Source organism: Haemorhous mexicanus, chromosome 1, assembly GCF_027477595.1.
Source record: "Haemorhous mexicanus isolate bHaeMex1 chromosome 1, bHaeMex1.pri, whole genome shotgun sequence".
Classification (NCBI taxonomy): domain Eukaryota; kingdom Metazoa; phylum Chordata; class Aves; order Passeriformes; family Fringillidae; genus Haemorhous; species Haemorhous mexicanus.
The window spans coordinates 14,880,522-15,125,294 of NC_082341.1; the positions used below are offsets into that span (position 1 = coordinate 14,880,522).

At 40.4% G+C, this 244,773-nt stretch overlaps 1 protein-coding gene and 2 long non-coding RNA genes across 10 annotated transcripts; 1 reads left to right on the forward strand and 2 right to left on the reverse strand.

Moving 5' to 3' along the window:
• Positions 1–27,758: 27,758 nt before the first annotated feature.
• On the reverse strand, positions 27,759–147,911 carry ZEB1 (zinc finger E-box binding homeobox 1). 4 transcript variants are annotated; one of them, XM_059840582.1, is made up of 9 exons: positions 147,799–147,911; positions 51,772–51,972; positions 46,598–46,660; positions 44,817–44,978; positions 41,754–41,956; positions 36,579–36,684; positions 33,959–35,769; positions 32,349–32,529; positions 27,759–30,297 (listed from the first exon to the last, which is right to left on the reverse strand). In XM_059840582.1, the coding sequence occupies exons 1-9, from the start codon at positions 147,854–147,856 to the stop codon at positions 29,696–29,698; spliced, it is 3,387 nt and encodes a 1,128-aa protein (XP_059696565.1). In that variant the 5' UTR covers positions 147,857–147,911; the 3' UTR covers positions 27,759–29,695. The 4 variants fall into 4 exon arrangements, with proteins under 4 accessions (XP_059696565.1, XP_059696590.1, XP_059696574.1 ...); XM_059840607.1 differs by lacking the exon at positions 147,799–147,911 and adding an exon at positions 146,916–147,037; XM_059840591.1 differs by lacking the exon at positions 147,799–147,911 and adding an exon at positions 145,931–146,156.
• Positions 146,820–148,776, forward strand: LOC132324474 (uncharacterized). Of its 4 annotated transcripts, none has more exons than XR_009485637.1 (3): positions 146,820–146,911; positions 147,989–148,075; positions 148,471–148,776. It is a non-coding gene; the product is annotated as an uncharacterized LOC132324474 (long non-coding RNA). The 4 variants fall into 4 exon arrangements; XR_009485638.1 differs by lacking the exon at positions 146,820–146,911 and adding an exon at positions 147,115–147,373; XR_009485635.1 differs by lacking the exon at positions 146,820–146,911 and adding an exon at positions 147,468–147,624.
• Positions 148,777–213,452: 64,676 nt separating this feature from the next.
• Positions 213,453–240,305, reverse strand: LOC132324486 (uncharacterized). 2 transcript variants are annotated; one of them, XR_009485654.1, is made up of 3 exons: positions 240,149–240,304; positions 216,378–220,483; positions 213,453–215,753 (listed from the first exon to the last, which is right to left on the reverse strand). It is a non-coding gene; the product is annotated as an uncharacterized LOC132324486 (long non-coding RNA). The 2 variants fall into 2 exon arrangements; XR_009485652.1 differs by having other exon boundaries at positions 213,453–220,483; positions 240,149–240,305.
• Positions 240,306–244,773: the final 4,468 nt, after the last annotated feature.

The following is a 244,773-nucleotide window of genomic DNA, read 5'->3' on the forward strand; positions in this document are numbered from 1 at the left end:
AGAGATGAATCAATGGGTGTATTTTATGAAACATTAATGACTGCTTTTGTAGATGTAAATTTGGGGGTATGTGCCTGCATCTCTCTGTGCTGTCCTGCAGCTGCAGCTTAAGCTCTTTTGCTGTTAGTGAAGATCATAATCCAGCAGTGCAGTTTTGCTGGAGGAGCTTTACATCATCTTGTAATGTAAACAATATTGTAAGAGAGCCCGACAGCCCCACAGGATTTTCATTGAGCTATGATTGATGTGGAAAAGGATGGAGCTGCAGTGATTCTGCATCAGTCACAGCTCTTGCCTGGCTCTAAAACTGACCCTGTTAGCACAGTCTGACTTGGATCATTTGTCTCAGAAGTACCAAGGGATTTTAAAACAGCTGTGGATTCAACCATTTCAAATGGGAACATATTTTTGGTTTGTGGTAAGAACAACATAAACCGTATGTGTTTCAGAACTCGGGCCTCAGCATTCCTGGCTTGTTTTGTCAGCGCGTCTTTGCTCTCCTCGGCAGCATTCACACGTACAGGTCCATGGAGGCTTTTTTTTGTTTGGTTTTGTTTTTCCACTTCAAGCCTTCCTCCCTTCTTTTTTCCTTCAAATCTCAAAGAAAGACAGACAGAAAGAAAATGCAACACCTTTGCTTTTTGGGGCTAGGCAAGGTTTAAGCTGAGGCAACACTTAAGCAAAGGGACCATTTATTTTTCAGGCTTTGATATATCCCTCATCTGATGTAGGTTTATGTTTTCTCCTAAATTATGTAGAATGTGCAAGCACCCAGTGGTAAAAGCAAATACCAGACACCATGGCAGAGCCCTGAGCAGTGTCTGCCCTGTCTCTGTGTCCAGATGGGTAACCTATTTCAGTCACGCAAATTATTCTGCTTTCTACTCCTCAGCCCTTTATATCACTCCTCCCCCTCTCCTTCAGCAGGTTCCTTCCCCACTGACATCTGTTCTCAGGAATGATGAACTGAACTTTGGAGCAATTACCACAGTTTGTATTTTCCAAACCAGCTTGCAGCATGTGTATTAAAAACACCAGCATTAAAAGTCAACAGGGTGTAAAAGGTAACAGAGTCTCCCACCTCAAAGCTAATGATGTTTTGCCATGTGAACAAGAGCTGTGTATCCTAATTTGCAGGCTCCTTTCTCATTTGTACAATTTTGAGCGGTTGTTTAATGAAGCCCGTCTGGTTCCCATGATGGGAAATTATATTATCACAATGCTCATGTTAAAGGCCTTATATTTCACCCCAAGCACCTGTGGCTGCACAGCAAGGAAGAAAGCTCTAATGTGCCAACTTGGATTCAGATTTTGAAGCAGGGAAAGGCTGATTTAGGAAATGCTCCTCTGCCTTCTTTGCGGCCAAGCACGGCAGGGGCTGGGGAGCTAGTGGGCTGTTGGGGTGCCTGCAGTCCAAGGCAGCTCTGTGCTGCAGCCAGCAGCTGGGGATTAATATCACAGGGAGAGTAAGAGCTGAGTTATTTCCGCAATCCGTTCACATAATGGATGTGAATGTCAAGATGTCGCCATCTGAAGTATGAGCACCTTGGAACAAAACAAAAAATTACTGGCAGTGTCAGCTTTCAGGAATGCTTTTCAGAGGTGGTGGAAAGCTGCACACACAGCACCGACTTTCTTCAGCATCTTCCTTTCTGAAAAAAGGGTGACCTCAGGCCCTCTCCTCTTCCCCCACAGGCAGCCATGCACAGGTCTCTTATAAACTAAACCCTATGCACTCTTACTACCATGTGAGCAGCTATTTGGCAGGCAGTTTCTCCAGCAGGCACCCTGCTCCGAGTGGATTTGTGGCTCCAGTGTGTGTTCAGACTCTGCCAAAGGGCTATGAACAGACCTGAACATCTACAAATCCTTCCTGAGGTTTTATTCCCCACTTAGCTGCAGACTGCCCGGAGCTCGTGTCAAACATGTGACGTGGGCTGATTTGGCAGTGTCCCATGCACAGACACACCCTGAATCTGTAGCTCCAGGACCAAAGCAAAGCTGGAGCAAGGTTCACTGCTAACCAGGAGATGGCTGTAATCAGACTGGTACTGAATGGAAGCACTCTATGATCAGGAGCTTCCTGGCTGGAAGTTTAAGTAATGTCCACATTGTCACCATCAGTGCAGTTGATCAGAATAACCTACTCTGTGAGCTCTGATTATACTGGAGAGCCAACTACTTTGCAAATGTTAAAATTCTTCTTTCTTGATCTGGGAGCACAGGCAGGGGAACCTGCACTGATACACCTTGGCCTTGGGTGCTCAGCAAGCCTCTGCCCCCAGAGCTCTAATACTGCTATATGACATTAGTAGGAAATTTTGCCTTGCATGTCCCACAGAAAAATGCTACTGACTTTGCTGTGGGTCAGCCTGTGGGACAGTTGTTCTGGATTGCAAGGCAGGATGTATTCTATTACCATCTGTATGGCAGTTGTCTAGGTGTTAAGTGGGCAATTTCCCCTTATCTCTCTCCCTGAGAGATCACAATCACTCCTCCCTCAGCAGGGGGCATCCCGTGATAAGAGGCTATTGAATGTCACTGCATGGCTGATAAGAACTGTAACATCCCATTGTGAGATGCTCTGCCCAGAGGGAGGAGCCGAGCATTGCTATCCAGATATAATCAGGAGATTCTGACACACCAGCACAGCTTCTCCACTGGATTCACCAGAGGAACAGTAGCTGCTTCTACTTCCACGGATCTGCGGAGGAAGAATCACCCTTTTTCTACAGGACCCCCTGCTCCAACAGAACCACACCTGACACCTCAGGAGGACTGCAGCCACTTTTCCAATTGGACTGCTGCCAGCACCCTGACCAACAGGGTGTCAGGTTGAGTTCTGACTCTGTCATTTTAGTGTACTGCATTGTTTTTTATTTTATCATTTTATGTTTTTTGCCCCCTTCCCTATTAAAGAACTGTTATTTCCTGCTCCCGTATTTTTTTGTTGCCTGAGAGCCCCTTAATTTAAAATTCATAGCAATTTGGAGGGGTGGGGAGGGTTTGCATTCTCCATTTCAGGGGAAGCTCCTGCCTTCTTTAGCAGGCACCTGTCTTATCCAAACCAAGACAACAGTGCTCCTTCCCACTTGTAAGAATCCTGGCCCAGGCCCTGTTCTCCAGGGCCATGGAGAACAGAGAGGGAGTTTCTACACGAGCTCCTCTATTTGGTGCCTGTGCTGAACAGTTACTGATGTCTTAGAAATAAAATGCCTGTTGTATCAAAAGAGATGTGAAAATAATTTTTTTTCTCAAATAGACACTGCTGCCCAAAAATTCTCCCCAAAAATTGTCAGTAGGGAAACATGAAAGCTGGGGTATCACTCCTTCACTATCTCAAGTCAGCTGCAAGGAGATAACTGGTATTGAAAATATTGGATGCAAAATCGGTATGTGATAATTGGATCCATCCCTGTCCATGGTCCGTCAGGATCCTTCAAGGGCTGAACAGTATTTCCCATCTCCCACCCCATGTCACCAACTTTCCCATCATGTAAAGAAGTTTCATTTCCAGGAGAACAGAAGTGCCCTGGCATTCAGACCTGGCTGCCTGATTTGAATTTAGATTATTTCATCAAGGTAATAACAAGATCTGGGATCAAAATCTGCTGGAATAATTTAGAAAGCCATGTGAGGTCACTGTTGCTTCTTACAAATAGAGCTTAGACATAATTTACCTGGCAGTAACTTGACCTGGAAGAGAGAGGTTTATCTTCTTGGCATACTGAGTCTGAGTAGCTCGACAATCTCTACATAAATTTGAGATCTTTCATTCTCCAGCTGGTTGTTATTACTTATAATCTCTTAATGCAAAAAGTATTCCTTCCAGGGGCCCCTTTCTTTGCCTTTCTTACCTTTGCTTTTTTTTTTAAAAAAAGATATATTGCATGTTAGTTTGCCTTAGGATCTCAGGCCCATGTCCTTGCAATCCTAATTTGGTCACTACACCTAAAACCTTTGTTATGTTTTATGTTTTAGGTGCCTCTTCACTTCAAAATGTTTCACTCTCTTATACAATTTTCAGGAAAGATTGATTAAGAGACCTGTATTGAAAACTTTTCATTGTGGACACACCCTATAGCTTTACTTAGAATCCCTTTTGTGAGGAGATTACAAGCAGAACAGCAGAATTGCAGGATTACAGCAGAAGTGGGGAAAAATTGTTGCAGAGATTCCTGAGAGAAGCCTGGTCCTGACCTGTCTTAGGGTAGTTATGGTGCCCTTCTTACACATCACACTCCACTCCTCTTCAGGTGTTTGAGACTGGCAATGGGTTCCTGTCTCCCCTCTCTGGGCCCTTCTCCATGTCTTGGGAAACACTCCCTGTCTCTTGTCCCTTCCTTGGTGGCAGCAGGGACTAAGCAGCTCTTCCTCACTGCCTCAGCTGCCTGTCTGATGTCTGCAGTGCTGCCACTTCTCCCTCACCTACTGCTGACACATCGGGGGATTTCTGCTGCCCTTCAAACCTCTCTGGCTGCTGGAGCATGAAGCACCTCCTCAGCATTTCCATGTTCTAAGAAAGGGTGGTTTCACTTCCTTTTGGGGTTTTTGACTTTTCTTAACTTCAGGAGGGCAGCCCACTGTGGGTTCTACTTGCTGCTCCCTTAACCAGAAATACCCAGTGCAAAAGAGCTGCCTCGTCCTCATGACCAAACACCTTGGGGAGCCCTGTGCCACTTCCACATTGTACAGGGAAGGAGGGAGAGACAAGATCAGCTGGCAGTGAGTTGTGCCTCAGGTGTCTGCCCCGGGCTGGCAAGACTCACTGTGAGCTGACTTCTGCGTCCTGTCCTGCCACCGATGGTCCCACGAGCATGTGATGGCTGTCCTGGCTGTGCACCAGAGCTTCCCTCTGGGAATCCTGGAGGCATGGCCCATGGCTAGGGCATGTGCAGGGTGAGTCCCAAAGGACTGGGATGCTGGGAAGCCTGGTGGGGTCAGCCTGCCCTGGTGCTGTGTAACCCCAGCCTGAGAACTGGAAGGCAGCAGGTCCCTGGTGTCCGGCCTCAGCTTCACTGTCCGAGTAGAGTCAGTGCCCTGACATGTCTGGCACCAGCCCTGGGCTTAGAGCATGCTGACCAAAATGCAGCCACCCTAGAAGGAAAGAAGCAAGAAATGGTGCTGCAGAACATATTTGCATCAGTAAAATGTACTGAAACACAAACATCCATTTTGATATGTTCATTATAGTTTTTGCCTGTGCCTCTGCTGTTTCTGACAACAATATTTTCTCTTTTCTTCTACGATTACCTGGACCCCAATCAATGCCAGTACCCTTCCCATTATCACTGAACCTCATTTTAGCCATGTGATGAACAACAGCAGCCTCGGAGATGCCAGTTTGAACATGACTAAACCCTCACCCACACTTTCAAACTGGGACAGCTGAGAAAGAGCTTTTATATAAGATGATGCAGAGCATTACAGCCATCCCCATCAGGTGTTGGCTTTTTTTTTTTTTTCCTGTTTCTTCATCTTTGCCCCAAGATGTTGCAGTTTTAGCTTGTATTTGCTTTTTTTCCAGCTCATGACTCCACGTGTGACTGGAAGGCAGAGCTGGAGCAGGCTGTGCTGATGTCTGTAACATTAGTGCGGGGCTGTCAGGGAGCAGACGGCATGTGACCGGGACAGGCTAAACTGGGACACGGGACTCAGATACCGCCTTCCCTATTTCTGGCTCTGCCTCCGGGCCCTGGTTCTGCCACTCCCTCTCTTGGAAGCGGCGGTGCAGGGCCAGCAGAGCGGCCGGGGCCAGCAGCCAGGTCCCCGGGCTGCACAGCAGAAGCAGGTCCGTGAGGAAGAGCATCGGCCATGAAAGAGGAACCAGCGAGGGGACGGGGCTGGAAGCACTCCAGGGAACCCAGTCCCACTGCAGAAGCTGAGGCATTTCCTGTTTCTCCAGCAAAAAGAAACGCTTAGCCCTGCGCGAAGGAGCTGCTCTGTCCCCTCTGGCTCCCCAGCCATCGCTTTTGGTTTGCTGCGAGTTTCTCAGCAGCTCTCCCCACAGCCTGCCACCCCCAGCTCTTCCTCCCTCCGCTCAGTCAGGTGACTGTGATGGATGGAAGGTGGAGGGACACTCCGGGGGAATTTATCCAGCCACCTTCGAACTGTGCAGAAGTGTACAACTTCAGCCAAGTCTTAATCTGTCCCTGAAAGCTGCAGGTTATTTTTTTATTGGAAAAGAGATTTAACTGAAAATTCAGGACTATGTCTCCTGTTGGGTTTTTTTCCTATGATGAGTTAAAACATGTTACACGGGATTTTACTTTTAAATTATGGGGCAGTTGTCACACAAAAGGGGCACAATTTAATTTTCCTAAGAGCTGCCTATAGACATCTGAGAGCAGTGCTCTTCCTACACAGCCTGCCAGAGGCCTGAGTCTAAAATGCATAAGTTTTCAAGAGGTAGAAAGCAGAAATGAAACTTGCTCACCAATCCTCACTGCACAAACTGCTAACAAAAAAGGTTGTTCTATACAAAACACGTATTTAGGTGTCATCTGCCATTTCAAATATTACCAAAACACCCATTTAAGGCTATTCTGGTATTGCAGCTATTATGGCTGATGACAAAAAGGGGTGGAATAAAAGCCACTCTCCTTTGGTGTTCAGTAAGTGGCTCAAGAAGAAGCAGGTACTGCTCTGTGCCTGCAGGTAACTTGTAAAAGCTTTAATAGCAGAACAAAGAGTGAGAGCCGGTGGCACAATGCTGGCTGCAGGCAGCCTTTTCCTGCCCAGCCAGTGAACACATTAGTACAGGCAGAACATCAGGGCACAACATCTGCCTGGATTTCACACCTCCTTCAGCCCAAACTTTCAGCCTAAAGCTCTTGATCAAAGGCCTCCCCAGCCTTGTCCCTCTTCCTAGTCCCTCTCCCTGCTGGCCTCCTGGCACCAGCCTGGTTCCTTTTTTTTACCAGTTTTCCTTCATGGTCTGTATATTCTTTTCTATGCCCTACAAATCTCTCTTGCTGTCTGTGACCTACCACAGAGCAAGAGGTGTCTTTCCCACAGTCTCTCCCCTTTTCCTCATCTTCTACCCAAATTTTTGTGCCCCCACGGAAATGGCACTTTCTGCATCTGAGCTGCTTCCCCCCTGCCCATTAACTCTGCCCAGCTCCTGCTGGGTCTTCCATCTTGTGTCTCCTGATGACCTCCCACAACTGAGTACAGTTCCACCACAGCCTCCCTGTATTTGCATCTGCTTCAGAGAAACCTGCTGCCTGAAGCAGCATTACACTCAAGAGGACCCAAAGCAAAATAGAGATTTGGATATTGCTCCTCTATGAGCAGATGGAAAGAAGCTGCTTAGCCTGACCTGTGAAGAACCCCTCCATTGCCCTCCCCATGGACAATTGCCCTAGCAGAAAAGGCTTTCCCTCCTGAGAGCCTCTCTCCCCCTCTCTCCAGCTGTGCTCTTTGCCTCTGGCTTCTCATATTCCTCACCAGCCACCAACCATCCCTTTCCCCCAACATCCTCCATGGGCTGTGTGGGGTTTGGCAGTGGCAGCATCACCTGCAGTGTCACCTCTTGGTGATGCTGTGCTCTGACTGTCCACTGCACCTGCCCAGCATCACCCCATACCTGACACACACACACACTGAATCCTGCTGTTGCTCTTTGACTCAGACCCCACACCCACTAAGGTGGCAGGATACTGTCAAGAAACAAGGGAAAGGAGCTTATCCTCGATCCCTGCCTGTTCTTCCTCGCGCCAGGTTTTCTTTTCCTTTCCCCACACTGTCCCTCACTCCATCACACATTTTGTGTGTTAACATGCCCTGATCTGATTTTTCAATTCACCCTGAGAGGCAGTAGTTCATCTCTCTTCTTGGTCCTAACTGGTTTTATTTTTCAGGAATTTTTGTCACCTTTTTAGAAACCTTTCCTGCTCCCTCCAGCTCGGGCTTTTCTGTCTGCCTGTGAACCTGCCACTCAAAAGACTCCTCCCATTTCCCCCCTCCCTCTTGCATCTTATGCTCAAAGGCATATTAGATTAGAAGAATTGGAGAAGCTTGTGACTTTTAAGTTCCAACAATGCTCTGGTCTTGGCAGATTTCAGTGATGTTGTCACAGATGAATCTATTGCCTGGGAAACTGGAGCACCCCACCTGCGTCCTGCCCTGCCCTGCCCTCAGCAGTGACACACACTTGGACTCGGCTGCCTTTGATGTAATCATTCTTCCAATATGTCTCTCTGGGCTTATTATTTATCCTATGTAGCATTCCCTCTTACCTTTATATTTCTGACACTGACCACATCTCTCCTACCATGCTATCCCCCTTACCCCCACATTAGCAGATCATTTCAATTCATTTCTTAGCAAAAATTATGTGTCTTCATAAGTTTCTATTATAGTGCTTCTCTCTCCAGTCAAAAAAACAGAGGTGACATGAAATTGAATAACTTTTTGTGTTTTCCTCTGCGTATTTGTAATCTCATCTGGAAGAGCACTTAAAAAATGTTGCAGAGGATCTTGTTATGACTAATACAATTCTGTCATGCAATTAGCACCAGACTTATTTAATAATCTAGTCTTCAGAGAAAAATTGCCATATCAATAACATTTATCAACCTTCCATAACACAAACCACCAAGGTATCAATCCATCTTTTCCCTCCAGTCACTTGATACTACATAACCTCCATTAAATACAGAACACCTGCTTATGTGAGCCCTTTTCTTCTTCAGAAATAATGGTTTGCCACACCATTCATGAACAACAACCCAGCCCAGGGGCTCTTCCCTAGCAACATTTGGTGTTCAACATTTCAGAGGAATGTCTAAACTTCGCTTACATGAAATAAGGTAATTTTTTTCCCTGCCTCTACCCAACAAGGAGGTTATGTACTTAGGGAGAAAGCTTGCCTGGTGTAGTGTTACAGTCCCTGGCATAAATACAGGTACAAATCTCACTGTTACCAGTACAAGGACTTCATGTTTTTGGTTTGACTGTTGCAAAAAGCCACCAAAGCCTAATCTAAGTTGAAAGCTTTCCCTTGACCCTGCAGTTTTTAGTGCTGTCTTTCATCTCACTACTTTTGCCTGCCTAGGGTGGGCTGGGGGTGAGCTGGGTGCGCTCAGCCGTGCCTGCAGCTCAGAGAAACCATTTCTAATTCATCCTTAGCAGTGTGGTGTGAGCAGCCAGCTGAACTTGTATCAGGAATCAAAGCAGTTCTGTATGCCATGACTCTGGAGGAGAAACACATGCTGTAGCAAGTACAGGGTCTAAAATAATAGACACTGGGGGGAAATAAAAAGCATGTCAGAGGGTGGATTGTTAAGCCCTCACAGTCAAATCCTGAGAGGTCCTTAGCCCTTGCAAGCAACTCCTGTTGGCTTCAAGAGGACTCCAGGTGCCCATCTCCCTTCAGGATCTGTACACAGGGCTTTTACTTAATGAAAAGGTCTTCACTGACTGGTAGGAGAGTGAAAGGGTTTTGAGCGGAATAAAACATTTTTCCTGGATTTGTGGAGCAGGTAGCACAGACTGGGGGTCATAACAGCAGTCCCTGTTCCCTTAGAAAAGGGGGACACAACTCCTGGTTCTGGGAATGTAGTTCTGCTTCTCAACTTGCTGCAGTGAAACAGTGTGTAAAATGGGGAACAAAAAGAGCTGCTGTCAGGGGGGCTGGTAGGTAGCAGCTGCCTGTGTGGCTCTCTGGAGAGAGGAAAATCTCTTAATTCTGATGGCTCTGAGCTCCTGACTCTTCAACAGACTGCATATTGTAAACCCCAAAACTTGGATTGAAACAAAAGACACTCCCTTGTTTCCATGTGGTGTGGAGGGGGTCCCATATGATTCTTTCCAGGGAGGCAAAGTGATTGCTAATAAAACAGTATTTCATTGCTCATGCATCCCACAAAGGGCAAGTATTATTATTATTATCATTATTATTACCATTATTATTATTAGACATTGAACAGAAGTGCTGTTAACTCAAAGTGTTATTTTCAATAGTTCTAACTCTGTCTGCAGGACACCTGCTCTCCATGGTCATTTCGAGACAGCTCCTGCTCTGTTGTTATTGGCTCCATACCAAGAGCCAGCAAAGCAAAAAATTTTTCACTTAAGCCCAAACTTACTGTTCTCCTGTCAGCTTCCCCATAATGTATTACTTCAGCATGTCCTTTGACCTACTGCATTTCTTTATAGAGAAATATAATTAATTTTGAGACACAGCTTAGCTCTGGGGTTCAAAACAGTTTCACATGTTTACTCAAAACATTAATTTTTCCCTTCTTTTTTAATTTTCAGGCAGAAAAGGTTATGAGAGTTAAACAAATCACTGCTCCTTCCAAGAGCTCCAAACGCCATCATGGCTGGAAGAAGCTGGTGGAGGGAGGGGGATGGAAGAGACAGAGAGGGGAGTTTCTCAGCCAGAACCCAGGAGCCAGGGTTATTTCCTGGGAGCTCAGGTACAGGAAGGAATGAGAGACACCTCTGCTGCACAAATAACCAGTAGTGTATGTGAGGGTGGATCTCTCCAGATCACTCTGAGCTTTGAGGGCAGATTTGTTGACATGCTGAAGCTGCTGCTGCCCACAGCTACATCATCACCTGCTCCTCCCCGGCAGGCTCCCCCGTGAAGACAGCTCAGCCTATCCAGCAACATGTCCCAGGGATCCAGGCAGAGACCAGCACCTTTTTCTCACAGAAACCAGGACACAGATGGGCTGTTAAAGTGACCTGCCATCTTCCTTATTCATACATTCCTTCATGAGGATTTGTCGTATGAATGATGATAAATCTTGTCACCGGTGGAAGGTCTTACTTTTCATACCAATAGCACCTGCTTCATTTGTGGATTGTTGTCCAAAGACTGAGATGATTCTAGAAGCCATGAAGGACCCAGTTAAGCCTCTTTTCTCATCTTTTCTTTCTGCAGCAGAATTGCTTACCTTGTGGAACACATTCACAGTCCATCTGAGAGCAGGTGCTGCAAATCCAACATGTGAGTGCTGTTAATCCCACAGGAATTATTTTAGGAAATGGAGGGGGAAGGGAAGTTGCATACAGGTATAGGAATTAACAAAAAATCTTTGTAAAAATTTAGCGCATTTCTGAGGCACCCAGAGCCACCCAGCACCATAAGTAATCAGTAACTGGAAAGAAATCTATTTAGTGATATTGAGAGATGCACTTGGCATTATATGTTTAAAGGCATGTGAGGTTTTTAGTCCATACACTTTCAACAGTAGTCCCATATCTGATGCTCCACAGAAAGCCTTGATAACCTTTTGCAAGTCCAGTCAGCACCTTTGAAATCACCGTTGCTGCAGTAATAGCTCTGAAGATCTGTGCCGGCTCTTACCTCACTGGAAGAGTGTTACAGTGTTACCACCTATTTTGTAACACTCAGGTTCTTTGAACTAACAGCACTCCCTGGGCTTACAGCACCTGACACGTCTGGTGCCAAGCTTCTTTGCTTCTTTGTTACTGCTTTTCCGAAGCAAAGTCTCCTATAACTTAATTTTTTTTTTTTTTTTTTTTTTTTTTTTTTTTGCTTTCAATAGAAAAGAAAACCAAAAATCCTAGTTCCATAATAAATTCAATGTCTAACTTTGCAGGAATGTTACACAAATAGCCCTGCTGGGATTGGAGGAATAACCTTTTGCTGGATACTTGTGTTTGTATGTCGTCTTGGTTTAATTAATTTTCCTCAATGAAAATGAAAACACACTTCCTGAAAACATACTTGCATGAAAGCTAGTGGGAAAAAGTCTAGATTTAATATCAAGAAAGATGTAAAACTAGTTGGAAAATGGACTGTATGCTGTTTGGGTTGTTTTTTTGGTTTTTTTTTAAAGTCAATATTTCATTGTCATATTGGGAGGATTAAATAACGTTCAAACAAGGTTTGTCACAAATCTGGCACAGACTAGGCAAAGGCAGTGGTCCAAAGCTATTATGAAAGCCATAGCTGGCATTTAACATCATGCATCACCCATGAAAACAAGAAACCTCACAGCACACTCTGATCTAATGATGATACATTTGACAGCTGAATGCCAGAAAGTTCTTTGCTGTTGCTTAATGCATGATGGAGTATCCAAATGGCAGAGTGACCCCTGCCCAGGCCTGGCCTGGGGGGCTCAGCCTTGAGGCTGTGGGGTGAACCAGCCTGTGCTCACCTGGCAGTGCAAGATCTGCTAAGCTGTGTGAGACTGCACACCAGGCCAAACTTACCCTTTGTTGTTTTGAGCATTTGGGGCACAATGAGACGTGAACTGCTCAGCACTGGGTGCTCCTACAGATCCCACTGTGCCTTGGCAGTGTTCTCCCCTCCCACACTGCCCCAGCAGCCTGGATGGAAAACCTAGCACAGAACTGAGCTGCCAGGCCACATCACAGCCAGTCCTTGCAGGGGCAGAGTAAAAGCAGTTCTACAGTACTGGTTGTAGCCAGGGACAGGGAAGCTACTCACAATGCAGTGAACAATCTCTAGATTTTTAATCTAAATATCCATATCATTATGACATCTAATAAAGAAGGGAAACCAATAGTAATTTATCTGAAGTGTTAAAACCTTTTGAGTAAACTAATTCTCCAGCCTGTCAAGCATAAGTCCGTGTAGCCAAGATTCACTACTCTTTTGGTACCCAAACTAAGATAAATGATCATCTTGTCCACAAGTCATCTTATACCATTTCCCACAGGAAGACAAGGTTTGAGTCCAAATTGATTCTGAAAACCCCTGAGGTATGGTCAGAAATCAAATAGATGTCAGTAAAAAACACTTAAGAGGGAAATGTCGAATGCAAAAGCTACCAACAAACAAGCCCAACCTGCAGCTGCATGAAGAGTGGCCTGACAGGCAGTGCAGACTGCAGAAAAGGACCCACAGTTTTCAGAGATCCAGCAGCTGTTTGAATGTTTGGTGTTGTCTGCCCACTACAAAAGAGAAGGCAAGTGCCATCCTGGGACATACACACCTGTGAGTGTGTTTCATGTAAAACATAGAAGAAATTATTGTGCTCTAATTGGCACCCGTGCATTCTCTATGTGGTTTTGTGTCCAGTTCACAGCATCATGTGTTAAGGAAAAGGGATGGTCAAGGCCCAAAGACTCTCATATGAAAGCCCAAAAGTTTAGACGATGCAATCCAAGACAAAAGGCTGATGAATTGGGCATTTTCTATGTGGAAATGGAAAGATGAGGAAAACTTAAAACTTAGCTGTCTAGCAGAAACCCGACCTCTTTCTACCCATTATTAACTGGTGAGGTGAAATGTGATGTCTTCCACCCTCTGCTTTTGTTTGGTAAGGTTTGGTACAGCAGGACTGGGCAAATTTAGACCATTTGTCAGAGCATTTACAGACATTTTATCTGCCTGAGCCAGAGCCTTCTCACATCAAAGTCCTGCAAGGCTCCCCTCAGGATCCAGTTATTTGGGCAGCATTCATCACAACCAACTCCTTTTGAACATACCCAGTTGTCTGGGATATTGCATGATTTAGCCCTGAAGTGCTGCAATGAAGCTGAGAAGAGCTCTGGGACGCTATGGTTCTTGGTCACAGCATCAGTGTCAGGAGTGACTGCTGGCCCTTGGAGACACAGCCTGGACACACAGTGTTGGAGGCATTTCCAACATGGGCATCTTCAGTGTGCACCTGCCAGGGCTGCCAGGTATGACACAGGACCTACAGAAAACCTACATCTTCCTGGACAAGCAGCTGGACCCAGGTAGCACTTCCTAGGGGGAAATGGCCAAAAGCCTGTGACCAAGCACCTGAGCTGTGCTTGCTGTGAAGCAGAGGAAGAAGAATTGGAGCAGTGGAGTGTTCATTAAAGCACATATAACAGGGGCACCCAGTGCATGGATACAGAATTACATCATGCTGCAGTGACAGTGCTGGGCAGGGTCTGGGGTTTCTGTCTGTCCTACAACAGAGACTCCCAGACTGAAGCCTGGAGCATCCACAAGCCCACCTTGTTGATGGACCAAGAACAAGGTAGTGCCCAGTAGGGCTGGCAGCAGGCCACACAAAAGAAGGCCAAGGAAGGCAGAAGAACAAGGGGAATGGCTGGGATGGGGGCTAATTCCCTGCATGTCACTGCAGCCACTTGTCCCTGCAGGCACTGCCCCCGTCCCCTGCTGGAGCTGTCATCACCAAACCCACAGCTCACCCAGGGTGTGGAGCTGGCACGGACCCCATCGACCCCAGATCCTGTTTCTGGGCTGCACTGACCAAGAGGGCAATCATGCACACTTCCTTCCACATTTATGCAAAAAGCATCCACCCCACACGTATTTCCACTCTATTTGAGGCCTTGTGAAATCTTGGCAGAAGTGGATGGATTTTGCCCAGAATACACAATTTAGTGCTAATTATCTCTTCCTGCTGGGCTTTAGAGCACAGAGCTTTCAGTTCAAGAACAACAGCTACAAGAGCTAATGGATTGCTCTGTTACCAGGAAGCAAACCCTTTGCAGAGCGTGGAGGATGCTGCCCTGCTACAGGTCCTGGGGAAACTCTGCAACAATAGGAGGATGGAATTCATTAATTCTTCAGGGAAGGAGAGCATATCACCAGCATCGTAATTGCCTTCCGCTGGTACTGCTGGGGAGAACATCCCAACACAAACGAGCATCTCACCCCTCCCAAGGCATAGCAAATTATGTTGTAAATGTAGAAAAAGAAAATTCCCCTTGTTGGGTCACTGAGAAGCTGCAGAAGAGAAAAGGATGAACTGTGGCTGTGATTCATTCCCTTCCAGGTCACATACAGTGGAAGTCCATGTTTTCTGTGAGTGAGTGTACAGGATATGGATTAAATTGTTGCTTTCCAAACCCCCCTTCCCACGTGCACTTACCTCACATCTAGAATGGCCTGTGGGCCTCTCTGTTTGGGCTCCACTGACAAACCTCCACTGACAAATACTCCCTGAGACAAGGAAGAGACTTGCTCCACTCTGCTGGCAATTAAGCTGCAGGTAATGAATTAACAGCATATAGGAGTCACACTGGGAGCCAATAATAATTAAATTCCCCTGCACTGGCAGTTAACTACCCAGAGTAACCATCCCAGAGCTGCTCACCACACAGCTGATTTTGGAGCTTTACAGACCTACATATGGTGATCATTTTGGTGATTCCAATGCTGACATGTAGCCTGAAGGAGAGTCCAAATTACCTCCTAGCACAGTGAGCATTTTGGCTGGTGGTGACCACGTCTTAGCTTTTCTTTCAAATGCAGTCTTTTGGTGTGGCTACTCACCTTCTCAAATATCCTTACAAGTGTAAGAAAAAAACCCCTGAAATATAGAGCAGATGCTTCAGTACCTTGGACTAGATCCATTATTGACACAGGACCAACATTACACCCTTCTCAAAGACACTTTCTCACTTGCTCGTATGGCGCACAGATGTAGGCTGCTGGCAGTGATCTCTAAAGCAATGTGGGCAACTTCCAGATTTTCAGGTACCCTTTGTGTCCATTTCTTGTGCAAGATTCTGGACAGTTTATTCTCATTTGGGTCTTTGTAGTTATAAGGCTAAAATATCTTTATTGTTGTATTTTTGCTTCCTCTTGGAAACAGAGTGAGGGAAACACTGCTTTGATGAATGAAACAACACCCAGCACTGAAGGTGAGGAGTGGTGGCATTGCCACAGGTCACCAAGATAATCCTGTGACCTGCCTGCCCAACACACAGAGGTTTTACTGGCAGCTCTTCCAGAGAGCATGCTACTACGAGTGGGAAAGGTTTTCACAGCTTGGAATCATGATTACCACCACCAAAAATTAAAAGGCTGTGAGGCTAAAAGGAGTAAGAATAATTCTTCCTGAATGAGCTGAGGAAACAGCCACACCAAGCCTGACAGCTATTTGCTGGGACAGTTGTAAGCATCCTCCATCATGTCCAGACAGAGTTCCCTGTCTCAAGAACAAGTTGTCCAGCACTAGTTCACTGGGAAACACCAGGGAAAAAAAAAAAAAGCTAAACACCAAATTCATTCCAAGGAAGATTTTCTTCCTTGAAATGAAGATAAATAATTCTGCTGCTTTATGACTGGTGGTTTTACTGTGAGGTATTGCACAACAGGATTAAACAATGTTCAAGTATGACTGCATCCACTTGTATCTGGCTGTAATGTTTTCCTTAGCTCATTGTGTCTCAGACAAGGTCGGTTATGAAGAACAAAAGCCTTTTAGGTCTGCAGATTACATGCACATGAACCCTTCTCACCTGTGGTAACAAGCATGTGGAATACATATTGAACTCATTCCTCATGGTGTTTTGTCTCATAACATTTGGAATTCAAGTAAGCTTTGTAAATACTGAGTTAATTGCATTAATAAACACAAAGCAAAAGGCAGAAAATACCCTTCCTATCCTGCATGTGGACAGCCTCAGTTTCCAGCATGAGCTGGAGGATGACCATGGGCAGGGACCACGGGGTTAATCAGAGCAGCTGGACACCCTGTCCACCAGGCCCCAGGAGCCCCAGCCTGGGCTGCAGATGCCCCTGTCTCCCATCTCTCTGCCTGGTTGGCCTGCCCCTATTTTTAGCAGGGTTTGCCATGCTCCTTTTCTGTCCAGGTGGTCTCTGCCTTAGTACCATCCCAAGAGAAAGGAGAGATTTGACCTTAACAAACCTGCTACCTGCCTAATCCAGTGGAAAAAAGAACCATGTCAACCCTACCTCTGAAAGAAAAGCATTATTTGCCTCTTCTCACACAATACACATAATAATGAGAGTGTTCCACCAACACTTTCATTACCCATCTTCTCACAGGACAAGATGCTTATCCTCTCTCCCGTACTTTTTTCTTTAAAACCAGACAAATAAAAAACAGTTGACAAACTGTTGACGAACAGTTAACTTGTTGACAAGGTAACAAATCTAAGATGCAAGTCTCCACACAAAATATAGAACTTTTGCAAAAAATGGTAAGCAGCTTGAAGCAGACCTTACTGGGGCAGAGTCAAGCAGGGCTGTCAGACTTTAAACACCAAGCAGGCCCAGAGATGTCCTTCTTCCTTCTTTTGTGCAGTGTCTTCAAGCCCAAAGCCCTGGGGGGGCTACAGCCATGGGAGAGCCACATGACACAGGTAGGATTTAATGTGTTGCAGCAAATGTGTAGGAAAGCCATGGTCTGTCTTCCCTTCTGGTGAGGCTTGGGATCAGAGCAGTAAGTACAGGACAGCCCCCATTGCATGGGGCATCTGGAACTGAGCACCAGGCAACCTCCATGTCACAGGCAACATTCCAGCCCCATCCACAGGGCAGCAGCTTTGCTCTCCTAGAGCCCCCACGCTTCACCAGCTGAGCATTCCTGAAATTAGATCCCCCAGCATGCCTGTGAATAATGACTTAGAGTTACCTTTCCCCTAAAGATAGAAAAACCAGACCAAAGACAAAGATTTTTTTTCCTGCTGTAAAAATGGTCCAATTGTTTCCATCCTGAATGTGATGTTTGTGATCCGGGACTTTTGCCGTCCACCTCATGTGCTCCTGCACAGGGGAAAAAGCAGGCACCTGGCTGGTTCCCTTGGCAGCTCTGCCTGTTGGCTATGACAGAAAGGGACCAAAACCCACTCAGATGCCCACAAAAATTGTTGATTTTTGTTTAGTAGGGCAGCACACTGCTCACCCAGTGGGAGGGGAAACAAGGTTGGTCTTCGGGTATTTTTTGGAAGTTTTGCTGACCATCTGCTGGTAGCTATAAAAAAACTTTTGTGGGGTCACATCTGAAAACACTGCAGAGCCATACTTTTAGCTGGAAAGATTTCATATGAAGACTGGATGCAAATCAGCAAGGCAATGGACATGGATGCATTTCTTTTTTGCTGTCACAGCTGATGGAAACATCCAGTCTATGCTGGATGTTTGCTGACATGATGCAGACAGCAGAAGCCAGGTCTAATGAGATGCCTCAACCCCTCCAGCAGGCACCCAGAGGTCCTTGCGCCCAGGTGATCAGGGCCACCTCAGTGCCAGTGGGTCACCACATCCTTCCTGCCCAGGTGAGGGACATCTTGTTTTAGAGAGATCCCAAAACCTCCTAATGATCCTGATCTGCAGGCCTGAGGTCATCTCAGTGTATTCTTCCAAAGCTTGGGTGGAAGAGGCACCTCACCTGCTCCTTGTGCAGCAGTGAGAGCGCTCAGCAAGGATGTGGTGAGTGGCTGGTGCTTCTCATCTCCTACACCACCATGGTGCCACCATGGACTGGTCCTTGGGACACAGCAACAGCACAGGGGCATCTCCTCTGCCAAGGGGCTGCTCTTCCCACAGGATCAGAGACAGGCTCCCTCTGCTGCCTATGCTTGTTTGTACCACTCGTGCCCTCTCTCCACCTTCTCCTTTTTCACAGGTCCTGTTGGGTTCCTTCTCACGTGAATAATTTAACTTTTTGCACATGGGCAGGAGAGGGGCTTGAAGGAGTGCAGTGAACCCTGTCCAGCTGTCCAGCACAGATTCTCAGGGAGAAATTCATGTTTTGGAGCATGCATGGACAGAAGGACCTGAGTGCATCCCTGAGCCAAGGCAATGCCAGGCACCGAATTTTCCTTTTGCACTCTGTAGCTTCCCAACAGAGATGCCTGGACTTTATTCCAGGGTCAGGCCCTCAAGTCTTTTCTTGTGTCTAGCTTCCAGTCCCAGTGTGATGACATCCTGCTGCCAGGGCCTCATTTATAAGCAAGGGAAAATCCAACCCACTCAGATTTTGAATTTGCTAAATGACAAATGGAGCTAATTGTGCCCTCTGCTCTTGTAGCAGTCTGAAAGCAAAAAAGAGGGGTTGACACAATAGGGCAAAGGACATTTTCTAGCTCTGACAATAACTCAGCAGCCCACTTTTGCATTTGCTGAGACATGGTGCCAGCAGCCCACTCTTACTGGGCTCCTACTCACCTTTGTAATTGACTTCAGTTTTTGGCCTTCAGTCCAGTCTTCAGCAGCATTGTTCTTGGCTTCACTCTTCACTCTTACCTATCAGAGCATACAGAAACCCTGTGATGAATAAAGCAAACCCAGAAATGTAGAATACCGGTAATCCAGGGACTACTTTGTAGTTTGTGCAAAAGCAGCAGCAAGCAAAGCACAGACATAGCAGTGGGAGAGTGGGGAAGAATTATTTTAAGTCAAACAGCACAGGAAGAGGTTCTTAGCTCAAAACAAAAACGACGTGCTTGCATCACAAAATAAATTAAGTTTTTAGCAGTAGTTGGAAGTCACACATACAGGGAACAAAGGAGTTCATTTACATGACACTGCTTGCTTACATTTCAGAGTAACCAATGTCAGTGCAGGACTAGCAGCAGAGCAAACCCAGTAGTCTGGGTTTAACTATGAGCTGTTACTGCTGCTGACTACAATGAGAGGACCTCTCCTAAATTGTATCTCAACACTGATACTGGGATATGTGTCTTGGACTAATAAACTGAACAGGTCGTTTCTTTTTGGAAAACCAGCTTTAAGTTAAAGTGAAGAACATTTCAGAACAGGCTCAGTGCCTGCTTTGCACCAGTCTAAAAGGAGAAAACCCACCCCCCAACATTCCTTTCTCTTGCTTTGGTGTTACTTGGGGAACTGATTCAGCTGAAAAATAATCCAGGAAAAATGGCTGGTTACTTGTCAACTTGTTAAGGATCAGTCCTGATGGGGCTGTACTGGGAAAGGGCAGAGGATGAGAGGGTGCTGGATTCTCCCTTCCAGCAGCAGCAGCAGCAGCAGCAGCAGCAGCAGCAGCAGCAGCAGCAACATTTACTAATACTGACTGCATTGGTTGCTGAATTGCAGACTTGAAATTTGGAAATTCTGTTCTCAGGAGGTTTAAACATCTGCTTCTGGCATTCCCAGAAGTGCACCAGCATCAGCATGCTGATTAATCCATTAGAGCTCACAGACCACCTCTTCCTTCACCTGTATTGCTTGGGGAGAATGGCAAGAAAGGCTTAAACCACCTAAAACCTTTGGATGGAACTGCACACCGGTGTGGGAGTAACAAGATAATTCATGATTATGTCCACGTTACAGCACTCATGAAGGACATATGAAACTTGCTCACACATTTTCCATTGAAACAAGGAGGTTTCAAGGCAGCATACTCCATTCTGGCCCTCCTGGAAGAGAAAGACTCCATTGTTGGGTTAGTTCCACTTTGCATGACAGAATCCTGTATTTGTTTGGCTGGACAATGAGCAAACAAACATGATTCTTAGCCTGTGATGGAGATGAAGGTATCAATCCTGTTGGCAGTGTCCCATATGGATAATGGCCAGACATTGTAGTTAGCACCATAATTCAAGTCTCCTGTTTGAAGGCAGTGCAATAGTAAATCACTAATTAGACATTCATACTTGCACTTTTGTGTTTCTTTCTTTTATCTTTTGTCCTTTCAAATAACAGCATAAACAAGAGGGTGACTGAATGAATGAAACTCACTCTCACCTTTCCTATCTCTCTTGGCTGGACAAGCAGTGGCACATGCTGGGTGAAGATCATAACTGCACTGTAAGGGATGCAGTAATAGCTGCCTTTGCCTAGCAAGGACATTTGTTTGGTCCTCTGCCCTAGGAAGCCAAGTTTCAGAAGTCACGCAAAGATTTCACATCTTTGACACATCACCTTCCCTGCCAAAATTGGCCAGGCATAATCATCAGGTCAAAATGTAAGATGGGAGAAGGGGACAAGCAGCACAAGCTCACAAATACCACTGCTTAGGAGATCAAGGCCAAAAACCATGGTAGGTGGTTACAAGATATTTATAGCAAGGGTATTCAAGGGAATTTAAAGCAAGGGTATTTCACAAGGTTATTTAATTAATTTCTGCCTTTTTTTTTTTTTTTTGGCTGAGAAATATACAATTATCCTAAATTTAGAGCACCTCAGAGATTATACAGCAGCATTCTTCCACTCCTTGTCACAGCTGGTCATTCAGCAGAGCATCTCCATGAGCTGCATGACACTGATGGTAGCATGCACCTTTTGGGGGAGCAAAGACTGCTTTCCACAAGGAGAATTGCATGTCAACATGCACTCAGAAAACTCCACGTCAGGAAACAATGTGTCTACAAATCTGAGCGGAAAGATGGGCAAAATGCATTTCAGAAGCTACAGGAGAGAGCTCAGGTAGTGGATTACAGGAAAGGCTAATTTGTGAAATACAAGGGTATTAAGCATGAGACATCCCAGAGGAATTTGAAATTTGTGCTTAGAAGGAAGTCTATGATTAGACCATGGTGCAATGGTCTGTTTGAGGCAGATCTACTGCAACAATGAAGTCAGGCTGCCTCCTGTTCTAGTGTTTTCAAGTGCTGGCTCTTCCAGCAGAGTCACTGGAACACGGCCACAGCATGAGAACCATATTTACCCACAGCAGCAACAAGGGATGCACCATTGTTGGGTGCATTTTGTCTGTGGGGCAAAGCTGACAGAACTGGGTAGCAGAGGAGCAGAAGATGGAATTGAACAGCAATTTTGAAATACAGTTTAAAAAACAAGGAACACAAACGGTCTTTGACCCATGGATGGTTCTTGTGACAAAATACGTGCATCATTTTTTACATCAAATTTTCCAGCTCTTTTCAATTAGTTTTTTATGCAGTGAGCTGAACAGATTCAGATTTCAGTGAATTAAATGTATTTCCACTATCAGAGAGTCAGCAATGCAGTAATGTAAATGGTGAAGCAAACTAGACTAAATAAGAAGCTGCAGTAAAGTAGAAATTAAGTTTCTCCTTAATGCTGAAAAATCAGAACAATTTAGTAGCAAGAGTGAAAAAGCAGATACGACAATGGTTTTACTGACCTAAGTAATCATGAGATGAGCAATTTCTGTAAAGAAGGATGGAACAATCTGTATTTTTAAACATACATGCAATTTGCTGCACTGAGGTGTTTTTTCCTCTCCACTCCTCTCCCCTGAGGATTGCAGGCAGAGCCTCTTCTGGGGAACCAAAACACATGTCCCTATCAGGTGATCTTCACCAAAACCTACAAGGAACAAGATGATGTATTGGGCCAGCAGGAGCTATAAAGAATCAGCAAAACTTTAATTCTTACCCCTCTGTAAGAGCCACTGGCAGAACCTGAGCTCCTTCCAGACTGACAGATCCTCACCACTTCATGTACAGCACCAATCAGCCTGTGCAGGGAGCAACAAGGCCCAAACACCACTGGTTTCTGGGAACATTTCTGGAAGCAAATTGCTGGTGGCAACCAAACACCTAGCCTGAAGTCCCACCAGCCCTTTTTTTTTATGGCATCTGCTGACCCCACATATGACACTTTAATTGTGTACAAAGTCTGAGATGGTTGGCCTCTGACCACAGAGTAAGAGGATAAGTTTTTCAAGTGGTGTAGCTGCTAATGGCTGAGCTCCCCTGGGCTGCTGAAAATCACAGAAACAATCTATTGGCACTGTCCTTCAGAACAAACTGCATGCCAAAGTAAGACAGAAGGCTTTCCCATGTTAGAGTCCTCAGTTCTGTTCCCAACTTTGTCTGAATAACCCTGTTCAAGTTACGTTACCATTCATCAATTATTTCATATAATATGGTTTTTATTTCTCCTAAGACAGGAAAACTCACCTCATAATCACAGTTGGAAAAGATACAGAAATGGTGATAACACTCATCATAAATGTAAATGGTAGAATTGCTTGTTTCTTGGTTTATAGAGTGCCTCTCCCTAAGCTTCAGGACACAACAGATTGTCTGGGAAACTAGAATGTCAATAAGAAGCCAGATTAAAAAGATAAAAGGAAGATTTTAAAGACAATACCATGTTTTGGGGAACACGAGTCATTGCTCTCAAGAATTTGTAATTTACAGGCTGAGGGGCAGCTTTCCTCTGGGCTTGAGCAATGTAAGCCAGCAGCTCCTCCAAAGCATGGCTGCTGGCTGGTGCCTGAGGCATTCCTTGGAGCTGTCTAAACTGGGGAAGAAAAGCTGACTTGAGGTCAGCTTAGCCAGCTTGCCTTGATGGAAGAAGCCCCTCTTATCTCTGCAACCAGAGCTGAGATCATTTGCCCTGGTCACCCTTTAACTGTGGCCACTGCAAACACTGCCTGGACAGCAGGGCAGCAGCTCACAAAGAAGTGCTGCTGGCAGGACAACCCACTCCAACTCCCAGAAGGGTCAAACCTTCCTCCCCCTCACTCCAACAGAGGAGTTGTGCCTTTTCAGATCACAAGGACTCAGAGTCTGTACAAGTCTCAGCTCAGCTCCTGGCTTGGAGAGGACCAGTGAGAGCATTATGCTCAGCCAGGGCAAAAGAAGTTGAGAACTACTGTCCACAGAAATGTTGTCCCATCATTGGATTCATTTGGTTTGAGAAGGGAGTAGGATTCCAAGTACCCTTTTTGAGTACAGGAACTTGCAAACCTGTTGGGAGCTCTTGTTTTGTTTCAGGATTTCACATGATTTTCCAATTAACTTATTTCTTAAACAATTTGGTTGAGCAGACTTTATTTTTGCACACTGAAAGAGCAAAATGCTCTCTCTCTATCTTTGCAATAGCTTACCTACCATTAAAAATGTAGAAAGTTTCCCAGAATTCAAGAGATCTGATTATATTCATGCAGGATTTGGCTAAAGAGAGAGCTGTTGAAGGGTAAGAGATGGGAATAGGACCCAGTCATCTTACGTGCTGTAAGGCTGGTCTTTCTTTGGGCCCAAAGCCACAAGTGAGCAGGATTTCCAAGGAGAAGAACAGCTCAGCAGGAGCAACACAAAGGTAGTGTAGGCATATTTCAGTGTTTCAGGCTTATTTTTTTGGTTTTTTTTTTTTTTTTTGCATTTAATAATTTATCCCCTTCATTCCTGAATTAACACAGAATGTAAATCTTGCAATACAGAAATGTCAAAATCTAAAGGCAGAATCAGAGGACATGAGGCTCACTAGATAACAAAAGGAAAGACCACAATGGCATTCTCAAATATGTATTCTAAAGATTACTTGGAACCATTCTCATAATTTTAAAAGATCTTCTGGGGGATCTGCCAGTGTAGAGGTAAGGCCTTAGAGAACTTTACCTAATTGTAGGTTAATACTACAAGACTTTCACATTTGGCAAGCCACCAGGACAAACTCCGCCTCAAAAGTGCTCCTTTCATCAGCACATTTCATGTTTAGTCCAAACTATTGGTTTATTTTTTAATTATTTTTTTTAAAGCAGATTACTTTTTGTGAAGCAGTGAATATATGACAATATATTGATCCCCCTAGAGACAACATATATACAATGTGTATGATAGGCATGATATACACAAATAAGAGGAATGTGTGACAGATTAGTAACCAGAGGCCATGAAAGAGCAGAGGGATAAAACAAAAGTAGTAAATTTTTGGTCACTTTTGAGACTTAATTTGGTCATCATATTCTTTTGTGTTTTCTTTTTTTTCTTTCTTTTTTTTTTTTTTTTTTTGGTGATAATCAGATTGTGCAAATATCAGTATAACAACTGTGCAAGAAAAATATGAACAATAAAGACAAAGCACAGACTTGAAAGATACTCTAATATTGAATTTCCCAGATGAAATCTAGATTATTGTAGTAACAATTAAACAAGCTATTCTGCCAAGGAAAGATTTTAAAAGTACCTTTTTAAGCACCAGACTGTGAACTGCAAAACACACATCAAAACCTCTATCCAAGCAGAGAATTTTGTGCAGACTCACACCTTGGCAGTAAATAAATTAGAAAGAGCCCACTTTGAAGAAGTGCTCAGCACAGTGCAGATTAAGCTCTTTTCTCTCTCCTCCTCCACCACCTATCTTCACTATAGCCTCCAGGACCAAAATGGACTTTTCTCATCCTCACACCATTACCTTCACCTCTAATGGTCTTCTGCACTCTAAGATGCATTTTCATTTCTCTGTTACAGACTTCTATGTTGGTTTGGAATGTCACATCCTGATCTTTCATTGCTTTAATGATAAAAGCCCCAGTGTAGCATTTTAATGTGGCAAAAACTGAGCTTTTAGTAATGTCATATTTTCCATCTTGGAAATAGCTTTGCTTTCAAATTGTCACTCAGTCTGGTGGCCACCACCATCTCAGGTACACTCTGCCAGCACAAACATGAGTAAAGTGCTGCTTGTATAGACTTTGGGTTTACCAGCAATAATTGCATTAGAATAATTTCACTCAAGAGCGTGAGTACAACACTTGTTGGCAGTTGAAGCAATTTTTACTAAGTCTGAACAACAGTGCCTTTTAGGGTAAATATGTTATGTTCTGGGTTGATCTGCCATAGTGCATTATTCCACTTAACACTTAAGGTATATACTGAAACACACTGCAACTCCGAGATTAGCCAAAGTAACAAAACTTTTTAATTTCTTTTTCTAGCATCCATTAATCTATTTGGAATTCAACACAATATGTTAAAAAAACTTTCAAGCTCATCATACAGCATTGCTGAATATTGCTGTGCTATTGATTACACCCATGGATAGGCTGCTCCAGAAAAACAGCAACTAGACAGCAATGTGGCTATGGAGAATTTGGGAATGCCACCAAAATCACTACTGGGATGCCATGTGAGTATTACTGAAAGAGAAGGAACAGTTTCTCTTCCTCAATGTATCTTCAATGTATTCTCTGCTTTCTCTCCTTGAAGTTTTCTCTGTAGCCTTAAGTCCCTCTTTCTTTTCCTATTAGCTCAGGACCTCCTAAGGGTATTTCCCGTTCCAGGGCCAAAACTTAGAATTTACTTCTGCAACAATGTTCCCATAGCTATTCTGTAACATTTTCCCTTTGCTCATATTATTTGATAAAAGAGGACATACAACTGTCACAATTTTGCAACTACAACTGATTTTGAGGTGGTGGTTCATTACATTCTGGAGACAGGTCAGTAGCAGAAACAAAACCAGTGTCCCAGGCAGAAAAGGGCTGTGCCATGCTGAATTCCAAGGACACTTTTCTTTCTGCCAGCCTGCTCCCTGAGTGCTGAGCCAAGATAAGGGATGCATGGTGAGCCTGAGGAAGAAGCAGGCACAGACTTCAGCTTGGGCACACAGGGCAGCTGATGGACTTTTCGTCTTGTGACTGAAGACCAGGTCATAGCACAGTGGAGTTTCATTAAAACTACACATCTCATGTTCACTGCTTTCCCCAACTTTCATTTATCTCTAAAGACAGAACCAAAGGCTTTATGCTTTTGCTTTCCCCACCCCCCCTTTTTTTTTTTTTTTTCATGTGGGAAACTTACTGTCCTTGAAACTGCTTTGCCATTACTTTAGGGAGAGGTCACAAAATCACAAAACCCACATGGCCGCAGCTGGGCTGCTGCTGCTCCCCTGGGGCTTGGACTTGATCACAGCTGCCCCAGCAACTCCACATACACAGAGCTTCCTCACTGCTGGAATCTCACTGCTGGGGCTGGGAATAGCTTCTGCATCCTCTAAGCACCTCTGGCTTCCACATGACTTTGCTCAACTAAATGAAGACACACCACAGTTTCTGTGTTTTTCAAACAGATAACAGATGATATTACAAAGTCACAAACACCAAAGACATTGCTGAGCTTAACAGATAAAAATTCAATGCACCAATCCATTTTGAAGATAAAAATGTTAATAACATAGTGTGAGTAATGAATATAAATTTTCTTCCCCAAAACAATGACATTTCCTGAGTAAAAGTTGCTTGGACTTTACTTTCTATCCAAATTATTGACCTTCTACATTCAGCTGTCACTTACATGAGAAACTTGAGGTTTACCAAAATTCTCTGTTCTGCTACTTAAGACAACAAAATTTTCCCATTTCAACAAATGTCTCACTGGGTTTATTACCACAAACAACTTGGAATATGAAAAACATGAAAATCTTAAAATAGTTTCAAGAAAGTGTGTTTCATTACCTAAAAGACAGCAGACACAGTTCTACATGGGAGAAATTCTGAACCATCTGATTAATTTTGTTATGATAATGATTACAAGAAAATATTATTAATGGAACATAAATGGTTGTTTTTTCAAAACAACTTTCACATATTTAGCTCAATGATACTATGAAGGTAGAAGTTTACTTAAAAGTGCAGTATTCATATACTGTCCAGCAAGATGCACAGGAAGTTAAATGATTACTATATGGCAGAAATCCTCTGTATGTATTAATGTTGAGATAATAAGATTGAGAAATACCCAAAACTTAGGTATGTGAATATAAAGTAACTTAAATGATGTTCATGAACCTCCTGCCCCCCCAGATTAACAACTGAAATTCCATTTTAGGGATCATTAAAGAACAGAAGTTTGCTTAAAGAACAGTCTCTAAACTTCGCTTAAACAGCAAAAGACTGTAACCATGCATATATATTAAGATTTTCAAGCCTTTATACTTACTTTGCTGAAATTATGTATCTGCAATGTTGGCATTGTATCTTTGTGAAGTTCAACAGCAATAGATACATCAGCCTTTCCATAGACAACCAACTTATTGCTAAGTCAAGGAAACAGTTGTAGACTTATTTCATTTGAAAGCAGTCTTATTGAAAAATAGCATTGAACAGTATATTAGATAGGTACAGCAAAATAAAATGACCCAAAAGAACAACCCACGTGGTTAATTTTGAAAACTCAGTTGTTCTCCTGACACTGGAAAATCAATGAACTAATGTAGCAATCCCTGTGCCTGCACACAGTTCAAACCCTTCTTTCACTTCCATGCTCCTTAGGCACCCCTGAAACCCAGGACTGTCACTGAAGCAGGGGCTGTGTCTCAGTAACTTCTCATGGAAATAATTTAAATGCACTTCCTCCATCACCAGAATAATGACACTAAGTCAGACTTGTTGACGCATTTTATTGTGAGATGGGGAGTCTGGTAAAAAACTAGAAAATGACCATGATGTAACAAGGAACTTAAAAATGAAGTTTCAGATTTGTAACATACATACATGAATACAGGAACAAATTGGCACAAAAATGTTAAACATTGTTCCCAACACTGTTTTATAAGATTATTCTAATTTGGCTTACTAAGGAAATGAGAGTTTTATGGTTAGACTAATCTCTTAATAAAACTGCAGAGCATCATGCTATTAGTCACACAGTGAATTTCAAAATTTAAGAGCTTTATATTAAAAACTGGGTAAAGGTAAAATGAATTGATTGCAATTGTAAAATTAATACATTCCCATTTTAATTCTTCTGTTCTACAGTCCAAGGCAAGTATAAATGTTAACATAACACTGTTAAATCAAATCTCAATGCAAGAGAACCGATTGCATCTCTACTTTAAATCTTATCAACTTTCCAAATTTTCATACTAAAATATATTATTGTATTAATACAAACTACAGTATTATACACTACACTGTGTAATAAATAAAGAAATATAAAAATAAGACACATAAATATAAAAGTTTTCTAAAACTAAAAAGGTACATATGTCAGTAAGAAGGGTATTAATACTGCCAGGTTTGAAGACATACAGTACAAAATGTTGCACAGATCTATAAACTAAAAGAAATAAAATAATACTGATAGGTAAAAATCAGCTAACATTGTTAATAAATGGGGTCCATAATAACTAACATTTGAAAATACTTATGAGCCAGATAACATGTCATGTATGTGTCTGAAATTAAAGTAAACCAATAAAGCAATAAAGCAGATTAGAAAATTTCCCTTGTAATTATTGTAGAGAAATTCTGCAAGTCAGGTATTAACCCAAAATACCACCAAATAATTAAATAATGAAATATACCAGTGTTCTTACTTCTCTGATGGCTGAGTGTTTTTTCCCCATGAATAGTTTAGAAGTTTGATACAAATCAACAAATGCTAGTTATTGTAGGCCACACATTGGATAAAGGCTGCTTAGAGCCTTCGTAATACTGATAAATGGCACTTACAGCACATAGGTCTTGCATAAGGCCAAAGGAGATACAAAGCTTCATATCATATCCTTCATATTGTTACTACATACTCAAAACACAATTACAAACACTGTTTTTGACAACTTTCCTGTCCTTACCAGTATTAACACTGTTAGTCCCTGCAATCAGAACTCAACGACAATCTTCTCAACTACATTTTTAACCACATGAGTAAGAAACTTCAGTTCTTCTATCATCTTCTTCCTTAAGGCTAACAATACACTTTAAATTATAATATGCTCTACTACAACATCTAATGTCATAAACTGCTACCTTCTAGGTTGAATTTACAAAGGTAGCCAAGCACTGTTTGCAACTGCATTACACGTCTCTGCAAAAGGGAATTTTGTAGTGCAGAAGTTCTCACATTGTAAAACATAAGAAAATACTGAAGCGGATTTAGGAAATGTTTTACCATAAAAAAAAAAAATTCATATAAATCTCTCCCAATTGTACAGTTTAAAAATTAATCAACTTAAGAATGAAAATTAATACTGATAAAACAAACAATGCCAGATGCTTGTCTAATAAGCAGGTTTCCTACAACCTGTTAAATCTTTGCTTCCAGAGTCACTGTATTTTTCTAATCTGCTTCATGTTATAAACTTGTTCCTAACTTTGAAAACTGTGTGAAAAATTACTAAGTTTGAGGTTCAGGCACACCTGGATTTCTTTTTTTTTTTTCCTTTTCATTTTTTTTTATATATATATTTTTTTACACAGTAGTGAACAGAAATCACAGTATGCAGGCTACTGCGTTTCCATGAAAAGCATGTATAATATAGAAGGAACTTCATTACCAATTTTTTTCCTTATAGAAAAAACCTAGCACGTAAGCTTTATTCGTTATTTTCTTCTGACACCTGCCCATTATTTTGTATAACTTCTGGTTCTGCATTGCTTGCTTGATTTATAGCTTCATCGTTCTTGTCACCTTCAGTTTTCCCTTCTTCCTCTTCTACTGCTGCTACTTCTTCTGCATCCCCTACTGCATCCGCTACTGCATCCCCTACTGCATCCCCTACTGCATCCCCTACTTCTTGTAGTTCCCTACATTCTTTTTCTTCCTGAAGTCCCTCTATGTCTTTTTCTTCCTCCTCCTCTTCCTCTTTTTCACTGTATTCCTCCTCTTCCCTGGTTAGGCTCTCCCTCTCATCCGAGTCGATCTGCGAGGGGGACGCCCTGACCACCACGTGCTCGCTGCTCAGCGCCTCGGGGCCCAGCTCCTCGGGCTCGGCGCTGTCGCGCTCCTCCGGCTCCCTTTTGCAGTAGGAGTAGCGATGGTTCATGTGCTGAGAGTAAGAGCCCGAGTGTGAAAACCTCTTTCCACACTTGTCACATTGGTAGGGCTTTTCCCCCGAATGCAGTCGCATGTGTTCGATCAAATGGTGTTTGTGTTTAAATGCTTTCGTACAGATTCCACACTCGTGAGGTCTTTTACCTGTAAAATAAAGCACAGACAATTGGGCATCTTGTAGCTGAAGTTTTAAAAGTGTACACTGCTGTTTTCATTGTAAAATGCTGTTGGTGAACAAATTAGCATTGATTAAATTTTATATAACAAGATGTTCTACTCCATGCATTATCAGCCTCAGTTTCTCTCCTGAGCCCAAAGGACAAAGGTGCAAGGGTACATTGTCACAACCATTACAGTAATTTCTAAGTTTTTTAGGAAAACTCATCATCTCATAAAGAGATTCTCATATATAACTTTTAGCACAAAAAAGGGCAAATATAAATTAGAAAATGAGACATTTTTCTTGCATAAATTATTTTCAATTGAAACCATTTTATCTTTTCTGTATTGATGGCAATTTAAAATTAGCTAAGCTTTTAAGTTGGTCCTTCCATGATACAGGTAAAAGGAAAATCATTCTAAAATCTAGGCTGAATGCTTTATGTACAAAACTTGCTGACTACGCATGCATTGACATGAAAAATATCTGTTTCACTCAGTGTGTTTCTGCTGTTTTCCAGCTACTGTCTTGTTTTTAGAGTTTCTTATAAATGTATCAGGAGCCTAGCAGAGTTATTTTGATTTTAACATTTAAAGTTGTTACACAAAATGACTTTACAGTCTTAGCTCAAACATAAAAGACAAAGACAATAAGACATCAGGTTTCTGATCACACTACATCCAGATTACCAGCACATCCATGTCATCTCGTGCCAAAGCAACAAAGCAGATGTTGGTCTCTCTTCCCAAGAAACAAGTGATAGGAAAAGAGGAAATGGCCTTAAGTTGTGCCAGGGGAGGTTTAGATTGGAAATTAGGAAAAGTTTCTTCACCAAAAGGGTTGTGAAGCACTGGCTGCCCAGGGAAGTGGTTGAGTCACCATCCCTGGAGGTATTTAAGAGACAAGCAGATGTGGCACATCTGGGACAGACCAGTGGACTTGGCAGTGCTGGGTTAATGGCTGGAGTCAATGATTTTAAAGGTCTTTTCCAACCTAAATGATTCTATGATTTTGAATGCTACATTGAAGTTAAAACTGGTAAGGGAAGAACATTTCTGCTAGGAAAAGGAGGAGTTAAAAGAGCCTCAGGACAGGATAGGTATGAAATAAGATACCCTTAATGAATACAATTTGAGAAAATTGATCAAGACAAAAAAGAATTTGTTATGCTTTTAATTTTATATGTGAGATAACACTAAAATGTTAATATGCAGAAATATAATTAATATAATAATTAAGCTACTCTGTGAACCAAGAAAGTAGAGCAGCATGAAGGGAGAAGCCAGAAGTTCTAAAGAGTTTATTTTATGGATGTGGGGAAAGAGAAGATAACAGAGCCAGCAAGAAAGGAATCTATAATACAAAACCCAATATATATTTGGCACCTAATCAATAAAAAAAAAGAATTCTTACTTTAAGACATCACAGGAGAAAAAAGAGAGCAAGAGGTATTAAAAAAATCCTAAAGATACCAGAACTGGAGCCAAAAGGAACAACAATGAGAAATTAAAAATAAAAATCAAAGCCAAAAGGGCGTTCATTAGCAGTTAGATTCTATGTCTAATGAATAGCTGAAGCTGTTAACTTCAGGGCATTATAAATGTGGCTCAATTGGAAAATCCTTCATGCCAGACAGGCATGCTGCTTTTCATGCACAGTATCAAATACAAACACAATCCTTTTTTTTCCCCCAGCTTTTATTTTTAATTTTTTCAAAATTTATAACCAGGCAAGGTAAATTAGAAGTAATATATCCTCATTTACAGGCTGCAGCTCACAGATGATTATGCACAAGCCAGATGCTAAAACTCCCCTTTTTCTATGTAGGGTTTAGGTCTAACAAATTTAAACAAAGACAGAATTGCTGTTCTGTCAAACAAACATACAGAACCAGGGGTTTCTAAAGAAAGCTTAGTACAGGCAGTAAGGACTGCTACACTTCCCTACATTGCCTGAGAACTGGGTTCCAGTTGAGATTATCAGTTACACGTTACTAAAGAAATAACAATCAGAAAAGTCTTTTCCTAGTACATACCTGTGTGTTCATACTTATGTCTCAATAACGAGCTGCTCTTCTGGAATATTTTGTCACATAAATCACATGCATACATCCCATTTTCTGTCTTTCTCATTTTTTTCTTTGGGGGTGTTGAATCAGAATCGTTTTGATCTTCTAAATTGGATATTCCTTCTGAGCTAGTGTCTTGCCTTTCATCCTTCAGAAAAATTACAAAAATAAGTTAACTCCAATAAAAGAAGTCACCCACACAAACTGAAGCTGCTATTCCCATTCAATTCCATAAATAGCCAAACAAAATTGTTTAGACTTCTACAGTCAAAAAAATCCTTTACTGCATTGTTCTGCTTTGCAGTCCCTGCCACTATCCAGATGCAGATTTCCTCACTGGGACTGGTTTTAATCACATCCAAATATGACTGTTGGCCAGGTCTAAGGTATGCTGGCACTCCATATTTTAGGGCCCATAAAATAAAAGCAATATGTCAGACCTGTAAAGCACTTCAGTAAGTGGGAAGAGCCACCTAACTGCATTTTTCAGCTAATGCTGGTCACCTACCTTTTTCTGCCTCACAGATTTTATGAAGTTAAAAGACTGTTTTTGCTGAAGTTTTCACAAAAAAGCTATTTAAATTACCATTCAAATTTGCATATTTGACTACCCTCTTCCTCATGAAACTACCACAAATACTATTTAACCCAAAATTTAGGGGACTTCAAGTACTGTCATTAGTAAATATTTTCAAAAATATAACTGTTGTGCTTTTCTATGCATTTTAAGTGCTACAGCTTCCCTGTAAAAGCACAGTATTTTCTACTGACATCAGCAGCATGTACATGTTACCCTCAAACTTTTAACTTTTTAAGCAGCCTTGTAACTCTTCAAGGCTCCTCAGTCTCTGGCAATACAGAAGCCTGAATAAAATGCTAGACCACCAATTTCTAAGTAGAAACACTTTAAGTAGAAACATTCAGCCATTTTCCTGTTCTGCCCTGTCCCTACCGTAATGTTCACAGGTGATTCCCAGGAGGATTGACACCAATTAGATCCCATCTGGATGTATCCAGGGAGGAACAAGCCGGGATACAGGAATGGCAGATGAAGATAAATATCTCCCTGACTTTCAATTGAGAATATATCTGCATTTTGTTTAAAGTGACATTACGGTGTAGGATGAATACAGCTACTCTGCAAACCAAGGAAGCAGAGCAGCACGAAAGGAGTAACCAGAAGTTCCAAAGAGCTTATTTTCTGATTATGGGGAAAGAGGAGATGCAGAGCCAGCAAAAGACAAAAGCCATGTTTTTATTTTGCTTTTTGATCAGGAGCATTAGATAGTCTTTAAAATAGTGAGCACTAATGCCCTGGAAGATTAAATACGGTGAATAACTGAGTTGTCCACGCACAACAGTTTCCATTGGTCTGGACTCAAGCTGCCTGAGCTAACTAGCTTTGCAGAGGGCACAACAGTAATATCTATTACCTATTTACAATCAAGTCAAATAAGCCTGATAGCTTGTATTTATATTTTTATTTAGTTCACCTTGATAGCTTTCTGTTAGTTCAGCAGAGATACAGATGGAATACATCATACGTACATCATGTAGGAATATGGGGACCGAAGTACCTGATTTCCATTGGCTTGGGTCTGTTTTGGTGGTGTCTCATGAACTGCAGGACTAACTGTAGTAGAGTATGTATAAGCCACCTGTGGAATCAAAATGGTTTGCTTATTGGCAGCGAGAGCTCTCAAGCAGGGAACACTGTTCTGGTCAGCAATGGCAACAATTGTAGGTAACTGGGCAGTGACTGTAGGTATAGCAATATTTATGGGATTGGCACTTGGTGGGATTACATTTACAATAGGATCAGAGTCTGTAACACTGTTGTCCTTTTGTGGTTCTTTTTTTGCACAAGTTAAGTTCAAAGGTTCTTCTTGGACAGAATAAACACTGTTCTGGTAAACACTAGTTATGGTAGATCTTTCCAACAGTTCTCCATGTTGCTTTGGTAGCGAAAGGTCAAGAGGTTCTATTTGCGGCTCTTCCTGTACACCCTCTGCCGTGTACGTGTAACCCTGTGAATTTCTTGATGAAGAAAGGTTTAGTGGTGATGCAGATGGCGTGCTACTGTGTGAACCATTCAGAGCTGAAGCCCCTGGTAAAGTCTGAGATTTCGTTGTACTGACAGGATTTTGTGAGTTATTTGTGCTGTTCTGGGGTTCGCTCACATTTGAAGTTGCTGCTTGATCATCGTTGTCTGCAGGGCTGCTTAATTTAACTTGTTCAGGAGAAGATGGTCCAGAAGACTGCACAGAAATCTGTCCAGCTTGCATTTTTTCAAACCACTTTTTTACCACATCCAGTGGTAGGTTTACAGAATCTGCTATTTTTGAAAGCTCTTCTGCACTTGGTTGTGCATTTAATGCATAATACGCTTTTAGGAGCGACAGAAGGTTCTTTAAAGGTGGCTGACCAGGAGACAAGTTGTTCTCCCCGGTTTCTGATGGGACAGGGGACTCGGGTTTCTCAGCTTCTGCTCCACTGGACTGGGGAAGCTGAGGAGGGCTTTTTGTTTCATAGTGCTTTAATTCTTGAAGTGCATTAAGATCTCCTGGACAGTCATCACAAAGAAGACAAGTGCTATCGTTGGTCTCTCCTTCAAAGTTCTTATCTTTCTCAGACTTCACTGTGAGATCTTGTGGTAATTTCTCATTTTTGCAACTATTTGCAGGAACAGAGTTTTCTTTTTTTAGATTTTGTGGAACAACCTGAAGTTGACTTGGCTGCTCCAAGCTGTAGTTGATGATAATTTTGGTTGTCCCATCTTGGTCAACCAAAGGAAGACTGATAGCTGAAATGAGGGAATGGCCAGCTTGTTGTATAGATGCATTGTTGATTGTTTCTTGTTCTTTGGATGCAAGATTAGCATGATTGTTTTCCAGTACTTGCCTTATTACGTTACCATCCACTGCCACTTTTAGTACATTTTGAATGTCACTTAAATTGATGCTTATGGGAGACACCAGACCTACTGTTGGTAGAACAACAGCTTGCACCACACCCTGAGGAGAACTGGTTGCCTGCAACGGGCTACCACCACTAAAAACCCCATTTTGCAAAGGGGTTGAACAATTAATTCCTGAAGCAACCACTATGGGCTTGAATTCATAATCCACAGGTTCAGTTTTAATTTGGTTAAGAGGAAGCTGCTCTTGCAAGGGTTTATTTTCTATCTTTTGTCGTATCTGTGGTCTTGCTGGGCTACCTGGTGATGCAGAAAGGGAAGGGGAGGAGCACTGAGACATCTTGAGCCCTGACCGGGCTCGACCATTCACGGGCATCAAACCAATACACTTCTTACTGCTTATGTGTGAACTGTATGAACCAGAATGGGAAAAACGTTTCTTGCAGTTTGGGCACTCATATGGCTTCTCTCCTAAACAGAAGAAAAATAAAAAAGAAAAGAGAAAAGGCATATGCAACAGTTAACCAGGTTACAGCATAACTTCATCAAACAATAATTACCAGAACAAATACATCATAATGACCTCTCAAAGAGTTCTAGGGGGGAAAAAAATCTTATCTAGTGAATTGAACAGTAAGAGTATAGCTCTGAGCCAAGGCTCCTTTAATAAGTTTGTGATCCACTAGATACAGGATGGAGCCCACACAATCACGTGTTCCAGTATTTCTCTATTTGACAATTACAGATTTCATTGAACTTCATTAAAGTAGTACCACCACTAACTTCTAACTTCTTATATAAGATTTCTTGTAACTTATCCAATAAATTGTGTCCTGAGTCTACTTTAGTTTGACTAATCTTGAATGATGCCAATTACAGCCGCAGGAGGAACACTCAATTCTTATGTCCTGATTATTATCAATTAAAATTCTCTAGCAAGGCTTGTAACACACTGAATGATCTGCAAACATTGAAGAAAAACAGACAAGTGCAAAGGACCAGAAAGATGGCCCCATTTCTTCTGTGACAAGTCAAGTTTTCCTTAATTGTAAGAGATTAAGCTGCAACTGTAAATCCTCTTGAGTTTTTCTACATATTCCCTGCACAGAGCTGAAGGCTGCAGTCAGTGCTTGCAGTATTCCAGAGGGAAAAATATATGGAAAACACTAGTATTTTAAAACTAAAACTAGCATTTAGACTTACAAGACTGCTATTACATCAAAGTTATAAAGGGCAGAAATGGCAACATTAGTACTCAATTCAATGCTTGATTTATTTACCACTGTGGATTCGTAGGTGCTCCTTTAGGTGATGTTTATATTTAAAAGCTTTTCCACATTCAGTGCACTTGAATTTTCGATTACTGCTGGACTGCGTCACATGTCTCTGTAAGAAAGAAGTCTTAATTATTGTACAGGAGAGCATCTTGCAGAAACACCTTCTATTTTCACATTGCAACATAGAAAAAGCCGTACAAACCCAAAAAGAATCAACCATAATTCTAAGAGATTGAAGGTGATATGGAAAAAGGAAACAAATTACAAATCAGGTAAAAACTGAGGCACACATTTCTTCTGAATAAATCTGATACAGTAAAGAGAAAGAAACAAAACAAACTCAAAATATAGTTGCTCCTTCTCCTAATTCAGGTGAAGCTTACACTGACATGTTAGTAAGAAGTTCCAGGATGAATGCTAGTTCTACTTGTGAAAGCAAAACCATTAGGGAAAATCCCCAAGCCCATTACCCACAGAATATTTCATGCAGGATAGAAAAACATTAAAGTCTATAGAAACCTGTTTAAACTTTAATCGGTTGACTTGATTTTTCCATTTACATGCTTCCAGGGCTTACTGTTGGCCTTGGATCCCTCTATATAATGATGCCACAGGACTGCTCAAGAGAAGGTAGCTTAGTGACAATAAAGGTACTCTTGGTCACAATTAATTTGCAAAATAAATGTGAGAAACCAAACCAAAACAAATAAAAATATGGAGGGGTTTCCCAAGTACAAAACGCCAAACCTCTTCACCATTTGCACTGAAGCTCTGTGATTATTTTTGTTAGATTTTGCCTTGTGAGAGCATTTATTCTTAAGTCATAAATTGTTTTTGTCTTTATTGCTATACTAGTTTAAAAAAATGCAAAAGCGAAGACAGATATGTAAATATATGTAGTATATACGTGACATATACGTTCAAGATTTGTAATTTTACCACAAACTGTAAAAATCTATGAATGTGTATTTTTAAGGACAAAAATTACATGCTCTTTTAAAGTTGAAACAGCTTAATTACCAACATAAAACAGAGGAACTAGGAATTTTTCTGTTCAAAAAACTTGTTTATTAGAAAAACCCAGCAGCTCCTTTTTAAATAGAGCTCATTTGGCAAAAAGACACTCTACCATTATCGGGATTCACTGCAGATATTTTGGTAACTGGGGCAAGCACTTTCATAAACTCAGGAACAGAGCTGTTCATGGACTCCAGGGACAAATAGGCTGCCCACCACCAACAGCAGGTGTGGATCTGCCTCTGGTGTGAAAGCATGGGGGGAACCCCTGGCCCTGGCCTGCTGTGCTTGGCAGCACTGGGAGCAGATGCTCACCGGGTGCTAGGGCTCTTCCTGAGCACAGACACGACAGCTGGGGGCTGAGAACTGTGCTAGAGAAGCAGGGATGGATAAAACACAGGATGGTGACCCTGCTGTGAGACATGCCTGCAGATCTGAAGAACCTGTGGCTGTGCAGATTACTGGATGAAAGTCTGAACTCTCTGCTATGAGATATGCTGTCCAAATTATCAACCCTTCCTGTTCTATTCCCTGTCCCCCTTTAACAGAGGACAAATTGAAATAAGATCATCTAAATTACTTCCACATACTCTAATTCAGCAGTTCCCCTGGGAGAAGCAGTTGGTTAAGCTGCAGATTTTACCTCTCAGCAGATACTGCTCACACCCTGCTCAGGGTGAGCAGCTTCCTGCCTCCCCCTGGGCTCTGCAGTGAGGTCTCCACCCATTTATCCCGATTAGCACCTGACCCTCATTCCCAGGTTTGGACAAACCCAGCAGGTTTGTCAGCTGTCTTTTGCTAGTTCATGTGGCTTTTCAGCTCTGTTTAACTAAGCCCCTTGAAGATGATGTTCTAGAAGACTGTGGCTGACTCACTGCATTTCACTTTAAATGATCCAATTGCAATGAGTCTAGAGGACCTCGTCAGGATTTACTTAAGCCTGCTGAGAATCAGTTACTACCATTTGTCTTGAATTATACAAGCTAACAGAACTCAGGATATATGCAGTTACTGCAGGTCCTGGACTACATAAATATTCATACTAAGTGTCAGTGCATGTATTCAATCTGTCAGAAATGTTTCTGCTCCAGTCTTTAAAATCTAATGTTTTATTTCTAAGGCACAGAAATCCACACTCCACGTATCAAAATTTTAATGAGTTTTCCTGTTTTCCTGGTCATAGCTGTAAGGTGCTTTAAGCTTTCTGCTAGGTAGTGTTTCCAAATCTATTTTGCCTTAGCTTCTTATATTTGTAACTCTCTGTTCAGTTTTCTTGCTGTCTCTCGTAATACTGTTCAGAATTACTTTGAAGGACCTTGTTTAAATGTAACTGAGAAATCATAACACTTCTCCAAAGTACCACTTGTAATACCTTCACATTCATTTTCTCAGATTCAAATGATTTTCCCCATCTCAGCACTGTTAAAGCCACATTAGTTTGTGCCTGAGATATGTGATACATTTCTAATACACTGTACATAATTGTTGTTTTCTGCTCATTAAAGAATTAACTGCAACATTCAAAGAATATTCCTCTGCACTCCTTCAAGTACTGAAAGAAGAAACACCAGCATTAATGTCTGTAACTAGCCACTAACACATCCCTGAACCAAATGTTTACTGTGCTTAGGACTGAAGCCCACCCCTCTCACACCAGAAAACAAAACTAATTAATGAGAATCCTCCAAAGTAATTTGGAAGACAGAAATTACAGGTATATCAGGGGTTTTCACAGATGATTTGACCATGGTTTCCAAGAACTGCTATTTCTCAGCAGTGTGCACGACACTGTGAAATTCTGAAAAACTACCTACAGGTGCTTCATAAATTGATGAGAAAAAACATTAAAACAAATCTAAGACGTACTTTTTCACACTTCAACATCCCTTTTGGTGCTTCACATGTGAAGGCAGATGACACATACAGCATCACCTCCTACCAACTGTTAGTGGTGTAGAAACAACCAAGGGTGCTGTGAGGAGCACGGGGAGGAGGCAGGAAAGAAGAAGAAGAAGGTGCAGGATGGCTCTCAGCTCTCTTCTGGAGCAGGAGCAGAAGTTTTGTATACCTCCCCCAGCTCAGAAGGAGGCTCAGTGTGCAGTACCCCTTCCACAGCCTTCACTAAGCTAGATTTTATCTTTGGCCCTTGCTTCTTTGTACAGAACAATGACAAGATTGTCAATTGATGGACATTTCCAGCTAACAAAGTTATCCAAATAACCTATGGTCAGGTGAAGTTCTTTAAGAATAAGACATCAAGTTTTAAACATGCAGCTGTTTAAGATCCACAGCCAGGAGGTCTATACTTTACTAAAGACAAAATTTTCCATTACTCAAATGATGTAATCATGTATATGCAGCCAATTTTGAAGACATGACAACTTTGCAATAATAACATAAACAAACAGGTATTTCACATCTACCAAGTATCTAAACCATTGTAGTTTTAATTCTGGCTATGGCTTGAGAGAAAAGAACACACTTTCACGGGTGTAATACTGAGATCCAGATACTCCATAGAAACAACATTAAACAAATACAATTGTGCTTTCAAAAGTATAAATCCATTAAAACATTTTTGTGGGAATACAGTTTAAGCTACCCTTTTTAGCAATTCTTCTGAGTGTTTACTCACTTGGTATTTTTTATTTTTTCATTCAAACTGCATGCAAGTATGGCTTCTATCTCTCCCAACTACTTTATTCTTATGGTTTTAGGCTTGTAACTGAAAAGACTGAAAACAAATGTGGTAGCCCACAAGAAAAGCATTATATAAATAGCATTCATAGATTTTATAGCTAGAAATATAACATGTACCTAAGATGAAAGTAACTTTTAAAGTGCAAGCCAAGCCAAAAAGGAAGCGAAACAGAAATTAATTTCTCATGGGAAGCATATTTAAGTAAAAAAGAACTGCCACACCAGAGTATGCTGGTGAGGTTATTCCAAAGCTTGTGAGACAATAAAATCCTTGCAGCAGGATGGCTGATACTTTTTGTACCAATTTAATTGACCTGTGAATGAGAATACTTGTGTACGAAAATGTATAATAAATTTTTAACCCTGTTAGATTGTTGGACTTGGTGATACTTTGTAGGATAGAGGTTAACAGCCAATGTGCAAAAAAGCATCTCCTTTACTCTGGTTCCCTTAAGTAAAGCATCTTCCTTTACTCTGGGCTACAGCTTGTTGGGCTGGTGCTACCAGAAATGTTGGAAGTACCTTTACTTTTACATTCGGTTTTGCATTTTTCTGTTATATTTGTCTTCATTTCTGGAGGGTATGAATCTTTCTAATCTGTCTTCTGAAGGAAACATCTCCCAGACTCTTTAACTTGGTGGTGGAAAATCTGCATGTTTTTTCCTCTGGATAATTCCTGACTGTTTCAGTTGGTTCCTGAGCCTCAGAGTGACTCTGATAAGCATGTGCTGGGGATGGATGATGGGACATTGTGGGGATAAAAAAAAGAAAAGAAAAAGAGGGAGGGGAGAACAGAGACTCAGGATCTTCTGATGGTTATGATCAGATGGTTAACTCATGGAAGACATTCCAGGGACCCATGCCCTCAGGTCAGCCCACGAACCAGAGAAAACAAGCTCATAACATCTTTAGTCTTTTCTGCTGCTTCATTTAGTACTTAACACCATATTTCACAAATTTAACACCATATTTTAAACACTAATTATTTGTATATTGTCTTACAGCATAAACTGCATTTAAAAACTGTACCTCACAGTTCAAGCAACACAATGGTTTGTTTCTTAAGGGCAAAAATGTAAACTGTGAATTATTTAAACAGGACTTATGAAAAAAAGAAGGAAATGTTCATTAAAGACTTGAAATTAGATTTAAGTAATAATTTTTATGCAATGGTAGCCAATGAACAGAAAAACCCAACAAATTACCTATAAATGTAATAAAGCACTTCTGAATACAACCCTACTGCCTAGATGAATGAAAACAGGAATTGAGATCTCAACCTTTGACAGCTACAGAAAAAGCCTGACTTGAGCAGCAAGCTTGAGTGTGTTCTCTGGGCCTGGACCATCAGCACACAGATGATCTGCTGTGACCAGTTCACCCGCTCTGCACATTTCTGCCCACATAACAAACCACAGCATTGCTGCAGAGGACAAGAACCATAACTCAAATGCCACTTACTGGGTCTCTTCCTGATTTGTGTGATGTCATGTGGCGGTCGAGCTGCGTTCTGTACGCAAACGTGTAACTGCACAAGGAGCAGCTGAAGTTATCTTCGTTCTTTTCATGGCGGTATTTGATGTGTTCCTTCAGAGAGGTGAAACGCTTGTACCCTCGGTCGCAGTACGGGCACGTGAGCAGCTGGGAAAAGGCGTCAGGTGTTCCTACGCAGGGCACACAATGCACCACGCTTAAATAAACAAGTTTCAAACTTACTACCTGCAACAGACAAGCTTTACATTTGCACTGATTAGTGTAAGAGAACATGAGGCTGCTGGAAGCTCCATTTGTTTCAGAGAAGGACTCGTGATAATTTACATTTTTTCCACAGGTATTATGCAACTTCCCACATTATGGTACTGTTGCCCCAATGTACCTTGGAGAGAGTCAGCACAATATGCTGATAGGACAAGGAGGAATGGTTTTAAACCAAAAGACAGTAGATGGAGACTAGGTATAAAGAAGAAAGTTTTCATGATAAGGGTGGTAAAATACATCAGCAGATTGCCTAGAGGGGTGGCAAATGTCCCATTTCTGGAAATATTCAAGACCATCCTGGACAGGGTTCTGAGTAACATGATAAAGTTGAATGTCCCAGCTTATTTCAGTGGGGTTGGACCTAGAGGACCTTTAAAAGTCCTGTCCAACACCAACCGTTCTATGATTCACAGATATGTATGTGTTAGTAGGATATACTGTCTGCAGGACAGAAAGTAGAGAGATCAAATGTGTGGCCATACATATGAGTCTAATGTGATCTATGGAATCTATTTTGCTGGCTTTTATTAAGTACTTCTGTATTAGTACAGGGAAAAGTGAAACCAGATTGAAGATAAATATTAATTTCACGTGTCTATTTGAAGAAGTCACCATTTAGGAAGTTTTAGCTCCATTCCTTCTTACCAGCATATGTTTAGCCCTCCACACAGTAACTCATTCTATCCTTGAAAAATTAATTTTTAAAGGACTGAATAAAATACTTTATAAATTTATCAATAAAGGTATGTTCAAATAAATGAAGGGTTTGCTGTATTTGATCAAAACATCAATTTATAGATGCGATATCCTCCAATGACCATGCTACTCTTCCTTGCTTCAAGTCAAACAGGAAGCAAGTGTTGCAATGATGCACCTATGCACTGTGCTGAGCAGGAGAAAGGTGGAAGGTCTTCACTGATTAACATTTTATGCTCTGACGCACAAAGGGCACATTTGTACACGCTGTCATTTTAAGTTTCAGAACTGTAAGAATTATTAATGCTCATTAAATGAACCAGAACTTTAGAAAGTACTTCTGAATTATTTACCTCCATGACCTCTTCCAGCAGTTATCACCACAGACTGGTAATATGCTCTATGAAGTAGCAATTCATTCTGTTTGCGTGGAATTTACTAACTTAATTTTTACTGAATGTGCCACTGATCTTGCAACAGTGAAAAGCAATCAGACCACTTTCCCTTATTACTAATAATCACCACTTTTTCTGTCATGTATGTTCTTGTACACTTGTTACAGTAACAATCAAAATAATCCCTATTCACAGGGATTGTTTTGTTGTACTATCCATTTTTGCTTTTCCTGATTTAGCCAAATTGTCCAAAAAGAAAGCCATCCCCACAAGTGTAGACCAAGCATACTTCCTTTCAATTCTCTTTTTACCATCTAGAATTCAACTCATCTGACATAAAGGATACTCCATTTCAGCACAAATACAACTCAGTGGAAATGTCGGAAGCACCTTAACTTAAATTCTATTTCCATTGGAGGAAATGGAGAAACGAAAACTGTTTCCCAAAATCACAAAAAACTCTGATTCTGTTGCTTCTCTTGTCTACTTTCCCAGTTTGGAAGCATGCATCTTTACCAAATGTCACTGTATTTTTGGCATTTTCTGTTCCAAATTGATTAAAACACTAAACACTATTATTCAGCATTGTGATCTTCACAATACTTCTCAGTGAAGTTACTTGGAGTTATAGGTCCAATTTAAATGATTAAACAAATAAATATGTATTTTTAATGATTACATGGAAATCATATGACAAGTCTGTAAAACTAACTTGACAATATGTGCCACTGCAACCACATATTAAAATCTTAAATTAATGAATGCACTTTTTAAAGTAAAATTTGTAAGAGCATAAAATCTCTGGAGGAGAAGAACAAAAAGGTTATCTTTACATCTATCTGCTCAGTTATAATCATTTCTTAAAACAACTAGAACACAACTCCTAACCATTTATGTAGGCTGTTACCTTTTCTTGAAAAATCATAAATACTCCAACTGACACAAGCTATCTAAGCTGAACACTTGAGAAAACACATAGATTGCAAAATCAATCTCAACAGCATTTGTCTTCAAATATTTCATGACAAAGAAATGAACAAAGTGTAACCTCTCGTCTCACACAGAACACCTTAAGCATGAAACTTCTTCAGAGGAAAAAAACCGATATCTACTTAAAAATAACAAAAGGTCATGATTTTTTTCACACAAACATTTTTGTATGACCAATGCTTCTTTTTTCTCTGCTGCTGTCCTTTCAGGCAAAAAAACCCAAAAGCCTGTCGTAGACTGGCTACCCCATAAAAGAAATTCTATCTAATAGTCCTATTGGGAACTTCGTTTAGAAATACAAAAAAAGAAATATGTTATAACTTTCCTTAAGTTATTCTTATACAAAATTGTACTATTTTGCTTTACTTCTATTTTATTTAATAAATGTTTATTCTGTTCTTTCATATAAGAATGTTGAATGGATTTATGAAGGCATGAACTTTTCAATGACTAGCTTATCATTTAGGTACTCATACAAGTGAATCCCAGTGCATGTCTTGTTTGCAAAATGGAGTGGCAATGTTTTTTGCATGATGATCCTATCCTCTTATAATTATTTAACTAAGATTTTTTTTCTTCCATAGTTGCACGTATATGCACTGGTGTCTTCTTAAGCTCAGCAGAGTTTTGGGTCAAGGAGTGAGTACAACTGATTCCATAAGAACTGAACTGATGACATATTTACCATTTTCATCCTGACCACTAGCTTCTGGCGTGCCTTGCCTCTGGTCCTCCTCAGGTGCTTCAGGGTAGATAACAGCTGTATCTTCTTGTTGGAGGAATTCTTCGACATTAGGGTCATGGTTTTGCTCATTCTCTGCATCAGAATCACATTCATCTTCTTTTACTAAGTGTGAAAAACAAGACACAAGATACAAAATTAAGTTCAAAAAGAACATAAATGAGATTCAGTAATTCACATTGCCAAATCTCCCTCTAGCCAAGTATTTAAAAACTCTTTACAGATACTAGCACAGGTCAAGTCCTTTAAAATGCCAGATTATGCCATGTTTTGGAAGAACTGGTAGCATAATGATATTTAAAAACTTGACTAAACACAGTTTGCCAAACTCAGTGCATTTTATTATTTCAGATTTAGCTGTTCTTCTCAACGTCCCTAAAAATCTTAAATACAACATTAGTAATTATTTAGGCCTTGTAGTTGGAAGGTCTGTTTACCATCTTGGCTCCTGTGTTTGCAAAAGTACATTTGTTGCCTTCAAGACACAATTTTTCATGTTATTTATAGCTGTTCATTAGCACAAACTCAGAAGATACTAAACTCAGTAAAAACCTGGCCAGATAAATGCAGCAAACTTGAACTCTGACTGGCTTGTTCTGTGGTATTGGAAATGGCTACCAAAAAAGCTTCAGATCTATTTAACAACCTTCAACATTTCCCACTTAAAAACTTGAGAGAAAAACCCAATGAACAACTGTATTGCAAAATTAGCAAATAATAAATTAAATATCTTACTTAATGCTTGTATGATAAATATTTGATCCCAAGTATTAGCCTAAATACACTGTTCATAGAGCTTATTTTTACCATGGTGGAACATTCTTTGAAAGCTCTGCCTGCAGCACCCTAAATCATTACAGATGTTCTCCACTATTAATGTGAGGTATATTTTTAATAGGAAAGAGAAGTTTTATGATTTATCTCTCAGTGTGAAGTCACATACTCAATTTACAATTTGACACAATCTTTTTATGACATGAGGCAGTCTCTCACATGTAGACTGTAATGCAATGAATAATGCAGCTCTCCATACTGACGTAGCAAGAACTGACTTTATAGGAACTGAAAAGAATGGGTGAAACTAGAGTTTAAAACATACCAATGTGTTTAGATGTGGGTTTGCTTTCAAATAGGACTTACTCTGATATTATCTACCTATCTAGTAAGGGCATTAAATAAACCCCGCAGAAACCTTTAAGAAGTTGGATGGGATGTATATTAATCTTCTGTCAGGCAGAGAAATGGAAAAAAAACAAACCATCTGTTTTTACTTGAGTCTGAAACTGAAGTACACATTGTATTTTGCTTTCTATGTAATCAGTCCCAACAGAGGAGTGGATAATAAAATACAGTATTAGCTTAAGTCTATTTTAGTATATTTCTTCATAGTTTAAAACACTACCTGTTCACCCTACATGTAAGGTCATTGCTATTCCTTGTCCTGCCCTTTGGAGCCGTGGTGCTGCCGGAGCTGTATGGTCAGTCCTTTGGAGGGAGGGCTGCTCTGTGTCACTGGTCACCTACACCTCTGGACCCTGGACATGAAAAGATGCCCAGACTTTCTTCCTCAGTTAAAATAGCTTTTACAGTTTAAGATCTCTAGCACAGAAAAGCAAAGCACTTTTATAAACAGAGGTGGGAGAATTTCAAAGCTTTTGGAAGGATACCTAACTAAAATTCAATAGCACTTTATAAATAAGGGACTCAGATTAACAAAGAAATACCTGTACATCCAATTTCATCTGTCTGAGCTTCAGGCCCCAGGATTTCCTTTCTTTCTTTTCCAGCTGAAATAGCACATTTTACAAAAAGAATGAATATTTAAAGAAAACCCCACAAAACAACAACAAAAGCCACATGAACTCCAACAACCTAATATACTTGAGTTATTTCTTCATCAGTGCTTTCCATTTCTGTATTGTTCAGAAGTGCATTTAAACACAATGTTCTTTCAAAAATATGGATGGCACATTATTTCAGCAGTGTGTGATCAGCTGAACCACAAAGACATTTCATACTTAAGAAAACCAAACCTAAAAAGGAAGCAATACTAAACACTGACCATTATGTGAAGAGAGGTAAAGCCATGGACAGTGTGTTTCACCAGCAAATAGAGAGTCAGCTACTTAAGTGACCCCATCTACAAACGCAGCCATCTGATACACTGGAATATTATTTCCAGAAATCAGAGCATCATAAAACAAATGCAGTTATGTTATTTTCTCCAATTAGCGGTTTTCAGAAATGATTGATAATTTGCTGGTAATGCCTGCAAACAGCAACCTAATGTGTTCTCTTTCTTGCAAATTATCTGGAAACCACTTAAGGCTGTGATTGCCTTAAAAAATTAAACAAAAAAAAAGGATTTTAAACACGTGCTCCCCCTTCAGAACAACGGTGCACTGCAGATATGCTTCACGTATCGATTCCAATACTCGGTATGAGTCTGCAGAACCAGCGCTGTGGAGCCAACCTGCTGCTCCAGCTCTGCCAGCTCTGCTGAGCTGCAGCCCTCAAGGATGCAGAATGGAAGTTTTAACTCTAATTTGCACCACCAGGTTGCTGGTACAAATCAACAAACGGCCAAGTTGTTCTTCATTTCGGTTCATTGGTTAGCACGGACTGGGAAGCTCCCACAGGAAAAGGCACTGCTGACACTTCTGTACATTTCTGTCGGTACCTGGCTCATGGCACGAGTACACAGCAGAGCTATGTTGCTTGCTTTGCTCTTTAGCAGTACTGTGCTATGGCAATAGATGTGAAACTGAAGTGTTATTTCATAGTTTCACAATGGAAACCTTGGATACTTCAGACCTACACTCTAGAAAAAGCCTTCTAGGTGATATAGAAGGTTAGAGCACAGCTGCTCTGACCTGAAATGGCAACTCTTACACTTCCATTACTTATACTTCTATTTCCCTTACTTCACTTTACTTCAGTGCAGCAAAAATCCTTTAGGTTGGCGAGTCAAAAGCCCAGAACATTCCAGCTTTTTAATTACAGAAGAAGCCAATTTCTCCTTTATGGAAGGAAGATGATAAACCCTAGGAGAACTTTTAAGTTCTAAAATAATACCAGCTTCCTCAAAGGAAAAGCTTCTTAATTCTGCCTACTTTGACCAAAGCCCACAGACCCAAGGTATCTGCAAAATAGTGGCAATTTAAACAAGTTTCTTACTTTAAACAAGAAATGTGTTTAAAAGAAAACTGCAACTCTTAAATCTTACCTTAATTTCAACTGACATCTTAAAAACCCCTCAAATTTTGGCTCATGGTACCAGACTTGGTTCAGAATTTGTAAGATGAATGACTGGACAAAGCACATTTAAACCCAAAATTTAATTTCTTAAAATTAAACATAATACAAACCCACTGTTTTCCTTTAAGGAGGGTTTTTGATGGTTGTGATTTTTCTCCATTAAAAAATAGGATCTACATGAAGGGGGAAATACCAATCAGTAAGTTATTACTCTGGAAATTTAAATTACAAGGTCTCCAGTAAATTCCACTGGCTTCGGTACAAATAAAAGTTATGTTTCCCAAGAGAATGTCAAGGAATTTATGGAATTATAGATTAATCTAGTGAAGTTAAACTCCCTCTCAATTCTAATAATCCTAACCTCTGTTTGGTACTGTCTCTTCGCAATAGCTAAAAGTAGGATATAAGACAGGGAGAAACCCTTTTCCACAGGGAAATGCTGTAGGAATAATTAATAATTGGAAAAATATTAAGTAGATATACATCTTTATAGCTATGTATGGTCCACAGATAAAGACAACATTGCAATTGTGCCCTCAGAAGCCCACTTATCACACAGCTGGGAAACAACAGAATGGGATGTGATGTGGGATGTGATGATGGGGGAACAGACCTTAAGACACAGTTCCACCAAGCAGAAGTCACAGCTCTGAGTTCCAGAGGAAATTCAAGCTACCTGCTAAATGACAGCTTAAATAGAGGTCTCCACAAATAGCATCTGGGTCATAAATATCCATCCTGGTATTGCAGCTGGACATACCAGATAGCTGTAAAACAAGTTCTTGGGCTTCTACATCTCATCACTGCTTATGAGCTACTGCTCAGAGCCACAGTGGGGCTTCCCAGGGTTAAATGCTGATGATTTTCAAATGACAGGGAACAGTGTTAACTAGCAGCAAACATGCCTGACAACTACTGACATTGGCTGACAGTAAAGATTTCTGCATGGCAAAGATAACTGATCAAACTGAAACCACTAGCAAAGTGGAAATTTTGGCTGTAGGCAGAAAGACAAACTTCACTGAAATTTCCACTGCAGTCTTTATCTGCAGAGAAGGAAATAAATTCCAAAGCCCATCAAGAGAGTTTCTAATTTAAATTCTTCAGAGCTAATTTTCTGATATTCATGTAGCAAGCACTATTTACAGCTTGCAGTATTGACTGGTTATTTGCTTTTTGATCAAAAACATGCCTCCAACTGCCAGCACACACTTTTGAGCATATAGGCTCAACCTAAAATTTGATGACTTAGAGGAATTTTTGAATTCCAGAAAGCGCATAAACATAAAACACATTTATACTCTTTTCAAAGATATCTTAGTTCCAGTCCTGAGACCTCCAGATTTGCTAAATACTTATTAGTACATAATAATGCTCTTTTAAGAACATTAATACAATAAGTTTGACTCCTGCCTTTTTTTTTCTTTTAATTGTAGCATAGTTTTTACTTCTAACTAAAGCAAAGGAAAATCATATTAGAGAATCATTGCACACATGAATGCTGGCACACTGTCAACGACACGTACAGGATACATGTGGTTCACTTTTTTAAACCCATAGGACTGTTTCAGTTAAACCTCCTGAGAAACACACCTTATATTTAAAACACCTGTTCCTAGGGTCTTTTAGAAATTCAGTTAGAATGACTGGAAACGGAAGGAAACTAATCTGATACAGAAATGTTATGCGTGTTGTTTCTATTCTGGGCAATTCGTGAACAGAATAAATATGCAAAAAAGTCATTCTGTCAAGTTCAGCTAAACCCAGAACTACCGAGGACTACTTTACTGATGAAACACAACTTACTGAAACTCCTGTAGAGTATATTTTTCTAAAGATAATCATCAGTCCTGAAGATAGTGGCACACCATCAACCCCAGAATATTCCCCTATATGTGAGAAATCGTGTATTCAGTACCTCTCTCTTCATATTTCTAACATGCAGCCAAGACTGATGATGTGATTTTCAGCTCATACCTTTCCTTCTAAGAAAGCTATCAAAAGAGTAAACAGTATTCTACCCTAGCAAATCAAAGCTCTATAAAACCTAATGTAGCCTCACTTTTCTCATATAGCAATTGCCTGAAATTTCAATTATTTATTTTAAAAACCCCTATGATCAAATTTAAAAAACCCTTCCAGACTGCTACAAAAGAGCCTTAAGAATACATAATTTTTACAGGGCAAATTTGTGGTTGTTGAGCAAGCTTGTATGGCAATTGATTAATCTTCTGTTTGGCTAGCAATGAAATTCTGTCTTCATTAGCAAACTCCAAAGCAGAGAAACATTGCTAACATTGCAAATCTACAACCACAGTAGAATTTAAAATTAAAGAGAAGTTAGAATTTTAGGAAACAAATTTTTAAAGGTTAAAAATGGTGTGTTTGACATAAAGAGTCAAAAAAGACAGCATCACATGTCTAGAGCCCTGAAAAACCCCAGAACGCTGCCCGAGATGCTGTGTGGTGGGTACACCTCCAGAAAACACCCAATCCAAGAGATCTTGATCTCAAATGTCTGGAAGCCAGTGCTCTTCTTCCCTCCCCTATTCAGATTTCCTGCACCTGTGCTTGAAGGGTTCAAGCCTACCCAGAGCCCACTTTAATGTAACCCCAATTTCTGAAGCCTGCAGGAGAGCAAAGATATTACAGGAGAACTAAGAAAATTACCTACCTAATAATTCAGCTCCAAAATACTCATTTCCCAGCACAGCATACCTTGGCAGTAGCAGCTATGTAAAAACAGGCTGAGCTGATGCTATTCTTTGAACTCTCAGCTGCTCTCTCTCAGCTGGACTGCAGTTAGGGGCCATATGACTGCTTTCCGTTTATTTAGATGTGAGGTCATGCACCGTGTATTAAACCACCACTGTTAAAAGGTGGATGCTAGGAATTGTGGCTGGAGTTCAGATTTGCTGAAAAACATTTGGTATCTTTCAGGGCATTAAGGCCAAATTCCACAGTAAATTCCACTAATTTATGCATTTATCCCAATTTGGCTCAAAAGTAAGCATGCTGTGTGATATTATGAAACTCAGTATCTGATTCCACAGTAAAAAAAGGCCCATTTCCTGTCTGTTTAAAATTTTCAGCTTCTAAACCTGATGCATAATATGTGCAACACTTACCTCTTTCCAGTATTTTCAAAGTAATGATTCATTATGACTTACATAGCCAATTCTAAAACTAGTAATCTAAGAATTATTTTTTCTGCTCGTGTTTTACAAGGAGAAAGCGAGAAATTAACATCTGATTGGTTTTTTCATGTAGTCTGTTTCCTGCTTACTCCCCAAGCTGAGCCAATCCTGAACCTTACAAGGAGCTCTGGCAGAGACCTGCCAGGCAAAGACTTGAAAAAACCAAGATCAAGTAACTAGTCTTTAATCAGGCTTTGGAATGCTGCATCTACAGTCTGGAAGCTCCTGCTAAACAATGCCAACAGAATTAATGCACCTCTGAATCTGCTTCAAATAATAAATGAAGAACATTAAGTATGGTATAATAAATATGTTATAAAACCTCTTTTTTGATTCTGAATCTTACATGTTATTTCAGTAATAAAGGGACCAAAAAAAGTTCTACTGAATCTTCATTTTAGAAATCTTTCTTTACATAGTATCATCAGTAGAAATGAACATACCTTCATCTTCCCAACAAGTGTTTGTACTCGCTTCTCTTTCACTGTTTTCTGGTAACACTATATGGTCCGTTGGCAAGTCATCTTCTGGCACACTAGCATCACAGTCTGCTGCATCCGTTACACTTTCCTCTTCCACTATATGCAATTTATCTTCATCATCTGAGTCTGAGTTTGCTTCTACCACATTGTTATAATTGGTGACTGTGGAGAGACAAAAACCAAACACTGATCAACATACTCTTAACTGACAGCATGGGGTCACATTATTATTGCTTCTTGCCCCATGGGGGTGGCACTGCCTTGTGAGCAGCTTGGCTGTAATGCTGGCACACAAGGAGCACCCGATAGCTCCTGGGCTCCCACCACCTCTCACTGTGCACACCCAATATAAGGCTGCACAAGAGAAGGCAGCAGGCAACTCCAGAGTTGGAGCCACAGTGCAGCAACAGAATTCCAGCTGGATCACTCCAATGTGGATGCCAGCATTGCCAAATGTCTCATTTATGATTATTAAGGAACTGAAAACCCCGTGGCCCCAGGCTGAGCACTCTTTAGAGAAGGCAGCCCAGCTGCTCTTGGGGTCCCATGGAGCACACACTGTGTGCTCCCCCAGCTCAGCTTCCCACTGCCTCCTCCTGTAACCAATAGCACCTCACACTCCAGCTGTGGGAATCATGGGGAAACAAGTGGGAACAATAATGAGATTGAATTCAGAATGGCTTAAGTGCTCCTGATCCAAGCTAAAAGCTCTTGTAGTTACACCCATTAAAGACTCAGCAGGATGAATGTGAAAGGAAAAATCACAGAGATCACTTAGATAGGGAATCTCACGTAACATTTGCCCAGTTACCATGAAAAGGTAATAACTCTACTTTCTTAGCCTGGAGAACATATTGCAAGTCTTTGGACAAAGGATTACATGACAATATATATGTTTCTGGCATATGTGAGCAGATTATTATTATAACAGCCTTCATTTGTATCCACAAGAGATCAGTTACAGTCATTTCAGCTTAAAATGTAAGGAACTGTAAGTAAACTGTATTAAGAAAAAATTACTTCCACAATCTGTTTCAATGTCTTGTTACTCACACTGAAGTTAAACTATGAAACAGATCTATGTTGGTATTATTTCTTCACTGCCAAGCTTGAACTTCTTACTAAAATGCTTCAAAATACAGTCTAAGAAAGAAAATACATTTATAGATGGATAAACCAACAAGACTTGGCTGCAGCACTCCTTCAGTGGTTATCAGAATTATACCTGGGAGGAACATAATCATGGTACTTTATGATACCTGCATCCTGTCACTGCTAGTTCACAAGAAGCCAGACTGATTCTTTCATGTGAAATACTGCCTAATAAAGTAGATAAATAGCAAACCAGACTCCTGCTCTTCCAAAGTTAGCTCTTCTTTTTTTTTTTTTTTTTTTTTTTTAAGTAGAGATTTTAGTCATTTAAAAATACATGTAACCAGGAAAAGTGAGTAAAATTATGAACAGATAGGCTACTATCTCATTTCCTTCCAGTTCAGGAGAAAAATGTCTCATCTAAAACATGCATGAGAATGACAAAAGATCCTTTTCAATTTTAAACAATCATTCAATGTTTCCATATTTTACATAGTGCTATTTGAAAAATATAATAACTCCCCACTACTCATAGTATTGATATCTTCTAAAACAGCAAATTTAGGCAAATTGCCTAAAAACTAGTATCTGGTCCATTTCAATTGATAAATTGATATTCACTTAATATCCTCTAACTGATTTTGCAAAGTAAAATAGCTACTGTAAGTGATGCTATAATACTGTGTGATATAGAAGACTTACCAATACAGGAGACAAATTCCCTCACCAAAGCAGACAAGATTTATGAAATTATTCTCCTGAGAAATGGTAAATGCAACTTTAAAAAAGTGTGAGAACAGACATAAAACAAGAGGAAGTGGAAAATGATTTTAGCCTTTTCTCTTGATTGGGTTTTACTCTGAGGCTTAAATGCAGAGTATTATTAATATAAAATAGCAACGTATTTACATTTGCCACACATAAAAGAGATAACTAAGAGTGGGGATCAAAATTTATAGGGATAAGTTCAGATGTAGATAATGAATACTTTATTTTTTAAAAATAAATTTCCTGTTTAGTTTGGGAAATTAAGTGGTATTCCTTATATTAGACCTAGAGAGGTTTTATGGAAAACAAAACCATAATCAAACAGTTTGTCTTCAAGAATTAGACTAATGGAGAAAAAATGTTTCTTCTTTCCTCATTAAATACATTACAGATATGATATATTCATTAGGGCTCTCTTCACCATGAAACATTTCCCTACATCCTCACTATACTCAAGTGCCAACTTTGGAAAAGCTAAAACTCCTCCTTCCTTATAAAAAGCAAGGAACTGATCTTCAGGATTTCAGTTTCTTTTGTTAAAAATCATGTTAAAAAGGCCAGACAATAAAGCAAACAAGAAATCTGGTTCTAACATTTGTTCTTTCCTCTCCCCAAAATGCTTTGGGGAAAACAAAACTGCCAAAGCTGCATCTAAAAGGTCTCAGCACATTTGGGGTGGCCAGGCAACCCACCACCAAACACAGCAGAAAGCCAAGCACTTAAAATGACAGGAGCACTCATATACCTACACATAATTTTAACAAAATGATTACATGCTGCTTTCCTTCTGTAAAATCCTTGCATCATCTAGTGCAGTGATAGCAAATACAAAGGGAATGCTCAGTTTTATGGAGTGAGCTGAGTATTTGTACCTTCTGCCTCACTTGTTTAGATTGCAATGTGATTGCTCATAGTCCTTATTCCCTTCAGCCAGCAGTGCACCCAAAGTTCCCCTTATGGGATGCTAGCCAGAATGGGATTCCATATTATATATTATAATGTATGGCATTTGCTTATATGCAATATATTGTAGCTATTTATTGCACAATTATATGATTATATATTTTATATTCGATATTATTCCTTTACATGGTATTCAGAAGGAATGCTTCAAAACATATAATTAACTGAACTGTAGTAGGATGATGCTATCTCCATTTTGCAGATTAGAGCCTGGCTGCTTAAAACCCAGAAAAGTCTTCTGGCAATCCTGGCATTGCCACGTCAGTGCAGGGCACTTCAGGCTGTACTTTTCAGAAGACTTTGCATTCATACAGTGTTTTACACATTCAAAGCACACTTGTGCTCATTCCAAATGCAGCTGTGCCCAGAGCCCAGGTACCTTGACCCATGTGCCACAGCAACCAGAAACATAGAGACCACTTCCAAATAAGTGACCTTCCAGAATCACATAAAACCTCTTTCAAAATGAGAAAGTAAAATCTAGTCTTTCTGCGGAGCTTTCGAATGCCCTGGAGAGAATGCTTTTGATTCCTGTAGCCCTCTACTTAAATTACTCTGCTTTCCAGCAATTAAGGCAAGGGTTCTGGAGGCAACAGCTTCCTTTAATAAACACCCCTGATTTATTCTCTGGGCAGCATTCCTCCTGTGAAAAAATTATGTGATCATATAATTAAAGATCTTATCGTTATGCATACACGCAAGAGACAAATTAAAACAGTTTGAACAATCTTCATTTCAACATTTCCCAACTTTTTTTGAATGCTCAGCTTTCAAAGTCAAGTGTTTGATTTCAAAGAATGTATTAACACTCTTTAATGGAAATGACGGTTAAAAAAACAATCAAACCCTGTAATTTACTGTATTTTTAGCTAATTAAAATTAAAATCAAAATCCCATTACATGATACCATACTGCTACCTTCATGGCTGCAAATCTTAGCTTTAGCAATGCAGATTTGCTCCTGGCACCCTACAAGATGAATGGCTGGCAGTAGGAAGCTGCTGCCTCCATTTGCTCCGACAGATTTTGGCTCCATGTTTCATAGGAACTATGGCATCTGGCATTCAATTCCAGGGGTAATCATCCTCCCCCTCTCCTTTCTTCAGTTCAGTCCTACAGCCAATTTAAACCTTCCCTATCTGTACATAATTTTGTGTGTTTTCTCCTCTTGTCCTTGATGTTTCCTCAGAATAGTGACCACTGAAAGAAGAGGACAACAAGCTCACAAGCCTTGTCCAATGCCTGGCGCCACAGCAGCTGCTGAAGTTGGGAGGAATAAATTTCATTAAACCTTTCTGGATAAAGATTGAAGTATACTCAATACAAAAGCAATACGTAGAGACAACTGCTTACAATCTCTGAAAGAAATTAAATTGACTATACATAAATGATGACTTCAAGAGGCTCCTAATTTGGTAAAATATTCCATGCAGAAAATAAAACACACATAAAACCTTGCCTGGAACAGTTACGGCTTCCCAGTGAAGGAGCTACAAGTATTTCAGACTTCAGTACAATTTACTTTTAGCTAATGTCATTTAAAAGTAGTGACTAGCTAAATAAAATAATTCAGCCTAGATCACAGAAATCTGGCACCAACAGCAGTCAGCGTCTCCATGATGAGACATTGCTCTGTGAAAAGCAAGGACAATTAGAGAGGTTACGTCACCCTCGGCCACCACAGCTCCAGGGATGGCCATCAGCTGCAGGGGACAAGCAGCAGACCACTGAGGGGTGTCTTATCAAGATAACTGTAAAAGCCACAGACCATGAGCCGTGGCTGTAACCAGCTGAAGACAGGTCACAGACAAGCAGGTATGATGAATGACACACACATGGGCCTATTCTGTTCAATGTACAGTATGACACCTTAGCAAAATTTTACATTATTAAAGTTTAATTATTAATTTCAGCTTTACTTTCATAGACTAATAGAAAGCCTCAAGAAACATAAATTACACTGAAGACTAAGTATTTATTCAATAAAACAAATTTTTATAACATTACTATATAATATCTCAAATAATTATGAAATGGTAATTAAAAATACATTTTATGAACCATAATTACTTTTTCTCCTCTTGATCACTTTCTTGATACAGTATCCTGGCTCTTAGAGAACAAATCACTTGCTGTAGTTGAAATTTTCCTTGCTTTAAGAACAAATGACTGCAAAATAAACTACAGCAAATGAGCTTCACTTTCTGGATTTTTACAGTCCTAAATGCAAAGCAGATGTATGATGTTGCACAATTCTAATTAAAAAAGAAATGTGCTCAGATGGAAGTAGTGATTAAAGAGCTAAAACAGAGATATATATTATTTTGCTGGTTGAATACAGGTGGGTAACTATGATACATATGTCTAATTAAATCAAACATGATATTTGAAAGGAAAAAATTGCTAGCTGCTGATTTAAAATCAGTAAAACCAGGAAATTCAAGGTGAACACCAAGACTGTGGTGATGAAAGACTATAGGATTCATTGTTTCCATAACATAATGGGTGAGTCCCCAAAAATACAATTATTATTACTGCCACCAGAAGAAAAGCTTCTTAAAAAGCTGTCACCAATTACCTGCTCACTACTCCCCCATCCAAACCTGCCCTCAGAATCACTAGATGACATTACAGATGACATTCCCAGCACAAGGAATGACACAATCAGGTTGATGTCACTCAACAAGATAAAAACATATGTGGTGGAATATGCATCAGAACGATTTGAGATCAGGTGGCAAGAGGACAGAACTGCTCTAAAAAGAGGAGAGAATTCCACAGAACTAAGGCAATGCCTGTCATGTAATACCAGGATCTGGAAGGCTGCTTTGAACCTGCTAAAACCTTTTGCTCAATACTTGACAATGGTCACTGTCTTTTATGCAGGATCTGGTCCAGCATCCTTACTAGCTGTCTTTTGTACCCCTCTCCATACTTATCCCAAAAATCCTACTGACTTCCACTGAACAAAAAACCCCCCACAACTTTCGGGAATTTGTGAGTTAACGCAAACACCGTTGAATTTTTTAAGATGTTGAACACGTAACCAACACATCTGAGTTGTGTGAGCTCAGCATCTCAACACTGAACTGGCAGGGGATGTAGAACAGGTGTGAGAGATTCTGATCTTTTAGAAATCCTATTTCTAAAAGCTCTTGCAAAAAAAAAGCTGTGAATGCTCATGCATGAATTCTCCTAGAAAGAAAGGTTTGATTCTACAAACTGGAACAACTCCTGTGCTCTCTGAAGTTCATTCCCAGTTCATGGATTTCTGCTCTGACAGCCTACAATCATCTCTTAAAAACCATTTACTCTTTGTCAGCCCACCTGAAAAGCTGCTCCTATATATTACTTAGATCTAGTGCAATATTTAAGCAAAATATGTTGTGAAGTCTGAAACCTAGTCATTTAGCATTCAGTATTTTATACTTAGATTTTAGGGTACACTATTAATTTTGTTACGACTCCTGAATGAAATGCCATACTTTCAACTCTCCACTGAGAAGCTGCATAGACCTCTATGCTATTTTCATATTTTTCCTCTCAGTTTAATACATACACTTGACATGCAATAATATATACAGAACCATGCTACAATCTGAAGCAGAAACATGAGAAAGAGCTTAAGAAAAAAGAAGGCATATGCTCATGCTTTCACTAAAATTCTCTGCTTGGAGTTTTCTGGCTTCTGGAATTCCTAATGACTTGTGCAGTCTTTGTACCTAAGAGCTAAATTTTCTGAGAATTTGTCTGCTTCTTGAATTCATGAAAATTTTGGCATCCACATTAGTCTGAGGCAAGCATTTTCACAGCTCTGTATTGTGGGCAGAATAAGTTTCTTCTGTTGATTTTGAACCTGCTCTGCACTACATGCAGTGGGTGTCCATTGTGTGCCCTCCTTGTGTGCTCCGTGCTGTCCATGATTTTATACACATCACAGCACTGTCCTCCCCTACAACATGAAGGGTCTTTGCTCACTTGTTACCCATACAAAAGTTTTTCCACTGATCATTTTTGCTGCACCTCTCTGGATCTTCTGTTCTACTGCATCACTGTGTTAGCAGGAGGAGAGGTGACAATCTAGAACTGCACTCAGCATTCATCTTGGATTAGAATGGCAGCACTACAACACACTGCTTTCTTCTCTATCCCTTTTCTAACAACACAACCATATTTCTAGGACTTCTCTTGACTTCCACGAGCAATTAAGCTGGCATTATTAAAGGTTTATTATCTGTAAACCCAGAAGTGCTATTCCTGAATGGTAACAATCAGGTCAGAAGCCATCACAGGACCCTTCTTCAACATACACTGCTTCACTTTTATCCATCTAGAATTTTACCTGCCATACTACTGGCCAAACACTGTCATTGTTTCCCAAAGAAGTATAAGCAGCTCTCAGTGAAATTATTTGCTGCTTCACACTCATGTCACTGCCTCCATCAGGCAGCAGGGTGATTTCCAGCAGCACTGGCATGGCCAGCAGCATTACAGGGGAGAGTGGAGGCAGCAAAAAACATTCCATTAGGTAGCCTGTTGAATTCAGTAAAAATACACAATGAGATCTCATTACATGCAAAGAATGAAGAAACTGTATTATACCCTCAATTAAATTGTTCAGGAACAAAAAACATGCCAGAGATTAGTTTCTGAAACAATCCATTTAAAATTTAATTTAAGAACATACTTGAAATTTTCAGAAAAGTCATTCTGCTTTTAAGAACAGTATATGTGCTATGACTGTGGAGAGCAGAACTAGCTTTTATATATAAAAGTTTGACTTGTGTTGATTTATATTTGTGTAGACATACACACACATGAGTGTGCTCACACAAGAATGGGGAAACTGGATTCAGTCCTTCCTCTGCCTGAAGCGATCAAACTTACATCTCCCACACATGTTTATATAAATATATGAAGAGTTGGAAAAATATAAGTCCAAATATTTGTATGCACCAAGCACATTTCTGATAATTTTGTTTAACTAATAAAAAACTCTTTCAAAATAGTTTTACACCTCTTAACTGAATTCTAGTCAAATGCAGCTTGACACACTTTGACTGAATATTCCAACACATTAAAACCCACAAAATTCAAGAATCTTAATAAGCACTAAGGTATATAAATCACCTCAATACACATGCACTGGATTATTTGCTCTTCAGGTCAACTCAAAGAAGCTTTGAGTTTAAAATAAATGCTTTGCAAGCAGACTTCAGAAAAAATGTGTTCTAAATACTTTACCAAGAGGGACACTGGATATTTGGCTTGGCTTACCCAACACACATTAAAATCAATGGTGTAAACAGAATTTTTCTGCTTGTCAATTTTAAATTAGGGTTTTAAAATCCATCAGAATTTGACACTAAAAAAACCCCCAACCCTCAATGTTGATGGCAAAGTCTGGAGTAAATTCTGATGATCTAAGTCAGGACCAATTCCCCAGAACAAGGGTAATGGCTACAGCTCTGGCACTACACTCCGAGATGACATAAGTGATACTTGGAGCAAATGTGGCAAATATTCCAGTCTCAGTGAGAAAGCTTTCTGTTGGCTGTCTTTGTTCTTATCATCATGTCACTTTCAGGTAACTTAGTCCTACCTGCAAAATGACATTGGAACAGGACAGTTTGGTCGTGTACTATTTGGAAAGGCAGGACAAGCTCAAAGCTTCCCAGCGGGACAGACATGGTGGAAGTTTTGGCACCACTGAGGTCTGAGTGTTACTTGTTACAAATGTATAGATCTTCCAAGGGCAGGAAACTCCAACAATCAACTCCAGTGCTCAAATGAGAACTCAGCTGGATGTCGAACTGACACAAGTGCAGAGATGAGAAGCAAAGAGCACACACAGACAAGCATTTCAGGTGTTTAGCCTTGGTCCAAAAATAATCCTTAATACAGCAAACATTTGTTTACATATGTTTACTTATGTATACACACAGATACATACTTACATACATATTTTCAGGTTTGACAGCCTAAAGTTAGCTTTGGAAATGAATACCTATATCATAATACAAAAATAATACGCTTTTAAAATATTTTTCTTATTAGGGCTCCTACAGTGAAGTAACTTAAATATAATTTTCACCATGTTGCTTTGAGACTCTTCATTACTCTGCAGCTTTTCTGTGTTAAAAATGCAAGCTTTATAGCTTTGCAAAATGAAGCCTTTCAGTCTTTCAGTGGCACAAAGGGACTTGCAAAGGGACTCTATTGGATTTGCAAATGATGGTCATTTTTCTAATGAAAAAGCTAACTATTGCCCAAATTTTCTCTCTTTATAGTCTCTGGATTGATGTAAATGCTACGTGCAAATACAAAAATTCTTAGTGGCAGCATAATTTGAAAAATTGTATTTACTACAAGGTGCTGAGAGGTTTGAAAATACTATAAATGGTCCCATAAGAAAGAAATTAACCTTCAAAAACAAGACAGTCAAAGGTGTATGAGAAAATTAACTGTACCCTTTGCCTGTTATCACCACTGTACAAGCCAAGGTTTCTACAAATGAGAACTTAACTCTGTGTAATTCCGTGTCACCTGCTGCTGTCAGGAAGCTTTACAAAAACTCATAGGAAATTTAATACTTTAAGGAAGTATCTATAAAAACAGTGAAGTATTTATGAAGCAGTGAAAAATGAAACATATCCCCTCCATGCATTTTTTTTTAATTTTTATGATTTCACTGCAGCTTTAAACATTCAGAAGGGAAGAAGCCGTGTACCATTGTAACTTTTCTCTCTCAGGGCTCCTCCATTTCACATGCTGTCCCTCAGGGAGCCACAGAAAATGCCCAGTATTCACTCAATATAAAGTGCTCACTCAACAATATGTGACAAAACTTCTCCTATGCAACACTGAAGTATTTAAAACTATTTATATTTGTGACTGCATTTGGACAAAATAAATATCAAGCAGAAAGTGGGAGTAGCTATGCAATACACAGGCATGAACTTTTGATAAATCTACACTCTGCCCATTTTTCGCTTTCTAAAGAACATACAATTTTTCCATAAAGTTGAACAGGATTAAATAGAAAATCTTGATATTAATGATTAAAAAAAAAATCCGAATTTTCAAAAATATACTGCAGGGACCAATTCTGGGTAGGTGGCCATGTTTTAGTCATTGTCTGATTAAATCAAAGACAAAAACAGTAGAAAGCTTTCCCTCATGTCCTATGTGACTGCTGGTAAGTTTGGATTTCTGTCACCAGTATTAGTTGCACTGTTTATCATTTTCCTCAGAAGACTGGAAAAATTAATCTGCACACCCATTTCACACTCTGAAGGCTGCAGGGGTTTACTGCCTCCAAGAAAACTGAGCACCCTGATCATAAAAAACAAGCGTAAGATGGAGAAGTATCTGAGAAACCTTCATCTTTTAGTACCTCCACTTACTGAGCAAATGGAAACAGTGAATTAAACTGATGAAAGGCTGAGAGCAAGAAGTATGTCCATGTATTACATAGCCTCTTTAACTCTTCAAAAATTACCTCTTCACTGGTGACTGTACCACGCCGCTCCATGTTCAAAATACTCTCAACTCCAAACAGTTGACATTTTTTTCTTTATAAAACTTCTCAGATATTGAAAAAAATTAGCTAAGAGATGCATTCAGAAGATAAGACAATTGATTACTTTTTCAGAGTCAGGTTTTTAAAAAGATGATTTATTATTACAGTAGAAATTTAACATTGCACGCAGAAAAATGGTGCCACCAACCAAAGATGTGCCACAGAAAATTGTCTCATCATTAACAGGCACTAGGTACCAATGGGTTCCAATCATTTGGGAAATGTGGTGGGAGGAGCTTATTTGATTGCAGTAAGATGGAGGCACTAAATGTGAGATACATACAGGCATAAACCACACACACCAAAATTACATACAAGTTCCCTCATACTGACCAACTTGCTGAACAAGTGTAATATCCTATTTCTGGTCACAACTGCAGCATAAATTGAACACAACTCTAACACAGTTGCTTTAGATTTATCCTCATTAAAGACTTCATCTGAATTACAGTTTGATAATTACCTTAATCCATGCTGAAAAACTTGGCAGCCACGTTTTCTACAGCCACAGCATTCTACATAAAATGCTGGGTTAGTAGAAGCTATCACTATAACCAAACCCACTTCATGATGCTGCTCAATCCCTCATACTCAGATACCATTAGGTCAGGTTAATCCTTCAGGAATACACAGCTGACATGTTCATATAAATGTATATATTTCATAATACTGGCTATTTTATATAACACCATTACCTAGGTTTATAGACAGTAAATATTTATTTCAGGGATAATAAAAACACTACAATACAGGAATACCAGTTTGGCTTTAAAGTTTTGAGATCCTCTTAAATACAAGAAGAAGGATGATACTCCAATGGCACATTTTATACACAAGAATAGCCTTTGACAGAAATTTTTTCTTGTTACAAAAATTTTATGACTATCATAAGATGCCACTAAAAGTCTTCAGCATTATGAAAATTTTATATTTGGCACACATACCTCTGAAATTAATCACATGCCTTGTGAAGCTCTGATATAATTCTTTACTCATTCCTAAATTGATAGAGTAATAAATGATGCAATTTTGAAGACATGTTGCATACATAAATCTAAATTAATAAATTAACAAAATACATTTATTTAGAGTAAAAATTAATTTTCATTTCATATTTCACAACATTTTTTTCCTAATCTCCAAGTAATTTCTTAGATATGCCCCTTGAGAGAGAGGTGGTTTGTCAAATGCACAATGGTCATCTATTTATTCTGACTGTAAGTTCAAACACTCCAGTATTCAAGTGACTCCTCTGGCTGTTCCCTACTTATGACACAGTGAAGGGACTTTTTTCTATTTGTCTATTAAGTTCATAAGTTATATTTTGGCTTCACTCCTAGTCCACATATAGAATCTTTAATGGTGTTTAATGTTTCAGCTTTCAAAATGTATGTCCTGATTTTGGATTCAGGATAACTAATTTGTAGTGATTATATGTTATTATCATGACAGAGTGTTATAGCAAATATTCCTAATTCCCTTTTTTTTTGAAAATAAAGATAACAAAGAGATGCTGGAATATCAAAATATAGATGAATACAGTCTTAGCATGTAATTTAGATGATCTGGTTTGCTACACATACCTTTGTACCTTGACTAACACGAATTTATTATGCATATTCATACATGATTTGCACATAATTTTTGCATTTATATTCACAGCTAATCAAGCAAAACATTGGCAGCAGAAAATTGCTGTCTGGGAGTGGTATGACAAGTTCCAAGTCCCTCCAATTTTTAATTGTCTACTATATTTCTGCAATACTCCTTTTACAATACAGATTTTTCACATTACTGATTTTCAATTCTTTTAAAATATGTAATCACTGACCATTTATATAATTTATTTGTGTGAAGTGGGAAATAAATAACCATCTAAATTCTAAGTGTGGTTTGTTCCCTTTGCAAGATAATGAACAGCTATCATTCTCAGGGATCTACTGCAGTGAAGGAGCATGAAAAGAGAGATGGCCAAAAACCACGCAATGGATTTATAACATTTTACTGGATTTCAAGGACAGACAACCCCTGGTGTTCTCTTGAAACAGGTGGCTACATGAGATTATGAAAGGCCTCATTTATCCTGTTTAAATGGAAGCCTAAAGCTTAAGGAATAATTCAATTTTCAAAAGATGCATTCTATGAGGACTATATACATTGCTAAAATAGTAATGGTAAGGTTTATGTCAGTGGATTTCACACATTTAAATGAGAACTTTTATATTTATACAAATCAGAATGAAACTTAATTGGTATTTCCAATATTATATTGAGGAAATAAACATATTTTGCCATACTAACCTCTTGAAAATACTTCAAAAGACTATGAATGTATTCCACAGCACACATTAGCAAGATGTTATTTTTCTCTGAAGATCAAATAATTTATGATAGATGCTTCCAAAGCTGGGGTTAACTTTTTAAAACTGTAATCTGGATTTACACTATTCCATTCCTGTACACAAATTGTTCACATATAGCTACTGAATCTCCCTGAAAAAGCACTTAAACTCAGATGTTTTGACCAAAAACTGGACAAACCAGTTCTTTGGCTCCTATGTTGAAGAATAACCACTGTCTATCTATTGCAATATTTCACAGTCACTGTTAGCACATGATTCAAGAGAAGTCTGGTTCCCAAAGAAGGTATGAGAACACAATAAACCTTCAGGATTTACACAGCCATGCTGATACTGACACTACAGCTGCTCCCCATCAGAGATATGAAGATTCAAATCAGAATCGAGAAAGTGCTGCAAGAATGAAGAGAAACACATGCAAGAGCCTCTTTCTGAAACACATTAATATTTGTACTCTAACACAAAGAAATCATAAAGTAGGCACTAGCCTAAATTTAAAATAAAACTCTCATTCCGTTTTCAATTTAAGTTACTTAGGTGAACAAGCAAATTATTAAATGTTCTAGCAAACTGTTTCAGACTGTTTCCCTTAAAATGTGAAATAACATCCTGAGAAAACAGTACTGCTAGCCTTGAAGAATGATACTCTATCTATCAAAACAGTCTTAAGGAATAAGAAAATACCCTGCAAAGCCAAGAACTTCAGAGCAGACATAACATGATGACACGATATTATCTCTGTCTGAAGTTTGGTGGCAGACTAAGCTGGGCAATGAGAGGCTGGAGAGCTGAGCCATGGAGAGGGACCTGGAGGTCCTGGTCCATGGCCAGTTGAACCTGGGCCAGCAGTGCCCTGGCACCAGGAGAGCCAACCCTGTCCTGGGGGGCATCAGGCACAGCATGGTCAGCAGGGCAAGGGAGGGCATTGTCCTGCTCTGCTCTGCTCTGGAACTGCCTCCCCTTGGATCTTACGTGCAGTTTTGGGTGGCACAATATCAAAAAGACATTAGGCTGCAAGAGGGTGTCCAAGGAGAGCCTCCAAGGATGGAGAAGGGTCTGGAGGGGAATCCATATGAGGAGTGGCTGAGGTCACTTGGTCTGTTCAGCCTGGAGGAGAGACTGAGGGGAGACCTCAGTGTGGTCTTTAACATCCTCCCAAGTGGAAGCCAAGGGACAGGCACTGATCTCTTCACTCTTGTGACCAGTGATAGAACATGAGGGAACGGTGTGGAACTGTGTTGGGGAAGGTCTGGGCTGGATACCAGGAAAACATTTTTCACCAGAGAGTGGCTGAACACTAGAACAGTCTCTCTGACTGGTAGAGCAGGGGAGCAGGGGAGGAAGGCCATTGTCTGCCCTTCCTGCAATCCTAGAGGCTGCTGGCACCCCCAGGGAGGGCTCTTACTCTTTCCTTCCAGAGCATCAGGGTTCTTTGTTGATGCTACCCTTGCCTTTAAGCCTTATATTCCTCTGATTATAGTTAATTCCTGCATTTATGAATCCTACCAGCAATGGACATTTCTATCAACTCCTGAAAATTTGTATATTTCTCAATGATTTCAGAAAATAATCTGCTTCTCTCAAGAGAGATGTCAAATTCACAAGCAAACCCAGTACAGGGAGAAACAGCTGTAACTGACACAACTGCCAGGATTTCTAACATTCTTATTTAATTTTTATCTAATTTAAAGTATTTCTCTACCTTAAAGAAGCAATGGTCAAGAAAGCATTTTTAGAATCAGGAAAGAAATAGCTTTCCTTACTGAACAGAACTGAAGTAATTGGTTCTGTAATGTGACTGAGATCCAGAAAAAGCCATTGTGTTGTCCTCTGCTGCATCTCTGGAGAAACTCCTTCAGCTGCTTTGCTTCACTCAGCCTCACATTTGTTTCTTCATTAACTCTAAAGTGAATTATTCCTTACACTATTTTGCATTTTCCAGTCACCAAATAAACCCCCAAAACCCACAGGCAAAAATATTTCTAATCTTTCACTCATTTGTTGCTATCTTAAAAAAAAAAAGAGACTGCAGATAATTATTATTTATATTTATATAAAATTATCTGTTATTATTATTTGGAGGGGCAAATTAAGTGTTGGCACAAAACACTGGAACGCAGAAAAGACATTCCTTTTGACATTCTTCAGTTAGTGTTAACACAAATGTAAAGTGAGCTGAATGAACAGTAGCTAATAAGCTTATGCTAAAATCTTTCTTAACCATTCATAATTACAGTATGCAACTACAGTATGCAACTTTTAACAGTATGCAACTACATGATACACTGAATTTCTAGGAAAGCACGCATGCATGTTTGCACAGGATCAACACATGGCACAGTAAAGCTGGTAAAAGTTTCCTAACCAAAAAATACTTAAAAAATAAAGCAAATAAAGAGGATTAAAAATATATATTAAAAAAGAAAACTAAGATTTTAAATATGATATTGGAACTTACTGTACAACAGGTGTGTTCCAAGACTTATTAATGGTGATGAATAACTGTACTCAATTAAGTCCAACACCTCCATATTCCCCCTTTCTACATAAGGATGAAGTCAAACATTTTGAGACTTTAATTTAAAAGAGCTTATCTGTTTCATGCAACATTGAAATTTATATGTAAGGTAAACAAACAGCAATAAAGAACAATCCAGCAAAGGATCAGTTACTGGGTAGCTTAAGCAGGGAGACTAGTTTCCAAAAAAAGACCCTATTCACTCCCATATTTATTCAGGTAAATGACTTGACATGCATTAGTGGCATTCTTAAATTTAATTTTGCCAACTTTTTGTCAACAAATTGAAAAGACAATTGGAAAGCAACTTAGACATGTCTGATTTCAGATGAGTACTGAGGAAGGCAGCAAGAAACATCTGGCACTGCAAGTCAGACTTTTCTTTGTAAAGGTTACTACAGAAACAGCTGGAGCCTAACAAACCTCAATGCAAGGTTTGTTACAAAATTCCTTTGTTTAGAAGGCAAATGATTTTCAAGCTTACTGTTTTCCGTCTCCTACGAAGAGACGAAAATTCTAAAAAGGGAGAAAAACTTCTGAATACCTTGTGAAATTTTTTTATTGCTTCCCAGACAGCATCTGAGAGATTTTTAAAGAACTATCTGGTTAAAATTACAGGCCAGAGATCTACTGAAGACAGCAAAGGCATAGTGTTCCTGTAGCTACTTTAGTATATGTAACAGTTTAGTTTTATAGACAGTATTTCTAGAGCAGATTTTAGTTTTTAAGAATCTTATTTGCTCTATCAGAACGGTGCAACTGCAATTCACTGATATGCTATGAAAAGGAATAGCAGCAATAAAAATACTGCTAAAAAAATTTAACATATTTTAACTTACTCCATTTGTGAATCTTAATAATGAAGAGTTGGCTGTTAATAACTCAGACATTAAACATCTCAAGTCTTACAACCTCTTATTTCCTAAGGGAAGTAGAACAAGAAAACATAGAATTTGAAGAATTGAAATGTGATCAGATCTGACTTTTGGATCTTCTAAAAAGAGAAACATATTTTCCAAACTCTGATGATTTTTTCAAGAACATACCCACACTCTTTATGAAGATCTATCTAATCTTCTGTTCGTCCTAAAAGCAGTTGAAACATTTTTATGGGTACAAGTGTAACTAAAATAAACGTGATCTCCTAGAGTAATTGGAATTGCAGAAGGGGCTACATCAATACTATTTTTCAGGGGAATTTAGTTTTTCTGAAGCTGTGATGCCATCAGAGAAAGGAGGGTGCAGGGAAATGGACTGAGGATTAGAACACAAGCACAGTCAGTGAGCAGAAGGCCACTGAGAAGCCATCACTGACTAAGAAATCAATTCACTCATGAAAAGCAAATGGCCACAATGAAGGAGGTAAGATGAGATGACATGTTTAAAAAGAAAAAACCCACAACTCTGCAAGGCTGCCTGACAGAAATAGCACTTCTGGGAAAGGCACATTTCCATTTTGTTGAGGATTGTATGGGAAAGACTCCGTGCCCCAACTTTCCTTTACCACAAAGTACAACACTCAGAGGTGTTATGGCCACTATGAAGAACTGCCTGGTAAAAAGTCTAATGAAATAGCTGAAAATAATACTGCATATACCAGTAATAGCCAAATACATCCATACTGCTCTAGGGATCCCAAGTTAAATCTACAACTTTTCTGAATTCCATGAATGTTAAGAAAGAGAATTCTTAGGACAAACCTTTGTGGTTAAAGACACTGTGTAGAAACTTGAGAGATCTGTTGTGGACTGGTAAAAACTGAGAGACACCTATGAAATCTCATCCTACAATTTTATTTTTTAAGCCAAACATGAGACATGAGGTGAAATAAATATTTCTCTCTGAAAATATGAGTCAGTAAGTTTACCCTTGCCTTCAGAACACCCATCTTTTTGCCAGCTGACATAAATGACATATTGGTTCTTTCTGGAGGACAAGGAAACCAGAGAGAGAGAAAGAGCAAAGAATTTAGAACAGACCCACGAGGCTTCACATTACAATTTAAGTACAACATGACTTTAAAAACCCTTTAGGGTAAGAGTGGAAATCAGCTTTGTTTTACCAGCTAAATTTAGATCAATTAGCAAACACTGTAGTCTAATAGGAAGCCACAGGCTTGACCAGTGCAGGTAATGGCCGTGCCCTGGAAAGCAGCAGCTGTAGAGGTGCTGGAACAATCCATCATCCGGCTCTTTTACAAGGTCTGTTGATTAACAAAATCAAGGCCACACAAGGAAAGGGAAAAAACCAAGAGAGTAGAGCAGGTAATTAAACTCTTCATTTACTACACAGTGCGCAGAAACACATGTGACCATTCCCCACACTGGCTTCATTCCAGGTTCCTTCTCCAACATTGCAATGTTGCAATACCACTCAGATCTACTTAAAGACATTAAAAACCACAAAGGAACCAAACTTTCTTAACACAAAATTTATTTAAACTCCATGTGACTAGAAATTTTGAACAATGACAGTGACTTCTGAGACACAAGACTATCAGAGTGGCCAGGATGATGTAGAATTTAAAACAAAAATTTCAGATAAATTTAAGAATTTCAGATAAATAGTCGTTTTGCAATATGCTCGCTATAATGAAAGGACAGCAGCACTGCATTTTTAAGTAACCCAAAAGTGATGTTAAACATACAAGAGGAGATCAGAAAAGTTAGGAATCCTGAGGAAATAAAAAAAATACGACACTACTTATAGTATATATTAAAGTATAAAGCCAATCCTATGATGCTTATCTCAACAGCAAATTCAGGTAATTTGCTTTTGGATGAAAAAGTACAATCTTAGGGCCATTGCTTTGAGAATAAGGCATACATAAACAACATAATTGCAAGACAAATATTTCAGGCACTTAGAAAACCACACAGAGTTCTAGAACTTTGATATCCCAAATGATTTTTTTATATTAAGTTCTGCTTGTTTTGCAAAGCTACATACTCTTGACACATACTCTATCAAGATACTTGAGGAAAACTCAAGCCATATGACATTTAAATTCCTTTCTCCAGGAGAATTCCCAAGCATTTTGACTGACTACCCACAATGGAAACACTCAACACTACAAACCAGCTAACTCCTAAGTGGAACTTGACATTAATTTTTGGCCACCTGAAGCAGAGTTTTGAGGAAGCTGAGTGAACCAGAAGAGCTGAAAACAACATATTGTCATAATCTGAACACACCTAAGAAACAACATCCCTTCTCTGTAAAAAGCCCTAATCTAGTTCTTAAGAACAGATGCAATGAAGATTAATTTCACAATATATTTCATTAAATAATATCTAGATCTTACAGTAGTCCATTACCTCAGTGCACTCTGCACACTAATTATGCACTATCTCATTTTGGTGCCTTCTGGAGTAAAACCTGTGAAATTATGAACCAATGCTTATGCAGAGGTAACCTGTAAGGCAGCATTTCGATAGTACCAATTATTCTATTAAGAATTCTTGAAGGATCTACAAAAATGGTACATTCTTTCTGTAATTCTACTGTGACTTGTACCATTAGACGTGATAGTGCAGTAGGATCAGTAACATGTTCTTAGTAATAACCCAACGTGAAACGATGAATTTCTTCACCATTTATTAAACACTTTGAATAAACAATTCTGATGTTATGGTCAGGTCAGTCCTAAAAGGCAGTGCTGTAAAGGAGAAAATTTACTACCAACTTTTGGTTGCAAGAAACTCACAATGCACATGGAAGTCCCTGCAGTATTCTGACATACCCTCTCTAAAATAAGCTAAAAAGTTTTATGTTTTATACTTTCACCATGGGGTGTGCAGAACTACAAGAAACTACTTATTCCCATAAGCCAAGACACTAAAGAGAAGAGGGGCTGTAATTACTGTTCACCTCTAAAATGACTCCACTAGGTCAAATGAGATACTAGTGATGGCAGAGCAAAAGGCAGAAAGTTATTTGTGTTATCAGCTGTATGGATAAACACTCAGTATTATCTGATTATCAGTCTTATCTACAAGCTCATTAGTATCTATGTATGCTGTTACAAAAAACTGAATTACTTCAACGTGACTAGCAAATAAATAAGTCATGGTCCTTTTTTCCTTTGTTCTTATTTTTGAATAGCAATGAAAAAAATTACCTGGTAGTCTTCCTGAATTTAGAGATATTTCGAATCCTAATCACAAATCAAAAACATCAGAGACCAGTCTTACCCTCATCAGAAAGACAGATGCCTGGCTGCCTGATCAAACACATTTGGAGCTACACTTTCTATGCAGAAAGAACAACATCTGATTTTTGCAAGTAAAAATGCATTTGTTCACTCTTATTTTACTAACACACTATAGACAGATCATTAGGCACAGAGTAGGCAATTAATTAACTTTGTGCAGTTAAAGAAATAAACCCAAAATGTTTTCTTTAAATAATAAAAATGTCAGCCACATATACCTGTCCTATGCACTTGTCAAAATGCAGCTTCCCCTCAGAAAAATGAGGTACAACTGAGCAGCATAAACGTTCCAACAGCAGTTTAGCAAACAAGGAGCTGTCAACTTCCAATAAGCTATTATTCACACCTCTTTAATCACTGCCACAGAGTCGATTATAAATAGCCTCATACATTTTTAAATAAGGTCATTCTGAAATGAAACAACAAAGAGGGTAGTAAATATTCCAGTACATAAGCAATTTAAATTCTACAGCATAACAGGGCTGTGTGCTCTCAAATACTCAGTTTAAAGAAAGCCAACAAAACCTTTTATTAACTGGTGCAGTGTCAGACACGTAATCTCTGTGAGATCAATAAACCAGGCCAATTATGTGGTAGTTTGCAAACAGATCTGAAAGAAATGAAACTATTAAGACTTGCTCACAAAATCCAGCCTCAACAGCATTATTTACAAATATAAAGTAATACAAATCAAGTTAATACAATACACGGAGCTGCATGGGTAAGTGTATTATGTAAACATTGCATACGAATATGAAACAGCTTCTCTCTGTTTTCCCAGAAGAACAGCACAAAGAAACAACTTAGGCAGGACCCTGATCATATGAGACCGTTCTCTGTTTTTCCTGAGATTTTATAATTAGAAATTAATGCACAAAGAAAAGCAAGAAAAGATCTACACAAGTAGAAGTTCTACTTTTTTTCTGTTCCCCATATTTTCTGAGATTCAAGATTACTTGATAAAATGACAAATATGACAACACTAAAATAAATTCTTTATCAATTAGCTCAGACAAAAAATGATAAAAATTACAGGGTTTTTTTTTTCTCAGCAGCACTATAGTAATTAAGTGGACCACAATTTAAAGAAGTTAATTTAGCACTACCAGAAAACGAAAAATTAGTAGGAAAAAATACCCCAAATAGTTCTCATTTTACTGCCACACTTTGTTGTTACTGTGAGAAGTTTTGGAGCACTTCTTCCTATTACAAGCTTTGTTTTTTCTAACTTGATACTCACAGAATCATAGAATATCCTGAGATGGAAGGCACCCAAAAGGACCACAAAAGTCCAGCTCCTGACCCTGCACAGGACATCCCCAGGAATGCCACCATGAGACCAAGAGCATTGGTCAAACACTTCAGGAACTCTGGCAGGCAGTGGTCACAGCACCAGATGTGGGGAGCCTGTTCCAGTGCCCAACCACTCTCTGGGTTAAGAATCTTTTCCTAATATCAAAACTAAAAAAATCTCACTTGACACAGCTTCAGGCCATTCCCCCAGGTCCTGCCACTGGTCACCAGAGATAAGATCAGCGTCTGTCCTTCCTCTTCCCCTATGCAGAAGCTGCACACTGAAGTGAGGTGTCCTCTCTGTCTTCTCCAGGCTGAACAGCGCAAGTGACCTCATCTGCTCCTCACACAGCTTCCCCTCCAGGCCCCGCTCCATCTTTGCTGTTCTCTTCACACACAGAGACTTGCCTGTGATTTTCAAGGCCTGCTGATACATTGTGCCATAGCCACCCACAGAGCCATAGTCCTTACCTGCTTCACTGTGGCTCATTTCGGAAAATGAGCTCCATGAGTAGGGAACCCCAGTACTCCCCACTCCCCAAACCTTTCTGAGGTATTTAACCCAGTTACAATTTCAGCCTCACTTATTTATCAGATTTAGCTCAAAGGTGTTTTCTATAGTTCACAGGCTGCTTTGTACCTGAATCTAAAAAGGCTAGTATTTCCCCGAAGCAGCAAAAACACCAAAATCTTTCTCCAACCTAGAAGCATACCTTAATATTAAAATGTCATATTTAAGTATTCATGTACCTGGACAGACACAGGAGGCATTGTTCTTTGTACCTGCACTTGGAGCTGGCCATGCCCAGAAGCTGTATCCCCACAGCATCACACCTAACCTACCACCTTGCTGCATCTTCTTCGTGTTTCATGGTCTCACCATAAAGCAAGAGTGACCTCCTGTATAAAGGATATTCAGAAGTTCAATTCAATTAAGAACTGAATTAACTTCAGAATTCAATTAAGAACTTCACAGCTATCAAAACATTTACCTACATCCACAAACACCCTAGAAAACAGTGTAAAGGATCCACTCTTCTCAGTCAGACAGTACTGGTATTCTACACAGCTACACCTTCTAACTGAATTTCCATGTTTTAAATAAAGCATATTATAGTAGCTTACACAGTGAAGTGATAAAATTGCAGCTGACTACAGCAAAATCTACATAAAAGCAAGGAGCAAGCTGTGTTATTTCAATTCCCAGACAATAAAGAAGTAGAAAAGGTTCTAATGTCAACAGGCATCTTAGAATATGTTCATTTCCACATTAGGTATGTTGCTTTTTCATCTGGTTCACTGTCATCTCACTCACAACAGCCCTTAATGAATAGTTAGAAAAGGAAATAGCTTACACAAAGAAACACACCCTCTCAGCCTTAATGTCACCAAAGTTTGGTTCATTCTCCAAAGCTTGCAAACTTCTGTTTTCTTAGGTGTATGTCCTCCATCTACCTTAAATTCCATAATTTGTTTATAAGAGCTAGGCCAATGTTCCAGATAGCTGTAAGGATTTTTTAACCTGTGTCAAGGAAATTGAGCTATGCCTGAATAGAAACTAAATATTTTCCTTCAAAAAGATGCACTATCTTATATGTACTATATTGCTAAGCCAGCCCTGATTTTTCTAATTATTCTGTATAAGACAGTTCATCTGTACTTTCATGCTAACAACTTTTGCTAATAACAAAGCCTCTTACTTGCTGTTTACAGTATGTTCACAAGCAGAATTTTCTGGAAGAAACAAAGAGTCAACTATACATGATTTCTTACCTGTATAAGCATTTTGGGAGGAAGGATTTCAAGTGTTTCCTATAATATTAGAGAGCAAACCTTCATCGGACTACTGTCAATAAATCAGAATCCTTTTTTCTCATCCAATATGCAACTAAGCTTATAACCTGGTAATTGGGAGAAGTCTTGTGGTAAGAGTAGTTTCAGTGGTTGGTGTGAGCCTCATGATAATTTGCTTTCAGCTGCCTCACAACCTTGCAGAAGCCATGGAAGAATACTGAGTTCTGATAAACAAAAGAAAGAATTGTGATACATTTCCCACCACAGTGAGAAGGGCAGAGTTTGGATTCACAAAGCACAATGAACTCGAGAGGTGACAGGTCTGAACCTTTAAGGTCTGAACCCTTAATCTTGTTTTAGGACAAGATATTCAGCACTATCATCAGAGATCAAGAAAGTTGCAATCCCACAGCATTGGAATGCCCAGTTGGCATTCCACAAGCAAGTAGGAAAGGATCATAAAAGTGAAACTGGAAAAATCCCATGACCTTTGGGCACCAATTATGATGCCACATATTCTCAACATCAAAAAAATCAAGTCCACCATAAAGTACAAAAGCTGAGCCAGCAAAGCAAGCTGAGCCCCAAAACTAATGAAAAGCAGTAAAGACACAAACCACAAAAACCCTTTAACTGTTATTTGTATTTGTTAGTATCAGATGTGACTTCTACAAAGAGTAAACCAGAAAAAATACAGTTTGAGTTCTATAAAATATCTGTATCAAGACTATATACAGATGTGTTTACACACACACACACACACACACACACACACACACACACACAAATATAAATAACTACAATTATTTATGAAGTGCCTAAAATCCTTAGAAATCACTACAATCTACTTGACAGTCAACAACTATAGGAAAAACTATTTTACTGTAATCCAGCAAGGGGAACCTCAGTCCTTGCTGTGTTTGTTCTCTGGGCTGAGAACAGAAGCAGGAATGGAAAAAGGAACGTAACAGAAAAAACACAACTCAATTATGAACCAAATGAGTTAAAAATAAACCCAACTCTCACATGATAGCACAACATTACTCAGTATGTTAGGACCATGACACAACAAATAGAGAAGAATATGATACACATACACAGATGAAGGCAGCACGACAGCTACACTTATATGAGCTGTAAATGAGAATGAAAACCAACACCTACACAATAAAAACTTTAAAAACTAGCAGGTGGGCAGCCCACATGGGATGAAATATCAGCTAATGAAATCAAGTTTTAAGATAACATTCCAAAGAAGGTCTTGGGGCACACACAAACAAGAATCTGCACATGAGCATAAGTTCACTTCATTAGGAACATGACCAAAAGCACAGCCCTACTTTCATCATACTACAGTAAAATTATTTTTAATTTTATGAATTAATTTATACACTGAATTAATTTATACTGAATTACCCTAAAAAATGCAAAACTTAAAAAAAAAGTCTTGTCTTATGACCTGCCTGTGAATAACCCTGCTTAATTTCTCATGTCTGATCCTACTTGCTTACTCATTTGTTACACATTTTAATAGATAATTCAAATTACATTGAATTAAACAGTTTGAGGAAAGGTACATGCATCCCAGTCATGATGCAATATCTGGATTGAGATACAGTATGTTATCAATTACACCCTTATAATACTCATGGCCCACTGGATATGGCATCAGAGGAATGAGTAGTAAACAACATCTGAAATTATGTTTTGCTGTTTTAGTTTCTTCTTTGATGACTACACAAATGAAGAATTTCACACTTTTTTTTTTTTAATAGAATATATTTAGTACTTTTAATGTATGCTTAGTGTCCCCTGACAGCCACCTGCTTCAGGAGAGATGGGCTGCCCTGCAGGAGTGCTCACTTCTCTCCAAGAGTAGGTGGAATGAATGCGGCAGGACTAGCCCCGATCTCAGCATCTAAAATGCTGACAACTCATAAGCACAGGTGACTATGACAAGGTACCTAAGGAAGAAAATACCTGGGAGAAGATACCTGGCCATAACCTGAAAGAAAACAGGCGCTTCCAGCAGTAAGGTGTACTTGAACCTTCTCCCAGGAGTAGTAGAAGACAATGCGTATCAGAAAACTGGGATAATTTCCCTTTTACAAAATCTATTTGGCTTTCAGTTTTACTCCTGGTCTCCTCCAACATTCTAATTTATATTCTTAGGAAGAGATGCCTGAACTTCTCAAATGTGCAGAAATAGTGAGTGACACATGCAGAAAGTATGAGAGGGGACAACAAACATGGCCAGGTATAACACATTGGGAGCTACTCCACAAGGCTGACAGTATTACCGTCACTGAACCAGCCCTGCAGAGAACTAAGGCCTGCTGCATACTGCAGAGAAGAGCCTATCTTTGCATACCAAGTAGAAGTGAGCTCCATCAGGTTCCAACTTGACTTGGCAGAAGGCAGTGACAAACCAAAACCCTCACTGAGCCAGCTTGTGCCAGGCCCAGGCAAACCCATCCTGCTATTGAGACTGGCTCATTAGTGCAGGCATGCTGCTGTAGACATACAGATTACCTGTGTCAAACTCACCCAGAGCAGTAGTGCAAGCAAAGTGGAATACAAATAGTATATGTAACTAAAAATAAGCTTAAGGAATAAGAAGAAAAAAGGCAGAAATTTCAGCTTGGAGCTCCTAAAGCTTCCAAATGGCTTCACCCTTCTGCTATGGGCATCATACTTGGCAGAGAGCTCTCTTGTAAGTCAAGCTCTGCCACTCCAAACCCTCTTCAGACCAATTTACAGCCTAAAAGAGATGAAACCAGTGTCAAGGGAGTGTTCAGTCCTATTTCTTTCAAAAAAAAAGATTGTCAGTGTAGGGAGCTTAATTTTGTCCTGCATTTCTGCCACTACATTTTCGTGCCTGGGTCCCTAATCCAGTCAAGAACTGCTAGAAAGTAACAGTGGGAGAAGCAAAAGGTCTAAAACATATTGAAAAATTAAAGAAGATTTGAGCATCCTAACATGAATGTAATAGAGGACATAATTTTTCTTATGCTGCTTTGCTGCTGTTGTAACATTGAAAAACTATTTTAAAAGAAATTTTTTATTTAGAAATTATGACATTGATCATAACAGTTTATAAAGTAATTTTCCTCAATTTGAGAAGGTCATGAAAATATCAGTTTTAAAACCTCATTACACCTAATCAAACTGCAAAACTTTTATCTAAAAACACAGACTACAGTAAGAGCAGAAGACAGATGTCTGGAAATTTTAATGAAGGAAAGTCTTTGGTCTAGGTTAAGATCTGCAAGATCTCAGACTTGCATGGACCCATGATCACAGTTTAGTTTTTCCCACTCATGTAAAGTGTTTTCTTGATCACTGGCCACTGCTGTGCAAAGCTTCTCTTCAGGAAGCCCCTGGTGTTTTCTCACTGCATTTTGCACCAGTGATTGCAGGAACACCTGCATACAGCAAAAGCTGCCAATGTGCTCTAAGAGAAATACATACTGCAAAGGAAAGGGATCCTTCCCAAGCTCAAAAATACCATCTTGATCACAAGTTTTGTTTCCTAAAGCTTACTTTGCTTGATTCCAGTGTTCCCTACTCTGCATGTAACTAAGTGCTCAAATTCCTTTTGAATTTAGAATACATTGCTTCCTTTGGTTTTGTGTCTGGTCTGCATGCTTCTGGCAGATGATGCACCAGGTACAATGAACATTTTACCAAATCCCAAGAGAAATGAATCAGGGTAAATAAATTATGTATTTATTTAGCTTGCCACTAGGTACAACAAAAAGAAAAGGGGCACCTAATCTTCAGTTCTGAATTCTGCTCTCCAATCCCCAGGCTAACCTGGGCTACTCTGAAGCCATCCTACACAACTGGCTGTATTGTGGACACAGCAGCCTACGTTCAGCTGTCCTGCCACAGGGAGTACCTCTTCTCTCAGCTTACAGCAGGGAATTTTCAAGACAATGTGTACTTTACCCTGCTGAGCAAAGGAATTAGAACAATGAAAAAAGGATCACTGACAGAATGTCTTAACGTGGTTCTTGCCAATAATATGAAAAGATGAGCCAGTTTTCAGAAAATATCCATGGGAAAGGTTCATTTTGCTTTCTGAAGTCATCCTGAATTAGCTACACATTGGTGCAGGTGGTAGGTCTGCTGAGAAGGAATTTGACAGGGCAGTTTTTTCCAACTCTATAAGTTATGTATAGAGAATCATAAAAACACAGAATGGTTTGGATTGGAAGAGGCCTTACAGATCATTTAGTTCCAACCCAGGTGCTGGACCTCGTGCTTGGTCTTGCTGAACTTTGTGAGGTTTTCCTGGGCCCACCTCTCAGGCCTGTCAAGGTCCCCCTGGACAGTATCCCAGCCCTGCAGTGGAAGGAACTCTACAGCACAGAGCTCAGTGTCTTGCTGAGGGTGCAGCTCTTCTCACTGTCCACTCTGCTGACAAAGATGTCACACAGTGCCAGTCCCAGTGGTGACCCCTGGAAAGTCACTCACCACTGCTCTCTGTTTGGACATCGAGCCCTTGGCCACAGCTCTTTGAGTGAGACTAATCAGCCAATTTCTTATCCACTCACTGTTGCATCCATCAGATCCGTGTCTCTCCAGTTTAGTGACAAGCATGTCTTGTGGGACAGTGTTAAATTCTTCCCACAAGTCCAGGTAGATGACAGAGCTGCTCTTCCTTTATCCACCATTGCCATAACCCTGTCATACAAGCCCACCAAATTTGTCAGACCTGATTTGTCCATAGTGAAGCCATACTGGCTGTCACTAATAATTTCCTTATTTTCCATACGCCTTAGCATAGTCTCCAGGAGCATCTCCTCCACGGACTCAGTGCTGGGCACTGAGGTCTTTCTTTTTTTCTGTTTTCCAAAATCAGGTTATGTTTTCCCTTTTCCAGGTCCGTATTTAAATTGTCTTCTGTAAGGAATTAGCCTAAGATGAAAATACATCAAAGGATGATTTCTATACCTATTTCAACTAATTTATCAAAAAAATATTCCTGTTTATTAAACCTAGTAAAACATTTCAGACAGTAAAGATGATTACAACTTTTAAATAGCAACTACATTTGAAGTTACTTCATCTGAATAGAATTTCACAGGTTCGTCCATGTTAGGTTTGCAAGTCATAAAGATAAACTGCTTTTATTTTCAGAACTTAGAAAAGTGTGCTTCAGAGAAAAACAACTTTTTTCATCTCTGCTTTTTAATAACTATTCTGAAACATAAAGGTGCTCATATTTGACTAAAGACAAGTAAAAGCATACATTTAAAAGGTAAGTGGCAATGAGTCTCAATTTTCTCTTCCCAACTGGTAAAAGAGGTTTTCACACATCACAAGGGAGGTGAGGGGTGCTGAGACAGAACACAAAGTTCCCCAGATCTCTGCCAGCTTTACAAAAGGTCAGAGCCTGGGGCTCCAGCTTCCCGGAGCTCCTGGGCTTCTGCTGACACATGAGAAGTGAGAGTGGGAAGGAGGGAAATCTCCCCCTTAAGTGAATGACTCAAGAAATCCCAGGACAGGTGGAGATGGCAGTGTCAAGACAGGCTGAGATGAAAAAAGTCTGGAATCCACATCTGCAAGTGTGTATTTATGTGTATTAGTTAGCAGCCTAGAGTTTGTTCTGTGCACATATGGTAGCCTTGCCTACTTAGACTAATAATTGTTCTGAAGAATATCCTTTCACTTCCTGTACAGGATTTTTTCAGGAAGTACTTACATGGCAAGTCCTCCTCCCCTGCGCTAGTTAACTTAAATCTGTGTACAGACAAACCTTATTCAAATTGTTCTCTAAAAGCAAGTTGAAAGAGTCATATTTAAACAAATGACAAAGAGACAGGTTGGAAGGTGAGAAAAAAATTTTCATAACACAAAGTCAACTTTAAACTTGAAACTATGAATTTACCTTAGAGATCAAAAAAGAAGAAGTGAAAAGTTACTTTTGCATGGTTCCATCTGAAATTAAAATTTTTATTTAAAATTGCTTACACGTTAGCTTCAGCTCTTAAAACAATTATTTTCTAACTTAACTTCAGAAAGATTCTAACAATAGACTGAAAAGAAACGCCACGAAATAAATTCTTCCTCCAGAATCAGTGACTGGAGCAGTTAACAGATCAACAGCCCTCTTCATGCTGTGCCAATTAGATTATTTCCAGTGATGTAATATCCTCTATAACCAAATCATAGACCATCTAGTTCCAACCCCTTGGAATGGGCAGGGACATCTTATACTAGACCAGGTTCCTCAAAGCCTCATCCAACCTAGCCTTGAACAATTCCAGGGATAAGGCACCCACAGCTTCTCTGGGCAACCTGTTCAGTGCCTCATCAGTGAAGAATTGCTTCCCAACACCTAATCTAAACCTACTCTCTCTGTTTGAAGCCATACCCCCTGTCCTGTCCTTACACACCCTTGTAAAAAATCTCCAATTTTCTCGAAGGCTCCCTTCAGGTACTGGAAAGCCACTCTTAGGTCACCCCAAAGCCTTCTCTTTTCCAGGCTGAAAAATCCCAATTCTCCCACCCTTTTCTTGTAGCAGACCCACTCCAGCCCTCCCATCATCTTGGTGGCCTCCTCTGGACTCACTCGGACAGGTCAGTTATCTTCCTGTGCTGGACACAGCACTGCACAGACACAGCTGGACACACCCCACAAACACAGGTAGGATCTCACCAGAACAAAGCTGAGGGGCAGAATCACTCTCCTCAACCTCATGACATCTTTCTTATTTAATCTAACTTTGGAGAGTATCTCAATAGCATTACCATCACAAACCAGCACCAACTCCATGATTCAGAGCCTCTCTGCAGGAGTGGCTAAATGTTGTGCCCTGCACACCCTCTTCTTGCTGTGTAGCCTGCCTAGTGAACACACAACACATGTGCATGCATATGCCCATAAATTTAGACATCAAATCATGACAGCACATGATGATTACAATTTTGGAACCACAGGTAAGAGACCAGAAGAAATATTTTCATTTTCAGTAGTTAGGAAAACAAATCTCTCCACAACACTCTCTTTAAGTGTAATGGCAATTTCAAACCCAAAAGTAAATTGTGTCTGTCACTTAAACAGATAAAAATACAGTTTTTATAGCACTTTTTAGGAGCAGCTGGGCATTCACCAACTGAGAATTCATTTCAACACTGACAAAATTTTCTGCAATGAGCAAAGGAGAAAGAGAAGGGGTAAATATTAGCATATGCATGACTAAAATAAGAAAATTCAACATTTTGTCAGAAGCATCTTTTTGCTTTAAGTAGAACAGAAGAGTGACTAGATATTTTGAGCTGTGCATAACTTCAAAAATGCAGCATATATGTCTTCTGATTTTCACCATTCGTAGCTACAATAGAAAATACATTAATGAGCTTTAAAGATATTAATTACAGAATCACAGAATAAGGGTTGGAAAAACCCTCTGGGGTCATGGACTCAAAGCTTTGACTGGACACCACTGTGTCAAGTGCCATGTCCAGTCTTTTCTTATGCACCTCCAGGGACAGTGACTCCACCACCTCCCTGGGCAGCCTGTTTCAATGTCTAATCCCCCTTCTGTGAAGAAATTTTTCCTTCTGTTACAGAAACCTTACACCTTCTGTTCCAATGTTGTGAGAGGCATTTTGTTATTGTATATACTAACAGCACTTGTCCCACTGATGTCAAACTGATTTTTGCCTTTTGTCTTTCACATATTCTCTGTATTCTTTACACATATATTTGTAGCCTATTATTGTATTTGTCATCCCAGTACTTTACCTTTTCCACAGGCAGAAAGACAAAATATATCCCAGAGCTCCAAGCCCTGGGGGGCTAAAGGCCCTTATCCCATCTCGGTTCACCCTGGCAACCAAGGTTGAAACCAGCTCTTCAAGACACATTTTTATAAACAAAGTTTGCTTCCTATTTGATTCTGAGAGTGTTGAACCAGGGGGAATTACCTCACCACTAATGTCTCTAATTGGTGATTTTTGTCAGTTATGCTAATTTGCTAAACTTATAAAACTGTATTCACCCTGTGGTGGAGGGGGTTGGTGTTTTGTGGACATTTTCCATATCTGCCCCTGGAGGCCTCCAATAAAGACCAGCCTTCACATTATCTCCTACACTAATATTATCTAGAAAGTGTGTTGTTTCATTTCTAGGTTCTCTAAAGCATCACCACCACATCTGCATGTAACATCCTTAAAACAATAATCTGAAATCAAGTGGGGGTAGGATATAAAAAATACACTTCAATATTTAAAGCCTGATACTTAGCTTGTTGACTGCCTTCCTCTGAAATATTCTTTAAGAGTAGACTGAAAGAGACTGTGGCTCTTGATGTGACAGTATCTCACATTAACATTTTTGGGAAAAAATCATGTTTTGACCATATTATTAGATTCCAACAAAAAAGATACAAGTGCCAGACCTAATATCTAGAATTGTTACCAGTTGAGGATTTCACTGATAAGAGAATTGAATTGGACCTAATGAAGTAAACAGTAAAGGGAAAAAGAAAAAAAAATGGTCCACCCTCTCTCAGCACACTGACTATGGCAGCAAACCCTAACAGATGCAGGAATAAATGCAATAGTCTCTCCTACTTTTCATGTTTAGTGTCTTACAGCTAAACTATAAAGCATCACAAAACATACTCGAAAAACAATGGTGCATTAAACGATTAAGAGGAAAACTGTTTGATTGTCCAACTGATCACACTGCAAAGCACCAAATTTTGGGGGTTGCTGCAGTGACAGGTGGATATTCACTGCAGGGCAAGAACAGAGGGGGTTTGCTGTGGCACTACTTTGCCAGTTCCCTTGCCCTCTTCCATAGGTGTCAGCATCCCACCCATGACAGTAAAGAACTTTCCCCCTCAAACCTTTACAGTTATTTGTTCCTAGATTTTGCTATGAGAATAAAAAAATCCTTAAAGCCTGAGGCATGCAACTCTCCTTCAAAGCAGAAGAAAATAAAATCTATGGGTGAACAAGCAGCTGGAAAAACTCCCCTGATAACAGGCAGTATGCTAGGATGAAGAAAGTAAAATGTTCTTTACTTCTGCTTTTTCCAGACCTCTGGCTAACTGAATATCTTCTCCAAGATATAAAATGGGAGCAAGATGAGTATTAACATGCAAGCAGCTTCTCAAGTGTTCCACTATTCATCCAACAAAATGCATGCTGTTTTGCTCACTGGTATGCTGTCCAATTTTTAAGCTTTTAATTACATTTAAAATTACCTTCATAATCTAATACATTTTAAAAAAAATGTTCAACAGCCTTTGTGGAGTCAACATAACAGCTACAAATACATTGGTCCTTGTTTTTGGAATGAAGAGAGAACTCCACATAAGCAAAAAGAAGAAACTGCATGCCAGCTCCAATGGGTCTGGACAGAAGTGCTCCTGGATTCTCAACATCACTAATATTCTGTTTTCAAAATGGGAAAACATAATTTTTCTGTTTTCCTTCTCATGTAGAAAGCTACTTGAACATTTTCTGGTTTATTATAACAATGTCAAACATCCTAGACACTTAGTAAGAGCAAATTCCTGTAACCAGTTGCTATGCTGTAGTCATTAGCTGAGCAAGCTGTACCCCAGGAAGGATATAAAGAGGTCTGAAATTTTAGAAGCTAAAAATAGTTGGCAGCTTAAAGAAAAACCAAAAAATATTTATATTAAAGAGCTTTTACGGTGTGAAGAAAAGACTGTCAAATCTAGAAACATTTATTCAAATTTTGATACTGTGTTAAATTCCCCAATTTTAAAGGTCATGTGACCAGGCATAACTGCTAGCTTTGAGATGTAAAGCAGAAAATCATGCACATGAAAGGAAAACAACCTAAAGCAGGTCTAAGGTTTGGGTTTGGTCTTTTTAAGACTCTGAATCTATCTTGAATAATTTTTCTTTAGGTCAGTGCTTAATTTCCCTGCCTTAGTTGTCATCTTCAGAAGTTGATTTTTAAAATTTTTCTGCAGGACAAACTAAAATACTATTTCCAATAAAAATGTATTGCTACAAGTGTACAATTTCTGGGGTATTTAGGATATTAACATGACAATTTGAAGGAGTAAAAGCATTCGTTTTTATTTTACAGATCACTAAGTAATTTTCAAGAATTCTGAAAAGAGTATCTAGGAAAAAGTATTAACAAACTTGAATTCATAATACAGTCATCTGTATCATCCTCAAGAAATTTTTAGGATGTACAAACTGAATGCTGAAAGCCAGTGGCAGATACCCTCTGCATGGCATGTGATACATCAACATTTGGACTAATACCCAGCTGGGGAAATTAATCTGGAAAGCATTGAACATTGTAGAAGAGATAAGAGCAGACTCAGCACATCAAAATCACTCAGCATAGATCACATGAAAGACATAATCAGAAGTTAAACAAGGAAGATGACTGCACAGCTGAGGGGAAAATAATGGCTCCTGCAAATTCAAGTTGAGGCCCTATGACTCTACACTACATTTTTCACTCACATAACCACTTGCAGTTTTTTCATGGGATTTTTGTCTCATTCCACATACAAGATAGGCAATGCTGCTTCACTAAGCAGGTAGGCAGATTTAATTTGGAAATGCATCACTATGAGAATGCTCAACTCCCAGCTGACCCTGAAATTGTGGGGGATCTTCTGCTACAGTTAGATCACTACAAATCTAGGGGGCCTGATGGGATTCATCTGAGAATCCTCAAAGAGCTGGCTGATGTTTGCAAAACCTCTCTGGATGATTTCCAAGCAGTCTCAAGAATCCAGAGAGGTCCCAGCTGGATGGAAGCTGGTGGAATATTGTCCCAGTTTTGATGAAGGGCAAGAAGGAGGACCCCAGAAACTACAGGCCTGTTAGAGTCATGGAAAGGAAGCATTGAAAAACACCTGAAGGACAATACAGTCAATGGCCACAGCCAGCATGGCCTCATGAGGGGTAAGTCCTGCTTGTTGAACCTGATTTCCTTCTGTGACAGGGTAACCCACTGAACTGATCTAGGAGAGCCAGCAGATGTAACCTTTCTGGATTTCAGCAAAGCTTCTGATACTCACTCACAATCTCCTCATGGACAACGCGTCCAGCTGACAGCGGCACAGCCCTGTTACACGATGGGTGAGCAAGTGGACCCTGGGTCAGGCACAAAGAGTTACAGTGAATGAGGTGACACCAGGCTGGTGTCATTAGTGGGGTTCCACAGGGAAGCATCCTCAGACCAGTTCCCTCCAACAGCTTCATTAATGACTCAAAGGAATACTAAGTAAGTTTGCCAATGACACTAAACTGGGAGGAGCTGTCACCTCCAAGGGCAGAGGGGCCTTGCAGAGAAACCAGGGCAAATTAGAAGTCTGGGCAATCACCAAGTATTTGAAGATCAACAAGGGAAAGTGCTGCATTCTGCATCTGGGATGGAGCAAACCTGGATGTGTGGACAGACTGGGCAATGAGAGGCTGGAGAGCTGAGCCATGGAAAGAGACCTGGGGGTCCTGGTCCATGGCCACTTGAACCTGGGCCAGCAGTGCCCTGGCACCAGGAGGGCCAACCCTGTCCTGGGGGGCATCAGGCACAGCATGGCCAGCAGGGCAAGGGAGGGCATTGTTCTGCTCTGCTCTGCACTGGGGAAGCCTCACCTTGGACATTACATGCAGTTCTGGGGGCCACAACATAAAAAAGACATTGAGCTGTTAGGGAGTGTTCAAAGAAATCCCTCGAGGACAGAAATGGGTCTGGAGGGGAAGCCAGAGGAGCGGATGAGGTCACTTGGTTTGTTCAGCCTGGAGAAGAGGACACTGAGGGGACACTTTGCTTGATCTTCAATGTCTTCATGAGGGGAAATGGAGGGGCCAGCACCAATCTCTTCCCTCTTGTGACCAGTCACAGGACTTGAGGGAGCAGCAGGAAGCTGTGGTGGGAGACATTTAGGCTGGATATCAGGAAAAGGTTTTTCACCCAGAGGGTGGTTGGGCACTGGAACAGGCTCCCCAGGGAAGTGGCCACAGCACCAGCCTGACAGAACTCAAGAAGAGTTTGGTCAATGCTCTCAGGGACATGGTGAGATTCCTGGGGTGTCCTTGTAGGGCCAAGAGTTGAACTCAGTGATCCTGATAGGTTCCTTCCAGATCAATGGATTTCATGATCGTATGATTCTTTGCATCAATTACTTAAAGAACTTCACAACATCACTCTGACAATAGGAAGACCAGGCTTCACTTGATAGAGTAAGACCAGATTTAAAAATTAAATAAAGAAGCTAACAACACAAACCAATAATTTGTGTTTCATAATTTAGCAGTTCAAGTTTTTAAAAGTATTTATCATTTTGACAGCCACATACATGTGCAGATGAGAATTTTAACAGAGTGCAGCTGCTCCTGTGAACACCAAGTGTTCTACAAAAGTGACCTCAGTGGCAGCTACACAGCCAGGGCAAGCTCTGTTCATTGGCCACTGAAGAGAAACAGATGTGATAGAAAGCTGTACATTACAGACCATTGTAACCACTACTGTTCCAGGTATGCAGTGGCCATGCTTCACATTTTACATAAACTCTTTCCTGCAGCTGGAGACCTGGCTCATCTTTTGGATCCTGGTTGGTCTGCATAACAACTGCAATAACTCAGCATCAAACAGGATCACAGACTTGCACCTCTCCTTCTCAACACTGCAAGTAATGTTGGCAAATTTATTTTGTCTCTCAAGAGTTTCCAGTCAGAGACCTGAAATAACCTTGCATCAATATCTTTGAAAGATACTATTCATTAAGTCCTGGAGACAGATGAGAATGAAAGCAAAAGCTTGAAGACAAAGCTTTACCTGTACAGTAATCTCTGGTACCTTAAAAGCCTCTGGAAACATTTAGACTCCTCTTTTCCCAATAACCTCAGTCAATATCAGCCCTGGCAAGGAGCTGCAACCTGCTCCTTGATGCTTTCCTCAGAGCCTTCTCTTCCCCATCAGCTTGTTTCCAGGTCATGTCTTTACAGTTCCTTTACTTTAACCCACAGAATTCAAAGAGGTTAACAAAATATCAAAGTAACACGACAGGCACACAGAGTTTAATATTCAACTACAAAATAATACACCAAGCCTTTTCTCAAGTGCACACATGAATGGGCTAATTCAGGTTTTGCAGGCAGTTTCTCCACAGTTTTTAAAACCTTTGTTGTTTTATCATTTTTCTTTTTAGATGATATTTCAAGATTATAAGCAGTTAATGAAATCATGCTGAAGAGACCCACACTCATGTCTGAGGTTCAGTAGCAAAATCCTGTTGAACAAAGTGGTTTTTAGCTATGGATTCAGTTTGAGAGACACCTAAATATGATCATTTTGAGGACTCCTGAAATTCTAAGAGCTATTATGATTAGTAGTAAAAGAAATTGCATCATTTAAATATTTAAGATGGAACACACCTTACTTACCAGACCTCTAATGAGAGCTAAATCTCAACAAGAGTACACATGTACAACCTGCACTTGAGAACCCTGAATCCCAAGCAGAGTAGCCTTAAGGGTACATTACTAGCCATATCAAAACCTTCTTTCCTTACCCTAAATGCACAGAATTCTCATTCTTTAGCAACACATAGATACCTTTTCTCAGTAAAAAACAAATAAAAAGTCATAATGAAACCTTACAGAACACTGTGTTCAGAACTTAAGACAAATGATTTGTTCAAATTTCACTTCATAAACTTTGCAAAGTTACTCCACAGCAAAAAGGAATTTTTCATAAGAGACATGAATCCTAAGGAAGAAACAGCACAAACTCCAGCATGAAGACTTAAGTTTTCACAAAGCAATAAGCAACAACCAAAAAACAAAAACAAAACAAAAAAGGAAACAAAATCTTGCTTTTACAAGGTAACATGCTACCCAGATGCAGCATACATTTAATACATATTTTAAATAATTAGTCAGATGTCAGTTCTAAGGTTAAATCTGAGAGTCTGGAATTGCTGTTATAAGGAAAATCTGGTAAAGCAGATGTTCAAGAATTGAAAGGAAAAGAACAGATGAGGGCAGTATAGATTTTTGTCAATTAATACTTTAGAAGATAAGGAAATACTTACAGCTATTTTTAACCACAGCTTCCTGCTGTTTTCCAGACTTACATCTAAATCAAAGTGCCACTTGGCAAAGTAAAACTGCAACTCTGACAACTTTCACAAGCTGAAGCTGTTCCAAGAAAAGAAAAAAAAAAAAAAAACACCAAGAAAACACAAACCCAAACAGGATCCTTCTAACTCTTCTTCCCTAAGCAATCTGTGCCATATCAGCTTATGCTAGGCAGGAAGGATCTCAAGGGGTCATGTTTTCAGTGCCATAATGTAGAAGTAAACACTGAAATGCTGGGGAAAGAGACTATTGATTCTTACAGGTCAAAGAGGCACAAACAGAAAGGAAGAAATAAGTGGTGTCAAGAAAAACAAAAATTAGCAAAATTTCCAAGCAGAACAGAACAGATTAAGTTGACTAGTCATCACACTAATTAAAAATGCTCTGTATTTTCTCTAGGAAGTGCACTAAAATACATTCCTTTTCCGTTTTACAGGTGTACCTAATTTAAAACAGCATGAAACTCATAAATAGGAAAAATCAAATAATCTACTTCCTCAAGATTGTTTGTTGCTCCACTTGTAACATCCAATTCCAGCTCATGTACCGTGCCAAAAATCCTCTTACCACCATCAGGAAAAGCTGAGGTTTTTTGCCCAGATTCATTGAAATTGCAACCAAAAGGACAGAGAAAAAAAACCAAACCATAAATCATGTATGTTGTACAGCTTTAATAAAGAGGCAGAGAAACTCAAAAATGGAACAATTCTAACACATCAAAGGCAGAAGTTACAAAGTATTATTTATGTAATGGCACCTTAATGGGTTGGGGTTTTTCCCCTATGTGTCAAAGGATGACAGCTTTACTTTCAGAAATTAAATATTTAAAAAGACATAATCATGAAAAAATACATATATACATATAAACATCCTGAATTTAAGAGGATGAACCTAAAAATCAGCCCAGTGAAATGCTAAACTAGTTTTACACACAGTGAAACTTGGGTAAAAGCAAGTGTAATTCCAATAAAGGCATATAGAAATAACCACAACAAATACCTTTCAACTACTGCTATGGGCTGTTGGTAAAACCCAAAACTATGCTAATGAAGTTCCTAAAATAAAAAGTTAAACATGGAAATCAACTTTCATACAGTAGCATTAATACAGAAAATGAAAATCTTTGCAATCATCCACATATTCAGTGCTTAAATCATTGAGAATGTTTCCAGTGTATTTCATAATAGTTATTTCATGTTGACACAGCTCAAACTGCAAGCATATAAAAATCACTGCCTATTTTAACACACTAAACAAAACAATTATGAAGTGTGTGACAGTTCAGGTAGAAACACCAGTTGTTAGCCATTAAAAACAAAGTAAGCAGCATTTCAGATAATTTACTACTATGCAAAATAGATGTTATTACTATTGATTTGTCACTGCAGAATTTCTCCCTGTAAGCAAAACCCAACAATTTTATAAAAAGCAGGGTGAAATAAAAAGGAGTGATTACAGAGGGATGATGAGAAAACTTTGTAGAGCAAAAAAATGGGGCATAATACATCATATAGAACACATTCCACAGAGCATAGATATAAAATCTTGTTTGACTTTTATTGTACATAGACATTTTGATTTGGGAAGTTACTGGAGCCACTGAGCCACACTGCTCAATGTAGACAGTTTGCTGTTCTCCTTTTTACACAATGTTCCCTTAACATCTGCAGTTACTATCTTTTCCATTTTTCTCCGTTTATGCTGCAAAACCAAAGAGCTCATCTGTCAGAGATGAACAGCAAATCAAATAATAGTCAGGGTTTGGAGGCTGGAAGATGAATTATGAGGAGATGCCAAGCAGAGCAGCACTGCCAACACTCACTGATCCTTGAAGGTGTCCAAGGAGATGGTGGATGATACCCAGTTGTGCTCTGCCCAGAAATGTGAGTTTAGGAAGACTTGTGTAAGATGGAAAATTGCAGCACTCAACTTCTGCAGCAGGTGGGATAGACAAGGAGCATGGGATCCACCAAGGCTACTCACATCCAGTTCAGGGGCTCTCTAGCACATGGCATGGTAAGGGGTCTTCAGGCCTGTGTGCAGGATGGGGATTGCACTGCAGCACTTCAACAAGGCTTCTCCTCACTTTCTGAATGGCCAAGAGGGATCCAGTTGTGTTGAGAAGCTTTTGGGTTCTAAGGTGGTTTTGGTGAAAGACTGGCAGCTCAGAATAGTGTTGGAAAAGACCTCTTGATATGGAGGTGAAGAGCTATTGGTCACCTTGGAGTGCTCAAACATGAAAAAGGAAAGTCCACTCCAGAATGCTTCATGCAGAAAAGCCTCCATCAAATGGGAATCTCTGTGGAGCCTTCTGGAAGTAGAAGGCATGAACACACCCTCCCTCCCAGAGGGACCTAAAAAACTATACAGAGAACCAGTGAAGGACACTCCACAGCCAGATCCTTAGTCTGATTCAGGACACACAGTCCTTATAATCAGATTTGATGACTAAGTTGCAGAAAACAAGGCAACAGTTTTGATGCATAATTTCTATTTTAAAAGACAATAAAAATCTGCACTCTTGACCAGACTTTACTAGTTTGGCTCGGGTGGAACTGCACACTGATAAGGGTGGGAGGGCAAAGGGACAGCTGTGATCAAGAGGCAGAAGAGGGGCTTTAATTACCTTGTCATCGTGGTTAAGGCTCCTTCTTCTAACAGTGCAGTGAGGAACCAGCAACATTTATTGTTATACCACAAGAGCTGTTTAAAATTATGCATGCGAGAATAAAATCTGAAGATTACTCAACATTCAAGTTGCTATTAGAACACTTTGTTTTCACTTTCTTATAAAAAGTAACATTAGCCAATTTTGTTAGAGTTTTCACATATTGTCTAAATTGAGGCAAATACTCCACATGGAGCTCATCTGTCATAAAGTAGCTAAAATCATTTCAAGAAACCTGGATACAGAAAATATTTTAAAACCTGAGCAAAATACATGTGCACACACACTGAAGCCTCAATCTTTGAGCATGGTGGCACCTGCATATTTAGTAGAAGGAGCCTGCTATGTTCAACAATGTGGAATTTACAGGATAGGAATTTGCACTTTACTGTTTTCATCCCCTAGAACTGGCCTAAAATACATCTTCAAGGTACTGTGGGAATAAGAAATTTGTAAATACTAATGACAATAAAAAAAGTTGAGATCCACAACACCATATAGCAAGTCTCAATAGGTCTTTTCAACTTTTTCAGCTAAGCTGTCTAAAAACTGTGGACACCCTCAGTATTGTCAGAGGTCTCTATGCTCCATTTTCCCCAGAGTAAAAGTTTCCAAGTTACAGCACCCAAACTGTTTTATACAGAATATAGACACAGCCCCAAGAACTGAGTATCTTTTGTGCACTGACATTATCTGGAAGAATACTGCCACAGCAGCACTGGAAAAAGTTTAGGAATTTCACCAAGAAAGTTTTACAGTCTTTCTTTGACAACCATGACTTCAAGGATAAAGTCGGTCTTTTCAAAAATGAATTTTCCCCACAGTTTTAGCTCTTTGATTAGGTAAGCACTGAAAATACAATCCAGAAGCCAGAAAGTTTCTCCTAAGCTTTCAACTACTCTGTGCTGACACCTAGGCAACATAGAAAGGAAAATGTGATTAGAATGCAAAGGGCATGAACGAAGTGAGGAAAAGGAAAAAAGGAGATTGTAGCAGATGCGGTGAGTGGGAAGCTGCAGGAAACTGGCAAGGGAGGATTTGAGCCTACTTGGCAAAAACAGTGGGAACTGGAGGGAGGGTCAATGGAAAACCTAATCATGGAACACAGGCAATTGACAAGAGACAGTAAGAAAAATGGCAGGTGAAGGACTAACAAGCAATTGGGTGAAGAGGGAGAATGAGGATGTTGAGAGAGTGGGAAAACTAGGAACAGAGAGAAAGGCACAAGCAGGGACTATCACAGAGCTCAGAAACTGGGAATGCAAAGGAGGGGGACACAGAGACAGCATCACAGGTGCTGAAAGGCAGGGGGAAGAAGACACATTCTAGTAGCTCTTTTCCATTTCTTCTGATAGACACTGGTGAGATGGGGGCACAAGAAGATGGAACAGAGCAAAAAGGAGTAAAATTAGAAAGAGGTCTAAGGAAGGAAATAAAGAATGGTAGTCAGAAAAAAGAGAAGGGAACCAGGTAAGCTTCCATGAATATATATGTACAGACTGAACGAGGAGAGTGTGACTGACACAGGAACTCTGACTAATGCAGTTGGGTATCATGAACAAGACTGAGACAAACATCCAAAGATGAAGCAGGGAAGGGTATGGAGTATCGAAGCAAGTTGAGGAAAAAAAAAATCGTGCTCAGAGCTGTAGAAAAAGGAGAAGCTTCTATGCTTTTCAGAACTTTTTCAAGTGGAATGCCTAACTCCTAACTGTTATCTGTCTTCTCTATTGGCAAAGGTTATACAGTTGCTAGCAAAACATGCCTCCTCCTATTCCACAGTAGTCAGTGGAACCAGCAGCAACAGCCCAGGCTACATGACTTCATGGGGAATTCAAGAATTCACAACTTGCTGATCAACTGAGGCTAACAGAATGAAAGTGCAAAGGTATCAGCTCAGGCTGTTAAATTCCACTTTCCCACCTCACATGAAAATAAAGTCATATGAAACCATTATTTATGTGGCCCTTCCCAACAAAACTGCATTACCCTTCAGTGTAGAGGACACATCTCCACTGGGAAAGAATGAGGAACTATCAGTGACTGCTGCATCTTTGGTTCATTTACTGCAGAGCTTCCAAAGTTCTGAATGATACCAGAATTGCAGCAAGACACTCTCTTGCTGATAAAACCATATGCTATTCTTGTCTTGGCTACAGATTCTCTGTTGTCACCAAGCAGGTAATTCAGACCAAGTTTATTTAAACCTCATTAATTATGCTACTTTCTCAATTTTTTTCAGATATCCACTTGAATTTTCTTCTAAAGCAAACAGCTACTAAATAATCAGCTGCAGCTACGCTAGCAGGAGCTATTCTTGGTATTGCACAAGTTAAGCAGGTTTAAGCATTGAAGTATTTAAGAATGTAAAAAGTCACCCAAAACTGATGGAAAACCTTCCCTTTACAATTGCACCTCAAAGCAGCACTGTGAAAAGAGACAGTTGTGAAGTATTACAAATACCTATTTAGAAATAATTTTTATTTCTGAATACTGTTGAACATTATACTGCAAGATTCAAAGCAATACATAGAACAGTTAGGTGGAAAACTGCTGTGACTAATTTTCCATTAAATATATATCACACATCTACACTGAAACCTGAGTTACATGGAAAAAATGCAAGTTATCAGGAACCTAAAAGCAATTACCCATACACATACATGCACATATATTCAGTGAAGAATCTGCATTTGGAGAGAAAAGACAGAGCAGACTGGAAAAGCAGTGAGATCCAAATTAACTATATAGCTTGCCATTTTTTAACCTCTGAGTTTTCACTTAAAGCAATAAAAGTTAAAACTGTTTAGGACAAAAGAGTACATAAATCAAGAAGGATAGGAATTTAAAGGGTCTTGCTTCAAGGGTTCTTTATTTCTTTTTTTAATAGAAAAAGGCTTCCAAATCCTAGACTACAGTCTCCAGGTACTCCATTTGCTGTCATGCTTCTTTCAAAGCAAATTACATTTGACAAGATTCGGATATCAACAATTAATTAAACTCAAAGTGGTAAATTATGTTCACAGCCCACTTAAAGCATTAAAACCTTCTTTTTCTGCTAAAGTTTAACAAGTAAAATTACCAGGAAAAAACCATCAGTTTTTAAAAACAATCCTTTTCTGGTCAGACATAAGCATTTGTTTCTCAGTCAGAATATCCAGAGATCTGCCAAAAGCCAAGAAGAAATCAATGTAACACAGGGAACTCTTCTACACTGGGAATAAAGAACAGGTGATGGTGACTCACTTTATATGCATATCAATGGCATGACTAAGGATGAATTGCTCTGCAAAACATAGTAGCCCTTTGTCCAAAATAAACTTCAAAACCTGCCCATCACTTCTAGAGAATATAAATTAACAGAAGTGCTGACATATTTTCTCCATTTTTACGTGCACATGCATCCTCTTGAGCTCAATGGAAAAGCTTGGTCTTAAAGTTTTGAACTAAGATAAAAAAGAAACCCAGAGGAAGACTGGAATCCAACACAGATTGCGTATTTAGAGTGGGTGTGTTTCATTTGAAAGAAAAAATTCCATTCCTGCAGTTGAAGACCGAACAGAGAATATAATTTAAAAGAAGTCTTCTCATGAAGAGGGAATATTGAAGAATGGTATGTCTTGTCTTGTAAAAGAAAAAATTTACAGCAACTAGATGGACTCACTGGAGTTTGCTGCACTCTGGTTCAGATGGAGAGTTGCTAAAAATCCACTGTTCCCATTTTTAATGTTATATGTAGTCTCAGTGGGAAAATTTGACTTGAAAGTGAATTAATCTGCTCTTTTGGTTCTTCTTACAAGAGAAGTAATTCTGTGGTAGCAGCAACTATGTAAATCTACTATATTGCAGGATTTTTCTTCCTCCTTGCATTACACTTGCCCCTTAGATTGTAATTTTTCCTTTTATTGTTCTTTCCTGTTCTGCACTGGTTTTTGTATCATATTCATTTTAAATTATGTTGGCAACAGACTAGATGAAATGTTGTTGATATTTTCTCTTTATATAATTTGGTAAATATGATATATAATGAACTGCAAAAACCTTTTCAGTGTGCCCGTATTGCAGTTTTGGTTTAGTTTAATGGTGTGTTATGCTATTGATTTCCTTGGAGATAGAAACCAATCCCAACTGCAGTATCCAGGGCCATTTGCCTCAAATAAATGCTTTAATTAAAAATCAAAACTCTAAGAGAAGTCAGAAGCATTGCTACCAGAATATACGCCATGTTTCACTCCAGTTCCCTCTCTCCAATTCTTTCTACATTTATGAAGTTTTCCTTAACATGGGGAACAGCTACACAATTTACATCAGTTGATTTTGTACTTTTAAAAAATGGATTTTACATACTTGATCTCACAATCAGCTGTTAAAACACATTATTATTTAGTTTCAAAATACGGAGTAAAAAACAGCTTAACTGAAATGGCAATTTTGTCTAAGCCCAACTGTTTTTCAATTCTGCTTTCTACTTTACCTGTATCTATACTCTATTAGCCATTTCCAATGTTCATGTTGTCATTCCACCTCTTTTGACCAGTGATTATATTTCTCATAAATTTCTTGCTTAAAACACAGCCTAATTTGTAAGAAGAAAAATCCCCATAGTTTAAATACTAGGTTTAATATCTATTTTAGTATCAATTGCTATGTTTGATATCTATTTTCTTGTTCTAGCTGCTACAGCACAATTCCTTTTATTGCATGAATTTCTGTTGAAAAATTTTATGTATCATGTTAAGATTTCAGTCTCCCTGAAAGATGAGAAAACCATCTGTTCTTTTGATGCATGTATTAGGAATCACAGACCAGCTACTTGTCCTTTATCATAGGACAAGTACTCTGCTTCAGTATTAAAAACTGTATTTCATTCCTCCCTTTTGCTATTCTAGCACGAAATCTCTCTGCAATTCCATGTCACCCTCATTTCCATGACCCTGAAAAACTTCATATCATTTGCAAAGTTACCTTTTTTTGCCCTACACACCCTTTTTCAGATAATTTACTGAACAGCAGAATTTTTCTGCATTTGTGTGAGTATCGTATTTTATCACCACTCCCTTTATCTAGTACCCTCAATTTTTAATTAATTTCTCTGTCTAAAGAATTTAAGAACTTTTCACAAGGGTCTTGGCTAACCATGTCAACTGCATACTCTTCTTCCCACCTGTCCTGTGACTCTTTTAGAGAAATCAGGAGTGTGAAACCTTCATGTCTGGTACTCTGGACTCATCCCTGAGCTGTACCCTCCTTCCCAACTGCCCTGATACTGACACGGTCCTCAGCAATAACCTCATTGAATGCCACAGATTGCCCAGTGATTTCCTTCTCAAGTCATCCATAAGGAAGACTACATGTTACCTAAGGGGCTGCTCACTCCCCCCACCTCCAAACTCAACCACCAGAATCAAGGCAGTTTCCTTTTGCAAGAGAGCAGAACTGGACTGAAGTGAACTTGTCCCACCTCCTGTGCTGTGAACACACTTACCTAAAGGCATCGCTTTTTTGTTCCATGACCTTATTTCCTTCAAGTGCCACTTCCATACATTAATCAGTTTCTAGTATTACAGAAAGCTTCTTGTTTCAGATGCTTGAAAAAACAGGCTTTAATAGTTTTCAGGCACCTTGTAAATTGTTCCCCAGACTCTTGGTTTGGCCCTCTCTAGTATTTCTGGATTAAGCCTACTAGAACCTAATGTACTTCCTATTCTCAATGCTGGGCACCATTTGAACTTTATGAGGAAGGTTATCTTCCTCTTTCTGTACTTCCATTTAATCTAATCACACAAAGTCTCTTGATCTTTCACACAAGTCAGCTACCTGCAGGTTATGTGGTGATTTCAAGGCTTCAAGAAAAATCACACCACTCTGGGTTGCCCCTTTCCATTTCTTTTTAGTTTAAGGAACATTCTTATGGACATCCAAGTTGGGGGCCAGGAGGGGCCCTCAACAAAAGGCTCCCTACAAAGGACTTGTTTTGCACAATTGAAACATTCCTGGAGGAATGAAGTCTAGCCTGACTGCTGTTAGAGTAATCCCTCAATAACACTATTTCCAGTATCTTCATTTGGGTTCAGTCCATCATCTAGGACAAGTCAAGAACACTTTCCCTTGCAAGCCCTCCAACATTCTGTCTGTGATATTTCTGCTGTCTAATGAAAGTGTCATACTGTGTACTGGAATACTGGCAACTTCTTGCACAAACTTATCACCTTCTCTACAAGGAGGACCAAGCATTTCTTTGGTCTTTCTGGAATCTGCCAGTATTGCAGCGTAATTTAAAAGGCACCTCCAGATCCTTCACATCATATTATCTGTGAATACAATCACTGTGGGCAATGATTTTATTGTGACCTTGAGGGGACAACACAGTTCAGCTGGGGACGATGTGATTGTGTATATGTGCATTTATTTGCATATTAATGCCACAGCACAACAGCAGCTTAAAGTGAAAGCTCTATCACCCCCCTTCAGCAATCACAGCTTTTATTTTTGCAGTTCTGCAGCTCACTTATGTGCTGCATTCTCCACTATAAGTACCTAATTAAATACATTGTAATTTTTCCCATTGCATACTGTGCTATAAGATACTTTGGTTTGTGAGAACTCAACAATGTTTACAATCAAATGAAACACTCCTTCTGAAAACAAATTCATTTGGGTTAAGTTTGGGCATTTAATAGACAATTAAGTTTGTTCTTTAATAAAAGTACAGAAGATGTACGAAATGAGTCAGATGTATTAATGATGCATTTTCTTTGTTATTTTAAAATCATTTCTCCTACTGACATATGCAACTAGAATTTCATATTAGACATATCTGTGGGAATGTCCATCTCCATTCAATGGTGTCCAGGTCAGTATTGACTGATGGGAAATAACAATGACTGAAACTGAATTTTTGGTTCCTTATACCATCAACACTTGTATCATCAGATACATAACTAAGAGATTTCAAGATCAATACATTGCAAACATGTTTAACCTGAATCCTGCAAGTGCCAGGCTGTACTGTCAAAAGAGTACAAGGTCATGTCACCTAACAGAGATGACACACAAGTCTCTATGTATATATGAAGCTCTCTACAAACAGCTTTATTGAACTAAAAATCTTAGCAAGAGCCATAAGCTATAGAACAAGAATCACTTTTATGCATCTCAGTAGTGCTCACTGAGATTAAACTAACTAAATTGCACCCCAGCCCTTCTTACAAAGAAGTTTAAAGAGTAATTTAAAACATTTATTATCTACTGTAATTTTTACAGAATTCTGTTTTCAGTCTTTATTATTCACATGCATTTAATAATTTCCTTTGGTTCCTTCATGCCATGAGGCAAAATGTAAAAGGATTACTCGCATCCTGAAAGTGAAACCAAAACAACCCTACTCAAATCAAAGCAATCTTAAGCAAAATTGACAATAAAATTAAAGACATTCACAGCCAAGCTGTGACATTCATTATACATCAAAGGTAATAAATATACAAATATTTTGACTGGATATCTTGAAGCTGAAGAAACTCTGAATTTTACATTTTCAAATATCCTGAATCAAGGCTTGAATGCTAAAGTCTCAGGTAAAGATTTTCAGCAGCTATTTGAATGTAGAAATATGATGAACTATAATGTATTCATTAAACCCCATAATCCTTATCAGAACTACTATTCATCAATCCATTTTAGCAGCAAGAAATGTTTACCATGCAGAAAACTCCAATATAATTTCCAGATTAAGGAAAAATACTCTCTCAATTGCCTGGTAAACAAGTCATGAAAACATTATTCTATGAGATTTTCCAAGCTGCCTTGGTAGCACCAAGGTACACTGCTATTTTCCCTCCCACTTCTGAAATGCATATTTTCACTTAAGAGTATTTCTAAATTTCTTACTTATTAAAAGCAAATTCCATTAGATTTTAAGCTAAGTCACTGAATAAGCAAGCCAATTCACTCAACGATAAACACTGGTAATTACATCAGCATATCAGTTTCAATAGAAATTATAGATGGTCTCCAGTCAAGAAAATTAGAGAGTAGCTTTAGAGGTCAAAAACATTGTTAAAAAAAGATGGTTGAAAGTCAACCAAAGTACACCTATTCTGTTGTATGTCTTTAATTGCATTGCTGTAGAAGAAACTCACCACTAATGGATCTTTTTCTACCAGGATACATTTTTTTTTTTTTTCCATTTTTGACAAATGCTTTAACCTAAGTTTAGCATGCCTTTTTCAAACACAACAGCTACTACTAGAAACAGAGGCTGCCAAAGCTGGTTCAGTAGAAATTGCCAGGCATTAGCAGGGATAAAGCAGCTGCACAGCACAGAGCAGTGGGTGCCCTGTTCTGACACACCAAAGCAGTACCACACCAAGAAGACAGCAGACAACCTTTGGCCACATCCAAGGTCTTGACACAAGTTCCACCCAAAATCATCCTGTGGTCTTCCTGCACAAGTAATAGCAAGATCCCAGCTCTGAGGTTTTGAATGTAGGCCATGGGACATTTGATATGGAACTAAGAAAGGGTGAAACTATTTATTACACACGCCCTCAAAAACCAAACAACAAAAAATCCAGACCCAAAAATCTACAAGTTTGTACCTACTCATGAACACAAGAGGGTTATTAGAGCCTGTAGGTCAGAACAGAAAACTGAAAGTATGTTGTAAATTTATGATGGTCTCAAGTCTAGAATTCAGCACGATTATAAAATTGACAAGAAACCAAAATGAATTTTCACAGACAGGAGTAAACACTATAGACAGCTTATGACAACTTCACTCTCTTTCACGGGTCAAGTAACCAGGAGACAATGGAGATGTAAGACAAAAGTTAAAATTTTTCTGTTGACAAGAAGCCAGAAGAACTCCTCTCACTCACAGATAGGCAATAAATAAGAATTTTGAATAATTCCTTCTGAGTAAGATAGCATGATCATTCTCTAGTACCTTTCTTTTTTTAATATAAACTATCCTAACTAGTTTGGCACTAAACCTTTGCTCATGCAGAGGTTCTTACTCAAAGATGTTTCAAACATCTACATGAAGTTTTTGTCTCCAAGTTCAGAGTAACAAGTCAGTTGTTTTAAATTTAACTTTTTTAAAACTTAAATATGACTTTACTATGTATTCTTCCTCCCCATTTACATTTCACTTTCATTTACTAGTTATAATAATTACATACAGTCATGTAATCAGAAAATTAATGCAGTGTATGCCTCAGCTGTATTGTACTGTTCTTTACTATTCATTATAGTGCATGTTTTGATACCTCCATTTAACTATTTAAATACAGACACATATTTAGTAATGCCTCTTTACCTACTGCCACAGACACCTATTATATTTGATAGTGGTTTCTTGAGCGATGTTGGTTCCTATCCAAGAAGCTGGAAGTCTTCTTGGACATAGCTTTGCAAAACTACTTTCCATCTCTAATATGAAAGCGTGAAGGAAATGAAAACAGTGGGGTTAGAATCTAAGTTTTTAGTTCCTGGGTTTCATCTAAATTAATTCAAAGGAGGAAGAGGAGGAGAAAGCATGATCCTTTTTCAGGGGCTGGGGGTTTTCCCTTTCAGCTTGCATAGGTGGAACACAGATATGTCAGAGTATCAAAATCAGTAACTGGACATTTTATAAAACCATTTTATAAAGATTTAAAATAATAATAGTAGGACTGCCTTTTACAACCAGAGGTTAAGAATGCTTTCAGAAAGGGCACAGAAGGGAGGGGAAAGAGTAGGAAATTATACCTGCATCTTCTTAAGTGCATAACAGGATTTTGGAAAAGCTAGCATTCTTTACCTACAAAGTATGTCAAGTCCCTTCTTCTACCTGACCTTTCTTAAATAATGTCTTATTTAACTTGCTATAGCCCCTGCACGAGTGTCCATGTTGGGGAAGTATGTAGGTCACAGAACACGCTGATGTTTATGGTTAAATGTGTTTGACCAACTAATTACATAACAAAACCTAAATAGTGCAGCCTGCCTCAGTACAAACAGCAATTCACAAGTTCTCTATTTCCTAACACACCTCACAAGAGACATGCTTTTACAGCAGTCTGCCTCAAAGGCTAATGGCAGGGAGAATGAATTCTGCATGTATCAGTTCAGTTGTTGGGTTTTAAATATAGATTTTTCAGTTTATTTTGCTTCCTACAGGCACAGACAGAGGACAGCTGTAGGGAGACACTACAAATATCTTGTTTTCAATTTATGCAAACAAGATGCTCACAAGACTCAGAGATCTGGTAACTCATATCTTAAAACCCCACACACAGTATACATAAACTTCCTCACAAGGAAGTTATGTCCTGAAAGAAAAGGGCAGAAAAAGAATATTGTACTGCTCCTTTTCAGCCTGTGTATTATGAAGTAGTGTCTAGTGAAAACTGGTATTCCCTCATGAGACATTACAGATGAAGCAACCAAAAACAAGATACAAGAAGTAATTTTAAAAAAAAGTTTTCACTGACAGTTGGGAGCAAAAAGATCTCTTCTGACTCTGACAAGTTTGTGATGTCTGAGAAGCCAATCCAACCAAAACCAGAGCATTCTCAACCAGAAAAGGAAGAAAGGTATTTACACTGCTTGCTCACAGTTCTGTCCCATGCTGTTCCCTCACATGCTCTAGCTAATTGACATATGCAGCCTTCTGGCAATTCTGTTTATTACATTTGAACATAAGCTTCATACATTTAAAAGCTTCTTCTGTTCAGTAATATCACTCTATCCATGCACCAAAACTGAATGCTCATCTGGGCTTTTTTACCTCTTCAGTGTAGCAGTAGAAAACTAGGGGACAAAAGAGAAAGTGTGAGCCCATCATTTAGAAGTTACACACATTCTCCAAAACAGAACCTGTGCTACAATAGCTCTATCACTCCTCCTCAGACATTTATGAACTAACTGTTTATTGTCTATGCAGTCAGAGCCCACTGAATGTTTAAAGAAAGCTTCATGACTTAATGTAACATAGGAGAAGGTCCATGGAGCTCATGGACTGGGGCACTGCAGCCACTGACATGCTGTCCCTAGAACAGAAACACTGATTTGGAGTGGAAAGATGTAGCACAAATACCACAAATGGAAGGAAAAGGAAGGAAGAAAGTTCAGAACTTGTTTCATCTAACAAAAATCCTTGTCTTCTTTTGGATTATTTTCCCTAGCCAATCATCTCAAATTTTCATCTGAAATTACTTTGGTTCCAAGCCTTTTAGAAATGCAGAAAAATATTAATTTATGATGTCAGAGGTGGGAAGAAGGGAAAGTCCTCAACAGCAATGTGAACATGAAAAAACCTTGTGGAATTATGGTTTTAAATATAGCCTGTTCAGTTTACCTTTTGGTTTCAAGTGTTTAACATGAATTATGAAGAGCCATTAGGACCACAGAACATGAAGTTATCTTTCTGACCCACTCCTGGTGTAACTTTGCATTACATAACGGCACAAGGGCAACAAAAGGAGTCAAGCCCTCTCTTTGACAAGAGCTCTGGCTTATTTTGTATTTGTTAACAGGCTTAATAAATATTTGAAATGGGAATAGAAAACTATGTTAACAGTCTGACATTCTTCCCCACCCTTTTGTCCCTCCCATACAGAGGAGATTGGCAGGGGTTATTGTTGCTCTGCACAGTAGAGTAGTAGGAATTAATGCCATCATCGTGCTGGACATGGAACAACTTTATTTTCTCACTTTTTAACATCAGTGTAACACAAGCATTGCAGAGTCTCTTTCATTAGCACACAAAACTTAAGCCAAATATTCTCATTTATTACTATTTATTTTCAACTATGAATCATTAAAACCACAGATACACAATGTAAACTTTTGCCTCTCTCCTAGCAATGAATTTAGAATATACTTAACTTTCCGAAAGATTGCACACATAAAATATTTCCACATACCAAACATGAACACAATAACTGCATCCAAGCCTGCTCCATAGAAGAATGAGTGGTTTGCTACAAGTGTTCACAAGTTCAACTGGAAATGTGTAAAAACCCACTGTGTTGGTGGCAGTCTGAGATCATCTAGAGCAACAGGTGTTCAACTGTACATTCAATCCATTCCCAACCAGTGACAACCAATTATAAAAAAAATTCCACAAGCAGAAATGCATTAACCTTCTCCTGCAGAAGTCCCACAGCAACAGGCAGATTACATAGCAAAACCCATGAGCTGCAAAACCCTGCCCAGGTTGTGCAGGGCAGGAATGGATGCAGCAATTTCCATTAGCACCAACACTTGCACACATCTTGCAAGAGCAGGGCCCCTCTCAATAGCTTGCAAGGACATTCTATAACTTCTTCAGCAAGTGAAATTTGTCCAGCTTCCATTCCTTCTTCCTGCTGCTGTTCTACACACTGTCAAGGAAGATGAAAGCAAAAAAACAGGGAGCTAGTACAAGGGATGGTAGTTTACACTGAGAAATGCAATGCATACTGAAAAGATGTTTTAAAAACCCTCACAGTATCAAAATGACAGTGACATAGTGCAGACTTACATCAGTAATCCAAAGCACTATTCAGCCACAGTGTTCAACTGTGTTTCATAAGGAGGGAGATGTTTATGGAAGTCAGAATACAATGCTTTAATCTGGCCCAGTAGCTTTACATTTTACACACTATGGGTACTAGCAGTAGACTGAAGAGAAAAACATTCAACACTTAAACCTACATTGGACTAGTACAATGTATTATCTACTTGCACCCTTAAAATGAAGCATAGAAAGTTGCCTACAAGGAAAACTAGCTTTCTCTCAATTTCTTTAAAACTATTTAATTGCAAGCACCTTTTTCTTCTTTAAATGGAACCTTTTACATGTTCTTCTAAATCTGTTTTGTTTTTTACAGCTGCTAAATTGTAAGCAGACAGTATCTGGAAACATTGCAAGTGAGCAATAATTCAGCTGAAAGAAGCACAACATATGGGTGGGTAATTACTATAGAGACAGCTGAAGAATAAAGAGGGAAAAATACTTCACTCTTCTAAGAACAAAAGCTCCCACCAAAACCAACATCCTTCAATCTTACCACAGGAGTACCTTCACAAGGTATGGGACTGCAAACTATCATACTAATATGAAACATTTGCAAAGCTTGAGTATCTACTCCATGCTGCGTTTTATCACCCATCCATCTTCTCCATTGAAAACAAATCATGTAGAATTTAAGGCTTGGTCAAACTGCAACTGTTTATGTTTTCCTATTACACTGGGAGTTAATCATGCTTTTTTACAAATAATTTTGAATAATTTCAACTTGTTCTCCAGTCAAGTAAGAGAAGTGCAACAGCACTTACTAGTGTGCAATAAGTACAAGTGCTCAGGAAGGATACGGAAATACCAGTTCTGCATTTCTTTTTAAGTTTTTCCTTGTAACAGTTAAGTTGTAGCTCGTGATACTTTCTTCAGGAACTGTTTGCAACTGCTATGAGATGAAGCATACATATATATGCTTCTACACTTCCCTCTGCATGGACAACTGCCTTTTTAAGAGATAAATTTCCTACAGCAGGCTACAGGAGATATTGTTCTCATCACGATACTCTTAACTTTAAATGACTGCAAGAAGACACTTAAGAGTAGAACCCTTCAGGAGGATAAATGAAAACACCCAAATTAGAGATACAAGCGTAGGTTACCTAAACCAAGAAGATGCCCAGGTAGATGATAAAAGACAACTAGCAATACATATATAAGCCTGTACTAAAATACATCCACCTGCCTCCCAAACATGAACAGCTTTCCAAATAATCGTGGGGAATCCCACATTGAAAGGGACCTGCAAAGATCACTGAAACCAACACTTATAAAATATATATTCAGCAATTCAACAAATTCAGAAGTTTAGTCACCAGCTGAGAATAAATATCATCACTTGAAGATCAAAATCATATCCTGAATTGATTAGATATTGGAATAATCACATTTTGTTCTGTTAATCTCCAACTTCCCCATGAACAACACAACTCAGTTAAATACAGAGGAGGGCACAGCAGGTTAATCACTAATGCCAATGCATAGTAACAGAAGTCTCACAGATGGCATTTGACAAATATTAACTGATACAAAAATATTTTTACAGAAATGCTCTCCTTTTCTAATCTCCAAAATCACCAAAACATCATCACAAAACTAACACAAAAATTGAGATAAATATATTTCAACATTGAAGAGAGACAAATAGAATGCTGCAGTTTAAAAAAAGGGGGAAAATAGAAAGGCCAAATATCAGTCTGAATTTCAGCATCTAAATTTAAGTGCTAACCTTCGTTCTGCCTTCTCATTCCTGCATCTCATCTAAATTAGGAGTCACCAATCATCACTATTTAAAACAGAGCTATCCAGTCCAAAACCAGTTAATTATTTCATCCTGCAAAACACATGCTCTTCTGTGCTAATTAAACTCTGTAAGGACCCTTGCTGGCATTTACACACAATCATATTAGTTACCACACCTCTCAGCTGAGAGCCCAGGACAACACAGTTAACAGATCAAGGCTGTCTCCACACAACCCTAACAGTGTCCCAACACCACTACACTGTCATACCTCACATTTGAAACCTCTCTCACTTTCAATGTGGTGTAAACACACACCACTTGTCAACAAGTTTGTAGGGTCACTATATAAACAAAACACTTTCAGCAAATTAATGCTCTTGGACCACTGGAAGGACAAGCCAAACTAATTGGAGGCAGCATTAGTTTTGCTGGGAAGCTTTTTCCTCAACAGAATGACAATCTTGACAATATTGCTTAAAGTCAGGTTCATCCTCTCTTCAAACTTTCCTTAAGGAATGCCACAAGATACAGGTGTGTGTCAGGTTTGCATTGCAAGGTCTTGGTAGTGGGGGGGGCTACAGGGGTGGCTTCTAGAAAAAGATGCCAGAAGCTTCCCCTATGTCCAACAGAGCCAATGCCAACCAGCTCCAGGCTGAGCCCTTGCAGCAGCACCTCTGGAATAAAACATTTAAGAAGGGGGAAACTGCTTGGAATTAAAACAGTGGAGAGAAGAGTGAATATGCAAGAGAAACAACTCTGCAGACACCAAGATCAGTAGAGAAGGAGGGGGAGGAGGTGCTCCACGTGCCAGAGCACGTGGTTCCCCTGCAAACCATGGTGAAGACCATGGTGAAGTGGCTGTGCCCCTGCAGGTCCACAATGGAGCAAATACCCACCTACAGCCCCATGGAAGACCCTGCACCAGAGCAGGTGGATGCCCAAGGAAGACAGACCCAGTGAGAAGCCCATGGTGGAGCAGACTCCTAGTAGGACCTGTGGAGAGAGAAGCCCATGCCAGAGCAGATTTGCTGGCAGGACCTGAGACTCCACAGGAGACCCACCACAGGGGAAATTATGTTAACTTCAGTAGGAAACCTATCTTCCCAGAACACAAAGATTCTCTAAAGCATTAGGACATGGACTAATGTAATTAACAGACTAGCGTAATTAGTTCAGCAATCTCCTTACCCTCTCAGAATAGGGAACGTGTCTAATTTGTCCTGCTTCCCAGCCCCACTCCCACCCTAGGTGGATAATCACTTACTCTTTCTGCTTCTTGAGTCAATAAGACAATCCCTTATGTTGTAGAAACTACTGCTTTGGCTGCTTTACATGCCAGAGTGCAAAAGCAAATTCCCAAGCACGACTGTGAGTTCAGTGAGCAGAATACCAGCTGGTAGAAAAAAAAAAATAAATTACAGTTTGAAACCATCCTTGAGAACTGTTAGCATTAACTTCATTCATGAGCTGAAGCCTTAAGGACAAGCAGAAACTGGGGAGTCTCTGAGGCATGGGTGGTAGCAGTACATCAAGGGGACACAGTCCTGCTGTGAGACTACACAGTCTCCTGCAGAAGCATTTTTCTTCCATGTACTGAAGTGCCTTAAGATGGTACTTGAAAGCTTGACAAACACAAACTATTACAGCTTGAAGAACTTGGATAATCTGAGTATTTCTTTGAAGTTTCTGAACAACTTCACTGCCTAACTTTCCATGACCTTTACACTTACTAAAAGCTTTATAGCTAACAGATTTCACTGAACAAGCATCTAAGGTTATTCATCATTATTATTCCAATAATTTGTCTGTTTTGGTATGCTGTCACTATGTGTCATCCTGAACAGTGTGAGAAGAGGTTATTAACACAAACAGACACAGAAAGAGGTTCACACATTTCTGCATGTGACTATTTTCATGCTACTATAGCCAGAGAATTTCTGAATGAGGTCTCACTAACAAGGTCTAGTTTTTAAGTCCTGACAGGTATTAATTATATATATTAATGCCAAAGAAGCCTTAATTATACTGACAAAAGCTGCCTTTCAAATTTACTTTGTTCAGGAAATACTGTAACAAGTACCTTTGTAAATTATTATTTTACTAATGTGGATTAATTTAGAAGCATCCTCAGTTACAAATAACACCACTTCTAGTTGTGTTCCCAGTCTACAGTTGCTCACCATGAACAGCATTACTGAGTTATGCAGTAGACCACAAAACATCTGTAAAACCCAGAGGAACCCACTCCAACTCAAGATTTACTGAAATGATGAGTTGTTTTGACTTCTCTTCTGAAATTGCTCTCATGGAGTTGAGGAATATATTCTGACAATTTATGTTCTTGTTATGTCAGGAACCTCTAGTATCACAGTTGGATTTAATACTAGTAAAGCTATCATTCAAATTCTAATTGTTTAATTTGGTAAATAACCTGGTTCAAGTACTTTAGAGGGCTTTTAAGTAGACAAAATAAACACAGAATAGCCTTGGTAAAAGCCTAAAATAATTATAATCAATTTTCACAACAGCTCTGCTTGAGGGATTGTTCTCAACAGCTCCAGTTCATCATAACCCTTAAAAAAACCAAAAAAAAGTTTAATTTCCACATCACTTTATAGCATGTTGAATTGAACTTAACAGTACAATTACAGTATGGAGTTAGTATTTTCTCTACTGTCTGGGAATATATTTTGCATATGTTGCCTCAAGTAGATTTAATTCTTACATGTCCTACAGCTTTTCTCTAAACTTTCAATGATATCCATACCCTGAGAAGCAATCAGGGTAGCCTACAAAACACAGTTCACTAAACCCAAGTTCCTAATTTCTGGTTCGGAAATTTAAAAAGACATCAGGTGCTAAATTCTGCTAAGAAGTTTCTGACAATTTCAAAGACTCTTGAAATTACATCATTTGGCCCATACTACTTAAGAAGTCCATATTAACTTTCCCATGGAACAAGCAATATATCCAAGATAGTGAGTTAATTATTATGGCAATAACTTCAATGTGAAGAGACTCTAAAAACAGATGAAACCCCTTAGGATCAAGCCTTTGAAGAGCTCTCCATCTAATTCTAGGGAAAATCTTTAAAGTTGGCCTTTAAGAGACACATGGAACTTCCTCAGTCATGTACCACACTGCAAGAAGCTGTGACTGTCCTTGATTACTAACAAAACAAGCAAGTGATTCCACATTAACCTAATAAGTTCTTTAAAGACTATATAAAAATGGTAAAAAATGTATGAAAAGCAGCAGGTAATATCCTAAACATCAGATGGGTATGTTCTTGATAAATACAGAAAGCAGTTTTTCATTATTGTACAGAATTTGCCATAGTAACCTAACGCCTAAAAGCCATCTGCTGTAAGGGGTTGCATGTTGCTGACATTATTAAGGGGCTTCAAATGACCTAAACTGGTCCTAAGTGAGAGTTATATTCAAAGTCACAGTGAATGGGAGATGCTCTGCATAAAGCATTACTGAAATTAAAAAAAAATCAAACCCACAAACAAACAAATACCCACAAAAATGAAACCCCAAACAACACAAACAAACCAAGACTAAACACATGCCCTTCATTCACCATCAAGCAATCTTAAAGCCAGTGCCTATTATTGATTCAGAAGAATGAGACTGATTACCAGAACTAGGCAGCACCAAGAACAGAACACAACTACTCCATTTGAAGCTGATTACAGCACAGGAGTCAAAGACAGTAGGAAAAAAAAGGAAGATGAGATCTACTCTTCCTCCATAAGGTGGATGAACTCTTCCTCATTACTCATCTTTCAGGGTAGCAAGGAAGAGCAAGCATGTAATTTGTGAGAAAACAATCATTGTTTATTACAAGGACACATGCCAAACCTCCAAATCCTGCAAAGAAGACAGTTCCAGCAAGGTTAAAAGCAGTCACCTGTTTCACTTTATCAGCAAGTTCCTTACCCATATTTGCACATTAGTGCAGAAAGAAAAAGAAAGGTAGAAAAATGACTAACAAAACAGTAGTGAGATTCAGTGTAGAAATACTGGTGGTTGGGTAGAAAAAGCCATGTTTTCTCACAACTAGCTTTGTTGAGCTCAACTCCTGCACCAGGTGAAGCTTCTTGAAGAGAAGTGCAATATAAGACACACATTCATTTCTTCAACCACATCCAGGCACGTAAAGCTAGGCTGGTTATGCTCACACAAAAAAAGGCTTATTTTTCAATACCACATATCCTTCCGTACTCTGAGACAGGATTATACAAGAAAAAACCCCCCCAATCCTCCTCATGCTTTGACCATGCTTTCATGAAACTGATAGGAGTCATTCTTCAGCATATCAGTTTTGATTGTTCAATATTAGATACACCATGAATTAACATTTTTCAACACCAAAAACACAACTTCTACTTCATTCAATGTAATAACAATGTAACTTAATCAAGGATTTCCTGAGACATAGTGACTACTTTCATATAACCACACAACACAAAACCCTCTCAGCCTACAATTACTCAGTCCCCAAAGCACTTGATGGACACAGTAGTATGTGAGGATCACCACCAAGAACCCTGGGAAAAAAATATAAAGTCTCATTTATACTGCCATAGAAGATGAAGCTCTTTAGTTCATCTGAAACCAACTCATCTAGAAAGGTTCAAAGCTGCATTACAAGTATTGAATCACTCTACATGCTACAGATTTTACATCTCGTGCAATGAAAGACATAAGCAGAAAGTGTATTATAATTATTTATTGAAAACATCTCTAATCCAAAGACTCAGCTATTCCACTTAAAATGTTTTACACCTTCCACAGCCATGCAGAAGTTCTGACAGAAGCAATGCACCTGCATGCCTTTAATTCCCCAGCAAAGCCCATTCAACACATACACATACAGAGAATTCCCATCCTTAATACATTAGTGTAACTGTTCAACATACGTGCACAGGCTACCTCACATTGTGCAGAAAACAGGTGAAAGAAAAACCTCTGTTCTAGTTTTCTAACTTGTCCTAGAAAGTACAGATCCAGAATCCCAAATGCAATATATAAGTAAAGAACATAAATTTCTATCAGTTAAATTCTGCAGAGAAACAGAAAAGTAGATATACACAAACAAAACCTCAACCAACAGCAAAAAAAACCCCCCCAAAAAAAAAAACCAACTAAAAACCACCAAAAACCTTCCATTGTCCAAAGATACTGTTCTCTGTCAACCAGACAAAAGTTCCTAAGCTTCAATGGGATTTTAGACATATTCAGTGAGATGAAGATGCAGTTAGCATGAAAAAAGCAAAAGGTTAATTGTTCCTAAATTGCCTATCCATGACCAGCTGTGAAACTTTAAAGAAGGACATTTCTTTAAGAAATTGTTTAACAAGCCAACATATGTAAAAGTGCTTCTGAGCACATCCTATGTCCTTCAGGGGCATCACTATTCTAAAGTAAAAAAGCTTTCAGCAAGGAGTGAGTAGTCATTGATCCCACTAAAAGTTTTTAACAGAAAATGGAGAGAACAGTGGTGGCCAAAGAAGTATACCAAACACCCTCACAAATCTCATTTTTTTACATAAAAGTCAGAAATACTCTGGGACTTTTTTCTTTATTATAGTCAAAAAACACTCTATAGTTCTTGTAAATTGGTGTCAGTTTCTAGGTCTTAAGTGATAGAAACCTACGCTAAAGACCATTAATTAAAGGAAAAATCTCACCCCCCTCAAGATATGATGCAATCTTAATTTTACCTTTTTAATGTGAGGATATCAGTCCTCAAGAGTTTCAAACACACTAAAGGCAATGGAAAAAACCTTACACTTTGTAAGCTTCCTTCTATTCTTTTGGGGCAGCCAAAATACCTGGCTAAATAGTAGAAATTACTTCCCCCTAGTAATATTAAAACAGTCCCACAAACAGTTTTGTCCAGCATCCCTTGCAGTTTGGTTCACAATGATATAAAAAGGACATTACTCCCCAGTAATGTCACATGAAGAAGCCACAGTCTGGATTTCCAGGATTCTAGATCCTGTGTAGTTTACTCTTAGACACAAGCTGAGGCCTTGCACTATTTCCTAGGAGAAAACAAAGGCTTCAACACGAAGTTTATCACAAGCTGAACACGGGAGGATTACAACAGTGAAGAGTCACAAGGGGTACAAATATCCCATATACTTAATTTTCCCATCATGATTTGTTTTGCTATACAAGGATCCTCAGTATAACAGAAAATACAAAAGTCCTTTGTGCAGAGGGCAAGTGTAGCTGAAATAGTGCCAAGAAGACTGACATGCTTTTTGCTCCATCTGCCTGCTAATAACCATAGGAGCAATCAGCCAGCTGTCTCTGCTGTTGGTCTCCAGTACCCAGAAGTTTCCAAAAGAAGTCCCCAAATCCACACTCACAAGCAAAACCACAGCAAAGAAAATGTAAAGCCATTTTCCAGAATAGACTGGAAGACAGAGGAATCAACAGAAGATTGCAAGAAATTCCAAGCAATTTTTTTTTTTTTTTTTGCTTAGGGAGGATGAGAGGGAAATTTACCTCATGCTTCAGCAAGTAGCTACCCCAGCAGTAACTCAGTGTTTGGCTAGCAGTGGCAGTAGTCTTACCGTGAATATTCAGCATGACTGTCAAAACATTAAGAAAACAATACATGCAAATCACTGTTTTAAGAAGCAATTATCTAATGGGCTTTTGGTAAGTGCTGCGCTTTATCAGCAAACCCTAAACCAAACAAAAACAAATACTAAGGGTTTGGGGAGGAGGGAGATGCCCACAACAAAAACTCTACTGCCACCTTTCTCTTTTGCAATACAACAGTGCATTAAATAGGATAAAGCCTAAACAGACATAAATGTAAAGGAGATCATACAAATGTATTTAGTACCACCTCTATAAAACAATATTAGTCTTCACTGTTTTCATCTGCATAAATGAAAGTTATACTTAGCCACTTGAGGGCTCTTAAATCTGAAGATGTACATATTGGTGCCCTACTCCAAGAAGTTTTTGCTTACCTTTTCAGGACTATGAAGCACAAACTGTGACCCTTCAGCATTCACTTAACAGTACAATTACATTTTGATCTCGAACCTATATTCACACTTAACTTTTACATCCCCTAATCCCCACAAAATTTCACATAGATGTATAATGGCATAAGCATAGGTGGACCTTTTTTGTAATAAAGCAACAGAAGAGTGATCCCAGGTGCCTGATGTTAATGAAGCTGGAATTACATCTCAGGACTTGGGAGGGAAAAAAAAACCAATATCAATTTTTTCCAGACTTGCACTTCTTGTCTGAAGAATATTTAAAAGCAAACATCAAGACAAAACCCAGTGTTTTCTCCATCCCCTCAGGTTCCTTGTTTTTTAACTGTAATGGCTTCACTCTTTGCCACCCAGCTACTGGAAATGGGATTTCTTGGCAGTGTATGCCACCAATCCATGTTCTAATACAGGGCAGCTCAGGCTTACACACTGCTAGTGATCAGAGCTGCCTCTCCAGTGTTTAATATACACAGATAGCTTGAGAAAGCCTCAGAAGCAGATCTAGTTTAAACTGTATGTTCTAAACAGCCACTGAGACAGGGGAAAGAAGATACAAGACATCCCTGCCATTGATACTGAAAGTAATTTGCAGGCATTCTTTAGGCAAAGGATTGCCTAAAAGGAAAGAACAACATTTTTAGGTAAAGAAACTGAAGGTACATACTGCTCCTGAAATGTTATGCATGACTTGTAAAACTGATCAGTATAACAAACAAAAAGACAACATACAAGTTTAAAAAAAATTTAAACAAAAACACCAAAGCAAACAAAACTAAATGCTACCAACTGTGATTTCAAGTTTGGTAGTAATAATTTGTTTACTTCTTGCTACAAAGTACATTTCTCTATACCACCATTTGTGGTGAAAATCTCCCAGAAAAAGAACTGCCTACCTCAACCAGCAGCATTATTGAAAATACTTTATACCTCTGCTCTTGATCTAAGTTCTGTTTAATGACATGGTTGGTTTGGGTTTGGTTTTCTTTTGGTGTGTATTCTTGGTGCATGTCTTGGTGCATGTTGTTTGATTTGGGATTTTTTTTTTTTTTTTGGCAGAGATGGTGTGTCAGGCATTTTATAGGCTTCTGACCTGAAACTCAGAATTATGGAACAGTTTGGGTTGGAAGGGACCTTTAAAGGTCAAACTTCCACATGTGCTGCTATTGCCATCCCTCCCACGGTAGAATATAATGAAGTATTTTACTGCGACTGGTTGTAGCTGAAAGAAAACGCATGCATACAATAAGAGAAAATTAAAGTGAGATAGTTTTATACTTCTGATTCAGGAGAAATCTTTCAAATGGACTGAAGTCTAACTGAAGTTCAGCAGTTGCTCAAGCTTGGTTTTTTGTTGTTCAAAGTCAAAACTCACAAGTTGCTTCAAGTAAGCATGGTGTGTTAATTAGTTTTAAACAGGTCATAAAAGAGTCATAGTTCACATGCAAAGTAATTTAACCATTCACTAAACTCCTATTCAATAGGCAATGAAGCCTAACAAACTGCTTCTTCCAGAGGTCTAGCAAAAACAAGTTCCAAGCACTTCTGAAGTGAAAATGTAAGCATTGACCTTTGTTAGCAAAACACGGAACTCACAGCCAAACTGATTTACCCCCTTTGGCTGCCCCACCCCTAGCAAATGGAGCATTAAAAATCACAGTTAGAAAACTTAAGTGAATTTTTCCACAACTTGCCCAACCATAAAATGTATTTTCAGTAGGAGGAGAAAGCCATCATCAACAGTTAACAATTACAAAAAGTTACTGCCAAGTTACGTGCATTAAGCCAGTCTCAAATCCATAAAGGTAATCTAAAATTTCTCTTCCCCAATAGAGGGAAAGCAAATAAATGGAAGATGAAGAGACGGGAGCACTGAAGGCACACAGGGAGAGACTCCATTGAATATAACAGACAGTTCTTAGATTTCTGAATCATACAAATCCAGTGGCTTTAATATAGCTGACTATGACAAGTGTTAAATCTTAAATTCGTCTCCTTGCTAAAAATCTCGTATTAATACTTTATTTTGTTACATAATGCTTCCTTCACACAAAGCTAAGTTCCAGAATCCTATACCTTTACGTAATACAGACTTACAATCCCCATCCTCAGCCCTCCCCCACATTTCACATTAAATTAAAATGAAACTAGCGTGCCTCATCCCTTATCCCACAGGACAGAGTCTGCCATAGCTCCTTTCATGCCTCTTTCCCTGTGCACTCCTTTCACTGCAGCAGATCTCCCTGCTCTGGAAGACAACCCAAGGCCATTCCTGACCGACTACTCCAAACTGTAAATTTTTTTCTACTTTTCTTCTTCATTCACAGTATGAGACAGAAGTAAATAAGCAGTTGAGGAGAAGGCCCAGTGGGAACAAGGGATGAACTAACAAAAAACCAGTTGTTACTCAGAAACATCTTCAGCCCATGTAAGAACAGGGGAAATGGTTGTAAAATACACACAATAAATATTTTTGAGAATGTGGTTCCTTCTTCCATTGCTTTTCTGGTCACCCCCTAATAATGTCACCTCCTTTGCTGCTCTTTGACCAGAATGATGGCAAATGAGGCTGTCATAGGAACACTGAGACTTCAATAAAGCCTACAGCCTATCAAGGCAGTATTCACTGACAGTTATATGAACACCTTACTTTTGAGTTTTGATGTAGTCATAATGCTTAGTATTATTTCTTCAATGCATCACAGAGGTGGGAGGTCCGTACAAGAGACTTAAGAACATGGATCTGATTGTCTTGAGAATGGTTTACTATTAGCAAAAAAAAAAAAAAAGATAGTACTTAAGTGCTAAACTGTGAGGTTTACAAGAGAAAAATACAAAGCCAAGGTGGGCCAAGTAGAAAAGATCTTATTCCAAAGTTTTTCATTCTTGCTCAAGGTTGCTCTTTTACACTGAGGCTTTATATTGTATCTTCAAACATGTTATGGGTCTCTACATTCTGCTTTTGTACTATTTCCACAAAAAAAGCACTGCACCAACCACCTGTACTTGAAGTACAATTTCTGCTACTTTTTTCCCGTTTGTCTTATGCTCCTTTTATAAAAACCCCAACATTTAGAACTGATTTTTCCCCCCTGAACTAACACACAGCTTTAAGATACGCCATCTCTCCTGCAACTAGGCTGGTTCCCAGAGGCCTGAAGCTTCAGGCCTGGGACATCTCAACTCCATGAACTCCCCTGTATTAGCTATGTCTGCCAGCTGCTCTTCTCTTTTCATATATAAAATAATCTTTAGGCAGCATATGGCCTTGACTATGTGTGTATGTTCTGGCAGGTTCAGGCTAAAAGGGTTACAGGCCATTTGTCAAGCTGTATCACATTTCCTCCACGCCCTTCCTCTCGTGAGTAACCCAACGCCGCTCGCAGGCAGAGCCCGACGCCGAAGCACGGCCATGACCGAGGGAAGGCTTTTACTTGAACTCAGCATTACACACTGGTGCCCACAGAGTGAGTCACGCCTGTTAAAATAAAGGGCATGACACAGCAGAAGTTAAATTGATAAGGAATTAACAGTTCATCGGCCTTGAGGAGAAAAGCCTGGTTCTCCAAAATCACAAGAGGTTAAGCCTTCAGTTCTTGTGTTAGACAACCACTGGAGCCACCATGCACCAGCACAGAAGGGAGGTCATGCTACACCATCCTTCAGATTCATGGGTGAGGAAGCCCACATTCCATGGGCCTCAAGAATCCCATTCCACTCTGCAGCATGAGATCTGTAATTGAAGGGCTTTGCCAGTTCGATACAAGCAGCCAAGTGATGATCTGCACTGTCTGCCTCAGAAAAGGACAGATCTAACAACATTTACCAGCTTATCTGAATGTCTCCAAGTGCATTACAGGAAAATCAGAGTTTGTCAATATAAACTTCTAAGTGACTCAGGGAAGTTTTACTGGCATAGCTATATGAGTCAAGGCACCTGGCTATGCCTCTTGCCAACATCTCTGAAACCAGTGCAGTCAGGATGAATTTCCAATACGCTACTGTCCCACCTTTGGTTCCTACTTCCTCTGAAGTGCAGTAGTGTTTTGGGATGAGGTATCGATGGATGGCTGGAACGGCAACTTCATTTCCCAGCTTCACAGACAAGTTTTCTGTGCTTCACAATTAAATCTTTTTACTGAGCCAAATTCTTTCCCTTCTAAACAGAGCCTTTAAAGTGAGTCAATTGCATATAGCAGCAGACATCTCTTATTCAAAACAAAGAAAATTAAAGATTTATATTAACAGAGCAGGTATGACAATCATAAGAGAACATGCTAAAAGCTTTTCCATGGGAATCATGTTGTTTCACACAGGTCAATGAACAGGTAATTTACAAGGTATGCTTCAGTATCAGGATAAGAACTTTCCCACATCTTGGCCAGACATCTTTGAAGAAAAATAATAAATTACCTCTCAGTACATTTAATGATGGTTGAGAAAAGTCTAAAAAAAGTGGATGCTTTCATACCAGGGAACAGGCCATTAAGTTTCAGAACTTGAAATGCACAGGAGTTGCACACTATGAGAATGATCAAATTTAGAGGCATTAACAAGGTGGATTTCCTCATTCATAGATGACTTACAGAAACAGTAACTAAAACCATAACAATATGTAGTTAAGAATAAGAATATGCTGTAGATACCTGCTTCGATATCTACTTGGGGAAACATGGAATAACTGGTTTCACAAAGCAACTTCGAACAGGTGGCTGCATTTCAAAGGGTTTTGTCCAAATACAATGGCAGCCTAATGCCTGAGAAACAGCATAAACCCTTCTGTTTTGTGAACCTTCAGAACACCCCTCTTTGAGGCACAGAGCATAAGGAAAAAGAACTGCAGTACAATGAGATGTATCAGCATGCAGCAACAGATTCAGGATGGTTAACTTAGTCGACCAGCTCCATCCTGATCCCAAATGACTACATAGCACTAGCTGGGTAATAACAATAAACCACAGTGCCTACCACCTTTCTGACCTTGCTGCAAGTTAGTTCTGAGATGCCCCCAAAGAGATGTTCCTCTCCTGACACAAGGCCAAGTAGTTATCTGTAGAAAATACTCTTGCACTGGGATATGCTATGCTTGGAATTGCATACCCTTTTTTCTAATGGGAAGCTAAGAGCTTCAATAATATTAGTAAATTACAAAATTTGGCTTCTGAAGACATTTCTGTGCAGAAAGGTTGTCTGAATTGTTAAGTATACCACTAAAAGCATTTAGAACACAATAGAAGAACCAACCACAGGAATGCCCACTTACAATAGAAAAATCAACCACAGGAATGCCCACTCAAGATAAGCCTAAGTATCGTTCCTACAGCTCAAAAAGTTAGGACCTCAACAGCTAAAGCACACATACCTTCACTTACCTGTGGTCTGCTCAGTCTGCTCTCTGCCTGTCCCCTCTAGCATTCATTAAAGTGGAGCAAGTTGGAGGAAGAGCTGAAAACATCAAGGAGGCCACCCATGTCCACATTTGTATTGTCTGAAAAACAGTCCTTCGGTGCTTCTTGTGATGCTGAACAAGCATCCATACAAAAACCACAGAAGTGCCAAAACATAACCAGATTAGTTTCTCAGGATTGCAATTGGAACTCTGGTGGACCTCTACTGAGGTTTTTCATGACAGCATCATAGAAGACAATTACTGATATTGACTGTCTCACTCTATGGTTAGGCTGGAAGGAAGGGATGAAGGTGGCACAAAATGTTTCTGCAGTTCTTATTGCAGCATTTCAAGAAGTCTGGTCATTTTAAACAGAATTTAACAGCAAGCTGCTTGACAATCCCCAAATAGGTGCTAACTCAATAACCTAACAACTTGCAGATTTGGATAGGTAAAAGTACAGCAGCAAAATTGTGTTCTCATCTTCAAAACACAAGTTGACCTCTTCATTCTCATCTCACCTCTATGGGAGCAGTGGAAGCTAAGCTGTTAACAATGCCTCTAGCCATACCTAATATATTTTATTGGTTGTGCTATTTATTAATTTAACAATAGTACATGGGACCTGGAACCAGAAACAGTGAAACTAATACCAGTGAAATTTCTTTCTAAATGTGAATACCTAGATTCTGAAACCTCAAAACAATGGACTCAGAACAGCTCTTAGAACCAGCTAAATGCCACACATCTTACTTTGAAATAAATTGCAAAACAGACATCTTTGCATTAGTTTGCTTTGTGGTTTGTTTCATCTATTCTAACCACATTTAAAATTGGGGGGAAGGGGAGGAGGGGATTGGGTTTTGAGGCTCAAAGCTCCAAATAGAAAGACTCTTCCTGGGACTTTTCCCAAACTCCTATACATTAGGACAAAAACTGCATTTCTTCCATGCTTCTCACACTGGTGACACAGAGGTCTGGATCTATGGTAGTGCTAACTGTTTTAGGAAAGCAAAGTCTCATGCAAATAAAACTCATCTCTTTTTTTTTCTCTTAACAAACTGTAACTTTCCAAACCATGCCTGACAGCTGCCTGCATTTTACACTGAAAATCTGTTACAGTTCATGGTATCAAAAACATTGCTAAGCATTTAAAAGAAATGCCTTATGGGTCACTTTCAGAAGTTAAACCTTAGGGAACTCTTCGAACCCACCTAAAAAATTGCTGGACTTATTTACAGCTGCTTCACTTGACTTAACAGCTCTACTAAAGTAAGTGCAAACCATACAGGTTTGAAATGGTCCATTATCATGTAAGTGCTGTTTTGGTGATTCAAAACAACCACTGGAAAATGGTGATCAGCTGTCCAGATTCCAGCAGACACTATAGCAGGACTCTTTCTTTACCAAAAGTTGGTTGATATACCTCAAAGGAAATCACTGGCAGGTATGATAATGTTGTTAGCAGTTAATTCAGTCAAAGGACAAGAGACGATTTTCGGTCAACCAGACTTTTATTTAAACTTTTATCTTGAAGGCACAGCAGGAGGAACTTGCTGCTGCTACTTGGTAGCAAAAAAACCTACTGAAATGTTGAAGTTGTAAGCAACAGGTTTGCTTCTTACATTAAAAGAAACATTTTTATGACCTGTTAAAAACTAATGAGATGGTCCTCAATTAGTTGAAAGAATACCCATTACAAAAAAAAAATACTTAATACAAATGTCCCTGTTCCTAGTCCTTCACACAAATACTACACAACTCTACAAGATCATTACAGGACTGTTCTAGGTCATTACTGACCTCATCAAAAACATAAGTTTAACTTCAGAGCACCAACCTAAAAGAAAACCAAGACTGAGTTTCATGGTTGTGTAATTGTTATAGACATCACATTTAGCAATTTACACAGATCTTCTACACTTGCATGGTTACCAGAAGCTTTATTCCTATTTCACCAGAAACTGGTTTCAGACACTGCTAGAGATAAACTTGGACACTAGGTTGGGGACTGGAGCAACAGGGAGGAGTTTTAAGTAGGCAGGGAGAAGGGGAAAGAAATGGGAAAAACCTCACACAGGTCCACAAGAAGAAAGGGTGGACCTTTCAAACCCAAAAAGCATCCATCTTTTATTATCTTTGTAATATAAATAAAAAACTGTGAAAAAGCAGAGCAGGAAAAAACTACAAGAACTAAAAGCAAAAACTAGAAGAAAACAAAAGATGAAAACACAAAGAACTCATAAGTTGACTCAGAAGAATGTTTGGGATGAAACAGATGCAGCCTGTTCTAAAACTTGAGTTGAGTTTTTCTAGCATAGATCACGAATTTTTGCCCCTGTACATGACCAACATCTCAGTGCTGTAATTATACCAATAGAGACTGCTGGCCTTGCTTCAGTTCAACTATACATGCTACTGCACTTAGAATACACCAGAACAATCCCATCCTTCAGAAGAAGAAATAACACCAACTAACTTACAAAACCCAAAAAAAATTTCATGCCACATATGTCCTTACACTTGGAACAGAACAAATGCATTAAAATCCCTACAATACCCAGCATCTGAAAATATTTTTGGTTTATACTGTTGAAAGAATATTTTTTTTTAGCTGAGAACACCACTTTCCCCAAAGTGAAAATATTAAAACATTAAAGTAGCATACAGTTCCTACAGAGATTCCAAGTTGAGCAAGAGGCAGTTGTGGAAAGTCTATGATGCATGTTGCTTGTGCTAGACTAGACTAAGAAAATCTGTTCCAATCACTACAATTGGAAAGAACCAGATTTTTATGAACCATAGTAACGATGTTGCTTGCAGCAAAGTAATTTGTAGAGGTTGATTGACATTGTAACTTTTCACTGACTTCTGCAAAGAGCTACATTCAACATCGAACAGAATTGCACTGCATATGGATACTCCTCCCCGGGTAATTCTTCCACCCAAAACCCCCTTGTTGTTTAATTTACAGGATGATGCTATCAAGCAAAGTTATTGAACATTTCTTGCTCCTATCCAATAAAGCTGGTTGACCCATGGGGTGCAATCTCCTGGAGTTCATCAAGCAGAGTCCTCCAGACATCTCCTGCACAAGACAGAAAGCAGACAGGCTCCTGGGGCTGCCAGCCTTTCAAAACTGATCCTGGCCAATACCAGTGCCCTTTGCCAGCTGTGCAATTAAGGCTGATGTTGGGCTGTGCTTTCAGAAGGCCAAGCACCCTGGATATGCTGAAGCACAGGATAGATAATCAAAGAGCACACACATTCAGCAGAAAACCAACTCAGGGAAAAAGCAAACATTGGAACTGCAGCACTGTAGGTTAGAACCATTATTTACTGGCTTATGATGCACTAGCAACAGAAGAGTGCATCCAGGAGAAGAATGGGAAAAAGATGACTATTTCACATCATCATCATTGCTTTGCAATGTAACTGGCAATTAGAGTTGCAGTTATGCTGATGACCAGCAGAGCTTCTGTCTCCTTACTTGAAACACCACAACTACTTTTCTTCCCTTCTGGAAGATAAATCAAAATTACTACATATACACGGTGCTGTAAAAAATGCAATCAAAGCCTTTCCAATGGTAATGTCAGAGATTTAAGGTGCATCAGCACAAGAGCAAGAATCAAAACAGTCACTTTTGTCAGTGACTCCATTCAATAATGAGCAGAAATGATCATTGACAGTTTCAGCAATGCATGTTTTCCCCTTCCACTCCAGTCAACGGCATCCCAAGTTTAAAGCTGACTTTAAAAAATGCTCAAATATCTTGAGGGGTAAACAATAAAATACATCTCGTAACAGAAGGATGTTAACAGCACATTCACTCCTTGCTGAGCTTTTAGAAGCCAACGGCAGCCAATACATTGTAGAGTGTAAGTATGTTTCTTCCCAATACAACAATCTAGTTGAAAGAAATCTGGGCTATCAGGTGTAGACCAAGAGCATCTCCAGCTTATTGTCAGCAGCTGCTGCACATGTGACCAATAAAGAGAACACAACATCATCCAGCCCCCAAAGTATGGCCAGGTGCATCATTCAAGAACTCAGAAGTCTGATATTTGAAAATATAAGTAGTGCAAATAACCTACAGTTCTACCTGAAAGTGAGTTTTACCTGCTGTTCTTGTGTTATAACCCCAAGAACATCCTTCTTCAACTGTTTAGATTACACACAAACCTCAATAGTGGAGGTGGTGTAAGAATTAGCTATTAATTAACTTTACAATTTACCTGTTGGGGCAAATAACCCAGAAGAGTGTTATCTGCAAAAAGCTCTCACAGACACCAGTGCTGCCTACCAGCCCTTTCACTGCAATGTACTTTTGCCAGGAGTGAGGGATGCAGGCATATTAATTTTAAACCAAGTGTAGAAGACATACAGTCAAATTATCACATAAAAGAATATTTGTGAAAAAGGCTGTAAATATTCTCCAACCTTAGAGATGTGTTGAATGCATGTAATCTTAACCAAACTGCATCAGAGGAAATTCTTCCCAACTTTTCTTAAGCAATGAGTATTTGGGAACATTTCTCAGAACACAAATACTGAAATTTTGCATCTAGCCTATAATCAATTCCAAACATGCAAAGAATTGTGTGTATGCCCCCCCATCCCTGGGTTAAAAACAAATACCAGCATGATGATCTAGTCTGCCACCTTGAGCAGCACAGAACACAAGTTTCAGCCACCAGCTCAAGAAGTCCATGATTCCTGGTTAACGCAGAAACTACTATTTTAAAAGGCTTATTAACCCCATTAAAAAAAAATCATTTATGATCATCACAAACTAATGTTTGGTAAATTCCTCAAATTTAACTGTATTTAAGATCTGACACGTAGACGAAGCTATGCTAGAAGTAAACGAAGCTATGCTAGAAGTAACTGGTGAGAAGCAACAGGCATCTACCTTTACCTGCTAGAACTGCCCAACTTCAGCTTTCACATCTTCCTCTGAGCTTCTTTCCTCTGTGACTTACCAAAACATTTCCTACTCTTCTTCCAGGTAACATCTAAGTAGGCTTGTTTATTCTCAGCATTAACTGTTTTGCTAGAATTTTAATGTAAGTTTGGTGTTCTGGTTTTTGGGGGTTGTTTTTTGTTTGTGGTGGTGGTAGCTTTGGTTGGGTATTTTTATATTTGTTTGACTTTGGTTTGTTTTTTATTATGAACACACACACAGTCTTTCCTGTATATCATGCTGGCAGCAATTTTGAAGAGCTGGTACAAGAAGCAGGCATGATACTCTAGCTTTGGTCTTCTCTAGTGACAATTGTAACACCACCTCCTCAGCATTTTCCTGTCAACAGGGAGACATTTCAGAGTCCTGGAAACTCACAATCAGCTGGCAACTACAAACTTCAGCATCTTCCAGGACCACCCTTTCAAAGGTATGCACACATTAGCAGCAGTGAGCAACTACAGCCTGAAAGACTTTCTAGTGTTTGCTGTAATTACATTCTACCTGAAGCTATTCAAAATTGAAATCCCCAAAAGGTCAATATGAAAAGTTAACATGTGAACATTCCTTCTGAGTAGATAATCTCACTTACTGCTACATATACGACAAATTATTTTCAGATCACCAGTTTCCTTCATATAACTTTTCATAAGTTTAACTATCAAACACATGGATTTGAATTCTTCAAAAGGGTATTTGGAACACCTAAAAATATATTAATTTAATATGGTTTTGGGGTTTTTTAAGTATTTCCTAAAGACTTCTTAAAATTCACACTAACATTAAAGGATCAGAAGAAAACACTGCATAGATCATTTTCACCCAAATATCACATTTCCAGATCATTGAAGGATTGTGGTGCCTTTCCATAGAGCTTCTTGTACAACTTCAAGAGATTTTTGATGTCTACAGAAATAGATTAAAATATTGCTTAGTCCATGAAATTAAATTATTTATTTTCAATGGAAATTTGGAAAAAATAATGCAAAACTTTTAATATAGTTATGCATATAGACTTATCTCCTCTGTAATTTTAAATAGGAATTTTTAACTCTTAAGTAAAAGCTATGACACAACAAAACCCCAGATACAAAGTTATGTTTCAAAGCAGATGGATACTACATTGATACAGTTATGGGAGAGAAGAAAAGATACTTTTCAGGCTGCCTCAATTTCTATTTGCAAAACAAGACCCTGTAGAAAAAAATCAGCATGAAGTTTGAGATACCAACCCTATAGATCTTCTCTTAAGAAATCTACACCTGTAGGGATGGTTCAAACAATCCTATCACTTCATCTCAGAATCTGAGATTTTAGAAGACCCAGTTACAAGCTGAATTCCTACAGGATGCCTACTCTGCCTTGCACCACTCCCCTAGTTTATTACAACAGTGCAAACTCCTTTTCTAACATAAATCTATTCATTTCTATAAATGAAGTCAAAATGACTGTAAAACAACACTGTAAAGCATGAACACTAAAAGATGGAACAATTTCAGCTATAACTTTGTACAGTATGGGAGATTTAACTAAAAGTATCGATTTGTTTAAGCACCATTCTTCAGTTCTTGTCTGTGCTGCTCTCCCTCCAGCCACTTCACTCTTGCAGTACTGAATGCATCCTGTGATTAGTGAGCACTCTGAATACTGAGGACATAGCAAAATCCAAGATGTGCACTCTGGCTATGGAGAAACCTTCAAGAAAGCAGCTACTACTATACAGGAAGAAGGGTGTAAAACAAGATATTTTTGTGTCTAAGCTGCTCAGCTACACAATAGATTCTTCCTTGATCTAAAACAACTAGCAATTACTCTAATCACATTGAACTCAAGGCCCTGAAAACTTCACTGCTATTAAAAAAAAATTTAAAAAATAGTCCTTCAGAGACACATCTCAATTCAAAGCTTCAAAGCAGCTTTTACAATTATTAAACCTCCCCACTCCAATGCCTAAGTCTCATTTATGATCACCATTTCAGTACAAAAGCACTACTTAAAATGTTAATTTCTATTGTTTACTTAAGTTAAAAGCTAGTTGTGACCATCTATGACAGCACATGCAACTCAACAAGAGAAAACACCAGAGCCTCATTACTGTTTCCTCACAACACTGAGATAGCATATAGATTGCAAGAAACTCATTCCTTTCCCAGCAGGAGACACAAGAAACCTAACTTGAGTGAGATGGGTTGATACCAAGGTGTTCTGAAGGGAGGTACATGGAGCAGGGCAGGCAGCCTGCTTCCCAGCTGAACATACCAGTCCACGAGTCCCAGAGAACTGAAAACTAGATTGCTAGAGAAAGCTCTAGACAGCTAACATCTTCAAGATGTAGCTTTTAGTGCTCAAAAATTTCAACCACTATTATTATTTTCAAAAGAAAGTAATAAAGGAGAGAACTCACTAAGGGAGTTTTAACAGTGAAAGAGCATAAAACAGTTTTTTGACTGGTAGAGGTAAAAAGAGCATTAAGGTGAGACACAGCTCACAGATATAAAACCTAGATTCAGGCATTTTTGTACCAACTAGCTGCTCAAGTTCCCACTAAAATCAATGGTATATTCTGCTCATCCTAAAGCAGATACCATGTTCAGTCAGCTGAACAGTTCTTCAGGTCCACTGGCTAGGTCTCTGCAGACTATAATGGGAGCACAGGCAATGAGCTCACACACCCTGGCATCTAAATTTAGGTGCCCAAGACTGTGAGCCAACCCTACAACTTATACAGCCAGAGTACATAGGCATGCTGCTAGGCCAGACGTACACATGCTGTAAGCAACCCCTGGGACAACAGTCCTTTAAACAAACCTTTTCTGAAGAAGGATGTAGAGGTAAAGAGAAGTCAATAAGAAAGCTGCTAACAGAATGAGTTGAAGCCTGACTACATTCCATACAAGTTTCAGTCTGCATGAAAAGAAAATAGTTTGTAGATATACACAAGGAGGCAGAGGTTCTGCCCTACAAAAGTTGTCTTTAAAAATAGCAACACATCTGAATGACTTCCAGCATACAACTGCTGAGGGAAACCATCCCTCATTCATGAACTGTGCGAGTAGGGAAGGGCTTACATGGATGTATCTTTTAATTAGAGTTGTGGCACATTTTTCCCAGTTGCCACATGTACGTACATAGCACTGGACTTCCAAACTAGAAAATTAAATAAATAAAGGTCGAGTGAAAGAAAAGAATGTATTCTAAATGAAACAAAACCCCCCAAAAAATCCCACACCAGAAAACTCCTACAACAGAGAAGCTAGATTTTGAGTTAGGGCATGCTCAGACACTGCAATAAGACAACAAAGCACCACTTCCCTGAATTGCCCTAAATTGACCACTTGTTCTTAATCTCTCCCAATTGTGAGATAACAGATCCACTTGTTGACAGAGCCACAGATTGCATCAATTGGTTGCCCATAGAATAACACTGGGACCACTTGTTTGACAATTATGCAGGCTAACATCCCTCTCTCTCTCAGTTCCTCAGTATCACAGTCAGAGGAAAGGACAGAAGAGTGAAAGCAGCTAAAGCACAGGCTACATTCTTAACCCTTGAGATGCCAAGAGTTGGCCTACTGAGGTGTTCTGTACACCCGGCTTTCTTGTGAACAGGATTCTCCAGGGTAGAGTGTGAGTGAAAACTCTATCTACGATTCATTAATTCTTTTTCTCCTTTGGGCTTGCCTGCCACTTTGACCAGGAATGATTTTCAGTCAAGAAATCAAGATATTGAAGCACAGATTCAAGCAGCAGTCATGGGAAGACTGGAGCAAAATACTGCTGTAAATAACATGACAGTGATTCTGCATTATTCTGCTGTCTTGAAGTCTGACAAAAGCTGTTCTTTCCTCTCTTTTACTTTTTCAACATGACCACCAGACTTCCCCTAAACCTTTACTTGACAGGATATTATTTCCTCCATCTAATAATTTGTCAAGTAATCACAAGTAGCAGCCTCTCTGTTATTTTGCCCTAGGAACTAAATCGGTAATTATTTAGATTGTCCTGCATCCTCTTACCTACTAGGACAGGACTAGCTTCAAGAAATAAATCACACCAACCAACAAATAAAAATTCTGGAAAACAATTCCACAGTACTAGCAGTGTGGAGCTGTTGGTTTTTTTCAGTCTTTAGTAGTTGCTGCTTAAATAGGACCAGAGCCATTTTTAAATGAACAGGTGAGGTAACTTTTAATTTTCCTTTTGGAATGAAGCATTCCAAAATGTAACCAAGTGATAGTAGTTAGCTAAAGCCCAACACTAAAACAAAAGACTTGGGGCTGAAAGTAGCCAGACATTCAAGAGGACTCAACTCAACTGTTCCCAGACAGAGAGAAATCTGGGGACAAACCCATCAGTTTCCATTTTGAGGTAAGGCCATTCACATGTTCAACACATTACATTGTTTGAGAGCACAAGACTAGAGCAGGAAGGTATAACATAGATTTCAGTCCAGTTTGAAGGACTGCTTTATGCCAATGGGCTCCAGGCCTCAGAAGGAAGACTTCCCAAATTAGCACGAAGACTCTGCAGCAGCACAGCAAGTTGCAGGGGTAGATGAGCTGAAGGACCCTCACATGGCAGGCTTCTGGTCAGCGATTCTGCTAGGAACTGTGGCTTTGAATGCACATCTCTTTGTGCCTTTATGGTCTCAACTATTCAAACTAGCCTTTAAGGCACATTAGAGTTCATTTATTCCCCCAGGCACTTGCACTTGGGACAGTAAGAGAAATGTAAAATCCAACAAGAGAAATGTAAAATCCAACAATTCCTGAATTGTCAGCTGTTGGTATTATTGAAGTCTATAGCTGCCTCTTTGAACTAAACTGCATTTGAGATCAACTGTGAAATCAGATCAGCTTTGCAACTAGGTACAAAACAGCAGGTTTGTTTCCTCCAGCACTGCTTCTCCAGTTCAGCCTTTTCACTTCACAGCTGGTAGAGATGCTTCTCCAAATCCCACCCTCACACCACTAGACCCAAAAGAAGCCCAAGAGAACATACCAGGCTTGGAAACCAATGGAGAATTAATGCTGTGGGAGCATTAATTACTAGAAAACCTCCCTTAACATTTCAAGTTTAAAAGAGCCTGGAAACAGAGAACATAAAGAAAATAGCAACTCTTAGACAGCACGTAGTTTCATAGCCTGAGAGAATAGGAGGGAGGCAGAAATAAAAGAAAAGCTGTTAGTACATAACACATAAGTAGCATTTTAAGAACAGAAGGTTTGATTTACCAATTAAAACACTTGAAACTGCAAAAGTGAACATTTGACTCCTGCCTTTTCATTCTGATTAATACAAGCAAAGGATTTTCTGGTATTATTTACAAGTACCCAAGACTAGTAGATGAGAGCTCATAACAGCTCTGAAAAACACATATCAATTTCACTCAACTACGATGCAACTGTTCAGAGTTTTCTTATACTGAGAAACAGTAAGCATTGTGGCATATTTTGTAACTTACTAGTTTACAGCCTGCAACAGTAAGGGGTTTTAAAATGCAAGTTCTTGCCATCATTAATATTACACAATTGAACTAAGCCTGCCACAAAGAACACTACATGCTAAATGCAGGCAAGTGACACTCAGGTATGTAAGTGCAACATCCAAACCAAGGCAGGTTGTGATAGGGAGAGGGTACACAGGTCAGGACCCAAGCAAAAAAAAACACCATGCTGCTCAGCCTGAGATTCTGAGCAAAATTATGTTGGTAGTGTCAAACAAAGGCACAAAACATATTCCTTAAAGCAGCAAGAGATGATTAAATACCTCTTCTGCCTTCCTGCCAGTGGCTACTGCCTCCATAACCCACATAGCTAACACAGGTATAGGTCCAGGCCTCAACTACTTTTCAAAATTATTTTACTGGGCTGAAGTCTTTTAGCTCTAACTCATGTGCAGGGCTGTGACCTGTGGGGCTGAGTACACCTTCCACTGCTCCTGGGAGGAAAGCAGAAGCCAGCTCTGGGTGTTCATGTCCAGAGAGAGTGTGAGGCAGCTGCTTGTCTTCAGCCATCCCCTGCTTGCCTGTGCCAGACAAGAAAAGCAGTGTCCTGCTCTCCCCAGAGCATCCCCTCTTTGAAGATGGACTGAAGTAACAGAATTCTCCTTTCAAAAAAATCCAAACCCCCAAAACATCCAGCTCAAGAGCAATTCTTTGTGCAAAAGTGATTTAAATCTGAAAATTGGGTGCTGAATGAAGCATATTTGTTTTCAAGCAGAATGAACAGGCTTTTAATTACTTATCCTCTAAGCTATGAAAAGAGAAAGTAAACAAAGAAAAAACACAGAAGAAGGGAACTGCTGAGGACATTGAGCTTCAAAGTTTCATTTAAAAACTAAAGTAGTACACTCAGGCTTTCACAATTACTCTTAACAGGTTTAGTTATATATATAGAAAAAGACAGATCTCCTTGATGTTTAATGTGCTTTAAATCCCTGAAGTTAATGAGAGCAAGTTATTTCCTAGTTTGGAAGCCTTTAAAAAAACCAGGGAACACACTCTTTCCTTAAAAAGAAATGTTTCAAAATTTAATTAAAAATCCAACAGAAAAAAAAAACCAAACAAGTGCATGTGTTAAGGTGGAAAACACAGGGCAATGCACCAGACGTGGAAGTGCTCACACCATGAGGTGCACAGGGCTCAGACACATTAAGTTGTTTCAGGGAAAGCCTCAGAAGGTGCAGGGTACACAAGCTGAAAACCCCCAAGTCAGAGAGAAATTTCCCATAAGCCTTGTGTGAAAGGCTCCCTCCTTATCCTCCAGTCGCTGAATAGTGCTTTTCTTCTGAAACAAAGTGTATGAGGTACAGCGAACAAACTGTAAAGGTAACTAGGCCTTTTGTCATGTAGTTCCTCCACCCACTTGTACTTTACCACACAATAGCCCGTTTACAGATTCAGACCACTCCAGCTCCACACAGAAACAATCCTGTATTGTGAAGTGAATCTACCAGAGGAGTAAAATCTAAAAATACTGCAAAAAGTCTATAGCAATCATTTCGTGGAACTCTCCGGTTCTTCCCTTAGAGACAAAGGCTTTCCCAATTTGAATGGCTAATAACAGACTTAGTCACTCCTTACTTGAGTGTGACTAATAGCCTGCAAAAGCAAAAAATGCATATGGTACCATATGAAGCTGTTTATCTCTTAAAATAAAAAAATAATTATTTGTACTGAAGCAAAAGTAGTTGCAATGTGAAAACCCATGTTACTTCCTCTCCCATGTCCAGTGGGGAGAACACAGCACTTTGTAGCACAGAGCCATTCCTGCATGTGCTACCCAGGACACGCCAGAGGTGCTTGTTTACACCAGTGGGTAGGTGCAGCAGCTACAGCATAGTGATGGGTAGAAAAAACGAGCAAAGCACATGGCTCAACCAGCAATCTGCCTAGTCAGCCATACATTAACGCAAGTAAATCATGGGAGACCAGTCAGGCTGCTGGGAAAGTCTGGAAGGAAAGACAGATAGCCTACCTACACTCTACTTGCACTTTCACCTCACAGAAAATAGTAACTCCATCCCCCACAAGCCGCTATAATAGAATAAAGATAAACGCAGGGATTATGCCAAGTTGACCCCAGGCTTTGTTCTTTCCCTCCAAGCATATTCAGTGAAAAGGTCTAAACACACATCTGATTTGACAAGCATTCAGATTCACAAAGAACGTGGTGAAAGTGAAATCATACTTGGGGCATTCATGGGTCCCTATGTCAAAGGTCATTCAGCAGTGTTTCAGCTGCTGCTTGCTAGGATTTGAAATGAACTAGTTTAAACCCCCATCACCACAAACACTGACATACAGTTTATGCCAGTCAAATATATCATAGCATGTTCAGCAAAATTTAGCTCAGAGATAATATAATTTTTGCATGAACATTTAATCCTCACAATTGGCACTACCTCATCTGGAAAAATGGATCATTCTCCTTTTTAGCCAGATTCATGTCAACTCACATAACTCATCTGCAGAATATTGAATTATTATTAGAAAGAAGGTCTGACCAAACCATTTATATACTTCTCTCTTTACATAAAAAAGCAAAACCCACAGTTTTTTCTACCTAACTAGAAGTTAATTAGTTCAAACTGGAAATATAGTCACATTTAAATCACTAAGCTACACTAGAGAGCTCAAAAAGGTTTATCAAATAACTTATCATTGATTTTCTTAGTTTCTCAAATATTATTTGAGTCTTCCAGATGCCATTCAGGATATTTAAAGAATGCACACAAGAAACTAACTTGAAACAGTAGCGGGCTGGGAAGCTTCAGGGCTACTAAAAGTGGGGGAGCCTGCAACTGAAAACCTGCTGAGAAATAACAACAGGGAACGAAAACAAATGTATTCTTCCAAAGCCTTTGTGAAGCTCACTCTCAGCTCCGGGCAGCACAGTGGCAAGCCCAGCTGTCGATTCAGCAAGCTGCAAGACTGTCACTCCAAAACAGGTCACAGTTCAGCAAGCAAGTTGTTATATGTTTTTACTGCCGACAAAGGGGTCTACACCCTAAAAGCGGCATTTCTGAGGCAGTGCTTTCCTAGGAACAACTCTATTTCTTCATGTCTTACAAATAATACACCATTTTGCCACCAGTAGACAACTAAAGAGAATCTCAAACCTCACTTTATTACAGGAGGTGGTTTTCCATAAGGATGCTGGCTCACCATAGCTGGCAATCAGACACATTTCTGTCACTTTGTCAGCAACCCAGACTCCCCCAAGCTGAAGAGTAAGGCACCAACATCTCCTACTACTACCACCTCTAGCTCCTATGCCAGAGCACTGTCAGTACATCTGCCAAAAAGTAGCCTCTATTCCTCACGGTTTCCACCAAAGGCATACACCCAGGTAACAGCAGACACAGGACCACCCCACTGACTGCTTCTCAAGGCAGCAGCAAGAGGCCTGTGTTTAGTGGGACACACACCATTAACTGACAGGAATTAGTTGCATTACATGCTCTCATCTCAAACACTAGGGCATCAATTTAAATAACCTTTGGACAGGAGACAGTCTTTATTCTTTTGACAAATGGAGAAAAAATACCTCTCAAGGAAGCACAAAATATGCTTGTTCTTTTTGGCTAAGGAAATAGGCCCCCTGAATCCTGCAGATGCTCAGTATGACTTCATCTGCACCTTTCCCACATGAATAACTAAGATTCCATTAAAAGTAGAAGATTGACATGATCTCAAAGACTGAATACTTTGTTCCAGAGCCCCCAAGCCTAAATGGAAACCTACACGTAGGCTTTCCATGAGTGTCCTGCTTGCAGAAATGGAGAAAAGCAACAAAAATAACACTTCTAGAGGGTTTGAGACAGGAGAGATGACTAAAGAACCCTTACTCTTTCTCACGTGAGGATGACAACACAAGCATCACAAGAAAATGCAGGCCTCACTTCTCTCCAAATCCCTTCTGTCCCCTGCTGTGAACAAAGCACATTGCTTTCCTAATGCCTGGCAGGTTGAGTTCAAGATGGTACAGAAATCCCTCCTATTCTATCATGCTGTGTAATCAAACAGATTTGTCATGTTGATGCAGTTACTTACTAGTTTCAGAATATTCTGAGTTTTGTAGACGGCTGTGATGGCTACCAGATACTTTGGGAATTTGAGAGGTACAGAGAAATAAGATTCAGTTAACAAAACCTTAAAAAGCAAAACAAAAAGAAATAGAATCAGAGGTATTGCTTAGTTTCATCAATAACACCCAAGGCAGTAATATAATTTTTTTTTTTTTTTGGCTGCATGGTTTTCCAGAACTCCATTGTGAGTCAACATCAAAAGGAAATCTAAGGACAAGCACATGTGAATGAACCTGAATGATTTTGAATACTTATTTCCTCCAAAACAGAACTTGACACTCCTTGTTCTCATATGCTACAGGCTGATCAGCTGAGGATTGCATTTCAGTCTCTGCAAGTTTACCAAATTAAAGAGTTCCCAACTGTGTCAGAGACTGTCCACTGAAGTAATCTGTAATAATCACATAGGTTTTCCAGAACTGCATGATTTGCTCCAAGAAACCTAAACCACCTATTATTACAGCAGAGATAATCATAAGCCTTATTTAAGCTGAAAAACATAGATTTGGCTTTTTTTGGTAGCATTTTTCCCCCATCTCTAAAACAGTCTTGCTTGGAAGAGAAGGAGGAACGGAGGTGAAAATACACTGTAGTTCTGCACATCTTAAAATCTTGATGCTTTTGGACAGCTAGATAAGCATGACAGAATTCACTGCTTCATCCAGGAGCAAGAACATTGCACTGACTCATTTAACTTCTACTCTACATTTAACTTCTACTCAATTCCAGAATAAGGAGAAAAACATGAGGCTTTATAATATCTGTCTATACAGTACATCTAAAAAACTCTTCTTCATATTTGCTGGAGTCATCAGGATTCACACAGGGCCTACAACACATAGAAAAGATGGCAACAAACAGTATTTCACATATCCTAACTTGTCTACTGCAGAAACAAATCTGTTCTACCAAAAAAAAAAAAAAACACAACCAAAACCAACAGAAAAAAGACAGGTAAACTGCATGGTCCTGGGCTCAAATAGGGAGCAAGAGCAAATCACTGTGAACCTGTGAGCTTCCACATCTTCATAGCACTGTGTTTGTCAAAGCTTAAGGTAAGGGCTGGCCACTAGGACCCACAACAGGAAGGGGGGGAAGACACAAAGTGAAGGATACAAGAAGGCACCTTCCAGGCCTGTATTTTCTAAGCATCTCATTTTGTGAGAAGCACTGCACTTTGGATCCAAGTTTACACAAGGCCTGTAAATTCAGAGCTTGTACACTAGACACTAAAGTCTTTCCACATCTTCCTCACTCCAATCAGCAAAAGACAACCTGTTTGCATAGTTTTAGAATATGTTGCAGTTTGAGTTAAATCTAGCAATGAACATTCTGAACCGGTTACCTTTTAAACCTGAAAAACATGGACTTACAAGTTTCTGCCCCATGCCATTTCATAGCTCTGCAGCAGGCCCTCTTAATTATCACATCCTAAACTCAGGACTCCAATCCTGCTGTACTAGTATTTACCAATAAAAAATTACCAAGAGATCTTAAGTATCAACCCAAGGACTGAGAGTTAATCCTGCTTCTTAGTACTAGGACTATATTTCACTAGTGTATTTTTAAATAGCGAACTTCAAGCATACTAGTTAACCAAATGCTGACTTCCAAACTAACAGGTACTAACTAGCAGGACCCAGAAAGTTTTCAAAAATTCCTGGTTTTAGTGAATTTGTCTGAAAGGGATGTTTAGAAACAGTGTACTGTTAGGTCAGACAGTCTGACCTGCCATATCACTTGCCACTAATGAAGATCAATCATTCAACTCTAGGAAGCAAGGACACTGGGTTCCACACACCCCCATCCCCCAATGGTATATGCCCCATTACAAGACTTCTTTTATGGATGTTTGGAATATATTAGCACAGATCCTTTCATATCTGCAAACTTTCCTCATAATACGGTGTTTGAGTCAGCTGTGCCACAATTACACCTTAAAAAATACAGAAAAACACAAGCAAAACTGTCCACCAAAAGAATACTTTTTCTGTACCTAAATACTTTTAAGATAATGAAACACCCATTTTCCACATTTTCTTCTGCCTATGTGAAGATGATCTTTCACCTGTTCTGCCACTCTGCTCTTCTGCAATTTCCCTTATCTGTCCTGAAAACCAGCCAGGTCACAATACTGTAGCTATGCCAGCCAGATCAGTCGAAGGCAATACCCTTCTCAGTCCAATATGTAACTATAAAAACCCTATAAAAGACAAGAACAGGTCTAAATCTTTTTATTCATATTCATAAATGCAACTTTCCTAAGCTGCAATAATGTGCAACACACTGCTTTCAGGAGTGCCAATTAAGTCACAGATGTTGAAAGATTTGTAAAATATGTAGCTAACTCCTTCCCCACTAAGAGAGTTCACTTTCTTATTCTTACTCAGATGTCTTTACATCACATACCAGTGAATAGACCTCCCTTTCCATCTGTGACTGCAGAAACTAGAGGCTTCCTACTGTAAACCACAGCAATCACATGGGGCAAAGAAAGAGGAGACAAGAAAAACCCCACAGATCTCTCTTAAACTAGTCTGGAATGTATTTTATTTGTCACCAGTAACAGACTACCCACTGTTAGAGATAGTTAATTAAGCTTGAGTTTTATCACCAGCTTCCTTGCTAAGTAGCTACAGTCTTCAGCACCATAAAAAGATCATATTATAGAAACAATTCTGAATGCAAAATAAAAATGTATGTAAAGAGAATTAATACTGCTGTCAAGGGAACAGCATTTGTGGAGCTCTATGGTATTATCAGTTCCAGTTACTTCCTTTTTCCTTGGGAGAGGGGGGAGGAGGCGATAGGCAGCAGATTTTATTGGAGGAGAGGAAGGGAGCAGAAATTTTGAGGAAGGGTTTTTGCTTAAGGAAAATGAATCCAAGGGACTTGGTGCGTAACATGTAGCTAAAACAAGATCTTTGAAGGACACAATCCTTACAACAAACAATATCCACATCCAGAACAGTCACAAGGAGACCTGGCAGCAGCTAACAGAATGAGAAAAATAAATCTTGTTCAAACGGTATTCCCATTTTATTTATTAAAAGTTGCAATTCATACATTTTGCTGCTAAAGCATAGATTTCCAGAGTCCATTTCAGTTGTAACCACAGCAACATATAGAACAGACCACAACAAGCAAGACAAACTACACCAAATGTCAGTTAAGAGGGTTGTTTAATTAAATACTTAAAGACAAGTTTTCCATGCTTTAACAATACATCCATATTCTACATACCAAACTGTTTTTATCCTGACTTGCCAGGTAGTTTGGAAGCTCATATACATCAGAAGCTGTCTTAATTTCCTGAGCAGATGCAAACCAGGAAGATCTTCCATTTAGCATAAATTAACATACTGCACCTGGTTTTTTGGTTTTTTTTTTTAAATGGGGGACAGCACCTTTTAGAGCTTGAATGCCATAAAAACAAACAAACAAAAAATCTTGAAAGCTGTAACTGGAAGTTACAAGTGCACAAGCAGCCACTACTGCTTACTGACACAGTAAACCGTAAACAATTGAGAGGGCTTTTTAAACACTGGGTTCTTACAATGGGTAAGTATAGCTGTCAAAAAAAACTGGGTAAGATTCCTCGTTAGTTTTCCTGCTACTATGCTTCCGCACACAGTCTCATTTGTCTACTTGAGCCAACTCTCTACAGCTTTATATTTCATGTCCTCCTCCAGCATCTGGACTCCCTGTGTCTCAGCCATGCTCCTGGCCCAATTTCCTTCAAATCTGTATTAGCACATCTTCCAAAAGACTTAATAAACCTAACACACTTCTGCAGGGCAGATTATGTAATCCTGTAACTAAGCCAAACACCAGAGATAACAAAATTTAAAAGAAAGGAAAAAACCACACACACCTGCATGATGAAAATGAAACTGAGCTATCATGCTGTTACTCCCTTCCTTCCCCCACACATATACAGCAATCAGGAATAGCAAGTAGTACATCACCAATTTAGCTCATAAGTATTTTCCTGCTAGAAGAACTGTCTGCACTGCTCTGTAAAGCACCTAGAAATACTTCTGACAGTTGAAAAAAATTAAGTTTATTTTATACCCAATAACATGATCATAAACCAAAGGCTACTCTCTCCATCTCCAGTACAGACATCCTCCATGGCAGGCTTGTCATTTTTTTGCTCTATAATGGAGTCATTTTATTGTATGCAAGAAGCCCCAGGCATTCTGTACAGCCCATTACTCTTTGCTGCCCACATTCAGATGGCTAATCTGCTATCAGCCAGAAGCTTGACAGACAAAAGGAAAAGGCAGGAAAACAGCTCATGCAGCTGCACATGCGCACACACACTTCAGCTACAAAGTGTTCCAACAGTAGACCAAGAATGAACAAGACACACATTGGATTGACAGTCCTACTTAAAACTGTGGTTGAAGGAAGACACACATATTCTTTAAAGGTAGATAGGTTGGGGAAATATTTAAGGGATAAAAAGCTTTATTAGGATGCCTATTAAGATGCTTTAAGGCACAACCTGGAAGACTACTCAGTAAGCGAGCACCTTGGAACCTTTGAAAAGTCAAACATTTTTATTCTGAAAATTTGCTATACAAGACCTTCAAAACGCTTAAAAAAATGTCAAAAGTCAGGAAGAGCGTTAAATATAGGCAACTGTAAACTATTAGAACAAGACATTTGACAAGCTTTAGATTTCAGCACTTCTGTTTTCTTTCTGGCTCTGAAAAGAACTCACTCTTTCCTAAAGAGTTGTATGTATTTTCTACATGCCAAATTATTGCAACACCATACGTATGAAAAAGCAAATGCAATAAATTATTTCCATACAGTAGTGCATAACAAGGAGCTTTTTAATTACTTTTTTTCCAGGCACATGACATAAATAAATGGAGAAGGCTTGCAACTTCATGCTAAAAAAAAGAAAATGCCTATATTTGCTGGAATGCCTATATTTACCTTATTTTATTTCACTTCTGAAAGAAAGCATCTTAGCTCTGTCACAAGCAATACTGCCAAAAACATTTTTGAAGCATCAGATCCACAGATTTGCATTAAACATCTTGTAAGAATTTCTGTCAGGACCATAAACCTCTGCTGTGTGTCATAATTTTTATTCAACTAAGTCTATTTGTATCCTTTACAGTTGGAAAGCTAAAATTCTCCTTTTGTGAACTGGCTTAGTTCACAGAAACAAAGTCTGCCACTAGTTTTATTCACTCACATGCTGAGGTAAAAGCCAGGCTCATCATCATGTAACTACCACATGAACTATGCAGGCGTGATTAATCACGTGGTGAAACAGAGAGAACTGTGGCACGTTATACTGTGTGATGTGTCACTGGAACCATTTCTCTTTTCCTATGCCACAACTACCAATTAAATTCTGCTTCTCATTTCTAAGGTATTATTTCACTATTGTGCAGAAAGTCTCCCAGTCTTTTGATTGCACTATAGAACCAATTCTATCTTCCAATATTTGCTCAAAATCATACTTAGTGTTCTAGGAATACAGTACATCTGTCAATTCCAAATCTGGAAAATGTACAAGGTAAGCCTTACCATGAAGGGCAGAAGTTGGCAGAATAGGTTGTTCCATAGAATTAGTCTCTGTGGTTTTACTATCATTACAACACTCACGAACAGAAGTCTAATCTTGTGTTACTACTGGGAGAATTCAGACCAGTCTAATAAATTAAATTATTGGATATAACTACAGAGATATATATATATATATATGTATGTATGTATCTACAAAACAAATCTGTACAGGAAATGCAAATTTAGTTTCAGCACTCAGTAGCTAGGATGTATCAAAATAGGTTGTTATAACAAGCCATCCTACAATCTGCTCCTATCTAAAGTTTAAAGTTGGCAAGAATACTGTTTTCTTGTTGCCTTTCAGACATGGAAGTTCTGAAATCCCCTGCTGAGCCTTGTCCTGCAGGTCGAGTACTTGTCTCTTGCAGCCATCTGCAGCATCTCCTCAACAGCAGCACATCCCCGACAGTACTCTGCAACCTTATCTTCCTCTCCCACATGTACAAGGTAAGAAGGGGGAAAAAAATACTACATTTGCATATGTAATTATGGTGCAGCTCAGCAGTGAGCAAAAAATTACTGGAAGTTGAGAACAGATATGCCCGATGACCACACCTTAGTATTTCAAATGAAAATGCTTAGCAAGGAAGGGGAAGGGACAGCAGCAGGGAAGGAAGCCAGTCATTACAGCTCCAAATCTGCTTCAAAGCCCTTATTCACCACCTCATGCTCTTTACCAGGCAAACTGTACCTAGGTCTTTCCTGTGAACAATAGCATAAGAATGAATCCAGTAGTGTGTGACTGGTTCTATTTTGCTTGACTTAACCAAATAGCTGTGCCAGGAATACTATGAAGAAAAGGAAAGGCTTTGGAAAGACATGAACAAAAAAAGGATGGAAGATTAAACAAGTTACAGATTCTGAACAGTATCTCTTTTTCCCGTCTAAGACTTAACATGACATTGTGGATAGCTTACAGGAACTTAAGAGAAATGACAAAATGGACTAGAAGGTGTGAAGAAGGAAAATCTGATACACACCTGGAAGCACAAGGCAAAAATACCTCAAGGCATTAAGAAAAACTGTTTAAAGACAAGTGCATCTTAGAAAAAGGGACAACTCATCTCCCTGATCCTTCTAGGCATTAATAAAAATTATGTTAGCTTACATGAGAAGGAAGGTGTTAGGAAAACAAACAAATAAAAAGCCCAACCTGCTTCTTTAGGGACCTACCAGTTCAACAAAAATCAGCTTAAGTCTTGTAGTTAAGGCCTGATTTTTCTGTTCTTTAGTTTGTCCTTTTTCAGATGGAATAGATTTCCCCAGGCTTTTTTCAAATCATGCCACATTTGTGATGTTTTGTAATATCATTTTGCTTTCTTCTATATACACATCTGTGGATGGATGCTTACAAAATAGAACAGAAAATTGCCCTCACTGTCTGTCAGCTGCCTATCAAAGAGAATTGGGAAAAGGATATTTGCTGAAATAATGAAAACATTTTATATCACAATAACTGAAGGTGCTCTCTAGCATCACTGGCCCAACTAGCATTTGATCCTAACAAGGACAGGCACAGTAGTTCATAGGTAAAAATACTCTCTACCACTTCAGACTCTTAACCCCTTCTAGTGCTGTCCATGAAAATCACTCTCAGAATCATGGTGAATGGCAAGGTTAATAACTAATTTATCTCCAATGATCTTGCCAGCTCCTCCAGTGTTCCTGACCTGTGAGAAGGTAAAGAACTGGGGAGTTGCAGAAAAAGAGGATATCTGCATCAGAAGAAGTACAGAATACTAGGCAGTTAGTAAAGGAACAGTTGTTTCTCCTGCTTCCGATACACTCCCATACCATTGAGAGTTCTTGGTGTTTAAAGAACTAATTTTACATGTCCTTTCACTGAAGAACAACTTCTACTCATATTCACAGATCCTAACTGAACAGGAAGCAAAGTCATCACAGCAAAGAATTTTTTTTGCTCTCTTTTTCACTTATAATTAAGAATACATTCATCATTAGACATGATCATTTGCTTTCCACAGTTCTCCAAAAATAGGATCAATGGAACACATTGAAGGGAGAGCAACAAGAAAGATGCTACCAAACAGAAAGCAAATATTTGTAAGGAAACTAATAAAGGATGCCCATTTTCAGGTTTTAACCTTTGGGTGACAGCAGCTGTTAACCAAACTGCTTTGAAACAACATGGGTAAAGTCCTCACATCACAGAGATTGTGACAGCTGGGAATGACAGCTGAAAAGGAGAGAACTGAAACAGGCTGCTTTCAAACAGTACTGACTTCTCAAAAATGAGAAAGCATATTTTTAGTTAACTTCTGTTGCTCTGAAAAGGCATGTTAAAATAAAATTTATTACATTACAATAATGGCATCTGAGACAATCAGAGTGAGGCAAAGTAAAAAAGGCTCCTTTCTTCTCTATTGTCCTTTTGGGGAACAAATGCACAGGTCTAAAGAAACATGGTTTATATGGTCAGCATTACCCAACTGAAACACGTGAATCCTGCCCTGCTGCTCCACACACAGATAAAAATTTAACAAGTTTCTTCTTTCTACTCTACCATCACCTACTCTGCTAACACATGAATGTAAGCTGCTAGGTACTCACACAAGGAATTGGATGTATAGGCCAAGATACAGGAAGATTCGGTACATACATTTTTACTACCTGAAAGGTGCTTACACTCTGTGTGATGGAAGTAGTATTCTTTCTCAGGAGTACTGAAATAGATTTATAAAGTTATGCTGCATTTAACTGGAGTCAGTATTTTATCCATCAAGTCTCACTGCTCTTGACTGTGATTCCCATTCTTCTTGACTATCACTCAGGAATACTACCTATCTACACAAAAAAGAAATAAATAGATTATTAAATAAAAAACTGTAGCTCAATAGGAAAAATGAAAGCAACTCTGCTCTTTCCTTGAAAGAAATGGTCACAAAGATTAGAAAGTTGCAACTGTGAACAGTTTTTTAAAATATCAAACTTTTATTATTCTTTCCAACAGCAATAAAATAAGATGCGAGGAACTGGAGAACCAGAAAAGCAAACCAAGACTGAGAAATATATGAGCACATAATAATTAGCTAAAAAATCAACTCAGAGTATTAGAGGCAATGGCTTATAAAGGTTGAAAAAAACTTGCCAACATAACATGGAAATAGAAAGTATTACAAAACAAGAGACTCATGAAACCCCCTACACAGCTCAACAACAATTCCAGTATTTCAAGGCATCACCCAGCCAACTGAGGCCAAAGCTATTTACCACTGTGATCTTCTCATGCAGCAGCCAAATACATTCCTCCCTGGAAGGCCAGCAAGGTGCATCAGAAATCAGGTATCAGCCCTTCAGTGATAAACAGACTACACCTCTGCTACTCCACTCTTCCTCCTTCATACATGCTTTGCCTCACCCATGCAGCACGCATGCATACACCCCTCTGCTCTCCAACCTTTCCTTGGGCATTTGTCCACATTTTTTTTTAACTACTAAAGACTTCAAACAGCATTTCCCTCAGCAGGAAAGAATCTCTGTCCTGACTGACGTATTGCAGTGTCTCATGAGTGGAGCTAACCACACATCTTCACAAATGAAGATATGAGAACACTCTTCATTACCCACCTTTGCCTCACACTGCCCAGGCAGGAGCAGCACCCATCAGCACTCACAGCTGCTTCCCACACAGCTCCACCTGTGACAAGCAGCTGTGGTGGTAAAACCTACACTTGCATGTGTTTGTCCCAGTCTATCTAGTCAACTTATCAGTTGACTAGACTGGGACAAACACATGGCACTTATTTAAGCACCCCTCGTAAAGTTTTGTTTTGAGGAGGACTTATGCTTTTTTATTCACTTACCATTTTCCAATATTAGAAATATCAGTAATACACTGAGACTCTTCTCTAGTCATTACTGTCACAACAAAACCAGCATCTGATGAAATAATTTCTGCCCAGATGTTAAACTCCAACACAGTCCCCCTAAAACCCTCCACATCACAGCAAGCGTGTTGATTTTAACAGTGTAGACTTTAACTAATTCCTTCCTGATGTGATTTATTTTTGTCTACCCTTGCATCACTGAACATAAGATTTGGAAATACAAAACACACCAGAAGACAACATTCTACTTTTCTGGCACATCACTACATGGTATTTTCACTGGTGATGTTTCCTGTCTTCATAGTCTATCTTATTACCATCTAAAAATGGCTAAAGACAACATTGAATGTTGCATCTTGCCACTTGTTTGGTGGAAGCAAAAATATTCCAATAAATATGAAAGAACTTAAACAATTAAGCTGAAAGGAATAGTAACTACCAAATGACAAAACTATTCTTTCCCTTTAAGGCTCTAGATCAAGCCAAATGCAAGAGTAGTCCTGAGGATTAAAAATGGATTGGGAGTCAGTCTTGCTATGGACTTCCTGTGTGACCTTGGGTAAGTCACTTGAGAATTTAGTTCTCAAAAATAACAGGCCTATTATAGCTGCCAGAATGAAGCACCAATGTTTCTGAGACCACAAATGAAAGACAGGGTTCTGCATACTTGCCTGAAAGAGAAAAGATCCTATGTGTGACTTGTCTTGAAAAATATAGGTAACGACCACCAAAAATTCAGGAATATTGATGTTAATCAGCTGAAAGTTAATATGGAACCGTACTTTGAAATACGGTACGAAAGCCTACATAAAAACAGAATAATTTTTGGGTTTCAACCTCTAGTTTTGGGTATTTGAAACCTATCATGAGTAGAATCCTTATGATTTCCAGAGACTCTGAATGTTCTGTTTATAGTTGACAAAGGACACCTACTCCAATCAGCTTGCAATATCAATTAGCTAAACATTTTTGAAGTGACTACAAACAGCTAATGACTTGAGCAATAAGCTTATATTTTTGGTAAACAATAATGACTGAATTTAGAAGCAGGGATGCTTAAGAGGCATATGGCCAGATAATGTAGTTTCAGCAGTTTCTCTGCAATAGAGAGCAGTTTATCAAAAGTTAGTTAAAAAACCTACAACCCAAGTTTCAAAGAATTTAATTTTATTTCTTTACCATAGTAATACAGAGTCCCACACATGTTAAAAGTGTCTGCCATCACTCACTGGCATTTTAAACTCTATTAAAACAGATGTTTCCACATCAGGAAAGGCATTACAGTGATATTTTGACTTCAGAGTGCTTCAGCCTCTCCCCCCAGCACTGGAAAACGTCTATAAGAAAAAATTACAGGCTAATACCACAACCGGAGTCTCAGTGGGGAAGGAAGCAGGGAACAGCTGTAGAACCCCTTCCTCCTGCTCTGTCCACAAAGGAGCTGCTTACAGAGAGCAGGAGCCCAACCACAGTCAATAACACAAATTAACAGGACCTGTCATAAAGCCCAAAGTCCACAGAAACCCCTCCCCACTGAGTCTACCTGATGTAACTAAAAATATTCAACAGAAAATTTGGACTGAATTCAAAGAAGTCAAATCCTCAGACTTCTAACTAAAAACATTGAGTGACTTCTATGAGTGGGAAGCCTATGTCAAAAGGAAAGTTTCATCTTCTTGCTACTTTTCATTAACACTTTCAGCAGCACATGTACAGAGCCCTACAAGCAAGGCAAATTGTTTCAGGAAACAAATTACTTTAAAAACACCCAACTGCCTCAGGTAATTAATTACCATAAGACAACCTGCTTTACAACTGTTAAAATAACAAGCACTGACTGCTGACAGAAAAATGAAGAAATAGTGACCTTTTTAAGAGGAACTCACACTGTATTTCAGTAACTAACACTAAAACAGTAGTACTACTTGTTTATAAGAGAGAAGGTTTTCTTGGTCTCAAACAGTTAATTCAGTTGTCCACGTAGACCTGCTCACTGTGCCTGGAATTTTAACTCAGGCTACATTCTACAAATCCCAAATTGCAAATTTAAATTAACATTAGAGTGAAAACATGGTACATAGCAAAAAAAGAAAGGCAAGGGGGCAAGAGAAGACAGGCACAACCAGCAATGTTGTATCCCAAGTGTCACTAACACCTGACGTCCTGCTGGCAGCCAACACTTTGGAGCTAAAAGAAATATGCTTTTGCCTTATTCAGAGGGACTTACAGTGTTCTTACAATTCTTAGCCTGGTAGCAAAACTTTACATGAAAGTGTTACCTAATAGAAATAAAAAGAGAGAAGAACCAACTGTAAAGCAACTGAAATTGCACTCTAACAAGTCAATTGACATAACCTTTTAGTAATAAACTCACTGTGACCAAGGCTGGCTTATATCTTCTCCTCACATGTACCTGACAGCATGCAGAATTTACTCAGATTCACACATTCCTCTTTTCACCATCAAACATGCATCTGAATACCTGAAGGCATACTTGCATTATTTTCAGAACATCTATACTTAACGTTGATATCTTTTCACACTCTAGGAAGGAAAGTTTTAAATATTTTATTTTACTTATCTCACAGCATTGCTGAAGAACAAGATGTGTCACTGTTAGTTTTGCTGTTTAATAAGAACTAAGACAACCCCATAACATACATGAGAGAAGCTAGGAAAGCAACTAATCCTGACTGCAAACCAACTCAGAATAAGAAAACCTTGGCTGATATTGAATCTATTTGAAGTCTACTCAGGAGTCTCACAAGAGTGTGGCTATGCAGATGACGGGCAAAAAATACCCAAACCATGCCGCTCTTGCCTCCTCTTCATTTTTCTATCAAAAAAGAGGGAGAAGGGAAAAAGTAGATGGGATGAGAGACTCCCAACCAGCGCTGTGTTTCTGCTGTATCACATTATCTCAACGCTTTGTTAACTCTTCTGCTGTAGCAGAAGTTGTTTGTGTATTGGCCAGAACTAAGGACAATGACATGGGGTAGTTTTCTTCAGGTAGGAAGTGCCAGATTTCCTTCTAAGTGGAGGCCTTAATGGCAGCACCAATCGGCTCTTTGCTGACCTCCTGTAGGGACCAATAAACAAGGTAGAAAAGGAACCAGCTCCAGAGCTAAGATGATAAGACTGTCTTTCCAGCTAGAGTTAATGCACCAGGATGGCTCCCAAACACAGAGAGAAAGCAGGGGAAAGAAAGAAAAAACAAAAGTTTACAGTATAAGATTAGCTGTATTAAGTTTAACAAGAGATAAAAAGAAAAGTTTACAGTACTCAATGCCATAGCCCAGTATTATTAACTGGCATACTGGATGTCTAATGCAATCTCTCTGTAATAATTTCATATTCTGTGGGAACATGAATAGGAAACAACATAAAAATGCTTTTCTTTTTTATACTAGAAAGAAGCCAGTAGCTTATGCATCTCCCCTATGCCCATTCCTCATTAACAGAAGACACCTATAAGAACCAAGTGCATTCTGCGACTTTGGGGGGAAAAAAAAAGCCTCATACTTATTTATTTTAAAGGTTAAAGGGTTAACATTTTTCTATGCATTTTCTTCAGTAAATATTTGCAAGTCAAACATAAACCCACTGCTGAGAAATCTCTATTATCCAGATTCTATTATCTAACCGATCCTGATGCTCCAAAGCACAATGACTTAAGTTGGTTTTAATTCCTCAATAAAAGGAACCAAAACTAGCCTAAACCAAGACACACTACATTTTATATTACAAAACTAGTTGATAAAGACTCAGAGGCTTTACATAATAAAGTAGGTGCAGGAATGAGGTCCAAAAGTGATGAAGATGAAAGATACCTGGAATGATACCAGATCTTATACACCTTTTGTTTTCTGCAAGTGATACACGCTGCAGACAAAACGATTTGTGCTAAACAGCCTTAAATCTGGTTTTCTAATATTAAGCACAAAGGAAAAACACTGACAGCAAGCGTGGTAAATAAATCCCTCCCTTGAGAATGAAAGCAGCAGACAGGAGGGGGCTGACATGCATGCAGGAGAAAACTAAACACCATCTTTTTTTTCTACCTGCACAAGTTGCCATTTGCTGCAGCAATCAAGGATCTTTTTTTCCTCGTCGATTTCAAAAGCCAGGTTTTCAGAAAATTTCTCTCACAAGTCATCTGTTGATATGCTTCAAGAGTATGTTATTCATATCACTGGATCTTTAAGAGAAAAATCCATTTTCTTTCCTGTTCAGGTAAACATGTTTACAGCTCCTGCACAGACGCTGGGTGGTTCAGACTCACATGTCACACATGTTGTCGTCAGCAACAAGAAAAGCCCCTTTCTCTGATCATCCACATTTTTAATAAGGTAAAGAGAAAAGCACTTTCCAAACTTACCTTTAGCACAGCCAAATCACGAACTAAATATAAATATTTACACTAGGACAAGGAATTAATAACATGAGCGTGCAAGCAAGAATACTTGCTAGAAAACGCACACAACAAAAATAAGAAAACCCTTTTAAGTTCAACGCAATCAAACCAACCCGTTAGCCCCTGGAAAGGCCGTCATTTATCACCACGTTATGCCCCGGACAGGGAGGATTAGAGAGGTGAAGCACCGATCGTGACTCCGATCTATTTCGGAGACCGTTCACTGCATATGAAAACATCTCAGATCGCAGGCAAAGCCTTCCTATCTGTGACCCTGCACAGGAAATGCCACATAAAACCTAAAATTGCCAAGGAGGGTTACAAAATCGCCTACTCTACTGCCTATTCCGAAGAGTCGTGCTACGAGGACCGAACTACTTCTCCATTTTCCATAAAATAAGTAGAGAGTGGGTGTTACGAGCCTTTATTTCCCCCGCCGTGTACCTTACCACTGCATCTTAAAGTAACACACGTACCAAAGGGGAAAAAACCACCACCCCACAGCAGCCCTTAAGCCTGAAATGTAAATGTAATTCCTTATATAGACTGCAGCAGCTGGTCACACACGCACGGAGAGCGGAGCGGGGGCCCCCGGCCAAACCGTTACCACCCATTATTATACAAACAGGTACCTCCGAAGCCAGAGGGAAGGGAAGAAACTTCGCCGCCCGCCCCCGCCACCCGGGCGCAGCCCTCCCTTCCCCACCGGCCCGGCGGGGCGGCAGCGCGGCCGCGGGGCGCCGCCGGGCACCAACTCTCTGCGGGGCGGGGAGGCGCGGAGCGGGCGGGCGGGCGCGGAGCGGGGGCGCCGGCCCGGGGCGGCCGCGCTGCCCCCGCGCGAATCGCCGCCCGCTGCGGCGGCGGTGCCTCCCCCGCATGTGCTCCCGGGTGTGTCCCCTCGGGGACGGCCGGCGTCCCCCACCGCCGACCCAAGAAAGGCGAGCGCCGGCCGGGGGCGAGGAGCCGGCCCGCTACCGGGCGAGCGGGGAGGAAACTCCGGCGGGCGGCAGAGGCGCTCCCGGGCGGGCGGCGGGGCGATCCCGCCCGCGGGGCCGGGGGGAGGCCCCGCTCCGCCCGGGGTAGCGCGCAGGTAACAAGTTTCGGAGTTGGGGCTGCCGCGGCCGGGCGGGCGGCGGCCGCTCCCCCGCCGCTCCCCGCGGAGCTCGGCGTCCCCGCCCGGGCCGGAGGGCGGCGGCGCGGCCGGGGGCCCCCGAGCCCGCTGCCGGCGGCGGGGCGGTCGCGGGGCTTGAGGGGGAAGCAGCGTGTAACGGTCCCGGACAGCGGCGGAGTGCGGAGGCACCGCTAGGCGGAGGAGGGAGGCGGCGGCGAGGGAGGCTGCAGGTAGCGGATATAACGGTGCGGAGGGAGCCGCGCTCCCGGCGAGCCGCGGCGGGGGAATTACTTTGGCGCCCGCCCGACCTCCCCCCTGCGCGCTCGGGACGGCTGTGCCCGGCCCCCGCCCCGGCCCCGCCGCCGCTCCAGCGCGGCCGCGGCGCTGCCCCACGGGTGACTGACCGTTGTTGCGGCGCGGGTTCGGCTGCTTCCTGCGCTTACACCTGGGGCCATCCGCCATGATCCGCTCGCTGGTGTCTAAATGCTCCAGTCACCTCCTCCCCCGCCCGCCCCCCTCACTCCCTCCCCTCCCCCCCGGACCTGGTTTACGACACTGGGTGGTTTTACTTTTACATCACCTTCCTACACCTAGTGCTCGCCCGGAACCTTGTTGCCACGGGAGACGGGCGCTTTACGGCAGCGCATTTGAACGGCGGCGAGGGAAAAGTTGCGCCCGCAGGTACCGGGGGCGGCCGCGCCGCCCGGGGGGGCTCTGGTCCCCCGACCCCCGCGCTGCCGCCGGCGCGGGGGGACTCTAGTGGGGCGGGGCGGGGCCGGGCTGGGGGTGTCGGTGGTCGCCGGCCCCCGGGGCGGCGCAGGAGGATCCCCGCGGGGCAGTCCCGCAGCGCCGCGCTGAGGGGCCGGCCCCGCGGCCGCCCCGCTGCCAGGTGCGGCCCCAGCAGACGCCCCCAGGTGCGGCGGGGCCGTGGCGGCGCGGCCCGGCCCGGCTCCCGCGGCCCGCGGGGCTGTCCCGGCGCGGGGCCGTGCTCCCGGCCCGCGGGGCTCGCACCTGGCGGGGCGCGCAGCGCTGGGGGCGCGCCCGCGGCTCACCGGGACCGGCGTCTGCTCTTCCAGGACTCAGCGAGAACCAACAGCTGCACCGCCGTGACGCCGTTCCCACCGTGCGCGAAGTCTGCCGCACTCGGGCTTTCCTTGGTCATACTTCCCTGTTTTACAGAGAGGAGGAGAGGTATAAAATTCTGTGCCTTAACGAATAAAAAGAAGAGAACTGTTTTTCACGGATAATTAATAAGCAACCTCTGTTGTACTTAATAAACTTATTTAATGTATATAAAAATTTAAACCATCAAACACTTGCGCTATTTATTTACTCTTGCTTTTCACTTCAGGCAATAAAATAATTTAGTAAGTTTGCTTCTAGGCTTCCTTATTTCTCTTTTTTTTCTTTATCTTGGCATGATTCTGTAGAATTTATAGTTCTATGCTTCTGGGGAACTCTTTTATCTAAAGAAATTAAATGTAATTAAATTAAAGTTCAGTGAAAGCATTTCTCTTAATGGGATACTTTCAATAAGAAATTGATACACTACAGAACTTGAGGCCTTCAGCTGTTCTACACTGTCCTATTCCACATGCTATATATTCACATTCTGTAGCAAGTCACCTCATTTCATGGAAGCAGCATAGCACTTCTATAGGAAATGAACTATTGAATGCTGCCAGTTTATGGACATACCTTGCATCTGAAGCTCCCACAAAAGTCTGGACAATCAGAAGTGCTTAGAAAAGAAGTATTGGGCTAAAATGGGCGCAGATTTAGGTAAAAATCCAAAGAGATATTTTCCTAATCAACTGTACCCTCAAAAACCCCCAAGCCTTGGCTTTGGATACTTACATGAAAACAGTGGTTGCAGGTGCCAATCATTTGATAGTTCTCAAAAAAGCCTTAAGTTTAGGTGTATTGTTTTTACATATGTGTCTTTACTCAGTGATGGTTGGCTGCTGACCTCAGCGATCTACCTAAGAGTGATGAAAGAAGCAAATCAAACAGTACCAAGTGCTTGATGGACTAACAGGAGCTCTTCAAAAGCCAAATTAGATTTGGCATCAGCTGGGAGTACTGAACCCCAAATATTAGAAGGGCTAAGAACTGCAACATGAAACCAACTATAAGATAAAAGTGAAAGTTGTCAGCTCAAATTTTGAGTGAGCGGATTACAAATTTTAAGGCAGAGTTTTGGTTTTAGTTCAACATCCTTGCTTGTAAAGTTTCTGTGCAGAAGATAACTTGTGGCTGTGACACTGTTTGCAAATGAGTGCTTAAGGTGTTTTGGAATTGTTAGATGCTTTTTATCATTCTGTGGATGAATTTCAGGACAAACCAAAATATGATGTACGATTTTTCATGCAAAGTTTTTACTTCCTTAAATTTAGTCATTTTCTTAGAAGGTAGTTGCAAATAATAAATAATATCTGTACAAATATTTGTAGATTTGTAAGAATATTCTCCTGCATGCCCACACAAAGTTCCAGGCCCTCTTTAAGCAACTTTGAAGAGCTTATTTTCATTGAGTCTTGTCACTTTTCACCTCTGGATAAAAATTCTTGTCTCTTCCTTTGGAGCAATTTATGTTTCCTAAGAGAATGAGAAGAGAAACAGTCTCCTGGTGTTTGTTGTGCTCATTTTCCAAGGGCCGTAGTGTCTGTTTGAACTTGAATCTCCTGAGGTTTCCAAGCAGCTGGAAGAAACTGGTGACAACTCCTGCTGCCCATTAGTTTCTGAAGAGCAGAACTAAAACTGGCAGGAACATTGGTAGCTGTACACTGCTATAGTTTGGATAAATGAGAAGAGAAAAACAAAGCAACCTTGGTATATGTTATCTTTGAGACCAAGGAGGTCTAGAAAATAAAAAAAAAAAAGATTAATGTTTTGCATCAAGTTATTGATGACTCCAATCAATCACTATTCATTGTGAAAAGTGTCTCATTCACAACTTGTAAATAGATGTGTAGACAGGTTGGGTTTTGGGGGTTTGATTTTTAAACTTTGTTGTATTTAATCCAAGCAGCTGGGCACTTCACATCTTTGTATACAAAGTTCGCATTATTTACTGTGCTAAATTAAGGGTACAGCCACTGTAAAAGAATTTTTACCTAATACATCCTTCTAATCCTGGATGCAAAGCAACTAGTTAAAATTCCTATTATCTTTGTCATGTTCTGCAGTACGTGAGCATGTTGTACATGTAATTTAAACTGGTTGGTGCTTCAAGAATGGAAAATCTGGTTTTCCATTATGGTGCCCAGCTTTCAGTCTGACTTGTCAGTCAAGGATGCAAGAATTAATTAAGATGCTCATTTGCAAAATCTTAGTGAAGAGGTATATTTCTGCATCCTCCTAAATGTGGCAGTCTTGAGAAGATATCTCTTTAAAGGAGAAATTTTAAGACAGTGGTCATCCATAATAATTTCTAGTAACCTAATTTGTTGGGGAATTTAGGCCACCTGAATAGGTTATTGCAGTTAAAACATGAGATTGCACAGCTGCTGTACTTCACCTTTTTTGAAATTTATTTCCATTGTCTAAAGACAAGAATTAAAATATTTCCATAGTCACACTATGATGATGTTGTATGGATGTTCAAAAACCAGGCAATGATTCTTACAGACAGTTTTTCCCATTTTAAAAATGTTCCTGTGTGTTGTGTTATGATTTATGATCTCTTAAGTATGTATCATTAAGTAAAAGCAATCAGTCCTTTGTTTGTATTCCTACTCCTTATTGATGCTTATAAAGTGAAGTTTCACATTGTATCTTGATTTTTCTAGATTTAAGGGTGATTATTTAGTTTAATGAATTGAGAATTACAGTGGAAAACAACTCAGTATTGTTTCTTGTATATTGTTTCTTGTTTTATTTCTGATTTGTGGAGTTCTTATTTTCTTTTTTTTTTTCCTGATTTCCATTAGTAAAGCTTTGTTTTCAATTCCACATATTTCTTGGAATCTCAGTTCCTAAAATTTATTTTTCAGTTAATGATTTCTTTCTTTTTAATTTTTGTTAAATGCGCTTTTACTCCTCTATAGGAATTGTAGTTGAAAGATTTGTTGGGAGAGCAGTGACACAGAAATACACAGTTTGCTGCAGCTGAGGAACTAATCTTGAATAAAATGTTAATTGTTGAGGTACCAACATAGAAATGTAGTGCCCTTTCAGATGGTCTTCCAATTTCTATTTATGCTTCCAAATGAATCTAAGTTTTGAAGGTATACCCTGGGATGCTGTACAGTCTCAAAAAATGGTAAAGCTGCTTGAAATTTTCCCATTCATTTAGAGCAGACTGTAAATATTTATCATGGGAAATTACCTTTTTTTTTGCTTTCCTCATCTCATAATTTTGTTTTTTGTTTTCATACTTTACCATGAATTTACTTGTACATTTATGCTTGAAGCTTATGAGGTCTAATAAATTGTCATGTCTTTGCACAACTTGAGGAGATTGGACCTGCATGAAAGATGTAAGTGTGAGGGTGTAACTCTGCCATAAATCATCAAAAAGTACATAGCATAAATAGCTATAATGACTTGCACATATGCAACTGACTTTTCCAACATCTTCCTTATTAAGAAAAAGTGTTTGTGAAGGTCACAAAGTCTTTCAAACCCATTTTGTTTCTCTTGCTCTCCCTTTGCCCTACTTGTTGCATATTGTTTTTCTCTTGAAAGCAATTAACCTGTGCTGATACCTATGTCAGGTTAGTATGCTGTAAAAAATGAATGTACTAGAACAGAACAAGGACCTACTCTTCCATTCTTATACTAATTTTAGCTTTCATTGTGATCTCTGTTTCAGAGCCTTCACACAGCAAAAAATGATTTGAGAAAAAACTTGAAAAGGTCATTTCACATTCTTCATCCAAAAGGCAAATCTCAAGTATTCAAAATGGAATTGGAATGAAAATTTGGATATAAGTGGTGGATAGTGAACAGTTGTGGGGGTTTTTTTGTTTGTTTTCAAAATACCTGGAACTTCAGATGAGAATGTCTTCTTCAACACTTTATTTTCTACCACTAGATGCAGTAGCAAAGTGCTGCTTCAAAATACTATTTTAAAAAAATTACATCTGAAGTTGTGACTGATCAACTTACACTTGTAGTGAGGTTAGATTGCCTGCTTTTATTAGTAGCATGTTTTCCATCCATCTTTGTTTATGATGACTCTGCTAAGTGTTCTTATCCTTTTTACTAATTAAACACTAATGTGTTGTGAATATTTTCACATATGGATCATGTTTGTTTGCTTCTGTAACTTCTCCTTTATTTCTGATCAAGTTCTGCTCCCCAGCCCTCTTGCTGTTTGGTGTGTCACAGTTTTGTGCAGTTGTTCATTTGGCTCTCATTTGGGGTTATTCCCGTTATTATGATGTCTGTACAGCTCTTTAAATCCCAACTTAAAACCGATTCCTAATTATTTCATTCATAGTCTTCTCGTTTATATCTGGGGTTTTTAGTAGTTGAAACACATTCTAATGTTAGGCGTTAGTCATTTGTTATTGCTCGTTTCTTGTTTTTCCTCACTTTAAGTGCATAATATTTCTCCAGGGAATGTTTGTTAATACATAAAAGGAAAGCTGTTGTTCTGGAGCTCGCAGTGTGTCTTCTGAATATACAGAATTAACATAAAGAAAAACAGGGAAAAAAAAAGTAAAAGTGTCTAACAAAACAAACAAATAAATACAGTTGAAAGTCTCATTTTGCTTAAGAGACCTCAACAAATCATCAGCCAACACCATAAGGAGAAACAGATATTGCAATGGTTAATTTCTGAAATGTGAAGTGAAGCTTTGGTGCACTCAGCATAGTTTGTCTGATTCTCAGGGTTGGCAAGGTCTGTCTGATAGTTACAAACATATGGTGTTAAAATGCAATATGTTTGAAACTCAGATGCATAGACCAAACTTATTGGAACTACAGAGCTATGTAAAATTCAGGTGTAATGATATCTGAGTTGAGTTTATTGGAGCAGGGAACAGCAGTTCAGTGCAAGAATAATCATGTGTTGATGCAGAATTGGAAAGGGATTGTGATTCTCACATAAGGCTATGCATATCAAGAATTTTGGGTTGCACGATCAAAAAGGAAAGCCTAGTATGGATTCATTAAAATAATAGGATTTTCTCTTTTCTGTTGTGGAAAAAAAATTCTAAAAAGATTTTATGTGAGATCATCTAGAAAATGTCTTTTTTCACCCGAGTTTAAAAGCCTGCATTAGAGTAATTATTAAAGGAGAGCAGGTGGTCCACAGGTTTCTATGAACTAAATGATTTGAAAATTTGCTTTATTAGGTTCCCTGTTCTTCCTGGGGAGATTTGAACAGAGATGTCTATGGTGGGTAGTATCTTAAATCCCTGGGCTTTAGATATTATGAAGAGCTTTCATTTTCTCTTATTGATGACTAAGTACTGTAAAAACGACAAGAGCTCCTGTGTCATCTTAAGAGAAGAACTTTAAAACACTCTCTGCACCATTTAGATAAATGTTATGGCCATTAGATTATAATATTTCTCTAGTTCCATTATTATTTTAAGTATTTTATAACCAAAAACATCCATCAGTACACGTGAAGACTATCTGAATTTTCTTTAGGAAGGTGAATTTCCATCATTGCTGAATGACAATGGTTCAGATTTTTATTAGAAGAGAATATAATTGAACTTTGGTTTTTAATATCCTGCAGGAACTCGGTGACTACTGGGATTTCATATTAAAGATTGATCATACCCAAAGTTTCGTGCATGCTGGGCTTATTCTGAAAAGCCCAAATTGGTTGCTGAAGAGCAGTTAGGTAGAGAAAAACCAAGTTTAAAGATCTGCAGGTGATTAGGTAGAGTGAAGAATTAGGCAGATTAGGGAATACCAGAAGCAGATCTTCACATGCCCAGAGAATTTACCTGAAAAATCCTGAGTAAGAATAGAATTCTACCTAGAATTATGTAGAAGCTGAAAATAGTAATTCAGAGCTTTGTAGGTGTCTCCAGCATCTTGACTGACCATGGTTTTGCAAATACAAAAAAGCTATTGATGCCTCAACTTTTATATTTTTCAGACTGTGTGCTGCTTTAGTGTGTAGTTCTGAGCTTCATATTAAGGGTTGGTAAGCTCTCTTCACCGAGTAGGTAGACAAAACAATTCATTCTCTAGCTGGGGACCAAGGACAACTGATCCAACTCTCAGGTCCAAAAGCATAAACAGAGGCGGAACGAAGAGAGAAAACAAGAAGGATGGGGCTTCATAAGCTAAAGCTATAATTGGACAATTAACTCCAATATGCTAATGGGCCAGAACTTATAAAAGTGAGAGACTTTATGACCAGTCCTTCACTTTTTGTGACCATTTTGGGTTCATCTTGGGTGTAGCCCTGGCTGGGCTCTTGTACTGCCCAAGGTGTATCCATTGGGGCCCTTTAATAAATCCCTACTTTTTTCTTTAACTCTGTCTGGTCTCTGTTCTAGGTCAGCCCTCACAAGGCACCACTATATGCTGCAAAAAAAAAAAAAAAAAAAGTTTGATTTGTTTTAGGTAATTTTGTTTTATTTCAAAGACTCATGACCTATTTCAGTAAGTGTTGGTAGGCCTTCAGTTGGGCAGTTGAGTTCTTGCAGGTGATGACTAATTCCAGTTTAGTGATGATGGGAGGTGACCGTGTGTGACACTCAGCTGCCTCACATAGTTTTTACTTGTGGGCTATTCCTTCCAACAGCTTTGTAGTTAGTGGGGATCTAGTCAGTAGAGCCTGGCACATCTCATAGGCACATAAGCACAGTGAGATGAATTCCAGCCCATCTCTTAGTCCTGACATCAGTCTAATCAATGAGGTATATTTTCCTGTCATAAGGTGTTTGGGGTTTTGGAAATTACTTCATTCCTCTGTTCTAATTTTCACTCTCAGTTTTGTGGGGTGAGAAGTCCTAGAATTTGTTGTCTCACCTGCAGCAGATGTCTGTTTTGTCAAATATATTTTAGATACTGTTTCATGACAAGGCAATCCTCTGTGGATTTTCATATAATGTATCATATCTTACACAACACCAAAGGAAACAAAAGTATTTGTTATGACATGAAAAAAAAATTTCTTTTTTCCCCCCATAAATATTTGAAATCCACACAATTGTTTATAAAACATCTGAGCAGTCTTAACATAGAGGGGATAACTGTGTAGGCCTTATTCTGCAGAGATGTACAATTCTAAAGTTCAGAGTTTGTTCCAGCAGCCAGATGTATTCGGATTCATCATTGCAGCATCTTTCAGAGAAGGGCAGAAGAAATTAGCTTAATTGTATTAATAACAGTACTTTGGTGCCATGCCATTTATTCTAAATAATGTCAAAAACTTCATGGAATTTGTTGCAAATTTTGGTGTTACGTTAATTTGCAAAATGGATAAACTCCTCACTTCAGTCGTGCTCTTCACCGTGAATCCAGGACTGTACCTACCTTGCACTCTTCACCTTAGACTGCTTTGTCTTCAGTTGCTGATTGCTTCCTAAATAGTGCTCTGCTCCTAAATGGTGTTTATATGTTCTGTAATGTTTTTATGTTGACATTGTTTCTTGTTTAAATGTTTATTCCAGAAGGTCTGAAAAATTATATTTGCAACTCCTGTTAATTTCCCCTTTGCCAGGTAGCTTATGGGCAACTATTATTCAGACTCTATTTCAAGGCATTCTTACTACAGCCTAGTCTTAAACTGAGTCAAATCACAGTCACATTTTCTGTTGAACAGTAATGCACTACATTTGTTTTACAGACTCTGTAACTGCATTTTAAGGATATATGCATTGCTTGGGTCTCCATTCTCCTTAAACAGATGCACGCTGGTATGAATCCTAAGCAAACTGTTTTGGTGCCTTTTTCCCAGCCTGTTTTTCCTCTGGAAAAACAGTGATGGATAACCCTTTCTGTTGACTTGGGCAAGATCAGAGAAAAAAAAAAAGCAAACAGACAGACCTGTCCATTGCTCTGACTACCTAGTCTGAAATGCCAAACTTAGCAAACAGGCTGTTCTTCATGCATAAAAGAAAATATAGACACAGTACCCAGCCAGCCAGGAATCACCAAATGTACCAGAGCAAAGCCCATGGCTAAAATGAAATGGAAATATTTCATGTAAATTCATCTGTGTTTTCTTTTACTTGCTTGCTACACAGTGTTGTCTGTCACTTCCTACTACACCAGAGCTCAGGATACCTTTCTTCATTAGCTTTTCTTACCTTTCAGAATGTTAAAAAACATGCAAAACAATTTTAGCAACATTTATGGTACTTATCTGTTACTACAATTTATCTGTTTGTATATATAAACACGTGCATAAAGCTATTTTTAAAGATTAGGAAGGTCACAAAGGCATGGGCTTGGCCTAGATTCATGATCCCTTGGTTATACCCGCATCTGGCTGCCCCATCTTTCCCAGGAGATTACTCCCACTGCAGCCAAGGCTGCTGTTCAAATCCCCATGTATTAGCAAACTGAAAACAGCAGTAGTCCAAATTAAAAATGCTCCACTGGACCAGCAGCTGCAGACCCAGCCTTTCTTCCATTTATTTGAAGTGTCTGAAGAGGCTACCGTTTCCAATTGTAGAATCAATGTTCTTTTCAGCTGCTCCAGCTATAACCAGCATAGATGGCAACATTACAGAATGGAAATATTAATTCTTCTCTTTTCAGTCACAGAGTTTTAATTTTATCCCATGATATGTTAGCTACATTATCCCATCTCTTCCTGCAGCTTGAGAAGGTGTGTGGCTTGGCAGTGTGTTAATGTATCTTCCCTCCATGGTCAAAATAGTTTCCAAATCCTGATGATCCAGGTTATGCAAGGCCCACTCTGAAGATGATCTTGGAATTTCCATGGAAGGCAGTCCTGGGCAGATGCTTATGTGTGATTTTGATTTATACAATATATGGAAGGTCATATATCATGTCAGATGCATTTCATTCATCAGAGTAGTCTTCCCAAATGCTTTGAGAAACCAGCTAAAATGGAAAATTCCTTAACCAAGAAAAGTGTTCGAGGATTCATTTGGTCTTTTCTTGTTCCAACAGCTTCTACCATACTGTTAACTACCAGCTAAGGGGACATATCTCTTTTGAGGAGTAGTGTGGATGAGTAGGTACCATAAAAGTTCCAGATACTTTTTATTCCACTTTCCTGATGGGGAAAAATACAGGTTTCTCCAAACCTTTTGCTCTTCCCCCTCAGAATCTTAACAAATTCATCAGAAAGCTCTTTTCTTCATCAATTAAAAGAATGTCAAAAACACTTCCCTTTTGCAGTCCTACTTGGATCTAAATCTGCATTTGACATTTCATGCTACACCCAGTTCCAACAGATGTAGGCTCTGTGGCCTTGAAATTAGGTACTATGTTAAGTTATATCTAATTTTAGGCCGTGCCATATGGCTCTCCCTGTATTCTCCTAGATCGTGTATAGAAGGTGAGCGTGCTGTTTCGTTACAGAGATCCCTTACCTCCTGAAGGCATGGGAAGACTCCTGCTCTTTGGACCACAATCCATCAGCAGGCTTTGTAGAGCATTTCTACATTCTAGTTAAAGATAAGATCTCAAAAAGGAAATACAGGCATCAATTAATATCAGGACATTGATCCCTAGCCTGAGAATACGCATTCCCACTGCACATTCCATAATAAAAAATATGCCACAACAGGTTATATTTAACAAGGAAAAGAATTACCAAGTTTCAGGGTAAGTATGTAGCAGTAATTTTTCAATTTTTCCCTTTAGAAGATGCCATTTGATATCAGGGACTAGTAATCTCCAATTTTTAAGTTACTATTAATTTCAGTGAACAGACCTGTCTTCTGTTATCTGGCCATCTGGGATCCTTTTAAAAGAAAAACATCATTCCAGTATTAGAAAGAATATTTTAGCTTGCCATATTTAATCATAACAGATTGAAGCAAGATGCAAAGCAGCATCAGATAAAAGCTAAATTCCTCTGTTAGATGCTAAGTGAGTATAACCTTCCTGTCTAAGGACAGTCAAAGAGTTTAAGAAATTACTGGCTTAGGGTTATGCAGAAAATAAGAAGGAGTAGTGATTTAATAATGTCGCAGTTAAATATAATAATAAAACACAAAGATTAAAATATGTTAGGATATTTTTGTACATTGAGCAGTGTCAGGTTTTTCTGTTTGCCTCTCCCATCAGGAATTAGATCACATTCCACAAGGCTAAAGGTAATCACCTTGTTTTCATTTTCCATTATGAATTTTCAGTGCTGCTCTGTCAGGCTCTAACCAAGTGTTTTCTAAACAGAGTCCATCTGACCAGAGCCCTGCTTGCTGGCAATGCATCCATTACCAGGAGCATCTTCCCTCCTCACCTGACAGCACTGCTTATCCAACTGCTCCCGCAGTGGGAAACTACAGAAGGCACTTAGAGAGACTGGGGAAGCTCTTCCCTGGAAATCAGGGCTCTTTGAGATGAACAGAGGGAGGTTTGAGATGATGCTTCATCACATTCTGCTGAGTCAAGTCAGCATAAAGTCAATACATATTCTCACTTGGGAGTCCCAATTACAGCTGAGAATCTTAGGAAGTCAGAGAAGGAAAGAAAGAGGAGGGCTGGAACGCTTTCATAGCCTCTTCTTTTGAATATCCAAGGAAAATACAAGGAGAGCCCCATTACTCATGGAACCCAAGAACTGCAATTGCAGAATCTACCCAGCATCAATCCCACTGATTTAATCCACAGGATTTTGGGGGTGATCAACTAGTCAGTACTAAGTACCTACAGAACTGTTTGTGGTGGACCCCTCTATAAGATTTGTCAGCATCAGTGTTCTGTCTCTTCTACTCTACCAAGCTGGTGCTTGGTCTCCATTTCTTCTCGATTGAATTGATGTACATGGCATCCAAATTGTTTGGGTTCAGTGTATTTAGTATTTTGTAACAATTTATATAATTATAAGCTTGATTCAGTGAAATTTGTTGAGGGTAATTAGCCTGTAGTTGCCTTCAAGGAAGTAAAACTGAAAAAGTAGTTGTGGTCCGTCTTTGGAGTGACACAGCTGAAAAAAATCCATTGCCCAAAAATGAATGGTAGGCAAATTTGTCAGGAGCCAGCTGTGCAGCGGGATGGCTGGAAGTGGGTGTCACTGGAATACACCTGGAAAAGCTGAGAGAAGTGACAGGAGGAGAAGTAAAACCATGCTTTGGAGAGAAAGTCCTGCAAAAGAACTTTGTTGTCCAAGTGCTGCTTAAAGTGAGGCACGAAATGGCAAGCAACACAACAGCAACACAACTGCCTTCTCTAGTATTTCATTCCTGCCTGGTTGGCAGAGCCATAAGCCAGAGCTTTCTGGAAACTCTCCTGGTGTGCACTTGGCAGCCAGCAGCCTCGGGAGGAGCCCAGGTAGCTGGGTGGGTGCCCCTGCCCGGGACAGCCCTGTGCATCCCCCGGGAGAAGCACCACAGGCGCCCTGCTAGCAGAGCGAGGCAGCCGGATCGCGTTGGAGGACATCCTGCGGCATGAGCTGGTAATTAAGGATCCTTGATTAGGCAGAGCCTTGCGGCAAGAGGGTAACCTATGTCTGGGAAGGACAGGTGGGGCTGTAAATCAGTGTAAGTCGCTTGAGAACTCTCGGGGTTTGTTTGATTTTTTTTTTTGGTGGCTTTTTGTTTGTTTTCTCATTTTAATTATATATCTATATCTATAGATAGATAATTGTATCTATTACTTTATGTTCCTAAGTGGTTTAGAATAAACTGCTCCAAAATATAGAAGCATAAAGAACAAGAGAATTACCAAATATATGAATTAGTAATCATTCCCAGAATTTTGAGAACAAATTTTTGATACAGAGTATTACAAAAAAATAATGAAGCTACTGGTTAGTGGGACATCAGGAAGACATCCCAGATAATTATCTGAAAATGAGCAGTGTCTTGAATCTCTCAAAGTGAAAGTTCTATGGATTATGAGCTCCATTTTCTGGCACACAGTGGCTTCCTTTCAGCCATTTTTTACTCTTCATTTTTGCCCATCCACTTTCAGATGTAACTAATCTCCCCTGGGTGGAGATTCCAGCACTACTGCAGAAACTGTCCCACTGCATATTCCATAATAAAAAATTCACCACAACAGGTTATATTTAACAAGAAAAAGAGGAACAGAAAGTGGTACATCTGCACAATGAATACAATATAGCATTGACTTGGAATTTCCTGACTTCAGCAGTGCTTCCAAAATAATAATGCATTCATAGAATTACACTTAGCTTTCTGCTTTTAAAAGGAAAATATTTGAAAGCAAAAGTATTTTCATCTTCCAAGTACTTCTGGCTCTGTGTGTGAGATAGTGGAAATAACACAGGGCTGTGTAACCACAGCAAACAAGTGGGGTGGGAATTCTGTTCCTGCTTGGCTGGACCAAACCAGAGCAATATTGAAGCCTGTATTTTGAATTTAATAGGTAAAAATTTTTTCCTAAGTTTTTTCTCCTAAACTCCATTCATTTCTATGGATGAAAATAAAATTACTTGTAGGCAGAACTGGTCTACAATTGCAGGTGACCTGCAATTACTAATGCCTGGGATTTCCATTATAGGAGGCAGGTTTTAGTTGGTTATAATTTCAGCTGTTGGTTGGTTGAAATTTTGCCTGATTAGACAGGAGCTTCCTTTGCTGGCTAAATCCTGCAGCCCGACTTTTTCAAGTCACAAGTTCAGAAAAATTTTTCATCAGTATCTATCAAGCAATTAAGCAAAAATATATTATTCTGACCATATAGAGAAGCTCTGTATTTTAAATTTGGCAAAATACTCACCATCTTGTTGGGATGTCTTTTCTGCTTTCTGTGCAGAGTTTAGAAGTTGTAGCTATTTGTAGAAATTTAGTACATGGATGTCCAAAAAAAGAAAAAAATATTAATCTACTCAAGCATGCTCCAAAGCAGGGGCAGAATTAGATCACTAAGAAACACTTGATTGATCCACCAGTAAAAATGCTGAAAGGCAGCTGAAATATGTACATATATACAGCAATTTTAACTTTTGTGGGGTTTAGCTGGTGAAATGTATAGTTATTTTTCTTCCCTGTTTTACCAGTAAAATTCCCTGATATTTACAAAACTTTGGAGTGTAGATTTTATTCTCCTTTTTATAAATGAATTTTGTTTTCAGCATCACTGTAAAACCAAAAAAAGGACCACCGACTCATTGACTTCTTCCTAGGTGTTACTCTGGAAGCATTATCAGATACTCTTTGGATACTGACATTTTTAACCATAACAATAAAAATGTTGAAGATGTGTAAAAGTGACACAATTTTGGGATCTTGGTCACTGAAAATTATTGGGCATACAGCCCTGTGTCTTAGCTCCATTCTCTGTTAAGTCTCTTTTTACCATCCAGCTCACTGCTAACAACTAGAGAGATTATTGATGTACCACACACAGAGGCTCTGGTACTTCCTCAGTGCACCATCAAAGTGAAAATCTCTTCTCTTCTCCATTGTCCTTGTATCCTCTCCCTACTATTTTTTTGCTGTCACCAATAAATCCTAAGAAATAAAAAGTTGTAGAACTTGCATTACTACTGGTAAATAAATGGCCTTAATAATGTTCACAGAAGCAATACCAATAATTTGTTCCTGTGATTAGAGAGATGTGTTTGTTTTCCTTTACAGGTTACTCAGTGTATCAATAGTTTCAGCTATTGAGTTTTGATACTTCACTGTTTTCCTGTGGGAGCATTTGGAGATAAGTTCACAAACCAGCAGATTTTAAATAAGACACATAGCTCCTGGTTTTGAAACAGCTCCTAGAGCTGGGTGTGCTGCACACCAAAAGCCAAGGGTCCCGATGGACAGGCTAATGCTGCCTTTGCCAAGTCTCCAGGAGAAACTGGTGGATATTGGGTCAGGCCCTGGAAGTTGTCTGTCTTCTTCCATTTAACTGCAGGCTTAGAGCAAGTCTGAGCAGCTTTTCCTGTGGTGAGCTTAAGCGTGGGATCAGTGCAAACACATATGTTCTTGTGGCTTCATTGGATCCAGAAAATCTGGTGGGAGTATGTCTGCAACCTAGTCGTGATTGCTGCAAGCTGTGAGCGTGACCAGGGACACTGCAGAGCTTCAAAACCTTGGGAAGACTGTGTTAAGGTTAATGACATTGGATATGCAACAGATTTACAGTGTGCTGAAAGCATCCTTCTTATATAAGACATGGAAGAAAAAACAATGGGAACTGTGACTTTTTGATGAGTAAATTTGATGTGTTGCTGCACCCTAAAATTATCTGGGAAGTTTTTTGGTTTTTTTTTTTTTTTTTTTTTCAGACTTAAGATATAATACTGATTTTCAGGAACTAAAAATTGCAATGTGTAGGGTGTTTACAAGTTCTAGAATATAAATCAAGGTTTTGTCTACCACTTATGTGATATCTACCTACTCCATGCCCTATTATTTTGCTTATAGGAAAAAACTGTGCTAGTGTTACTTTTTTCCATATGTTCCACTCTGATATTGAACTCCGAAAAAGCTCAAAGCAGACTGAATAGGTCATAGTCAAAACAGTATGGTTGCTCTTCATGCATTCTTTAAATCAGATGTTTTAATTATAGCTTTCAGTTTGTTTGCTAATTAGAAAACAGGTCCACAGTGTGGTATCTATCCACTTCCATTTGAATCAATAAACAGAAAAGGCATGAGAAAGGGACCTCTTCCCTTCAAGGAGTCTTTTCTTGTTAATGTTGACTCAGGTTGTTAGTGCTTACTCTTTCTCCTTTCCTCTTCTGCTTACTTCCCAGTCTTTTCTCTTTCAGTTCCTCCTTGTTTCCCAGTGTGAGTGAGATCTGTTGCCTTTCACATTAGCATCTATGCATTTGTCCTTCATATTTACCTGCTCTGTCATGACTGTACTGTATTTTTCAGTCTACACTGTGGAAGTGAGGTCTTTAACCAGGTTGAATAATGCTTTTTAAGCCAATAAAGAGTTCAGATGTGAGTTTCATTGTAAGTGAAACAAGAGAAGTACTTTAGCTATAAATAATGAATATGTACTTTTAAATAACTTGTGAGAACTATTTGGAATAATCCTGAAGGTTTCCCTCCCATCTGAAAATCACAGTGCTGGCTGAGAAATGAATACTTCATGTGCTTGCAACTTGATTAAATTGAGATAAGTTACTAGATGGTCTGACTTGTTTCTGTTTGCTCTGTGCTTTGGATGACACAGTCAGATTTTATAACTTCTCTTTTATGGTGGTCTGAATCCAGCTCCTGCAAAGACTTTATAGGTATACATTATTTTGTCTGTGTGTGCAGAGATTTTTTAGATTTGGGACCATGATTAGTTTCTTCCTTGCTGAACAGACTGCTGTAAATTTCAATAGGGAAGCAGAAAAGCCCCTTAACAAATTTTAAGGAAGCTTCTAAAACAATGATTTGAGGATGTACTATTTAAAGTGAATTGCATTAGGTACTGGGTTATTTTGAAATAAAGGATGTCTGAATAACAGTGACCTGATTTTTATGTGTTCAGACTTGCTACTGCACACCATAAAATTAGAAACTATTTGTAAGGGAGTGAATAATCAGAAATTCAAATGTAGCCAAAATGCTGTGATGTTTGAGGGATACAATTTCCTACTTGTTTAACAGCTTGTGCAGGGTATATTGGGTCCCTGCAGACTCTAGACACACCTTGCTTGGGTTCCATATTTCTCCTCTGTGGCAAGTCTGAAGGGCTTTTCCCACGATCTGGAAATAAAGAAAGGTCACTTAAAACAAATACCATAAAAGGACAAGGTAAAATTTTTCAGAATTTTAGAGACATTATCTGTCTTCAAATCCCTCACTAGACCTGCATTAAAATAATGATCACAACCCAAATATAGAATATTTGAACTGTCCTTTTCCTGGCCAGATGTGCTATGTTACGTAATGCCATTTTCACCATTCTAGGGTGATTGCTGGAGCTTGGAGTAAAAGGAAAATGAACATATTGTAGGTATTGCTCCAAAGAGCAAACATCATAAAAAATGTTATAAAAGTTAAGGCCTTGAGCAAAACATTTTAGCAAATGTAAGTTCTACTCAGAGCCCTGCCTACATTCAGGCTGAATTCTTCAGTAAGATACAATCCAGCCAAAGGCCCCAGAGCTTGCAAAGACACAAACACACATCCCTGCAGCCACTTCACCTGGACACGTGGTAACTCCTCAGAACTCACTCCTTCTGCCTGGCTCACTGCTAAGGCAAACCCACAACAACAGAAATTTTCTCCATATGCTTCTCAAAACCTTATTAAATCAAAACCATCCAAGCAAGTATTTGTTGATACGTGTGTGCAACAGGCTTTCCAGCAATTCTTTGTAAATAAAGCACCAATGTTTCCCACTGCTTGCAGGGAGAAAATCTGCTGAGTTCAGAGCACTGTGATCAATCCACATTGCAAAGTCACAGAGAAACGAAGGACAACCACTGTCCATTTTTTGCACTGCAGATGAGTTAATCAGATTCCATTTTCTTCATTGCTTCAAACTGCGTTCTCAGGATGATGTGCCAGGGTCCTGCCTCCATGGCTTATGTAGCTGTCCCCTCAGCCACTGCAGCCAGAGATGGGACAGCACACTCTCCACTTGAAGCATTTCACATCTGTGATCTTAAGCAGAAGAGAAGTGGCTGCACAGAGTGTTTGAGAGGAAACTACACCAGGGGAAAGCCTTGGAGCCTCTACAGCGAGAGTCTGAACACGTACAGGGAGCACACCACAAGAGCCACCGAGCTCAGGCAGCATTTCTTCTCTTTGAAACATCTTTTCACTGTGAAAAAAATTTTCTTCCTTTTCAGGCGTTCTGTAGCAAGGGCAAAAATAGGAACCCAGTTAGGCCTGGCCTCCCAGCAGGGAGGAGAGAGCGGCCGAGGACAGGGGGGGCTGTGCCTGGTCATGCCTGGGGCACAACCTGCGCAGGAACTCGCTGTCCCTCAGGAGAAATGTGACCTTTAGCGGCTCCCTTGTTCTCAGAGGGGATGACAGAGCAGCTATCCTCGGCAAGAGCAGCAGGGGAGGCTATCTGTGAGCCCTGCTCCCTCAGGGGCTAAGCCTCGGGGTGTTTGTATTTTAGGCCGCATTTACTTCCACCTTGTAGACTCAGGATGAAAGAAAGGATAAATAGTCTTTTCCCAAGCTGTTGGAAAGAAACCTGCTTCCCTCTGGGAGAGAGACTCAGCAGTAAGCGGGCAGCATTTCCAGTCTATTGAAGTGTCCCATGGCTTCAGACTCTGCAAAGTGACCGAGGGGTAGGAATAGGCAGGGATAGGTAGGTAGTTTGAGCACAGCAGACACCAGCAATCTGCCAACTCTTCTTACTTACTGTCCATCTCTGCTGACTGGGCCAGTCAGATCTCTGACTTGGCCTTGGGAAGGCTGCTGTGCCTGCATAGCTCTTGAGCGTTGTTCAGAAAAGTAAGTGTGGGTTTTCAAACTTATCTAGTTCTTCACTAAATATGTTTCACTACTGTGGTATTTTTAGATCTGTGCCTGGTTATTTTTTATTTTGGGGTGGTGGTTTTTTTTTTCTTTTTTTTTTTTTTTTTTTTTTTTTTTTTTTTTTTTTGCTTAGCATCAATAACATGAATTTAAAGAGATTTAAAGATAACAATTATATCTCCTCTCTGGCTTTATCTGGCCACGGGTTTTTGTAGTCTCATAAGGTAGTTTACTCTTACAAAAACCTGCTTAACCTCATAGCCTCACTGCACCTATCCCAATTTGACTTTGACTTTTCTGTGTGAGCATCCCAGCTATTCAGAAGATGTCTGCAGAGGTGTCCAATGCCTTGGACAAGGGCCTGAATTCTTCCTATGTGCTGCCAATGCCTTTCTGTATCTTATGATCATGTTTTGCATCCTATAATCATGTTTGTAATTTATCAGGACAATCCTGTCTCGGCTGCACTAATCCTGTGATCAGCCAGCAAGCACATACTTATCTTGCTCCTCTGTTGTTTCCGTTTTTTTTCTTGTTAGTTGAAATTCTTGATCTCACACTTTCTACTTTCAAGTGTCTGCTCATGTCTAGTACCTCAGTCCCCCTTCCTGATGTTTTTCTGGGGAAAAAAAAAAAAGAAAAAAAAAAAAAGCTGTTAATGGTGCCACCATATCTATTGCTCTTCTTCAAGGCACTTGTATTTTATGCTAAATAGTTATGTAAAACTCTAAGCAGAAGTATCAGGAGTCCTTGCACTTTAAAAAACTGCCTCAGTACAGAAAGTCTTAGGCAGTGTGTGCCTGCTGACTGCACCAGGGCAGGCAGCTTGTGGAAAGCAATTGTTGTAGTGGCTGGCAACACACACAGAGTCTGAAGCTCACAGGGAGTTTATGCAATTGATTAGATTATATTGTGCACAGTCATCAAAAATGGATCCTCACAATAATTGTAATGATGTGCTTTGTTCTGATCTTTGCTTGCGTAATATCAGAGGAACATCAACTTCCAGATAAAATAAATGTAAATGAACATAACTGAGCCTGACAAAGTTATCACTCTCCAGTTGCTGGAGGTAAGATGCCAGAGAAAATAAATTCACTGTCCTGTTACCAAAAAAATTTTTAAAACTCACAGGTAGAGTATTTGCTGCTTTTGGGGCTGGTACAGCAGATCTCTGGGTGGTTGTGCAGCAGAAACAGTGATCAGTGTGTTCCACAAAGGTGGGTTTGAAGAAGCATTAGAGATTTTATAGCAGCTGAAATATAAATAAAGGAGAAAGGCAAATGTCTGAGGATGAGTCAGCCAAGAGGTGAATGCATTTACTCATAAGTGGGCTGTTTTACAGATCACATTGAGGCTCCTTAGCCAAGATAAGGCTGCAGACTCTGGGCTTGAACTTTTTAGAAATCTTTGATTAATTGCTAGCGGATGATCCATCTAAAACATTCCCATTTCTTTCTCTCTTTCTTTTATTTAGCTCCTATTTCTTTAGCCTTCTGTTCTCTTGCATTTTCCTTTTTCTCTGTAATTTTTTTTTCTCTAATTAAATATAAATAAAAAGGACTGCATGTTCTGTGCTGTCACTTATGATACATTACTTCCCAGTAGAAATCCCGCATTCACTAGTGATTTTAGCTGACAGATTGCAATTAAATAAAGATAGAAGATTTATAACTGTGGATCTGCATTTCTTGCCTTCTGTATAGGTTTTTTTTCCAAGTTAGCTGGCTTTTCAACACGTGTACATGTATAAATATTTCTGCTTTTCTATCTGATCAGATTAGTATTATTTAGGTCACCTCTAGTCAAGCAAGTCATGCTGGCATGGCTATGTTAGCTAGAGAAGGGATGGGTTTGGGGTTTTTTTGGTTGGCTGTTTGGTTGGTTGTTCTTTCTTTCTTGTCTAACTGGGGAAATCTGAGTTTAATGTGCAGTGAAACCAGAAGAATCCTCTAAAAGACACAACAAATTTTATTTATTTATTTATTTATTTATTTTGAGAGAGAGAGAGAGAGAGAGAGAGAGTGAGCTCATTTTCCTTTGGGTAAAGCTCCACAGGTGGGACTGGTCTTTTTCTCCCTTTACCGCCCCTTCCCAGAGCTCCGTGCCCTGCTCCCGGCGGAGGCGCTGCCAGCGCGGTCCCGGCGGGAGCCCCGTGCGGCAGCTCCGGCCGCGCCCGCTCCTTCCCCGCTCCTTCCCCGCTCCTTCCCCGCTCCTTCCCCGCTCCTTCCCCGCTCCTTCCCAGCCTCGGGCCCGCCGCTCCTTGGCGGGGCAGCGGAGCGAGGGGAGCCGGCCCGGGGGGAGCCGCCCTGGCAGCGGCCGGCCCTTGGCGGCCGCGCAGCCGATGTGTTTCCCCGTGTCCTGCCAATTCCAGGCAGACAGAGCGGCCGCGGGAACAGCTGCAGGGCAGGAAGCGAACCCAGAAAGAGCTGAAAGCTGATGTTGAGCAGCAGCAGCAGGCGGGACAGAGGATGCCTGATGCAGCTCTGCTCCCTCGACCGTGCAGCACATTCCCGGTGGGACCGTGGATGCGCCACAGCGGCAGCGATCTCGCTCCCGCAGGAGCGTTTCTGTGCTAAGCGCTGGGCAGGAGGCGAACCTGGGCGCATTCAAGCGAAAAACCTCCTGTCATTTCAAAAAAACTAACTACAAGTTAACTAGAGTTATTAGCTATTATAACTGTAGTTTTCACAACATTAAATCCAATTATCTTGGAAAATGAAATTATTTTCTTTTTTAAAATTTGCTGGCTTTTTGAGGAGAGGCCTCTTCTTTTATGGTCATTCTTCATTTCTTATGGAGGTGATCTGGAGTCCCTGAAACAGTTCCCCCAGCTCTGCACGGAGCAAGGTGATCTCAGCTCCTGATACACTTTCCATAGAAGAGGATGCTGTGAAACAGGAAAATTTGATTCTATCCTGGGTCCTATTCACATCTACCTTGGTAATCCCATTTCTTGTTAGCAGAAATACTAAAGGCAGAGAAAACCTAGTTGATGCTATCCTGCACCAGACCCCTGGAGCAGCCTGTATCACTGCAGCCTTTCTACTTTGTCTGTATTCAGTCCCTTTCAGTGTCAGTCCTTCTCACTGGGAATTTGTTATGAAGAAAAACCTTAAATGCAAACTACTTCCCAGGCCAGCAAGAAATATTTAAACACTTCAGGCATTCAGTCCGTGATTCAGAGATTTATTTATAAAACTGTTGATTTTGGGACACTAAACCATTGCATTTAAACTGCAGAAGTGAGTCATATTTGTGGGAGGTAATTACTACCAGAAAGCACAACTAGCTTTTGTAGGTTTCTCTGTAAAATGTCCACTTATGATCTGCAACTACTAAAAATAACGTGCTTTGTTGAATTTCAGCACAAGTTATCTTTACGGAATTATGTGGCTTTATACATGTATTCTCTTTTCATGTCATAGGAAGAAATAAATGTCTCACATACCTGAGAATTTATTTGAGTGTTTTATATGGACTGTTCTGACCAGGTAACTTGTTCTGCTTATATGATTTTCATGAAATTCAAAGACTTTGTGGTAACTTCTAGAGAGAAGCCATTTAGCATGGGAAAAGAGATTGTAGCAAGCACTTATAAGCAGTATTTGTTCATCAGAAATGTATCTAATTTCTTGTTTCATCCAAACCCACAATAATCTACTCAGTCTGTTCTCTTCTCCATGGTTAATAGATTTTGGGAGCTGAGGGAGTTCCAGATGTCCAACACCTGCAGAAGCTACTTGCAGAGCTGAAGGGAACTTTCCTCATTATCCCTCAGTCATGACTGAGGAATTCAAGTTTATTTAACTTGTGGTCACTTAGCAGCACACCCTGCTAGCAGATGAGTCAGATGGTATGCCACCTATCCCAAGAGAATACCCTGCAACTGAGTTCAGAAAAATAATGCCCTCCATCCTGGCATCCTAGGCTTTGAACACTTTTTCCCATGTCAATCAGGGAGTGCTTAAGGTGCACCATGAACCCAAGCAGGCTTTCATTGCTAGCAGACCAAAAATGCAGCTGCTACCCAGCAGTTAAACCACAGTGCTCTGACTGCCTCCTTCCCCCTCAAAAGGGACAATTATAGAAGAGGCCTTCCTTTAAAAACTGCTATTACCTGTTTGTGTGATTTGCCAGGAATCAGGTAGTGTCTGCTACATTTCCCAGCAATCTTGTGTCAAGATCATGATCAAGAAGGTTTTCCCCTGTTCTCTTTGCTCTTCCAAAGTGAATCCAGCTCCCACTGACTCCATAGCCTTGGTGAGGTGATGGGGTCAGGGACAGGGTGCATGGGACCTGCACTTGCCTTTCATGGCTTTCTCAGGAAGAAATCTAAATATTATCATGCTAAGCTATACATACCACTTTGAGCAGGTCCACTTTACCTATGATTTTTTGACAAATAAGCACTTATTTTATTTTTCCTGGCTTTATATATATATTTTTTCCCCTGGGATCAGGTTTTAATTACCAGCTGGCTCTGAACAATGTGCTGCACTTGACCATGGCAGCAGGGCTGGCTACAAGAGGGTTTGTCCACATGAACTCCCCATGCTGCTGGGACACCTCTGTGATTTACCCATTCAGGAAGAGGGCTGAGTGACTGTCACCCCACACTTGGAGACACCACACATTGAAGGATGTCAGCTGCTGGTCAGGAAAGGTCAGAACTGTCTCTCATCACTAAGATTACCTCAATTGGTAAGAGCAGGGTGCTGATAATGCCAAGATCATGGGTTTGATCCCTGAACAGGCCATTCACGTAGGAGTTGGGCTTAATGATCTTTGTGGGTACATTCCAACTCAGAATATTCAGTAATTCTGTGAAACCTGCTCCTCCCTGTGCTCACAGGGAGCTCTCAGAGATACCTTTCTTCACTCCTGACTATCAGCATGGAAGTGCACTTGGGTACACGTTACACTTTTGCCTTTACAGGCACTGGTAAAAAGGGCTTTTCCCTCTCCCTAACTCACCTGGCCCTACAACACGGCCTCTTTGTCTTATTCCTTCCTCTGGCTGCAAGCTACTGCTCTGGGTTAGGCTGAGCTTAGCTTCTGTGGTGCTTCATCTGGGCCTCTCTACACACTGACCCCCACCTTTTTAAAACAATTAATTGGTGCAGTCTCCTGTATATCAGTGGAAGTAGAAACTCCTTTATACTGTGGCTCCTTTTCTAACAGGAAACACCTTGCCAGAGCACTGAGGTGACACAGCCCAGATCTTGCACCAGGAGAGATTTACTCTGTTTTTTACTCTGTTGATTTACTCTGAGATTTTAACCTTCTTGCTTCTCTTCCTTTCTGACTTGGTAAAGACTGTCTACTTTTCCTGATGAGAGGCTTTGGTCTGATCTGGAGAAGCATTAAGAAAGCCTGCCTGCAGACAGACAGAATGATAACTCAGCTTTGGTACAGAGTTTAGGTTCTGCAGTCTCTGGTTTATGTGTTTGTGAGGGGAATTTGCACGGATAAAGACTGGTCATAGATTACTCATAAAAAGCAAGATATTTTAGAAGAATAAATTAAATGTTAGCTGACAATCTGCTTGCCAAGTTTTAGTTCAGTAGAGTTAAAATGGCCAAGTTTTTAATGCCAACAATTGAGGTTTGCAAAGGAAATACCAAACCAACCTGGTGGAAAAAGAGGTGGACATTAAATTACGGAGCAGAGACTGCCTTTGCTTTGTAGGTGGAGAAATAAACAAATTACAGAAAAGAAAATCAGTCTGAGTTTTTCAATTTGATCCCTGTGCCTAAGCAGAAAAATGTAGTATGTATCCCTAATCTCAGAGCTCAACAGCTGAAGCAAACTGTGCAGAGCTGTTGGCCAGGGGACAGGGAAGAGGACCAATACAGGGAAGTGTTGCAAAAATGCTCAGAAACTGGTGCTCGGTCTCATCACGTAAAGACTTAAAAAGAGCCCAGATCACAAATTCTTGACTGTTCTTATTTCAGTTAGTGCCAAACAGACGCATTCTTTCATGTATACAATAGTTTTTCTTGGATACCATGTCAACAATATATACTTGTCGTTGGATATTTGTGTAATTTTCCCTGTATAATGTGTAAGAGCGTGTTCCTGAATTCCTGCAGCAGCAGCAGGCCAGCTAAATTCACTGTGAGCCCTATCTTCATCCAAGAGGCATTCCTCTGAAGTTGGAGAAACTATTCACTGCGTGGGGACTGCCAAAGCACACTGGAGCAAGGAGAGCAAAATCTTCTCCTGAAATATTATTTCAGTCATTTCAGTTTTACAAAATACAGGAGAAAACATTGTACATTGCATGGTTAGACTTATTTGTCTGCTCCAAAAGGCTGAATGTATTTCATCCAGAAATGACAGAGGTGCCTGAAAAACCACTTCTCAGAATTAGAAGGTTTATTCTGCAGTGCAGCTTGCCAACCCACACCCAGTAATGGACATCAGAGAGGTCACAGTACAGAATGTCAAGGCACAGGCATTGGTTCTTGCATAGGACCAACCTAGAGACAACTTGATCAAGCACATTCTGCACCATGCACATTCCCAAAAGATGTGCTACATTTGTGGCAGAGACTGGCAGCTAGTAGCCAAAATTTCCAGACCACTCTTGTCAGATAACCTAAGAATGACTGTCCTCCCAGTTTTAACTTGCTAGCTCAATGTAAGTCTTTCCTGCTCAGTTAAGCAGATGTTTTGCTACAGCAGAGCATTTCTGGGGTTTCTGCTGTAAATTATTCATATCTGGAAAAAAAGCAGCACCAGGTACTCTTTGGATACCTCAATCACATTGCAGTCATTTGCAATAAGTTGCTGCAGTTTTGCTTACTTTTTTGTTATGCTTTTCTGTTCTTTCTACATTTTCCTTTTATGTACAATAATTTTAAACAAATTTAAAATAAATATGTGTTTTATCACATGCACATATGTAAATCTTGTGGTGCAGAGGAATATACAGACTACTGTTATTCTTGCTTAAATGATGCACAACCTTTTAGTTTTAACCTACCAAATAGAATCAGAGAAATGTTTTACTGATTAAATGATCTGTAGCAGCAGGAATACATTATTTAGTTTTTCTTATATGCTCCTAGCTAGAGGTAAATGAGATATCATTGCAATACTGTTCACTCTGTTACAGCTCTGGCTGTGTCAGCATTTACGTTGCAAACCTTCTTCCAGGGGTTTATAACTCAGCCATAAAATGCACTCCAGTTTGAAACTTGGCATACAATGTCTCAGTCTGGCAGTGAATTTATTTCACAAAAAGTGAGAACAATCCAATATCTGTTTGGCTGTATCTAAGTTATAATTGTTTAGATTTTTAGCAACAGAGTGGGCTGCACAGCAGATCTTGAGAAGTATCCACCTGCCTGACCCATCTCTCCAGCCTCACCCTTTTAAGGTCACCCTAAAATCCTATGTCAAACTTTGTCAAAGCCTGAAATGCTTTGTGAAATGTTAATGCTGCAGTGAGTTTAATTCCAAAAGTGGAGTTTCAGAAGTGCTGTGCATTGCACTTCTCTAGGTAGCACTGCCACTGCCCCCACTGCCAGCAGAGCTCAGCCGAGCTCCCAGACAGCTCTTCATGGTACATAGCCAAGCCCCAGACCTGCTGTGATGGTGAGTAGCAATGTCTGTTCCACTTTTACATGAGCCTTCATTCTCAGGACCTGACTGTTGTCTCCCCTTCTCTTCTTGCACAGGGCAGGAGCCCAGGCACCTCACCCCACACCACCCGCTGCCGTGCAGGGAGCCAGGCTGCCTTCCCCTGGGCCAGCCTTTGATCTCCCAGCAATCACACAGAAACAGCCCCATAAATAGTGGAGCTGCTGAAGTCAGGATCTCATGTTCAGATGCTGAGTTTGCCATGCCCTCCCTGTGGCTTTGCTGGGAATGTCTGATGTTACAGCCCCCAAGGCCAGGTTGGTGGGCAGTGGGGAAAGCAGCGCCTTCGCCACACAGCCACAAACCTCCTCCTCCTCCTCAGCAGCAGTTACCTCCCCAAAGTCCTCACCCAAAGTTTCCAAGAGAATTCCTGGCAGTATACCAAGGCTTTTTTCTGCTGTTAGTGCTGGAACATAACTTGGGTGTTTACATCCTTGGATTTGCCATGAAATTACCACTTCCAAAGACATTAGTGCATTAAAAAGTGAGTACTACTGCGAGAGCAGGCAAAAGACCTTTTTATGGAGCACATCTACTCTCTGCTCTTGCTCTGTGCCACACCTCAGGTTTTCTCCTTCAGTTTCAAGAACGTGTTTTGGCTCTCTTTCCATCCAAACCGAGGAGCTGAGTGAGCACTAGTCTAGTTTGCCAGGTTTGATATATACTCACCAACCAGCAATTATAAAAACCATCTGAAACACACAGCATATACTAATACATAGATTTGGAGTGATGCTGTTATTAACCATTAAAGAACATGCTTTATTTAAACAGAAATAGAAAGGTTGATGAGACTTTATCTAGAATCCATCTTTAAGACAAATATATGAGATGTAGTTTCCAAATATTAATTCACTTTCATCTCATGATATTTCCTTTTGGAAAGCCTCAGCGCTCCAGGTTCTCTCTGTTTCTGCACTGCAGATGTTGGAAGATTGTGATATTGATTGCATCTGTTTAAAAATGAGCAGTTTGCAACATTATCTTTAATCTAAGCAATATAAAACTATGCTCGGAGAAAAAAAAAATCATAAATGCAGCTTTGAGCATGCACACAAAAGTATAATTTTAATAATGTTATAATCTTAAAATACAACTCAAGTAGACACCTAGTATTCTGTAAAAATGAATTTAAAGAAAAACAGACACGATGTTCCAACTTGCTGAAGCCAAAGTTTGCATTGGATGTACATTCAGGGCATATTTTGCCTGAATTGTTCAACTATTTATGTTGTTTGGAAGGAGATTATTTCCAGTCTCCAGCAATGAAACTGATCTTCCAAACTCACTGACAATTTCTATCACAGAAATAAAACCTCAGCAATTAGGTGATTAAGTCACTGAAACAACCAATTCAATCAAATATTTGGGATCCAATGTAAAATGCATGTTTACTGGTAGTCAAGCTGTTTTGCTGTCTCTGGGGAATATTAAGAAATGGGAAGGAAATAAATATTAATATTAAAATATGCAAGCTGTCATAATAAGGATTATGGGAGAAAATAGGCAATATTAAAATATGATTCAAATTTTAAAAATTGAGCCAAATTTGTACATTGCACATTTACAGAACTCAGTAATATACCTCCTTCCTTCTGAAGAGTTTCTTCCATCAGGGTTTTTTTCTGGCCAGGGAAGGCATATACATTTTATGAGCACAGCAGAAACACACATTCAGCAAGTATGTTCATGGCTACACTGGAAAAACAGGGCATCTTTTTCTGTACAAGTACCTTTTTTGAAAAAGCACAAACAGCTAGTTCCTATTGTCACTAATTCCATGCATGAAGGAAAAAGGTAGCGGAAGCATCCACCATGCAGATAGTGTCTGAAATGCAACATTAGCAGAAATGTTGAACCTGTAAATAAGAAAATATTTTCATGACAGGAAAGATAAATCATTCAGAGATCTTATGAAAAATTTGCCCTGATAAATTGTTAGACTGAGTCTGAAACTGGAAGAGGTAAGTCCTTTGTTGTGATGTTATGGAGATAAGATATTTTTCTCAGTGCTGAAACTCTTGAAATGACTGGCAAGATTCAAGAATGCAAATATTGGTCTCAAGTGACAAAATTGTATGAAAAAAACCTGCAGAAATTTTTCTATGAATGTATGAGATCACAAAACAGATTGACATTTTGAAGAAAATGAGCTGCACAGTGTTTATTTTTCTGCCCAAGGCTTTTCCCCTGCTGGACTTAGCGGCCATGTACAACGGAGCTGAAATGAGCATGCTCAAGAGTAGGTTTTTCTGCCCATCCACCAAGAAACTGCAGCAGGGCTCCAGTTTTTCCTCCCTGTCCCATAACCAGGACATCTGCCCTGGCCCAAAGAACTAGTGTAATCAGGATAAAACCTTGTGGCTTTTGTGACATTATCAGTCTTTGGTTTTGTCCAGACACTCAAAGCAAAGCCCTCTGAGCTGTGCTGGTCCAATTTGTGTATGACATGAAATTAGCACAGCCATCAGCAGAGAACAGACTTTGATTGCTCCAAGTCTACAACGTATGAAAGGTTTTCTCTTTACTTAAAAGTTCTCTGAGTCATTCCATTCTTCTGCTTTGTCTTTGGCCCTAGTTAGCAGTGGTGTATGTAAATTAGATTAACTTACCTTGCAGAGATTGGCCCTCTCTGCAAAATCTGCAAGCCCAGACTAGCATCAAAACACATTGGCTGTCCATTGGGTGTCACTACCAGGATTGAAAGTTATCACAATTTGGTAACACACTTTCATCCATTGCCTATTTATGATCTCTCATTTGCTTTCTGGTCCATGATTCCCAAGAGGTTTATTTGTCACAGAACTGCTGCTACCCGAGCTCTGGTCTGACCTGACAGAAAGACAGCACTGTTTCCAAGTTATTTTATGCAACTAAACAAACACGAGTCAGATAATGGAAACGAGCTTCTAATTATTATTCCCAAGGTTGACAAAGACCTTTTAAATCTAAGTGGTCAGGTTTTTATTTTAAGGGCAATCACAGATCAATAGTGCCTTGCGGGAATTTTTGGTGGAGCAAACCTAAACATTTTGTGCTATGATTCATGCAAATCATTGGCATGTTCTTTGAAAAAGTTTGTGTCATCAGCTGGGTGAAGGTCATAAGTATCTCCCAAAAGGATACCATCATCACCACTCCTTCATCTTCAGACTAGTGAATTAAGCTGAGTTTGAATGCAAATCCCCCATGAAGGACAGAGTCCCAGTCCCCAGGAATCAGGTCTGCTGGTGTGAGCTTCCTCTGCACTCCTTCCCCACAGCTCCAAGCTACCAAAGACTGTAGTTTGTACATTCACATTTCCACCATGAAGATGCTCACATTGCCTGGCCACCTGCCCATAACTCTCCTAAGGACACAGGAACTAGGAAATTGGATCAGACCCAGCCCCTTCAGCCCCCACTCCTGTGCCAAGTGTGTTTTATGCCATGTTAGAGCTCCATGGAGAAAGGGGCAACTACAGAATCAGATTTCTAGTACTCTCCCATTTTATAACAGTGTTGTAAGGAATTTTGCAGTAAGTAGTTCAGTTTGAAGCATTGGTCTCATCACGCATAGATATACATGTCAGTTATGGTAGTGTTCAATTTCAAATGACAAATCTATTTTTCTTTTCAACTCAGCTATTATTTCAGCCATATCCTGTGACAACAGATTTCAGAGAGTAATTAAGGACTGTAAGAAAAAGGGCTGATGTTTGATTGTTTTAAACTTACTGTTGGATAAGTCCTTTGGCAGTCTCTAATTCTGTCGTGACAAATAGCATTTAATTTTCCTTTTTTATTCCCCACAAACCATTCATAATTTCACAGATTTGCATTACAGCCATATAAAAGAGGAATCATTTCACTTCTGAAATTGAAAATCCTAGCCCCAGCAGGCTCCCTCTACAAATGCTTTTCCAGACCTCTGATCTGCATCATACATCCTTTATTGTCCGCGGTTGTGCCGCGTCCTATCTGGAATGAGATAACCAGCCCCGTGCAGCGCGGGAGCTGCGAGGGCTGGGGCAGTGGCACTCTCATTTCTGGTCCTCTTGCTGTTTCTCTCCTGAGAGCTCTGCAGGCTGCTTGTCCCTTTGGCTGTTGCAGAGTGTTACACTGGTGTGTTCAGACCTGGCTGTCTCAGGAACACCACTGGATTTGAGAGGCATGGGCTTTGGGTTTTGAGACAGTGAAGAACTCGGTGCTTGTAGAGCTGCTCTTAAGCTTCCTGTGGTTGCTGATTTCAACCAAAAAGTGTGAGGCCAACACCTGGCTGCAGGAACAGCTCTGCATCTTCATGCTGAGATCAGAGCAGGTTTGCTAATAGAGTCATAGGTGGAACACAGCTGTCACAATTAATCCCAGTACACTGCTGGGTAGCTCTGACCTGGCCAGGACAAGAAGGTGCATGGGAGAGAAGGGTGCCAAAGATTTGAAGGAACAATCCATTTAATTTTATATTTCACTTTTGACCATAAAGCAAGGGTGTTCTTACTTACTTTAACAAGTAAATAGGTTTACTGTGAGAATTGGCTTCAGATTACAATAACAATTTGTTTCTCTGAAAACATTTTATTAGTTTTAATTGTTCAGAGAGCTTTGGAAAGGTGATGGAGCCCATATCCTTGACCACAACAGCCTATTGTTAAACAAATTTAACCCTTCACCGCTATTAAAAAGAAAAAGGGTAATGTAAATATTGCTTAGTCTCATTTTCTGTATTCCCAATGTTGCTATTTCTGTGTCACATGTGGCCTCCACATATATTTAAAGTGTATATGCTGAGAGGAACCCTTTGGCTCTGCCCTTTTTGTTATTTCAATGTTCAGGAATGAAATACACTGTTTATGTGACTCCAGGTTTTGCACTTGTTCATAGGCTGTGTATACTGTTCATAAGCTGGGTTTATAAAGTAGAATGACCTCAGCCACCTAGTTTTCAAGCCCCAAGTCCAGATGTTGACACAAATCCTTCAGTCTCAAGCACATTTCTTTCTTTTTGTTATTGATCATTTTTATTTTAAATTTGTAAATTTTTTTTCTTTGCTACATAGAAAAATGCATACTAAAAATTAAAGAAACTTGGTATTCAGCCTTCTTGTGCACTGAGACTTTAGAACTCCCTTAGAGCTCACAATTTCTTTCTTCCTTGTTTATTTACTTCTCCAAATTCTGCTTCTAAGCAGTTGTGGTTTCTCCTCATTACAGAAGACAGAACTCTGTTAGTTCAAAATAACAGCCAGGTTCTGCCCTAATACAAGACATGCATTACATCTGGAGTGGAATCTGCAAGCACCTGTGTTGCCTAGATGAAGTAAACAGTGGAACCTAATGGAACTAGCTTTTACTCTATGAAATATTTACAAAGTCCAAATTTCTTGATGTCCCAGCATCCCCTTCCTACCACACCTTCCACCCTCTAACATCCCCTATCCTCTGCCCAAGGAAATGTTGTTATCCTTGTTTTATATTAGAAATCAGAAATGTCTGACTTTTGAATCTGCTGTTTTGTCTGAACATCCAAAGCTTTCTCTTCTTCTATCACATAGGAATAAAAATTTCTTCCCTTCCTTCTTATCACTTGCTTTCATCAAAATAGAGATTTTTTTAAAATTAATTTTTATATTTTTATTTTCCCCCCTGAGTAAAGAGCTGAAATTCTGGAATTTGTGGTTCCCTGTTTGTGAAACAGACCCAGGTTACCTTGGAGGAATGTTTTAATAAAATGAGTGATTTCAAGGTAGGAGGTCATGCTGGTAGGAGGTCTTGAGCTAGACATTGGATATATGAACCTGCTTGGAAGCTGGGGGAGGAAAACAGCCTGCAAGGCAGAATATTTTGGAGAAGGCAGCAAAAGGTCAATCTCTGTGCACATGGCTCAGTGTTTGCCACAGGTGCAACAACTGTGTATATCACTGCCTTTATTTTCCCAGCTTTGGCCCCAGCACTAGAGACGTGCTCTTAGTAGGTTGTAGGATTAACAAATAGACTCCAAGAGTAGATGAAGAAGGCAGGGAGTCAGGAGAGATATGCTGAGTAGGAGGAAAGTGGGGGAAAAACCTGAATGCTTCTACAGAGCCATGGCCATAGCCATGAAAAGACAAAAATGGAGGTAAAGCTTTTTTATTTACTTTCTTGCTCTGGCTGTCAACAGACGCAGGAAATTACAAGGACTGAATGAGACTTCAGCAAGGAATAATATCCAAACTACAGAACAAGTGGATAACAGTGTCAGACAAATGGCCTGTTCCAGGCAGATGAGACTGCCCAAGAGGAAAATTGAGATTTATACTACGCAGATGAGAAATCTGGCATCACCTATGAATTTGGCAACCAAATATTCCCTGGTTAATGACAGGGTCATTTGTGAAATATGTGCTTCCACCTTGCTGGAATGATCAGTGAAAGAAACAGTTCTAAATCACAATTAAATCCTCAACATAGCAAGTGCCACAAAACTACCCCAGGGTAAAAATGGACACAAGGGCAGAACAGATATGGGACACCAGAGAAAGTCCTCTTCTGAACTGCCTGGAAAAATCCTATTCTGGTTGTGCACGCAACCAGGGGAATGGAGCACTGCAGAGCAGCTGGATCAGGTGGAGAAAAGCCACCAAGAGCTGGGTCACAAGCCCATTCTGTGATCAGTAAGGTGATCAAGGTGCCTGTTGAGACAGCTAAAGACAGAGCTGCTGTCACTAGGATCAGCCACAGCTTCTGCTGGAGAAGAGAGGACGGGTGCAACTCTAGGCAGTATCTAAACAATCCTCCTGGGATCACAGCCTCTGAGAGTCCAAGATGTGGCTGAAGCTGGAGATGGTGTCCCTGCCCTGCTCCACAGAATGCACCCACGAGTGCCAAGCTGTAGATCATCTGTTTCTGCAAGACAGTGATAAAGGACAGGCAGGTCTGCAGAAACAGGCTTTGTTCATCCTCCAGTGTCAGCACAGAGACTGGGGCTGCCTGTGGCAGGGAGAAAACTCCCAGGTAACCACAGCATCTGCCACTGAAGGCAGGTGAACTGAATATTGAAAAGGATGGGTAAATAATATGATTCTACCTATAGTGTAGGAATAGATGCACTTCCTGTGGTGCAGCAATGGGCTGAGATGGAGGAGCCATTCAGCTGCCTATCAGTGCTGACACAGCTTGGCAGAAATGCCCCTGGGCATCTGGCCAGCCAGAGAGGTGCTGCAGCACCAGCATCTTGGGGGATTGCAGAGAGCTGAGTGACAGAGGAAGTCTGTAGGAAGGTGTGTGTGCATTCTGCAGCCTCAGTACAACAGTCAGGAGGGGAACATTAGGGCAAAATTAGCCCAATGCTAATCCTCTGCATCTGATGTCTGCTGGCTTCTGAAGGACACTGATCAGCAAGCCCCAAACAAAAGAAATCTGACCATTTGGACAGACAAGCAGCTAGTTTCCCTCTGAAAAGCCCAGGGACAGGAATGGGGAGGCCTTGGGGGCCTCAGTCTCTGTGGGACAGCCAGAGCTCCGGCCTGCTGCCACAGAAGGACGACTGTGAACAAAGCAGAGCAAATTTCTGCAGCCCTGGGCATTTGGTGACAGAGTCCCAGCATGCTGTTGGGTAGAGCAAGACCAAGAGAACAGTTTCTCTCCTCTATTTTCTTTAGGTCTATTAATTCAACTTAGAGGTTTTGATCAGTGCTAGTATCCCAGAAAGGTCCTCATGACATATGTAATTACACTAGTCATGTAGCAACTGCATGACTTTGTTTTGTTTTGTTTTTCTTTAGTACTACAGTGGAAAATAAGGTACTGTCCTTAAAACAACTCCCAAGCTACATTTCTCTGAGGAAAATAAATAGTATTTAACACATGATGAAACCATGTTGGAAATGTCCAGGCATCTAACAAAGTACTGAAGAGCTCCAGGTGCTGCAGAGAGCAGAGCAGCTCATGGTCACTTGTAGAAGGAAAAGTCCAAGGAAACTCCCTGTTGCTGCATGGTAAGAGACCATCTGTGACCATGGCAATAGGCAGAGCAGCAGTCCCAGCAGGCTGGCACCAGGAGATGAACACTCAGGCACGTCAGTGAGTATCTCTGGCAGCCAGAACAGGATGCTCAGCTGATGTACGTGTACACTCAATAGCGTGACCATTGAGTGATCAGGTCAGGAAAATATCAGGCCCAAAACAGAGTCAGAACTGATTTGTTCCATTGTAAAGGCAATAGCTACATGGCCATGTTAAATTGTTACTTCTCTTTCTAAAGAATGGGCTGTGTGGAAGGCATTCAAGCAAGAACAGAAATCATGAAATGCAAGGTACATTTCTCAGACAGTAGGTTGTAATGCACTGCAGCAAAATTCAAATAATTCAGTACCACGGGAATCTGAGCACAAGACCTCTTCCCCTGGGTACCTACAAAACAAGTGAAAGGCAGAAATGACAGCAAAGAGCCAGGAGCAAAACCTGCACAGACAAGAAGAGATGTCTGCTTGGAAATACCATGCTCTTGCAGCAATCCTCCCAGGGACAGAACACCAGCTCAGCAAGAGACCAATGAGGAGCAAAATCTAGACCCCAGGGTAAGCTGTCAGTGCTAGGATGGGGACAGGCTGTCAGTGCTAGGATGGGGACAGTGCCTGAGTGACAGACCAGCCACAAGGCACAAGGCAATCTGCTGAGACATGTGGGTGCTCATGGGTGCCAGCTGGTACTCAGGGCAACAGTGGAGGTGAAACTGAACTCAGATCACCAGAAGGCAAGAGGAGAGCAAGGCAGACATAGCAAGATTTCAGGAATTCACTTGTTTGACACAGGAGCACTGGGGAAATAGATGTCCCAGGAATCCAGAGGAGCCTGAATGACTGAAGCAGCCAAAAAGGCTTGAAAAGCTCCATCAGTAGCAATAACACAAACAAGATGGGGAAGGATGGGCTGAAGGGGGGCACACTTGAAAGACAACAAGGCTCTAGGTACTGTTGGACAGCAGCAGCAACAGTCAGAGCCCAGCTCAGGCTGAGCAGGGCTAACTCCTCCCTCAGTAATAGCTGCCAACATGGCAACAATAAACAGCTAAGAGGAGAGATTAACGACCTTCAAAGGTCCTGGAGGAGCAAGCGTGGCCGTGGAGAGGGGCTTGGAGGGGGCAGCAGGAATTGCATCTGCATTTACTTGGCTGGAATGGCCGCGGCGTCTCAGGTTTTACAAGTGTGGAGTCCTTTCATGTTGTTGTCCAGTGCCCAGAACATGAAACACTTGAGGTGAAATCCTGCCCCCACTGAAGTTAATGGGAGCTTTGCCTTGAGTCTGGTTTCTCTCTGCTCACACTCTCTGGTGTAAGGAAAGACAGATCTTGCCTAAAGAGAGAGGGAGGGGAGAGGAAGGAGGCAAGAAAAACATTGGTGTGACTTTGCTGTTGGGTGTGTGCCGAGGGGACAGGGCTGGTGTCCCTTCCTGCTGGGGACTGAGGCAGGCCAGGTCTTGCTGAGCTGAACAGAAATGGGGAGCAGGGCTGAGAGGGCAGGAAAACCCTCAGTACAGAGGGAAGCAGATGGAGGGGGGAGCTGGCATGAGAAAAAAAGTCTGAACTGAATTGAAATATGCAGCAAAGAACAATGAAATAGCAAGGGGAGACCACCCCCACAGAGCAGGAGGGCAGGCAGGACAGGTCACCAAAAACAGACCTGGGCAGCACCAGCAAACCCACAACAGAGTTGGAAAAATAATGCTTCATTGCTGTCTTGATTTTACTGCATTGGCAAGGCAAAACATGCTGCTGTACTGCTGGAGTAGGTAACTTCTGAGCCCTGAGTTCTTCATGGGCATCACAGGAGGAGGGCAACAACCTTACTGTATGATACCTCAGCAAGATACCTGAATCCTATGGATTAGTTAAAAACAAGTGGCAGCAGCAGAGATAGAAGATCACACACAAAGGGTAGCTCAGCATCTGGAAGTTGTATAAGAACCCACTAGAGGAAAAGTAGCAGCTGCATGTGTCTGAGCAGTGCCAATTTCTTTGGCTCAAGCAAGCAGACTTCATTGCATCTTTGGAAGAGCTACTGTGGAAGATACAATGAAAGACCTTGCAAGAAGAGGTGCTTTCCTTTAGCTGAAAGCTAGAATTGTGATGCACACAATTCCTGATTGTCTCTGTGCTGAAAGTGCTATGAAATGGCCAGACAGAAAGGAAATTCCTACAGTAGAGCTGCCAGTGACAGATGACAGCAATGTTGTGAAAGGTAAAAAAAAGAGCCAGGGCAAGAGAAGTCTGTGGGCAGACCTGTTTAGCACTTTTCTTTTTCCCTTTGGAGGAAATGTTTTCTGATGGGAAATGCTCATTTGACTATATGAACATTTCTCTCTGTTTCCTTCAAGAACATGTCTGAAGCCAATTGATTCTTGCCTAGAAACCTCTTGTCTCACCCTAGCCAAAACGGGCAGGAATTTCCCAGGAGTCTGGGATGACCAAGTCCAGTGTCTTTGCCCCACAGGACCTGGCAGCAGTGCCAAGGTGTCCCTGTCCCAACCCCAACAGCATCAACACTGGGGTGAGAGGCTTGGCTGGGTCACCACAAGCTCTGGACAAAGGCAGTCGGCAGGCACTGAGGGAACAGAAGCCATTCAGTTTTCACTATTCTCATTCATATGGAAAGCAATTTCTGGGGAAAAGTCTGGTTTCTGTGCTCTTTCCTCATGGACATAGGGGCAAATGTTCTCAGTGCAGGCACAGCTCCCAGTGCCTCATGGCCACTGAGCTTCGAGTTGAACTCACAGCCTGAACCCTGCCTGTCTCCTCACAGCCTCAGCTCATCCCTCTGCACCACCACCAAGAGTTGTTCCCAGCTCATCGGGCTGTTGTGAGACCTAATTACCAAGTGTTTATGAAGAACCTCATTCATTAGAGGAGCTTAAGCTATATAAGTGCATATTATCATTTAGGATACTTCAAGATGAAAGGCACTTAAGTGCTTGACAAGCTGAGAAAGCAAATGTATACAGGAATCACAGCATTTGCCTCTGAAACGAAGCATCTGGGCTGAGATGTAACAACTGTTTTGGGCAGTGGTGTGAGGTGAGAACAGCAAACCCCTGGAGCTCAGCTAAGGATCCCAAGGCAGCAGCAATGCTGCTGCCTGGGGCCCTGGCTGGGGGCTGCCAGCAGGATCCCAGCACTGGGGTGGGTGTCCCTGCACGGGAAGTCTGAGCCAGGGAGAGGGCAGGGACCAGCCAGGCACTGCTGGGCCACTGGGCCCCTGCCAGGGGATCCCATATCTCAGAGGGTACTGACGGCTGGTTTGCAGCTGAGAGCTTCCTGTTGTTGTTCTTTCCCTCCTGAGAAGAGGAGGAAGGAGGAGGACAGGGAAGGGAGAGCTCATGTGCCACATGTCTGAGCCAGAGCAGGTCAGCTGGAAGGTGCAGTGCAAGTTCAGGGCAGAAAAGATTCATCGAGCCACCTTTTTTATGACTATTTTGCATGCATAACTTTGAGCTGAAATAAATACCAGCAGATGATTTAAGTCCCTTCCAACAGGCCCTGTAGCCTTTCAGAGGTATTAGCAGCGTGCCTCCAATAAGGAGTGCTCTGTTTGGTGTGATAAATCCGTGCTACACCACACCTCCCACGTACACAAGTACTCAATTTCTGCAGCAAGTGGAGATAGCAATGAAGAGGCCTGGAAGGAAACCAGAAAATAGATTACTGGGGACTAAAGACCATTTAAAACACATGCTGCAGTGACAGTGAAGCTTTTTTGAGAGCTTTCATGAATGACATGCATGGGCTCCTTTGCCCAAGCCAGGAGCCTTGAAAAGCACGTATTCCATGGTATTTTTGCCAAGGTCCTAAACAGAACAGGATTAGTATGTATTACTAAATTTCTTTCTTTCTTTGGTTCAGTTCCTTAAACTGTGTATGACATCATGATACCAAAGCTCTGAGTGAAAAATATACTGGACTATATTTTGAAGTCTTGTTAGGAAAAAAATTCTGAGGGAAGACTTCGGTACTTTCGAAGTGGCTGAGCCCAAAGTATGTGCAGCAGCACACAAAAAACTCCACTCATCAGACTTGTAAATTGTTTCTTAACACATCAGGCAAACTGTTCCATATTTGCCACCTCATATTTATGTGGATCTTTATTTCCAAGATGTCAGTGCTTCAATTCATTATTTAATTCTGAGGTCATCTATTTTTCTCTCATTACTTGCAGTCTCTGAGAGCTTATCCTTTGCATTGTCCACCTGTGCATGATTGCTCATTTTATGCTCTGCAATCCTCTCCCCTCCTATCAACTTCTTGGCCTGAGGTTGGCACATTATTACTCAAACTTCTGAATATGTGTGGTCAAACACAAAACCTTTCACTGGCCATTTTAATCTGGCTAGAATATATTTTGGGCTGTGTACCTATTTTACTTTTTTCAATTTCTCTTTGATGTCACAACAAGAGCCGATGTTATATGGCATAACTCCTGCTGGGCTGAGTCCAGGGCTGGGGACAGGGAGGGCATAGGGATCATACCCCATCACACAGGACAGCCAGGAGTGTCCTCACAGCTCCTGCCATGCACTCAAAGGCTTTGGTGTCCAGCTGTCATGACCCCCATTTTTATCATCCCTGTGGCATCCTCTGCTGCCTCTGACATCTCTCACCAGCCGTGGTTGTTATCTTCCTCTGTAGAGGAGGCACAGAGGGGCTCTGGTTCTGCTCTGTGAATGCAGGTACCAGGGTTATTGGTTATCTACAGGACCATGCATGAGCAAGGCAGTGCAGACCTTGCAGATCCCCAGGCAAACAGCCTAAGACAGCATCTAACATCTCATGGCATCTGTAATCTATTACATCCACCTGTCTTGAAACTCCCCCAGCTGTCAGTCTGGAGAGTCTTAAAACCTCCTTAGTTCTTGTTCTGCTGGACATCTCCTCTCCAGGTGAATACCAGAAGAGGCATTTTACACTCTGCACCTCGAAAACTCAAGCTGTTTTTACTCATATTGCTGCATTTAGGACCAACAATGTTGGCCCATACTGATAAAGACACACTAAGCTGATAATGACACACTGATGTGGCAGTATATTTAACTGTAAGAAATCAATATTACTGAATGCCACCTTTATGTGGAAAAGAAACCTTCATTATGTGCAGGAAAGGTAAATTAACCTTGTGTTGGATAAAATCAAACTATTCTTTTACAATGAAAGAGTGTAGCACAATACAAAGAAACATAGCACCTGTAGCTTGTGCTAGCATACTGATGTACCTTTTGTATCTTATTAATATTTTCTTATGAAAAATCAGTGATTTAGAGGATTTATAACAGAAAGGATCCTGTGATGTAACCAGTACCTCCAGCTAACTGGAGCAGAACTGTAGCACCTTTCCAGGAGTGCCCTACACAGACAGGGACTTGTTCTGAAGAAGATTGAGCTCCCTCCAACACCACTGATAGTGAGCTTAATTCAGCTTTATTCAGCAGGATTCTCAGATACAGGTAAATTTCAGCAGTGTAGTATTTTTTGTAGCCCAAGTCTGAGGCTTTTGAGAACTTCAGCATCATGTAGAACAGTTTCTGAATACACTCAAGGTGGAATGGAGGAAATAAGATGTTCCCCTCTAACATGTAGATGTTAGCAAGCAGGTGTCTGTGAGACAAGAATAAAGTGAAGAAAAAAAAGGATGTGAGGAAAAATCCAAGAAAATGCAAAATCCAGGCAATTATCTTGCCTGGGTGAAGGCAAATTCACAAATGGTGTATGATAGAGTACTGAACCCCTAAAGCTCTGTAAAGTCCTGGAAGTCTGAAAGTACACAAGCTGAAGGCACAGGCTGACTGTACTCTCAGCAGCACTGCTGAAGCTGGAAGATATCTAGCTGAGCTTTTAAATGTTGACTATTCTGAATGGAGACATGAGAAACAGTCTTTATCTAAGACAGAGCTTGGTCTGGTGTGCCAGCTTCAAAAGAGCAGCTGCTGCAAGTGTGTTTCCCAGGGGCAGATTAAACATGGGAAGAAAATTTCTAGAGTCAGAATTTACATTGTGAAGAAGTAACATTAAAAATAAAACCCAGCCTAAAGTTTAACAGAATGTTTCTATATCAGCTGCTCTTGGAAACTGTTGCCTAAATGCAGTAAATATTTCTTAATAATATGCTGTGCTGTTGCATAAAAGGAGAGTTATATTGAGCAGGCAGAAAGTCAGAAAGAGGTAGTCTCTTTTTTTAGCCAGTTTCACTGATACACAGGAGGGAAGCAAGCACCAAAAATTGCTAATGAGTGATTGAAATGTTACAAGTTTTTCTTTGGAGGTAAGAAAAGGAGTGTTGTTCCATGTTCCTCAGGGGTAGGAGTAAGGGAGGATGATGAAGGGAAGTAGAATCCGTAAAAAACATTCCACATTCCTTGGAGAATCCAAAGAAACCCAGAAGTGGCAATGGGATTAGGTCTGCAGTGGAGGGCAGGGATGGAGAATCCTGCTGTAGCCACTAAGGCTTCCCTCCTTGCCAAGACTGAGACTGGTAGGACAAATTCCCACACAAGTCACCAAATCTTGCACACTTCTGTGTTTCCTTCAATCCACCTTAATTTACTTTATTTTACATGGATTTAAATGTTTGCATCTTACATGTCAAGTGGCTGAAAGATGGTACAAGCCAAAGCAGCTTGTAAATTACAGCAATTCATTTTCTCTGTGTCAGGTGAGCCCAAGAAGTAAAGAGGAGACTAATTTAATTTAATGGGAAGTCTAATTTAATTGAATGGGGTCTAAGCTGCACTGCTATCATACAGACACAGTCTAATCATGCCCAATGTTTCTCCAGTCAGTGCTGGTACAAGTGCTCCATGGGCACCTCTCATCAGTATGACCAAGGCTGATAAGCCTTAAAAGTAACAGAAAGGGACACTTTTCCTAAAAAATATATTTTTAACCTTTACCTCAAAAATCTGTTCCAGTGTTTCGCATTAGAAAACCTGTGGCAATATTCAGTAGAAAGAGGAGCTAGAAACCAGCCTTCCTTTAACCTGAATGAGATTCTTTTAAAATAGATTAATAGAGAATTTTGCCTTTCTACCCAAGGGTCAGAGCAGGTCAACTAATTTATAAAGTGAAGCAACTAATTTATAAAGTGCAATCGTGTCTCACACAAAGATTTGGGGAAAAAACCGCCAACCAAATCAAATAAAAAAACCCCAAAATTGAAAAAAGAAAGAGAAGACTTTTGTCAGGCTGTGCTTAAGGGCAGGCCGTTTTCTGTGCTATGAGCATGTGGAGGGTTCAGTCATGGCAGAGAAGAGTCAGAGGTCCTGATGGCAGGGCCTGGCAGGCTTTGTTCTTCCCTTCCCAGAAAGGAGGAGAGATTTTTCCAGGGAGGGCAAACCGTGCCCACTTGATGGAAAGCAGTGGATGCTGGTTTTCCACTGGAGGCAGCTCCACTTTCCACCTGCCACGTACCCTGGGAGTACCAGGGCCCTGCTCCTGTTGTGATGAGTCCTTGGGCAGGAATCCTCCTGCAGGCAGGTGGTGTGGGCCACCTGTGGGAGGTGGAAGTGCTGCAGCAGCTGCTCCTGAGGCAGGCAGCAAATTCTAATTGTCCAGAGTCCATCAGCAAAGTCCTTTCCATGCTATGCAGGAAACAGACAAAAGTAAAGGGTTTGCAGGAAGCAAACAAAAGGAAAGGGTCTGCAAAGTCCAGTTGGCAGTTTATTGGGTTCATCCTTGTCTGTGCAGGAGAGAAAATGCATGAGGTTTTATGTGCAGCTGGGAGAAGCTCTGTCTTATCACTTGGAAAACCACACTGGGGAATTTCCCAATGTTTCTCAAAATTTACACAGTAAATTTTGAGAAACAGTTTCTCAAAAGTTACAGTCAGTACAAAGCACTCCTTCAGGAAAACTGGATATTTTCCTGTGTCTGTTTCCCAAGTCTGTTCCTTTGGTTTTATGACAAAATAAAGTCTATATCTGCAGTTGAAGGGCACTAGGAATATTTACCACACAGAAGATGACCCTGCAGCACAGATTATGAGGTTCAAACACTGCAAACCCTCCAAAGATTAATCAAGAGCTTTGCACTATATTTTTTCCAGCTTTTTTTGGGTGCAAGTAAAAAGTAATTTCATTGAAGTCAGTGAATTACAACAATTACCACTGGGGAGAAGAATGGACTTTCTGGGTAGACTCCAAGGTTTCATCTTATCAGTTCATGCTTGTTTTTTGACTCTGACCCCCTTTTTTGTTATTTTGTCAAGTCAGGTTGAAAGAGATTAAATCTCAGCTCCAACAACTGTTCAATAGTTTAAGATCTATAAAATATTTATGCACTCAGCAGCTTGCTTCTGCATAATAACTTTCAAAGATTGATAATGCTCCATCTCTGAGGCTTTTGACTGATGGCATTAACTTTTAACATGCACTGATTTAGTGCCCCTGATGCTTTCCTTCTCTTTGGCTGCCTCCAGCCCAGCCATTGTTGCACTCCAAGGAGTGGTGCAAAGCAGGATGAGGCATGAGTCAAGAGGGATGTACATCCCATGGGAGCCTTTTCTGCTGCTGGCACTGGGGTCACTAACCAGCTGGAACCTTGGGACTAGCCTAACCTGGGACACTGTGGATGTGGGGTGTGCCCCCAGGAGGGTGGTGATCTACCTGCTACTGGAGATGGCCGCCAGCTCCATCAGGGCTGGGAAAGGAAGCGCGAGATTTCCCTTCCAGCAGACAAGCCTCTGGCTCCCGCAGTTTCCCAGCCCACCCAGGGCTCCTTTCACATTTGGGAACAAGTCAGCATCACACACCAGTAAAAAACACATCCAGGACAAGAAGAGAACCCCTGTTTTAGGGGAAACAAAGGAACAATGGGCTCAGCCAGTCGTTTGTGGTCTGCTTGGCAGGACCCAGATCGCTTTTCTTCCCTGGCTCCGCGCAGCGATAGAAGCAGGGCTGCAGCACTTAAGGCCTTGGCACCGTCATCCCAGTCAGGATTTGGAGCTGTTCCAGGAGGCCCAAGAAACCTGCACCTCAGGCCAAGAACTGGGAATACACAGGGTTGTTCTGGATGATTTAAGGTAGATAGCAACAATTTGAAAATGCCTATTGCCTGGCTGCTCCTTCAGCCTGTGAAAATGTTTGTGGAGGGCTCCAAGGTTTCAGCTGTTGCAACAGTGTGGTTACTTCTCTTTAGGAGCCTGTTTTTTCCTAGGAAAATTTCCACCTGCAAAAAGCTCAGAGGAAAAAATCAGTAAATTCAAAGGAAAATCTGCAGAGGTATTTGAACTGCTCAGTTAAGAAAGAACATGAAAGCCCCTCACTTTTTTCTCATTTCTTCTGGGAAATACATTGTATTGGCTATTTCCCTATTTTGTGTTGGGGTAATAACAAGATCAATAAAGGACAGAAATATTTTTGACCCAGAAACAAAGCATATAAAACTCAGCTATGTCCTTGAACTCGCACATTATCATCTATCGTTTGCCATGGTGACCTCACATCTATGACAGGATGTCTGGATGATGTTCAGGCAAGTTATTTAACCTCAGGTGGCTGCTAGCAAAACTGCTGTGCTTATGGTATTTTCCCATTCTGATGACACAGTCTTGGGTTGCTTATTCCCAGAAAATTGTGAATCATCGTGGGTCACTTTACTCTCTGCAGATTCACTTCTAGAAGAGACTATTAGTTTTTTAACATTTGGGGTGTGAAGCAGCATCCGCTTTGTGAGTTCTTTGGGAAACAACCACATGAACACATGTATTCCTCTAGAAGCAAGTAAATCCTGAACAAAAATTTCCCATCAAAAATTTGATGCTGCTGCTCTAATTTCCAAATAATTATAATTTGTGAGACCACAGGAAAATACTCAGGATTAAGGGAGTCATTGCTTTACATGTGAAACAGAAGGTCTGAAAGCCACTTGTAATTTAGAGCCACAGTGTCCTGAATCCACTCCTTTCCTGCAGATATGGGGAAAGGAATACAGGTATGCCAAGGTATTCACTGCCTTATTCTGACACATTCTGCTGATGCTGATTTTGAAAAACTCAGATCTGTTATCTGCAACATAAATATGTTGGTCTTAGATAAAAGTTTTGAGAAAATACATAATGGAGAGATGTGTTGGTATTCCCTGCATGAAATGAAGGGCATACAAGGGCAGTTTAAAACCACACCCCGCCCATGCAATGTTGGTGTTTGAAGATGGAAACAGAGATGTAATGGAAGCAAGACATAGAGCAAAGAGGAGACACAGGATGTGGTGAGAACCAATGCATGAAGGTTGCAATGCTGTCATGCTCACAGTGAGGGCCTTGATGTCTGGATCCTCCTGCTTACCCACAGCATTTACCATTGGCTCTTCTGCCTGCAGTCACACATTCCAGGTAGATCCTGGGTTGTCAGACCTCTGCAAACATTACACTGGAGGCTTTAACTGTGAGATAAAACTGATCTTCAGATAGAAAATATGGCATTATACCAATGGAATTGTCTAGAAGGGGAAGGGCTAAGTGTGATGGCTGGTAGCACTAACACTGCTGCTCTCAATGTATAGAAATTCACAAATCTGGTACCAGGAGGAGGAGATCTATGTTTCAGTCCAAATGGCTTTGAGGATATGTTTTATCTGGGATGTTTTCAGTCCCAGAGTGAGAGTTCCCTGGAGAGACTGCCAGTCTCTTTCTGCAAGCTCCATGCTCCATTCTTCCACTGTAGCACTCATGGTCAGCACTCAGCAAGTCAGAAGTTCCTTCTGACTGTTTTCAGTCCAACACTTTTATAGTTCTGGGCAGTTTCTAAACTCTCAGTTATGGTAATTTATGTTGTAATTTTCTTGACATTTGCTATAAATGCATGTGTATAAGAGAGGAATGGAAAGAGAACAGGGAATATTTCTTTTCTGGCAACACTGTTATACCACTCCCCTTAAAAAGGGGAAAATACATGATGTTTATAAGTTCTGGCTGTTGGAAAAGTCCTATTTTATGTACCAGGTTAAAAAAAAAAATCTGGATTTATATTATTTCAATGCTAACATTCCTGCTAAATTCAAAGGTGCAGACTCAACACCCTAAATAGGAAAATCTCTTGCATTTTTTGTGGATAAATGAAAAGAAAAGCAGTGTTCAGAATAACACTCTAATATGTATTGGAAAAATAATAGTCTTTAGAGAATTGCTTCCATAGTTTCAGGATTAGCATTTGGACAAGCTGCTGATGTTCAGAAAATCCCTCTTTAGAACAACGAGACTGTGTGTTGGTGGGGAATGTGCTCACTCCTACAGGGACAAGGCAAACATATGTTCATCCAGAGCAATGACTGTACCACTTCAGAGAGCTTTGCTTCAGGAGACTCTCATGGCTCTCACTGAATTGGGCTTTTCAAATCCTACCAGACTCTTCTCTCAGCTTTAATTTTTGCCACAGCTTCTATAAGGATTTCATTAAATATTTGAAGACACAGCAAACTTCAGCAGACAGCTGGTTCCAGGAGATCTGCACAGTAGCAATGCTTCACTTCAGAAAGTCTCCTGGAAGGATGGCAGTGGAGAAGAGCATCACCATCTGTGTTTGTGACCCTCACAGTGTCTATTACCCGAAGCCAAGAGGATGTGCATGCTCGTGCACAGGGGCTGATGATCTCGAACACCAAGCAGGCACTTACTGCACTAACAGGGACAGGTAACTGCAACTAAGGAGCATAGCTCTGGTTTGAATAATCTGTGAGAGCAGGTAGAGGAGCTGAGTTCAGTTCTTACAACACAGATGAGACACTGGTGGATGTGAAAGGCTGTGGGGCTCAGTGGTGCATTATGGTGCCATCCAAAAAAAGCCATTTTAGTTGATTCAAATTAGGCAATACTTTAAAATAAGATGATTGGGACTAGGAACAGGATGCAGGAGTTAAATCCAGCCTGTTTGCAGCCTAGAGAGAGCATGTAAGGGTTAGTTCTTGGCTTCTGAGGGACATACTTAAGCCAAGGCAAAAGGAAAGAGCAGAGATGCCATTAGAGCTGGCTCAGAGTTCCATGCCACCAGTCTGCCTAGGCATGGCCCAGAGGTGGGAGCCTCCTCCAGAGCCTCAGCACCCACCTGTGCAGTGCTTGAGAACCAGGTGGCCATGTTGCCCCTTGACAGCTGGTTTTACCAGGTTTTTAGTGGTGGTAGGACCTTCCAGGAATGAGAAATCTCATTTCAGATGCTGTCATTGCCTGAAGGGTTTCTGACCCTCATCTCCTGTTTTGAAGTATTCCCAGTTCACAAACACAGTGAGACAGGGAGCATCAGGGAGGCTGTGGAGCAGAAGAGCATTACAGTGGCCAAACTCCTTAGTGGATTTTCCCCCCACTCACAAGGGAACAGACCCTTGATTTGTGAAAGGCTGTTGAAAATATTTTTTTCTCAAACCTATCAGAAGTTATCAGAATTATTCTTTTAACTGTATGGGTTTGAAGAAAATGGGAATCTGGCCTCATGGCAGTGAGAGATAGTTCCCTGCAGGATACATTCTGGAACTAATGCAATTTTCTTGCATGTTTGAATGAGATGCTATTAATATGTATCGAATGTTCACTTAGCAGTAATTGTATCTCCTTCATTACTAATGACAGTAATGTTGTCATTTAGAAATTTTATTAAAAATTTGCAGCTGAGAGGGTAATCCCAGTTTAAATACTGCATTCCTACTTAACAAATCTCAGATCAGAGACAGCTTCTTTAATGGTTCTTGAATGCAGTGGAGAAAGTTGGATACTCACAAATCATTTGAAACCATTTGGAAAGCCACGAAAGCTTCTTTTATGATTGATCCATTCAGGAATTAGAAGAGCTAGAGTAAAGGTGAAAATCTTTTTGCAATCCTCTGCAATGCCTTTGCTGCTCCACAGAGCTACAGGACCAAGGGCTCTCCCTCCCTCTCACATTTAGCTGCAGAGCCTGTTGAAAGCATGCAGGGGTGAGGCCTGGATGCATTCTTTGTCTGCTGTGGTTTCCAAAGAACAAAAAAGGTGACAGAAAACTGGATCCCAGTGCTCTGGATGACAGATCATGAGTGCACCAAGGAGCAGACCTGCCTTGTCCAGAGGTAGCTGGCCAAGCCTCCAGCTGCTGATCTCTTCAGGTGTGGGTCCAACCCCAGAAGTGAGAGATCAAACTTCCAGTCTGCTGACCCTCATACTTCTACAGAGCTACAAGGCTGAGTGTGTCTTGCAGGTGTCACAAGAAGCAAAACACCTCAAACCCTGACAGAACCCTCTTTGGAAGTTAGGGTACCATCTCTTATCTGGCTCCATCTTGATAGTTTACTGCTGGGATCATGGCCAGAGCAGTGGGAAGGCCCTGCCCAGTGTCTGCTCTGCCCTTCCCACCTAAGGTGACCCGTCCCACCTCACATTTTGTGACCCTCCACCCTTCAGATAGCATCTACACTCCTGCTAATAATAGCCTTCCTCTATCTGATAGAGCCTCACAAGGTGCTCTGAAATTTTAACTAACATCTCACATGCCTATTAATCTCTTGACAAATCAAATAAATTAATGGTGAAATGAAATCTTGTGCCATAAGTGGATGGGCCTTGTAAGGCTTAACTCAGCAAAAATACATTGAGATGTCACTCAGGCAGGCACCTCCAGGATAATAGGGGACTTTTTAATAGGATTTTTCTCCCTCTTCAGAGTTTTCTCCAACACTGGAGTAAGCATTTCATTGGTCTTGCTGACTCACACCTTTAATTAGGAAAGAGCAATGTTTTCTGTTCTCTGAATAATATGCTTAAATAAAATGTTACAAGTACTCAAATGTATTAAAATATTTAAGAAAATATTCCATAATTTAATGTCATATATATTTCTTGGCAGCAGTGAACTCCAAGAGCCTGAAGCTGTAATTGAACAATAAATTTAAACCATGATTTCAGCCCATGTATTATAGATGTGTTTGGGATCTTTACCAAGCTCCTTGCTGATACCATGTCATCCTGTTTTTCAGACAAACTTTTTGTGCATTTTTTATAGAAAAGTCCTTATATTGCAGCAGTATTGACTCCAAAGTCATATTTGACTGTAATTTTAAGGTCTTAACATGTGGAAATTAGATAGACCTATGAAGGTCTTTCCTTCAAAGCTGAAAAATAGCCACTAAATTTATTTGTCTGATCTGAGAGATTTTTGGGTAGGTTATTTTCTGGCTTTTTATAAATACCTTAATAGCTTATTCACATGCAGAACTGGCCATCTACACACCTTTCTAGAACTTGATATTTAGAATATTTACCATTTCAAACCTTCAGAGATCTTTATCCACTGCTTATAGAGTCAGATTTAGTAATTACAGACACTCTGTAAAGATCATTGAAAATACTATTCAGTAGTTATTCAGCAAGCTAAAAGAAGGCTCCTCTTCCTCTATTGTGTGAGAACACCCAAATTCTGTGTGTGTGCTGGATCTATAGCCAAGTTAATCCAAACTGCCTCCATTCAGTGTATTCAAAGTACCTCTAGCTCAGGGAAATGCATTTGTGAATTTGCAAGCATGTATGCTTAGGCCTGAATTCAAGCACTCACGTCTGTGGTGGCAGAGAAATATGGCAAGGGAACAAATTTAGAGTTGGCTTCTGCTTTATTTCTTTGGCTAGTGTTTCTCCTTGAGGCTTCACAGAGCCTCTAGAGAAACTGCTCTGCAAAAGTCATCTGTGCCCATGCCCTCCATGGCATATGAAAACTGACCAAAAAAAGGTGCCAGGCAATGGAGGTTGCCATGTCCACATTAGGGGAAAAAAATAGCTCCTGCTATTTCTTACTGAGGGATTTGGGAGTGCTCTCCTCCAAAACCAGTCCCTTGAGGCTGACCATCTGCTGTTTCTGAACCTGCTCCAAACCCCCTGTTCCTGATCAGGACTGTCGAGAAACTCATGATGAGACAGACCTTGCAGCCTGGACACCCTCGAGTCCCCTGTGCCCGAGGCTGCCTGGTGCCCAGCCAGAGAATGGGACAGGCTGCCCTGCCTCAGGGGTCAGGAGCCAGTGGCCAGCACAGGGAGCTCCAGTGGTTGTCCCACACACACCTCTGTGTCAGGCTGTCATTCACAGGAGGATTTTATGAAGATGGTGCTGGTGGGACACCCATTCACGGTGGAGCAGAGTGTAAAATGTCACCCCCTCTTGCTCTGTCCATACAATATTGTTCCATAATTTAAAGATGTTTTGGAGACTCCTTATCACTCCAATGAATGAGAGACAGCACTATGCTGGCGTGACTGAGCAAATTCCACAGCTGGGAGCTAGGACTGGTTCTGCATGAAGATCTTTTGTTCCCAAGAGCATGACCTCATTTTTGGTACTGTAGGATTTCATCCCTTCCCTTTACTTGAGCCTCGAGGGCCATATAATTCTTCTTTTGTATGGTATTCTGCTATTCCTCTGCATTCATGATGTTCCTTAACATTAGGTCACCAGCTAATTCATCTGCACAGTTCTAATGGCTTTGACAAGGTCATTATCAAAATATTAAGACTTTGGAGTCTCTCCTAGTAACCTCCCTCCAGCTCCATATTTCTTGCAGGATTACTCATTGTCTCCTTTCCCTCCACACTCCTATCTCTAAGCCAGCTTCTTACTCACCTTTCACTTTCCCAACTGATCCCAGCTTTTCCAGTTTAAAGAAAGGATTTCCATGTGACCTATAGTAAAATATCCCACCAAAGCCCAGAGACTTTGTATGGAATATTTTCTTTATTAGATAAATTTAATGTTTTATCCAAGGCAGTCTGGCAGAAGCTACCTTAAAATCACTCCTGTTGCGTTTTATCAGTTTTCTTTAATTATGATTTTCTTCAGAATCTGTTTTAAACCATGAACACTGCTGAGACAGACTAATGAGTCTAGAATTAATCTGAGTACTTTGTTTTCCTTCTGAAGCACCGTCTTGCCATTTTTTGTGCCAGTATTTTTCAGAACTCAGGGATGAGATCATACCCTTTCTCTGAACCAAGTGCATTCAACTCCTTGAGTTTTGTTTCCACCGTGATTTCCAGCTCTTTTTACCATCATCTGTCTTTTCCTCTCGTGATTAAACTCGTCACCCCTGTGGGAAACTGAGGCAAAGCCTGGATCCATAGTGTGTCACTTCTATTTCCTTATGTTTTACACTGCTGAAGAGCTCTTGCTCTTTTGCCTCAAACTTTGCAAGATTATTTTCAGTTTTCCTTTGGCAGTACTAAGAATACCTCTGCTCCTCTCTTTTTTTCATATTGGTCCTCTTTCCAATTTTTGTACAGATTTATTCTCTTTCTTATGTCTCTCTGTCTAGCCTAGTCTGGAGTAGAAATCTGTCTTCTTGCATTTTATCTTATTTGGGATATAGATTTCTGATCCAACTTTTGACACGTTTGTCCTGAATGTATTTTCATCACCTGCATGTTCAGGACTCAGCCTTAAGCCCCAGCTCACTGGACTTCTGGATGTCTTGGGATGCAGCTGGAGCAGATATTGGTGTGTGTCTCAGCTCTGCTGAGCACCCAGATTTCTCTGCTGAGGTTTCAAGCTGCAGATGGAGGATTGTGGGCTATGGCTGGAGAAGGAGGCAATTGCTGCAGGTGGCTGCTGGAGGAAACAGCCCATACTGTGATCCTGCTGTGTTCCCAGGTGCACACACACTATCCCAGTCAGTCCTCTGCTTTGAAATGAAGGTTCAAGCCAAAGGCTTCCTCAGCCATCAGTGCTCTGTGTAGGCATGACAGAAAGGAGAACTGGGAACAAGGTTCACCTTGCTATGGGATGGGCATGAGACACAAAATACTCATGAAACAGGTTTTTAACCTACAATGTCTGTGAGGACTATTGCAGATGATCATCTCAAGCTTCCCAACAGGGAAAACAGCAGGAGTTCATGCTGAACCAGCACTCCAGAGGTTGCAAGCCAAAGCTCATAAATGGCCAAGGTGCAACCCATGTAGCACAGGATGAAGAGGAAAATAATGGACTGGTTCCATTGGTAATGATGTAAAAATAATCTGAGACTTTCTTACTGCTACTCTGAATGTCCCAAGACCTATGGCAGAGGCAGAACACTGGAGGGATAATAAATACATTCTGAAGTAATCATTGTTCCTTTTTTGGGATTGGGAGTGGAGGTGATAAAGAAGCAGTTTTTAGTACTACAAAACTCCCCTACTGAAGGGAGACCTGGGAAACATGGAAGAAACATTTCCCCCAGTAAAACAGCATGAAATATCCCAGTAGAGTGGTGAATCCTATCCTTTCCTGGGTTTCTGTTCCAGCATTTGAGTCATTTATGCCACAGCTGAGTGCTGGGATGACTACAGTCCAGGAGGTTTGGTCTGCCTGGGTGGCAAACAGAGGAGGCAGAGGCGACTGAGCTCTGCAGTGGGGCCGGGCTGGGGCCCGCTGGCACCGGGCACTCTGCAGCAGCACCTGCCAGGGCAGCCCTGGCCACATCAGAAACAAAAACAGGTTCCCATTGAAGGAGAGACACCTGAGCAGTCAGGAGCTTCTGAAGAATGGCTGGCTGTGTCTGAGGGTGCTGGCACAGCTTTGTGTGTGTTCTCAGGTGCTGTGCTGTGCAGGGAGGGCTGACCCGTGAGCCCTGGTCCTGTGCTGCTGGTCCCAGCTCGTGTGCCCGGGTGCTGCACACCCACAGAAAGGATACCCCTGTGTGAGCTCAGGGAAAATGCAGGTGCTGGAAGCAGGGCAGGCTATGCCTGTGATGGTGTTCACAGGGGTCTTAGCATGAGACGAGTAAGTTGACTCCATGTTCAGAAGGCTTGGTTTATTATTTTATTATATATATTATGTTAAAAACTATACTAAAAGAATAGAAGAAAGGATTTCATCAGAAGGCTTAGCTAAGAATAGAAAAGGAATGAATAAAAAAGGTTTGTCTCTGACTGAGACAGTCCGGACAGTTGGACTGTGATTTGCTATTAATTAGAAACAACCAGATGAGACCAATCACAGATCCACCTGGTGCATTCCACAGCAGCAGATAGGAATTGTTTACAGTTTGTTCCTGAAGCCTCTCAACAACTCGAGAAGAAAAAATCTTAAAGAAAAGTTTTTTCCATAAAACATGTCAGTGACACTATGCCCGGGCCCCGAGCATGAGGCTTAGAGACTCTCAGGCAAGTAAGACTTCAGAAAGATAAAGGTTTTTTTCCCATGCAGTGGTTACTGTGGTGTCTAAACACGGAGAAACATCTGTTCTGTAGAGAAACACACTTTGTTTCAACATCAGGTTCTTTGGAAACCTTTGTGTAATCAACAAAACTACAAGCATTTAAATCTGTAACCCACTGCACACTACAGAGACTTCATGGAAATCATGAAAGCTGAAACCCCACCTGAAATGAGCTGTCACTGCGGTCAGCAGGGCCATCCTGACCTAACCCTGGGGAGTGTCTGACCCTAAAGCCTCTAAAACATGTGATAGAGTCTGTATCTGGGAGTTGTGCAGCACTGAGAACTTCTTTCTTATGATTATTTTAAGGCATCTTTTGACAGAAACAGTATTGCAAAAAGGAATTAAAAAGTACAGCATGATATACTTAAGCAGGAAAATCTGACACTGAGCCCATAAAATATTTCTGTATCTTCTGTGATCTTTGGATGCATATTTACTTATAGGGCAATTTCCAGGCCACTGCTGTTCTGATGGAAAGTGGATTTTTTTATGAAGCCATCTGTGGTTTTATTTCAGAAAATGAAACTTCATGTGTATCACTGGTGTTTTGATCACCAGATAATTTTTGTGACACAGTGGAAAGTCTGAGATTTAAAAAAAAAAAAATTACAAAGATGAACAGATGACAAAATTCTTGAAAAAAAAAAAAAAACTTTACATAAGAAAGAAAATATAAACCCCACAGCAGTATCTTATATAAAATAGCAGCAAGAAATTCTATTATAGTTTTTCAGGGAGGGAGGGAGGGAGAAATGAAAAAAATCTAGCTGTATAAAACTGTTTTACTGTTTATTAGGTTATGTTTTCTCTGTCTAGAGCAATACCAGACTATGTTTGATAACTATGTTTGATAACACAGCCTGAGAGTTGTGAGGATGAGAGGGTTTAAATTTCTGCAATAAAAATTAAACAAAATTCCTTATTCAGTTATTCAAAGCCATTGAACTAGAACACTGTAGTACAGAATATTACATTCTATCACAATTTATCTATCTTTTTGGCAAATTTATTGTTCTGCTTATAAAAAAAACCCAGCAGTTCTCTACCTGTCATATTTGATCATACCCTGTATTCTTTAGTGCCGCGTGCGTCGCCGTGAGTGCCTGTAATTTGCCATCATCCCTGAAGATGTTCTTGAAAATGAGATGTTTCATCTCAGTGGTCATACCCTGCTGACATTTTAAAAATAAATAAATTATCAGTTCTGTAGTACTGCTGTTGAGGTTTAAGAGGAATTTATGTAGAGTGCTGTGCTTCTGTGAGAATTGAGAAATCTTAATCTTCCAGTAAGTGACAAAACTATTATTAACATATCTCTAGGTAATGTGGTTTGGTGTTGATACTCAGTGGAATATACTTTTCATTAAAGTATGAAACCAGTCCAAATATGCTTTACTCTCAGACATAGCATTAGGTGTGTTGTTTCTTGGAATGACTGCAATGTAGAAATTAATCTAGTCTTACTCAAATGGCTTTTGTGTCTCTGTACAAACTCTGGACTCTTTCATGGGTGGCAAGATGAATGGAGACAGGAGGAAAAAAAAACCTTGGGAGGAAGAGCCAATAAAAATGTCTATTAAAGCCAACAGAGGTTTCAAAGTGATGAGGTGGCTCCCAGTGATGTGCAGTGCAGCTCCTCAGCTCTCCATGCACATCTCATCTGATCTCCTGTTGGTGAATCCCCATCTCAGCTTCATCACAGGAGTGAGCTCTGAGAGGGTAAGTATGAAGCTGAAGCTGGCCCTAGGACATGGCAGGGTGGTTCCCACTGTGAGAAGAGCAGCACCCTGTTTGCCTGAGTCTGAACACACGGGCTGAGGCTGGGTCCCTGCAGCTCTTTCTGCCAGATGGCCAAGCAGAAAGACTGAACAGGTGGTTGGAGCCATCCAGGTATCTTCCAGAAAATTCCTCCTCCATGCATTCACAAAAAGAAATATAAACAGCGTCATATAAAAAAATACAAGAAATATTAAATGATTGTAAAGATGAAATGTTTGCAGCAAAAGTAGCTGTAGAAATAATAATTTTTAAAGATTGAAAAAAATAGAAGTTTTTTCTCAGTGTTTTGCCAACAGTTTGCCTTCAAGGGATTCAGTGAATTTATGAGGAAATACACAGGATTTTTATTATCATGTGGACAGGGAAAGGATAAGTAACATATGCCCCTAAAGTTTGGAAAAGTTTTTTCCTAGCTGATCAGCACAAAACTAGCATGTGTGAATTCAGCCTAGTAAAAAATAACAAATAACAGTAAATGGTTAATTTTCACCTGGGAAAATTTTAACAGTTGTGTTAAATCAAAATACTATTCTAGAAAAACAGGTAATTAAAAAGTGTATCAATAACATGATTGGAGACATGTCAAAAAAGTAAAGGCAGGCAGGGTGCAAATGGGATTGCAAGGAGGTTGAAACATCTTAAGCCAGTTCAAGGGCAGCCCTACAGAGGAAGAAAGTAATTTCAAATAAACAGAAGGCTGAGCAGTGTTAACAATGGACTCATTGCTGGCCTCTCAACACACCATAACCAGTCAGAAAATAAAACCAGAAGTGAGGGAAAAGCTGGTGAAATTCTTGGAGGAAGAGTAAATTTACACGGAAATGTGGTTTTGAAAGTCCTGAAACTATTTCTGAGTTCAGCTGAAGGCACTCAAATAGTTTCAAATAGTTTCGCTTCACTTCATTTCTTTTTTTTTTTTTTTTTTTTTTTTTTGGCAAGAAGGTAGGGAGAAGGAAGCAAGGAAGGAGCCAGAAGGGGAAGTGTCATTTAATCTTCCTTCATCTTCTACTCACTTTGTCCTTTATCTGGGCCTTGGAAGAGCCAGCTGTGAATTCTTTTCCCTTGTGAAAGGACCAGACCCTGCAGAAATGTCCAGTCCCTGTGGCACACAGGGGACTCAGCTTCGTGCATGGCAGCTCCAATGGGCTGAGGCCTCAGAGAGGTGTGTGACCAGAGGGACAGTGGTGCCACCTCACACTGAGAGCCAGTGTGGGGACTCTGTGTCCTCTGTGCCATTTTCTGGAGCCACCTGGGATGCTGTGGTGCAGCGGGGCACCCTTCTAGGAAGCCAGAGCTCAAGCCTGGTGGGGGTCAGGTCTGCCCAGCAAGTGCCTTGGCACTGCCCAACTGTGGTGTTCCAGGCAGCTTGATAAAAAATTGCCTTGAGCTGTGTGGATTAAGTGAGGGAGGGAGAAGAGGGTCTATTTCTGCAGGGAAGAAAAAATAAGGAGTTTTGTGTCTGAGGGCTAATTTACCTTTTACAGTCTCAAAGGTGCAGTTTCACATATGGAATCATTTTCATCTTAGTCTTTGGGAGGAAGATCACTATCCTCAGATGTCAATCAATACCTTTCCAAAACTAACCTAAAAGAAAAATTAAATATTTGACAAAATTCTTCCTTTTTCCTTGTTTGTCCTCCACTGTTCTGTGTGAACACTTTGAGCTTTTCTTTTTAAATTTCACAGCCTACAGCATTCAGTAATAGCTCATTCATTATTCAAGTAAATGTTTCTGTAACTGGGTTAATAATAGTCCTCATAGCTAAGTACAGTAGTCTAGCTGGTAGAGTTTAAGTTCCCACAGAGCTTTTGTTTTCCTCAGTTTGCAGTAATATTCCCAATAAAGTCATTCATGGAAATGACTGTGTCACAGCAGTTTATGCATAACACCCAGTGAATTCTTATAACAAGATTTGTTAAAACTCTGGAGGAGATTTGTAGTAAGATAGTTATCTGAAAACAATCTTTAAAAAAAAAAAAAGTGGAAAGCTCTCATTTCAAGGTATGCTGCTTTCTCTGCTGCAGTCAATTCCAAGAGCTGCTGAGGTTACTGTAATATCTGAAGGTAGCTTGTGATTAAAAGCTTGGACAATTTTCCCTCACATAAAGCAGAAACTGAGGCACCAACACAAGCAGAAGTGCTCAATATGGAGCCCACATTTAAAAATGGAGCTAGGGATAATTTTTGAATCAAATACTTCAGTGTGTGGAAAATTGAGACAATAATTTGACTAATAAAGCAAAAGAATATAATTTGCTAAGAACATACTAGCATGACATACATAGAAAAAATTATTCTTCTCCTAAACTCATAGAATTCTCCAAGTTAAAAAAAAAAATAGTACACTAAAGCAAGATGAGGGATATAATTTATTTAGAGTGTTGAAAAGCTTCTGATAGGATTCTGCCTGTGAGAATATGAAAGAAGTCTGGTAACAAAAAGGTGAGGCAAAATCTTGTCCTGGATTAACAACTGCTGAAGAGACAAGCTGGCAGTGGAAATAAGTGTCTAAAGCCTGGGGCTGAAAAATATTCAGAGTGAAGCGCCCTAAGGATGTCTATAAGGACTGTTTTTATCTGTCCATGTGCAGGTGACTATATTGTACACACATGACACTGATTTCCTTCATTTCTATGAGGATCTGTTTACAACAGACAGCAGACAAATACGGACTTTGAGATAAGGAATGCACCCATTAGTTTTTTATAGATTTTTTTATGTCTTAAGACAGATGTCTTAAGGCTATGATCACAGTTTCAGTGGATTTGCTAAGTACTGCATTTCCTAATAACACTAAGAATTTGATGCACAATGAAATGTCAAAATATGCAGCTGATAAAAGCTTGATCAGAAAGGAAAAGCTGCAAAGGATTGTTTGAAACACCAGACAACTCTAATACCACCAGTGGTTGTCCTAACATGATGGCAGATGAACTTGAACTAAAAGGTAATGCATTTGAAAGAAATAATTTAAACTACTCTGACACACTGATGGCTTCTGAATTAACTGTAATCTCTGGAGAGAAGACCTGAGCATTATTGTGAACAGCTCAGTGAAGATACTAAGCAGCAGAAGCAAAAAAAAAAAAAAAGTGCCTGAGATGCAGCAGGGAGGGGATGCATTAAGGAGAGAATGAGAATGTACCTACCCTGGTGTGCAGACGTGGCTGCAGGTGTAGCCACTTGTGCACTCACAGGGGTGGCTCATCAGCCTCATTACTGTGTGCAGCTTCAGATGCCACATGTGCAATCTGAACCTGCTAAAACAACCTGTGAATAATTCATGGCTCCCAAGTGAGAAGAAGGGCTGGGGATGATGAAGTTGGTCACTTGTGCCTAGGAGCCAGCCAGTCCTTCTGGCAGTGTACCAAAAGCTGAGGGAATGGGAAGGTTTGGGTTGACATTAGGGGTGTTTGAGCACACAGACTCCTCATCAGCATTGGCCTTGCTCCTCCTTTTCAGGATATTTCCAAGTACTTCTGCCAAAACTTGCCCCTCTGTCAGTTTCCAACAAGGATCATGGCCCATCTTGCCTCTCATATTGTTAATTATTGTCATACCTGTGTCCTGGGTGCATAAACCCTCGTGGAAAACTGGAACAGTGCTAGTCAGGACTCATGAAGGAATCATGGAAGGAAGAGCTGGGGAAAGAAACTGCAGGAGAGCAGTGACAGTGAGCAAGAAAGAGCGGAGAGGAGGCAGGAGATGGCAGAATCCCACGGGACCCCCCCATCCAGACTTGGATCAACCCCTCAGACAGCCTCTCTTCAGCAGAGTTTTTCTCTCTCCAGGTCTGCAGTGCACCAACATCTCTGACACATTGCTTTACACCTAGTTCCCATTTAAGAGAAAGACAGGAAGCTCCTAACTCTGGTTCAGTTGCAGTTTCTCTGGCTTTGACACAAGATAACCCCCGCAAAATGCAAACTGAAGCATGGTTATCTTTGCTACCAGAAAGGCTAAACACTTCATTAGGTTTTTAAATGAAAGCTTAGTTTCTGGAGAATGCAGTCAAATCTGCAGGAAGGACCTAATTCCTCCCACATTTTCATGAGCATAGGGGATCAACATCTTTACCAGTCAGATGCTCTTGCTCTGCCTGTCCCTGAAAACAAGGAAAAGGGGAAGCTTGCATTTACAAGATGACACTTTTGAAGCTGACAAAGAGAACCATGAACAAGTAAGGTAGAGTAAACCTGTAGTATCCACTGAAGAAAGTTTTGAATGTATTCTGCAGGATCAGAAAAGCACCAGCCGTTTATAAGAGCAATGTTTGCACTGCGCTAGTTACAGCTGCTGCAGATGATGCTAAGAACCAAAATGTTGTCCCTGGCCTGGCACAGTGGATTGAAGCCAGAGGGGCAGTAGCAGGTATTCTGTGCTCTATGACCCTCCTCATTTATCATGAACCTCATCCCAGAGTTGTTTGCTGCGTCCTTTCTCACTGGCAGTAATACTGTGTGAAAATCAAAGTTTTCATTGAAAGAAGGGAGTGAATTTTTTCATACTGTATAAACAAAATTGAAACTCTGACTCCCAAAGTTTCAAAAAAGCAAAAAGAAGACAAAGCCAACAAAATTTGCACTTTTTTTGAAAAGTCATGATATGTGAGTGGCAGGTGTCAGCAATACTGAGAATGGCTTCTGGAGCTGATGAGACCTGCATGGAGTGTTCCAATAGGCACGAGGAGGCACCAGCAGCCACTGACACCAAGGAGAGACTGAGGGAACAGGGAAGGGCTAGGAAAGAGAAAGCAGCTTTACATTTTCCTCTTCTAAGGTACTCTGAAAAAGGCAGTGAAAAGCCTCTGAAAGAAGCTCAAATAACCCTGGAAACCACAAGGGAGGCTGGATTTCAAAGGACTGTTGAGAATGAAGATAATAGCACCAAGGAGGACGGCTCAGTCCTGTAGTAGGTAAGGCAAAGGCTTCACCACACTGGATTTAATGTTTTTCCTGTGCATTTGCTTGGTGGGCCTGGAGTCCTGATTTAGTGGGACAGCTAAAATATCCAAACAGCAAGAAGAAAGTAGTCATTGGCATAAGTAATCACGATTAAAAAAATCTTTTGTAAAGGTTATGAGCTCTTTTCTTCCAGAATTGCCACACAGGAACTAGCAGTATGTGTTTTCTCATTACTGATGAAAGTGACGAGAATGGTGGAGACAGTGCACGAGATTAGGGAGACCCATATTCCCATGGATCATCAACAAGGATATCTGAAACCTCTGAAACCTGAAGCGTCATAACTCAGCAGATGGATGTGTCCTTTCCTATTAAAGCAAGTGAGACCAAAGGGGGAAACACTTGCTTTCTCCTTTGAGTTCTTCAGGAAAAAAAAACTAATGAGGAATTGACATAGGACCCCACTTTGAAGCATAACTCAAATAAAACCTTGTAATTGAAGCTGAGTTAATGGGAAATGTCATGCTGGCTTTCATAATACAAACCATACACCTGCCTCTATAATGCCATACCCCTTCAGAAGATCCAGTGGTGGAGCCTGATAATGAGCCAACATCACACAGCCACACTGCTGCTGGATGTACTGCACAAGGTGTCAGCATCCTGCCAGCTTATTCCCTGAATAGGCATGGCTGATGTTTCCAGGAGCTGTAAGACATCTAGGAGAGTCGCCAACAGGGAGCAAAACCAATGCTGCCAGTAGGAGGATGGGGTAGTGCCAAATTAGTACAGAAGTTCCTCTACGTGCCAAATAGCTTTCTAATTACGTTGTGATCAGCAAGACAAAACTGTGTCTCTTTAAAAACATATGTCTGTACTCACAGTGGGTCTTCATGCAGAAGGGGAATTTAGATGCAAAATGGCAGATAGGAAAGGCTTATTTGTTTTCAGATGTTTGTGTGCTTCCAGGACTGCAGTCCATAGGACTGACGCCTTCGCTCCAAAGAAATCAAAGAAGAGGACAAAGAGGAGGTGGGATCTGGCAGGTTAGGAAATGATGGGGCCATTTAATGTATGGGCACACATTGAAACAGGTGAGTCTGGCAGATACCTTCCCACTAAACATCAAACAAATCCCATTAGGGTTCTGTTTGGCTGCTTTTGGTTGAATAGCACATGTTCCAAACATAGCACCAGGCCACTGGGCCCAGTTCCTTTGGCGGATTTGATTGCAGTGTAATTTTCATATGAATGTAAGACATATTTCTAAGAGTTGGGCTGCAGAAGCCTGAACTTGATAAGCTGGTCCAAATGACAAGGATGAATCTGATACTCATTAAAAAGAGGATGCAACAGCTTTTGGAACATGTAGTGGATCGGAGTTCATCATGGGGAATTTTACAAAGAATGAAAAGTGAATCATGTTGCTATAGAAATAAATATTTAAATATGTGGTAAGTAAAATTTCATCTGGATCCTTTGTACTCATTCAGACTTTCTTTAAGCTCCTCTAATGGGTAATGAGGCCACCACACAGCAGAGTGATGAACAGGCTTTCGTGTACATGGGTTTAAGCCTCTGCCTCTTCCCCAAGCCATTACCCTTGGGAGCCAAGTACATTTTGTATCCAGCAAAAAAAATTAAAAGAGGAGAACATGTGAATACATTGCTCTGTGGATTTGATGGGTGGTTATTTTGCTTTTAATGGACAGTGAGCTGTGGTGTAGATATGTGCTACAGTAGCTACACTAGCACTCTTTCAGACTCCCAAAGTCACACTACAGCAGAACAGTTTTCTCCACTTTCTGTGCCTTTCTTGTGTAGGTTTTATGTGTAGCTGCTCCTCCTCCACACACCTCCATGGGTTTTGGGGAGCATTCAACAGCTGGGTAATAGCACATGGGAACTCCTGGAGAAGATCATGCAGGTTCTCTCTGTGAATATGAGTATTTTGAGAATCAGCAGTGCCTAACCAGGCTGGAGCTTCAGTCTTTTCCCACTTCTCCACATATCCTTGGTTGAAGTGACCTGATCCCTGTTAGTATGTGAAATAACTACATGGTTGGGATAAAACAGTAACAGTACAGGCAGAAATGAAACTAATAAATGTATTCAATATGGCATTTTCTCTTTCTGGGTACACAGGGTTTGTGCAGGACTGCTTGGACGTCATTTACCATAGCCAAAAGAACATTTCTCCAGTTACCAGTGGGCACATCATTCTGCAAGGCACCTATGCAGATCCAGCACATTGCAGCAGGTCCATGCATACAAAATAGCAGATGTTTTGTTTTGTTTTCTTATTTATTTTGTTTTATTTTATTTTATTTTATTTTATTTTATTTTATTTTATTTTATTTTATTTTATTTTATTTTATTTTATTTTATTTTATTTTCCTTTTGTGGATTCTGGCAGATTTTGTCTCTGTCAGTTAGTATGAACCTACCTGCAGTACAAATTTCTGGGTCCTGCATAACTAGAGAAGGCCACCACTCCCCAGACCCTATGTGTAGTTCTCTGACAACCTGTTTTCTTTGTGATTTCAGGCATTCCAATATTGTGGGTCATTAATTGTAGAAATCTCCTGGCTTCTGTTTGAGGAATAAAAACAATTTACTTCAACAGGAGGTAGCCCCTTATGAGATACATCCAGCAGGCCACAGCAGGGATCAGCCCCGTCGTCTTTATGAGCAGGATATGTTCACATGCCAAAGTCAGCAGAAACAAACTAGATGACACATCCACACTCTGAAGGTTTGTATTCCCAACAAACCCAAGCAGAAATAAGACAGGATGAGGAGCCAGGTCCAAATCAAGCATTTAATTCAAACATTTACATGCCTGAGATCAAGCTCTTGGATTATGGATTAAATCCCTAAAACGTTTAGGAAGGCGGGAGCTGCCTGTGAATTGTCTCTTACATATGTCTGGGGACGTTTTGTGACATCTGCTGTACAAGCTTGGGTTTGTAAAACCCACATGCAAAACAGTGGGTTTAGACCAAACTGCTGATGTCTGAAATTTTCACTCTGCTTGATATGAGACCTTGCCAAATCTCCAGCAGTATCTGTGCCTGAGACTCTTTTACCTCTCATCCCACACACCTTGAGCTGATTTTTACTTGGACAACTTCTTGCACTTTATACTTTGGGAGCCATATATCAAGGAGAAATCTGCTCAGGAGGAGAGGACAGGGATTCTGTCTGTTCTCTCATCCTTAATGCAGTTTTCATCTTGAGGTGATTTAAGTCTTTCCATTCAAAAAATCTGACATCAGCCATGCACTCTCAGCCAAGTGAGGTTACTCAGGATTTATTGCATTCTGTTGTGTGACACTGAATTTGGAGAACTGTTGTGGGGATGATATTTGCTGTTGTGATTTGGGGACACTTCTGTCTCACCCTTTTGCTTGGAATTTGGTGTCCCTGCATCCCTGCACAGAAAACAGTAGAGCAAAGAAGCTCAGCAGCGCTTTTCACCAGGTCCCGCTGGTGAAACCACCACAGGGCCCCAAGCCACTTTCTCTGTATTCTCTTGGGTATTTTGGGGCAGAAATGTGCTCCTCACAGGTAATTTCAGAATTGCTGCTGGAGTTCTTGTACCCTTATGGAATGAAACCTGAGCTCCTGACCAAAGAGAGCCCCACAAGGCTCACGCCTACCTGTGTGCCTGAGTGTTGGGCACATCCCAACCTTTCCTCTGGCCCCACAACGCTCTAGAGTGACAGCTCAGGTACTGCAGAGTGCTGGGAGAGAGCTCCTTTCAGTGGCACCCGGAGGACCCAAAGACAACTCCAGACCTCTACTAGGGGCACTTTCTCCTGTTTTGCCCCAACTGGAATGGACTTCCTCTCTTACCACACTGTTGCATTTGAGGAGAAGCCAGAGTCAGCAGCTATCCATTGCTGAGAGACAGAAACAGCCAGAACAGGCCCTAAAATGGACCTCTGGGCAGATCTGGCATTTCAGCTCTGAATTCAGTGGGGAACAATTGAGAGCTTCTGCATGCTCAGTGGATACAGCATGACAGAAGGTGTCCTAGCACAGGGAACTTTGTGCATTCACATCATTTCCAAACTGGCTAAAAGGGGTTGATATCTTTCACAGCAGTTTTCCACCTTTGGGAAATCTTGTGTGATATAAAATTCCAGAGGGAATTGTTGGGGGACTGTTGCTATTGTTGGGGGACTGTTATTGTTGGGTAAGGCTGTTTGTGCTGCTCATGAAGATATGTCCATGCTGTGCTGCTACAGACTGCTCCCTTGCCACACAAAATCTCTGAAAACAAGGGGACTTGAGACTAGGAGTGGAGACCTCCACGTAAACCAGTCTTGTTGCTTGAAAAGAAAGACTGATGATTAAATGGACTATTTAATGTGTTTTCCATAGGTTAAATGCCTCTCTTCTCTGTGCTTACTGTTTTTTAACCTTCCTTGCTCACAGCATCCCAAGTACATGTTAGCACTCTTTCCCTCGGGTGAGCTAACAAAACATCTTCTCTGAACTCCCCTCAGTCTGTGTAGCTGCATTCCTCCTCGACTTGGTAGAGCTCCAAGACACCATTCCACAGACAACTTGCCATGCAACCTGTGGCTGTGTGTAAATAAATGTGTATATATAGTGTATGTGGTGTTCTCTATAAAGGCAGAGCTGTACATACTAGAGCAGCTTAGAATCAACAAAGACTTGGTAAATAAATGGGGTTTGCACTTCATCTTCTTTCTCCTCTCTCCATCAGAAAGAGACTAAGTAGGAATTGCTCCCTTAAGCAAGGTTCATCCCTGTTGGATCAATTCTTTACTCTGGGGGTTCTGCCTGAACTGCCAGTGGAAGCTCAGACCTGAGGTCACTACATGTGTGTAAATTAGGCAGCCACGCAGGAGCAGAGTCTGGCCTGCCAGCACCCAGCAGTGGGGGTTGGAGGGGGCAGTGCTGCCTGTGGGCGTGAGAGCAGGCAGCATTCTCCCCTGGGCAGGAGGAGGCTGGCTGCTTTCCACAGGGAGGTATAACTCTGCAATACCTTCCCCATTCTTGGGGTTTAGAAGCACTGACAGATCTTTTCCTTCCACTTAGAAAAACTCACTCAATAATGAAGAGTGAATTCTAAATGGGTCCATTCCACATTAACTGTTTTTTAAAGGACTTTAACTATTTGTTTGAAGCCTGTTACTGCTTTCTGTCCCCATCCTTTCCCTTTCTCAATCCCTTGAAAGCTTCCCTGCCTTCACAGCAGATCAAACCAGCCAGCTCCAGTGTCTGCTCCATGGTCACCCAGAGGTGTGCAGGGCCAGGGCTGAGCTCAGAGCTCCATCTCAGCTGAGCTGCATGGAGCTGGCTCAGCTGGCTCAGGCCCAGGATGCAGCTTATCTGCCAACAGACAAGCCACCCATGGATAATGGAAAGTGACTGCAGCAATGGAACGTGTTACAAAACTCCTACTGACTTCAAGGGAGCCGACCAGCAGAAATTACTGTGTACTTACACCAGGGAAGTAATCTGGGACAGTAAATTAATCTCAACAGTCCTAGCTTCAGGGGTTCTTGAAGCTATTTTGTACAGTTTTCATTTGCAGGGATTTTTTTGCTATTAAATTTGTAAGAATGAAGCCAAAGTTCTCTCAAACTGCTAAACTGTGCTTTTTTTTGGGATTTCCAAAAAACCAGACAAAGCCAGAGTTTAGTCTGACTCCCACCTGGAAGCAGAAGCTGGTCCATGTCTGCCTAAAACCTTGTGACTCTCTGCAAACTTGAATTCATCTTGGCCTGTGATCTATATCTGTGTCCACCTGGCTTCAAGTCTTATTACAGAAGATCAATCCAGCTGTAGTTCAAGGGTACAACAAGTCAAGCTTTGTGTATGAGCTGGACCACCCACAATATCAGTTGGGCCAAAATGCAAATATAGTAGCCATAATCACAGCAAAGAGTGGAACTTCTGGTTTCCTGCTTAATCAGAAATGTGGGAAATTCAGGGAGGAAAGAGGAGCGTGTCTACATGAGTCAGGGAGCATGTATTTAGCAATTTTACTTTTTGCAGTTTAAAATGGGCCCAACCCAAGTATTTCCAGGGAAGATCAGATTTGTGTCCAGACCTATACTGGTATTCCATTTTTGAGTGTCAGTGGTACAGAAAACACTTGTCTTTTAAAGTTGAATTTCTAGCTGTGGTGCTGTGAGGACCAGCTTTGTGATGAGCCACAGAAGAGAGAGGAAACTTTTTGAATTTCTGTGGATTTTATGCAGCATCAGGAGGAAGTGGGAGAATGCTCTCTTTATAAATATGCCAGGGTATGGGGGCAATGGCTTTCCTTCCATGGCTGCAAGGGCTCTCTTGGCTGCAGCATGAGCTGGGCTGCTCCTAAAGATTTGCCCCTCACCTCTTTCCTCCCTCCCACAGAAACCTCTCTTGGGGTGACCTCTATCCTGGCAGGGAATATGGGCCAGAGAGAAGATGCTGCTCTCCCTCTCCCCTGCCTGCTGGGATCAGCACAACCCCTCGCAGTGCAGAGACTGGCTCTAGAAATGCAGGTGGCACAGGAGGGGAGCATGGCCACAACAGGGACACCATTGCCCAGGTGGGACACTGGCAGGGCAGCCTCAAGTCACCTGGGGCAATTCAGCTCTGGAGCTGTAGCTTGGCAGACGCAGCCCTGCCTGCAAGAGCCACCACAGGCACCATGAGGAACAGGGTCCCCATCTGGACCGAGCACACAAGAAGGAAACCCACTCATTCCTTCCTCCTCTGCCCCAACTCCACCCCCTACACTTCCAGCTTGGAGACTCCCTCAGGTCTGCTGGAAGCTCCCTGGCTTTCAGGGACACAGCTGTTAGTGACCTGACAAAGGAACAACAGATTTGTTATGCCTATTGGATATTTTTACTGGCATTAGAACTTCTGTGACGGGAGAAAGGGAACGCCATAGTTCCTAAGAGACTGAGGAGTGAATTTCACACTTGCCCATTGTCACTGGTATGGTACAAAACGACCACCAGAAGGTCCTCACCTGCTGCATAGAGGCCTCGTAATCTGTACTGGAAACAAAATGTACTCTGCTGGAAACTTCTGCTTGCTTTCACCTGAGAACTAGCAGCAAGGCAAAGATCACATTCTGCCAGCTCTGGTTTTGCCTCAGCACTGGTAAAAGCTTTATTGCTTGTATAATTAAATACAGGTTTCAGATTGCTTTTCTTAAGACAGCTTTTTCTCTTCATGCTTCCTCGGCTGCTCTTAGAATGATGCTGGTGGTCGGATGCACACGTTGCAGCAAGCATGAAGATTTGTAACCTTCTGTCAGCAGAGACACTTTCTTTTCCCTTCAGAAGTTCCCACAGACGATGCTCTGGCTTCCCCTCTTGTGTTCCTGCACCAGTGAGTCATCTCCCTGTCTACCTTCTGCCTACACACACTCCAAGTGCTGATGCCTCTCTGGGATGTTGAGCATGAAACCAAAGTGATTTGCAGAATCAAGACTACATGAAAGTACTTCCTTTGTGTTGACTTCTTCAAAGATTTTCTATCTCTTTTTGTTTTTTTTTTCCCCACGTGTCTCCTATTGTAATGCTTTGTCACATCTACAAATTAGCTTGGTATGCAACTAAGTTAATTTTCCATCGACAGCCAGGCCAGGGAGGGGCTTTCAAATATTTTAAATATGCAAATTTTTCCCTCTCTGCAGTGGGAGAGATTGATATCAGCTGGGGACCAGGAGAAGGGCATGCCTTCTTCAGGGAAGAAGGCAGGGAAGGGGCTCATTTGAACAGGGCAGAAAAGGGGTTGTCAGAAGACAAGATTTGGGAACACACTGCTCTGAAGTCTGCAGACTGAAATGAAGAAGATATAAAGGAACCATGACAGTAAGATCCAAACCTGAACACTGGTGCATTTACACCAGCATCTTATTTTGGGCCAGGAGCCAACTTCCAAAGCCAATCTCCCAGCAGTCCCTACTTCCTGTGCTTTCTTTCTGTTTGTGGAGTGGATCTGGAAGAGATGAACCCCACGTCTTTCAGGTGAAACACACACTTAAAACACCTCTGGGAGCCCACTGTGGTCAAACACAAGTTCAGTCTGTGCCATGCTCCAGGTAGCACACTGTTCCCATGGTGTGGCTGCTGAAGAGCCTGAAAATTAGACTAAAAATAATAAAAAAATCAAACTTCAACATAGACAAAGAAACAGTGGCCACTGCCCCACTGTGCAACATACAGAGAAAATGTAATGATATCTGGAAATAAGACCACCTGTATTCAAAAAGAGTGTTTAAAAAAACTTGTGAAGTGACACATTGCTCATGAGAGAGTTGTCAGTGCAAACAGAGCTGTTGAAATGATGCTACAAATACTGCATATGAAACCTTTGTACACATGTTAGACCCTTTTTAGTCTCACTAAGTGAAAAACCAAAACCCTATGCAATATATAGATCACAAGTATTTATATGTATTATATATGCACATAAAACCATCTCCCCGTGTATGTTGTGATTTTGAAAACAGTGGATCTATTATTCACTCTTGCTAATCTCTGTAAGGGAACACATAGATTCTGTAACATGTTGCTCCATCCCAGTCCTTCCTTTGTATACAGAAACCAGGAAATTACTGATGTATAACCTGAAAACAAATATATCTTAGTATCTGAAACATAAACTTTGCTAGTCCTGCTCTATCTTGCTCTAGAAGACACAGGATCATGAAAAGCAGTAATAGTAGTAAAAGCTTAATTATTCTTTGCTAATTCCTGGATGAAATACATTAAATGTCAAGGGTGTCTGTAGTAAAAAATTACATCATGTATGATATAATTAAATACACAAAACTATGTTTAAATAGCTGTAAGTGTCTGCGTAAACCAAATCAACAAAAAAAAAAATCAAAGACAATATTGACAAAGGCCCTTAAATCATACTGTTGTGTATAAAAGTTTTTCACAGAAATCATATTAGTTTTAACAACAAATTTTATGGTGGGTTAAGGTCTATTTTGTATTTTTATAATTATTCATTTGTATTTCAATTGTAATAAAAGCCAATGATAATGTTATTTTGAACAGTTGGCATATTTGAGAGGCTGATAAAAATGAGTTGATTAATGTATAATATTACCTTGTGATATTGCTATGGATATAAAGTTACCTAAAGGCTCTGGGAAGAGCTACCTAAACCTATGGTGTGACTGCTACCATATTTTGTGTCTTCAGAAATTATGACCTCATGTGGTCACAACACAGTGTCTTAAATTGGATGTTCTTGATGTCAGCATAACTAAAATGTTTGTGCAGTCTGACCAAGGGGTAGAAAAGCTTGTGGCAGGGCAGGAATTCGCAGTGGCTCCAGGGGTGGGTTTGATGGTCAGCTAGAGCTTCTCCCTTCCTGCAGCTCCAGAGAATCTCAGCGTTGCTCTTGCTGACGACTTTTCTCCTAGGTTTCAGGATGAAGCAGACGTTACTTAAATTAAAGGAGGAACTTACATGAAATAAATGCTGCCAGACCAAACAGGAGCAGCGGGAGTGCAATGCTACCGTAATGAAAATACTCAAAAGAAGTGTCATAACTCAAATTAAACAACACTACGTTATTCAATAACGCAGACCTTGAATGACTTTTACTACCCATTGACCCACCTGAGTTTCAAGTCAGGTGTTTTCATATGATTTGAGGTGAGGAAGCGCAGCCAGCGCAGCTCTCGGGCGGCGCGGAGGCAGCGCGGGCGCGCCCGGCGGCGCTCGGGCAGCAGCAGCGGCGGCAGCAGCAGCGGAGCTACCGCGGGGCTTTGTTCCTTTGTTCCCCGGCCCCGCTCCCCTGGCCAGACCAGCCTCAGCGCTGCCTGCTCACGGCTTTGCTTTTTTCCCCCCTGCTTGCTCACCTGCAGTCTCTGTTCATATTGTTTTATGGTACTTTAGACAACGGGTTTTAACAGCTAAACATAAAAGCCACTGAGAGCATAAACAGGAAACTTGTGTTTAGGTGGGAGTGCCTAGGAATTTTATACTGCTGACCACAGAGGCCATGGGAGAAAGGAAATAGGAAAAACACTGTAAATACCTGGGTGACTAATGACTTGTGCTGTTCATCTGGCTTTTCAGAACATGAAAAGTTCAGCCTTTTCCAGGCAAAACAGCGCAAGGGAGGCACAAATTCTCTGGTCAATACTCTCCATGCCCCTTCGCTGCCTGTTTCCCTGCTCTCTCCCACCACGGAAAGCGCCCCGTTCCTACAAAGTCAAATAAACCCACAATAAATTTTGGCCGGCACTCGAGGCTGCGTGCACTGATGGCAGAGGGAGGGAGCGTGACACGCGAGGGTGCTCGCCTGCTCTCCGCGTTCGCACCGCCTAAGAGGATTTAGATGAAAGAAACCAAATTTGCAGCCCCCTGTTTTGTGTTGAGGCAGCAGCTGGAGTTTGGGGGCAGCTTTGTCCAGCTTTGCCTCGCCGGCTCCCGAAGAGGTTGCCATTGTTCCCGAGGGGCCTCCGCGGGGCTGCTCCTGTGCCCGCTCCCTTTTATCGCCAGCCGCACGGCTCGGGAGAGGTTTTGTCTTTTGCTGACAGCAGCAGATTTGGCCGATCGGCATCTCCCACGCGGCAGCGCTGGGTGGGATTTCCAGGTTGGCCATCTGCGCGGGGGGGCTGGCAGAGCCCCGCGGGGCGTTTTGGCGACCGGGCGATTCCCCTCGGGGGCCACTGCTGCCGGTGAAACCGCGACATCTGGTCACTTTCGCCGGGCGGGCGGGCTCCGGTTTCACTCCAAAGCCGGGGCGGTTTCTCATCCTGGGAGCGTGACCCGACAGAGGAGGGATGAAGGCAGATGAGGATGCTTCCCCAGGTCACGTTTCGGGGGGGAGCAGCAGCCCTGCGAGAGGGCAGAGGGGCCGGGCCCTTCAGCATGTGCAGCCTGGGAAGCCCAGGAGTCCACCCGCAGCTCTGGGCAGCGCCTGCCTCAGTTTCCCGGGGAGCCCAGCCCGAAGGGTTAGTGCTGCAGGAAGGGCAGGGCAGTGTGGGCTCCAGCAGCAGGATGGAGGGAGACCCTCTGGTGTCTTTTATTCAGGCCTTGCTGCTTCTCTCTGCCACAGCACAAAAACTGATAAACAAATGGTCCTCTTTTCATCAAGTTCTTATAAACCCCAATAACCTGCAGGTAATACTGATGTGCCCAGGCTGCTTCAGAGAAGGACCAGCACAGCCAGGGATGTCAGCCCTGGAGCAGCTGGATCTTGCCGAAATCAAGTGTATTACTAAACAGGGGTGGAATTTCACTCATGAAAAGTTAAGCACATCTGTAAATATTTCTCTGAATCCAGGCTGGGGTTTCATGCACAATGAACTTGTCGTTTGATTGCTGAAGTGATACGATAAGCCATGGCAGTGTTTGGCAGGGCACTGGGGAGGACAGCTTTGTTGATAGCCAGGCATGATCACTTCCAGACTGTGCAAACACTGAATTTTATTGACAGAGATGCATGTATGCACTGGCATGTATAAGTCATTTGATGTATACATGTACCTATAGTTACAAACGGGTGTAGATACAAATTGACTCCAGTTTATAATAACATAGTTACTTGTTCCTATGCAGTTATAAAAATATGTAGTGAAGGTTGCTGTGATCACAAAACAGACTACCTTTCCTTTTTTTCCTCATGAATATTGTAGCAGTAAAAGATGCTGGGCTCTCGAAATCTCTTCTTTCCCAAGGGCACCCACAGACCAAGAACACAGCAGTAGAAGCTGTCCGGCGGTACAATTCCAACCCCATCAGGGTGGACCTGCTCAGAGCCTGTCCTCTCAGCTGAGCCTCACTTGCAGCAAGCACACAACCTCGCCGCCGTCCAAGGAAATCGCTGAATGTGTTCAGGGAGGTGAAACACGACACTGCTGAGCGACAGCCCCAGCGCAAAAGCCACCGAGGGACTCAGGGGTAGCGGTATGGCCCTGGAGAAGTTCAGCCCCCCGGCAGAGCCCGGGCCGTGCGGGTGCCTTGCGCTCCTCGCACGCAGCCTGGGGGAGGATGGCAGCGCTCGGAGCCCACAGGGCACACATGGCTAATTGGGGTGGGAAGGACAGCGCTCCCGCCTCTGAGCTGACTGCCGAAGCCAGCTCTCACACCACGACCCTGAAGCTGCGTCCTGAAGACTGTGGCGGCCGAAGCATTTCTCAGGGTTTTACTTCTAAATCCCTTCTCCCGCACAATACTGAAAAGGGGCTCTGACCCAAGACTCTTCTCGGTTAAATACCCGAGCTGCCAAGCTACAGATTTTCAGGGATTCCCTTTGAAACTCTTCCACTTTGTACAAAGCGATTAAATATTCATTGGCACGGGGACTGGGAGCCGGCCTCCTGGATGAGCACTCCCACCCCAAGCCGCAGAGCCCTTTTCATTCCCATCCTCTGAATATTTAATCAGCTCATACAAAGCAGAGCGGCTTCAGCAGGGGAGCCTGGGAGAGACCCGGCAGTGAGAGCCGCTGATCAGAGCGCGCAGCACAGACACCCGATCCCAGGCGCCTGCTCCAAAGCAGGCAGATGAAGGATTTGAGCATTCGGCTCAGCATAGCTGTGAGCGTGTTAGCTATTCACAGCGGAGGATGTGACACTTCCTTTCTCTTCTCTCCCCCACCCCGTCTTTTATTTCAGTGGTTTAACCACCTAAGAGTCCAGCCAGGAATGAGGAATGCTTCATTTGTGTCTTGAAAATTGTACAAAATGAATGGATAAAAATTTGATGAGAAGTTTTTCAGCCATTCAAGAACCTCTCTTAATAATTCAGATGTTTGATTTTCTTCTTCAGTATGCAGTAAGGATTAATGCACTTTGTAGATGGCATGGAAACTTAGTTTCCAGAAAAGGAGAAAAGCCTCAGATTTAAAAAGAAAATCTCACCTAGGAGTATGACATTATTCCGTAAGCTTCTATCCTCCTGATTCTCCTAACCAATGACTGGGACAGGCTTTGCACTGGAATTTCAGCAGAGAGAGATTTTTGCAGCCTACCTCTAATAAACAAAGTTCACAGCGGAAATGCTGACAGGCTGTGATCAAAGCAGCACCCTCAGGTGTTGCTGTGATATACTGCTTGCTTACTAAAACACAGCAGTTCAAACAGCCAGGCTGTGTTTAATTGGTATATATAATATTTCCTACTCAGGGAGTTCAACACCAACGAAGGTTTCTCTTAGATCTTTCACTCTGCCGTTGTTCTGCTATTTGCTCAGAAGAAAGACCTTTAGGAGACCAAGTTTTGGGTTACATCTGGAACAAGAACCCTAGGACTGTTCACAGCATTGCCTTGAACTTTACAGGAGGCTGCCCTGCGAGCATTCCTCTGCTGATCCCACTCAGAAGTCCATGCTGTCCTCTCCCCAGCTGTGGGGAGCAGCTCTTCCCCAGGGATAACTGGACATCTTTACTTCAGTCACATCAACTGCATGTGTAAAAGAGTGACGCTGACAGTTTATCATAATGCAGTTGTAGTGTCTTTAACGTATTAGAAAAAGAGAAAAACATCCAGATGATGAATTCTTGGATTTACCAGTCACCATTCAGGACTTGCTACTGTCTGGAGCAGTGCTTGGCTTCATACTCAAAGTTCACCATTCATCCTCTGAAATTCAGATGTGTGTCTAAAACTTTGGCCTAGCCTGAGCACTGGAGATACAAGCTCATATTTTCTTGAGGAAGAAAATTTTTTCTTGCCCAGTTCTGCCACAGTCCCAGATCCTGGCTCTCAGCCTCAGTTATCTTACCTGAGGAGTTCAGACCCCCACCAGTGCCACACCCCTCCCTCTCTGGTCAGTGAATTTCCACTCCTAACCAGTTGCTTCTTCTTGGTTTCACCATCTGTTTGTTGTTTTCCTTTAGTCAAGTTTTTGCCTTCTTTCCAGCTGCTGCAAAGAATTCCTTGTTTACAGTGCCTCAGTGCTGGCGGGGATTTTTCATCCCATCCCTGACTTTTACTTTGAGCAACCAAAATTAGAGAAATCCACTTTCTTTGACTTTGGACGGAGTACACTCAGCCCAGGGTGAAGATGATGCACATACCAGCTTTGTGCCAGGCAGGAGCTGTGAGGGGACAGAACATGGGCAGTCACTCTCCATGGACAAACAGCATCTTCTTTCATCCACTCCAGCAGCCCTGAGAAACTTGCATGTGTGCCCTAAAGATGGGAGGTATGGAGATATTAATTCCTAAATTAAAATGTCTCTACTTAGCATGGGCAAAGTAGGTTTTATTCCAAAAGTTTCTAACTGGACCTAAATGAGAGACTTCTATAAAAACAGCAACAGGCATTTCCCAACAGAAAAGGCCACTTTGCTCCACTCCTGTCTTTTGAGTCACTGCTACAAAACTCTGAGAAACTAGGCCTTTTTGATAAAAAGTTTGTTATCATTTTTTTTTTGGAATATGAACAAAACAAAATATTTTCTCAGTTCTTGTTCCCAGATTCCGCTAAACTGATTTAACAATTTTTTTTTCAAAAAATTCTGCCTTAGGCATACACCTGGAATATAAAATATCATCCCAAATGGTTAAAACTTGACAATGTGTCAAAATGTGATTTTATATTAGGAAATATTGTGCAAACATCATATTATGCACTATTAGCCCCACCTATTAAAAATATTTCCTTATGTGTAGCAAAGAGGCTTATACAAACCAGCACTTGCAGATGTAGTCACTGTTTCCTAGTGTGCAATACCTTAGTAATTTTGACTTTTTCAATATTACTGAGTGCAACAAGATAACATTAATGAAATAATCCCTCAGTGAATTTATTCTTTTAAATAAAAGGTTGCTTTGAATTATGTTATAAAAATGCATCTTTAAATCAACTAATTTCTATTTAATTACATGGATATTAGTTAAAACCAGCTGAGTGGACTTTTCAATTTTTAATTGTGAAAATTCTCTCCCAGGCAGAACTCCTCTATGCCAAGTTTCTGCATTGAGCACATTTTTACAGTCTAGTTATAAACCCTAGAAAAACAACGTTTATAGGAAATGTTGACACAACCTTAAATAAAGTGGTGCTAGCTGACACCTCTATATTTTCAATTTGGGGATTTCTACTGGGAAAATATAAACGCTAATGCAGCAAAGGAAGCCAACTATAATAAACCCCTCATAGTCTTCCTGTTCACCACACCAAGACCTACTTCAAAAAGCACCAACTCAGACTGGAGATGAGTTGAAGTTAACTGCATTCCTCTGAGGGTACTAAAAATTACCTACAGATAGTTCAGCCTTACAGTTCCTTGCAAGGCTTCAGTTTAGCCAAAGTCACGTGAATATCCATCCCCCCTCCCCCCCCAAAAAAAAAAAAAAAAGTGAAAGGAAAATGAGAATGTGCATAAGTTTAAAAAAAAGGGTGCTAGTCCATTTATATCCTTCCTAGCACAACATAAAAAGAGGAAAATAGACTTTATAGATTCTAGTGAAATAAATGTAAGTACACACAGGGGAAAAATATAGAGTCGGAAAGTGAAAATGAAGTTAACTTTCCTATCTGTATCTTTTAATTCTAGCTCACCTAAAATGAATTAATAAAGGAAGGGCAGGGGCCTCTGCTTAGCCTTATTTTTAAAGATGTTGGAAAAGATTAATGAGCAAAGATCTGGATGATTTTCAGGACAGCTTCTGAGTCTTGGTGACAGAGATTTGAAAGTGTTGGGCTGCTGATCCTGCCTCAAGAACAAAACCCAATCATATTAGTGATATTCTGGATGTGAGATATAGTTTTGGAGGGAGGATGTTGGAAAAGGTGTCAATTTCAGAACTTACATATGAAATTCAGAATAAAAAACAAATTATATTGTTTAAGGGCAAATTGTGCTAGCCTGGTTGCCTCCTGAGATAAGATGTCAGGCTCTGTACATGAGTGGAATAAAATGGATGGCATTTCTCTGGATTTAAGCAATACTTCATGGATTATTTCCTGTAGCATCCTTGTAGCCAAACTGGGGAGATGTGGACTAGATGGTGAGATTTGAAGATCTGTGATCAACTGACTGAATCTTCAGGCTCAAAGAAAATTAACCAGTGGTTCAGTTTAACTGATAACCAGCTGAGTAGTTTACTGGACTTAACAGTGGGGCTGATGCTGTTTAATGTACTCCTTAGTGTCTTGGGCAAGAATCTATAATGCACTCTCAGCAGATTTGCAGATAATATCAAACTGGGGAGAGGGGTCAGTATTCTGGAGGGCAGAGCTGCCATTCAGGAGTCATCAGCAGGCTGGAGAAATGGGCCATGACAAAACTCTCACAGTTCTACAAAGGAAAGCACAAAAACTGCACCTGGGCTGAATTACCAGGTGCAGCTGGCTCACCAGGAAAGGAACTGGCAGTCCTGGTGAACACCAGGTTAAACATGTCAGTAGTGTGCCCCCTGGGAACAAAGGTTCCTCTGCATACTGGGCTGTAACATGAAGGGCAAAACCAAGGGATCAAAGGAAGGGACTCTTCTCCTCCCCCTGACCATCATGAGGCCTTGTATGAAATAATGTGTCCAGTTGGGGAACCCTGGTACAAGAGAAACCCTGATCCATGCTGGAGTCCAGAAGAAGGCCAGCAAGATGCTCAAGGAAATAAAGTGGAGAGAACTGGCTTTGCTGGGTCTGGGGGATGAAAAGCACCAGGAGAAATCTTGCTGTTGTTTTCAGTTACCTAGGGAATGGCTGTAGAGAAGGATGGGACTGACTCTTTATGAAACTGCAGGAAGATAACAGGTAAGACAAATGTAAGAGCAGAAAATTCCAGTTGTACATATGAGAGAAAAAATCCCAGTAAGAATAGTTGAACAATGGCCAGGTTGCCCAGAGAGATTGTGATAGCTGTTCTTAGAGATACTCAAAACTCAGCTTGGCAGGTTAATCATGCTTTGAAGAGCAGGTTGGGCAAGGTGATATGCAGAAGACCCTTTCAATCTGAATGGCTCTGTTTCCATTTGCTATTTAGAAATCATCCTGACTTGCCAGTTCAAGTGGTGTCTGGGAAAACCAAGACTTTCCAATGTCACTTCTGGCATTGACTTGCTGAGTGGAAAAGCAGAAAGCAGGCACAGTGACGCTCTGAGCAGCAGCCTGCTGGCTCTCAGGTACCATTCAGGTTTCTCCTTTGGACAAACTGCCTGCTGATAGAGCTGGATATTTGCCTGCCTTTGAGTGCCCAGCCTTATCTGTTTTTAAGGAAAGGCATGCTGAACTCTCTAGCAACATTAGAAAGTATTGGCCTGAGTTTTTCTTTAGTTGCTATCATACCTAACCTTCACCTCTTCAGAGGCAAACACTAAGAAGTTATGTAAAAAGCCAAACTGAATCATCCTGGTAAACAACACTGACCTTGCCTTAGACCTGAAAGGACCTACCCTTATATAGCTGTAACCCATTCCACTTAATGCAGTTAACAAACTGTAGTCCTTTGATTCAGTGAGACACTTGCTGCTTTCACCATTACTTTTGTCTTGTCTAATTGTCTATTAAGAAGGTAATTTGGGTTACACCCCAGTGAAAATCAGACCTACCTAACCTTCTGCAGTTCCCAAGAGACCTTTCATGGAGGTTTCTCTGTGAGCAGAAGAGCTTTGGCTGATAGGGTTTTTTTTTTAACCTTGCTTACATTTCAGCCATTCTGGCAGCAATTTATATCATTTCTGCCTGCTGCTTTCTTCTTCTTCTTTTGTTTTCCCCCATAGGTTTTACAAGATATCACGGTAACCTTGGCAAAAATGTGAAATCTGCTTTAAGGTTAATGCTAAACTTCTGTAGTACATTACTTTAAGGTTTAAAAGAAAGATAGTAAGTTCCAGTATGTACCTGTCAGTACTAAGTGATTGTTCATTTCCTGTGAATTGGGAATAAAGTAATAACATACATCTGGTGAGCTAAAACATGCTGCTTATTTCTTTTTCTTCTCTGAGCCATATCCTTTACCAGCTGTGAGACATCACCATGCAGAATCTCCAAATACCTTTGAGAAAAATTAAAACAAAGGAACAGAGGGTTGGAAGGGACCCCCTGTGTCTTGGAGCCCAGTCCCCTGCTAGCCCCAGGCCACATCACACAATGCCTTTCCTCAGCTGTTCTCACTCCATCTTACAAACCCTCTCGTGCCCCCAAACTTGCATTGGAAGTTGCTCTCCCCAGCGCTGATTGCTCAACTGGCTACATAATGTCTTTCAGCTTCCAGTTCAAATGCATTCACGGGCAGTTTATGCCCATTTGTTCTCGTGCCAACACTGTACTTTATCTTCAAAAGATCTTTTCCTTCCTTGATGTTTAACCTCCTGGTGTATTTATAGAAAGCAATGACATTCTGTATCAGCTTTTGTTTTGCTACACTAAATATGTCAAGTTCTTCTGGCCTCCTTATGCAAAGCAGAATTTCCACTCCCTCTCATTACAACTTTGCTGCCCTTGTTCCCAAGCCATTTTTAGCCCAGGGGGCTGTTGCTGGACACAGTGATCCTGTAAAGGTTTCATCAACTTATGTTATTAGTTGCTAACCATTTTCTTGTATGAATCCAGCCAGAAGATGAGATGGTAAAAGGATAAACATCACTAAATGTACTAAATACACTGAGAAAAATCCAATTACAGACTCCTTTCCCTTTGTTAATGTAATATTTCTAAATGTTAGGTGTTTGTGGGCTTTGCAAGACAGTGGAACTCTGATGATGGATCCTGAAGCACATGATAGAGCCTGGAAAAGGAGGTTGAGGTATGAAAACAACAGCCATGGAAACGCAGTGATCAGAATAAAGAGTCCAAGGGAGAGGTGAAGTAGGATTTATTACTGCACTGCAATGGATGATAAAGGAGGTGATTAGAAATTAACTGTCAAAATCAATTTTTTACACTCTTATGGCTTGACAAACACTTGAAACATAAAAATACATGTTTACATGAATAAAAATCTCAGCCTGTGGCATTTTCACATCTTACATTTCAAAGCATAAAGGATGGCAACTGATTTTTTAATGCTACAAATATTGTTTACTTTTTGTGTATCTCCAAGTCAGAACCATAGAAAAATGTAAACAGCATGATTAAGTGGAGAATAGAAGATCCTTTTCATTTTTGTTCACATGCACTCAGTCTTCTCAGGTCTTGAGCGACTTAATGTAAAAGTTAAAATTTTACATGCTCATTGTTCGTTTCTGAGGCATAACCTGAATAAAATCCCTGGGGGGAAAAAACCCACGAAACAAAAGGTCTTATTGATTGAATGTTAGTATATATTATTTTATGGAATAGAATTTCAATGCACATATTGCTCATCATGATACTGAAATAACAAATTTCCACAGTCTTTCCCAGCAGTTCCAGAAATTTAACGTCTCTTTCACAGTTTCTGCCAGCACCAAGCTATGCCCAGTAGAGTAATTTTCTTTAGTGTAATACACCACATAAATATCACAGTTTTATCTGATGGCAATGAATCTTAGAGGCAAACAGTTCTTTTTCCAGCCCTTTCATATTGCATTCATAAAGGCATGAGGGCAGCTTGAATGATTAAACATTAAGCTGAAAGGCAGCATTTGGAAGAGACCTGAGTGGGGACCTCCCTGCTGGATTAAATGTAATGCTCTCCTTGCAGAAAATGGCTAACTGGGCTGCAGGCAGGAGGTGAGCTCCACTGCTCTGTGCTCCCAGGGAGGAGAAATTGTGGCTTGTGCAATTTTGCTTTATGTAAGAAGCAGATTCCCAGTCATTGTTCAGCTGCAGTTGCATTAGGCAAAGTCTTTGTACCTCTTCTGCCCTTTGTGGTTCTCTAGACACGTGAGCGTCATCCTTCTGCATGCAAATCTCTGTGTTTTGAAGATATTTTTCCTCTGTGACCTGCCTATTGGACCAGCTGAGGATCAGATTACAGAGGTATTCAATGGATATTAAGCACACACCGGTATTTTTCAGGCAGGAATGACCTCTTGAATTTGGAGCTGTAAAATGCAGCTACTGTGTTTACTCAGTTAGGGGACAAATTGTGCTCCCCAGGTCTCATATTCTCAGGTTGGTTGTAAACCTTTTTGTTTTGCTTGTACTATGTTCTGAGACTCAAATTGCATACCCTCCTGGGGTCTGTGCCTATATGAGGCTCCCTTGAAAAATATGACTTGATTGGGTCCTAATTCTGCATTGCTCACCCCTCCAAGTCTCTGTGTCAACTCAAGCACAATGTCTGATAACAGACAAAACTCAGGTACAGTGAAACAGAGTTACTACATGAGATTGTCCTTTTTTTATTCTAATATCTTTAAATGAGTCCATTTCAGGAATGGAGAATAATTCTCTTGGAGCAATGAAGTTTATATAGCCAACATAAACAAACCCACGCCTGCTTCATGCCAGGAGAGGAGAGAGGGGGAGATATTTTTTTTGCTACCAACATAGGCTCTTTTCCTTGAGTAGTATTTTTGGCAGATGCTACCATATTTAACTTCCCACAATGGCACTGTTTATTTAAGGCCAATATAAAACATCCCTGGCCCTTCTCTTAGATTTTTCAGTCCCTTGGTTGACTTTCACATATCCTTTTAAGCACATTTTTTATGGTGCCTTTGGAATCACTGCTCAGTGCGTTTAAACAAAATACTTCCAAACAACAAGAACTCCATCTTAGCAGGGTGAGAAGATAAGCTGTACATGGGCCACTGCTCATGGATTTCCCCACTTTCTGTTCTCACCAGTAGTTCAGAGGAACAAGTAACTGCCAGACCAGAGGCCTTCCTAACCAAGTACTTTGTCACCAACAAAGACCAGCTGTGATTATTTAGAGAAGAGTGTACAGAAATTCATAGAGGTGCTTTGCCTAATATCCACTGGAGCTCCTGACAATCATTTTTTCCAAGGCTGCACTGTTTTGTTTTATCCGACTGACCTAGGGGAAATTTAATTCCAGTTTTTGCGCTCTGACTATTTGTGGTATAGAAAATATATTTGCAGCTGTAAATCTTTCCCAGATTTGCATTTGATTTTAAATCAAAGGTAAAAATATAGCTGCAAAAATGAGTTTCAAATCCTTATAGGAAGTTTAATAGGTCCTTAGGGACAATGGTTTATGGTCAGCCCAACAACCTCTGCTTTTTACAGAACATGGCTGCTTTTCACTCCTGATTTCAGGCTGAAGCCTCCTTCTCTGTGTGACTGCAGTGACACCATTTCTGTTTGTACCCATTTCACCCAAGTTACTGGTCCCTGGCTTCACATGTGCCAGAGCACAGCTATGCTCTAGCCAAAGCCATTGCCTAAAACATCCATGTGCTAGCCAAGCTGCCACAGGACCCGGTGAGCCACCTTGGGCTGCCTGCTACGAGGCACTGTGGCCACAGCCACAGGACACCTCTATCCATAGGAGCAGGGGGCTGCTTTGGAGATGGACAATTTGAGCAGTCAGCACTTCCCAGCCTGGCAGGGACAGCTGGGGAATGCAGTCCGCAGCATTCTTGCCGCTTCAAGCAAATGTATCAGAAATGTCTTTATAGCGGCCTACTCACATCCTAATTTTTTCCCCATATCTCTTATTTCTGCTAAACAGTATTTACTGTTGGTATTTTGGTAAACCTCTGGCTACTTAGAGTATCTAGTCCTGCTTTTCTACTGTCTTCCCCAGGTAAGAATATCACCTAATACTTTAATACCCTTTAATACCCTTTAAAACTACCATTTTTTCCCACTGTGTTGTCCTGTGAAATACTGTGGCTGCCAAACACAACCCAAAGAGCCATCTGCAGGAACAGGGTCTCCCAGAGGAGGTGCAGAATGTGCACAAACATGTGCTCTGTTTTCCTAAGGACACCTGCCAGAGTCCTGCTGATGCACCAAGCATAGGAAAGTATTTGGCACAAGCCACGTCTCCAAAGATTTCTCCCCTTGTAGGTAGTGGAAGATATTCCTTTCTTAACATACTTACTTCGTTTTCTTCGGGTTCTCTCTATATAAGTGAATGTTTCTGTTGTTCCCTGTTGTGGTGTCCATAAGCACAGCCACTCGTGGTTTCTTAGGTCTCTCAGAGCACTTATCCAGTCTCATTTTAGATCCTGCCTCAAGGTGAGTGATGTGAACTGTTATTATGCTGCACTCTCCATGCTCTGTCCTGTTCTTCTGAGAGTTTATTTTTTCCTCAGAAGTCTTCCCCTAATTCTTTTTCAGTTTTTTAAGTCCTTGGGGTTTCCAACAAATGCATCTTCTTAAAGGCACTATGACTTTTTTATCTTATTAATGGGTACTGCCTTCACCAATGTACTCATGACTTGTGCTGAGGTGGTGGCATGACTGGAATATTAATAAAGGAAGCATTAGCTTGCTTGGAAGGACAGGAGAGATTAGATAAACTGCCCTGCATTCAAGGGTACACAGGTGTGCTGGGAGATCCAGAATATGGAGGAATTTACTATCTCGGGGGTGGGGGGTGGGGGGGGAAAAGAATATGAAGGCTTTCATTGCAAGGATTGTGAAATATTAAACAAGGAAGACTTGAGGCTTTTTGTGTCCAAAAAGCAGAAACAGCCAAAGGACAGGATATAATATTAATGAGAGATTTTAACAATCCAGGTATTCCTTTGTGAAAGAATGCAACAGAACGCCAGCTTTCAGTGAGTTCCTGGAATTACTGGCAATTCTTGTTCAAAAAAGTGTAGGAATTTCCAGATTTGAAGCTAAGCAGTAAAGAATGATGTGAGAATGTGAAGGTGAAAGATTTAATATGTAAGAGTAATCTTGGAGTCACAGGGTATATGATTCTTGGAAAGGCATTGAGAAGAAGAGCAAAAGAAGATGATGGACTAGAAGTGTGGGGGCTTCAACAAACTAATAGATGCAGGTAGCTAAGTGAGCATAGGCATCAAAGATAGCTGTAAATTCCTCAAAAAATGTTGCTAAGTATGTATTATTCCACAAGAGAGAGACTATAGATACTGTAAAAAGAGAACAAACTGGTTAAATTATTTGCAAAATATGGCCAAAGGAATTAAAATGAAACACTTGCACAGCATAAACAACACAGAAAACAGGGGAAAGGAGCTGTGATGGAAAATGAAAACTATTCTCAAATAGATAAAAAGTCACATGAAATTGAGAGGTTTGGTGGGTTTTTTTTAAACCACAGAATTAGATTATAGGAAAAAATTTAATTTCAACATTAAGTAATACTTTCAGTGGTAAAGTAGTAGAATGCTAGTATATATTGTTTGTGAGTAGGGTCATCACAGATTTTACATCAATGGAGGTTTTTAGGAGAGGAAACTGTCAGAAATCATTTAGAAATAGTTCCTATTAGTGGGTAAAGCAGTAGGCTACATGACCTCTTGACTATCTTTCTAGGCATTTATTCAATTTTTATTGAACTGTCCTACATTTATTAATCAACATTGAATTTATTCAAATGCTCCCTTTATGTGTGTGTTCATCACATAAAGGCCTAAATCTTGCTCTTTACTACCTTCTTTCTGGGAATTTCTAGTGTTAAAATTTATAGTGGTCCTATATAGTATACCTCTAACCTCCCTAAAACTTAGAACTCTTCCACTTGCTTTCCCTGATTTTTGATCGCAACGTTTTCCAGTGATCCTACAAAAAACTCTTCTTAATTACAAGTTCCTTTATTGCCCTTTTTATTCCTGCTGGGCATACATTCCAGACACTTGGAAACTTAAACAGTGATGGTGTCCTTTAGGTCTTGCATCTTATTCCGTGGACCAGCATTAATATAAGATGATGGGTGTTCACTTTATAAAACACAAAAATGAGAATGATTAGAAGAGTGAAAGAGTGGCAGCAGGAGCCCACAGACTGAATGTGTTTTCTTGTTACAGAAGCAGATATTGTTCATCTTTAAGACTTGCACTGGAGTAGGTTGTAAGGTAAGGGAGAGAATCAGGAGGACCTGAAGACTGAGGCCAGCTCCCCTCCCTTCCTTAACTCTGCTGTTCTTAGCAATTCATTCCTAGAGATTTTGACTTGTGCTCAATCTCCCTAGCAGCAAAGTTCATATGTACTTGATTACTTACACAGGAGACAATTTAACCATGCAAACCTCATATGTGAGGGATTAGCTGAGGGCAAAGTAGGGCTCTTAAACTCTTAATGTAAGTATGGTCATGACAGCACAGTTTGATTAAATTGAAACATTTCACTTAGCAAAGTATAGATTTAATTCTAATAATTTTAAAGGTGTCAAAAAGGAAGGAGTACTCATTTCACTCAGCACATACAGTCTGCACATCTGTCTCCCTGAGGGGAGCAATGAACAAACCTTGCATGGAATAAATAAACAATTACTGTTTCTGTACATCATTTATCTTCTGGTCCTTGCACTTTCTGTGGACACATCTGCATGATTTCTACAAATCTTATTGCATGTTACATAGAGAAATGAGATTAGTGGTACAAAGTTTTATTTGAGAAGCAAGATATGAGGTTGCTTTGTTTTAAGATAAAATTTAAGTGTTAGAAATTCTCACATTTATTTCCTGCACATAAATGCTGCTGAGGATGCTACTGCCATCTTTTTCCCATTGCAATGATTTTGTCTCTAACCATGGTTTTCATGCTTAATTTTTATGTTTACCATCAGTCATGCAATTCCAATTGACATATGATTTGATTTTTCTGCTGCATAAACCAATTTTGCATCAGTGTAGTTCCAGTAACTGGGGCTACTCACGCCACGAGAAAAAGATCAAGCCCTTTTTTGTTTTCTTTAGTTTCTCTTTCCTTAATCACTTGGGCCAGATTCTTAGCTAATTTAATTTTCCTCTGTTATCTTCTGTTCAGCTCTGTTGACATACTGTATTGGCAAAATTTGTACTTCATTGTTACAGGCAGATTTCTAAACAAGTCAGTCAAAATTTCTGTGTTTCCATTCTGCTGAACTCTCTCCTCTGTGTTGAATGTTTGGAGCTCTCTTCCTGCCCTCACAAGCACCCATGTGATTTGCTGAAACAATGCACGTGAAATTGCAGGCTGAACTTGCAAGATAGCTGCTGAAAAATAATCATCTTGAAATCAATGGCTGGACTTAAGAAACCTCATTTTTACATTTTATGCAATGTGATAAATTACTGTTGCACTGTACTAAAACTTTATACTGAGAGTGACTCAAGTGAATGGTATGAACTGCCTTAACCAGCAGCTAAAAATCTGTTTTCTTCTCACTCTCTTCTGCCTCATAGAGAAGGGAAAAAGCAAGTTGGAGTCCTGACTCGTTTTGACTTTAGCAACAGAATGAACAGCCCCCTGTGTGTGTGAAGAGACAAAAAAGTGTGCAACCATCACCCTCCTACAATTGCTCACAATTTAAAAGCCAGCCAGCAGCAGGAACAGGAAGAGAAAAGGTCACAAGAGGACAGTGTCCATGGCCAGCATCAGGTTTCACAGAAGGGACCATAAGGGAGAAAATGAAAAACATTTGGACTTAATTAAGGCACTAATCTGGAAAAATGAGGAACAGTTGAAAGCTGCAGAGTTGGGGCATTGTATAAACTTCTTTTCCTGATCACAAAGTAACCTTGCAGTAGCTTCTGCTACTGAGAATAAGGAAGGAAGAGGTTGGTAGGAACTGGGGCTCTGAGGGCTACCCTAGAGCACTGTTTTTTTTTATGGTAAACTAACATCAATAAAGGCAAAGGAGGGAGTACAAAAGGAAAGGGGTCTGTGAGAAAATGACATACATTGCTTAGAGCTTTGCTCCCCAACATAGTGCTTTCACATCTTTGAAAATATCTGTTTCTCCTAGAAGAAGCTTTTTAGTTGTCATCTTAAATTTTCTGCTAGAAAATTCTCTGTGTGCTTATATATAGTATATAAACAACAGGTAAATACTGAGTTATATAAAATAACATTGTAGATAATATGCACATATATTTGCTTGCATTTATCTCAAAAGAAAAAAAGCTGGCATGCACATCTGCAAAAAAATGAAACAAAAGAAGACAAGATGCTGGAGTTCCTTCCAACCTTTTCCAGACCTATCTGCACTACAGCTTTGATTAACTAAAGGCAGAGGTATCTGATTTAGCTTCAGTCCTCTGTGTTTTGTCACTTTTTTGGACACAACAGCGTTAAAGAACAAAATTAGGGGACTTTCTTGCAGTCAGTGGCCTGCCCATACTTCACCACGAAAAGCACACAAAAAAACTGTAGTTCTGGGCACACCAGACAGACAGACAATGAGAATGCTCAACCTCAAATTGTGTCCTTTCAACAGCTGAAAACTGGCATAGCTATTCAGCAGGGAAATGCAGCGCTGCTCAATATGGCACTGGCATAAATTCACCCATTAGAAGCTGCATGCACATATCTGAGGGTATTGAATAATCAGGGATTACAGTTAGAGGAGGGTTAAAATGGATGTTGAGTGTCTAAATGCATTTTTTTTTTCTTTATGGTCATAATGAAGACTAAGAAGAGTGTATTTTGTTCATGTGCAGAGACCAAGGTGGATTTGCTACCAGACTGGGTAGGCATGTCTTATGCAAAACTTTCTATGAAAAGAGATTTCTAGCCCAGGATTCAGGACAGAGAGATGCTTGTGAGCAGGAAACAAAGGACATAGTTTTTTGCTGGTTTTTTTTTTTTTTGAAATCAGCTGGTTTTCACCTTTTAGATTCACATTTCATGATGATACTAATATTCAGTATAATCAAACAAGAAGTTGGATATCAGACTATTTTTCCCATTCTAGTTTCCATACGAAATTTCTCAGCAATAGCAGTTTGAGAAGGCCTATGGCCACACCCTTATCTACAGAAAACAGGCTCCATTAAAAACAGAATGATGTTGCTTTATGTCATAAAGGTGGTAGGGCTCTCAGTCCAGATATGTCTTCAGTTGAGTTTTGGGCCCTGATTTTCCCACACACTGTTTCACATGCAGCTGTCTGGGCAAACCAGTTTCAAAATGTGCACAGAAAGCTGCTCAAGTACCCAACAGTAGCCTGCATCTATTTTGCATGAGAAGTATAACAGATAAAGACAGGATAGTCTAGAATCAAAACAACCTCTTGTTCCCTTCCCATTAACATACAGGAAAAGAACAGAACATTGATGTCTACTGAAATAAAGAATTACATAATAATATTGTTATTTTAGAAAAATAGAATAGAGCTTTTTGTTAGAAATATGTACTATTTGGTAAAGATACTTAGAAGTTTGTGGGTCTTACATGAAAGTTCTTTTTAAATTATGTTTTGTGGCAATTCTTTCTAAAAACAGCTGTGGCATGCAGTAAATAGTACAGTTGCTGCTTTGAAAAAAAAATCTGTCTGCAGTGGTCTGAAAATAAAATCCCACATCAAGGAGTTCACTACAAGTTAGCCCTGCTCACAGACAAAGGATACTTATGCAAGGATGTGTGTGAGTTATTTCTAAGCAATGCTTTTCCATGTAGTTATTTTGGAATTGCAAATATGTTTCTCTTCTCTTGTTTTCCCATCACTGGTGAGATGTGCTCCCTTTCAGCCTCAGCAGAGTACTAGGCAGGTGCACTGAAAGCCCCAAACTTGCAGTTGAAAGATGCTTGCATGGTTCACTCAGCTGGTAGAGCTTATTCTGGTATCGTTTAGGCCAGATTTATGCTGATGGAACACCTCTGGGTGAAATCCAGGTCTTTTTGAACTCAGGGCTAAGATTAACTCCAGTAACAGCCAAATGAAACAAGGCAGCAGAGAAAGCACTAGAAATACCTTTTTTATTCATGCACTTGACTTAAGCCAAGTGATCTAATTGTTGATGGGTTTCAGTAAAGTATGCCCCAACTGATGCCATTAAAGTCAACCAAGTTGATCTTGTTTTACTTATGTGGGAATGGGATCAGAATGTGTATAAAGAGCCTTTTTTCACTCATTTAAGTGGAGGAAGTGGAACTAAAGGTTTTTAAAGTTGAATTAGTATTTTAAAACACGAGTAGATGTAGGGAGAAAGGAAGATTACAGTGAACTTCTCTGAAGTGTCCAGCCTACTAAGGAGCAGCTTCTGTTGCCACTGTCTCTGCCAGCCTGTGTAGTTACATGCCATCCTTAGGCTTTACTTCCAAAAGCCTCATCAAGGTACTTTCTGCCTTTTCATTTGTTACTTTTCTCACTGAGAACATCAGCAAGCAAGTTTGCTACTCCTTTTTTAGCCCTTGAAATGGGTGGTGGCATTTTATATTTTGAAATAGTGTCTGTGCCAACTACATGAGAACTCTTTTCTTCCAAACTCTACTGTTGTCTGAGGTAAATTTAGGCAGAGATGCTACACAGTAATCATTAATGCCCTGCCATGCATGTGCATGGACTACTGCAGGGGTCAGTCCTGCCCTTCCCAGGTGCTACATTTAGTTCCATCTAGGAGTCACTAACCCAAACATTGAGAAGGCACTGTCAGAGCAAATGAAGCAGAAAAGTTGCTCCCAAAAATCAGTGGACACAAATCTCTCTCCTCTGCTTTCTGAAGAGATGCCAGTTCCTCCTGTGTATACACCTGGTAGAGCAGCACTGCTCAAAGAAACATCTCAATCTTCCATGGCAACAAGCCCAGAAGCTGATCTGCCAGCCCCAGCCTGGTTAACCACTAACAGGCAGTAAGTGGGGGCAGCCAGCACCCCAAAGAGCAGGGACAACCTATTTCTTCTGCACTGGGGACAACTTTCATGCTGCTGCTCTGGTGCTGCAACACTTAGGTGACTTTTAGGACATATATTTTTCAGGAGTTTCCTTCACCTTTCTGATAATCTGCTAGGAGACTCAGACATCTGAGTTTTGCTTCACCACCTATCCCAGGAGATCTGCTAGTTGGCTCAGTCTACAAGCACATCTCATATCATGGACAGTGGTTCCAGAAAAACTGCTTTTTAGTCCTTGTCTTTCTTCTCTGTTAACGATATTCCCATGTCCTCAGAAACCTGATGAAATGACACTGCCAAACCAGTCTGCTGCCCTCCTGCCAGTGTGTGCACCCTCTGATGGACACTCTGGGCAGCATCCCCTACTGCCTGTCAGCAGGTCACAGGTGATGCTGGCAAAATCAGCACATGCCAGCACAGGAATCACAGGAGTTATTACTTTTTAGTCCAGTTTCCAAATTTCTGTAGTTTCTGGTATTCTGGGATTCACCATTAGAAAAACAAATATGGAATAGCCTCATGGAATATTGGAGGTTTTATTAATGTATAAACAGAGAGCTATAGAGACTGTATGATTAATAAGAAAAGCACCTTGATTGGCAAAAAAACAGGTGGTATGTGTGCACTTCTGTTTAACCTCTTTAATTACCATAATTTCAGTGAATGACTAAACTAATCCAATGCAATAATCCTAAGCAGACATACTCAGGAATTTCCCACTGATGTCCCCCAAGGACATCAAAAGTGTCCAATCCCAAAAGTATTCCTGGATACTTTTTGAATTATTTTTGAATCTTTTCTCTCTATTGCTTTGTAAAAAGGCCTTCTAATTCTGTACACTTTATTATTTGGCCTGCTTCAATTAGGATTGCCCCTAAAAAGCTTTGTTTCTCTCTTCTGTAGACAGAAGCTTTTATGTTAAAAATCAAAACAGTCCTTCTTCCATATTCTGCTTTTTTAACTGTATATATTCTGTCATCCTAAATTTTACCAGTGCAAATTGTGAGACATGCTCTCTCTGCATGGGAGAAAGGGGTAGTTATTTATACATAACTTAGAACATGCTTTGGTATGTGTTCCTAGCTAAATATATAAAAAAGACAACTACCAACTCAACATATCCTGAAAAATTAACGTTCTCAATTCAGTGACATTTTTTATTATGCACCTTCATTTGGCTTAGTAGGCTATGCATGAGAGCATCCAATCTGGAATCATTAGTGACAGTTACTAAAGTTCAGCTTTTGCCTTCTGTTTCCAGGTTGTTGGTTTTTTTTAACTTCAACATAAACGGGACTATGTTTTCAAGCTAAAGGATATAAATCATAAAAATATTAAACGGACATACATATACATCAGAACCTCTGATTTCTTCTCAGATCCACCAATTTCACCTGTATAGGACTGCAATTATATCTAAAAGGCTTAAGTACTGAGTCTCACTATCAATTAATTAGTGATGCTTTAAAAAAACATTTTATGTGACATTTGGGAAAAACCTGGTGATAGAAAAACATATCTTTTTTCCTTCCAAGAGTAAATCAAACTATGACTCCTTCACACTCAGCCAGTATTTCAGATATGCAACTATAAACCCATTATAGTTCATCTCTAGATATGGTGCTCTAACTCTCCATTTCATGTAATTTAAATGATGTAAAATGCATGCCTGTGAACTAAAATATAGTTGTTGCTTTTTATGAAGAAAATAAACAGCAGGACATATGTTACTATTGCCATCAGAGGGAACTTTACTGAATAACTCCTTTGAGTACGGTATGAAATATCCAACTTTAAACATCAGTAACTGAAGTGTGAACAAACAGACTGATGAGAGGCTTTCCTGACCAAAGATTCACCTATTCTAATATCCTACCTCCTAGCAAATATGCAGGGAACAGTACTACAAGAAAAGCATATTGCAGTACTTCTGTGGAATACTCTCCCACCTTCCACAATTTGTGGCCCTGGGAATACCTGGGATTTTTATTAAAAACTTTATTTCATATACCAAGATGACATTTTTTATTAAATGTAATAATATAGATACTATTTTTTATGTTTTATGTTTGCCATTATTAGACCAATAATTTTCTTTGGTTTTATTTCACAAGCTGGAAAATTCTAGCTAGATTTCTTGTGCCAAACAAAAGTGCTCTCCTCACTTTTTGTACAGACATGTCTTGCTACTCTTGAACCAGCCTAGGGGGAAGAAGCTGTGGGAGACTCCTTTGCTGTCCTCTGTATCAGACACCACGAGGTTCCTGACATCAGACACCTCCTTTCTTCTCTCTTACATCTGCTAAGTGATTCAATGAGTATACCAAATCTACCTTCATTTGTGTTGCCATTACCGTGTGTACTATAATTGGTAAGAACTCCCTAGGATATCCTGTATCCTTGTGACATATTTTACCCTAAACCCATGAGACAAATTACCAAAATGGCTCCATTTCTTTCTGTTCAGGACACAGATGTCTTGGCACAGGATTTGCACTGAAGAATCACAGCTCAGTATTATTGGTCTTTTCCTTCCTCTCACTGCTGGGCTGCTCATGGCCAAGAGCCGGATGGTCACAGGCTTTATAAGCTTCTTTTCTTAACCTGGCTGCCCACGGAAATGAGGTATTTGCAACACTGCTTTTCATCTGGTGGTGTGGTGTGTTTTGGTTTTTTTCCTGCCTGCCAGTGCTCTGGTAGTACCAGAGAAATCCACAGAGGATTTCTGAAAGAGGAATCTGAAAGAAGAGTCTCAAAGAAAATGACATCCTTACTGGTTTTGCAGCAATATGCAGATAAAATTGTGCCATTTGGGGGGATTAGCTGGACATGAGCTGCAACCATATTTTGGGTGGCAGCAGCTGGCTGATGACCCAGTAAACTCCAAGCATTGCTAGCCAAAATACTGGTGTCCCTTGCAAGACTGGGAACATCAGGATGGTCCTGAATGAGATGGAAGTAGACAAATATATAGGGAATCAAGGTGCAGGAATTTTAAGACTACAGGAACAACTTATTTTCTTGCCTTATGCTACACTTTTAAGAACATACTATTTATGGTTTTGCCCTTGTATAGCCTTGTCATGTTTTGCCCTTTGAGGAACACAAGGCACTATATGAACATTAGATCATTTCCCACACCTTCTGAAATTATGCACTCACAGTAATCATAAAGAAAACATGCAAACTGGATTCTCTAATTTAAAGCAGCTACAGCTTTTCTTTGTGGACCTTATTCACAAACACATTTTTAATATACCTATATACAAATAAGGTATATGAAAAATAAAATAAAAGCAAATGTATCATCTATGTAAAATACTCTGATAAGAAATGATGAAAATTATTAGACTTCTTCACGACCGACTGAAAATTATAACAGTTGGTTTCATATTTATGTGTGATATGAATCCTGAATAAAGAATAATAATAAATTTTTAATGCTTTTAAACACTGATTTTCTAGGGGTTTCAGAGGACAGACTTTTGTTTAATCATATTTCTGGGCTGTTGCCAGGCTGCCACTATTCCCAAGACATGAATCTCTGGACATCAGAGGTACTCCCCTGGAGCTGCATCTACAGACATTAAAGATTCAGAATCGTTACATACCTTAAGCTAGGAGAGACAGGGGACTTGGTCCTAATTACAGCTTATGCCCATTTAAGGCTCTTTAAGCTTAATGCAGAAGCCTTGATGCAAATGAAAATCAGATCCTCAGTCACTTCAAAAGTACTCACAAAAAAGGTTAAAATTCTGTTTAACTTCCTCTTCTTATCAAAGTCTTGGAAAAAGAGAGCCTTTTCATAAGGACTGAGCACTGCATGTTTTATCTGAAGTCGGCCGCTTAGAGAGCGTGATTGATTTTTCCACATTAAGGGCAAAATAGCAGGAAATCTGTGCCTCACTAACTCTTACACACATACCTGCTAGCAACTGAGAAGCTGACTATTCAAATCAAAGTGGGATTTCTGGGTTTTAACTGTAGCACTTGAAGGGCTCAATTCCTTTGGCTTTGTCTTAAATTGACAGCCAGAAATTATTTCCCCGTGAGACTTCCAGTTAGATCTTTGCCAAGGCCATGGGTCACTTGATTGCATCCAGAAGTTTACTCTATACTTAGCTGGTGATGTGTCAATGTGATGAAGTTTCAGCACATGATACTTCATAGTGACTGAAGCTGGTTCCCATGATTTTTAATTCAGTTGGGGAATAGGTGTACCTAAAATCTGACTATAGTTTTCAGGATTTTTTTTTCCCCCCATGTTACAGTTTTCCAGAAATGTAAGCATTTACAGGGACCTTTGATTTTTCACTTTTATCTGTACACCACAGAGTTATTAATGGATATGAAAAATAAAACTGCCATGTAAATGCACTGCTGTGAAAAAAATATTACTAATTAAATGTGGATTAAGTGACTATGATAAAACCTCTTGGTAATATGCCTGGCCACTGTGGGACAAGAGGTCATGCTTGACGTGCCAAGAATGACAGTGAGATGCTACAAGGGTTTGAGAACCAGTTGGAGAGTCAGTTCTCTAGTTCAGTGACCTCACTCCAGTGGGAACTGTATAAACACAGAAGTCGACCAAATAAATTTAGATGTATTTATAACTCTTGTGTAGTGAAGTACACTGAAGACAAGGGATGTAGAAATTACAGACTGCCAGTAATGGTATAAGAAAACAACAACAAACACAAATTTAAACATATATTATAAAGAGCAGACAAGGAAAAAAAAAACTTTCCAGAGAAGATTGCAAGTAGCTCAGAGACACTGAACTTTTTCACACCAGGATCCTTTTCCTATATGGTTTGCCTCTAACAGAAGCCTCTGTCTTAATTGTCAGTCTGGGCAGAACAGACTGGCTTGGATTCTCTGAGAAGCCCTGCAAAAAACATTAAGGCTTCCTTGCCTCAGCGCCTAACTGGAAAAGGAGAATATAGTTTTCTTGCTCACTGAGTGGCATACAGATAAAGTATTCAAATCAATTCTTTGAAATGAAAGAAAGAAAACAGAAAGAACTGCCTCAAGAGGTACTAAAGGACTATTTTAAATTTCTTAAGATTAAAATGACAAAAATTCTTTGTAGTGAAATCTCCCACGCACCCCATTCCCATACACTCTGCAGATACCTATAGGATGGTTTAAAACAAATCCAGATTGCAATTTTCAATAAAACCAATGGTCTGTCCTCTAATTCAAGAGCAATTTTCTCACCCTCAGCGCTGCAGTTCTGCTAGACACAGCTGCACGTGTGTCACTCCCAGAAGGTCCTGTGCAAACTGTACCCAGGCACAATCATCTGCAAGAAACAAAGTCCCAATGTGCAAGTCTTCTGCATTACGAAACTGAAACAGAGGGGCACTTCCTTGTATTACATAAGAGACATATTGCAAAACACACAAACAAATAAAGATTTTTATGAGAACATGTGACAAACCATCTAGCAAGCCAACAGTGTATCTGTGCCACAGATCATCAGATGTTAAAAGCATTGCTGTCTGCGCAGGGTTCCTGTTCTACTCACTGCCTTGAATGGTCTCTCTGTGAACTGAGTCTTCATTCAAAAGTTGATTTTTACAAAGCATCTCTTCATTGTCAGAATAACACCTTCATGAACTAACTCAAAATTCTAAGCAAAAGCAATTTAATCCTTGTCTTTGGAACACATGCATACTCTTGCTGTACAACATTGCTAGAATAAGATACACAGTGGTCAAGTATGGATTGCAGTTACAAAGGGCATTCTATGCTTTCATTGAGAAAAAAAAAAGAGGTCATATTTGATTTTTTTTTTTCAGTCTTCCAGTATTTGTCCCTCTTTTCAAGCTTCATTGACAGCACTACAGGAAGTTTCACAGCAAATACCTTTTATCCCCTAGGATGCATAGCAGCTGGGCTGGCTGACGGACTTACAACTCTGCACATTTTTCAAATGTTTCCTTGACTGCTTTTTAGGAACAGCTATTTCTATAAACCTTTTGTTACTTCGAAGTTGTCCAACCTTTATGGAAATTCCTTTCTAAATGAATATGAAACAGTATCTTCACTACTTCTGAATCACTAATTTCTGTCATGCCCACTTAATCTTGTCCTTTTCAGTTTACATTCACCTTCTTTATTCTATCTGCAAAAGCTCATTTCCGTCTCATTTTAAAGTATAATTTCATTTTTTTTCTATCATCCTTTTAAATAAATACTTTATTTTTGTATGTATTTCTCTTTTTTTTTTTCATTTTCAAAAGTTCTGCATTTTTTTTAATCCTTCACAAAGTTATAGTTTTTTATAGAGGCTTTGTAGAGGCTTTTTAGTCCACAGTAGTAGTAAAAAACATTTCGTGATACTGAAAGAAGGGAGTTTGCTTCTTCCTGCTTGCAAGCCTGCAGGTTTCCTCTCAGCCATGTGTTTCCTTGGCTTCTCATTAAGAACAACAAAAAAAGAGACAAGAACTATGTGTTCTTGGCTTGTCACAGTATTTTACTACCTTGAAGGACAGAGATCAACTTGTTGGGCACAAAATGAAAACTTTAGAACAAGCAGCTTGTGGGTTTTTAAAAATAATTTTTATTTGGCATCACCAGTCAAACCTTTCATGTTGCTGAAATCTATTGCTGTCTCTGAAAAATCAGTCAACCTAAGCTGGTACAAAATCAGTTCAAAGAGAGATTTTTCTTACTTAACAATTTCTTAGAAGCTTTTGAAAGTGTCACCTCAAAAGAAGGATAATAAATACTTAAAATTTGTTCCTACTCTCTTCCATAAAGCAATAATAAAGGACATAAATTCTGGCCTTCACAACACAAAAGCCACATTGAAAGAATTTTAGGAGGTTGAGAAATCACATCCTAATTTTGGCTTTCATACTCTTGATGATGATACAGTTCTTACTTATGTGTGTCCAACTTTTTTTTAAAAAACAGAATAAGAGGTGGACTAAATGAGTGATTACAGTGTATTTACTTCCTCCTTCAGGCCAGGTGGGTGATTAACCATACAGAGTGCTGTTGTTTTGACTACTGCACTGACCACCAACAGTGATGGATTCCCATTCATTCTGTGCAAATGAATATATATGCTTTTGGCTTTTAATCTGCAGATACATATTACTGTAAGGGGAAATATTAAAATTAAGCATCTCTAAGCCATTCTAGGATTTGGAATAGGGCATGTTTGTGTGTGCAAGATTATTCTGCTTGCTGACTATGAATTTGTCCTTCCTCCTTCTACCTACTCCTGCAAGTCTATCTTCTCCCACTTCAGCAGACTGAAGACTTTTTCCTTCACTTATGGGACTCTGCCCAATCTCAGTCTTCTTGTCCAGTCTGTTTCAAGAGCAGATCAAAACCATTACCTGAAAATCTCCATTTGGGCATCCCCTAACACCAGAGGTACTTGAGCTCATATATCTGAGGTAGTGCCATAGGCTTTTCTTAGAGAAGAAACAAGAACTTAGAGGGCACCACTGATCTGTTTGAGACTGTGGGAGAGAAACTGCTGCCCAGACTTCTCTGACACATTGTCTTAATATGCATTCACTTTCAATCTTATGCAAAGGTGTTTCTTAGTAGCATATTAACCACCCTTATGATTCCAGCAGCATTTGTTTCAGACTTTTTTCTTCTCTTTTTTTCTGAGCTGTAAATTTTGATCTGCTCTGTCCCTTGGATTTTCCCCCTGTATTTATTTTAGTTGCTTGTTCTGCTTATTTGATCTGGATCTTGGCTTCTTTATTATCTTAGTTGACATTTCTCATTTTTTTTTATTCCAAAAGCAGTGTTTCAGCACTTAAATGTCTGACAGGTTAATCATGACAAAAAGGAATGTACTTAAATCTCATTATATTTCTCAACTTCAAAGAGTTTTGCTCATATTTATTAATGTATCATCACAATATTTAAGTCAGAATTACCACTGCTGTTTCAAAGGTAGGTGAACTGAGGTGCAGACATTAAAGCCTAAATCTCTTATACATTTAAAAAGTACAAATAGTCAGCAGGAGGCCTAATCTGTAGGAAGCAGGAGAAGTCTGGTACTAAGAGGTTTTTCAAAGCTTGTGTTTGGTATTGTCCAAGTTTCCCAACTTCTTTGAGTCTGTGCTATAGTGCAGTAGATTTAAGTAATATCATCATCTTTAAATAACAGTGTTCTGAAGTACTACAAACTTAACTACCTAAACCAACATCAACCTCAATGATTCTCTGCCTAAAGCAAACTAGTACTATGCAGTAATACCTTACTGCATGTGGTAGGATTTTCTTTACAGGTGATGTAAAATCCTCCACGCAGTCTGAAGTGCAAGAGAGAACAGTAAGGTAATGATTAATGTTCTAAAATTTCACAGATTATGGGAGGGTGGGAAATACTACAGTTGTTTGTTGCTGCTGCTGTTCCCATAAAGGCTCCAGCTCACAGTACCACAGAACACAGTGGTTCACCTCTTTATGACCAGGGTCTGGCATTTCCACTTGCACTGATACATGGCAAAAGCACTGCTGTACAAACACTGCTATTGATTTAATTCTGAAAATATAAGACATTGCTAAATAAAACAAAAAAAAAAAATCAATGTGAGCATTGAAACTTTGGATTTTTTATTACCCTGAATTCTAAGTAGTGCACATTAATACTGTACATCATAAAATTCTTAATCATGTAGGTATACTCTTCAGTTTATTCTATCTGATAATACACTACCACACTTCTAAATCATTACCAGTGTAATCTTTAAAACAGTGGCTCTTTGTCCACTGTAGATGGTAAAAAGAGAAAGTATTATCTTCATCAGATATCATAGCTTTCAGTTTTTCTTATGGTATTGTTTATTGGTTACTAAGGTTTGCTTACTTTCAATTCTAAGCAGGAACTCACTCTACTTAGCTTTTAAGAAAAACTCCTTCTCAAAAGCCTGTAAAATAAGATTGAAATCACTGACACGCTTTTCTGAAAAATATTCAGGAAACAGTACTACTGAATATTATAAGCTCAGATGCTGAGGTACTACACAACAAAAAAATATTTTCTCAACTAGTCACAATGAATTATTTTCCCCAGTCTTGTTTTAAAACTCGATATTCCAGATTGACATTAATTATCACTGCTACTAAGTTTCTACAGTATATAATAAAGTAAGGCTTGAGGAAAATTTATACACTCTCTAATGGAAATGACTGATATTTTCTGTGAATACTGAAAATAGTTTATACATTACGTTTATATTGTCATCAGATCTCTTTTCCTTTTCACCAGCAACAGATATATCCACTGTAGCATTTTATTTTAAAATGAAAACTAACAGTAAAGGTACAAACACACGTGCACATTGGAAAGTATATTTTGTGTCGCTCCAAGTGGTAAGAACCATTGTATGCTCATTATGCCACATTTATGGTTCAGAAAGGCAGTACATACAATGGATTTAGTAATACTTCTGCGTAAGCAACAGCTAGTACTTATATAAATCCAAAAGGAAATACAATTCTTTAACACAATTTGGAAGATTCACTTCAAATTCACTGTATTTGATAAGCTCTGTAACTGCAAACCACTTCAGCTTTAGTGGTACATAAAGGTGAAGAATAAGTATGTTTATTTTTAAACTTCAGTTCCTGTTGAAATTGTCAATGACTTTTAAAGGAAGTATTCTGAAGCACTAGAACAATTATTTCAGATACAGAACTCCCAAGTGGAACACATGACCGAAGGAAAGTATCATACCATAAATGTTCTGAAATGACTTTGAGCCAGTCCGCCTGTGTTATCACCACAAATTTCATTTGCCAAGTGGCAGTTACTGCATTCACAAAACTGTGCTTATGTTCAGAATCACTAATTCTAATTCACA

Excerpts from the sequence above, each read along its gene's own strand:
- ZEB1 (XM_059840582.1), bottom strand. The coding sequence starts at position 147,856 with ATGGCGGATGGCCCCAGGTGTAAGCGCAGGAAGCAGCCGAACCCGCGC. Across the intron at positions 51,973-147,798 it reads GAACCCGCGCCGCAACAACG|TCACCAATTATAACAATGTG; the intron begins GTCAGTCACCCG and ends GTCTCTCCACAG. Across the intron at positions 41,957-44,816 it reads TAGTGGTCAGGATGAAAATG|GAACACCTGACGCCTTTTCC; the intron begins GTAAATATGTCA and ends TGCCCTGCGTAG.